Genomic DNA, 269459 nt, shown 5'->3' with positions numbered 1-269459 from the left:
AAAATACTTCACTTCTTACATGACATGACTGATATCTATTTTAAATTCTACAATAGTTAAAAACCAGACAGTATATTACTCCATACAGTATTATGGCCACCACATAGTGCGCCATACAGAATAATGAGCCCCATATATTTCTCCATACAGAATAATTGGTCCCATATAATGTTTCATACAGTATATGATGGTCCCCATGGATGATGCTCCAGTGTCTTATGGGCCCAAATAATGCTCCATATGTAATGGGCCCCATTTCTAATGCTCCAGTGTATAATGGGCCCCATAGATGCTGCTTCAGTGTCTGATCTGCCCCATTTAGAATTCTCCAGTATATGATGGGCCCCATGGATGATGCTCCAGTGTCTTATGTGCCCAAATAATGCTCCATATATAATGGGTCTCATTTATAATGCTCCAGTGTATAATGGGCCCCATTTATAATGCTCCAGTGTATAATGGGCCCCGTAAATGCTGCTCCAGTGTCTGATGTCCCCATTTGCAATGCTCCAGTATATGATGGACCTCATGGATGATGATCCAGTGTATGATGGGCCCAAATAATGCTCCATATATACTCAGCCCTATTTAGAATTCTCCAGTATATGATGGGCCCCATGGATGATGCTCCATTGTCTTATGGGCCCAAATAATGCTCCATATATAATGGGCCCCATTTATAATGCTCCAGTGTATAATGGGCCCCATTTATAATGCTCCAGTGTATAATTGGCCCTGTATATGCTGCTCCAATGTCTGATGTCCCCCATTTGGAATGCTCCAGTATATGATGGGCCTCATGGATGATGCTCCAGTGTATGATGGGCCCAAATAATGCTCCATATGTAATCATACCCATTTAGAATGCTTCAGTATATGATGGGCCCCATGGATAATGCTCCAGTGTCTTATGGGCCCAAATAATGCTCCTTATATAATGGGCCCCATTTTTAATGCTCCAGTGTATAATGGACCCCATTTTTAATGCTTCAGTATATAATGGGCCCTATAGATGCTGCTCCAGTGTCTGATCTGCCCCATTTAGAATGCTCCAGTATATGATGGGCCCCATGGATGATGCTCCAGTGTCTTATGGGCCCAAATAATGCTCCATATATAATGGGCCATATTTATAATGCTCCAGTGTATAATGGGCCCCATAGATGCTGCTCCAGTGTCTGATCTGCCGCATTTAGAATTCTCCAGTATATGATGGGCCTCATGGCTGATGCTCTAGTGTATAATGGGCCCCATATATCATTCTCCAGTGTATAGTGCTCCCTAAAAATTGCTACTAACCTTTAAAAAATTTAAATACCTCTCCTCGCTGGGCACTGCTCTACTCTGGACTCCTCAGCATCGCCATCTTCCAGCTCTCTGCACTTGGACTGTTTAGGCAGAGGGCATACAGACGTGATGTCATCGCGCTCTCTGACCTGAATGTCACTGTCAGGAAACGTGGAAGACATCACAGCAGTGGAGCAGGGAGAGGTAAGTATTGCAAGCGCTGTGGCCCTGAGCAAGCAGGGGGGCCCACTCATGGGCAACGGCACTGGCACAGGGCCCCTCATAGTACGCCGGTGTGTCTGATGGAGAGTGGGCCCTCCCACCGGCAGACACCTTTGCGTACTATGAGGGGCCCTTTGCCAGTGCCATCGCCCATGAGTCTGCCCCCCCACCTGCTCAGGGAACTGGCACTTTCATCTGCACCTTCCTCTGTGTCACTGTGTAAGGTGGTATAGTATGCGGGAAGGGGCACCTGAGTTTCATCAGGGTCACATCCTGGCTCAGTAGACTGTGAGGGCAATGTAGTGCTCTGGGTCAATGTACGAGCAGAATCATCTACCAGTGGCTGTGCATCAGTGCACTGCATCTCTGATTCATGTTGGACTGGGCAATGCAGGATGTCACTTGATAATCCAGGCATGGTATGTGAAAAGAGCTCCCTGGATTTAAGACAGCCGACTCCCTATTCTGGTGCTGGTGATTCCTTCTGGCTTGTCAGGTCTTGGTTTTCAGCTCTTTTCCAGTCATCTAAAGCTAAGTTTTTCTGCTAATGTTCACACTTGATTTTGTTGGTCTATTCAATTTTTTGTGTGGTTAGCCAGCCCCGGCTGGGGCTGTGCTGAATTTCCACTCTTATTTACCTGTATTTGCCAATTTGCTTTCTGTCCCTTATTAGATTGGGCTCTTTTTGCTCTGTCTCAGAATATTTCAGAGTGCTGATATAGTGGGAGAAGTCTAGTGACTTCAGGGTTAACTTTGCTATCAGAAGTGCTGGACATTATGTTTGTAGGGTTTTTTGCAGATTGCAGACAGTGTCTTTCCTTTCCTATCCTTTCTAGTTAGTTTGGGCCCCATCGTTTGCTCAGCCTATTTTCCTGCCTGTGTTTGTGCTTTCATCTTGTTTCACCGTCAATACATGTGTGGGGGCTGTCTTTCAATGGGGTCTGCTCTGGGGCAGTTAATTTTCCCCTTTTCTTGCTTCAGGCTTATGTAGTTCTCTGGCTGTGATGAAGTGTCAAGGACCATCGTAGGTACGCTCCACTGCTGCTGCTAGTTGTGTGGTTAGGATCAGGGATCTGCAATCTGCATGGTTACCAACCTCTCTGGTTTTCTGTGACTTAGCTTGTTTTGTTTTTTTTCTCTTCGGTGACCCATTCATAACACATGTGCATTCCTCAAAACACTGAAGGACTTTACAGAGGTCTTTCAGCTTTGACCACTGCACACCCGACAACTCCATGTCTGCCCTCAAACTGCCTGCCCGTGTATCCTCCGATAAATGCATTAAAGCCTGCCTCTGTTCGCACAGCCTGTCAACCATGTGCATGGTGGAGTTCCACCTTGTTGCAACATCAATGATTAGGCAGTGCTTGGGGAGGTGGAGCGATCGCTGCAGCCTCTGCATACGAATTGAGTCTACGGGCGAGCGACAGATGTGCGAGCACAGTCTTCTCACCTTATGGAGCAGGGCTGTTAACTCCGGATAATTATTTAGGAAGGTATGTGTCTGAGTTTTGCAAGGGCTATGGCCGCCACAAAATTACGGCCGTTATTACTGACTAACGTGCCTGGCTCAAGATGTAGACTGTGCAGCCATGACTCAGTTTCTCGCTGCAAGTACTCGGCCAGTACCTCCGCGGTGTGTCTGTTGTTACCCAAACACATCATCTTTAAAACAGCCTGCTGACGCTTACCACTAGCTGTTCGATAGTGGGACACCTCTTGTGCAACACTGCCAGCTGTGGATGGAGTGCTCGTGCGACTGTGCTCTGAAGAGTTTTTGCTTCTGGAGGAGGAAGGTCGAACGCCTACATCCAACTGTTTCCTATACCATGGGCTAGGCAGCACTGTCCCACCGTCGCTGTCCCCTGTGGATCCTGCATTAACCACATTAACCCAGTGCGCATTGATGGACATGTAATGGCCCTGGCCATGCCTACTGGCCCATGCATCTGTTGTGAGGTGCACCTTTCCACTCGCTGATTGTTTGAGTGCATGGACAATGCGGTCTTTCACATGCAGGTGGAGGGCAGGGATGGCTTTTCTAGAAAAGAAGTGCTGACTGGGTAGGTCATAGAGTAGGACAGCGTAGGCCATGAGCTCTCAGAGCGCTGAGCTTTCAACCAAATGGAAAGGCATCATCTCTAATGAGATCAGTTTGGCAATGTAGGCGTTCAAAGCCAGTGTACGCGGATGAGAGGATGAGTACTTTCTTGTCCTACTCAGAGTGTCTGGTAGGGTGAGCTGGACTTGAGAGCTGCATATGGGGGAGCTAGTGGTGGACATTTCGGACTGAGAGGGGGTTGGTGATGGTGATGGTGCTGATGGCCTAGATTCGGTCTTTCATTGCAAAAACATTGTGATTTGTGATTCCCTGACTGCTTTGGCCTTGCGACGACACCTCAACATTTCCTGCTGGTGGTGTGCTTACCAGTGGGCTTACAGTGGGGGAAGCGATGGAGCGTTGCTGGCTACCTTCAGTCAGAGCAGGTGCACATGTGCTACCTGAGGTTTTGTAGTCCACCAACGCTTGCAAGTGCATGGTAGTTGAATGTCTAAGCATGCAACTGGTATTCAAATTTCAGAGATTTTTCCCTCGGCTAAAGGTCCTTCCGCACTTCTTAAAGATAACCTTTGCCTCATCAATAGGATTTTGGTAAAAAAAAGTGCCACTCTTCCTACTATGGTATAAATTTTCAGGGCTTGCATGCTGTGCTAATTTGACCGTCTGGCCAAGCTGTCCTGCAACTCTTTTTGTTTTTTAAAACGTTTTTGGACAGCTACAGGCCTGCCAGATAACCGCTGCTGCTATGACGATGCCTGCTGTGGATCCTTCTCCTCTTCTTAGCTATTGCCAGCGGTACCCTCTTCCCTCAATGGATGCCAATCCGGGTCAACAACTGGGTCATCCATCACCTCCTCTTCAATTTCATCTGCACCTTCCTCTGTGTCACCATGTAAGGTGGTATAGTATGCGGGAAGGGGCACCTGAGTTTCATCAGGGTCAGATTCTGGCTCAGTACACTGCGAGGGCAATGTAGTGCTCTGGGTCAATGTATCAGCACAATCATCTAGCAGTGGCTGTGCATCAGTGCACTCCATGTCAGATTCATCTTGGACTGGGGAATTCAGGATTTGACTTGATAACCCAGGCATGGTATGTGATAAGAGCTCCATGGAGTAATCTGAAATGTGGCCTGCCGCAACCTCACTTTTGGTGGGGTGAAAGACACAAGGAAAGGTGTTGTTCCTCACCAGAAGCCCACACTGTCAACTCAGTGCTTGCAGTTTTTGAAACTTCAGAAGAGGAGGCGATAGACCTGGAGGCTGTTTCGGCAATGTAATCCAAAACCTATTCCTGATGCTCTGGCTTTAAAAGCGGTTTACCTACTCCCAGAAAGGGGAACCTTACAGGCCTTCTTGAGCCAGACAATGATGCAGGCTCAACATCTCCTGCCCTAGCTGCTATTGTGCTTTTGGCATAACCAGCAGATGCACCACCACCACCATCAGTACCAGCTGCCCCCCTGCCCACATCTGTGGCCTCTTCCACCATACTTCCTCATGTTTGGGAAAATGTACCAAAAATACCAGCAGATATATGGAAATGTCAGTATATGTATTTACGGACTCACACATACACTTTGTCTCTGTATGTATTTGACCATAATCCAAACAGCAGAAATACGTGAGCGCTCCATCCTCCCTTGAAGAAGCCACACTGAGCGTGGCGATACGTGTGGGGTTTTGCTTCCCCCACTCTTTCACCCCATAGGTAATTACTCAGCTTTCACTTGGCACTTTATTCCTCGGTATGCTGAATACCTCCTTGTTTCTTTGCGCATTTGCTAGTTTAGAGGTTATCAGACGTCTATCCCTACAGCTAGGTATTTGATATCTTGGGCTACTTGTGCATACTTCATTTGGGGATTTGTTATTTAGGGGCCTATTTGGACATCTTTTGCCCCTTTTTTTTCTTTTTTCTTGCTTACATGGTGCAGTGAATAGTGTTCTGCCTTGTATTTTAAGGTCTCCTCAACTATTTATGGTCATTTTGTATCATGCACATTTTTTGCTTTAATTATTGTATTTGAGGTGGCCTGTTACTTATTAATGCTGTGACATAAAGTTTTTGTTGTGGGAGAGTCACTATGTCAGTATTTCATGATTGTGACATGATTGCCTTTTGTGCTTTTTAATGGTTTTTATGTCTTTCTACTGTTTTGTGTAAATGTCATGAATAAAATTTGTATATTTGCTATATTTTTTGGAGTTCCCATATTTTGGATGTACTGCTTTCTCTTTTTATTTCACTCATTGCTTTGAGTACATCTCTGGTGAACCCTTGAAATTTTGTTATTTTGGCTGTGCCCTCCGTTTGCTTACATTTCTCCAAGCAGCAGATATACGATACTGTTTGAGAAGTGGACAGCTCTATACGGTGTATGGAAAACTGGAAATGTCTGTATATGTATTTACGAACTCACACACACTTTTTCTTTGTATCTATTTGACCGTAATCGAAAGAGCAGATATACGATACGGTTTGAGAAGCGGACAGCTCTATACGGTGTATGGAAAACTGGAAATGTCTGTATATGTATTTACGGACTCACACACACACTTTGTCTCTGTATGTATTTGACCGTAATCGAAACAGCAGATATACGATACTGTTTGAGAAGCGGACAGCTCTATATGGTGTATGGAAAAATGGAAATATCCGTATATGTATTTACCGACTCACACACACACTTTGTCCCTGTATGTATTTGATCGTAATCCAAGCAGCAGATATACGATACTGTTTGAGAAGCGGACAGCTCTATACGGTGTATGGAAAACTGGAAATGTCTGTATATGTATTTTACGGACTCAAACACACACTTTGTCTCTGTATGTATTTGACCGTAATCCAAACAGCAGATATACGATACTGTTTGAGAAGCGGACAGCTCTATATGGTGCATGGAAAAATGGAAATGTCCGTATATGTATTTACAGACTCACACACACACTTTGCCTCTGTATGTATTTGACTGTAATCGAAACAGCAGATATACAATACTGTTTGAGAAGCGGACAGCTCTATACGGTGTATGGAAAACTGGAAATGTCTGTATATGTATTTACGGACTCACACACACTTTGTCTCTGTATGTATTTGACCGTGATCGAAACAGCAGATATACGATACTGTTTGAGAAGCGGACAGCTCTATACGGTGTATGGAAAAATGGAAATGTCCGTATATGTATTTACGGACTCACACACACACTTTGTCTTTGTATGTATTTGACTGTAATCCAAACAGCAGATATACAATACTGTTTGAGAAGCGGACAGCTCTATATGGTGTATGGAAAAATGGAAATGTCCGTATATGTATTTGCGGAGTCTCATACACACATGCTGTCTCTTTATAGATTTGACTGTAATTCAAACAGCAGATATACGATACTGTTTGAGAAGCGGACAGCTCTATATGGTGTATGTATGGAAAAATTTTAATCTCCGTCTATTTTTTTACTGAGTCTCACACACACTCGCTGTCTCTGTATGTATTTGACCATAATTCAAACAGCAGATATGCGATACTGTTTGAGAAGCAGACAGCGCTATACGGTGTATGGAAAAATGGAAATGTCCGTATATGTATTTACGGACTAACACACACACTTTTTTTTTCTGTATGTATTTGACCGTAATCCAAACAGCAGATATACAATACTGTTTGAGAAGCGGAAAGCTCTATACGGTGTATGGAAAAATGGAAATGTCCGTATATGTATTTACGGAGTCTCACACACACATGCTGTCTCTGTATAGATTTGACCGTAAATGAAACAGCAGATATACGATACTGTTTGAGAAGCGGACAGCTCTCTACGGTGTATGTATGGAAAAATTTTAATCTCCATCTATTTTTTACGGAGTCTCACACACACGCTGTCTCTGTATAGATTTGACCGAAATTCAAATAGCAGATATACGATACTGTTTGAGAAGCAGACAGCTCTATACGGTGTATGTATGGAAAAATTTTAATCTCCGTCTATTTTTTTACGGACTCTCATACATACACACGCTGCTTCTGTATTGATTTGACCGTAATTCAAACAGCAGATATACGATACTGTTTGAGAAGCGGATAGCTCTATACGGTGTATGTATGGAAAAATTTTAATCTCTGTCTATTTTTTTACGGAGTCACACACAGATAGCATGTATTTGTCTGTGATACCAGCCGGTACACGGTAGTGTGGGAGGAGCATACACCTCTATACGGTGTGTGAAAAAATGAACGCTTGGTAACTGTGCAGAAAAAAAGAGAAGTAGGAGTGCTTTGAAAAAAGCAGTCTGCACAGCAGTGTGCACACAGCAATGCAGCTATCAGGTAGCCTAATAACCACCAGCACTGCTGCACACAAAAAAATCCTCCCCTGTCACTGCACATTAATTGTACAGTGAAAATCGCTATCAGCAAAAGCAGAGATTTTTTTCTTCTTTCCTGCCTAACACTCTCCCTACTGAGAAACAGCAACCTCTCCCTATGCTAAAATCGGCAGAAGTAACATGGCGGTCGGCGCTCAGGGCTTTTACAGCCACTGTGACACCACACAAAGCAAGCCAATCACTTGGATGCCCTTAAGATGGTGGTGGCCACTGCCGATGTCATCGCGTTGCCCACAGTGTGCGTCCTTGATCATTGGCTGAGAAAAGGCGCTGGAACCATTATGGGAAACCCGACTTTGGCGCTCGGGTTGCCGACCGCATGGCCAACCTCACGCTATGTACGACTTCTGATTTTGACCGACCCATTTTGCTCAACTCTACTAACTATCTATTATTAGCACATGTGTTATGGACATTTGTCTTTTATATTTCTACTTAGAACATCTGGCTCTTCTATATTAAGATTATTGAATAATCTATAATATTTTGGTAACTTCTTCATGTAGTTTTTCATCGGGGGTGTAGCACCTTTTTTACAGCCACATATTGTGCACTACATTCCACCATTCCCTCATGTACTTCCCTGTGTTTTTTCTGAGTATATTGTGTAAATGAAATTTTTTTAATAATAAAATTTTCTATATTATTTGCAAATATTTTTGGACTAGTACATCTCTTTTTTTCCCTCTACATAGTTTTTTGGTGTGTCCAGTACTATGAACCAGCACACTTTTTGTGTCATGTTAAGATCACTATGAAATGCAATAAGTGTGTGTGCGTTGGCGGAATATCTTTTGTCTTCTTGGACACCTGTTGGCCCCGTGTGACCTTGCATTACAAGAGGCACACAGGTGTCTGAATTTGCAACCCGTGCCAAATTTACATTGTCTCTAGTTAAATTGGCAACACAGGCCGTGTCTCTGCTACCCGCCCCGGCTATGACCATTTCCTGACACCTGACCTCCTGAGGTGTATCCTGCTAAGCCGGCATTACCGGCCCACCCATGAAACGAATTCCCGTTTCTGTTGTTCATAGCCATAATATTAAGCCAAAGGCTGATATCTTTTTGGTCCCATCTAATGGATGGGCGAATGGCCTTTCGTTGACTAAACTGTTTGTTATATCGTAACCACGCCTGTCCCTCATACCCCCTGTAAGCTTCTGCAATGGAGTCAATATAGCAGAATAGTTGTGAACAGTTTTCGGGCTCTTTCTCCACTATGACACTAGCTAGGATTTGGAAGGCTCTGGACCAGTTGAAAATGTTTGCGGTACCGCTTGACTCCGCTGCTCCTCCTCCTTTCTACCCCCTTCTTTTCCTGTCTTTTCAGGGCTCAACTTGTCAAGTGGTAGTAATGAAAAAATGTTCACATACTTGCCCTTCCAGATTTTCTCTTTTACCTCTCTTTTAAGGTGAGCAACTAGTGGACCCGAAAAACAAATATACACCTCACCCCACGCTTTGTCATCCAACTGAGTATTATCCTCCTCCCCCATTAACGCTGTTTCTGACCCACTTATCAACCCTTCCCTACTGCCCATGGCCCCTGGAGGAGTGTAGGGACTCGTCCAAGCTGAAATGTGTGCTGGCCCATGCCCGTCTAAGCGGTCTATTCTGTTTTTTAAATTTGTCAGCAACGCCTTAATTTCACTGTCGGTGAACCCCAAGGACTCGGTGTGGGAAACTAAGCTATCCCCGGGTGATCCCTGACTTCCCCTTTCCCCCTGTAATGGGCCTGCATAAGAATACGAACTAAACAGGGATTCATAATTACCAGGCTGCTTGGGAGTCATCCTCCCTCTGGCCGCTGAGGTCCTGGAATTGACCCGGTCGTCGTCCTCCTCCAAGTTCAGGGTCAGGGGCCCTGGTGGTTCTTGTCAAATCAGCATTAATGGTCAATTACTCTTGCAGCAGCACCCTTCTGAAGCCTCGCTGCATGCCGTCCTCCTGGATGCCAAACTAAAGGGGCCCTTGGGTGTATGGGGCCACTATCTGCCCTGGGGCGGTGCCTCCTTATACTACTCGCCCCAGGGTCGCTAGAGGGGCTCCTGCCTCTGCGCTGTTGGGTCCTAACCAGCATGTCCAGGGACAGCCTTTCAGGGGGCCTGGTCTTGTGGGCTGTTCTCCTGGCTCTTTCCTCCCCCCCCATGCATGTCCCTGGACAGCCCCTTATTCCAATTCTTATCAACAGGTGTCTTGCTAGACAGCCTGCTTCCCGGGGTCTTTGTGAAGGATCCCGGGAACAAGATGGCGCCACCCATGCCACGCGGCTCCCCTGGTCTGCTGGGGAGCCCTCGCTCCGTTCCCCGGCAGTTTGGGAGGCGGGACACGTTGCGGCCGCCGGTGCCAACCTTCCAGACCCCTGTCCCTGCTGCTGCTGCTCTGCATGCCCTGCCTGGCTCTCCCTCCTCCGCCTGCCCCCCGGACCATGCAGCTGTGATGCTGCCCTGTCTGTAGTTGCTGGAGCCGGCTGCACAGAGGAGCATGCAGCATCCATCGGCTGGTGTCCGCCTGATACACCCAGGCCCTAAGACCCTCCGCTACCTATAGGAGACCCCTCCGCCCTACACCTATGGGTTCCTGCCATCGGCTTACCCCGGGACCCTGGACCTGATCTCCCCCCAGCTCCCTGCAGGCCCTGGCTGACCCCACCGATATCACCCTTCAGGATACCTTCAACTATACTCTCAAGCTATCCCAGAGGGTGAATGCTGGCAGCCACCTAAGGCCTGGAGACCACATCCAAGCCGGTAAGAGAAGGGGCCTGAATGGTGTGGGGGTCAAAGAGGGCTGCTGCCCCTCCTGTAACCTTTTTGTTGTCCCTGACCCGTCCTCTGCCTATGTCACTTCCCCCTTGCCTTTTTTCCCCTTTTTTCCCCTGTCACTTCCTCTCTGTCAGTGTCATGCCCACCTACCTCCATCCCTCTGGGTCTCATCTGGCGGCTACTTTATTTTCTTCCTGGGTCCATCCATGGGGGGTGCTTTATTGCACTTGAACACCGCTCCCTTGCCCCTTCAAACCAGACAATATCTGATATTGTACTGATGATATGAACCTTGCCTGAATGATGTTACAGTCCCAGGATGTCGCTCATTGGGGTAGTATCCATATGCTTCTACTTGATTACACTCTGAATTACTGTAATAAAACTGGTGACTATATAACTAACTGCAAAACTGTTCAGTTTGTAAATAATGGTATGCACAGCAGTGTACATACTAGAGATGTGTCATGGCTCATCTCCAGGATTGTGGTTTTCCTTCACGTTGGAGGATAGCCTGTGTTGTCTCTGTCCAACTGCTAATGCTCTTGCTTTTGTGTTTTCACTTCCTCATTTTGGTTTGTCCTCTCACATCTGGGGAAGGGACTAATTATATTCTCCTGGCAGATGCAGTCTTTGGTGGCTATATTCCAAGTTTGATAGTGTTTGGAGGCCCAGCTTTGCAGCTAGTGATTATCTTATCTTTCTAATCTCTGCTGCTTTCAATACATTGTATGTGTGTCTTCCTCCCCAGTATCCTTTCATTACTTTTGCTTCTAGGGTCTGAGAGGTTTTTTACATATTCCGTTTGTTGTTTGCTCATTTTCATTTTCTTCCGTCTTTCCTGTGCCATTGTGCGAACACATCCTTAGCATTTTTTCACACCCTCTGCTTGTGTGCACTATTTTCTGTTGTTTTAGAGTACACTCTGTACTTTAGGGTGCAAGTAAAGACACTCAGGGTGATATTGAGCGGGGGCGCCATTACACAATCTTAGGGTGCCAAAGACCATTGTTAGATAGGGACAAATCAGGGCCAGGATATGAATTGCCTAGTTTGCATAGGTACCAGTGATGTGCAGATTTATCATCTCCCCTGGATTTTACATAACTCGTGTGAATGTGCTTATAAAGTCATATCAAGAGGCAGCTCATGCAGCTGCTATGGAGCCCCTGGAGAGTAAAGTTCCCCAGCTTAGGTTTCTTCTTACTTGTGGGTGGTGTGAAAATGGCAACATTACAAATAAAATAGGAGAAAATCAGTCTTACTTTTTTTTTTTATAAAAGAGTGTTGGGTTAAACAAGAACTGCGCTCACTGGGGAGACAGTCTAGTCTTGAACTAGCAAAGAACCAGAATACATTTAGTTTTCTGCTATAGCTTTTACTTTGTGAAGTTTGCTCACTTCTCATTAGCTGAACATTGCTGTGTTGTGCTGAGAATTTCTCCGTCCAATGATATGTGTCTAATATAATTTTGCAGTGTCATTATGCAGAAGAGGATACTAGCAGGGCTGGGAACTGCAATTGGAAAGTATTTTAATTCACGCATTATACACAAATCTCTGATTGCAAATTTGGAGAGGGGGGGTCAATAATAAAAATAATACTCTGGAATGGGACTTTAAAGGGAATCTGTCACCTATTTTTTCACCTATAAGCTGCGGCCACTGCCATCAGGGGCTTATCTACAGCATTCTGTAATGCTGTAGATAAGCCCCCGATGTAACCTGAAAGATAAGAAAAACAAGTTAGGTTATACTCACCAAGGGAGCAGACTGGTCCGATGGGTGTAGCGGTCCAGGACCGGCACCTCCCATCTTCTAGCGATGACGTCCTCCTCCTTGCTTCTGTCGCAGGCGTACTTTATGTACTCTGTTGAGGGCAGAGAAAGTACTGCAGTGCGCAGGTGCCGGGAAAGGTCAGAGAGGCCCAGCGCCTGCACACTGCAGTCACCAGTCCAGGGGGTTAAGGAGAATTGAAAGCCATGTTGTGTCCTGATCCAAGAGCTGGTCCTCGGGCTACATTGGGGCACTGTCCAAAATTTAAACTCTTTTCAGTGTCCTTCCAGCATGTATCATTAACTGTCGGATGCCCTATCGATCAGTTAAGTGATTCTGACACATTTAGTATTACAGGATATCTGTCTAGGATCACTGACCCATCAGTGCATGGGTTCTCTCTTACAGCTCCTTTTATAGAAACCGTCTATGAAAACTTTATTCTGATGAAGGTCCATTGTGGGAGCGAAAACATTCAAGTTTTTGTTTTTGGATGCACATAAAATAAAGGATCTGTTAAAATCTCTTCACAAATTGAGCGCCAAGTTGTTGCAAATTCAAAATAACCGTAATGATTTTGATAAAAACTGGAAAAATAACAAGCGCAATAGGGTGTTATCTGGGTTAAAAATAAAGCGCCTTCAAGGGTTGTGAAAGGCACAAACCCTGTAATCGCTGAAGAAATTGGCTGCTGCTGATCACAGAAGGAGACACCATATGCGACTGGAGAAAAGGGTAGATAAATCCACGCTGTCAATAGTAGAAAGAAACAGTGGAAAAAAAGTGAAGGTATAAAAGCGTTTTTTTTTGTTTATCAACTCTTTTTGAAGCACGCCTGCTCCTTCATCAGGACAAACCACAGAAGTCATTGCATTGACATGCTCATACACGTTGTTTTCAATACAATGACGTGGGAACTTTTTTAAAGAAACTTGTCTTTTTAAACTTACATCCTGTGAGCTGTACTTTGACATTATTATTATTATTATTATTATTATGCATTTATATAGCGCCATTTATTCCATGGCGCTTTACAAGTGAAAAGGGGTAATATAGACAAGCATAATAAACATGTGTAAGACAAGGGACACACAAGTACATAAGGAGATGGGACCCTGCCCGCGAGGGCTCACAGTCTACAGGGATGGGTGAGGATACAGTAAGAGAGGGTAGAGCAGGTCTTTGCTGTGGTTCAGTAGACCGAGGATCATTGCAGGCTGTAGGCTTGTCGGAACAGGTGGTTCTTCAGGTTCTTCTTGAAGGTTTCCGTTGATGGTGAGAGTCTCATGTGTTGCGGCAGGGAGTTCCAGAGTATGGTGGAAGCACGGGAGAAGTCTTGTATGTGGTTGTGGGAAGAAGAGATAAGGGGGGAGTAGAGAAGGAGCTCTTGAGATGATCGAAGGTTGCGTGCGGGTAGGTACCTAGAGACCATGTCACAGATGTATGGAGGAGACAGGTTGTGGATGGCTTTGTATGTCATGGTTAGGGTTTTGAATTGTAGGCTCTGGGCAATAGGGAGCCAGTGAAGGGTCTGGCATAGGGGCGAGGCTGGGGAATAGCGGGGAGACAGGTGGATTAGTCGGGCAGCAGAGTGTAGGATTGACTGGAGCGGAGCCAGAGTGCTAGAGGGGAGGCCAGAGAGTAGGAGGTTGCAGTAGCCGAGGCGGGAGATGATATGAGCATGCATTAGTGTTTTTGTGGTTTCGTGGTGGAGGAATGAGCGGATCCAGGAAATATTTTTGAGTTTGAGGCGGCAGGAGGAGGCGAGGGCTTGGATATGTGGTTTGAAAGAGAGCGCAGAGTCGAGGATCACCCAAGGCACCGAGCGTGCGGGACTGGGGAAAGAGGGCAGCCATTGACATTGATGGATAGGTCTGGAGGAGGGGTATAGTGAGATGGGGGAAAGATGATGAATTCTGTTTTGTCCATGTTCAGTTTGAGAAAGCGAGCAGAGAAGAAGGCTAAGATAGCAGACAGACATTGTGGGATCTCAGTCAGTAAGGAGGCGAGGTCGGGTCCAGATAGGTAGATCTGCGTGTCATCGGCATAGAGGTGATACTACATACCGTGGGATTCTATGAGCTGTCCCAAGCCGAAGGTATAGATGGAGAATAGTAGGGGTCCTAGGACAGAGCCTTGGGGAACACCAACAGACAGGGGGCGAGGTGAGGAGGTGGTGTGTGAGAGGGAGACACTAAATGTTCGGTCTGTAAGGTATGATGAGATCCAGGATAGGGCCAGGTCTGTGATGCCAAGAGATGAGAGAGCCTGTAGCAGGAGGGAATGGTCTACGGTGTCGAAGGCAGAGGACAGGTCCAGGAGAAGGAGGACAGAGTAGTGTGGCTTGCTCTTGGTGGTTAGTAAGTCATTAGTGACTTTAGTTAGGGCAGTTTCAGTTGAGTGATGCGGTCGGAAGCCAGATTGTAACCAGTCAAAGAGGGAACAGGAGGAGAGGTGGGAGGACAGTTCAAGATATACATGCTGTTCCAGTAGTTTTGAGGCGTAAGGGAGAAGAGATATTGGGCGATAGTTAGACACAGAGGATTGGTCAAGGGAAGGTCTTTTGAGGATGGGTGTGATAGAGGCATGTTTGAAGGATGAGGGAAAGGCACCATTTGTAAGTGAAAGGTTGAAAAGGTGTGTTAGAGATGGGATGAGGACTGTGGCCAAGATAGGGATGAGGTGAGACGGGAGTGGGTCGAGGGCACAAGTGGTGAGGTGTGATCTTGACAGAAGGGTGGAGAGATGATCTTCTGTCATTATGGAAAAGCTGGCTTTTGCAGAACAGGGCTGAGCGGCTAAGAGGGGCATTGGGGGCTGCGGGCCAAAGTTTTGTCTGATCGTGTTGATCTTCTGCTTAAAGAAGGAGGCAAAGTCTTCAGCAGAAATGAGAGGAGGGGAGGAGGTGTTGTGAGACGGAGTAGAGAATTGAAAGTGTTGAAGAGCTGTTTAGGGTTGTGAGACAGGGAGGATATGAGAGATGCGAAGTAAGTTTGTTTTGCGGCAGAGAGCATTGACTTAAAGCTGACAAGGGACTGCTTGTATGCGTTGAAGTGCTCAGTAGAATGGGTTCTCTTCCATCTCCGCTCAGCGGCACTGGAAACCCGTCTCAGTTCTTTGGTCAGGCTGGTCAGCCAGGGCTGCCTGTTGATTGTTCGAGTTTTGCTCTGTGTGAGGGGGGCAGCCGAATCAAGTGTTGCTGTTATTGTGGTGTTATAAAAAGTGGCAGCAGCATCTGTGTCATGAAGGGAAGCTATGTCTGTAAGAGGGAGAAGGGACTCAGAGAGTGATTGTAAATTGAGGTGTTTGAGATTCCTGCGAGGGTGAACGAGTTTATGGAGCGGGGGTTGCGCAGTAGGAGAGGAGGGGAAGAGAATGTCAGTAGGTTGTGGTCAGACAGGGAGAGGGGTGAGTTATTGAGATTAGTGAGGGAACAGAGACGAGTGAAGATAAGGTCCAGTGTGTGACCATCTTTGTGAGTGGCCGCAGAGGACCATTGAGTGAGGCCGAGGGAAGCCGTGAGTGATAGAAGTTTAGAGGCAGCCGGGGTGGAAGTGTCAATGGGGATGTTGAAGTCACCCATGATGATGATGGGGATGTCAGCAGAAAGGAAATGGAGTAGCCAGGAGGTGAAGTGGTCGAGAAAGGTGGAGACGGCTAGTTCTGGGGGCGGTAGATTCCAGCCAGTTGAAGGTTGGAGGGGGAATAGATGCGGACGGAGTGCACCTCGAACGAGGGAAGAGTAGCAGAGGGTGGCAGAGGAATTGGGGTAAAGGAGCAGGTATCAGACAGGAGCAAGCCAACTCCTCCATCACGTTTGTTGCTGGGGCGAGGGGTGTGAGAGAGATGGAATCCGCCATAGGAAAGCGTAGCTGAAGAGGCTGTGTCAGAGGGTGTGAGCCAAGTTTAAGTGATGACGAGGAAGGAGAATTTGTTGGTGATAAAGAGGTCATGGATAAATGATAGCTTGTTGCAGACAGAGCGTGCATTCCATAGGGCTCCAGGTAAGGGGGTTAAGGGAGTGGGGGCTGGATGAATGGGTATGAGGTTATCATGGATGCGAGGACGTGTAGAGGATCGTGGCAGGGTGGTAGAAGTGAGTGTAGGGATGTGTGTTGTGAGTTCATTTTCCCCTTCACTACTGAGGCCCGAGGAACTCCCTCTTCTGGTGAAGAAAGGTAGTGAGCCTGATTGTCAAACACCTGGGGCTGATGATGATGACTGGCTGAGTGGAGTTAATGACTGGATATAAGGCTGCCGACGCCCTTCTGGCCTGCGGGTGATTTCTCTGTGGACTTCTAGGAAACCAGTCTGATTCCTGCTCATCTAAAGCTAAGATTTCTGCTTTGCCTTTTTGCATTAGTGTTTTGTTTTCCTTGCTTTTCTGGATTCTGCCATTCCCTGCTGGGGTGAGCTGAATCTCCTTTTGCCTGTTGCTCTGTCTTCAGAATATTCCTGAGTACTGACATAGCTTTTTTGAAGCCTAGCGTCTTCAAGGCCTTTTTTACTGTCAGTTTGTTGGCTCTTATTTTCATAGGGTTTTTCACGGATTGCAGACAGCAGCCTTCCTGTCCTTTCCTATCTAAGCTAGCGTGGGCCCCATCTTTGCTCAGTCTATCTTTCTGTCTGTGTTTTGTTCTTCTTCTTGCTTCACCGTCATTATATGTGGGGGGCTGCCTTTTGCTTTGGGGTCTGCTCTGGGGCAGTTTAGATTTCCCTTTCTGTCTTTAGGCTATGTAGCCCTCCGGCTGTGATTGAGGGGCCTAGGGCATCGTAGGAGCCCCCCACGGCTACTGCTAGTTGTGTTGATAGGTTCAGGGGTCTGCAATCCGATAGCTGCCAACTTCTCTGGTTTTCTGGACTTAGCTAGCATTTCTATTTTTGCCTCCTACGGTGACTCAATCATAACAGATGTGCTGAGGAGGGCCAGGATTTGGGGATACGTCGCCAGCAATAAGGAGTAGTAGACAGAACATTAGAAGGTGGGAGCAGGCTAGGACATGATGTGGCTATGTGTGTCTGGAGAAAAAGGATTGTATGTGGAGGAACAGTTGTGAGGAGAAGGTTAGGTGGCTGGGTAGATGAATAGTTCCTTACTAGGAGGGGGGATTGCAGGAGTTAGGGAGAAATAGAGTAGTATGGGGGTGATGGTAAAAAGAAGGCGAAACATTGTTGTGGTGTTATAGGCTGTTACCTTGCAGTCAAATTCCAGTCCAATTCTAGTCTAATTCAGAGTACTTAGAAATCAGTACTTTGAAATAAGGATTTTGAAATTGATGGAGCCGACTACGTCTGGAGCAGACTTATGGTGCTGAATATATGTGCAGCTAAAGACAAGCAGGTGTGAGTGAAAATGGGGTGTGACTGCCTAGGCCAAATGCACAGAGCTAAGCAGAGGTCATAAAAGGGGGAAGGGGTTATACAGACCAGTTAGATGTGTGGCAAAGATAACAAGATGGAGTACAATCTTCTATGGTTCTATGACTTCTATGGTTTGTCCTAGATAGCAATAGTATATATAATATAAAGTAAGGATGTGGCAATTTTCAAACTTTGCTATAGAGTTCCACAATTTGGTGCTTCTGTGGGTGCATTATCCTTATAGTACAATATCGCTTTTTGCAGCAATCTTGTGCTGCAACATTACTATGTGCATTATGTTTGTACAGTGACATCAATACATGAATTATAAAATTATTACTTTTTCTGTGTTTTGATGATGATAATGTCACCATTCATATGGTGAGATCTTTGTTTTATTCCTTTGCCATGCTATCTTCATTTGCATTATTTTAATGCTGTGTCATCCATATTTGCATTATTCCTGCACTGCGCCATCACTTTTGTATAATTCCTGCACAAATAGTCAGCTTTCTGCTCACTCCAGTATCTAAATGCCCTAGCCAAGGGAACGCGTCTTGTTGGCACTCCTCCTGTAACCTAGCACTAACTTCACTGCAATAATTACTCCTATACGGTTACTTTACTGTTCACATTACACCACTTCTGTGACATCACTGTTGATAACAGTCTTGTCTTGTAATTTCATTATATTACATTACTGTGTGTTCTATGTCTGTTGTGACCCTCACTGTGTGCGTTATCACTCTTCTGTATAATCAGTTTGTATATTTTACATGATTTCAGTTTACAACTATATTTGGACCTCTAAAAGGACTCTGTCAACAGGCTTGTGCTATGTAATACAAGGACAGCATGAGGTAGAGGTAAAAATACAGATTTCAACGATATGTCAAATGTCAGCCTCTGTGCTGTTGTTTATTTACAATACAGCATGCTAGTCTGACTCCGCCCACTCCTATGATAAGCAGCTAACTGTCTGTAGCTATGTAAACAGAGAGCCCGGATTGGACGGGATTAGCTGTGGTGTGGGCGGGGTTAGCTTCACCTGCTAAACTAAATGATGGATTGGATTCAGGGTCTCTTTGCCCACATCATGCTGCTCTCAGATGAAGAAGCAAAAAAAACTGCTGACAGATTCCCTTTAAAAGTGGATTGGAAAACTAGTTGTGAATGGATAACAATTGATGACATCCAACACATTCAGCTGCTTTACTAACTGTGATATATAAAATATATATAATTTTGATGTCACAATTAACATTTGAAATATATAATACAATAAATTAGATTTATCCATCCATATTATTGCTGTACTTTCTTTTCATTTTCTAATAAAATTGGGTTGAGAATATGTAAAGGATGATGCTAATATGTATAATCCCTTATCCAGGAAAGGTTTTAAATCCTACTACGTGCCACTAAGACACCCACAGTTCTAGCTGGTTGTATATATTATGAAAGAAAGGCAGGGATCAGAATCCGTATTCCGGCATTTCCTATCTATTTCCCAGATAGTCATTAGTACTTTGGTTACAGTCTCCGCAGAGCTATAAAGTGACTGTGGATGTTGGCTGTTTGACACTTAAGCTCTAGATAATGTAATTTTTGGAAACCATCTGGTTAAATTGCTCTCCATTATACTATAGAAAATCTACAGTAACAAGTCACTTAGAAATGTTTCCTTATGTTGGAACATGCATTGTAATTTGACTGTAAAACAGATCAGCCTGTAAATATCACACTTGAATGTAATGAAGATTTATATAATTTTATTGAGATTGTTTTTCATTCTGTCCCCTAAAAAAATGTGCACAGATACTACTTTATTCAGGAAATGTAAAGTATTAGGATTTCATGGTAATAATGGTGATATGAATTTTACCCAGTACACTTCATTATGTAGTATGGTTATATTTTAGTGATGAGCGAATCTTTTTCAATTCAAATTCGGCAAAATTTCAGAAATGTTTTTTTTTTCGAAAATAAAATTTGGAGTGAATGAAATTCAAACAAACGGTGATGGTAATCAACAGACTGTTAAAGAACACAGCAGTGACAGACTTTTTATGCATTTTAAAATATAAAAACAGCTACAAACATTATTCCTTTTTGGGGTCAAATGTCTCCTGTGCTGGTGTTTATTTACAGGCGGTGTAAATGGATAAAGCCATGGCTTTTTGACAAGTGATGGTCCAAAAATTATCCCTGATCGAATAGTAGCAACATGTTTGTTGTTGGTTAAATGAAGATGATTTGGGCCCTGATTCAACAAGACTGGCGTGCTTCTTGCGTACACCGCCTCATGAATCTAAAGAGTAGGCCACCTCGGTGCACCTTGTCAGAGATCTTACTCCAGTCCCTAATGAGTTGTATGGCTATCTTTTGACAGTGGCAGACAACTACACTTATCATCTCCAATGCTGCAGTTGTACAATGCACAATATTTGTAAAATGTTTTATAGTTTTCTCTCCCTGTAATGCTGAGTTGTGATCACTGATGTCTTCTCGCTTATCACCCTGCAATGACTCTACAATCCCTGACTCAGTTTTTATACAGGATATGATAGGCCCTCCTGAATGATTGCACTCTACCATGTGCAATATTCTACTTTGTGTAAAATGTGACAGGCTTTTTTTTACAATTTGTGCAAATGGATTTGTTCAAATTCACAAATTTCCTAAAATTCTTCACGCATTTCTACAAAAGTTTACATAAAAATTAACATAGAAGGCCACAAACAGGTATTGCTATTAAATTCAATAAATTACAAAATAGGTATACATAGGTATACTACGTTCGTTACTGTTTTCTCTTGTTATTTCAACACTATCAAATGAATATCTAAGGTATTCTCCAAGGTGTATGGGGACTGATGAAAGGACAGATTGGATATTAACATGTCTAATAATTTATCCTTAGGAGAGAAATGCTTTTGTTACATGCAGAAGTTTCCTTCTATAAATGTGCAATTTTGTTGGCTTGTAGTAGTTCAAAATATTAAAAGCAGTTGTACCCACCTTCTCCTGGTGCAGTGTCAGGTCTCTGCTGATGCTCTAGTGTTTTCTTACAGGCAGCAGTGATATCACAATTACAGCTCATATGACCACTGCTGCCAATCACTAGACTGATTGGTAGTGTTGAGCGATACCTTCCGATACCGGTAAATATTGGATCGGACCGATACCCTAAAAGTATCGGATATCGCCGATTCCGATACCGGAAACCAATGCAAGTCAATGGGACAGAAATATCGGAATTAAAATAAACCCTTTCTTTCCTTGTAGGTTAATTTTACATGAAGGAAAACAACTAAGAATAATGTAGAATGTATTGGGGGAGGTGGAGGAGACAGTAAAGGCATAGAGGTTTAGCCCAATCAAATGGAATAGCAGGAATTAATTTTTTTTTTTAGACGCTCGGAGTTACAAAGATATTGACTATGTTAAAGGGGTTGTGTAGCAATAGAGGGAGACGTTCAGAAAAGGCACATGTTGGCGGAGTGTTGGAACGGAGTGCTTCATCTAGCATGGAGGTTGACTGAGCCCCTGACCCGGAGGACACGGCACGGATGCGGGCACCTGTATGCACAACAGACTGTGAGTAAAGCTTTGGAACTACATGCCCTGGTGTCCTCCAGTTATTCCTGCGCCAACACACTCAGCACTGCTACATCTCTGTGCCTGGCACTGCACCATCTACATCTCTTCACTACCTCTCCATCTATACTGCCCTGGGACTACAGTCCTACATGTGGAGGGCCACAACATCAAAGCTGCACCACACCATCTGTCCCAGAGGATCTGTCTGCAGCGTCGGCTTAACAACTTCATTGCCGAACACCACAGGTAGCGTCACGAATCATTCACTCATAAACTTTAATCATCATCCACACATTCAACATTTCCCTTTTACAATGGACGCCCAGGGCCACGGACCGGGTCACAGCTACCGTGACATCTCCCATTGAAACCAACGGGCCCGGTACCGAGTACCCCACCAGCCCTGGCGGGCGATCCATCTTGGCGGAAATACATAACAGAACAGGTTGTCTGGGCTTTTCACATAATCTCAGTGCATATCTAGGCTGCAGAATGCTAACAATAAGTAATTTACCTTCTGTGGCTAGTCTGCACGGTTTCCAAGATATCATCTCTTGCTTCTAAGATAAACGTCCGGGGGGGTTTTCTGGCATGAAATGAGAACTGGTCGCTTCCTCCTCCCTCACTAGTTTCACTTTCCATAGATCACTGTTCAGCGTGTGTCCGGGGGAGGAGCAGGTGGGTGGTCTGCTCACAGCCAGTCACAGCCATGCCATTAGTTAACATTTAGAAAAATAGGAAGGGGAAAGGGAAATTTGTGCTCACCAAAATAGTCCTGTAAGCCGGTCGTGCCTAGGGATCAAATGGCTGACCACCATGTGTTGCAAACATGTCTCTGAGGAAGAACCTGGTGTAAGGTTCGAAACGCGTCAGGCGTGGGGGTCTGTTTCCCCTTTATGGTTTTATCATGAAATTATGTGAATAAAACTCATCGTGGATTTTATCAAGTCTCCAGTGCCGGATCTTCCTTCTCTTTTCACATTAGTTAACATGCCTACATGCCTAACAGGATGTGCCCACACTACTCATTAGTGATGTCAATATTGTGGACTCAAGTTGCTGAGCGCAGTGTTAGGTTGCAGCAGTCATGTGCTCTGTAGTCGTGGTATCACTGCTGCTCCCAGGGAACAATCACCAGAGCAGCGGCAGAGAGCTGGCATTGGAGTAGGGGAAGTGCAAGTAGCTGATATTATTATGTTTAAAGGGGTTGTCCAATACCTGTAATACTCTTTATACATATCTATCTTAACCACGAGTCCTTTATACATATCTATCTTAACCACTAACCACTAGTCCTAACCACTTTTGTAATTTGCTATATTATAAAATTTGCTAGCATTATCCCAACACAGCTAATTCCGATATCTGTCATTGTTTCTTTATTTCCTATGATGTTTCATTTGAGAAAAATCTTAAATGAGATGTCACTTTCCCGCAGATTATAACACCCCCTCCTGAAACAGGACATCATCAGGTAGCCGCACAGTCCCATGATGACTTCCTGTTTCGGGGAGGGGTGATGAATATGTGACCACGGCTTCAGTGTCTGCCACCACACTGCTGTCTACGCCGCCCACATCTTCAATTGTTGTCCGCACTGTCTCTCATTCTTTGTCCACCACCTCTTTACCTGAAATGAGACATCATTAAGGAGTGTTGATAGATGCACGGGGAGTGACAGCAGCGCTTCACCACAGCTTCTATCACTGCCCTCAAATGGATTGCCATTAAGGGATGGTGATGGAAGCAAGGTGAGTGACAGCAGCACTGCCACAAAGCTTTAATCACCACTCTTAAAAGAATCTTTTTCAGGTGGTGGCACTGTGGTCACTAACATTGCTTCAATCGCTGCACCTTGATGACATTTCATTTTAGGGAAAAAGATGGCAGTGTTAGAAGCAGTGACAATGGCAGTGACCAATAAAGATGCAAGCAGTGGGGACAGAAGTGTGGTGGCCACTGAAGATACGTGCAGTGGGCACAGATGAAGTTTGGTAGTGGATACTGAAACTGCAGTCACCTCTAGATCATCTCCAGTGAAACAGAACATCATAAGTGGACGGCAGTGACTAGTCAGTGGTAAGTGACCATAACGCCATCCCCTGATGACGTCCTGTTTCAGGGGATGGGAGAGTGATTGATTTAAGACTTCCTTAAAACGAAACAGGAAGTCCAGAAGAAAATACCAGATATAGGGAATAACTGTATAGGGAGAATGGCTTGGAGAATTTTAGAATAAAGCAAATTATAAAAGTATTTAGGGGTTAAAGATAGATATTTTTGTTATTTACATATAAAGGGAATTAGTATCAGACAACACCTTTACAGGTTTAAATATTGTATAAATAGAGAACTCCATTATGTTATCCCTCTGTTCAGGGAACAAAACCCTGCACCTTTTTTTAAGGAAAAGTTCAATCCATTAGTAAAGTAGTTTATATAGCTAGCCTCATGGTATGAAAAAAATGTAAAATCACCTCATGCCATTAAGTACCATTATTTAATGGGTTAGGTCAGATGTTCATGTGCCCTTTGTACCTGCTTTCATTAGTGGACAGGGATCAGCAGGGTCACTCTGACTACTGATCCTCTATGTGTTGCACTATACATTCTGACCAATTACCAGATTGCCAAAATGACTTTTTTCAGCAATACGTTTTACAGTAGCTATTCTGTGCAACAGAGCCCAGAAAGGCTAGACTTTACTCCCCATATGGATCATTAATTGGTGGGTTTCCATGACACTATCGTAAGATAACCAGATGTCCTTCCTTAGACCACTTTTGATAGGTACTAACCAGAAATGAGCGGATTGATCTATAGAGGGTCAAATTCGACTCCAATATCCTGGAATTGGAAGGTCGGATTCATAGTTTACATAAAAAATAAAATAAAAACTTGCCTGGCACCATTTCCTGCAGTGCTGAAGCATCACAGAATGGGTTACTATTGTTTTATGTTGCCGAACGGGACTCCTCATAATGCCTTGCAGCTATGACATCTTATGGATTATCATACCTTGTACACTGATAGTCAGCACCTCGGCCATCACAGATCAGAAGGTCCCAGCAAAGCATAGTTTGTATGGCATAGTCATTTTCCATCTCCAAAGTCACTGGATAAGTCTCTCTCTTTCATGGTGTGTAATCTCCCATGATCAGGGGGGGTCCTCTCTCTCCTGTAGAGTGTAAGCTCTTATGATCATTATAGTCATCTATCTCTTGTTCTAAAGACTTTTAAGCTCTCATGGTCTGGGAGGTTCTCTCTCTTTCTCTCCTTTTCCCCCACATATATTTTCCAAAAAATGTATTGGGCACGAATCAAATTTTGGGGGAAAATTTAGCAAAGCTGGCATAATTGTATTCCAAACGATTGTTTCATCTCTAGTACTAACTGCTGCAAACAGTAAACTGACCCAGATTTCTAATCACTACGATTTACCCCTTGTAAAAGACACTCAGATCTTTCTAACTGCCCATTTTACTGACTTTCACCACATCATCTTGAAGAACTTACTGTTCACTTGCTGCTTAATATATCATGGTCCTTGGCAGATAATAAGGTTATTAAAGCTGCTGTCTAGTCTAAGAAGCAAAGTCTGCAGTCACTTTACATAACTGCAGACTGTTGAAACGTGACAATATCTGATGGGCACACTGTCATGAATCACCTGTGTTCTAAAAAGGCCACAATTTGCATACCTGTAGACCCATGCCTATTAGACTCCTGTGCTTCTATTAATTTCCTTCTATAAAAAAATCGCATATATGTGGTCACGTGACTGCCGACTCACGCGGGAATACAGGGTAATCATGACAGTGTACGCTTTGCATACTGTCACAAAAAGTGTCTGCAGACTTTGCTTTATAGAACCGACAATCTCCTAAATATTATTTGCTTCACTTAGCAGTGGCTTAAATGTCACGGCTGTTTGTTGTACATATACAGCTCTGGCAAAAATTAAGAGACCACCACATCAAAACCCTATCAGGGGCAACCCATTCTCCCGACCTGAACCCCTCTTGAAAACATCTGGAATGTAATCAAGAGGATGATGGATAGTCTCAAGCCATCAAACAATGAAGAACTGCTTACATTTTTGTGCTAGAAGCAGTGCGAAAGACTGGTGGAAAGCATGCCAAGACACATGAAAGCTGTGATTAAAAATCATGGTTATTCCACAAAATATTGATTTCAGAACTCTTCCTGAGTTAAAACAATAGTATTGTTGTTTCTAAATGACTATGAACTTGTTTTTCTTTGCATTATTTGAGGACTGAAAGCACTGTTATTTTTTCATTTAGACCATTTTTCTTTGTCAGAAAAAAATACATTTTTTGCTAGGAAATTCGAAGACATGTTGTCAGAAGTTTATAGACTAGAACAACAATTTACATTTTACTCAAAAATATACCTATAAAGAGAAAAATCAGACAAACTGAACATTTGAAAGTGGTCTCTTAATTTTTGCCAGAGCTGTATATGAAAAAGATGAAAAAATTCCCCACTTGGAACGAAACGTTGCCCTGGCATGAAGGGTCAATAAACCATTGAATATTGGACAATGGAGTGCTGCCTTTTTCTCTTTTTGATTTTTTTTATATATGGCTTTAGCTAGAACAGCAGTGTAACATGTTGCTATAACTATGCACATTTGCCTTTCCTACATTGATTGCTTTCCACAGTCCGGCGAGATGGACTAATATCTAATGTTGAATAAGCAGTTTCTATTAATTGGAGAATTACATTAAGGGATATGCAGTTCTGCATTTAGAAACACTTTGCCACAACACTGTTCGGTCCAGAGACACATTTAGTGACAGCTGTCATTCCTCTCCAGATGTCCCTCTGCCCAATTGCTCAGGCCCTCCCTATTCCCACAGGGTGGAATGTGGAGAAGACATCCCTGGGATTCGTCACCTGTCTGAATCTATCCCTCTGTCACTTTCATATATGGGCAGAGCAGTATGGCAACATGTGACAGAGTGCTACTAAAAACAGCTTGAGGGCTCTTGTAATGATCCTTTAAACAATGTCATCCTGCTGAGGAAACCCATAGGACATTTGATCGCACGAGTCCAGGAATTATTTGAAGGGAACGAAGTCGGAAACTGACAGCACAACATATTTCTCCTAGTTTACACTCCTTGGAATAGCTAGGAGATGAGCTCCTCTCTGTCTTTCCAGTCCTTGAGCAAAGAGCAGCAAACTATGGATAACTTGGAGAAGCAACTTATTTGTCCGATATGTTTAGAAATGTTTTCCAAACCGGTGGTAATCCTTCCTTGTCAGCATAATCTGTGCAGGAAGTGTGCCAGCGATATATTTCAGGTAAGACGCATGACGTAGAAAGTAAAGTATGGCAGCAAAAAATATATAAGAAAATGGCTGTAATATGTTGGATTCAAAATGAAAAATTCATGCTAAACTCAAGGACACTGAAGAACTTTAGCAACACATTGATCATGTATTTAAAAAATGCTAATGAGTTTATTAAGTACATAAAATATTAATAAAAGCTTACACAGTATTAATGGTTTTCATGTTTCTGTGAGTTAGAATATGAGTAGGTCTTTATTGAGGCAGTGCAATTTTTGGTGCAGTTTTTCTCTTGCCAAAATTAATATTGTGTTATTAAATTAAGAAGTGTTTGATCATAATGACATCTACAGTTACAGTGCAGAAAATTTTGCAATATTGGCATTATTGGTTCTCCGTGAAGAAAGAATTGAAAGTAATTTTACAAAAAACTCCACCCTACCACCAAAATCATGATGCCAAATTTAAAATATGTGATTGCTTTTTTTCATACTTTTTTTTTTAACGCTCTTGTTTTTCTCAAGTGATGTCAATGTCGAAGCACTACAGCAAAACTGCAACAAAAAATGGCTCGCTGTACGTTTATCACAACATACATTAAAAAGCGTACCTTTGATAACTGGAAACTCACGTAACATCTAGAATTTTTTTTTTTACAATGTGGAAAATTTGTAATTTTATGATATGTACTAGGCCTGTACCTTTTCAATTCCTTGTTTTGCCTAAAGAAAAATATATCAAAAACAGCACTTTATGGATCCTTAACATCATTAGGCAAAAATGATAAATAACTAATTTATGAATATTGACATAGACCTATAGATTACAGTATGTATTGTCTGTAACAGCTTTACGTACTGTCTGTATTTAAGACAACATTTGGACAGAAGATGCCGCAATGTTATTCAATGCGCTAGGACAAATGCAAATTTTTCCGCATGAACTGTTTGTGAAAAAGAAAATCTCAATGCACACAAATGTATTCTGTTTTTCAGATGAGACATTAACCTCAATAGGTGAGAAAAAAAAATGGATGGCAAACATACACTGTACATACGACCTCCGTTTTTAACTGATCCATTGCAGTGATTAACATAAGAAACCGTATTTGGCGCTCTAGAATTTTTCATTATTGATATATATAAAGCAGATGCAAAACGGATGTCACAAATGGACATATGGATGGTTTACGACACACTATATGGATTGCAATATAAATGAAACATCACTCACTCTTTTCTGTATGAAAAACCGATAATTTTTCACACAATCCTCTGAATCCATCCTATAGTAACATGACAACTTATGGCCATGCAGCATTAAATTGCATTGTCCTACAGGCATAACTACAAATAAGGCTACATTCACACATCTGTGTTCAGCGTCGGTGTGCTGTCCGTTTTTTTTATCGAACAGCAAATAGACCAATTATGTATGTCTTATTCTGTTGCTCAAAATAGGAGCTGCTCTGTGGTTCACGGATCTCACACTTGGATCTATGAGTGTGAATAAATCAATGAAACCAAAAAATTGGGCAGTGCATGAACATTTCTAACTGATGTGTGAATGTAATTTAATGATAATGAAAGGGGTCACACAGAAATCCTTTAGGGTGTGTGCACATGGTGCGGATTCAGCTGCGGATTTTTCAGTGCGGATTTGCAGGTAAATCTGCAGGTAAAATGACCTGCGTTTTACCTGCAGATTTGCCTGTGGTTTTCCCCTGCGTTTTGACACCTGTACAGTGGAACAGGTGTCAAATCGCTGCGGAATCCGCAGAAAGAATTGACATGATGTGGATTTAAAACTGTAGCAAATCAGCGCGGAAAAATCCGCAGCATGTGCATTGCAGTTTTTAAAATCCATTGGTAAACATTGTACTGTACCTTGCTTGCGGATCCGCAGCAAAATCCGCACCATGTGCACACACCCTCAGGGTTTCATTTCAGTGGACTGTCAGGTCAAGGTCACTTGCAAATTGAAATGCAACCACATTTATTTGTAACCTCAGACTTTAATCTGAATGGTCAAGTATCAGCCATGTTGTTGGGTTATTCGTATTGTCCCATTGGTATAGCAATAATGCTTGTATATTCTCCATGGAGTACATGTGCAAAATAGACCATGAGATGGAGTAAACTTTGGCATTGGTGGATGAGGCAGTTGACGTGCTTGCCCTCATCATTCTTTCTCAATTACAGTGGGGAAAAAAAGTATTTAGTCAGTCAGCAATAGTGCAAGTTCCACCACTTAAAAAGATGAAAGGCGTCTGTAATTTACATCATAGGTAGACCTCAACTATGGGAGACAAACTGAGAAAAAAAAATCCAGAAAATCACATTGTCTGTTTTGTTTTCATTTTATTTGCATATTATGGTGGAAAATAAGTATTTAGTCAGAAACAAGCAATCAAGATTTCTGGCTCTCACAGACCTGTAACTTCTTCTTTAAGAGTCTCCTCTTTCCTCCACTCATTACCTGTAGTAATGGCACCTGTTTAAACTTATCAGTATAAAAAGACACCAGTGCACACCCTCAAACAGTCTGACTCCAAACTCCACTATGGTGAAGACCAAAGAGCTGTCAAAGGACACCAGAAACAAAATTGAAGCCCTGCACCAGGCTGGGAAGACTGAATCTGCAATAGCCAACCAGCTTGGAGTGAAGAAATCAACTGTGGGAGCAATAATTAGAAAATGGAAGACATTCAAGACCACTGATAATCTCCCTCGATCTGGTGCTCCACGCAAAATCCCACCCCGTGGGGTCAGAATGATCACAAGAACGGTGAGCAAAAATCCCAGAACCACGCGGGGGGACCTAGTGAATGAACTGCAGAGAGCTGGGACCAATGTAACAAGGCCTACCATAAGTAACACACTACGCCACCATGGACTCAGATCCTGCAGTGCCAGACGTGTCCCACTGCTTAAGCCTGTACATGTCCGGGCCCGTCTGAAGTTTGCTAGAGAGCATTTGGATGATCCAGAGGAGTTTTGGGAGAATGTCCTATGGTCTGATGAAACCAAACTGGAACTGTTTGGTAGAAACACAACTTGTCGTGTTTGGAGGAAAAAGAATACTGAGTTGCATCCATCAAACACCATACCTACTGTAAAGCATGGTGGTGGAAACATCATGCTTTGGGGCTGTTTCTCTGCAAAGGGGCCAGGACGACTGATCCGGGTACATGAAAGAATGAATGGGGCCATGTATCGTGAGATTTTGAGTGCAAACCTCCTTCCATCAGCAAGGGCATTGAAGATGAAACGTGGCTGGGTCTTTCAACATGACAATGATCCAAAGCACACCACCAGGGCAACGAAGGAGTGGCTTCGTAAGAAGCATTTCAAGGTCCTGGAGTGGCCTAGCCAGTCTCCAGATCTCAACCCTATAGAAAACCTTTGGAGGGAGTTGAAAGTCCGTGTTGCCAAGCGAAAAGCCAAAAACATCACTGCTCTAGAGGAGATCTGCATGGAGGAATGGGCCAACATACCAACAACAGTGTGTGGCAACCTTGTGAAGACTTACAGAAAACGTTTGACCTCTGTCATTGCCAACAAAGGATATATCACAAAGTATTGAGATGAAATTTTGTTTCTGACCAAATACTTATTTTCCACCATAATATGCAAATAAAATGAAAAAAAAAAACAGAAAATGTGATTTTCTGGTTTTTTTTTCTCAGTTTGTCTCCCATAGTTGAGGTCTACCTATGATGTAAATTACAGACGCCTCTCATCTTTTTAAGTGGTGGAACTTGCACTATTGCTGACTGACTAAATACTTTTTTTCCCCACTGTATATTTTGGGGAAAATTGAATTTAACTAATATTTAAAATAGTATTGTACAGACTACATCCAGAAGAAATGGCTGAACATGGTATGGTGCCTAATCTCGGGAATATTTAGGTTCCCACAAATTCAAAAATGTATGCGGAAACACCCTAGTGACTGGACATCACCATAACACATTCATCTTTAGTAATCATTAAGAAAAAATGATTTTTTTGTGCAGCTAATATTTTCATGCTCTACACAAGGATCCCTGAATTTAACACCACAAAAATGAATGATGACCCCAAGCTAAACTATGAAAATGAATGCACATTCAACCAGCTAATATTTTTCTATATGTAGCTTGATTGTCAAGCTCCTTTTCATGTTATGTTTATTTTTATGGCCTACAAAACCTTACAGTTGGTCATATATGGTGCTATACTACTTCCATAAAAACCATATAGTTAGTTAATGGTGTTTAACAACTGGAAATTCTACATGGGATTTGTACCTTCTCTGAATAATGGGGTGTCGGAAGATTAGACATGTCTTCCTGCCCAAATATATATTGATATGAATCTATAAAACCAAAGATGTGAAATAAAGCCTTCATAAAGTGTTATTACTCTGCTGCAGATGGCTGATACAGGTTTGAGGGTCCTGATTGTTAGATATTATAAGGAAGTTCTGATTTTAATGAGAACTGACTATTCTATTGCCAGAAGTCCTTGAGAGAAATAATATATCATAGATTATGTAGAGTGATGAAAATCTGAAGTGTAAAAAAACTCTTGGTACTCAAGAGCCTCTCATATTGGAACAGGAGGCAGAAGCAGGTCATTGTATGATTCAATAATTTTTTATTGATAATTTTGTAAAGAAATAAACTGTGACATAAATTGTTACTTAATATTACAGTTATATTAATATGGATAAAGATGTAAAATGGTCATAGAAATTGTCCTCAATCTCATCAACTTGAACTCTGTCTGCATCTTAAAGGGGTTTTCTGGTTTCAAAAAACCTCCGTCTCTTAGCTGAAATTTTTTTTTTAAAAATCACCTTGCCCAGGTCCAGCGCCAAGTCTTCGCCGCTGGTCCCAGTGTCTGCTATTATCTGCTGTGCTGATTTTATACCTACCGTATTGTAGCCAGTGAGCTTCTCTGCCTAAGCTGATGGCACACGCGGCTCAGAGCCACCGAGCTCACTGATTGGCTGCATTATTATTGAAGTGACATCATGGCTAGAGATGAGCGAACTTATTCGGAAAACTGTCTCTGAATCCGAATGTGCCATATTCGTGCCGAACTTATGTTTGGCGATCGTTTCCGAAACATATCTCCTCATCTCTACTTGTATTAGCAAATATGTCCAGAAAACGATCGCTAAACCTAAATTCGGCACAATAATATGGCACATTCGGATTCGGCGTCTGTTTTATGAATAAGTTAGCTCATCTCTAGTCATCGCTACACACAATAACAAACACCAGAATCAGCGGCAGAGACTCAGCGCTGGACCTGATGAAGGTGAGTAAAGCACATTATTTAAAATAACAAACTAACAAACTTCAGCTAGAGGACAGAGATTTTTTGCAAATCCAGAAAGCCCCAATTAAGCAATGGAGACATTCTCAATGGAAGGAATCATAACCCCAAAGAACAAAGTCCAACACTGTCTCCTCCAAGATATAGTTCTTGGGTTAAGTCATTATTAAGTGTTGAAGGAGCTTTTGGGCAAATGTCAGAGACTAAAAGGTGTTTGTTATGGTAGTTTCTAAGTTGCTGAACTCTCCTGGTATTTATTCATCTGCTCCCAGTCATTAGAGAATAGCTTTGTCCTTGGAGTTACTAAATATACCGTAGTAATGATAGCGCATCACAGTCTCATCATTAATCACTTTGGGTCTATAGATTTCCACACATGTGCAGGCTGCCCGGTATATCATCTTCCCCATCTCGTTCTGCAGACACGGAGATTGCATCTATCCACATGACGCATGTTACACTTCTTCTATAACAGGCCTCCAATCCATATTTACCAACCAGAGGAGGAAATACTGTAGCAACGGGAGGTCGCTTCCGTTGTCCGTCCTGCCGGCATGAAGTGGTTTTGGATCGACATGGGGTCTATGGATTACAAAGAAATCTGCTTGTTGAGAATATCATTGATATTTATAAGCAAGAATCAACAAAAACAACAAGGTATTGTCCCTCTGCATGGTCACTTACCGTATATCTATGAATTGGATGCGACTCTAATTAGTCTACAATTAAACTAAATGCTAAGAGAATTACATAATCAAAGTACATTTGTTATCAGAATTTCTCCTTTTATATAATACATACAGTATACATTATGAAATCCCCTTAGGGGGGTTACTTAAACCTTCTGGTCCCCAACACAAAATATGTAACCAGGCTTCCACCTTGTTAGATGCCATTTATAATACCGATGCCCTCCTATATAGCAGATGTACCAGCGTCTACGTGCATCTGTCATGTCTTTACCCCTTATAGCCTTATCTCGTTACATTCAATAATATTACTTAGATTTAAGGGGCAACATTTCTCCTTGTAGAGAGCAACATGCCAGTGTAAGGAGGCTTATAAGCCCTGCAATACTCCTCTGGGAAATTAAATATGCAAATTGCCTCTTCAGAGAGGAAGGTGACTTGAACTCTAGTGCTACCTATTGGAAGTAGCATTCCTAAATGTCAATATCCACCCTTTAATGAATCTTGATCCTAAGTCATATAGCAAGGCTCGTTAAAGGGTCAATATCGACTTTTAGTATTGCAGCTTCCAGTCGGAGGCACTAGAGTTCAAGTACTCATCTTCTGTGAAAAGAGTCTGTGTGCACTCATATAAGGGCTAGGACCATTGTTTAAAAGCCAAAGCAAACACAAGGTATATGGATAACTATTATAGACATATTGCCATTCATTTCACTACCAGAATACCAGGTATAGCAGCTGCTATGGGGCCTGGTACCCAAAGAGGGAGAGGTGTGGGGGCATCTGTACAGAGATGAGGTACAGGTAGTGATGACTATAAATGATTGACGTAGGCATGGAGATTTATTTAATAGTAAAACACTGTACTTACAGGGTTCCGTAAAATATATCTTTTATTAATCACTTTATATATTTTTTTAAATGAAAAAAAAAAAGATCATGGACATAAAGCTTATTACCATAATCACTTGTGCATTTCCCCTTTTCTAAGGTTCATGAGGAGTAATAAATAAAATAATTACAAAGTTTCTATATCAATAGATGCTAATTGTATGTTATCACCTATTAAGAGGTCTTCCAATTTTAACAGAAGGTCAGAGGCGTCACGTATATAAGATAGTAATGATGTTACGAATAGTCTTAGTACCTTTTCAAAATAAATCCCACAATTCTGTGTAATGGAGTCATTGCCTGAGACTATGGGCTGGACTTTTAATGGGGTAAGCCTGTTGTGTATCTTGAGTAAAGTGTACAACACTGGGATTGTGAGAGTCTACTGAAACATAAAATCCCTCTAATTTTTTTAAATAAGTCTGGAATTTAGAGCAGAGGTAAGCAAAGAGTTCAGATCGGCATTAAAGGTGTCAGTAGGATCCCTATGTAATGTGTCAAAGTTAATGTGTCGGTTAAGATCTTTAAGCACATATCTTTGTAGGTTAACTGATCCATAACTACTAAGTTGGCACCTTTATCGGATGCCTTGAAAATGAATTAATCATTTTCTTATAATGCATCCAACGCTTTTCTCTGTAATGGAAGTAGATTTTTCTTTTAATCTGGGAACCTAAGTTTTTAAGGTCAGCCGTAACTAATTTGATGAAAATATCTATACTTGTATTGTTTGAACCTGTAGGCATTGTAGTGCTCCTTGGTATTAGATGGGTAAATGGGTCAGTGTCCAGTGCTCTTGGCACATCATCATCAAGGGAATGAACCTTGTGCACTCAGGACTTTACTATGGGTTATCCAAACAAATCATCTGAGTACAACTGTCAGCTAAGTAGATTATTTTTCTTTGCTAGTTACCTTATTACTCCCGATGAACCTTAGAAAAGGGGAAACGCGTCATTTGATTAGGCAGTTGTAGTGGGCCATCTGGATATTTAGAACATTCTTCGCGGGCTGTACAATATGTGCGCTAACTATGCCCACAAAGTATGTCCTGAAGCTTTCACTGGTGTCAGGATGTATTCTTTCTTTGCACACTCCTCAGTGTTCAGTAAAGGGCCAGCAGCCATCAAAATACAACTGCCAGCCCAAACACTGCGGTCCCCAGGAATCTGCCCGGGGGCCAGATAAAATGGCCTGAGGTGCCCCACCCCTGGGCTAGGGTAATAAGCTTTGAGTGTTTATGGTAATACAATTTGTGAAAATCAGAAAAGAAATAGGCCACAAACAGGGGATTACCCTAGATAGGAAGTAACGTATACAATACTCATTTTATTGAACACAGAAAACAGACACTGAAAATATAAAAACATTAAAAATGGTCACACAAGTGACACATACAGAAAATTGCACAATGCTCATAATAGAGCAAACCCACCTGCAAACACACACAACCCCACCAGGAATAGTGTCTATAACCTTAGGTCCATGTAAACATATTGACAATGGAAAGGTATATAAACCCACAAATGGGAGTGATAAACCATACATGAGTCAAAAAGGACAACAATACACGATCAAAAATGGAAATGAATTGCAAACCCAAGAAAGAAAGTAAAAGCTGATAACATGAGGCACAGTACAAATAATAGCATAGCCCCAAGAGTATCTTGGCCAAATTGGGGTACGTAGGAACAGTGTAATACAAGCTAAATAGGATTCCTATAATGGTACCACAGCCTAAAGTTAAGCATATAACGACGCCACCCAGAGTGGCGACACGCGTCGGGTCCTTCTTTCTGCCTGCTCCACTCCACTGCACATGGGTTTTGTATTTTGCTGATATTCATGTGTGTCAACCATTGAGGGTGGTTGCAAGAATTTCTTTGTGTATTTAACCCCCTCTAGCCCCCATTGGCTTGGATAATTTTGGCCATTCATTTGCTGTTTATATGCTTAAATTTAGGCTGTGGTACCATTATAGGAATCCTATTTAGTTTGTATTACACTGTTCCTATGTACCCCAATTTGGCCAAGATACTCTTGGGGCTATGCTATTATTTGTACTGTGCCTCATGTTATCAGCTTTTACTTTCTTTCTTGTGTTAGCAATTCATTTCCATTTTTGATCATGTATTGTTGTCCTTTTTGACTCATGTATGGTTTATCACTCCCATTTGTGGGTTTATATACCTTTCCATTGTCAATATGTTTACATGGACCTAGGGTTATAGACACTATTCCCGGTGGGATTGTGTGTGTTTGCAGCTGGTTTGCTCTATTATGAGCATTGTGCAATTTTCTGTATGTGTCACTTGTGTGACCATTTTTAATGTTTTTATATTTTCAGTGTCTGTTTTCTGTGTTCAATAAAATGAGTATTGTATCCGTTACTTCCTACCTAGGGTGATCCCCTGTTTGTGGCCTATTTCTTTTCTCTTTTTTGATAATTATATGTGGCATTATAGGTCTGGGTTGGATCCCTTTAAATTGTTCGGAGGTGCCCCCTTTTCTTGTCTTCTTCCAAAATTTGTGAATATGGTATATAAATTGTGTATATATAATACTTGCTGTCAGTACTGAAGCGACAGCAAAACACACATTGGAGAGGATTTAATGGTGTGTCATTTTGATTGGTAATCATGGAAATACATTGACTATTGCTGCATCAGCATTTTACTATCTGTGACGAGGTGATCACGATTTATTGCAGCTGCTATTGTTCATTGTCTCAGCTAGTGCTACTTCTAACTTTCTTATGTCATATATACTATATTCTTTCCACTGGGATATTACTTCAATGTATGTATATACACACGTGGTCAAAATTGCTGGCACCCCTCATTTAATGACAGAAAAACCCACAATGGTGACAGAAATAACTTGAATCTGACGAAAGGAATAATAAATAAGCCATAATCATCAACATTAACAGAAATAAACACTTGAAGTAGATCACTCTATTTGTAATGACTCTATATAATTTATGAGTATGATATTCTAATTTTGTGAGAAGCACCTGTATAATTGTATTGCAATCCATGCATATTATACCCTTTTCTTACAATGTATTAATTCCATCTGGCACACACTTTTCCCCTCATTTTTATATTTTGTGTTATTAATTGTCTGTTGTGCTTTCATGCTTTTTTTTTTATCAATTATCATGTTCATTGATTATGGATTAATAAAGTCATTATGTTATATTGACCTTTTTTTAATATATTTTTGGTAGGACCAATCTAGGTCTTATCTGGTGATATGTGTTGATTACAACTAGTCTCTCAGTATCAAATCCTTTTTTTAGTTAGACTGGCAGAATACCAGTGCTACTGTATTTTTTTTATATATATTTGGGAAGAAACATCCCAGCATTATATAGCCATATCGTAAAGATGGATGGGATTAATAGATAAATTGTTGTATCAATATGCACTTGGTACTTTATTGGTTGAAATAGTAGTGTGACACCATTAATATAGTACACATTTGATATATCAGTAAATTTCTTTTATAAACTCACTGCTAAATGTTGTGATTGTGGAGTAGGTCTCCATTCCGAGCTTTATCATGTAGCACCGTGGTTACTTGTTACACTCCTAGACATTACCTGGTCAAGTATTGAAGTCATGAGATGATTGAGATCAGTACTGTGCTAATGAATTTTTGCTTTGGGCACCATTGTAATTCAGCCATCCCTGGGTATATATCATTCAGTACTAACTTTGAAGAAGGGATATGATTGGTATGTCATATTCCGGTAGCTATGAGTGTGATATTTGCATGTGAGGCTCCTTGTGTTATGGCATTGTATCTCTTGTCTCATTAATGTCATGCAATTTATTTCATTGATCAGATTTGTCAGGTTGTTTTGGTTGATAATTAAACAATTGATGTTTGTTTTACCTAGTATTGATTATCTTTAAACATCCTGAATTACCCTTTACTAATGAGGGAGACAACGTAACGAGGCTGCCATGCTAAAACCTCCACAATACAATACTCTCATTTGTTTTGTGTCTATCTCCTTCCTATTTCGTCAAAAACATCTCCATAGTAAATTAACTGATGCTTTACCTTTGTTCCCCAAATTCCACTTCTCAAGGGTTAGGTACGCAATTATACCAAATCTTCAGTCTTCAACTTTCAGCAATTGAAACTCTTAAATCGACTTTTAATATCAACTTAATGGATAGTTTCACCTTTGATCATTATGCAGGGGATTGTTGTTATGTGGACTGTTTTCGGTAACAAGACAGCTATCTCAGTACTTCTGTTTTCCTATGGCTTAGGGTCTAATGGGTAACGTGATTCTTCTTGTGGAGAGTGACATGTCTAACATGCCAGGATAAGGAGGCTTATAGGCCGTGCAATGCTCCTCTGGGAAATTAAATATGCAAATTGTCTCTTCACGGGAGGGAAGAGGACTTGAACTCTAGTGCTTCCTTTTGGAAGTAGCAATCCTTGAAGTCAATACCAAACCTTTTTTCGAGCCTTTGTCAGGCAAGTCATTCTCCATAATGAGAAATGTTACACCTTAGACCCCAGTCAGAGGACTCTCATACATCTAAATCAGATGTTATGCTTTGCCCTGAGGAAGGTAAAAACACTGTAACACGTGTCTGCAAATTGAGATACAGATATAGTGATAAGACTATATGGGTATCTTTTCTAATATTATTCCTGGCCATTCCATCCTAATTTTAAAACTTTTCATTTCAACCATTGAAAATTAAAGGGGTTGTCCACAAAAGTTGCATCTATATACTTTCAATATTTGATGCTTTCAAATCTGATTGGTGGAGGAGTCTCTTGATCCCATTCATAGGAACAGAATATTATAGGTAGATGGTTGACCCAGCTTAGGGGAAGGAATTTTTTTCCCTATGGAGAAAATTGGCTTCTACTCTGTGGGTTTTTTGCCTTCCCCAGGATCAACAATGCAGAACAACTGCACTAAAAATAGGCTGAACTAGATGGACATAAGGTCTTCCTTCAGCCTTCAAAACTATGTTGCTATGTTACTTACTTGTGGATCATGTAAATAAAACAATGCAACATGACAGCCATGTGTCACCAGTCACGACATCTTAATTACTGTCCTGCTAAACTTGCTTGGAGTACTCATCTCCTTGGGATTAACCATTGTTAACACTTTAATGCCCAAACCTGAAAAGTTGACAATGCACTGTCAATAATTTTTTTGTTTTTAACTCTTTTTTTTTTGGTGCATGAGGCTTTGCAGGATAAAATGGTGTTATTTTTAAGTTCCTTTTGGGGGTTCAAATAAATTTCTGTCAATATCATTAATTTATTTTGTGACATGAATGAAGAAAAAACATTTTTTTTGGATTGTTGGGGTTTAGTTTAATGTATTAGTTATAATGTTCATGTTTCACACTAAATGACCCGATGAACTAATTCTTCAATATTTCACTAGCTACAAGAACAATTTAACCCATCACATTAAAGTAAGGTTAATAATATAACTTTCATTACAAAATTTTACTCAAATTAGTTGATGCAAAAATAAGTAAATACACCCCACATAAAAAACTACTACATCTAGTATTTTATATGACATCCATGGTTTTTAAGGAAAGCACCAAGTCTTCTAGGCATTGAATGAACAAGTTGGCAACATGCTGCAACATCTATCTTTTTCCATGTTTCAACAACATCTTTTGGATGCTGGATGCAGAGCGATGCTCAACTTGTCTCTTCAGAATTCCCCATCAGTGTTCCAATTGGGTTCAGATCAGGAGACATAGTTGGCCACTGAATCACTTTCACCCTGTTCTTTTTCAGATCAGATACTGCATGTGTGTGTGTGAGAGAGAGAGACATAGAAATAATGGATTTAGTTATGAAGGTGTATAAATAATGCTGAAAGTAAGAATGGTTTCATAAACAGAAGTAATAAATTTTTTATCAATGAACAAAATGCAAACAGTGAAAAAATTAGGGGAGAAATGGGGCATCCACGTTGAGTATAAAAACATCAAACACTCTTGCACGTTTCTAGTGCTAGCTACAGTGCAGCTAGTTGCAGAAACGTGTATTAGGCTATGTGCCCACGTTGCGTTTAAATTCAGACACTGAAAACCGGAATCCTTCCCAGAAATTGCGCGTTTTTTCCCGCGCGATTTTACCGCGATTTTACCGCGATTATGATCGCGATTTTGCAGCGATTTTCGCATGCAATATTCAAGCACTTTCCAAGCGATTTGAAGCATCGCCTGGAAAGTGATTCACAGGTTGGTCACACTCGTCAAACATAGTGTTTGACAAGTGTGACCAGGTTTTTACTTTTGAGGCCGCCTATGCGGCATCAATAGTAAAAGAAAGAATGTAAAAAATAATTGAAAAATAAAAAATCGGGGTATATTTACCTTCCGACATCCCGCGCAGTCTCAGCGACGCTCCTGTTCCCAGCGATGCCTTGCGAGACCTGTGATGACATTGGTCTCGCGTTGCTATAGCGATCTCATGCGACCGCTAGAGTCACGCGAGACTACGTCATCACAGGTCCTTGCCACAAGGCATTACTGGGAACGCTGTGACCCGGGAAGGCAGCGCGGGACGTCGGGAGGTAAATATGCCACAATTTTTTATTTTTTATTCTTTTTTTTTACAGGAGTACCACACCGTGGGTACCAGCCCCACATGAGACGCTTAACTTCGCGCATGGTGGGCATAGCCACATGCGGGAAGTAAGCGGTTCTCATGCATTCCTATGGGTGCGGAATCGCCGCAATTCTTTGCAATTCCGCACAAAAGAATGAGCATGCTGCGATTTTTTCCGCGATGCGATTCCGCCGCGGAAAAAAGCGCAGCATTAGCACAGCATGTGCGGAATGCCATAGGAATGCATGGGGTGCGTTCTGTACAAGATTTTTAAACGTTTTCGCAGCGTTTTCGTGCCGAAAATCGCGGCAAAAATGCTTAAAAATCGCATCGTGGGCACACAGCCTTCAAGTACAAAAAAACGCTTCGACTGCTGCAGGTGACCAATTTTTTTTAAATGAAAGATAAATTTATTTTCAAGAGACTTAGCAATTAGAAAATACGTAAGACGTGTGGTAAGGTGCACGGAATTCGAAATGCTGATAATGGTGCATGCAGACGCTGAGGACGTGGGGCAGGTGCGACTACGGCCATTGCTGGAGCACAAGAAACATACCCATCCATAACACATAGGCTCCTGTTCCATTTTGTAGGGAGGCACGGTACATCACTTGTGAAGACAAAGCACTGCATGGCAGAGTTTCTTCAAGGAACTAACTGACCAGACAGATCTGTGGCTTTTGCCGCTGAACCTCCAACCAGGCATGGTCATGTGTAATAACAGGCGTAATCTGGTGGCGGCTGTGAAGCTTGGCAGTTAAGTGGTTTCTGAAAACACACCCAGATTTGCCAGAGCTTCTGGACAAGGTAAGCCTGGTCAGAACCTATTTCCGCAAATTGGCTACAGCTGCCGCCACTCTGGCAGTGCTGCAGCACCGCATGCAAGTGCCAGCTTTCCGACTGGTGTGCGACATGCCAACATGCTGGAACTCCACACTGAACATGCTGGCAAGGCATTGTGAGCAGCAGAGGCCAGTTGTTGAGTAACAGCTCCAATACTCTCGTTGGGGTTCTAGTCAGCATCTGCACATAACAACTAAAGAGTAGTCATGATGTCTGACATTTGTCGGGTTCTCCAATACTTTGAGGACTCCACAAAGATGGTGAGCAGCAGCGATGCCATAGTCAGCTCAACAATCCTGCTTTTTTGCCTGCTTAAACAGTTGCTGCTCACAATTAAGCATAAAAATCTGCATGTTGATCAGGTGGAGATGGAGGAAGACATGAGACAGGAAGATACTACCCAGCCCAGCCTCTGTAACAAGCCTGCCGGCATCACTGTATGGCCTCCCATTCCCCACCTGTCTTACTCACTACTCCGGGCCATGCTGTGAGTTCTGTCTGCTGCCGGCTCCATGCGGTATGCCTTTTCACGGGGAAGCCAGCGCCATATACTTTAATCTTGTAAGTGCCCTCTTGGGGACTGTCTTTTTACTCACACACCACTTTTTGGGATTATGAGGTATTTACTAATAGTATAGCGATACCATTTGGGCACTTAAGCTCTATATAAAATAGTAGATAGGCTATGCCTGTTTCCATTATGGAAAGCTCCTATTAGTCCTGATAAGTTTATATGGATTTAATCCCAATGTGTTTATTGACATTTTAGTATAGCATATATATGATGTCTCTCCATGATATACTATTTAGTATTTCTTATAGTACTTTATGAATGCATGCTAATTTGGGCAATTGTGCAATATAGGCTCCCTGTTTTGGATAGCAGTGTCCTTGTCATTTCTTGTTTCATTATATGCTGTATGGTATGCTATTGCATTTAATAAAATTTAAGAGAAAACAAGGGCGGGGGCGCAGACATAGGGCTTCACCTGGTATAAATCAATTAAAATATAAAAGTACTCTGGAGTACTCACCCTTTATGGGTTGTGTTCAGACACAACCACTCTCAACGTTTGTTGCAGTCATATAGCTGCTGCAGAGCTCGTGCAAGTGGACAGCGTCCACTAGGTATCATAAGTTGAGGATCCAAGAAAAGAACTTCTGAGCATCCGCGCTGCTTTAGTGATAAGAATTCTTCAGAAATCCATATAAATCTTTCTTTGTTCTTAGTAATCAGTTCTGTAGTACATATAATAAAGAACTTGAAAGATTTATATGGATTTCTGAAGAATTCTTATCACTAAAGCAGCGCGGATGCTCAGAAGTGCTTTTCTTGGATCCTCAACTTATGATTTAATAAAATTTGTAATTTTTGGCAATTTATACTTTTTTCTTGTGGTTTATGAATTGAATTTTGAGTTTTTGCCTTAGTAATAATTTCTGGGTTGTGTTGGTTATTTCTGTCCTGTCTCTGCCTGCTCTGGGGGCATCATACCCAGATCTGTTTCCATGTGCTTCTGTCATGTTTTCCACCCACCAGGAGGCAGAATATCATGGTCTCTGTATCCCTGTCTCTGTGCATTGACTCGTACCTTGCCTTGTCTGAACTCAGTCCTAACCTCTGTCTGTTGGTCTCCTTGCTTGTGGCTCCTTTTCCTGCTGTGTCTATCCTTGTGTCCTCTCCGTCTGTCTGTGCTCTGCACTCTTGTGGCTCTGCCTGTGCTCTGCACTCTTGCGGTTCTGCGTGTGCTCCGCACTTTTACGGTTCTGCCTGTGCTCCACTTCAGCTGCCACAGAACCTCTTGCTGCAGCTTCTCTCCGCATACCTTGTGGTTCTGCGCTATTTCTCTTCTGTAGCTCCTGCTGCAGAACCTCTTGCTGCAAACTGTAGCGCCTCTCCTCAGCCTTGCGGTTCTACCCTGCTCCGCTCCTTGTGGTTCTTCTCTGCTCCGCAGCCCTGTGGTTCTGCTTTGCTTCTGTTCCTTATCTTGCGGATCCTTGTTCTACCCATCTGTATTGGTTCCTAGTCAGTACTGGCTTCTCCTGTGTGAACAGCTCTCTACCTGCTTCCTCATACCCTTCTTAGCTGTCTATGTTCCCATCCTTCCCGAACCAGTTCCTGCACCACCAGTATGAACAACCCCCTACCTGTTCATATATTCTACTCGTCCCAGTCCAAGTCTCTGTCCTGTCACTACCGAGTCAGTTCCTGTCCCTCCTGCCTCTGCTGTGCTTGCCATACCTGCCAGTGCCTCAGCCGTGTCTGCCTACCAGTGTCTCAGCTGTGCCCTGCCGGCCTGCCAGTATTGCAAGACATGCCCGCAAGAGTACCCGTCGTGTCCGCTTGTACCAGCCCGCACCTGCTCACAGTATCCTGTTCCTCAGTGGGATCAGCAGCCACAGCCAGACACCACCCTGGAGTGGCACCTGGCAGCTACCTGCCGCACAAGCCTGACCTCACCATCAGAGGCTCCAGTGAAGACCAAGGTAGCTGCTTAGTTACGCCCCTTCCTGGGTAGTCTGGTTTGTGGTCCAGTTGGGCCACACACCACACGCTCGCGCCAACCAGTCAGGGATAGAGCATTACAGCCTCATCTCATTTGCTGAGCGCATATTTGGTAACAATGAGGATGTGGAGGCCGAGGAGGAGGAGGAATGGGTCGCCCTCCCAGGGCTGGTGGGTACTCAGTACCGGGCCGGTATCAGTAGGATGTGTCACTGCAGCGGTGACCCGGACCGTGGCCCTGGGTGCCCAAGTAATAGGAAGATGTGAATGGTGAAATGTAGTTAATGGAATAGTTCGTGACGCCACCTGTGGTGCTCGGCAAGGGAGGTGTTAAGCCGACGCTGCATGCAGATCCACTGGGACTGATGGTATGGTGCAGCAAAGATCTAAAAGCTCCCCACAGGTGAAGCTATAGTCCCAGGGCAGTGTAGATGTGGTCGGCACGAGTATGTAGCGGTGCCGGAAAGGAAGGAAGCAAACAACACACAGCAGGGTGCAATTTCTGTACCTTTACTTGGTAACTGCAGTCCAGGGTCCTGATTACAGATGGTATTGGAGCAGGCTAGCCTGTGTTATGATTGAGTCACCGAGGAGAAAAAAACAAAACACAAGCTCAGCCCAGAAAAACAGAGAGGTTGGAAACTAGCGGATTGCAGACCCCTAATCCTATCACACAACTAGCAGTAGCCGTGGAGTGTTCCTACGGTGATCCTAGACACCTCATCACAACCGGAGATCTACATAAGCCTAAAGAGAGAAAAGGGAAAAACTGACTGCCCCAGAGCAGACCCAAAAGCAATAGGCAGCCCCCAACATATAATGACGGTGAAGCAAGATGAAAACACTAACACAGATAGAAAGATAGGTTGAGCAAACGATGGGGCCCAAGCTAACTAAAAAGGACAGGATAGAAAAGCTACTGTCTGCAATCCGAGAAAACCCTGCTAAAAAATATTACCAACACAACTGATAAGCAAAAAAGGACCCTGAAGTCACTAGACTTCAAACCCTATATCAGCACTCAGCATATTCTGGAAGCAGAGCAAAAGAGAACACTGATCAAGGAAAAAGAATCCAGCACACCCCCGGCCGGGGATGGCTGAACTCCAAAAAACAAGGTAAACAAAACCAAAACTAATAAGTTCAATAGCAGAGCAAAAACTTATCTTTGGAAGCAGGAATCAGACTGGTCTCCAAGAATCCAGCAGAGAAATCACCAGCAACTCAGAAGGGCGTTGGCTGCCTTATATCCAGTCAGAAGTTCCCGTTACCCAGTCACCATCCACCTGATCAGGTGTTTGGTAATCAGCCTCACTACCTTCCTTCACCAGAAGAGGGAGATCCTCGGACACAAAAGATGAATGAACAGATGAGCTCACAACAGTACCTCCCCTTTGAGGAGGGGTCACCGAACCCTCATCCAAGCCACCAGGCCGATCAGGATGAGCTCGATGAAAATCACGCACCAATCTTTCGGCATGGATATCTGAGGCAGAGACCCAGGAATTATCCTCCTGACCATAACCCTTCCACTTAACCAAATACTGGAGTCTCCGTCTAGCCAGACGGGAATCCAGTATCTTCTCTACCTCATATTCCATGTTACCTTCAACCAACACAGGGTCAGGAGGTGCCGCCATAGGAACCACTGGTTCGACAAACCTCTTTAACAAGGACTTATGAAACACATTATGAATCTTAAATGTGACAGGAAGAGCCAACCGAAAAGAGACCGGATTAATAATCTCCAAAATCTTGTAAGGTCCAATAAATCTAGGTTTAAACTTTGGAGAAGCCACTTTCATAGAGATATTCTTTGATGACAACCAGACCATATCACCCACCTTAAACCAGGGACCAATGGTCCTATGCCGGTTAGAAAACCGCTGGGCCTTTTCCTGGGAAAGAGACAACTTATCCACCACTTGGTCCCAAATCTGCTGCATTCTTTCCACAACAGTGTCAACCCCTGGACAGGCAGAAGACTCCACCTGCCCTGAAGAATATCGAGGATGAAACCCAAAGTTACAGAAAAAGGGTGACATCAAAGTGGCAGAACGAGCTATATTATTTAAACCAAATTCAGCCAAGGGTAAAAATGAGACCCAATCATCCTGATCAGCAGATATAAAACATCTCAAATAAGCCTCCAAAGTCTGGTTTGTTCTCTCCGTCTGCCCATTGATCTGAGGGTGAAATGCAGAGGAGAAGGACAACTGAATTCCCAACTTGGAACAAAAGGTCCTCCAGAATCTAGAGACAAACTGAACTCCTCTGTCCGATACAATGTTCTCAGGAATCCCGTGCAAGCGAACCACCTGTTGCAAAAACAAGGGCACCAACTCTGAAGAAGATGGCAACTTAGGGAGTGGTACAAGATGGACCATCTTAGAGAATCTATCACAAATCACCCAGATAACAGTCATCCTCTGAGAGACAGGCAGATTAGAAATAAAATCCATTGAAATATGGGTCCATGGCCTTCTGGGCACCGGCAAAGGCATCAACAACCCACTAGAGCGAGAACAAGGCTTAGATCGGGAGCAAGTCCCACAGGACTGCACAAAATTTCTGACATCACGAGACAAGGCAGGCCACCAAAAAGACTGACTCACCAAATCTCTAATACCAAAAATACCTGGATGACCAGCCAATACGGAGCAATGAACCTCAGACATCACTTTCCTCCTCCACTGGTCAGGAACATACAACCTACCACTGGGACAACGCTCAGGCTTATCCTCCTGAAACTTCTCCAGAGCACGTCTCAAATCAGGCGAGATGGCAGAAAGAACCACCCCCTCACCTAAGATGGTAGCAGGCTTGGTCACAATAGGAGAATCCGCCAAAAAACTCCTAGAGAGGGCATCAGCCTTAACGTTCTTAGTGCCCGGGAGAAAGGAGACCACAAAATCAAAACGTGTGAAAAACAAGGCCCACCTGGCCTGTCTCGGATTCAAGCGTTTAGCCGACTCAAGGTAGATCAAATTCTTGTGGTCAGTGAGGACCACAACTTGATGTCTAGCTCCCTCCAACCAATGTCTCCACTCCTCAAATGCCCACTTCATGGCCAACAGTTCTCGATTCCCCACATCATAGTTGCGTTCCGAAGGAGAGAACTTTCGGGAAAAGAAGGCACAGGGTTCATTTTAGATGTTACAGGATCTTTTTGGGACAAAACAGCTCCTGCACCAGTCTCTGAAGCATCCACCTCCACCTGAAATGGAAGTGAGACATCGGGTTGTCGCAAAAGAAGAAGAAGAAGAAGTGAACCTCCGCTTCAGCTCCTGAAAAGAAGAAACAGCCTCTGGAGACCAATTCAGCAAATCAGTCCCCTTCTTAGTCAAATCAGTCAATGGTTTGGCAATAACAGAAAAATTGGCTATAAACTTACGATAAAAATTAGCAAAATCCAAAAACTTCTGGAGAGCCTTCAAAGAAGTGGGCTGCACCCAATCATAAATGGCCTGTACCTTGGCCGGGTCCATTTCAATAGTTGACAGAGACAAAATAAATCCCAAAAATGAAATCCTCTGTACACCAAAAAGACATTTTGATCCCTTAACATACAGGGAGTTTTCCCTCAAAATCCGGAACACAGTCCGAACATGTTCCACATGAGAGTCCCAATCCCTGGAAAAGATCAAAATATCATCCAAATAGATGATCAGAAACTTATCCACAAAGTCCCGGAAAATATCATTCATGAAGCACTGGAAGACAGAAGGGGCGTTAGTGAGCCCAAAAGGCATCACCAGGTACTCAAAATGTCCCTCCGGAGTATTAAACGCTGTCTTCCATTCATCCCCATGTTTAATGCGAATAAGATTATACGCCCCCCTGAGGTCAAGCTTGGTAAACCAGCATGCACCTTCAACTCTAGAAAATAGGTCAGAAATCAGGGGTAACGGATACTGATATCTAACGGTATTTTTGTTTAAGGGAGCGATAGTCAATCCAGGGCCTTAATGAACCATCGTTCTTGGCCACAAAAAAAACCCAGCACCCAAGGGTGAAGAGGATGGTCTAATATGACCCTTCTCCAACGACTCCTTAATATAAGAATGCATAGCCTCATGTTCGGGTACAGACAAATTAAAAAGTCGACCCTTGGGAAATTTACACCCCGGACTCAGCTCAATTGCACAGTCATAACTCCTATTCGGAGGCAAAGATGCAGACTTACTCTCACTAAACACATCATATAAATCAACCAAATAGTCAGGAACCTCATGCGACTGGGGAGAGGTGGAGAAAACAGGAGTGTCACTAAGAGCACACCGACAACCCCAACTCACCACAGACACAGATTTCCAATCCAAAACTGGATTATGGATTTGCAACTAGGGGAACCCCAGCACGATGGTATCATGCAAATTATGAAACACCAAAAATCTGCAATTTTCTTGATGGTCTGGGGTGACCCGCATTACCACCTGGGTCAAAAACTGAGGTTTATTCTTCGCCAAAGGAGTAGCATCAATACCCCTCAAAGGAATAGGCGTCCGCAGGGGTGCCATAGGGAAACCACAACGCTTAGCAAAATCTAAATCCATTAGGTTCAAGGCTGCTCCTGAATCCACAAAGGCTTTAGCAGAAAATGTGGACAGGGAGCAGATCAGAGTAATTGCCAAAAGAAACTTAGGTTGTACACCACCTACAGCAAATGTGTGTGCAAAACGTTTCTCTCATTTAGGGCAGACAGAAATAATATGAGAGGCATCTCCACAGAAAAAACACAGCTTATTACGCCTTCTGAACTCCTGACGTTGCGCCCTAGACAAAACTCTATCACATTGCATAGGTTCAGACATTTGTTCAACAGGTGGCAGCATTTCCCGTATAATTTTACGTTCACGTAAACGCCGATCAACCTGAATGGCTAATGACATAGAATCGTCAAGACCAGAGGGAACAGGAAATCCCACCATAGTATCTTTTACAGTTTCTGACAAACCCTTCCGAAAGAAAGCTGCAAAGGCACCATCATTCCAAGTGGTGAGGACCGCCCACTTTCGGAATTTTTGACAGTACAGTTCTGCAGAATCTTGACCCTGTCTCAATGCCAACAGGGTCTTTTCAGCTTGATCAATCGCATTAGGTTCATCATACAACAACCCCAAGGCCTGAAAAAATGCATCCACATTAGTTAGAATAGGATCATCTGGTACTAAATAAAACGCCCAATCCTGGGGATCGCCGCGCAGCAAGGAGATGACAATCTTAACCTGCTGCGCAGAGCTCCCCGATGAGTTAGGCTTCAAGGCAAGAAATAATTTACAATTATTCTTAAAATTCAAAAATTTAGACCGATCCCCAAAAAACACATCAGGAGTGGGGATTTTTGGTTCAGCAGCGTGTGAACGAGCAAGATAGGCGGAAATTCCCCGCACCTCAGCAGCAAGCTGCTCCACACGATCAGACAATTGCTTAAACTCCATCAGAAAAAAAAATATTCCTCCTACGGCCTCAGAGAAAAAGAGGAAAAAATATACACAAAAAAAAATTCTGACACTTTTTTTTTTTTTTAAACAATTCCCTCCTGCTTTGAGTACCCTAGAATCTGCGGTATGGCTGGTGATTCTGTTATGATTGAGTCACCGAGGAGGAAAAAACAAAACACAAGCTCAGCCCAGAAAAACAGAGAGGTTGGAAACTAGTGGATTGCAGACCCCTAATCCTATCACACAACTAGCAGTAGCCGTGGAGTGTTCATACGGTGATCCTAGACACCTCGTCACAGCCAGAAATCTACATAAGCCTAAAGAGAGAAAAGGGAAAAACTGACTGCCCCAGAGCAGACCCAAAAGCAATAGGCAGCCCCCAACATATAATGACGGTGAAGCAAGATGAAAACACTAACACAGATAGAAAGATAGGTTGAGCAAACGATGGGGCCCAAGCTAACTAAAAAGGACAGGATAGAAAAGCTACTGTCTGCAATCCGAGAAAACCCTGCTAAAAAATATTACCAACACAACTGATAAGCAAAAAGGACCCTGAAGTCACTAGACTTCAAACCCTATATCAGCACTCAGCATATTCTGGAAGCAGAGCAAAAGAGAACACTGATCAAGGAAAAAGAATCCAGCAGACCCCTGGCCGGGGATGGCTGAACTCCAAAAAACAAGGTAAACAAAACCAAAACTAATAAGTTCAATAGCAGAGCAAAAACTTATCTTTGGAAGCAGGAATCAGACTGGTCTCCAAGAATCCAGCAGAGAAATCACCAGCAACTCAGAAGGGCGTCGGCTGCCTTATATCCAGTCAGAAGTTCCCGTTACCCAGTCACCATCCACCTGATCAGGTGTTTGGTAATCAGCCTCACTACCTTCCTTCACCAGAAGAGGGAGATCCTCGGACACAAAAGATGAATGAACAGATGAGCTCACAACAAGCCTGGAAGCAATTCAGGGATTCTCTCTCAGCAGATGGGTTGTGCAGTCTCCTTACTAGCGCTTATTCGAATGAAGTACTCCCAGTACTGAGTTACACTGGAGTTCCTCCGGACAGATGTTCTCAAGAACCTCACTTGCACGGCAGACAGCTGTAGCCTATCTCGGGGACTCCTCTCTCCTGAGTCCCGGCTCACTATCCAAGCTGCTGTTGTGCCCTCAAGTCTTAGATGGGAGTAGGGCATTTACAGCCTCCTACTCCTCTGGTGTCTGTTGCAGGACCCTTAGTATTTGTACAACTGTGGAGACCAGGCTCCAGTTCATGCGCTCTCTTCAGAGATGAGCTCGTCCTCTCCGCTCTATCTCAGCGCTCCCTCCACACATCTGCACACTTCACCCTTCGCAGACTAACTAACCAACCACCCCCTCCTCTTGGCCCTCAGAGAGCACTCCTCCCTTTAATCCCGCTTCAGAGTTCCCCCTGCTGGCCTGGAGTGGAACTGTGTTGCATGCATAGATTGACTGCGAGAGAGACCCATCATTGCCTCCAAGCCTGGCATTACCCTCCCCTGGAGGAAGGCAAAGCCACTGTGGTGACCATACCCCTGGGGGCGCCACAGGAACAGGAGCTGTTGGCTAGCACAACACAGGCTAGTACCCACACTTCCTTCGTCCCACCTATCCTACATGGATGGGCTGAGGATGGGAATGAGGAGGAAGAGAGGGAGGAGGAGGACATGGAAAGTAGTCATCATGGTGGAGACAGGAAAGTGTTTGCTGTATGGGCCTTGGCACATATGGCTGACTTTATGTACCACTGCCTGACCCTCGTTTAGCTTTTATATTTTCCAAAAAAGAGTACTGGTTGTTCACCCTGCTAGACCCATGCTACAAGGAGAGCTTCTAAAATGATGCTATACCAGAAGGCAATTGTATAAAATATGTTGAAAAAATCCCCATCAGACAACCCTAGCAGCAGTGGGCTAGCTTCCTTTCCCAACCAAGCAGGAAAGGCAAGGGAGACACACAGCAGGTACAGCAGAGTCAGAGGTTCACTGTCAAAGGCCTGGTCCAATTGCACGACACCCTAGCGGCGTTCAAGTCCTGATGAGTTGGACATTTTTGACAAGGGGGGAAAAGCTTTTAAAGATGGTCAAGCAATGCCTGGCCGACAAAACCAGCGTACTCTCTACTTACTCTGCAACCTTCAACTATTGGGTGTCAAAACTGGATGCCTGGCATGAGCTGTCTCTCTATGTCTTGGAGGTGTTCTGTTGCCCTGCCACCAGCAAATTTTCTGAGTGGGTTTTTAGTGCTGTTTGGAGGGGGGGTGTATGGGTAACCCTGCTTGTAATTTTTGACAGGAGTACCACTACATTACAATTTGAACAGAATGTTAATACAGGGTATATCTGAGTTCTTCTTCCATCACATTTTTGGCAGTTCTTGCTTCCTTCATAAACTAATATTAATAATAATAATCTTTATTTGTATAGCGCCAACATATTCCGCAGCACTTTACAGTTTAACAGTTTCAAAACACAAGTCATAAGTAGCAACGTTAACAATACAATAATTAAAGCAAAATTAGACAACCCTGCTCCTGAGAGCTTACAATCTACAATGAGGTCGGGGAGATACAAAGTACAGGTGTGTATTTACAATGATGTATTTACAATGATGGTCCAGCCATCTTGAGAGAGTGAGTGATAGATGGAGATAGTGAATGGGCTACACATGCACACTTCCACATAAAATGACTTTGATTAGTGAATGTGATAGGCCGCTCTGAACAAATGTATTCTGAGGGAGCGCCTAAAACTATGCAAATTGTGGATAGTTCTAATTTCTTGGGGTAGAGCATTCCAGTGGATTGGCACAGCACGAGAGAAGTCTTGGAGTCAGGAGTGGGAGGTACGGATTAGTGCCGAGGTTATGTGAAAGTCGTTTGCAGAGGGCAGTGGTCAGGCTGATAGAAATGAGGGTGGAGATGTAGGGGGTGCTACACTTTGGAGAGCTTTGTGGGTGAGAACAAGTACTTTGAATTGGATCCTATAATGAATGGGCAGCTAATGTAATGATTGGCGAAGAGCGGACCCGTCCGAGTACTGATTAGCCAGATGGATAACCCTGGCTGCTGTATTAAGTATGGACTGGAGAGGGGAAAGTCGACTAACGGGGAGGCAAATTAATAGAGCGTTGCAGTAGTCCAGGTGGGAGTGGATCAAGGCGACAGTGAAGGTTTTTGTTGTTTCCATGGTGAGAAAAGAGCGGAATCTAGAGATTTTTTTTAGGTGTAAGCAGCAAGAGTAGGCAAGAGATTGTATATGGGATGTGAAGGAGAGATTGGTGTCAAGCATAATACCCAGACAGTGTGCCTGCTGCCAGGGTGTTATTATGGTGCCACCCACAGAGAGGGAAATGCCAGATTTAGGGAGGTTAGTAGACAGCCGGAGCAGAAGAAATTCAGTTTTGGAGAGGTTGTGTTTCAGATAGAGGGCAGACATGATGTTGGAGACTGCGGACAGACAGTCACTGGTGTTCTGTAGTACAGGGGGGGTAAGGTCAAGGGATGACGTGTATAGTTGTGTGTCATCAGCATAAAGATGGTACTGAAAGCCAAATCTGCTGATGGTCTGTCCAATTGGGGCCGTGTAGAGAGAGAGGAGAAGGCGGCCAAAGACTGAGCCCCGAGGTACCCCGACAGTGAGAGGAAGAAGAGATGAAGTGGAGCCAGCAAACAAAACACTGAAGGAGCTGTCAGAAAGATAGGAAGAGAACCAGAAGAGAGCAGTGTCCTTAATGCCTAGTGACTGGAGCCTAGAGAGTAGGAGACGGTGGTCAACAGTGTTGAAAGCTGCAGAAAGGTCGAGAAGAATGAGCAGAGAGTGTTCACCATTACATTTTGCTGTCAGAAGGTCATTGGTAACTTTGATGAGTGCAGTTTCAGTCGAATGTAGGGGCGGAGGCCGGACTGTGAAGGGTCTAGGAGGGAATGAGTGGAGAGGTAACGGATAAGGTGGGAGTAGACTAGGCGCTCCAAGAGTTTAGAGATGAATGGGAGATTGGAGACTGGTCTGTAGTTGTTTGTGCAGGATGGGTCAAGAGCGGGTTTCTTTAATAATGGAGTAGCGATAAAGTGTTTGAAGAAGGATGGGAAAATGCCCGAGGAGATGGGGAGATTAAAGATTGTAGTTAGGTGAGTTGTGACGACTGGAGAGACTGGAGGAGATGTGAGGGAATGGGGTCGGTAGTGCATGTAGCCAGACGAGAAGAAGAGAGGAATCTGGAGACTTCTTCTGTGATGGGATCAAATGTGGAGAGTGAGCCAGGGGAAATGCCGGGAGGGATGGGAGTCACAGCACTTAGTGGTTGGGAGCCGATTTCCTGATGGATGTTATCTATTTTCTCTATAATGTGGGAGGCCAGGTCATCAGCACAAATGTCTACACTGACATTTCCAATTTTTTATAAAAAACTCAATTTTGGTTTACTTAAATTATAATTTTTTTAAAATGTTGCCTAATATACTAGTCATTATACAGGAAAGAATGTTTACTAAAAAATTTTTTCCTGTGAACTTCAATTACTCATCAATTTGGAATGTTTTAGTGTCAATCCTTAAAGGGGAATAAAAGTGTGCTATCGTTGTTCTCAGCATGGTTCCCTGGTGTCACAATCGACAAGGTTAAGTCCAGCGGATGACATAACCATCAGGGACGGGGGCACCTCCTAAGCTCCAACCTGAGCCTGTCCCTAAACTCCCCTAATGCCCTAAGTGGGTCCTTCCCCTGCCACCATCACGTGCCTAGTCCCTGATTGTCACCTCACTAATCCCTGTTTAATGCACTGGCCGGCAAGGAAGCTAGCGTCACCTCTGCAAATGATGAACAACACAGGGAGATTGACAAGACACAAGACAGACAAATAAAGGGGAACTTATAATTAACAATTGTCTCTGCTGCAAAGCACCACACAGCTGAGGATAGGAACCAGGACCATGAACTCCACGAAAACAGCAGATTCACTACTGCAACCAGAGAGGTCTCTTTACTCTAGGCTTGGTCAACATAGATTACTCTATCACCAACAGTGGATGATGGAAGTTGTCACCATCCACATCAGCTGACTAGCAACAAAGGAGTTGCCAGCAAGGAAACTTACATTTAACCCTTGCTGGCCTGAAAAGAAAAAAAAATACGGTAAATTTAAATTATAGTGGAACCAGAGCTGCCAAGAATCAAAAAATGAATCGTGACACAGGGGTCTTCCCCATGCTGTTTTCCTTCTATTCAGCTCTTTTCCCATCCATTTCAAGATTTTCACTGCCCTCCAGACTTCCTTGTAGGGGCAGCCGGACAAATGCTCAAATTTCCCATTGACTCCCATTATACTTGTTTTTCAAAATGAGCATTAGGAACTGCTCGGTTTGAGTAACGAGTTTCCGAGCATTTTAGTACTCGTTCATCTATAATTGCTACATATTCACAATATTTTAGTAATGATCACTATTCAGTGATAATGGAGTTTGGTCTCAGTTTCTGTTATTAGGATATCACAAATAGCATCACCCTCTACGGCTGTCGAAAATTCGGGAAAACCTAATTGAACCCCGTATGGAGGTTTTCAGCACATATGTGAATAATTCTTTATTTAAAAGAATATTTCTGCATGGTTAAAAATTGGCCCAAAGTCATAAATATTTTAAAGTTTGTAGAGTATAATCTAATAACATACCACGAGTAATAAGTGTCTCAGTAACAGATACTCTTAATAAATCCTATTCAATCTGTAGAGCATGTGGCATGGGTAGCTAGTGTCTCAAGACGTCTTGATCTAAAGACGGGTGGGTTGTGTGATTCAGAATCTGCTTATATGAGGAAATGTGAGGGGGGCAGATGTGAGCTGAATAATCTGCTTCATGTCCAGGCCAATATACACCCAATCAATTTGACAAATACCTAACACATGATTCACGATGAGATCACTGAAGGACATCGCAGTAGCCCTGTTGTTAAGGGAGGTGGGGATCCAAGAGGAGAGCTGTGAATGCATTATCCATATAAATAACTAATATGGGAGTAGCTAAAAAAATCCTGGGTCCCATAATAAACTTACAAAAATTCAATCATCATTTGCCTGCTGCTGTGCGGTGGCCCAGCCTGACCTTTGTGATCTAGTTGCAATCCAAAAACAACCATTAAATGAAATCTATCCATTAATTCTATCTCCCAGACCATTGTACGAATAGGATATAAGAAAACAAGTGCATCCATACCTTTTTTTTAAAGGAAACCTGTCACCATGAAAAGGCAGTCCACTCTGCAGGCACTATGTTATGTTAGAGCAGGGGGAGCTGAGAGGCTTGATATACAGTTTTGTGAGAGAACATTAGGAGTAGCCTGTATTTTAATCATGTAATCCTCTGCTCTTTCTGGGACTTATGGTCCAGCAGATAATTAAATGATGAAAAAACAGGTTAGGGCACAAACTTGCCACCGATCAGAGTCAATGTTTCTCTCACTAGAGCAGTGCAATAAACCCGGTCAAAAAGGAGCGCAAAAAATGGAAAGGGGGAGTTAAAAAGCTTCTTTATTATCCACAACGCGTTTCAACAGAATAATCCGTCTTCATCAGGTGGCGGTACAAATCACAGGGGGAAGGGGAAGTATTTAAAGGAACAATAGCCAATGAGAATGGCTATTAATTAAAAACCACAATCACATTATAAATAAAATAAAAGTTATAAAAACCAATATAAACAAAAAATCAAAAACAACAATTACAATAGACAATCAATAATATTATCAAAAGCAGTAAAAAAGCAGTAAAAAGGGCAGCATAGGCGGTTCCTCAGAATGGTTTCTCAATAGTGAGATTTAACCCCCTCGGCTGTTAATGTCCCTAATTTAAAGATCTAGAAACTTTCCCTCCTGACTAGATTCTCATAACGGTTGATGACGTCATCCTTGATATGTTCTATAATTGTCAATTTCAATGCACCAGGATCCTTATTATGTGTGAGTAAAAAATGCTTGGACAGGCTGTGTAACAAATACCCATTTTTTATATTCTGGTGGTGTTTATTCAATCTATTATGAGAGGGGGTTAAATCTCACTATTGAGAAACCATTCTGCCCTTTTTACTGCTTTTTTACTGCTTTTGATAATATTATTGATTGTCTATTGTAATTGTTGTGTTTAATTTTTTGTTTATACTTGGTTTTTATAACTTTTATTTTATTTATAATGTGATTGTGGTTTTTAATTAATAGCCATTCTCATTGGCTACTGTTCCTTTAAATACTTCCCCTTCACACTGTGATTTGTACTGCCACCTGATGAAGACGGATTATTCTGTTGAAACGCGTTGGGGATAATAAAGAAGCTTTTTAACTCCCCCTTTCCATTTTTTGCGCTCCTTTTTGACTGGTTTATTGCACTGCTCTAATCTTTTTCCTCTCCTGAGATGCCCGGCTGGAGCTGCAGTTTACCCTAATCCACACCCTGCTGGCGCTCCTTTCTGACCGTCCTTACATCACCCTGAATGTTTCTCTCACTGTCACACAGACGACTGTCAACTTTAAGGGCTCTCTCACATTGGCATATAAGAAAGCCAAGTGCTATCTGATGTTTTATCGGATAGCACTTGACCCAGTGATATACTATGGGGCAGTGCAGATCTGCGATTATTTTCTTATCCCGATTGAGCGTGAAAAAAGAATTGGAGCATGCTGCAAGTGGCTCCGATATTCAGATCACGTGCACCCATACAAGTCTATGGGTATGTGTGAAACATCAGACTGCACTCAGATTACATGCAGTCCGATATACTCAAAGAGACAATGAAGAAGATGGAGAAATTAAGCTCTGTGAGTGAACCCTTAAAGTGATATGTAAATGAGGCTGGAGGTGCTCTGCGTGGGACAAAGCACTTCTACTACCTTGGCTCCCAGCTCAGTTCTCAGGTTAATTCCACCCTCCACTGGGTGATTAATATATTGCATCAATGCTGTCAATCACTTAGTGAAGGGTGGAGTTAGACCCTCATCTCCCCTCATCAAGACTAGCGTGAAAATCACTAGTCTTGATGAATCAGGGCCAGACTTCATAAATTATATGTCAGGCTGGAAGTGTTCTAAGTGGGATGGAGCCTTAAGTGAATTATAGGGGGGGAGGGTCAATATCCAGAATGCACTCATTATAATATTTTTTCGCCACCTCCGGTGGCACTTATCGCCGGCAGGGAGGGTTCCTGTTGCTCCATTGCTGGCAATAGAGACCTGCAGCCAGTCACCTTCTCGATGACTTGTGTAGCTGCATCGTTTAACATACTGTACATGCGGTGGCAAGAAGAAGGAAGCAGAACAGCATGGGATCACCAGGAGATGCGGGTTGTTCTTTTTATTATTTAAAGTGAATGAATAGGAATGGGGGATGAGTCAGAGAACAGGATGTTATAATGAATTGGGATGGGCATTGGGTGAAAGCACAACATTATAATGAATTTGGACAAGGATGGGTGAGAGAACAGTATGTTATAATGAATTGGGATAGGGATGGATGAGAGCACAATAAATTATAATGAATTAGGATTGGCGATGGGTGAGAGCATAATATATTATAATGAGTTGGGATGCGGGATGGGTGACAGCACAGTATGTAATACTGACTTAAGATGGGGATGGAGGAGAGCACAGTACGTTATAATGATTTGGAATGGGGATGGGTGAGAGCAGAGTATATTATGAATTGGGGGTGGGTGTGTAAAAGAGGGCATTGATTACTGAATTGGGGGTATCTAACTATAATGATATGGGTGGTATGTATTTGTAATGAATTGGGTAATATGTAATTTTAATAATTAGAATGAATTGGGGAAAGGACATGTAATTATATAATGAATTTGGGGAGGAGCACAGTGAGGGTTCAAGGACAAAGGAGAGTTACTGGTAATAAATTGGGGGAAAGAGCTCAGGGGCTAATTAATTAATATTTTTGCTGGGTGGGAAAAAGTGACTAATTATAGTTTGAGTTAGTGGGGGTCAGAGTAGTGGTTTATTAATTTAGATTTTGAATGGTAAGTTGTACAATAACTAGTTATATATTATTGGTGGGTGCATGTCTGTATTCAGCAGTGCAGTGTGGGAGATTATTTTTTCAGGAAACAAATGTACATATATACATATATATATTGAGAGACATATATACGTATATGATGTTTCTATTTTCAGGGACACGGTGAACAGTGCGGCAAGCTCTGCAGTGACCTCTTAACGGCTTTGGGATGTGGACAAGAAGGTTTGACAAGATGGAGTAGAAACTAAGAAAATGGCTTTAAAGGGAATCTGTCACCCCTTTTTTGAGATATCATATAATGATATCATTTAATTGTGTGTCACATAAGGATTCTCTTAGTACTTTTGCTTCCCCCTGACCTCGCACCTTTCATGCATAAATACCTTTTTTTATATCGGTTCAGATGTGTGTAAACTGCCGCGGTCTGGTCCGATGGGCGGGGCTTATTCAACTTCTCCCCCCTCCCTGTCTTGCTCTACACAAGAAGAAATGTGTAGAGCAAGACAGGGAGGGGGGAACAGGTGAATAAGCCCTGCCCAGCAGACCGGACAGCGGCAGTTTGCATACATCTGAATCGATATAAAAAAGGTATTTATGCATGAAAGGTGCGAGGTCAAGGGGAAGCAAAAGTACTAAGAGAATCCTTATGTGACACACAATTGAATGATATCATTATATGATATCTCAAAAAAGGGGTGACAGATTCCCTTTAATCAATTGAGACATCAGAAGTAAGTTACTGGCTGAAAATATTTATTCTGTATCTGCACCATTCAAATGTTTACATGGGTGATCAGTGGCACTAAACGATCACAGATTGGTAAACCATGATCATTATTCTTGGCTGTGTGAATCATATTTACAGAGGACGATGATCCTTTGTGCTGCACAAAAAAATAATTTCACCAGATGAATGAGCATTTTGCTAATTCATCGGGTGATTGGTAGCCTGTTCACACTGAAAGGATATATCATAAGAACTCATCTTCAGCTATTATCTTTCAGTGTAAATTCAGCTTTATTTGCAGACAGATGATTGGAGTAGTACTTTTGTTTGCAAAAGAAACTCCCTTATTATTTAAAGTGCTGTCCCTTAGCATATAGCGTTTTGTTTTTTTTATGTTCAGTGCTATATGTAAGGGAACAAAAATGTCTTTTCTTCTATAGCATCCCCTCTTGCTATGTATAGCGCCGACCCTTAATAAATAGCATCCTCTATTCAATTGTTATGTTCAACGCTGTACATAAGGGTAAAAAATGTCCTTTCTTCTATAACATCCCCTCTTGTCATGTATAGCCCCAACCCTTATTGCATAATATCCTCTACTGTTATGTATAGCGCTGTACTTAAGGGAATAAACCTGGTGTATACAGATGTGCACCAGAGCACCTGTGTGTTCATCCCGTGATCTATGACATGACCTCCCAAAAATATCACGTGATACATCAGGTGCCAGGGGGCCCAAGCATCCTAAACTGCTTGGTGACCTGGCTACCCTTAACACTCCCCTGGATGGAGAACTTCCACTTCCTCAGCTCCCGACTCTAGAGCAATTATATTCATATTTGCATTTCACTTTTAAAGTGGATTCCTCTGCAACAGAGCAGCATTTTTTTATTAATAAATGTATGGATTTACTTATGCTCTTATAATGTACAGACATGAAATTGTTTTTGATGGGGTAGAATAAGCTGACAGACTGCCTTTAAGCATGGTGAGGATTTTACAGTATTTTCTGATACAAGCTTTTTTTCATTACTCTGCGATAGAGAAGCAACATATAAAACAGCAAGGACAAAATACAGAGAACAAGAGTGGAAATGATCAAGAAGAAGCACCACTGAGGTGGTAATTGGCTTATTACATGTATTTTTCCATTAAAGTGATTTTATGGTGAGTCATAATTATACTGATATTTATGATGAGCCACTCATGTGAAGCGGATGTCTGGCGTGCCAGTTGCGAAGAGCTGTCCACTATAAGGAACACATGCTATTTTTTCCATTTTGTTCTGGGTATGCACTTAACATTGCTGAACCCTTATCTATGACCTCAGTCCTCATACCATAAATTACACAGGTCATGTTGGAAAAAAGTTTGTACATTATCTAAAGACAGTGAAATAGTAGCATAATTACACATTATAGCCGGCAACAATTTGATGCTGCTGAGTAGATTCGGTTACGACAATGTTGTGTCAGGGAATAGTCATTTTGCTACCCACTGTGTCCACATTTTTCATTTTCTCATATGCCATACCCACAAAATAAATAATCCATCCCCCACCCTATATCTTATTTCTGCAAAATAAACCATGACAATCAATCTATAATATCAATGTGTATTCAGCACTAAAAAGCCAGCAACAGAAAAGCTGTAAATGAACCTATACTTTCAGTGGGAATTAAATGACCTGTCACTTAAAAAAATTGAGTGAAATATTGAAAAAAAATCGCTGGGCTCCCTTGATTCTGCCGCTCTTTTCCATTTTGCTCTGTGTTACTTCATTGCAGAGATATTCACATTTTTTACTTTTGGAGCACACTATGTGAAATCTCTACTTGTAGTTCAACTGGGTGTTTTGAGTCTTTTCTGGAGGCTTATGTTTTCATCCCTCCCTTTCCAACACTGCCAATCACAGGAGAGTGCAAGACTGCTAAATAAGCTGCCGAGCTATGATTGGCAACAAATTGGAGGGAGGCGTGAAAGTGCAAGCCCCCAAAGAAGCAGAGATTTCCCATACTGTGCTCCAAAAACAAAACAATGTAAATATCTCTGTTATGGATTGACACAGTGCAAAGTGGAAAAGAGCAGCAGAATCAGGGGAGATTAAGGATTTTTACAAGGTATTTAACTCATTTTTTGAGCAAGTCATGGCCTCTTTAAAGGGTATTTACTTGAGTAGTAAGTACTATTATATTCCCACCATATTTCTCCTTTGGCCTTCTGATTATAATTCAAAGCGCCAAACTTACAGCTCTAGTAAAGCCTTATCAAAGCTATTAGAACAGACAGGAAAGGTGTCAAATAACATTTAGCAGCCCTGGATATTACATATGCCAATTCTGCCACATTCTCCAAGTAGTACCAGTAAGCAACTGTCAATTATAACCTCTAGTAGAGAGAGAGTGGTAGAGGTTCATTTATCTTTTATGCCACCTGCTTTTAAATATTGAACATCTTATGTTGATGTCCATAAGACTTTCAAAGCCTCATAAAAAGTCAAAGGTGTGTCCACTTCTTTTATTTCTTGAATAAATTGTCCCATATTAAAACTGAATGAAAAATAATCCCAAAACACATACTCACTTTGTGCCACTCCTCTTCCCTGCTTCCATTGATCTCTGCCGGTCAGAGATGGAAGAAGCAGTCTACTAGTTTTTCTTCTGGTTCAGACAGTAGATGATAGCTGCAGCCAATCACTGGCTGCACAGCTGTTAATCATCACTGGAAGAGGATGCCAGGAAACAAGCTGATGAACCAGTAGGTGCTTTTTTAAATTAATTTGTTAACATCATCATTTAAAAAAAAGAAAATAAAAAAAAACATATCTGGCCCAGTCTATCATAAAATATAAAATGAATTAACCTATACGTTAACAAAGTACACAGAAAAAAAATTGAAAGGCCAGAATTGTTATTTTTCCAAGCACCACACTTATCTAAAAAAATACAGGAAAACACAATCAAAATGTTGCATTTCTACCAAAAACTAACACCGTCAGCTTACCACACAGAAAAATAAATGCTCACATAGCTACTTCAAAGGAAAATTCAAAATATTAGGGGTCTCAGAAAATGTTGAGAGAAACCACATTTTTTTTTACAAACTTCTCAATTTTTTTCACCATTTAAGTAAAAGTATTTGCAAGAGCGACATGTCATAATTGTACTGACCTGGAGCATCATACTTCACAAGAGAATTATTACTGCAAAATGAATACAGTAAACCTAAACCCAAAAAAACTATGACAGAAATGCATTTTTTTCACCAATTCATCCCACTTGGGATTTTTCTCCTGTTTTTTAGTACATTGTGTGGTAAAATGAATGCTGTCATTCAAAATTATGACACCTTTTTGCAAAAAAACAAATCCTCATATGGCTATGTCAGCAAAGACATGAAAAAGTTATGGCCCTGCTAAGATGGGGAAGAAAAAAAAACAAAAGAACAAAAAGGAAAAATTGCCTTGGCGATGAAGCACAAAAAAGAGTGTTGGAAAGTAAAATTATTTTACACCTGTCTAAAGATAAACTTGAAATCACAGCCCTAATTCAAGAAGAACTTTTGTACATGTGCCCCAGTGACTCAGTGATCACAAAGTGATAGTATAATACCAAACTAAATGTAATCTTTATTTTTTTCCTGTTTCAAAAATAAAACTAGGTTTTGGTTGATTTCTATGAGGTCCAGCAACACCTCTAATATCTCAAAGCTTCCACAGATTCAATTACAACAGGGACTTACATAGGGAAACATACAGAAAAGCTTAGTGAGCATATGAGACTACAGATGCTGGTGCTGTAACTCATAAGAGGAATGAGATTATACTGTAGTTGACTAGTGTGAGGGTATGTGCGCACGCTGCGGATTCTGCTGCGGATCCGCAGCGGATTTGGCCCTGCGGGTCCGCAGCAGATTCTGCTGCGTTGTACAGTACCTTTATTTCCTATGGAAATAAAAAAACACAGTGCACATGCTGCAGATTTTTCCGCGCGGTTTTGCTGCGGGTTACAATCCGCAGCAAGTCAATTCTTTGTGTGGATTTCGTTGCAGTTTCACACCTATCCATTATGAGGTGTGAAACCGCAGGGCAAAACCGCAGGCTAATCCGCAGATAAACTGCAGGACTTTTGTCCTACGGATTTACCTGCGGATTTTTCATCAAAATCCAAACAACCTAAAAACTACGTGTGCACTTACCCTGAGAGGGTTTTGTCCCATTAATTAAAATGTTGAAGTAAAACATCTTTGACATTTTTTCAGTTATTATTATTATTTATTATTATGGCGCCATTTATTCCATGGCGCTTTATATGTGAGGAGGGGTATACATAATAAATACAAGTACAGTAATGTTAAACGATACAAGTCACGACTGGTACAGGATGAGAGAGGACCCTGCCCGCGAGGGCTCACAATCTACAAGGGATGGGTGAGGATACAGTAGGCGAGGGTAGAGCTGGTCATGCATCGGTTTGGTCGATCGGTGGTTACTGCAGGTTGTAGGCTTTTCGGAAGAGGTAGGTCTTCAGGTTCTTTTTGAAGGTTTCCATGGTAGGCGAGAGTCTGATATGTTGTGGTAGAGAGTTCCAGAGTAGGGTTGCGCGGGGAAATCTTGTATGTGATTGTGGGAAGAGGCGATAAGAGGGGAGTAAAGAAGGAGATCTTGTGAGGATCGGAGGTTGCGTGCAGGTAAGTACCGGGAGACGAAGTCACAGATGTATGGAGGACTCAGGTTGTGGATGGCTATGCAAAAAGTTAAAAATATTGTGCCATTTGTGGTATAAAGTAATATCCGCATCCTCAGGGGAAAAATCACAATGTGGTTTACAGACCATGCAGTTCATGTTCTCCACTTCCTCCCGAAGCAGCGCTCTGTTGTGATTTTTGGATGCTCGACTTCTACGACACTTCCATGGGTTCTATTGAAGTTGATAAAGTCCAAAGAAGTCTATAAAAAGCCAAGAATAATCCAATAAGTTAGAGACCAACTCCAGTAAGCACTGCATTAGCTTCATAGTTTGCTTAGGCAAAACACTATGTTAAGACATGCTGTTTCATTGTCAATAGTTGATCTTATCTTAGATAACAAAAATTATATTATGGTAAGATTACGGTATATTCCCGGCTAGATATTGCAGTTAAAAATTTTGATGAACTCTTAACCTTAAGGAGATTTTCCAGGCATTCATTATTGGTGACCTATTTTTAGGATAGGTCATTAATATCATATTAGTAGCAATCTGAAACCTTACACCCCTGCCGATTAGCTGTTGTTCACTCCAGCAACGGCTGTACCTAATCATAGCATAGCTGTAGTCTTCATTTCCATTCAATGTTTACATCCAGCAATTCTGATAATGTTTTTTCAGGAAATATTGAACTTCATGATAGTGGCAAAATTTGTCTGATATAACTTGCGTTTATTTGTGAAAAATTGGAAATTTGGCAAAAATTTAGAAAATTTTGAAATTTTCAAACTTTCAATTTTTATGCCCTTGAAGGAGTTATGTCACATAAAATAGTTAATTAATCAATAACATTTTCCACATGTCTACAACAGCACAATTTTTGAAACATAATTTCTTTTTATTAGGAAGTCAGAAGGGTTAAAAGTTTGTTTATCATTTATCCAACAAAATTTACAAAGCAATTTTTTTTAAGGGACCACATCACATTTGAAGTGACTTTGAGGGGTTTATATGACAGAAAGTACCCAAGAGTGACACAATTCTAAAAACTTCATCTCTCAAGATGCTCAAAACACCATTCAATAAGTTTATTAACCCTTCAGATTCTTCACAGGAACTGAACAAAAGTGGAAGGAAAACATGTACATGTACCCTTTTTCAGAAAAATTTTAATTTAGACCCAAATATTTTTATTTTCACAAGAGTAACAAGAGAAAATAGATGCCAAAATTTGTTATGCAAATTATCCTGAGCACACCGATACCCCATATGTGGAGTATATATATTGTTTGGGTGCATGGCTTGGCTCAAAAGAGAAGGAGCACAGTTTGACATTTTGAAAGTAAAATCGTCTGGAATCGAGAGTGGACGCCATGTCACATTTGGAGAGCCCCTAATGAGCCTAAACAGTAGAAATCCCCCACAAGTGACCACAATTTGGAAACTAGAACCATCAAAGACCTGGTCTAGATGTTTGATGAGCACCTAAACTCCCAGGTACCTCTACAAAAATGTATAATGTTGAGGCGTAAAATGTACTTTTAGCCCCAATTTTTTTTCACAAGAGTAACAGTAGAAAATGGACCCAAAAAAATGTTGTGCAATTTCTCCTGAGAATAACAATACCCCATATGTGGGGGAAATCTTCTGTTTGGGTGAGCGGCATTGCTTGGAAGGGACGGAGCACAGTTTGACTTTTTGAATGCAAAAACAGCTGGAATAGAGAGCGGGCATCATGTCGCATTTGGAGAGCCTTTTATGTGTCTAAACAGTGGAAACTCCCCACAAGTAATCCCTTTTTGGAAATTAGACCCCTCAATGAATGTATGTAGATGTGACGTGAGCACCTTAAACCCTCAGGTGCTTCACAAAAGTTTATAACGTAGAGCTGTGAAAATAAAAAAAATCACATTTTTTCCACAAAAATGATCTTTTAGTCCCAAATTCTTGATTTTCACAAGGGTAATAGGAGAAAATGCACCATACAATTTATTGTGCAATTTCTCCTGAGTATGCAGATACCCTATATCTGGGTTAAGACTACTTTTCAAGCACAATGCAATGCTCAAAATGGAAGAAACTCCATATTGGAGTTAAGATTTTGTTAGAATGGTTTGAGGGTGCCATGTCATATTGGCAATCCCTGAGGTGTCAAAACAGGAAAAAAAACATATGTGACTTCATTTTGCAAACTACACCTCTAAATTAATTCATCATTTTTTTTAAAGGCTAATAGGTAAATATGAACCTCACAGTTTGTTTTGCAAATTTTCTTGATTGTGCCAATGCCCTACATGTTATTGGGAACTACTTTTCAGGCATTGTGCAAAACTCCGTAGGGATGGAGTTCCATATTATAGTACAGACTTTACTGTTATGGTTTGCAGGTGCCATGACCCACTGGGAGAGCCCCTGAGGTAGCAGAACAGCAGAACCACCATAAGTGACCCCATTTTACAAACTACACTTCTCAATGAATTCATCAATGGGTGCAATGATAATTTTGACACCACAGGTGGGCTACAGTATTTTATACCATTGAGCAGTGAGCAAAAAATAATTACATTTTTACCACAAAAGGTTTGTTTTGACTACAGATTTTACATTTTCATATGAGGAAATGGGTAAAAATGGTGCCAAAATTTGTCACACAATTTCTGCGCGGAGTCCCCACCTGATCTGAGGTGAACTGACAGCGTGGGAAAAAGTTCAGAAACTTTCCCACGCTAATCAGTTCATCTCCGGTCAGCCAGGGAGCCTGCGCAGATATAATTTCAATCATTCTGCAGTGGATTACAGCGGGGCCGGTAGCATTAGCACCAGTCCCTGTTGTAAACTAGTTAACCCCTTGAGATGTATTGCAGTGGAGGACCTGACTGAACTGCGGAGAGGTATGGATATTGTTGGTTTTTTATTTTATTTTTATTTTTACAGGGGAACAAGGGATTCTGTTGGATTGGCAGCATAATAAATTTGGTCAAAAACTTTGTGCAATTATTTCATTAAAATAATTTTTAATTAATGTGCGTGTGTTTTTTTTAACCTTTTACTACTATAGAATTAATAATGGATAGGTGTCTTCTTGACACATCTCCATTATTAACCCGGCTTAATGTCACCTTTCAATAGCAAGGTGACATTAACCCTTTATTAACCCATGAGCCAGAGCTAAAGGCAATGGAAATAGAGAGGCTGTGCTGGAATTGGCGCATCTTATAGATGCGCATTTTCTGGGGTGGCTAGGGGCAGATTTTTTTAGCTGGGGGGCCAAAAACAATGGTCCCTCTCTAGGCTATTAATATCTGCCCTCACTCACTGGCTTTCCCTCTCTGGTGGAGAAAATTGCGTGGGAGCCCAGATCATATTGCAGACAACGTCCAAAGTTCCCCCATCTGCCTCATTATAGGGAATTTTATGTTGGCAGTTCCATCTGAATAACGTATTTCAGAGATCTTTGGGAGACAGAATGAACAAATCAACAGCAGGTGAGGAATTGGGTTTATTTGTTTTTTGCACTGCTCATTGTGCAGTATAAGTGATTATACTATTTTATTCTCTGAGTCGGTGCAATTACAGCGATACCAGATTTATATCTCTTTTTTATGTTTGGCTGCTGTCATACACTAAAAGACACTTTCTTTTGCAAAAACTATTCTTTACATCACCATATTTTGAGAGCCATAATTTTTTTCATATTTCTGCTGACAGAGTCATATAAGAGCTTGTTTTTTGAGAACGAGCTGACTTTTTTTTTGCCACCATTTTTGCTCACATAAAATGTTTTGATTGCTTTCTATTCTGGTTTTTTAGGAGGCAGAATGAACAAAAACCAGCAATTCAGGAATTGCTTTTGGGTTTTTTTTAATGCCATTTTGCATGTGGTACGATTACAGAGATATCACATTCATATCTTTTTTTTCTGTTTTGCTATTTTTACACAATAACAACTTTTATAGAAAAAATAATTATTTTTTGCATCGCTATATTCTGAGAGCTTTAACTTTTTTTATTTTTCCATTAATGGAGCTGTATGGTGGCTTTCGTTTTGCGGGACTGTCACAGAAAGGGGGGTGACCTTTGGCCGCCCATGACTATCACATGCGCAGGGGGGCTTATCTTAGTTATCCCACCACTGCCACAATGTGATGAAAAACAGCAAGCTAGTCTTGACCTATCAATTTACCGCAGGGGGGCTTATTTTAGTTATCCCACCGCTGCCAACAATATGTTACAAACTGCAGGGATTTATGTATATCTCACTCTCCGGTTCTGCTTTGGAACTTTCAGCCCTCAGGTCAGTCAGGGAACTGCACCTAGGATATTTTGTCGCTGGATGGGCCGCTTACTGTGGACTGGCTATCAGGCCCACTGCAGCAAAGGAATTATAAATGCTCTGGCCGCAGCCAAACAATCAGTTTATAAAACCTGTTCCGTCACTGCCAGCTTACCCACCTAGCCCAGAACACACTTCGCTGCCACCAGCTCCGATTACTATATTAATATTTAAATTAATAAACAGGTACGAAGTACGAAGCCAACCCAAATTAGTAGCGTAATTAATTTCAGGCACGTGAAGATTTGGTATAGAACATGGAGACAAACTAGTAATTTTATATTTTACTCCAAAGAAGGTAGGCAGTGTTTACAGAAGGTATAAAAAGATTTTACAATATGAGACAATTAAAGTATGTACAAAGCGGTTCCAAATAAAAGAGGATTAAAGCAGAAAATAAACACTCACATGTTGCTTAGATCATTCCAGGCTAACCAGGCTGGGGGAGGGGCAACGCATCAAATTGCATGGAGGGTCTCGATGCAACAGCTTCCAGGTAGCAAGTGTAGGCTGGGCTTAGTTGCAGTAACTTATACTTCTGGACTTGTGACATCACTAAAGGGGCTGGTTTACCTGCACCCTCCCCTAGCTGCCAGGGTGCACATTTTGGTAAGAAAACTTATAATAATCATAACTTGGCTTGAGAACTTAGCAGAATAACGGCAGACACATCACTAATCTTTTATTGAAATTAGCTTCCTAAGGACTCCAGACTCAGACAAGCTATTCCACTCTGTTCAGGAGAAATCCATTTCTCAGGTTCTGCTGATGCTAGAATTTAGCAAAAGGCACTGAAGCGAAGCTCTATCGAAGCACATCCCAAATATGTATCCAACATATTTCTATCATAAACTGGCGTTGAGGTATGTTGAATAGTTAGATCCTAAACCCCAGTCTCAGGCACATGTTGGCAGACAAAGGAAATTCTCTCTGCTAATTAACATTCCTTAGGGTGGAGAGTAGAACAGGAAGGAGTGAGTGAGCTGTAGTTTCATGTTACAGGCTGTGAGTGAGAGAAATATGCAGCTGCTGGTAGGCTGACGGGGGGGAAGCATGAGTCTGCAGCTATGAAGGTAGTAGAAAGTTCTAGAAAAAGTGTAGAGAATGGAAGATTCCAGAAGGTGTGCTAATAAGGGAAATCATAGCTCATATTCACTGTCACGAGGCAGTAAGGTGAAAACAGATGATGTGGAACCCGGGTCCCTGAACTGCCCCTCAGGCTAAGGGGGTGCCCTGACTTTCCTTAACTTGGGTGTACACTTAAAGGTAGTGAGACCCAAGTCCCCAACCTGTCCCTGTCTCCTATTTAGCCCTGAGCTAAAAGGCCCCAACCCCCTCCCCAGGAGGTGAGACAGGGAAGAAGTGTACTACACAAAAAACCCAAAGGAAAGATACAATAGACAGGGTAAAATAAAACAAAACTTAGCTTACTCTGCTGCAATGGTCCTGGACAGCAGAGTAGCCACTTGACAACAGCAAACAACTGAAGCACCATAGAACTCTGTCAGTTCCTGAACTCCAACTTGGTTGGTCTCCCAAGAGCACATGTATAAGCAACAGTGATCTACAGCACCTGATGACCTTTTATAGGAAGGAGGGGGAGTAGTCACCACCTGCACAGATAATTAATCACTATGCAGTAACCATGCAGTAACACCAGCAGCCACCGGGGGAAAACCCATCAGCAGACCAACTACAGTTGTAGTAATACCAGCGGCCACCGGGGGCAAAAACTCATATTAACCCCCGATGGCCGAAAAGGAAAAAAGGTTTAAATGTGAGGAAATCCAGATCTGACACTGATCCAAGAAATGTATTGTGACATTCACATTATCATGACATTGTCATTTTTATTGGCACCATTTTTTGCTCACATAAAATTTTTTGATCGCTTTCTATTTTGATTCTTGGGAAGCAAAATGAACAAAAAAAGCAATTCAGGAATTTCTGTTGGATTTTTTTTAATGCCATTTTGCATGTGGTACCATTACAGTAGGATTACGGAGATATCACATTCATATTTTTTTCTGTTTTGCCATTTTTACACAATAAAAACTTTTATAGAAAAAATTATTATTTTTGCATCGCTATATTCTGAGTCCTTTATCTTTTTTTATTTTTCCACTAATGGAGCTGTATGGTGGCTTTTGTTTTGTGGGACAAGATGGCATTTTCTGCGATATTACTATTGTGTTCATTCTTCTTTTTGATTGTGTTATATTCCACTTTTTCCAGTGATATGATAAACAGCACAGTTTACAACTAGGGATGAGCGAATGTGTTCGGTGATACTTGGATATCACTCAAGTGTCTGGGTGCTCGAGTGTGCACAGCTGGCGGCGAGCATTAGATAGTGCTCGATTTCAAACTCAAATCCCCACCCACATGTATGGTGCCTGTTACACAGCCAATAAGCATTCGGGGATTGCCTATGTGTCACTGTAATGCCTTTGCCATCTTGTGTGACATTATCAGAGTTATAAATGGACAGTATTACGTCCTCTGGGGTACATTTCTGTGGTATATAACCCTCAAAAAAGCGCTAAAAAATGTTTCAGTATTCAATTACTCATCCTAATTTACACAGTGACAGTTTAAATGCATGATGGACATAGCACATCATGGTGCAGGAACTGGCACCCTCTCATGACATGCTATGTTCATCATTGGGGCATTAAGTAGTTAGAGGGGTTGTCTCAGATCCGAAAGAGTCTGTTGTCCATTATCTCTCCTTGGTATTGCTGCCTAGCCTTGATTCACACAAGCATGGCTGATTATGAGGGTAGAGAAAAGAAAAAAAAAATTGCAATTTCAATTTATGGAAATTTAAGTGAAACCAAGATATAACATTAACTAAAACATCTCGATAATAATGCAGAAACAGTTAAAACAGAAGCCACGTACTGCAATATTTTCCCAAGGACTCAGCTGAAATGTACTTTTATAAACTCCACTTCTTGGTGCGTTCCAGTGAGTCAGCAGGATTAATGAGCGCACGCCTTGCAGCCTAACATTCACAAGTTTATTTTCCTGCCGGCTAGGAAGTGGAGGTGTTGATAATATGACATTTGCTCATTGGATACTTCATGAAAGCAAGTGATTAACTAGAGCTTTACAATCCATTTCTTAACCCCAATTACTAAATAATGTGATATTTAAAAAAAAAAAAAATTGATCATTTTCCCATCGAACAATTAGAAAATGTCACAACACCAGATCTTTTTCCTATAACTGGTAATATAGTAATATCTTTGAGCCATTCTACAAGTACATACTGTTTATAGCTAATTCTCTTGAGATAGTGATAAAGTTTAGTGATGAGCGAGCGTGCTCGTCACTACTCGTGACTCGCTCGAGCATCAATATGCTTGGGATGCTCGTTACTTGGCGAGTATTTTTTGAATGTTCGAGCCGGAGCTCAGCCCCGCATTTTTGGCGCTTTGTAGACAGCCAATGAACGTGTGGGGATTGCCTGCCAGTCACTGTAATGTCGTAGCCATCTTTGTTGTGGCATTACTGTGATTGGCTAGGCACGTAGCATCATCAGTTCTATATAAGACCCGTGAAGCAATGCTTGGTACACTGTACCCCAGACACAGGCAGAGTAGGGAGAAGTACTGATGAGAGAGGGACTGAATTATAGCTGCATATTAGCTAGAAATTCAACCGCTTTTATATTTCTGTTAAGTACAACAACAGCCCTTCTAAGAGCTAATTATAATACATAGTAATATTGCTGTTAGCAGCACTTAAGGAGAGATTGTGCTGAAGGGATAGTGTAAGACAGGATAGGGCAAATTGAAAGTACTTTTTGATGCAGCATGCAACTCCTACCAAAACCTCTTTTCAGGGCTAGTAATATTATTTTTGCTCTTAATCCTGCTAATTATTCTGAGCTGTGAAATATTATACACCATTTTTACTGTGCAGTTGTGCATCTAAGTATACAGCCAAACTTGGCTAGATCTCAATAGCATTGCTATATTAATACAGCAGTCTTATATGTTCATCTCAATTGGGCAAATTTGCCTGATATTGTAATACTGAAATTTTACTGAGTTGTAAAATTTTATATGGCATTTAGTGGGCTACAGTTGGGAATCAAATCACCCCCAAAAAAGAAATTGTTAAAAAAATCTCATTACTATATTTATACTGCAGTCTCCTACGTCTGTCTCAGGTGTGCAAATTTGCCTGTCATTGTAATACAGCCTATTTTTTGAGCTGTGAAATTGTATACCACATTTATCGTGCCAGTGTTGGACCTCAACTCCCCCCCCCAAAAAAAAGTTTAAAAATATTGCATTGCTATATTTATACTGCAATCTTATATGCACATCTGAAGTGGGCAAATTTTGCTGGCATTATAATACTGTCTGCAACCGTTTCTCAGCAGGGATATATCATACATGATTTAAAATGGGCAAAATGCATGGTAAGGGACAGGAAAGTAGATGGGATTCTGATGGTAAGCACAGATGTCAAATACAGCGCCTTGTGAAAGTATTTGGCCCCCTGGAACTTTTCAACCTTTTCCCACATATCATGCTTCAAACATAAAGATACCAAATGTAAATTTTTGGTGAAGAATCAACAACAAGTGGGACACAATTGTGAAGTTGAATGAAATTTATTGGTTATTTTAAATTTTTGTGGAAATTCAAAAACTGAAAAGTGGGGCGTGCAATATTATTTGGCCCCTTTAACTTAATACTTTGTTGTGCCACCTTTTGCTGCGATTACAGCTGCAAGTTGCTTGGGGTATGTCTCTATCAGTTTTGTACATCGAGAGACTGAAATTCTTGCCCATTCTTCCTTGGCATACAGCACGAGCTCAGTGAGGTATGATGGAGCTCGTTTGTGAACAGCAGTTTTCAGCTCTTTCCACAGGTTTTTGATTGGATTCAGGCCTGGACTTTGACTTGGCCATTCTAACACCTGGATACATTTATTTGTGAACCATTCCATTGGAGATTTTGCTTTATGCTTGGGATCATTGTCTTGTTGGAAGACAAATCTCTGTCCCAGTCTCAGGTCTTTTGCAGATTCCAATAGGTTTTCTTCACGAATGGTCCTGTATTTGGCTCCATCCATCTGCCCATCAATTTTAACTATCTTCCCTGTCCCTGCTGAAGAAACGCAGGCCCAAACTATGATGCTGCCACCACCATATTTGACAGTGGGGATGGTGTGTTCAGAGTGATGAGCTGTGTTGCCTTTATGCCAAACATATCGTTTGGCATTGTTGCCAAAAAGTTCGATTTTGGTTTCATCTGACCAGAGCACTTTCTTCCACATGTTTAGTGTGTCTCCCTGATGACTTGTTGCAGACTTTAAACAACACTTTTTATGGATATCTTTGAGAAATGGCTTTCTTCCTGCCACTCTTCCATGAAGGTCAGATTTGTGCAATGTACGATTGATTGTTGTCCTATGGACAGACTGCTCTACCTCAGCTGTAGATCTCTGCAGTTCATCCAGAGTGATCATGGGCCTCTTGGCTGCATCTCTGATTAGTCTTCTCCTTGTTTGAGATGAAAGTTTAGAGGGGCGGCCGGGTCTTGGTAGATTTGCAGTGGTATGATGCTCCTTCCATTTCAATATGATCGCTTGCACAGTGTTCCTTGGGATGTTTAAAGTTTTGGAAATCATTTTGTATCCAAATCCAGCTTTGAACGTCTCCACAACAGTATCACGGACCTGCCTGTTGTGTTCCTTGGTCTTCATGATTCTCTCTGTGCATCAAACAGAACACTGAGACTATCACAGAGCAGGTCCATTTATACGGAGACTTGATTACACACAGGTGGATTATATTTATCACCATTAGTCATTTAGGACAACATTGGATCATTCAGAGATCCACAATGAACTTCTGGAGTGAGTTTGCTGCACTGAAAGCAAAGGGTCCGAATAATATTGCACGCCCCACTTTTCAGTTTTTGAATTTCCACAAAAATGTAAAATAACCAATAAACTTCACTCAACATCACAATTGTGTCCCACTTGTTGTTGATTCTTCACCAAAAATTTACATTTGGTATCATTATGTTTGAAGCATGATATGTGGGAAAAGGTTTAAAAGTTCCAGGGGGCTGAATACTTTCACAAGGCACTGTACGTGGGCAAGGTGAAACTGTGTCTGCTGGGGGTGCACAATACACAGACACATCATGTCGATCTGGCTTCCTATCCCACTTTGTAGGTTGCACGGAACACCACTATTGAAGCTACACCAGTGTGAAAAGGTTGTTGGATGGATAGCAGATCATGCTTCCAGTCATTATGCCAGAACCATACCACATGGTTCAGTCTCAGTAGCTGTGACCACATAAACTTCACCCTGATCCTCTTTCCTCCCACCATGCCGAGTGTCTGGAGACAAGTGATCACTGTCATGATCCAGGATGGGGTTTGTCTTTGGCCCGTCCTGGTCAGACGGGGTTAACTGTTTCTGCCTCTCTCTGGCAGATGGCGGCTATTTAATGCTCACTTCACCTAGGTCCGGTGTCAGTTATACTCCTGCCCGCGGCTGAGTTAGTTGACCTCGTGCGTATGTGTGCCTTGTGCCTGATAACTTGTTGCCTGTTTGGTTTTGATCCGGTTCTGTCCCTGTTACGAGTTCTGCCTGTCCCTCTTGAACTGCGCTACCTCTGTGTATGACCCTCTGCCTGTGACTTGACTATTCTCTGCTCGTCCCTCTGGTACCGCGCAGCCCTCTCTGTGTACAAACCCTCGCTTGTCTGACCTGCGTTTTCCTCTCCTCTACAACAGTTGCCCTGCAGTAGGTACATTACATCATCTGCAGCAATAGGGTGCTAAGCCCCGCCCCCTGCAGTCACATGATCGTAGGTCCTGTTACTCCTTACTATTTTCTGTGCCGCAGGTCCTGTCTGCTTGAACCATCACTACAGTATTGGTTCCCGAGCTCTCCCATCGTGTGGGTAAGTCACCCTGCTCTGCGTGGCAGTTTGCCAACGTTGGCAGGGTCCTGACATTAGAGTCCTGACATTATAACTGACCGTTACCATTTTTTTTCTCCGCTCCCCTCCTGTGTGTGTGATGGATCCTATGCATGCTCTTTCTGAGCAGGTAAAGCACCTGACTCAGATGTCTCAGAAACTCCTGGGGGAACAACTAGCCCTGGCTCAGTCTCAGCAGCTGATCGCTGACACTGTGCAGGGGGTTTTATCATCGGGGCTCAGGATGTTACATTAGTTTCCCCTGAGTCTCCGGTTAAGTTACCGGATACCTTTTCTGGAGATAAAAAGGAATTCAAAGATTTCAAGGAGGGCTGTAAGCTTTTTTTTTCATTGAGACCACACTCTTCTGGGGATGAAAGTCAGAGAGTGGGGGTCATTATGTCTCTGTTAAGGGGAGCCCCCCAGGCTTGGGCTTTCTCCCTTCCGACCACTGCCCTTGAGCGTATGACTGTGGATGCATTTTTTGAGGCCCTGGGGCATATTTATGATGAGCCTGATCGGATGCGTATGGCTGAGGACATGGTGAGGAGTGTGTGCCAGGGGAAGCACTCAACCGAGTGGTTTTGCTCAGCGTTCAGATGCTGGGCTGTTGAGGTCTGCTGGGATGATGCCACCCTCCGGGGTTTGTTCCGTAGAGGCCTGTCTGAACATCTGAAAGATGCCTTGGCTCTCCACCCTCTGCCTGATTCCCTGGAGGTGGCTATGATACAGGCCATCCGAATGGATCGCAGGCTACGGGCAAGGGGAGTGATGCAGATTGAGACCCCGTTATTCTCCCAAGGAAGGGGAGCCAGTCCTACATTGGAAACCGTGGAGATGGGAACCATCGACCTCAAGGAGAAAGAAAAGAGACAACGGCGCTTGGGAAAATGCTGTTTTCACTGTGGCGATTCTAGACATTGGAAAAAGGATTGCCCCTCCTGTCCACTGACCAACAAGCGGCTGAGCCCGGGTGATTGTCATGGAGGTCACCCAGGCTCTCAGGTACCTTTTTCTCCATTTTCAAAAATGTTGTTGCAAGTGGAACTTTGTTGTGGGAGTGTCTCCACATCCACTTCTGCCTTCGTGGATTGCGGATCGTTGTTGAACTTTATTGACTCTGACTTGGTGTCCAGGTGTAAGTTAGGGACAGTTAGGCTGGAGACTCCTATCCATATTGTAGCCATTGACAAAACCACTGGCTAAGAATGACATCATATTTCTTACAGAGGAGTTTCTCCTTAAAGTGAGTTCCTTGCACCAGGAACGTATTTCATGCTTTGTTATGGACAACCTGCCTGCGGGACTGGTGTTGGGGTTCCCCTGGTTACAATTACATAATCCTGTGATTAATTGGGAATCTCGGGACATTGTTAAATGGGGTCCCTATTGTTCTGAAAGATGTCTTGCTACTGTGTCTGTGTCGTCCGTTGGTCTGGAAGGTATTCCGGAGTACCTAAAAGACTATACGGACATTTTCTCCGAAAAAGAGGCTGAAGTTTTACCATCACACCATCCATTTGATTGTGCCATTGACCTGGTTCCAGGTGCTAAATTGCCCAAGGCCCGCTTGTATAACCTTTCGGGTCCCGAGCGGGCTGCTATGAAGGAATACATTTCCGAGAGTCTCCGTAAGGGACACATTCGTCCTTCTGTCTCTCCCGTGGCGGCTGGGTTCTTTTTCATAAAGAAAAAAAGACAGTGGTTTGCGCCCATGCCTCGATTTTCGAGAGTTAAATAAGATAACTGTGAGAAATACGTATCCCCTCCCACTTATTCCTGATTTGTACAACCAGTTGTCCGGAGCTAAGTGGTTTTCGAAATTAGATCTACGGGTAGCGTATAACCTTATCCGAGTCCGGGAAGGAGATGAGTGTAAAACTGCTTTACTCACTACTGAAGGGTTGTTTGAAAATTTGGTCATGCCTTTCGGTCTGACCAATGCTCCAGTGGTCTTCCAAAATTTCATCAATCACGTGTTCTCTGATTTTATTGGACGTTTTATGGTTGTGTGTTTGGATGACATACTGATCTGCTCACCTGATAAACAGGCTCACATTGGTCATATTCCGGCAGTTCTCCAAAGGCTTCGGGAGAACTGTCTCTTTGCTAAACTAGAGAAATGTTTATTTTTTGTTCAGGAACTGTCTTTTCTGGGATTCATTGTGTCTGCTGAGGGGTATCGCATGGATCCTAATGAGGTGCAGGCCATTGTCAATAGGGTTCAACCTTGTGATTTGAAGGCTCTGCAGCGTTTCCTAGGATTCGCCAATTATTATCACAGATTTATAAGGGGGTTCTCACAGGTGGTTAAACCCCTCACAGACATGACTCAAAAGGGGGCCGATATCAACAATTGGTCAGCCGCAGCGATAGCGGCGTTTCAGTTTTTAAAAAAATGTTTCATGTCTGCTCCGGTTCTTATTCAACCAGACCCATCTGAACCATTTATTGTTGAGGTGGACACCTCAGAGGTGGGGGTGGGGGCGGTATTGTCCCAGGGACCCGCCACTTTGACTAATTTGAGACCCTGCACCTTTTTCTCGAGGAAATTCTCCCCTGCGGAGAGAAACTAGGATGTTGGGAATCGAGAACTTCTGGCCGTGAAGTTGGCCTTTGAAGAATGGAGGCATTTTTTGGAGGGGGCTGTCCATCCTATAACCGTAATTACGGACCACAAGAACCTAGCTTACATTGAGTCAGCTAAAAGGTTGACTCCTAGACAGGCTAGATGGTCACTTTTTTTTTCCCGATTCCACTTCTCTATCACTTTTCAGCCAGGATCCAAAAATGTCAGAGCTGATGCCTTGTCACGCAGTCTAGATCCGGTGCCCCCCCCGAGCCTCCATCCTCCATTCTTCAGCCCGGGGTGGTGGTGGCAGGTATTTCTATTATGTTGGAAAGGGAGATTCAGGAAGCCCAGTCTCTTGCACCTCCGGCTAAGCTGGTGGATAAACTTTTTGTACCAGTTCAATTTCGTCTCAAGGTCCTCCGGGAGTTCCATGACTCAGTTCTGGGTGGACATCCAGGGATCTCGGCTACCCGGAAGGCCATCGCTAGAATATTCTGGTGGTCTTCTTTAGCCTCTGATGTTGGGGAATATGTGTCTGCTTGTGACGTTTGTGCCTGTGCGAAAAACCCCCATAACCGGCCGGCCGGGGAATTGGTACCACTGCCAATTCCTGAGAGACCATGGACTCATTTGTCCATTGATTTCATCACCAACCTTCCCCCCTCCAAGGGTAATACCATCGTTTGGGTTGTGGTGGACAGGTTTAGTAAGCAGGCACATTTTCTACCCTTGGTGGCTCTACCTAATGCGGAAACATTGTCCAGATTGTTTGATGAGCATGTGGTGCGGTTGCATGGGGTACCCTTGAATGTGGTGTCTGATAGGGGAGTACAATTTGTTTCCAGATTTTGGAGGGCATTTTGTAAGAGGTTGGGAATTGGTCTGTCCTTTTCATCCGCTTACCATCCAGAGACTAATGGGGAGACTGAGCGGACCAATCAGTCTCTGGAGCAAATTCTGCATTGCTTGACCTCAGCCCGACAGGATGATTGGTGTACTGCGTTACCTTTGGCCGAGTTTGCATTTAACAACCGCATTAACCAGTCTACGGGTACATCTCCCTTTTTCTGCAACTATGGGTTTCATCCACATTTTGGAGAGTTTTCCCATTTGGACTCTGGGTGTCCTGGGGTGGATGAGACTATCCAGCGGTTGGGGGAGGTATGGCGGGAGGTCCAGAGTAACATTGCGAAGGCCCAGGATAAATAAAATTTTTTTGCAGACAAAAAACGGTCCGTGGGGCCGGTGTTCCAGGTTGGGGATAAGGTATGGTTATCTACCAAGAATATAAGGCTCAAGGTCCCCTCTGTGAAGCTTGGTCCTAAATTTATAGGTCCCTATGAAATTACCGAAGCGGTTACCCCGGTGGTTTTTCGGTTGCGTCTCCCACCATCTCTACGGATCCCCAATGTTTTCCAAAGGGCCCTTTTGAAACCAGTGGGGTCCTGTGGGGAGGGATCATCGTCTTCCCCGCCACCGGTTTTGGTAGACGGGCAGTCTGAGTGTGAGGTGGAACGAATTGTTGTCTCTAGGTTGGTCCATCGTGCCCTTCAATATCTTGTACATTGGAAAGGCTACGGTCTTGAAGACCAGTTGTGGGTTCCTGCTTGATTGGTTCAAGTGGATCGGTTGGTCCGGTCCTTTCACGCCAAGTATCCTGAGAGACCCAGGGGTCTAGTGGCCCCTCGTTGAGAGGAGGGTACTGTCATGATCCAGGATGGGGTTTGTCTTTAGCCCGTCCTGGTCAGACGGGGTTAATTGTTTCTGCCTCTCTCTGGCAGAGGGTGGCTATTTAATGCTCACTTCACCTAGGTCCGGTGTCAGTTATACTCCTGCCCTCGGCTGAGTTAGTTGACCTCGTGCATACGTGTGCTTTGTGCCTGATAACGTGTTGCTTGTTTGATTTTGATCCGGTTCTGTCCCTGTTACGAGTTCTGCCTGTCCCTCTTGTACTGCGCTACCTCTCTGTGTATGACCCTCTGCCTGTGACTTGACTATTCTCTGCTCGTCCCTCTGGTACCGCACAGCCCTCTCCGTGTATGAACCCTCGCTTGTCTGACCTGCTTTTTCCTCTCCTCTACAACAGTTGCCCTGCAGTAGGTACATTACATCATTTGCAGCAATAGGACGCTAAGCCCTGCCTCCTGCAGTCACATGATCGTAGGTCCTGGGACTCCTTACTATTTTCTGTGCCGCAGGTCCTGTCTGATTGAACCATCACTACAGTATTCAACCCCACGCTTTCCCATAGTGTGGGTAAGTCACCCTGCTCTGCGTGGCAGTTTGCCGATGCTGGCAGGGTCCTGACATTAGAGTCCTGACAATCCCACACTTGGACACTCCAAAGAGCTGTACACATTTTTAGTTATAGATTCTTGCTTCTCACCCTGCCCGTTCCAACTGGTACATGAGGAGATCACATGTTGCAATACTCAAATATTTGAGCAGCCACACTCACAAGAAGGCAACGGTTTGAAAACGCAATTACTGTCTTAAGAGTTGGATGATGATGAGACACAATTGCCAGCAATTTTTAGAGACCTACTTCTAACATTCTTTGATATATCTGTATACCTCCGGCGGTAAATATTTTTCAGCCCATAGACTTAGTGCATGGGCATTACCAGTTTAAGATACCAACTCTTTAATAATGGGACAAAAATGTTTTCTGAGGCCCTCCACTTCATCTCGTCAAAGGGGTATTGAAGTGCATCCTCCTAATTTTTGGCATTCCTTGCACTCACCAGTGTAGGAGACCCACTCCTTAGTAATGAGAAAAACTGCTATTCTATGGATACACCTTCTAGTTGAGGGGAAAAAATGCAAACCAAAAGAACCGATGGGTTCTATTAGTATTTTTATCCAGTGCCTTGTTGTGGACTGTCAGGTGGTTGTCACATAGGGAGTTCTCACACTGCATACAGGATTTTACAGCCAGGACAGGAGAGTTTGCACAGTAAGTACAGAAGATCCTGGTCTCCCTCATTTCAAGCTGAGTAGATGTCAAACACTCCACTATATTCCCCAGCATTATTACTTGCTTTGTTTCTGCCAAGTACAATAAAAGAAATTCAGGGCCAATTTAAATCCCTTCTATATTCCACAATAATACCTTTCTTATCGCAATTCATCAATGGTGAGGGGTGGCAGTAGGAATAGCATATGACAGGCATCTAGTCAGGGAGTATAAGCCTTGCTGTAATGCAAACATGCAAAAATACTGCGTGTGAACTTAGCCCAAGGTATTGAGGAGCATTTTTTTCTCTTATTTATTTTCCATTATATACAATTTATTATCCTGGAAAGAATGTTTCTTAACATTTTTTCCAGTCCAGTCCATTTTAAGTGTGGCTTTATATGTTTTATTGTCAGTCTGTAAAAGAGGCATAATACTCTGACAACATTCCTCCTGACCTCTGGAGGGTGTGGGGCACTGGAAAAATGCTAGCATTTCCCATTGACTTCCATAATGCTCATTACTCGGGTCGAGCTCCCAAGCATTACAATTTGCTCGACTCGAGTGAAGAGTACCGGAGCATTTTAGTGCTCGCTCATCACTAATAGAATCTTGATTCTGATTAATAATTTGAAAACAAATCAAAAAGGCAGACTCATTTAAGAAAACACTTGGTTATGTTCACCTACCACCATAGTAGAAATATAATAAACAAGAACACAAAGTTTACATATTGCTAGTGTAGGCAAACATTTTTTTTCTCTGCACGGAATACACTGAAAAATGTTACAGGCTTATGTAGTATTACAATTGATAATACCATAAAAAACTAAAGGATCAGATTTTTCCATATAAAAAAGACAGTGTGGCTAGACATATATGAATGAGCCCTAGCACATGGAACAAATGATCTAAAAATCTTTCAAGTTGTGTCTTAATAAGTTAACATTGTATAGCCTACATTTTTTAAGCTTTTCTTTGTATATGATTAGGCTTATTTGTCTTAACTATGGATATTCTTTTGTATTTGTTTTTAAAAAAAATTCCAGTTTGGACAACCCTCCTTCAAGATTTGAACCTCCCAGAGTTAAAATGATTGTGGCCTACTCTGCTGCCAAGAATTTTCATGATTAGCTCTTATCGCTAAGTGGAATTGCAAAGTATGGGGTAGATTAACTATTCAAATTAAGTCAGAATTCATAATTACTTTGAGTTTTAGACACTTTGTGTGCCACGATTGACATTAGTTGTGCTGCTTTTGCCAATATGCCCAAAATAGGCAAAAATGCTTAAAGATGCACTGAACAGCATCTGGTCTATCAGATTGCCAGATAGAAAACTTTCACTCATCGCTCCAACGAACATGTTTCCATGGCGCTGTGCTTTATATCACTTCATCTGACGACTGGCATTGTGCTGAGAAATGTAAGTTTGTATGCATCTATCATGGAAGCCTATGCCAAGAAACTCCTGGTGGCGGCACAGTTTTTGTGCTGTTAGCACACTCCCATCAAAGTTTTTATCCTCTTAATATATTGAAATCATCATAATGTATAGCAATGTGTACTTACAATTGCTCATTTTGCTTTTCTATCCAGTTAATTCTTCTGTATTTTTTAAAAAAAAACTAACTAGGTCAGGATTGCTGGTGTGTCGCTACATGATCACTGGTGAGCTGTCAAACAGGCAGATCTCACAAGCGATCAGGACTAGCGACGACGCAGGTAACAAGCGTGCGCATCGCTTAGTTACTCGCTGTGTACCCTGGATACCAGCGTGCTCACACTGGGAGCTGGTATCCAGGGTACACAGCGGGTAACTAACGTGCGCGCTTAGTTACCCGCTGTTTACCTTGGATACCAGCTCCCAGCGTCTGCTTACAGCGCTGGGAGCTCGCTGATCGATGGTCTTCCGCTGCCACACGCAGCGATGCTTGCTGGCCAGCGGGAGACCATAGATAAAAAAAGGCCCAGGACATTAGAGCACGATCAGCGATACCTGGCGGGGGGGGCGGTCGCTGATATGTGTCACACACAGCGAGATCGCTGCTGAGGTCGCTGTTGCGTCACAAAACTTGTGACTCAGCAGCGATCTCGCCAGCGAGATCGCTGTGTGTGACGGGGGCTTTAGACTGGATTAGTAAATCTGTCTATATTCTCTTAAATAGTTTTAATATAATAATACCGGATATAATTCACTAATTTATCATGATGAATTAATGTTTCACAGGCCTGAAAGAAAATCTAACCAACCAATATGCGAAGAACACGAAGAAGAAAAAATTAACATATACTGTTTGACGTGTGAGGTGCCAACATGCTCCATGTGCAAAGTATTTGGGGCTCACAAAAATTGTGAGGTAGCCCCTCTCAGTCATGTTTTCCAGGGACAAAAGGTAATTTTCAAATGTGTTGATTGAAAAAATTTCTTTTTTTTTTGTAGCATTTGGGGTTGTAGAAGCTGAGCTCCGAGCTGGATCTCTAAAGAAATTAGTTTTTTAAAGATCTTACACAGCATGATGTCATTACAAGAGGTAGAATGTGATGTCATCAGCAGGAGGTGGAGGGCCTTTATACAGAGTTTACAATTCGGCTTTACAATGTTAATGACATCTGCATTTGTACTTATTATGTCCTGCTAATGACTTATTGATATTGTTTAGAAATAATGTGAATTAACATGATACGAAGAGAAGCGATGATATAGCTAATAACATAATTATATTTAATATGTTTTCTTTGAGTCCTTTGTGGTTTATGGTTCTGATTTATATAATTATTATGAGTAAGAATAAAATTCAACAGTATAAGAAAAGATGATTATTCCTTTTTTGTGTGACAGCGCTTTTACATTTATTGTAACTTCTAGTACACTCACACTTCAGAAAAGATCAAAGCCCCAGATATTAGCAATTACCCTGTTTAATTATTCATGTCAAAAATTCTAAAAACACATATCTTTTAAAGGATTGCAAATGATAGTGTAGTTCTTATGAAGAGCCATATATTTTGTTATGTAATTTGAGAATTAGAAATACACTATAACGAAAGTAGTGTGACACCGACACATTACAGCTACTGGAGAGTATACAAGAGTCCCTTCTAAATTCATGACATTAAAAGGGTTGTCCAGTACTCAGACAACCTCTTCTCACTTGTTATAATCCCCCCCTATAAAATAAAAACAGATTATACTCACCTCTGGAGCCATTGCAGTGGCGTAGGCGCCAGGTCTCTTGGGGCTCATGTGATGCTATGCTAGTCAGTCAGTCAGCGTCTGCTTCACTCTCGCTTCCTTCGTACATAGCTGACATTCAGAGGAAGTCAAGGAGCAGTAGCAGTTTTTACTTCATTTGAGTGTCAGTTTAGTCAGATGAAATTGAGAGTGAAGCAGCCACTGATTGGCTGCAGTGCTCACGTAACATAGTAACATAGTTATTACGGATGAAGGAAGATTTTAAGTCCATCTAGTTCAACCCATATCCTATCCTAACTTACCCTAACTTGTTGATCCAGAGGAAGGCAAAAAAAACCCAATGTGGCAAACAGTAAGCTTCACATTGGGGAAAAAAATTCCTTCCCGACTCCACATACGGCAATCACACTAGTATACACTAGTTTTCTTAATATTGCGTTGATCCAGGGAGCTCCCTGGATCAACGCAATATTAAGAAAACTAGTGTATATACCCTGTAATATTATACTTTTCAAGAAAGGCATCTTAAATTTTAGCAGGGAATCACTCATTACAACATCATATGGCAGAGAGTTCCATAGTCTCACTGCTCTTACAGTAAAGAATCCGCGTCTGTGAGTATGCTTAAACCTTCTTTCCTCCAGACGTAGAGGATGCCCCCTTGTCCCCGTCACAGGTCTAAGAGTAAAAAGATCATTAGAAAGGTCTTTGTACTGTCCCCGCATATATTTATACATTGCAATAAGATCACCCCTAAGCCTTCAATTCTCCAAGCTAAATAACCCCAAGTGTAATAACCTGTCTTGGTATTGCAGACCCCCCAGTTCCCTAATAACCTTGGTCGCTCTTCTCTGCACCCGCTCCAGTTCAGCTATGTCTTTCTTATACATCGGAGACCAGAACTGTACACAGTATTCTAAGTGTGGTCGCACTAGTGACTTATATAGAGGTAAAATTATGTTCTCCTCATGAGCATCTATTTCTCCTTTAATGCATCCCATTATTTTATTTGCCTTTGCAGCAGCTGCCTGACACTGGCCACTAAATGTGAGTTTGTCATCCACCCATACACCCAGGTCTTTTTCAGTGACAGTTTTGCCCAGTGTTTTACAATTAAGCACATAATTATACATCTTGTTCGTTCTACCCAAGTGCATGACCTTACATTTATCCCCATTAAAGCTCATTTGCCGTTTATCAGCTCAAGCTTCTAGTTTACATAAATCCTCCTGTAATATAAAATTGTCCTCCTCTGTATTGATTACCCTGCAGAGTTTAGTGTCATCTGCAAATATTGAAATTCTACTCTCTATGCCCCCTACGTGTCATAACAAAATCACACGAGCCCTGGGAGACCAGGCGCTGGCATTGATGGAATGGCGCCAGCACCAGAGGTGAATATAGTCTGTTGTTATTTTACACAAGGGAGTATAAAGGGGGTTGACTGAGTATTGGACAAGACTTTTCATATAGCATTGTTATCACTTTTGCAGCTAGAACTGATTGCACGGAGGCATCAGGCTGGCTCTTGAGCTATCATAGTATTTTAATACATTTTCTATGTTTTACTAAATAGTCTGAACAGTCTAAACAAATGTAATGTTTTATACATTTTTGCTGGTGCTGGATTTTCTCTTGCTTTGTGCACTATGTTCTTACACACCAAACTTCTGCAACCATGCACTTTTGGACCTTGCTTTGTGCACTGGGGCACATGCATTGAAATAAAAAAGGGCCCTATTCAAACTTCCTGCAAAGTTGGAAGCATACAATTGTTCACAATGTCTTGGTTTATTAAGACAATAGGATTTCCTTTCGCTACAACTAAGAGCCTTACTCCAACCGCTATAAAACAATCAGACTCCAAAATAGAGAAGCGTAAGTCATCACTCAAAAAAACACATTTCCAATGCTTCAGAGTCCAATGGTGGCATACTTTTCACCACTCCATCTAAACCATGGCATTGTGCTTGGAAATGTACATACACCATAGAAACTAATGTCTTGAAACTCCCAGTAAACTCTGGGGACAGCAGATCATTGGTAAATTTTATGCATTACTAGCTGAATAGCCCGGCGCTGCCCAGGCATAGTAACTAACTACAGTTAGTTATAACAAATTATAATGATTATATCTCTATATATAAAGCTGAGAGTATAGCCCTACCCACTGCACATAGCCACATTCACTATAATATCCCACATCATCTCATCAGCCAGAGCTACCAGATTACTACCCCTAATATCCCACATCATCCTGCCAGCCAGTGCCACCGGACTACTACCCCTAATATCCCACATCATCCTGTCAAAGCAACCAGACTACTACCTCTAATATCCCACATCATCCCATCAGCCAGAGCCACCGGACAATTACCACTAATATCCCACATCATCCCGTCACAGCCGCCGCACTACTACCCCTAATATCCCGCATCATCTCGTCAGCCAGAGCCACCGGACAACTGCCACTAATATCCCACATCATCGCATCACAGCTTCTGGACTTCTACCCATAATATCCCTCATCATCCTGTCCGCCAGAACCACTGAACTACTACCACTAATATCCCACATCATCCCATCAGCCAGAGCCAGCGGACTACTACCCCTAATACCCCACATCATCCCGTCAGCCAGAGCCACCAGACTACTACCCCTAATATTCCACATCATCCAGTCAGCCAGAGCCACCAGACTACTACCCCTAATATCCCACATCATCCAGTCAGTCTGGGGTTAGAACCAGAGCGCTGAGTGGAATGGTCCTAACTTCCATACTGGGGATTCCTTTAAGAGAGGCCTGGAGTCAGTACCAAAGCACAGAGTGGATTTGCCCTCACTTCCATACCGGTGGTCCCTTTAAGAGAGGCCTGGGGTCAGTGCCAAAGCCCAGAGTGGATTTGCCCTCACTTCCATACCGAGATCCCTTTAAGAGGGGCCTTGGGTCAGAACCAGAGCGCTGAGTGGATTTGCCCAACTTCCATACCGGGGATCCCTGTAAGAGATCCTGGGATCAGAACCAGAGAGCTGAGTGGATTTGCCCTTACTTGCATACCAATGATCCCTTTAATAGAACTCTGGGGTCAGAATCAGAGCGCTGAAGGATTTGCCCTATCTTCCATACAGGAGATCCCTTTAAGAGAGCCTGAGGTCAGTACCAGAGCATTTGAAGGCAATTGCCCTGACTTCCATAATGGGGATCCCTTTAAGAGAGGCCTGGGGTCAGAACCAAAGCGCTGGATGGATTTGCCCTGACTTCCATACCGGAGATCCCTTTAAGAAAGGTCTGGGGTCAGTACCAAAGCGCAGTGTGTATTTGCCCTAACTTCCATACCAATGATCCCTTTAAGAGACCCTGGGGTCTCTCTTTCTCCCCTTTTCCAAAGTTCTGCTCCTTTAAATTTCATACACTGGCTACTGCGATGGATCCGTCCAAAAAACGGATCTGGTGCATCAGTTTTTTGCAAATGTGCAACGGATCTGTTTTTTCACACTTTGACGGTTTGGTATGGAGGATGTGTGATGGGTATACAGGCACGGGAGGGGGGATTCATTTCTGTCATGTGCTCGTTGCTCCTTTCTGGGGGGCAGGCAATGGCTGGAGCTTATGTTCCCAGGGATGCTAGATTTGTCCCACCATATCAGTGTCTGCTGAGGTGTTGTCAAGTGGGAAAACTTGCTCATAGCAACCAATCACAGCTCAGCTTCTTTTAACCAGCTCTGGTGAAATGAGAGATGCTTAGTAATTGGTTGCAAGGAAAACTGATGCTCATAGCAACCAATCACAGCTCAGCTTTTTTTGAACAGCTCTGGTGAAATGAAAGATGCTTCGTGATTGGTTGGTGATACACACATACATACATTCAGTTTTATATATATAGATTCACCTCAGTACATGCTGATCCAGCTCAGTGACTTTACGTAGTCTATACTTTATTGCTGAGTTGCTGTGGTTCCTAAACCTTTTTCACTTTTCAATAACACCACTGATAGGTGATCGCTTAATATTTAGAAGGTAAGATATTTCATGAACTGATTGTTACATCGGTGGTATCTTGTTATATTACAACATTGAAATTCAGTGAGCTCTTTCAAGTGATCCATTTTTTCAAAAATTTGTGTAAAAGCAGACTTTTTGGCTAAGGTTTGGAGTTTATGCACCAGTTTTAATGGGACTGAATGAAAGAAAAAAACAGAATTAATTGACTAATATCTGTGTCACAATAGTTTTGCCAATATAGAATATTCTGTATTTGTTACCCTGGACATGAAATGTCCCTCTAAGGCTGGATTCATATTGCGTTTGTGGGCAGCGTTTAACGCTATGTAACAGATGTGTTAACGCACCCATAGACTGCAATGGACGAGCGCATCGCCGACGCATGTCATAATCAGCATGCAATGGTGATGTGCCATCATTCTGTGACGGACCTTCAGACGCGGTCTGCAGCATCCGAGGGTATGTCACTGCTAGCGCCGATGAAGCATCGGCGCTAGCGGGAACATATAACGCAATCGCGTTATGTGGGTAGCGTTAATGCAGTCCGTCAACGCTATGCAAAAACAATATACGGGCCCTTTGCCATCCAATCATCATAATTCACAATTCTACCTGCTTTGGAGGCAGTAGTGGGCCTCTTTACCTTTTGGGCCCCTGTGCAGCTCCATAGGTTGCACCAATGGTATGTCTGCTCCCGTCTATATCAATTAGCTATGTCATTAGTGTTACATAACTCATACGCAATCATCCTTCCAGTAAAATTCTGCATTCCAATTCGGACCCTTAACAAATAAATTCCCTATTTCCAACAGGTCAAAAGAAGAATAAAATGACAATTGTGTTATTCAATAATACGAGAGATTGAAATAATTTCCCACCTACAAAATTATTAAAATTATTAATGGTCACTTTCCTTATTTACAATAATTAATTCGTAAATCTTTCACTGTCAATAGTTTAGTGTCCTCTATCACTCTTAGATGGTGTGTCTGCAGTAAACATCGTTACCACGTTATATATTTAGGAGTTGACCACACTATACATTTACACACAAAGCCCCTCAACTTTTTTCGCTGCAATCAGGCATCTTCAGGGGTAAACAGGCTATGGCCAGAGAAAATATGAAACATGACACATTGCAAGGGTTTTAAAGGGCCATACATTCACTTATTGGGTAGATACCTCTCATGGCTGCCACTTGCAAGTCAGCTTTCCTTAAGTCTGCAGGAGAGCTAATTTGCATAAATTTCATTTAATAATTGTACCCCCCAACAATATGGACCTCTCACACAGAGTATTTTCCTTACATTGTTTCATTGATCCCCACAGATGACAAAATATCATGCTTGCCTTTATGTATTCTTCCATATATTGATATGTGCTTAAATTAATGCACCTGTCTTTTATTGCATAGACTGAATTATCAGATGGCATTGCTATACTGGTTGGGTGTAATGATCGGATTCAAGCAGTGATCAGTCAGCTAGAAGAGACATGTAAGACTGTAGAGGTAAGAATACATCATGAATGAATATACAGCTTATAGTCCAAGATATAAAAAAAGTTGTATTTATTATGAAAGTCATTAAATTGCAGAAAAAATTGAACTAACAGCCTGTGTTATTGTTATGAGAACACAAAACCTTTAAAGTAAACACAAACTGGACCATGAGGTAATAAATATATCACTACAAAGACAATGTAATAACAAGAACTGGGAGGGCACCACAGAATAACATAGGGGATACACCTGAAATGAGTAAACAAGTAAATCATGCACAAGAAGAGAAAGCTACTGACCACAACAAGGATCACCACAAAAATACAAATTTTATTAGGTACAACACAGACATAACCATATAAAAACAATTAAAGAGTCATAGAAATGACACATATGAAAAACCCTTCAGGCTTATAATGAAGCCGTACAAACTCCCCTAAATAGGACAAGAGTGCACAAATGATATAATTGAATGTGCAATTAATAAACGATAGTGAGTCAATATATTAGATAATTATGTCCCACGAATATGTAGCACGTGGTCATTGTATGTCTGTGTAACCGAAACTTTCTCTTCTTGTACATAAATATATCACTAATTTCAATTTCTCATACACTGAAATCCCGGCATTTGCTTCTGCTTGCCTGTTAAGCCTTGAAATACTAAAACACTTAAGACACCCTGCTCGACAAATAATTTGGCAGGTTTAGACCATTACATAACAGACGGTTCCTACCATGCTGACACATACACATGAGCTCCCAGATTACACCAGAGGCACTGTGTACATTCATGTAACGGGACTGGCAGAGCACAGGGTAGCCCATCGCTGGTTTCTAGGATGAAGGGATTATCTGCAGGGCATTCACAGCAATAGCTTATTATACTTTTTATTGTAATTACATTTATAGCTTCTGTCTATGTGGTTAGGATACAGTACCTATCATTTAATAACACATACAAATTGAAGTTCATAGCATTTCCTGATATTGTTGGCCTTTCATTGAAAAACACTGCTGAGGAGTCAAAGTTAATGTCAGGATAGAGAGTTCTGTTTTTAGATTCTTAGATGCATTAATGAAGATACATTAATTAATGACTCACCAGAATTCTGACAACTCCTGCTACATAGCTTATTTAGGAGATAATCCAGATATTGGCAATCACAATGGAAACTCAAAGCTGGGTCTTAGACTAAAACACAAGAGAGACCATGCAATGGAGAACAATGTTGGTGATCATGGTCACCAGTCAGATGCTTTACATATATGTAGAATTTAAACTTATATGATACCTGAACCATAGTATCACCTGCCCCCAACTTTCAGAGATAAAACAAGCATTTAGGAAAAACTATTAAGCTGATAATACACTGGAGATTTCATAAGACTTAAGGGCCTGTCACACTAAGCGATATCGCTAGCAATATCGCTATAACTTGTGACGTTATAGCGATATTGCTAGCGACATCGCTGTGTCTGATACTTACCTACGACCCGCTCCCCCGCTGGTTATCGCTGATCGCGCGAGAATGTTCAGGACCGCTTCTCGTCGTCAGCTTCCTGCGGCGCTTCCTGTGGAGAGACGAGCAACGAGCGTGGACGTGGGCGGGAGGACACAGGATCGCCTAGTGTGACAGGTAAGTAGCGACCCCCTTCCCCAGCGATGTCGCTGGTGAGATCTGCCTGTGTGGCAGCTCACTAGCGACCACTTAGCGATGTACCAGCGATCCTGACCGCGTCATATCGCTGGTCGGGATCGCTGGTACATCGCTAAATGTGACAGTACCTTTAGAAGAGATGAGCAGATTTATTCATGGAGGATCAAGCTCCAGTCAAATTTCCTGAAATTGCAGTTTTATTTGACCATTTCCTACACTGCTGAAACATCAGATAAAGGGATTTTGCTTTTCTTCGTCAGCGTCCCCATAATTTCCTGCAGCTATGACACCTTTTAGATTCTCATACCTTGTACAATGGTGGTCAGTATCTGGGCCATCACAGATCAGCTGTTCCCAGTGGACCACAGTTTGTACGGCAAAGCTGTTTTTCATCTCTAGAGTCATTGGGTAAGTCTCTCTGTTCTGTAGAGTGTAAGCTCTTATGGTCAGCAGGGTCCTTTCTTTTTTTCTTTTCTGTAGAGTGTAAGCTCTTATGGTCAGCAAGGTCCTCCCTCTCTGTTCTCTAGAGTGTAGGCTCTTATGGTCAGAAGGGTCCTCTTTTTTCTCTTCTGTAGAGTGCAAGCTGTTGTGGTCAGCGGGGTCCTCTTTTTCTCTTCTGTAGAATGTAAGCTGTTGCAGTTAGCAGGATCCTCTTTTTTTCTATTCTGTAGAGTGTAAGCTCTTATGGTCTGCGGGACTGTCTCTCACCTGTAGAGTGTAAGCTCTTATGGTCAGCGGGATTGTCTCTCACCTGTAGAGTATAAGCTCTTATGGTCAGCGGGACTGTCTCTCACCTGTAGAGTGTAAGCTCTTATGGTCAGCGGGATTGTCTCTCACCTGTAGAGTATAAGCTCTTATGGTCAGCAGGATTGTCTCTCACCTGTAGAGTGTAAGCTCTTATGGTCAGCGGGATTGTCTCTCACCTGTAGAGTATAAGCTCTTATGGTCAGCGGGACTGTCTCTCACCTGTAGAGTGTAAGCTCTTATGGTCAGCGGGATTGTCTCTCACCTGTAGAGTGTATGCTCTTATGGTTAGCGGGATTGTCTCTCACCTGTACAGTGTAAGCTCTTAAAGTCAGGAGGGTTCTCTCTATTTCCTGCACAGTGTAAATTCTTTTGGTCAGCGGGGTCTTCTCTCTCTCAAGTTTTCCAGTATTCAGTATTGTGAGTCACACAAATTTATTCACAAATCAATTTTTTGGAGAAAATTCAATGAAGTAAGAAAATTCGAATTTCGAAAGACCCACTCAACTCTAGGGCTGAGACTTCATGATCATTGCCCCATGTAAAGATGCCAGCGATCAGTCAAAGGCATCTTTTTTTTTTTTCATGTAGCTTACAATCAGAGGTCGGCAGCATGCACCCTTTTGTAAACAGAAATGTGTGGCTGGAAACATCAAATTTTATTCAGATGAATAATCAATCTGCATGAGGATGAACATCCAAGCCATTTGGGAGTGAATATTAAACTGGATGGGAACAAACAATCAAATTGTATAGGAATAAAAAAATCAAACAGAATGGGGACGAACAATCAAATGGTATGGCAACAATAAAATTGTGTGGGCTTGAAAAACCAAATTGTATGGGAACAAAGAAAATAACTGGGGATCAAACTGTATGGGAATGTACAATAGAATTCTATAAAAAGTAACAATCCTACTGTATGGGCTCAAACAATCATCCCTATAAAGTTAATTGCTGCATGTAAATATAAGTGTAACATACACTGATTGACGTGCTGTGCGGTCAGTCAGTGCTCATTGTAGTCATATTATCTGCAGGTGTAAAAGGACCCTGAGGACACATTTATATGGGCAGATTTCTGTCCATAATGAGCACCAATCTCTGGAGTAACAGGTCGGTTGACCTCTGTTTAAAAGCTCTTTTGCTAAAGCCACTGCAAACAAACATTACGCAGACTAATGTTAAAGGGGTTATCAAAGGCTGGTCATCAATATCAAATCAGTGGGGTCTGACATTCATCACTGCAACCGATCATCTGTCAGCTCCAGCAGCAGAAGGATGTAACATTGAACAAAACTGAACAGCATCGTTCAGCTTCATTTAATGCGCAGCAGCTTCTGCTGGGTACTGCAGGATAACGCGTATTCAAGTTCAATGCAGCTGTTCTGTTCTGCCTTAAATCTGGTCGCTGCCGGATCTAATAACTTCTGATCAGGATAGATCATCAATATTAGATGCCTGGACAACCACCTTAGTTAGATTATTTGATTACTATACAGTTTGTACATTCAACAGTGCATCACCTGATTACCCAAAAGGATGTGCTACCAACAAGAATTCTTTTTTAGGCAAACTCTTTCATTAGCTGATTGATACTAAAGAATACTCTTCCTATGTATTATGATCTTGCCTGTAGAAGGGCTGACCTGGTGGAAACACAAATGAATTGGTCGAAAGTAGAGATACCGTATTTTACGCATTATGAGATGCAATTTTTTCCCCAAATTTGGGGGGAAATGGGGGTGCATCTTATAATGCGTATATACCTTACTGACACCATTGCTGCAGGCTGGGATGAGGGGGTGTCTGCCGACGCTGCCCGGGGTGTCCGCCGCTGTGGGGGGTCTCTGCCAACATTTTGTGAAAGGCCAGAGCTTCCCGCAGTTCCGTGGTTTCCTCCTGTGCGGTGGACTCCAGAAAATTGGCCGCCAGGGGGAGGCGCATGGGCAGATGGAAATCTCAGCACAAAGATCTCGGGAGATGAGATCTCAGCACTGAAATCTCATCTCCCAAGATCTTGATGCCGAGATCTCCATCTGCGCTTGCACTGCCCCCGGCAGCCATTTTCCCAGAGTCCACCACACAGGAGGAAACAACAAAATGTTGGCAGAGCCCCCTCGCAGCAGTGGACACCCTGGGCAGCGGACACCCCAGGTAGTGGCAGCAGCGGTGGACACCCCTGGCAGCAGTGCCGGGGACACCCGCAGCACTGGACACCCACAGCACTGGACACCCACAGCGGCGCACTGCATATCGGACTCCCCCTCATCCCACCCTGCGGCCTGCAGTATCACCCCAGTCCTACCTCCTCCAGCAGCAACCCTGGGACCCCGCTTCACCACAGCCACCACCTCCTGGTAAGCAATAAGACGCATGGATTATAAGAAGCACCACCATTTTATTCTAAACAAAAATATTTTTCCCTTTTTTCTCCTCAAAATTTGGGGTGTGTCTTATAATCCGGAGCATCTAAAAATCTGCAAAATATGGTAAATGGATTTATATCTATTCTGGATAAAAAGGAAGCATTGTAAGGTCCTGGACTGCTGGGCAAGAATTCTGAGTTGTTTGCTCAAAGCATCTGTACAGTCTCTGGAGCAACTCTGTCCATCTTTTAGTTCATTAAGGCTGTGTGCCCACATAAGTGTTTTTTAAGCAATTTTGAAGCGTTTGTCCCTCAGTTTCCAAGATGTCATAGCAGTATCAGGAGCTGTGAAATACTGTAAATGATAACTGCAATAAGAAAGTGCAGATACGGGTCTCTCCTGAATTGTAAGATCGCTCTACTGACATTCTTATGGAGAAAACTGAATCCCATAAAATATCCTCTCTATGGATTTTTATTTAAAACTTGAATTAGATCACAAAAAGGTCTCAAAGAGCATATACAGCATGAACTGCACACAATGATTGCGCTGTTTACTGAAAGAACTCTTCTGTGAAATATAGTTAGTCCACAAAAACAGCAGAACTATAGAAACATTAGTCGAATCTGACAGAGGTGTATGGAAAAAATATCACAAATCTAAATGTATTAATATATTAAAAATTACAGTGGATATATGAAGTCTAAACATTACACCAAAATTAAAATGACTTTTTTTGTCAATTAATTTCAGTATTTTTTCCACTTTTAATGTGGCACATAATTTGTACAAATACATTGAAAAACAAACTGAAATTATTTTAAGGTGTAAATTAAAATGAAAATAGCAAAACTGAAATACTGTAGTTGCATAAGTGTTGGGGAGGTGGTTATGTTCAGAATTAGCCAATCACATTTAAACTCATGTTAAATAGTAGTCAGTACATCGCTGCCACCATTAAAGGGTTTCTGATTAACCCCATGTATACTGCATTCCAAATTATTATGCAAATGCTATTTTTTTTTCTGATTTTCCTAAAAGGTCAATACAATGAGTCAGTATAATGTTCAAAACATTAACGGTATTTATCGGACTAACCTCCTAATGATAACAGCATTTTTTCAAAGCCAGAAAAACCTTAAGGGTGAGTGCACAAGCTGCGGATTCTGCTGCGGGTTTTTTCACGCGGAAACGCAGGTAAAACCACAGGTAAAGTGACCTGCGGTTTTGCTGCGGTTTGGCCTGCGGTTTTGCCCTGCGGTTTCACACCTCTACTATGTTAAAGGTGTGAAACCGCAGCAGAATCCGCAGAAACAATTGACATGCTGCGGAAAAAACCCCGCAGCTTTTCCGCAGGTAAAAAAACGCAGCTTGAGCACTGCGGTTTTGAAAACCCATAGGCTAACATGGTAAAGTACCATGTCTGCAGAACTGCTGCAGTTCTGCAGGGCCAAAACCGCAGCAAAACCGCAGCATGTGCACATACCCTAAAACTGTTCTAAATTATTATGCACAACAGACTTTTCAAACATTTTATACAGTTGTGGCCAAAAGTATTGACACCCCTGCAATTCTGTCAGATAATACTCAGTTTCTTCCTGAAAATGATTGCAAACACAAATTCTTTGGTATTATTATCTTCATTTAATTTGTCTTAAATGAAAAAACACAAAAAGAATTGTCCTAAAGCCAAATTGGATATAATTCCACACCAAACATAAAAAAAGAGGGTGGACAAAAGTATTGGCACTGTTCGAAAAATCATGTGATGCTTCTCTAATTTGTGTAATTAACAGCACCTGTAACTTACCTGTGGCACCTAACAGGTGTTGGAAATAACTAAATCACACTTGCAGCCAGTTGACATGGATTAAAGTTGACTCAACCTCTGTCCTGTGTCCTTGTGTGTACCACATTGAGCATGGAGAAAAGAAAGAAGACCAAAGAACTGTCTGAGGACTTGAGAAACCAAATTGTGAGGAAGCATGAGCAATCTCAAAGCTACAAGTCCATCTCCAAAGACCTGAATGTTCCTGTGTCTACTGAGCGCAGTGTCATCAAGAATTTAAAGCCCATGGCACTGTGGCTAACCTCCCTAGATGTGGACGGAAAAGAAAAATTGACAAGAGATTTCAACGCAAGATTGTGCGGATGTTGGATAAAGAACCTCGACTAACATCCAAACAAGTTCAAGCTGCCCTGCAGTCCGAGGGTACAACAGTGTCAACCCGTACTATCCGTCGGCGTCTGAATGAAAAGGGACTGTATGGTAGGAGACCCAGGAAGACCCCACTTCTTACCCCAAGACATAAAAAAGCCAGGCTGGAGTTTGCCAAAACTTACCTGAAAAAACCTAAAACATTTTGGAAGAATGTTCTCTGGTCAGATGAGACAAAAGTAGAGCTTTTTGGGCAAAGGCATCAACATAGAGTATACAGGAGAAAAAAAGAGGCATTCAAAGAAAAGAACACGGTCCCTACAGTCAAACATGGCAAAGGTTCCCTGATGTTTTGGGTTGCTTTGTTGCCTCTGTCACTGGACTGCTTGACCGTGTGCATGGCATTATGAAGTCTGAAGACTACCAACAAATTTTGCAGTATAATGTAGGGCCCAGTGTGAGAAAGCTGGGTCTCCCTCAGAGGTCATGGGTCTTCCAGCAGGACAATGACCCAAAACACACTTCAAAAAGCACTAGAAAATGGTTTGAGAGAAAGCACTGGAGACTTCTAAGGTGGCCAGCAATGAGTCCAGACCTGAATCCCATAGAACACCTGTGGAGAGATTTAAAAATGGCAGTTTGGAGAAGGCACCCTTCAAATATCAGGGACCTGGAGCAGTTTGCCAAAGAAGAATGGTCTAAAATTCCAGCAGAGCATTGTAGGAAACTCATTGATGGTTACCGGAAGCGGTTGGTCGCAGTTATTTTGGCTAAAGGTTGTGCAACCAAGTATTAGGCTGAGGGTGCCAATACTTTTGTCTGGCCCATTTTTGGAGTTTTGTGTGAAATGATCAATGTTTTGCTTTTTGCTTCATTCTCTTTTGTGTTTTTTTCATTTAAGACAAATTAAATGAAGATAATAATACCAAAGAATTTGCATTTGCAATCATTTTCAGGAAGAACCTGAGTATTATCTGACAGAATTGCAGGGATGTCAATACTTTTGGCCACAACTGTAGGTTGTAAAGAACTGAAAACGGCCATTTGTGGAATTTGCAGCAGTAAGAAGTCACATTTACTGAAATCAAAAGGTCTTTCAATCAAAAACATCTTAACAGGCCAAATTACATATTAACATAGGACCCCTTCTGTGATTTCTCCTTCACAGTTCTTTCCTCCATTAAACTTATGAGTTTTTGGATAGTTTCTGCTTGAATTTTTTTGTAGGATGTCAGAATAGCCTCCAGAGCTGCTATTTTGATGTGAACTGCCTCCCACTCTCATGTATGCTTTGCTTGAGGATACTCCAAAGGTTCTCTACAGGGTTGAGGTCAGGGGAGGATGGTGATCACACCCTGAGTTTATCTCCTTTTATGCCCATAGCAGCCAATGACTCAGAGGTATTCTTTGCAGTTCTTGTGCTACAGATAGCACAGTTCTTCTTTTTGTTCCATAAAAAGTGGCCAGTCATCAGCCAGAGACGCCATTTACTTTGCCAAAGTCATTTTCACACATTCAGCAACCCTAAAGAGGCTTACCAGCTTTCTACCCATGATTCCAGACCAAAACATGACTCCGACAGCCCCTTGCTGATGTTGCAGCCTTGTTGGGACATGGTGGCTATTCATCAACCATCCACTACTTCATCCATCAGAACCATCCAGGGTTGCACGGCACTCATCAGTAAACTAGACTGTTCTAAAATTAGTTTTCATATATGTCTGGGCCCACTGCAACAATTTCTGCTTGTGAGCATTGTTTAGGGGGGAATAGTACATTTATGCACAACTGCAAGCCTTTAGAGGATCCTACACCTTGAGGTTCACAGGATTCCAGAGGCACCATTAGATTCAAATACCTGTTTTCTGCTTTGTAATATTATTTTAGTAACTGCTCTCTTAATCTGATGAATTCATCTGGCAGAAAACTTCCTCATTAACACTTTATCTGCACAAACCCGTTATTCACAATATGATGATCAAGCTTCAGTTTTCATGACATATCTAATATTTTCATGCCCTGTCTAAGGCATTGCACTATTTGATGCTTTTCCGCAGCAGAGAGATCCTTTGTCTTTCCCATTTTTCTTGTAATCTGTGGTCTGCTAAATAATATGGAACATCCTTCTTAAGTAGTTTTCCTTTAATTGGGCTCATCTGGCAAACTAATTATCACAGGTGTTTGAGATTGACTTCAATGATCCAAAGCAACCTGAGACAAGACAAAACAAAAAATTAGTCTTTATGACAGTTAAATACAATTTGCATAATAATTTGGAATGTGGTGTAAAGTGTGTAGACTTTTTATTTCCACTATATGCTAAATAACTTTGATCCTAGGTTATATGATTATCACCCTATTACTAGATAATATTGTTATTGATGTACCTAATTATTAAAAAATAATTTTCCTTGAAATGTTAAGTAGTCTGTCTCTTTGTAGTGCTTCCGCTGATGTTTTATCTTATTTTTGACTGCATATCACTCCTGTACACTCCTTAAAAGGTCATGCTGATACATCACCCAAAATAACCCAGTCTGAGAATTCCTGCAATCTTTTACTTTAAGTGTCAGAAGTGAATAATACACTTGATAGAACTGCAGCTGAATCATTATAGGGAGAGTTAGAATGACATGTCTGTGTCATGGTATACAGTAAGTGCAGTTGAATTAAATGAATTTTCTTCATGAATGAGACATGAAAAATACCATGCTTAGTGTCCACAACTTTTGACTTGACATGGTGGAATCCCATAGATTTTGCTGATTTTCATTATACAGTGGGGACCAAGTTTTGCATTTTTTTAAAGTGTTATTACTTAGGACTATCCACAACTTGCATAGCTTCAGGCGCTCCCTCAAAACACATTTGTTCAGAGCGGCCTATCACGTTCACTAATCAAAGTCATTCTATGTGTAAGTGTGCGTGTGTAGCCCATTCACTATCTCCATCCATCCCTCACTCCCTCAAGATGGCTGGACCATCATTGTAAATACACACCTGTACTTTGTATCTCCCCCCCCTCATTGTAGATTGTAAGCTCTCACGAGCAGGGTCGTCTTATTTTGCTTTAATTATTGTATTGTTAACGTTGTTACTTATGACTTGTGTTTTGAAACTGTTAAACTGTAAAGCGCTGCGGAATATGTTGGCGCTATATAAATAAAGATTATTATTATTATTATTATTACTTCAGTCTGGTTGCTGTGATGCCATTTTCCTGGTGATTTTAGTAAGCCAGACGCAAATAGATGTCAGCTTTAAGGATGAAAATAGTGTTTTTGACATTGTTTTATCCCGTTATGTGTTCATTTTCCACATTTGCTGGGCAAAATGTTTTACAAATTTTGTCATGGGTAGTCGAATTTTGCCTACTTTTTTGTTATTTGTGTGTTTTTCGGTTAAAATATGGCAAATACAAAGCCAAATTTATCACCAGATGTCAGGAAGCTTATTATTCTGTGAGTGGTCAGGCAAAAGCCAAAAGGAGGTAGCTATGGAATTACCTTGTAACTTGCTGAGCTCCTTAATCTGCCCCTAATCTGTTCCCTCCCCCACCCAAGGAAGTGAGGAGTAATAGTGTATGTATATACACCAACCAGACTAACAAGGGAATACATACAGGGATAAAGGAAAATACCGCACACACAAATATGCACTCACAACCAACAGAGTGGAACATCGGACAGTGAAGCAAGGAAAAAACAAATAGGAGAGGATGAGGGTTCTGCACACAACCGAATAACCAAGCAACAGTTTTATTGCTTTGGATTTGGACCCTTCTTTCTCTAACTTTGCTCTTGGACTTCAGTTTTGATAAGTTATTCTCTGTCTCAGATGTTGTCTTGGTTGGTTACTTTATTCAGCTTGTTACATTAACCAGAAACTACTCTGAGTAGATCCAGCAGTAAAGTCCAGATTCCAGTATAGGGAAGAGGTTGCATAGAATATCTAACATATAAAGCTCAAAGTGTGAATGTATGTGTGTATGTATGTGTGTGTGTATGTTTGTATGTCCGGGATAGGCATCCGCACCGTCGCAGCTACAGCCACAAAATTTGGCACAGTCACACGTCTGGACCCCGAGAGCGTCCTAAGCTATGTTGTGAGGCGAAATTTTAACCCCGCGCATTCCAATTCACCAAACAATTTTGCCCCTATCTACATACTGGGGGAAAAAGTGTGTGCGCGTCAAGCCCCGCCCCTCATTGTGATGTCACAATGCCCCTATTTGCATACTGGGGAAGTAGTGTGTGCGTATCAAGCCCCGCTCCTCATTATAATGTCACAATGGTTGCCATGGTGACGCTGATGTCGTCATAGGTTGCAAGCCCTGCCGCCGCTCATTTTGTCATAATGGTTGACTATGGGATGGAGGATGTGTGATGGGTATATGGGCACGGGACTATGGGATGGCGGATATGTATATGGGCATGGGACTATGGTATGGAGGATGTGTGATGGGTATGGGCACTTGACTATGGGAGGATATGTTGTAGTCCCATCGGACGATGCCTGCACACACACAACCCACGGCAGGCCCGCACAGACCCCCAGCAGGCCCGTACAGACCCCCAACAGGCCCGCACAGACCCCCGGCAGTCCGCACTGACCCCCGGCAGGCCCGTACAAACCTCCGGCAGGCCCGTACAGACCCCCGGTAGGCCCGCACAGACCCCCAGCAGCCCGCACAGAACCTCGGCAGCCCGCACAGACCCCCGGCAGGCCCGCACAGACCGCGCATCATGATGACATCATTTCAGCAGCCAATCACAGCCACAACACTGGCTCATTGCATTATGGGAACTTCCAATTCCGGTATCCGATATTGTAAAAATATCCGTACTCGGTATCGGAATTACGATACAGCGAATATTGGCCGATACCCGATATTTGCAGTATCGGAAAGCTCAACACTACAAATAAGCATTTTTTTAAGATCATTTTCCGTAACTGAATCACTACAGAACACTTCCATTGTCAAAAAAGGAACTCACTGCCCCCTATTATTACATCAGGTAAAATAAATCATAACAACTGGAACATTTTTCCAGGAAGTGTGATACGTTTAACCATGTGTCCAGTTAGTCATTACTTTGGGCATACATATTCTTTGTCAATTCTGCCTCTAAGAAAAAATCCTGGACTTTTTGGTTTTCTGCCATTCATTTGTTTTTTTGTACTAGTTTCTCCATTTTTATGCTACATAGTTGCGCTGCATATTTTAAGTTCATCACATCAATTTCTATATGTAAGAATAGTGGAGCAGGTTCTTCTACTCACTTACCTGATACAAGTTCCAGATCATTTTGAAAGCAGAACAGATCAGTGGTGCATCACAAAGTTTTCCAAGTAAGTCCTATTTTGATCATTGTCACTTGTAAAGTACAAACTTAGATTGAGCACTGTTTTGGTTTAAAGATGCAGAATCAATTCTTCAACTTCAAGTCATAGTTTGTGTCAAATATTTAGCCATTACAAGAGAAGGATCAATCAATTTACCAATTGTGAAGCTCAATGTTAGGCAATCAAAGCTCCCCAAGTGTTAATCAGTTTGCCTATATCGAGCAATAATAAAGATTTTCCAATCACATTGCTTATCTTTACTCAGGATTCCTATGTCTCAGGCACTAACCTGTCTAGTGATCTTCTTGCAGAAGACAATTGTGTGCATAGATTAACTATTTGCACATTCAGGGTAGGTTCACATGACGAATTGTAATGAGGAAAATATGAAATGCAAACCTGAAATGTTCTTTGTGCTTTTTTTTACATTGTCTTTATGCATGGAGTGTTTTTTCCGAGTTTTGTGTCCAAGTTTGAAGCTTTTGTTCAGGAAGAGGCCCCTCAAACATGCTGAAAAAATTAGCAGAAAAAAAGCACCATGTGCACTATAGTCCTCATCATCATGCTCTATCGGCCTCAAGGATATATATCTCTCTGACCGCTCCTTCATGGTATCTTTTCAGGCTCTTCTTCTAATCTTCCCCTTATTATCAGGGTTCATCAAGGTTCAGACCTAATTCCCCTCCATTTCTCTCTATACACCGCCCGTATTGGACAAACCATCCGCAGATTTGGTTTCACCTGACATTACCCTCACTTTAATATAAAATACCAGGGTTTGTCTATCTGCTGTCTATTATATCATGTCCCCTTTCTATCTGAAACTAAATCTCTCCAAAACTGAACTCTTTGTGTTTCCTCCCTCTACTAACCTACCTATACCTGACTTTGCAATTTCCTTGGGTGGTCTAACAATAGTTTCCAAGAAGCAAGCTCACTGTCTTGGGGTTATATTTAACAATTTAACACAGAACTTTCCTTTGTTCCCCATATGCAATCACTCACTCGTGTCACCTGCACCTTAAAAACATCTCCAGAATCCAACCTTTTCTCACCTTTGAAACTTCAAAAACTTTTACTGTCACTCTTATTCATATTTGTCTGGACTACTGCAACTCTCATCTGATTGGTCTTACCAAACTTTCTCACATCCAATCCATCCTGAATGCAGCAACCAGGGTTGTATTTCTATCACATCATTTCACCGATGTCTCCACCCAGTACCAGACATTGCACTGGTTGCACATTCACTACAGAAAACAAACTTATCTATCTCATCCACAAAGCTCTCCACAGTTCTGCACTGCCCTAGCTCTTTGTCCTCATCTCTGTATATCACCCTTACCGTGCTCTCCATTCTGCAACTGATCTAAGACTAACATACTCCTTAATCTCAACCTCCCACTTCTGTCAACTAGACTTCTCTCGTGCTGCACCAGTTTTCTGGAATGCACAACCCCAAACGATTCGACTAATATTTAACCCATATGTTTTAAGAGTGCCTTAAAAACATATCTGTTTAGACAAGCCTATTACTGCAACTCACTAACCTAACTCTCTCTTGTTACCTCCTAAATGTTTGTCATAATCTGCGCCTACCTATTCATCTGTCTCCACACCCTTCATACACCTAATAGCACATGGTAACTGCACTCCAAGACAATCCTGGCTGATGACAAGATCATGCAGCTTTATATGAAAACCCTTATTTTTTCATAGCGATGACTGTGCCATACATAACAGCACATTCTACCTATTGTGTTCCCCCTATTTCCTTACAGATTGTAAGCTTGCGAGCATGACCCTCACTCCTCTTATAACTGTTGAAATGTGTTACATTGAATTGTTCTTATTGTTCGTACATGTCCCCACTTAATTGCAAAGTGCTGAGGAATACAGTAAGTTAGCGCTATATAAATAAAAATTATAATGAATTATTATAAGAAAGTGTTCCTATTTAAATCAAGTCTTATAGAGCAAGTATTTTAAGAGGATTTTTATGTAGATTGTGAGTCAGTATCAGCTTCAAAATCCTTGTCAAGAAATTCTGGGGGAACCTACATTTATTCTTAAAGTAGTTCTCTTGGAAATAAAGAAAATGCATCACAGGGTATCTCTCAGCAGGCTTTTGTTACCTCATCAGAGAGCATGCTGATGTAGGCAAAGAGAAGCTGAATCCAACGATGCATCACTTAATTTACTGAGTGCAACCATTCTGACACAATCAGAGTTTTTAGATTTAGCATGAAGCAGAGCTGAGAGAGCTAACCCCGCCTCCACCAGGCTCTATACAGTAGGGAGAAAAAATATTTAGTCAGCCACCAATTGTGCACATTCTCACACATAAAAATATAAGAAAAGCCTTTAATTCACATCATAGGTAGACCACAACTATGAGAGTCAAAATGAGAAAACAAATCTAGAAAATCACCTTGTCTGATTTGGCAAGATTTATTTTGCAAATTATGGTGGAAAATAATTATTTGGTCACCTAAAACATGCAAGATTTCTGGCTCTCACAGACCTGTAACTTCTTCTTTAAGAGGTTCCTCTGTTCTCCACTCATTACCTGTAGTAATGGCACCTGTTTGAACTTGTTATCAGTATAAAAGACACCTGTCCACAGCCTCAAACAGTCACACTCCAAACTTTACTATGGTGAAGACCAAAGAGCTGTCGAAGGACACCAGAAACAAAATTGTAGCCCTGCACCAGGCTGGGAAGACTGAATCTGCAATAGGCAAGCAGCTTGGTGTGATGAAATCAACTGTGGGAGCAAGAAAAAATGGAAGACCTACAAGACCACTGATATTCTCCCTCGATCTGGGGCTCAATGCAAGATCTCACCCCGTGGGGGTCAAAATGATCACAAGAACGGTGAGCAAAATTCACAGAACCACACGAGGGGACCTAGTGAATGACCTGCAAAGAGCTGGGACCACTGTAACAAAGGCTACCATCAGTAACGCTATGCCACCAGGGACTCAGATCTTATAGTGCCAGACGTGTCCTGCGTATGCCAGTACATGTCTGGGCCTGTCTGAAGTGTGCTAGAGAGAATATTGGGATAATGTCATATGGTCTGATGAAACTAAAGTAGAACTGTTTGGTAGAAACAAAGCTCGTCGTGTTTGGAGGAGACAGAATGCTGAGTTGCATCCAAAGAACACCATACCTACTGTGAAGCATGGGGGTGGAAACATCATGCTTTGGGGATGTTTCTCTCAAAAAAGGGCCCAGGACAAGTGATCCGTGTACATGAAAGAATGACTGGGGCCATGTATAGTGAGATTTTTAGTGTAAACTTCCTTCCATCAGCAAATGCATTGAAGATGAAACGTGGATGGGTCTTTCAGCAGTAATGATAATGATCCCAAGCACACCACCAGGGCAATGAAGAAGTGGCTTCATAAGAAGCATTTGATGGTCCTGGAGTGGCCTAGCCAGCCTCCAGATCTCAACCCCATAGAAAACCTTTTGAGGGATTTGAAAGTCTGTGTTGCCCAGTGACAGGCCCAAAACATCACTGCTCTAGAGGAGATCTGCATGGAGGAATGGGCCAACATACCACCAACAATGTGTTTCAACCTTGTGAAGACTTACAGAAAACGTTTGACCTCTGTCATTGCCAACAAAGGATATATAACAAAATATTGAGATGAACTTTTGTTAATGACCAAATAGTTATTTTCCACCATAATTTGCAAAATAAATCTTGCCAAATCAGACAAGGTGATCTTCTGGATTTGTTTTCTCATTTTGACTCTCATAGTTGTGGTCTACCTATGATGTCAATTACAGGCCTCTCTCATCTTTATAAGTGGGAGAACTTGTACAATTGGTGGCTGACTACTTTTTCTACCCACTGTATATACAAAGTCTATAGACAGTGAGGTGGCTATCACAGAAGGGGGCAGAGTCAAACTGCCAGGCACAAGCTGTGTCCAGCAATGATAAGCTCCTGGTTCTAAAACCGTCATTGTAATCAAACAAAACCAAAGAGATTGATAAAAGAGGCATCATTGAAATCTGTGTTTTAACCCTTACAACATGCTGTCTTCAGATTACATAGCAAAAGCCTGTTGACAGATTATATTTAAAAGAGTATTCTCATGTTGTCTCTTGAGCAGTTCAGAGCAGTGCAATCTCCTTACAGTTTCTTCACTTTTTGGTTGCTAGCAGGGTGGGTTCTCCTCCTTCAGTGACAGCTCTGTTGAATAGTAATGCTGTAGTGTTAGGCCAGGTTCACATAGCGTTAACCAGCCCTATCAATGCATAGCATTTGTAGGGAAGGTGACTTGATGGACAAACCTGACTGGAAGTAGGAGGGGACGATTTGTGCACTACAGACGAAGATTGGTAATGACAGAAAGGTAACAGCAGGGAAAGACAGAAAAGGGAGTGTTGTACCGAAATTTGACCACAAGATGGCAGGGGGAGTGTAGTTCAGGACTTAACATCAGCTTACGGCTATAGAAACTGCTTAGTCATGGGGGTGGGGAGATAGGAACCCAGGAGGGAAATTCCCAGTAAGAGAGGAGATAAATAGGACTGGTTGGGGTTCCAAAGGCTGGGCTAGTCCCGGGAGGAGCTCAGCAGAGGAAGACTCAGGACAGAAGACGGAGAACAGTGAAGAGCTCGACCAGGGAACTGACAGGAGAAGACAGTCGGGGGGTGGCCCTGACACGATGTACTGCAGGACAGACGAGACCCTGGGGGTACCGATTGGACGATGACCTCGGGCAGGTGAAGCGCTGGTGGTAGATTGGTCTAGGACAGCCCCAGCGAAAGATCCGCGAGGGACGTCAACACGACTAAAGGAAAGGTGAAAGGTACCCAGGCCTGGAAACGGAGAGCTGTAAAGGAACTGCGGTGCATGGCTAAGGTCGTCAGGAGGACGGCCAATAAACCCGAATCTGTTACAACTGAATTCTGCCTCCGTCTCGTCTTTGCATCGTCCAGTTGTGGTAAGCAGTGGACCACCCCCCAATCCGGCCCCCTGCCACATTTGGCGTAGTCGGCAGGATCGCCGCCACCAATACTACAGCTTCTGCAGCAGGCCTGCACCTGGAGAACCCAAAAGGACTTGAGCTGCCCACCTGTGGATTACAAGTTTGCTTCCCTGTGGATTACAAATCTGAGACTTTGTTCCGGACCATTGGCTGTCATCGGAGGATCCGGAATGGAAAAAAAAACTTTGCGAGATGGTGCCCGAGTGGAATATCAATTGGGACTGTGGCTGGACCCATCCAAAGAAAACTCGAATGAGACTCTGTGCCCCTGCAACGCTGGTGACCTGCGAGCAGGAGGGGGTGGCGCTGAAGTGGATTACCTGGGGTGGCTGCTAGAGGAACTGTCGCCGGTCGTCTCTGCGAAACTATCCGGCCTGGAGGCTGGTCCTTCCAAAGGGCGGGATGAAGAGCAACGGCGGGCGCCAGGCGATGGGAGCGGGAGCTGCAGAGGAGCAGCGGAGGCCAGCTGCTTCCCAGACTGACTTCTGGGAGAGCGGAGGAACAACCTGCAGAAAGCCACGGTGCCGGGGAAGGTGAGAGTTCCCCCGACTCTGCCGGCTGCTCCGCAAGCGGCCCCCACCAGTCGGCCTCCCCGCGCAGCCTCCCATTTTCCAGCGGCCCCAGTTATGGAGGGCTCTGTGGTCTCCGCTGGGCCGATCGACACTCTCACCCACCACTCTGAGCCACCCTGCCCGGTGGCGCATAGGCCCGCGTCGCCGGTGCAGAACCAGCCCGTGGCCGACGCTGCTGCGCTCCACTTGGCAGCAGCGGTTTACCACCCGAAGCCTGCCGCCACTCCGGCCTCCCAACCAGTGCCGGCCGCCACTCTGGCCCTGTCTGCGACTCCGGTTGCGGCCTGATCCGCGGCCGCCTCTGGTTCCATTGCGGCGCCGGCCGCGGCCTACCCAGTGACACCCACGGCCGCCTCTGCCTCGCTCATGGTTCCAGCTGCGGCTTGCTCACCGACGTCCGGGGCTGCCTCTGCCATACTCCATACCACGGCTGCGGCCTGCCCATCAAGGTCCGTGGCTGCTCCGGCCGCTCTCCGGATTGCGGCTTCGGCTGGGTCATCGGGCTCTGCCACCTCTGTGGAGCTGTCTGCCATCCACACTAGCAGGCCCCAGCTTTGCCGCTCCGCTTCTCACCGGTCAACGACCCCGGTCTCTCACATGCGAGCGAAGCCACCGCGTCGACAGAGATGAGCGCGTCCACACCACCACCGGTGGTGGACTGCTGGTCCCCAAGTAGAGAAATGCTGTGGAACCACTTTCTGCCCCTTCTACCCCTTTTGACTCATCTCTCAGGAGGGAGATGACCCCTGAGCCCTGGGCAAAAAGAACACTCGGGGCTCAGGAACAGTCGAGACATCCCGGGAACCTCACGACTGTGGGGTTCCCCTGCTGGACTAGCGCAACATCGGCCATCAGGAGATGGCCCGTACTGTCGGGATTTCGCTGCACCGTTGAGCAGGCCCCAAGAGGACAGTTCGACGTCCAAGATAAGGGACATGTTTTATTGTTGATTGTTATCTCCTGGATTAGCGGGGATATGGGAGAGGAAGTACTCATGTTAAAGGGAGGGGGAGTATTTATGTTCTGTTTTAAAATGTTATGTTGAAAGAAAAGAAAAAAAGCGAAAAAACAAACAAGGGAAAAAGGGGTTACCCCTGTTGGGTAACTCATATTGTTATTAAGGTAGAGATAACGGTGTGCAAAAAGTTGATTTAATGAGTAGTGTGTGTAACCAAAAAAAAATGTGTGTGTAACAGGTCCCGGGTACGAGGTAGATGTGATGAAGATGCCGACCATGACACTTTTTAAGTGAAGGGCGAAGAGACGAGAGATATCGAACCAGACAGTGGTCCGTCAGTCAGGTCCCCGACACCACGGACACCCCAAAAGGAAGGGCGGGCGCCAACGATGACCTGGTAGGCGAAAGGCCTCGGTCCTGGCGTTCCGGGTAGTTGAAGGAAGTAGTAGGGGAGAGTAGTGGGAGGTACACGCCGTAGAGTAGACCGGGTGGACCTCGCCAACCTGAAAGAAGTTGCCACGTGGCGTGCGCGCCGGCGAGTAGCAGTAGGCTGCTCAGAGCATGGTGCTCCCAGTTTGGTTCGGCCCCCGTGGGCAGCGGGTTTGGCCCAATGACCGGTCCGACTACAAACTGTGGACAAGCTTTAGGACGACATAGGTACGATTGTCGGGACAACAATGGAAAAAGGAAGGGGGAGTGTGGGGAAGGTGACTTGACGGACAGACCTGACTGGAAGTAGGAGGGGACGATTTGTGCACTACAGATGAAGATTGGCAATAACAGAAAGGTAACAGCAGGGAAAGACAGAAAAGGGAGTGCAGTACTGAAATTTGACCACAAGATGGCAGGGGGGAGTGTAGTTCAGGACTTAACATCAGCTTACGGCTATAGAAACTGCTTAGTCATGGGGGGCGGGGAGATAGGAACCCAGGAGGGAAATTCCCAGTGAGAGAGGGGATAAATAGGACTGGTTGGGGTTCCAGAGGCTAGGCTAGTCCCGGGAGGAGCTCAGCAGAGGGAGACTCAGGACAGAAGACGGAGAACAGTGAAGTTCTCGACCAGGGGACTGACAGGAGAAAACAGTCAGGGGGGTGGCCCTGACACGACGTACCGCAGGACAGACGAGGCCCCGGGGGTACCGATTGGACGACGACCTCGGGCAGGTAAAGCGCTAGCAGTAGATTGGTCTAGGACAGCCCCAGCAAAAGATTCGCGAGGGACGTCATCACGACTAAAGGAAAGGTGAAAGGTACCCGGGCCTGGAAATGGAGAGCTGTAAAGGAACTGCGGTGCATGGCTAAGGTCGTCAGCAGGACGGCCAATAAACCCCGATCTGTTACAACTGAATTCTGCCTCCGTCTCGTCTTTGCATCGTCCAGTTGTGGTAAGCAGTGGACCACCCCCCAATCCGGCCCCCTGCCACATTTGGCGTAGTCGGCAGGATCGCCGCCACCAATACTACAGCTTCTGCAGCAGGCCTGCACCTGGAGAACCCAAAAGGACTTGAGCTGCCCACCTGTGGATTACAAGTTTGCTTCCCTGTGGATTACAAATCTGAGACTTTGTTCCGGACCATTGGCTGTCATCGGAGGATCCGGAATGGAAAAAAAAACTTTGCGAGATGGTGCCCGAGTGGAATATCAATTGGGACTGTGGCTGGACCCATCCAAAGAAAACTCGAATGAGACTCTGTGCCCCTGCAACGCTGGTGACCTGCGAGCAGGAGGGGGTGGCGCTGAAGTGGATTACCTGGGGTGGCTGCTAGAGGAACTGTCGCCGGTCGTCTCTGCGAAACTATCCGGCCTGGAGGCTGGTCCTTCCAAAGGGCGGGATGAAGAGCAACGGCGGGCGCCAGGCGATGGGAGCGGGAGCTGCAGAGGAGCAGCGGAGGCCAGCTGCTTCCCAGACTGACTTCTGGGAGAGCGGAGGAACAACCTGCAGAAAGCCACGGTGCCGGGGAAGGTGAGAGTTCCCCCGACTCTGCCGGCTGCTCCGCAAGCGGCCCCCACCAGTCGGCCTCCCCGCGCAGCCTCCCATTTTCCAGCGGCCCCAGTTATGGAGGGCTCTGTGGTCTCCGCTGGGCCGATCGACACTCTCACCCACCACTCTGAGCCACCCTGCCCGGTGGCGCATAGGCCCGCGTCGCCGGTGCAGAACCAGCCCGTGGCCGACGCTGCTGCGCTCCACTTGGCAGCAGCGGTTTACCACCCGAAGCCTGCCGCCACTCCGGCCTCCCAACCAGTGCCGGCCGCCACTCTGGCCCTGTCTGCGACTCCGGTTGCGGCCTGATCCGCGGCCGCCTCTGGTTCCATTGCGGCGCCGGCCGCGGCCTACCCAGTGGCACCCACGGCCGCCTCTGCCTCGCTCATGGTTCCAGCTGCGGCTTGCTCACCGACGTCCGGGGCTGCCTCTGCCATACTCCATACCACGGCTGCGGCCTGCCCATCAAGGTCCGTGGCTGCTCCGGCCGCTCTCCGGATTGCGGCTTCGGCTGGGTCATCGGGCTCTGCCACCTCTGTGGAGCTGTCTGCCATCCACACTAGCAGGCCCCAGCTTTGCCGCTCCGCTTCTCACCGGTCAACGACCCCGGTCTCTCACATGCGAGCGAAGCCACCGCGTCGACAGAGATGAGCGCGTCCACACCACCACCGGTGGTGGACTGCTGGTCCCCAAGTAGAGAAATGCTGTGGAACCACTTTCTGCCCCTTCTACCCCTTTTGACTCATCTCTCAGGAGGGAGATGACCCCTGAGCCCTGGGCAAAAAGAACACTCGGGGCTCAGGAACAGTCGAGACATCCCGGGAACCTCACGACTGTGGGGTTCCCCTGCTGGACTAGCGCAACATCGGCCATCAGGAGATGGCCCGTACTGTCGGGATTTCGCTGCACCGTTGAGCAGGCCCCAAGAGGACAGTTCGACGTCCAAGATAAGGGACATGTTTTATTGTTGATTGTTATCTCCTGGATTAGCGGGGATATGGGAGAGGAAGTACTCATGTTAAAGGGAGGGGGAGTATTTATGTTCTGTTTTAAAATGTTATGTTGAAAGAAAAGAAAAAAAGCGAAAAAACAAACAAGGGAAAAAGGGGTTACCCCTGTTGGGTAACTCATATTGTTATTAAGGTAGAGATAACGGTGTGCAAAAAGTTGATTTAATGAGTAGTGTGTGTAACCAAAAAAAAATGTGTGTGTAACAGGTCCCGGGTACGAGGTAGATGTGATGAAGATGCCGACCATGACACTTTTTAAGTGAAGGGCGAAGAGACGAGAGATATCGAACCAGACAGTGGTCCGTCAGTCAGGTCCCCGACACCACGGACACCCCAAAAGGAAGGGCGGGCGCCAACGATGACCTGGTAGGCGAAAGGCCTCGGTCCTGGCGTTCCGGGTAGTTGAAGGAAGTAGTAGGGGAGAGTAGTGGGAGGTACACGCCGTAGAGTAGACCGGGTGGACCTCGCCAACCTGAAAGAAGTTGCCACGTGGCGTGCGCGCCGGCGAGTAGCAGTAGGCTGCTCAGAGCATGGTGCTCCCAGTTTGGTTCGGCCCCCGTGGGCAGCGGGTTTGGCCCAATGACCGGTCCGACTACAAACTGTGGACAAGCTTTAGGACGACATAGGTACGATTGTCGGGACAACAATGGAAAAAGGAAGGGGGAGTGTGGGGAAGGTGACTTGACGGACAGACCTGACTGGAAGTAGGAGGGGACGATTTGTGCACTACAGATGAAGATTGGCAATAACAGAAAGGTAACAGCAGGGAAAGACAGAAAAGGGAGTGCAGTACTGAAATTTGACCACAAGATGGCAGGGGGGAGTGTAGTTCAGGACTTAACATCAGCTTACGGCTATAGAAACTGCTTAGTCATGGGGGGCGGGGAGATAGGAACCCAGGAGGGAAATTCCCAGTGAGAGAGGGGATAAATAGGACTGGTTGGGGTTCCAGAGGCTAGGCTAGTCCCGGGAGGAGCTCAGCAGAGGGAGACTCAGGACAGAAGACGGAGAACAGTGAAGTTCTCGACCAGGGGACTGACAGGAGAAAACAGTCAGGGGGGTGGCCCTGACACGACGTACCGCAGGACAGACGAGGCCCCGGGGGTACCGATTGGACGACGACCTCGGGCAGGTAAAGCGCTAGCAGTAGATTGGTCTAGGACAGCCCCAGCAAAAGATTCGCGAGGGACGTCATCACGACTAAAGGAAAGGTGAAAGGTACCCGGGCCTGGAAATGGAGAGCTGTAAAGGAACTGCGGTGCATGGCTAAGGTCGTCAGGAGGACGGCCAATAAACCCCGATCTGTTACAACTGAATTCTGCCTCCGTCTCGTCTTTGCATCGTCCAGTTGTGGTAAGCAGTGGACCACCCCCCAATCCGGCCCCCTGCCACATTTGGCGTAGTCGGCAGGATCGCCGCCACCAATACTACAGCTTCTGCAGCAGGCCTGCACCTGGAGAACCCAAAAGGACTTGAGCTGCCCACCTGTGGATTACAAGTTTGCTTCCCTGTGGATTACAAATCTGAGACTTTGTTCCGGACCATTGGCTGTCATCGGAGGATCCGGAATGGAAAAAAAAACTTTGCGAGATGGTGCCCGAGTGGAATATCAATTGGGACTGTGGCTGGACCCATCCAAAGAAAACTCGAATGAGACTCTGTGCCCCTGCAACGCTGGTGACCTGCGAGCAGGAGGGGGTGGCGCTGAAGTGGATTACCTGGGGTGGCTGCTAGAGGAACTGTCGCCGGTCGTCTCTGCGAAACTATCCGGCCTGGAGGCTGGTCCTTCCAAAGGGCGGGATGAAGAGCAACGGCGGGCGCCAGGCGATGGGAGCGGGAGCTGCAGAGGAGCAGCGGAGGCCAGCTGCTTCCCAGACTGACTTCTGGGAGAGCGGAGGAACAACCTGCAGAAAGCCACGGTGCCGGGGAAGGTGAGAGTTCCCCCGACTCTGCCGGCTGCTCCGCAAGCGGCCCCCACCAGTCGGCCTCCCCGCGCAGCCTCCCATTTTCCAGCGGCCCCAGTTATGGAGGGCTCTGTGGTCTCCGCTGGGCCGATCGACACTCTCACCCACCACTCTGAGCCACCCTGCCCGGTGGCGCATAGGCCCGCGTCGCCGGTGCAGAACCAGCCCGTGGCCGACGCTGCTGCGCTCCACTTGGCAGCAGCGGTTTACCACCCGAAGCCTGCCGCCACTCCGGCCTCCCAACCAGTGCCGGCCGCCACTCTGGCCCTGTCTGCGACTCCGGTTGCGGCCTGATCCGCGGCCGCCTCTGGTTCCATTGCGGCGCCGGCCGCGGCCTACCCAGTGGCACCCACGGCCGCCTCTGCCTCGCTCATGGTTCCAGCTGCGGCTTGCTCACCGACGTCCGGGGCTGCCTCTGCCATACTCCATACCACGGCTGCGGCCTGCCCATCAAGGTCCGTGGCTGCTCCGGCCGCTCTCCGGATTGCGGCTTCGGCTGGGTCATCGGGCTCTGCCACCTCTGTGGAGCTGTCTGCCATCCACACTAGCAGGCCCCAGCTTTGCCGCTCCGCTTCTCACCGGTCAACGACCCCGGTCTCTCACATGCGAGCGAAGCCACCGCGTCGACAGAGATGAGCGCGTCCACACCACCACCGGTGGTGGACTGCTGGTCCCCAAGTAGAGAAATGCTGTGGAACCACTTTCTGCCCCTTCTACCCCTTTTGACTCATCTCTCAGGAGGGAGATGACCCCTGAGCCCTGGGCAAAAAGAACACTCGGGGCTCAGGAACAGTCGAGACATCCCGGGAACCTCACGACTGTGGGGTTCCCCTGCTGGACTAGCGCAACATCGGCCATCAGGAGATGGCCCGTACTGTCGGGATTTCGCTGCACCGTTGAGCAGGCCCCAAGAGGACAGTTCGACGTCCAAGATAAGGGACATGTTTTATTGTTGATTGTTATCTCCTGGATTAGCGGGGATATGGGAGAGGAAGTACTCATGTTAAAGGGAGGGGGAGTATTTATGTTCTGTTTTAAAATGTTATGTTGAAAGAAAAGAAAAAAAGCGAAAAAACAAACAAGGGAAAAAGGGGTTACCCCTGTTGGGTAACTCATATTGTTATTAAGGTAGAGATAACGGTGTGCAAAAAGTTGATTTAATGAGTAGTGTGTGTAACCAAAAAAAAATGTGTGTGTAACAGGTCCCGGGTACGAGGTAGATGTGATGAAGATGCCGACCATGACACTTTTTAAGTGAAGGGCGAAGAGACGAGAGATATCGAACCAGACAGTGGTCCGTCAGTCAGGTCCCCGACACCACGGACACCCCAAAAGGAAGGGCGGGCGCCAACGATGACCTGGTAGGCGAAAGGCCTCGGTCCTGGCGTTCCGGGTAGTTGAAGGAAGTAGTAGGGGAGAGTAGTGGGAGGTACACGCCGTAGAGTAGACCGGGTGGACCTCGCCAACCTGAAAGAAGTTGCCACGTGGCGTGCGCGCCGGCGAGTAGCAGTAGGCTGCTCAGAGCATGGTGCTCCCAGTTTGGTTCGGCCCCCGTGGGCAGCGGGTTTGGCCCAATGACCGGTCCGACTACAAACTGTGGACAAGCTTTAGGACGACATAGGTACGATTGTCGGGACAACAATGGAAAAAGGAAGGGGGAGTGTGGGGAAGGTGACTTGACGGACAGACCTGACTGGAAGTAGGAGGGGACGATTTGTGCACTACAGATGAAGATTGGCAATAACAGAAAGGTAACAGCAGGGAAAGACAGAAAAGGGAGTGCAGTACTGAAATTTGACCACAAGATGGCAGGGGGGAGTGTAGTTCAGGACTTAACATCAGCTTACGGCTATAGAAACTGCTTAGTCATGGGGGGCGGGGAGATAGGAACCCAGGAGGGAAATTCCCAGTGAGAGAGGGGATAAATAGGACTGGTTGGGGTTCCAGAGGCTAGGCTAGTCCCGGGAGGAGCTCAGCAGAGGGAGACTCAGGACAGAAGACGGAGAACAGTGAAGTTCTCGACCAGGGGACTGACAGGAGAAGACAGTCAGGGGGTGGCCCTGACACGACGTACCGCAGGACAGACGAGGCCCCGGGGGTACCGATTGGACGACGACCTCGGGCAGGTAAAGCGCTAGCAGTAGATTGGTCTAGGACAGCCCCAGCAAAAGATTCGCGAGGGACGTCATCACGACTAAAGGAAAGGTGAAAGGTACCCGGGCCTGGAAATGGAGAGCTGTAAAGGAACTGCGGTGCATGGCTAAGGTCGTCAGGAGGACGGCCAATAAACCCCGATCTGTTACAACTGAATTCTGCCTCCGTCTCGTCTTTGCATCGTCCGGTCGTGGTAAGCAGTGGACCACCCCCCAATCCGGCCCCCTACCAAACATTGACGGACTGCCTTAACGCTATAGCATAACACGATATGCTTTTTGCTATACCACTAGCGCTGATGATTCATCAGCGCTAGAGGGGACATGTTATACTGCTAGCGCTGATGAATCATCAGCGCTAGCTGTGACGGAGCCTGAGACGCTGCAGGCTGCGTCCGAGGCTTTGTCAGTGCTTAATGACACATCGCGAAGGCGTGCCGCTGTATGGCATATGTCGCAATGCGCCACATAATGGAGGTGTATGGCAGCGTTAACAGACTGCGTTATACCGCGGTGTAACGCAGTCCGTTAAATGGACTGCCATAGCGCAGTGAGAACCTGGCCTTATTAGAACTATAAAGCCCAGCAAAAGTTCTGCTATAACACATTTGGCTCTCAGGGACACTGCTATCACTGTATATACACAAATAGGTAACAGGGCATTTGATCATGTACAAAAGTCTGGACAGCAAAAGCCAGAATACAGCGGAGAGCTGTGATTAGCAGCTGTATAAGCTACTTGGAGCTGGTGATTTATAACTCCATCTCTTCAGAAAGGATGAAAGGGAGAGGGACGATGGAGAAGAGCTAACTGCTATATGGAAATCGGTGGGCTTGAAAGAGTGGACTGGGATGTTAAAAATAAATTTTTCTCCTGAAATGTAACTACAGTGTACTCGCTGGGGTCTGGAGGTCAAGCTCCATGGAAACAAGTTGTACGCTATAAAAGATAAAAGCGGTTCAGGAGAATTCCAGCAGATAGCAAAAGTAATCGCAAACTTGCTTATTTACATGCTGCGTTCCGGGTTAATATAATTTAAAAACTTTAGAATACCCTGTGGTGTAGTAACCACTGAGTCCGCTAGGGGGCGCTGTGTGGATGTCCCAGGAGAAAGGATGAATGGCAGAATACGGAATAGCCGTTATGTGTCCCAAAGTGGGTGGCTTTGGGATGGAGACTTATGTGTTATTCAGCAATGATATTGCTGAGGTGTTTCAATGTGTAAGTGAGAAGTCTCCAGGTAACTAGAGAGATGGGTGGGCCTGGTTACCTACAAACCCACACAGGGGGTGTGTTTAAAGCACTGTTGGAAAGAGTGTGTAAATGCTTGAAGGACCTGTGATGAGGTCAGAGTCATGTGACCCGGTGTGTGTGGCTATGAACCATATAATGTGGCCAGGGTAGGTCACATGGGGTGAATGCTGGGACCCGATTGGTCCAGTGTGGAAGGTCCCGCTGAGATGGAGCTTCCTGGCTAACAGCCTTTGAAGTGGCTGCGGTGAATGCCTGCACGTGTCTGAGAGTTCCCAGGGGAGGGAATGAACGTCTGCAGTAAGCTGAAGCAGCCATGAGGAAACCCGGACGTGGGTGAGATAAGTGAAGCTAAGAGAGCCTGTATGCTGGACATTGTACAACCTGTGTGAACACAGGGTTTACAGAGTGAAACACTGCCATGGACGCTCTGCAGTTTATATGAAGTTTTGTTGCTGCTGTGGGTTTATGATGTTGAATAAACAGCATGGACTATGCTTGCTTTATGGAAAATCTGTGCCGGATCTGATTTTGTGGCTGCTGAGCGAGTATCCCCTACCTGAATAACAGCGCTACCTCACACCCCTTTAATGAAAAAAATTCAATATTACTATTATTAATACTTTTTATTATCTATTAATGGTCGTTTTCATCTAGGGAGCAATTACATATTTTTCTTTAATGCTGCTGTCACATTAGATGAGTTGTCCCAGTACAGGCAGTGCTCCTGCCTTCTCTGGCCATTAGGTAAGAGGAGACACAGGAGGCTAACGGGAAGGAATATTACACAACTGAGATACCATATTTTTGAGTGGGCATTTCCTCTTCATCTGCATTCTGCAAGCAGTGCAGGAGCGCCATTTCCCTCACTTTGCAGCATGCATTTATAAAGGGTAACAAGCAGGAACGCAGGATGCAGTGACGGTACGCAGGCAACAGATCAAGGGTTAACAGGATTTATTTACAGGGGAAATACTCCATGCAGGGAGGTGTAGATTTAAAAAATATTAAAGGTTTGGTACAATATAACGGTTCAAATATTAGCAAACAAATAAGGAAGTCCTGCCGCTTCTGCTGCGTACTCAATAGTGTCAGTCTAGTATACTGTTTCTCTTGTGCAGCACGTGTGCGGTACTCACGGTCACATACGGCACAGCACCTGGTTCTCTGGCAGTCACTGGACACACACTATACGTCCCGCTCTCCCTGGTCCCCACTGTTGGCGGCGGGCGATGGCAGAAGCTGGTCTGCATGGCATTGCTCTGTGTGCACGACCCTGCACTGCTCCGTACGACTCTGCTCTCTCTCTCTCTTGACTCCACCCGGTTCTGCACTCTCTGGCTTGGTTGCACACGGCTCTGCACTTTCTGGCTTGCTGCTGAGCACACAGCTACTCTCAGCACATCGGTCGCAGTTTCTCTCTTCAGGTGCAGCACTGCCTGTCACTGCCTTAGTACGCTCTGGTGAGGAAGGGGGACCTGTGCGCACTGCTCACCAGTCTCCTGTGCACTGCTCTCTACGCTGTTCCCCACCGGTGTCAGACTGCAGTCCTTCACGCGCTTTTTCCTTTTATCCCCCTGCTGGTGCATGCCCTTTTCTGGCTCTCCCCGCCCCCCTGTCACTCCAGGAGGCTCCGTCTCCCTCAAGCTTCCCTCAGACGGCAGGGGAAACTCCGCCTCCCTAATCTTTCCTACCAGAGACAGAGGATGTAGTCTCTCAAGTTCTGGACCCAGCATGCAGGTACCTGTGGTCCAGTCCACCTCCTTACACATTTCCACTGCCATTGTACAAAGGCTTGCTTGCTCTGAACTGACTGCCCACGTCTCAGGTATGTCTGCATGCAATATGACAGACAGGAGAGCAGGAGCAGGGGAGCAAAAGCCTCTGCCCACTCCTTATAGTCTGTTTCATTGTCTCTGGTCCAAGAGATGTACTAGGATAGGTTCACTTGTGCACTGGAGCCTCTACTATTTCCATCATTTTCAATAGTGTGTCTGATGCTATTTGTGTCCGTCATGGTGGTTGAATCCATTTCCTTAACTAGTCCTATTTTTCAGTCCTGTAATGCAGGTGTGAACCTAGCTTTACACTTTACAAAAGGCTGCCAACAGCAAGTTAGATAGAAAGAAGTCACCTATGGGGCCACTCTTTGTAGTAATTCTCCAGGGAGAAAACATTATTTTGGGAAAATGAGGTACATTTCAAATTTGGTCAAAGTTATTCATTGCATTGACTATCAAATAAGATTATTATGAGTTTATTAAAATGACAGTGACCACTGAAGAAGTACATTAAATATCTACTTTAACATGACTGCCTTATGGCTCTTTACAGACTCCAAGTTGATTGCAGCTATATTAAGCTGTAGTCATGAACCAAAGAGGAGTGTACATGACCTTACCACAGCTCCATGTGCCTTCAGTTTCATAGAAATGTGTTTTATCAGTTTTATTGTATGCATATGACCACAAAATATCCCAACATGCAATAAATGTAGATTATCATCATATACATTTGTGTGTATTTGCTGGCTATTGAATCCTATATTAAATTACTATCCTTTTCAATAAAGGTATGGTATGTAGCACATTGGCCATGAGGCTTGTTTGGCACGTCTAGTACCTTATACTCTATGGTTATGTTGTTTTAAGGTGATGCAGTCAGAGTATCTCATTATATGAGAGGGTATTACCAGAATACTACATTATCCCAAATTATTGGATAGACGATATCATACTATTTACTTGAGGTCCAACCACTAGAACTGCCATTGACCTAGAAAACAGGGCTCTGGAACCAAGGAATTAGGCATCCACATCACATTCAAGATGGGGCTCTGTAGTGCTGGTTCCTTGGTTCCAGAGGCTCTTTCTTGGCTTGTTGGGGGTTCTTAATGGCAATTAGTCAGGAATAACTTACTATTTTGGGAATAACCCTTCAATATTAATTCTATACCAGGTTCATTCTCGTAATTTACTCAAGGTATTCTACTCACTATAACATTTTTAGTGTGTCTTACGAAAATGTCTACTAAAACCTAACGTAAAGCTATTTATGCCTTATATCATTGTTTGGACACTTGGAAACAAGTACAGGGAGTAAGTTAGGGAATAACTGATTACTACATGACATTTACAAATTCGAGCAAAGGGACAGAATCATTTATTTTTCTGTCTGTCTCCCTCACAGGTTTGTTCTTTCAAGTTGCTTAAGGCCAATCAGTCACAAGTTAAGTCACGATTAAATCCATGGTTCCAATTAGAGGACTACCCAAGCCATTAATTATTCTACTGCAATCTGTCAGATTTGGCTGAATCTGTAATAAGATATCCAGGGTCACTTTGTACCCTGGTAGAATTTAAGCTAAAAAGAAATGCAGTTAAAGGTTCTAATAGCAGAAGCTGAAGATTAATAATGCAGTTCTTACGTCCATATTACTTGTATATTCAAGTCATTCCTTCCGGCTGCAATATGGTTTCATCATATGGTCCTTAATAGTAGAACAACAATCTTCTTCAGGAAAGTTTATGTTTTTTTTCTGCAACTGATCTAAAGTACCGACAAACTGAAGGTAAATTGATTATTAATGATTTTACACCAACTGACAGACTTCAGCATTAATTCTAGTCCCATACTATAGAAATCCAGAGTCCATACATCCCTGTGATTTTGTTTTTATACATCCTGTATGAGGAAACTAATAATAATCTATAAGACTTTATATAGGATATGCACATAATTCAGAAATATAGTATGCCACCATTTTATTTAATTTGTTTCTGTAAAAAGACTTTTAAAGTTGATGGTGTGCCTTAGGCCGGATCGACATCCAGCCGGTAAAAACACGGGAAGAAAACTAATGGAAGAACTGATACCATTGTTTGTAATAGGATAGTTCCAACATGTCTAGCGTGTCAGTTGGTCGGATCAAAACATTTCATATAATGTTGGGACCAGCATCTGGGAGTAAATGGTGAAAAAGTCCGATGTCACCAGATGCATTTTTGCATCAGTTTTGCCTTCAATTCTGATCCATTGAGTTGCATCAGGCTCAAAAAACTGAACTTGGTGCAAAATAATATATGTGACTCCACCCTATAACACACTAATGCATCCATATGCCATGTCCCAAGACTGGAGGTATATACTAATGTCGATGTCAGCGGGCAGCACACTGTTGAAATATCAAAGGCAATTTTTGAAGGGACAAGAAGTTTTGTTCCTTCTCTCTGAGAGGCACATCAGCTGGAGTTGGTGCAGATCGATTTGCAGGATTTTGTCTATTGGGCATGTCAGTATTCTGTAGTCACTGAACACAAGCCCTTGGGTCAGGTCAACCTTTTACCTGATGGGATTCCCGGCTCATCTTTTGATTAACCACCCTGGCATTACATTGTGGAGTGACGCATAGCTGACGTTGCATTAAGTTGGCTAATCAAAACAAGCCCTGCAGATTCCGTTAGGTCGGAGGCAGTTTTCAGGGCTCCCAACCAGCGGCCATAGATTATATCATAGTAAAAATGTTCTTCTGTTGACGATGTACTGCCATAGGTAAATGACCACAATGTGAAGTACGTTGCTTTGCTTTATTTTTTCTAACAGCTGGAAAAAAAATTGTTGGAAAGGAGATTGAATATTAATAAAATCTCTAACCAATATTATTTTAACCCCTTCAAGCCCAGGTGATTTTCTGTTTTTCGTTTTATTTTTTGCCTCCACTTCTTCCAATAGTCATAACTTTTTTGCATTTCCGTCAATATGGTCATATCAGGGCTTGTACTTTGCGGGATGAGTTGTACTTTTGAATGACACCATTGATTTTACCACATATTGTACTGGAAAATGGTAAAAGAATTCCAAGTGCGTTGAAAAAAAGTGCAATTTCACGATAGTTTTTGGGGTTTTTTATTTACCATTGTCGCTAAATGCTAAAGATGACCTGCCAGTATGATTCTCCAGGTCAGTATGAGTACGCAGATGCCAAACATGTATAGTTTTTTCATAAGCGGTGAAAACAAATTCCAAAATTTGCATGCAAAAAATTTTTTGCATTTGTTACCATTTTTCAAGACTCGCAGCACTTCCATTTTTTGTGATCTAGGGCTGGGTGATGGCTTATTTTTTCGCTCTAAGCTGACGTTTTTACTGATACCATTTTGGGGTAGATGTAAGGTTTTAATCACCTTTCAGTGCATTTTCTTGCAATGTTGTAGCGAACAAAAAGCATAATTCTGGCATTTTAATTGTTTTCTCGCTACGCTGTTTATTTTATATTCTGACAGATGTGACATTTCTGAATGCGGTGATACAAAACATGTGTATTTTTTATATAATGAAAACAAACAAAAGCCAGCTCACCAAGTGTTCACCGCAGACCTCGGAGCTCCGTCTGGACTGACGTGTAATCAACAGGAAAAAGCAATTAGTTCCAGCTGGGTGTAAAAAATTTCTTCTTTATTTCAACATTAAAATTATGTCATCTTCATAGTAAATGCCATACACACGGACACGGCAACGCGTTTCGATCTGTAAGATCTTTGTCAGAGCCAAAGACAAAGATCTTACAGATCGAAACGCGTTGCCGTGTCCGTGTGTATGGCATTTACTATGAAGATGACATAATTTTAATGTTGAAATAAAGAAGAAATTTTTTACACGCAGCTGGAACTAATTGCTTTTTCCTGTATTTTTTATATAGTTTTACTTTGAGTAGGCAAAAGGAGGCGTGACTTGAACTATTGTTTTTTTATTTTTTCAAAATTTTTTAAAACTATTTTTTTTTAATTAATAGTCCCCTTAGGCTATGTGCACACGTATGCAGAAATTTCTGCATAAAACCCGGACTCCCTTCCCAGAAAACGCGTGTTTTTTTCCGCGCGTTTCCAGACCCATAGAAAATAGCTAGAAATGCGGAATTTCTAGCATGCTGAGTTTTTTACTGCGAAGCGTTTTTTTCGCGGTAAAAAGACACATCAATATGCACAAAAAGTGCAAAATGCATAGAAATGAATGGGAAGCTTATTTTAAGCGTTTTTTGAGTGGGTTTTTTGGCAAATCCGCGAAAAAAAAGCTACGTGTGAACACGGCCTTAGGAGGTTTGAAGCTGCGATCGCCCTATTGCTAATACTATGCAGAGCAGTGCTTTATCACCGCCGCTGCTCTTGGTATTGGCTTGGTATTGTCTGGTATTGGCTGCAGCGCTGATTATCCATAAATGGCGCTGCAGTCAATCATTTCACTCAGCCATCTACATTGGCAGAGTCACTGAGCTTACTGATTGGCTGCCATGCTGACAATGTGACATCTGTGCTGCAGCCAATGCCAAACACCAGGAGATTCAACGGTGGACCCAGGGATGGTGAGTATGTCTAGTTTTGTTTCTGTATAAAAACCTGCACCAGGGACATTTATTTACTGAAAGGGAACAACACCTTTAATGAAACTGTAACAAACCTTCTTCTGGTAGAAATACTTAATGTTCTGACTTTCTGCCTCTAGACATAAATAAAAGAAAAAATCCCCATTCACTGAAAGCAATCAGAAATCTTGAAAAGTATAAGGAATTGAACACAAAGGGGCAGATTAATGCCGAATTTGCCTGTAGCCACCAATCACACCGCAGTTTCATTTTTTAAGAGTGCTATAAGAAATAAACGCTTGCATTGTATAATCATTTATTTATGTTAGCCATTAAAAATATCATATCCACAAGCCTCCTATTTTGTTTATGTCACTCAGAGCAATTAATCTTCAGATATAGAGAAACTTGAATCTCACAACTTCAGAGCACGGCGGTCACAATTATGTGAGTTGTATCCCACCACGTACTAAAATCCCAATTATGAAATAAGGATACAATGAATGTGCCAAGCCTGACTGTTAAAAAATCTCTTTCAACCTCGACATGCTCCAGACTCTCGTCTGCTTTGCTTTTTACAACATGAAAATGTTCAGTTATTACTTGCTGTGTGGGATTAACATAAGGCAGAGCACTTTCCTTCTGCATGTGGGCTTTCCTGGTGTTGAAGTGCACATGAAAATAGCTTTACCAGTCCTAATGCATCTCTCTTGGAGGCAATTAATAGATATCTGCTATAGAAGTAAAATAATACTAGAGATGAAAACATTTACAGAAGACGTATAGAAAAACCATCTGAAGGGCAGTTCTGGGCTATTGTTCTTTGCTACTTTATTCCGACATAAGGGCATCTGCAGAAGTTTTCATCTAATGAGCTACATTCCGCTAATGGCTCTTTTCATATCTGGCTTGACATATCGGTGTGTCATGCCCACCCACGGTTCGGATTCCGCTGGAAAAGGTCTTGTTGATTATGTCCATAGAGAACAAGCAAAATCTACATTGCTCATACCATATGCTGTGTTTGCAGTGAGGCAGAAATTAAAATGTAGGTAAGTGACTGACTTGCATGTCAGATATCCATTTGGGTTTTTTCAGGAGAAAGTTTGAAAGATTTAGATCCCAATTCATTAAAGCTTTTATTCCAAAAGCAGGGCCGGTTTTAGGCAAAGTGGGGCCCTAGGAAAAGTTTAAAATGGGGCCCCAAATGCTAACATATTGCATATCACACAGAAGCATTTCAGTTGTAGTTACATGCGCTGAGTTTAGGACGCTAAATGAGTGTGATCAACAATATTGAAGTCGTTCAACACTTGTTTCCCGGCCTCTTTCTACCATCTGAGAAAGAATGATGGGGACAGAACAATCACTAATGGATTACTAACAGATCACCATACAGTATTTTGTTATCAGCAGCACATCTACAGTTTACACCCCATAGTCCTCCATATAATATAATACACTCCTCAGTCCTCCATATAGTATAATACATTCCCCATAGTCCTCCATATAGTATAATACACTCCTCATAGTCCTCCATATATTAAAATACACTGCTCAGTCCTCCATATAGTATAATACACTCCTCATAGTGTTCCATATAGAATAGTGCACCACCATAGTCATCCATGTAGTACAATTTACTTCCCATAGTATAATGCACCCCATAGTTCTTCATATAATGTATTCCCTATAGTCCTTGATACAGTATAATGCAGCCCACATATAGTATAATGCAGCCACCCCATAGAGCATAATGCAGCCACCCCACAGAGTATAATTCAGCCCCGCCATACAATATAATGTAACCCCCCATAGAATATAATGCAGCCCCCCTCTTATAGTATAATGCAGCCAACCCTTAGAGCATAATGCAGCTACCCCACAGAGTATAATGCAGCCACTCCACAGAATATAATGTAACACCTCCATAGAATATAATGTAGCCCCTCTCATATAGTATAATGCAGCCCCTCCATAGAATATATGTCAGCCCCCTCATAGCGTATATTGCAGCCCACCATAGAATTTAATGCAGCCCCTTATATAGTATAACATAGCCCCTCCACAGAATACAATATAGCCCACCTCATATAGTATGCAGCCCTCACAGAATATAATGTAGCCCCCTCATAAATTATAATAAAGCCCCCATACAACATAATCTAGCTCCCCTTAGAATATAATGCAGCCCCCCATAGAATACAATGTAGCCTTCTCATATAGTATAATGTAGCCCCCTCATAGAGTATGATACAATCATCCCCCATAGAATATAATAAATATAATACAGCCCCCCCATAGAATGTAGCCCCACATAGAATATTACAGCCCACGTCCCCATAGAAAATAATGCAGCCCCCCCATATTATATAACACAGCCTCCCCCATAGAATATAAAGTAAAATGTACCCCTCCATGGTATATAACACAGCAGCATAGTATATAGCCCAGCACCTCATGGTATATAGCCCAGACCCACATGGTATATAGCACAGCACCACATGGTATACAGCCCAGTACCACATGGTATATAGCCCAGCACCACATGGCATATAGCACAGCCACACATGGTATATAGCACAGCACCACATAGTATACAGCCCAGCACCACATGGTATATAGCACAGCAACACATGGTATATAGCCCAGCACCACATAGTATATAGCCCAGGCCACACATGGTATATAGCCCAGCTACACATGGTATATAGCCCAGCACCACATAGTACATAGCCCAGGCCACACATGGTATATAGACCAGCACCGCATAGTATATAGCCCAGGCCACACATGGTATACAGCAGAGCCCCACATGGTATATAGCACTGCCCACATGGCATACAACACAGCCACACATGGTATATAGCCCAGCACCACATAGTATATAGCCCAGGCCACACATGGTATATAGCCCAGCCATACATGGTATATAGCCCAGCACCACATAGTGTATAGCCAGGCCACATAGCATATCCCCCCGGCCGAGAATGGCCCCACAGTCCAGCGCACACAATGATATATTTAAAAAAAATCCTCATCTTCTCTTTGTGCCCACGCTGCTCCCGGCTCCTGCTCTGCCTGGCACACAGTGAGAGCACGATGACGTCATCGTGTACCCGCTGTGTCAGAGGCAGAGTGGGGAATGATGGGAGAGGGAGCATCAGCAGACGCTCTCTCCTCCATCATTGCTGTGAACTGTACCGGCATCTATGACGCAGGTATAGTTTAATGCGGCTCCGGGTGGAGTCGGCGCTGGGGGCAGGCGGGCATCCCTGCCTCACAGGGGCCCCATAGCGGCTGTGTGATGTGCCGCTAGCTGGGGGCCCCTGGCGGAGCGGGGACCCTAGGCAGCTGCCTGGTCTGCCTGCCCCTAACGCCGGCCCTGTCCAAAAGCTTTGAGAAGTTGCAACATTTTTACATAATGCAGAGTTGCATGAAAATCCTGCTGCTTTTGGCCCTTACATGACAGTTTTTCCCACTTTGGTCCAAAATGTGCACAGCTGGGGCAGGACATGGGCACAGAGTGGCGTAATGACCTTTGCTTATGAAATTCATGACAAGTGGCTGCGTTTAGAAGTAAAGAAGAGAACACCACCCAATAAATTTAAGGGATCCACCTAATGCATACTTCTCACCAGGGTTGGCTCCAGGTTTCATGGGCCTCGGGCCAAAGAGTCTCAGTGGGCCCCTTTAAAACATACCACGATTCATACTGCACATATATGGTAGAGAAATATAAGTATAGTACAATGTCAAAGATTTCACTTACATGAGTGAAATCCACAATAAATTCTACAATAGCTCCATACTGTATAATGACCTCACATAGTGCTCCATACAGTATAATGGGCCCCATGTATTACTCCATACAGTGTAAAGGGCCCCATATATTACTCCATACATTAAAACATGTCCCACATAGTGCTCCATACAGTATAATGACCTCACATATTGCTCCATAAAGTATAACAGCTCCACATAGTGCTCTATTCAGTAAAATGGGCCCCATATATTACTCCATACAGTATAAGCTATATAGTCTGATTGCCGTATGTGGAGTCGGGAAGGAATTTTTTTCCCCAATGTGAAGCTTATTGTTTGCCACATGGGTTTTTTTGCCTTCCTCTGGATCAACATGTAAGGGCAGGATAGGATATGGGTTGAACTAGATGGACTTAAAGTCTTCCTTCAACCTTAATAACTATGTTACTATGTTACTATGTAATGGCCCCACATGTTGCCCTATGCAGTGTAATAGCCCCACATATTGCTCCATACAGTATAATTGCCACATATAGTGCTCCATACAGTATAATGGCCCCATATATTGTTCCATACAGTATAATGTACTCTATATAGTGCTCCATACAGTATAATGGGCCCCATATAGTGCTTCATTCATAAAAAAAGATAATCAAATATTCACCTCTCCATAATCCCAGTTGCTTCAGTCTCCACAGCATCTTCTGGCTCTCTGCACAGAGGACATGTTGTAGTGATGTCAGTGCATCCTCTGCACTGAGACATTGCAGAGAGTCAGAAGACGCGGAATAAACTGGAGCAGCAGGGAACAGGGAAAAGTGAGTATTTGAAAACAGTTTAAGGTGTGGTACCAGGCCCCCTCAACTCACAGGCCCCATAGTGTGCTGGTGTCCCCGATGGTGAGTGGGCCCCCCATCTATCCAGGGCCATGGCATTTGCCCGGGTGGTGACGCTGGCCCTGTTTGTCACGCTGTGACTATAGGAATGCCAGGGAAGGACCCTATACTGTCCTTAATCTAGGGAAGCCCTAGTCTATCCCTAACCCCAGGGTCTCCTGAAGATGGAGATGACTGTTTCTCATATCGCTCTGTGCTGCTTCAAAATTCTATGCAGCTCCTTCCCTCCCACCAGGGAGGATGAGGGCAGGATTAAAAGGGGTAACATTGGCTGGGCAGACAGGGGAAAATCAAGGCACAATCAAATGACAGGCACATAGGATAAAATACAAAGGGAAGATGGGAGCACAGTAAGAAAAGCAACAAAAAGGAATGCAAAAATCGTGGAGAAAAAGGTATTTACAACAAAACTGCATACAACAATCTCAAAATGACAAGAACGACTCCCCAGACCAGCTTTTCCATTGTAGCCAAGAACAGAATGAAGATTCTAGTGCTCGCATGGATGGAAGCCAGACACAGGTTTATATAATGGAAAGGTGTGGTTCCAATAAGCAGCAGAGCTAATAGACCAGGAGGAACTCTAAACCCTTTTCATGCCACAAAAAACCTGTTAACTCATAAATGCCAGTGTAGATTTAAAGAGGACCTGTGTTCAGCTAAATGCTGCGATCTTCTAATATGTATCACAGGCCCCAGCAGAATGCGGCACATTCATGACAATATTGAGAATAGAGGTGCAAATCTTGAAGGAAAAAAGGAAAACAAATATCCAATATTTAGTAAATAGTAAGTAAGTGGCAGTGTTTGCTACATCACAAATCTTATTCCAGTTCCTGACTATAGTAAGATTGTGGCGAGATGCACATGGAGATGCAGGTAAATAAACGCAGGTGAATAAGGCTAGTCTTGATTTTCATGATGGTCGCAGACTCCATTCACAATAGTATCATAACTTTTATTCACAATAGAGACAAGAAAATTATGGCAGACTTTTTTTCTGAACAGATCTTGAAGGACTCCAACGGACTATGTCAACTTGTGTCTGGGTTTAGATATTTTTGATAGTTACAACAGCACTACTGTTCTCATTAAAATATTGGAACCTCATATGGATTCCTGAACACACCTGTGTGAATAGAGCTTAATTCAGAGCAAATAGTTTTCATTCCTTGGTTGTGATTTATTTTTTGCTTTGATGGTTTAAGGAAATGATCTCCAATCTGTATCTCTCCAGTTATTGGGAAAATTAAACTCTAGTTTGAAAATATGTACCCTTTCTTTCAGTGCTGTAAAGTGAATTTGTCACTAGGTTTTTGCCACGTAGTCTCAGAGCAGCCTAATGTAGGGTGAGATCAAATTAGTACTTACGGCCCTCATGTGGATGGTGCCCAAGTAGAATCCTATCCCGTGAAAATTTTGTAGAAAACTTGGCATTCGGGTAAGTGTTGTAAGAAGATAATTTCATTGTGTGCACAAAATTCAAAAATAAAGAAGATGTTTCGGTCATATAATGACCTTCATCAGTCTGACAGATTGCAGCGTGCCCAAGGATACAGGCAATAACGAGCGCTCTGGGTAAGCAGCATAGGCTGCGGCAGTGTGTGGCGTGCAGCAGAAAGGCACCCATGTAATATGCACTTAACTGTATCAATAAAGTTTCGTCAAAGGCAGAAGTATCAAAAACAAAGCAGATTTATTTAAAGAATGACACACCAAAAAGAATGTCAAAAGCGCCATAAAAATGTATGTAAAAAAAGCACTAAAAAACACAAGTAAACTAAAATGTACTTAATAGGTGCAGAAATGGAGCAGAAAATTTGCAACATCAAAAACTTACCAAAAGCACATTGTGAGAACATGGCCTTAAGCCCATAAGATTGTTCACTTTGACTAAAATCATCAACTGCGAAGACATAAAAAAATGTCCAGCTTTTACTCATTTAATAAAATAGATTTTTAGTTTGTCACTATTATATCCAAATGTCTGAAGTCGTATAATACTACATTTTACAATAATGGATTCCATTCATGATTGTCTAAAATCCGTTGTGTCTGGAGCAGAGGGTGTAAGGGTCTCATTTTCTTGCTTTTTAAATTTAAGCTAAATGACATTTGTGCAATGGTGAATGTGATTGCCACCCACGTACACAGACTTTGTCCAGAAAGGATTACCATCTGATCACAGATTACATCTAGAGAATTTGGTTTTGCTGTTTTTTCCTTCCTGCTTAAACTTCTGGCACCCTCTTAAGCCAGTCTATACGGGAGAGCAGATGACAATCCTAAAAAAGAGTTAGTCAAGTGGTGCATTTTCCCACAGACAAGGAATGACCTTGTCACAACCGCAGAGCAGTAAACAAGGTTAAAGGGAATATAGATGCATATACTCACATAGAAACCATTGGATTGTAATAGCACAAATGTGTACATTGATTTCTGCTCCTCTGCTGTAAAATCAATTGATATTGGTGACATACAGCTATGGGAAAAATTAAGAGACCACTGCAAAATTCTCAGTTTGTCTGATTTTTCTCTTTATAGGTATATTTTTGAGTAAAATGTAAATTACTCTTTTATTCTATAAACTACTGACAACATGTCTTCGAATTTCCAAGCACTAAATTTTGTATTAATTTTAAGAAAAGGAGAAATGGTCAAAGTAACAAAAAAAGCAGTGCTTGCAGACCTCAAATAATGCTAAGAAAACAAGTTCAGAATCATTTAGAAACAACAATACTAATGTTTTAACTCAGGTAGAGTTCAGAAATCAATATTTTGTGAAATGACCATGATTTTTAATGACAGCTTTCATGCGTCTTGGCATGCTGTCCACCAGTCTTTCACACTGCCTTTGGGCGACCTTATGCCACTCCTTGTACAAAAATTTAAGCAGTTCTTCTTTGTTTGATGGCTTGTGACTACCGATCTTCATTTTAATTACATTCCAGAGGTTTTTAGTGGGGTTCAGATCTGGAGATTGGGCTCGCCATGACTGGGATTTGATGTGGTGGTCTTTCATCCACACATTGATCTAGATGTGTTTTATGGTGCATTGTCCTGCTGGAAAAGCCAGTCCTCAGAGTTGGGGAACATTGCCTGAGCAGAAGGAATCAACTGTTTTTCCAGGATAACCTTGTATGCGACTTGATTCATATGTCCTTTTCAAAGATTAACCTGCCCAATTCCAGCCTTGCTGAAGCATCCCCAGATCATCACTGATCCTCCACCAAATTTCACAGTGGGTGCAAGACACTGTGGCTTGTACGCCTCTCCAGATCTCCGTCCAACCATTAGACGACCATGTGTTGGGCAAAGCTGAAAATTAGACTCATCAGAGAAGATTCAGTCCTCTATGGTCCAATCCTTATGGTCTTTGGCAAACTTTAGCCTGGCTCTCCTTTGCTTCTCATTGATGAAATGCTTTTTTCCTGCTTTACATGACTTGAGCCCTGCCTCTAGGAGCCTGTTACGAACTGTTCTTGCCGTGCACTTCACCCCAGCTGCCATTTGCCATTCCTTTTGTAGGTCATTTGATGCAATCCTGTGGTTGCTGAGTGACATTCGAATAAGATGACGGTCATTCCGGTTAATGGAGTGTTGTTTTTGCCCTCTGCCGGTCTGTAGCTTTATTGTCCCCAATGTCTGCTGTTTGACCTTGTTGTAATGGACTGCTGTTATAGAAATTTTAAGGATGGAGGCAACATGACGCTCACTGTATCCCTCTGCTAGTAAAGCCAGAATTGAGCGCTTCTTTTCCTCACTCAAGACTTTTCTTTTCAAGTCCTTTGGCATGGTTAAAACTTAATTTTTCATTCCTATTACTTTTGGGATACTACTAGCACTTGTTTTGCCATCCAGCTTGTCCTATTGCAAGAGGATTGTGAACACCACAGCAGGGCTTTTTTTATACTTTCCTTCGTTAAATAAGATTTGATTCAGGTGATCACCTAATCAGAAGCACATTAAGTAGAATGAGGTGTACTCTGGTTGGAATTTAACTGACACTGGAATGGAATGGCTATCAGACATGTAGAGAAGCTGATTTTTATAAACCTGTGCAGTGGTCTCTTAATTTTTGCCAGAGCTGTATTTTGCTCCATGCTTCTCATTTCTTTAGTATTGTTAACCACATTGCACATTATTGCACCACTGATTTTTTAATAAATATCTAAAGCTTTGAAATGTTTTTTTTTTTTTTTACTCATTTCATAGCCCTATTAAAATATAACAGAATGGTGGTGGTCTGTATTCTCTTGAATCCTTACCCTACTTTGTGTGTGCTCAACCAGGAGCACAAGCTCCTGTCTCCTGGGCTTGGCACCTCTGAGGGGAGGGGGAGGGAATTTTAGCAATCGGTGTGTGGGGGGAAGGGTCTCAAGACTTTGACCCCTACCAAACTGCTTACAATTATTAGGGCATTTAAGTATGGAAAAACATTTATAAAGTTTGGTTATTCTTTAAAGAAGTTTTCCACTACTAATTCAATCCTCTTTCATACTGTATATCCCAACACTTTCTTTGACTTTTCTAATTTACTCCTGTTACTTGCCCTGCTTCTGGAAGCTCATCTCTATATGGGTGATCTAGTCTTCTGTTTTGTTTCTGGATCTGCTACTTCCAGTCTGTAAACCAGAATGGGAAGAACTGAGCAGTGCATTGGTGGGGTCAGGGCTACCTCTGTGAGTGACAACAGTGTGAGAACCTAGTGTCTGGTCCGAACCCCGAACACAGACTTTTTACTGGAAGTTCAGTTTACTGTTAGAGTTCAGGTGCCAAACAAAGTTTGTTGATATCAACAAACTTTTAGGGTGTGGCTACTTACTGAGCCATCACAGCCATGTCAAGTATTGGCATAGCTGTGACTGGATGCCACACCTCGTGACCTGGACTGTATAAATGCTGTATCACGGATGCTGCTGCCTTTCTGCTCTGCTTAGCATAGGGAGAGGACACAGCAGAATTGAGGTACAGTATTAGGTTTTGTGTGTGCCTAGTTCTCCAAAAAGCCTCTTTGTGTGTACTCTTCACCAGTATCTGTAGGAAGTGTTCCTACAACCAATTTTTTCTACTCTGCATGCATGTCTGTGGGAGTTTAAGAACACATGGTGTGTTCGAAATGTGTTCTTTTGGCACTCTTTCTGTGGTATCACTGTCAATCGTGTTGCAACAGTAAATTTTTATTCCAGTGGATCTAATAAAGAATTTTGATTTTACCTGCTGAAGCTGGATCTTTCTCTACACACAAGCATGTGGGAGTAGTGTGCCTAACCAATTTTTTCTACTATACACGTGCGTGTTTATGGAAGTAGTGTGCATAAAATAAATAGTCCTACTCTGCACCTGTGTCTGTGAGAGTAGAGTGTGTAAAAACAAATTGCTCTAATAACCATTTTTTTCTACTTTACACACTTGTGTGTAGGAGTAGTGTGCCTTAACTAATTTTTCTACTCTGCACCCGTGTCTGTGGGAATAGAGTGCATAAAAACAAATAGCTCTATTTTGCACTCATGTCTATGGGAGAATTGTGCATAAAAACAAATAATTCTACTCTACACCCATGTGTATGGGAGACGTGTGCGTAAAAACAAATTGCTCTACTCTGTATGCATATGTGGGAGTTGTATTTTAAGCAATTTTTTCTACTCTGCAACTGTGTCTGTGGGAGTAGTGTGGATAACCAATTTTTTATGCTCTGCACCCATGTCTGTGGGAATAGAGTGCATAAAAACAAATTGCTCTACTCTGCACGTGTGTGGGAGTAGTATGCCTAAGCAATTTTTTTCTACTCTGAACCTCTGTCTGTCGTAGTAGTGTACATTAAAACAAATTGTTCTACTCTGCACCTGGGTCTGTGGGAGTAGTGTGCCTAACCAATTTTTTATACTCTGCACACATGTCTGTGGGAGTAGAGTGGATAACCAATTTTTCTACTCTGCACCCATGTCTGTGGGAATATAACGCATTAAACCAAATTGTTCTACTCTGAACCTGTGTCTGTGGGAGTAGTGTGCATAAAAACAAATTGCTCTACTCGGCTCCAGTGTCAGTGAGAGTAGTGTGGGTAAAAAACACTTAAATAATTAGGAGAGCATCAAATAGGGGATGTGGGAGTGGCGTGTTGGTGCTAGTGTATCTGATGGTTGTGGTGGTGGTGATGTTGCTTCTGCAGGAAGAGGACATGGTCGTTCTATGCTGGCTACGTGCCCAAATGAAACAATTTCCAGAAGTGGAAGACACTTAGTGCACTAACGCCCAACCACTTGTTAGATTGGAGGATGAGTACGTGGGAGAGCTAGTGCACATGGTGAGTGGACCACCGAAGCACATCTCAGAGGATGACGAAACACAGGTGCCAACTGCAATATCTTCTGCAGTGTGCAGACCACCAAAGAGGGCAGGGGTGAGGACTGAGTGAGGAGTGAGGACTGGGTGGAAGATGATGATGGGGATAATGAGGTCCTAGACCCCACATGGAGCGAAGGCCATCCTAATGATGTGCGCAGTTCAGAGGAAAAGAAGGTGGTCACACTGCCCAAGCAGCACAGCATAAGAGGGAGCAGGGTGGAAAAGCGGGTAGCCCCTAGCCAGTACGTTGGCTGCTACTGCTTACCACATGGATGAAATGAGCACACCAAAGCCAATTCAAAGGAGCTCCTGGTGTGGTATTTCTTTGGGCAATGTGCTGATAACAAGCGATGGGTGGTTTGCTCGTTGTGCAGTCAGAGCTTGGATCGAGGCTTAAATGTTCTGAACCTGAGCACCACCTGTATGACGAGGCATCTGAATTTCAAGCCTGATGTGCAGTGGAATAAAAACCTTAAAAAGCATGACAGATTTGAGCCCTGAGCCTCCTCCTTTTCCCTCTTCTGCTGCAGTCTCAGCCTCTTCCTGCCACTCGCTATCAACAGGGCCACCACAGAGAGAGGGTATGGAAGCACCACAAGTGTCCTTGAACTTCTCCACATTGTCCGATGGAAGTGTTCAGCACTCCATCCCCCAAGCCCTCAAGAAAAAGAGGAAATACCACCCTACACACCCACTTAAATAACAGCATTTCCAAATACCTGTTTTTTTTAAATGCTGCCATACTGATTGGTAGAGACAGACAGTTTTAAAAAACTAATGGTGGTGGCTGTCTCATAGAACATCGTTCTGAGGCGCCACTACTTTTCAGGGCAGGCCATCCCTGCCCTGTACAAACATGTTGTGGACCAAATCAGGTGTGCACTCTGAAACACCATCAATGTCAAGGTCAAGCTAAGCAAGGCAGGGATGTTACATCTCCCTAACTGCCCACTGAGTAAATGTAGTAGCGGCTGGGACAGAGACGGAAGACGTTCTAGCGCATGTCCTCCCACCACTGAGGATTTCTGGATGTTTTTCTGTCCAGGTTGCCTCCTCATCCTACTCAGCTTCCTCCACCACCTCTTCATCTGGTCACAGTAATAATGGCACCACCAACTTCAGCACAGCCAGGGAGAAATGATAGCAGGCTGCTCTGAAACTCATCTGGTTGTGAGACAAATCACACAGCATGCAAGAGCTGTGGACGTGGATCAAACAGCAGGCAGATGAGCGGTTGGTGCCCGGGAACCTCAAACACGGCCTGGATGTGTGCGATAACAGGAGAAATCTAGTAGAATGTCTGGGCATAGACATTTTGACGCACATTCCTTGCCTGGCGCATGTGCTGAATTTGGTGGTGCAGAGCATCCTGTAAAAAATCACACATATGTTAGAGCTGCTGCTGAAAATGCAGGCAGTTTCTACACACTGTTAGCGTTCTCACTTTGCTGCTGCTTGCCTGTCTGTGCTAAAGTGTCACTTCTTCAAGCTCACCACTTCACATGCGATGTACCAACAAGGTGGAACTCCACCTTGCATATGTTGAAGAGACTGTGGGAACAGCAGCAGGCAATAGTGGAGTTTCAGCTGCAGCATGCCAGGCTGAGTCACTCTATGGATCAACCCCCACTTCATCACGATGAGGGGGCCTCCATGTGTGCCATGTTGCACTGCTTCGAATACTCCACCAGCATTGCCAGATGCCATCATGAGAGTCACTATACCACTTCTATTCTATGCCTGCTAAAAAAAATACTTCACATGATGATGGATGAAGTGGTGGCACAGGAGGAAGAGAAGCACAAGGAACAGGACCATTCACATCGTTATTAGACTTGTCATCCACACATGGCTCGGAGAGTGGGTTCTTGTACCAACAGCAGCCAGGTACACTACTATCCAGCCAGTGGACAGTTTTGGAGGACAAAAAGGAGAAGGAACCATTTTCATAGCAGGGTGGCACTCAACCTCAAATCAGCTCACGGGCATCACTGGAGCGTATCTGGGGGGGATAGAGAAGATCCAGACTATACATCTCCCATCGAGGACAGATTGTCATTGCCTCTGAGCAGCTTGGCACAAATGGGCAATATATGCTGCTGTGTGTACGCAATGACCACTGAATTGCTCAGATTGTTACCAGTGCTGACTACTGTGTGTCCACCCTCCTAAATCCCCGCTACAAGAACAATGTACCATCATTACTTCTGTCACTGGAGCGGGATTCCAAAATGCTTGAATACAAGTACATTCTGGTAGAGGCACTACTGACGGCTTTCCAACCTGACAGGGTGGGCTCAGGGGAAGTATAAGGTAGCAGAGGGGGAAATCACTAATGCAGCTGGGGCAGCACTACAACTTGGGAAGGCAGCGTTAGCATGCATGAAATGTGGCAAAACTTTCTCAGCACACCACAACATCCGGCACCACAATCTGATATGGTTCATGTTAGCAGTAGGCAGCGTTACAACATGGTGGAAGAGTACACATGTCTTCACGTCCTAAAGGATGGTTCTGCCCCATTTAACTTCTAGCATGCCATCATTATTTACATCAATGGAGCAGGATCACAAAATGCATGAACACAAGCGCACGCTGGTAGAGAAACTATTGATGACTTTCCCCCCTGACAGTGAGGAGCTCAGTTGAGGAACAAGGTAGAGGCGGAGGTGGGAGTCGCCAACGCAGCTGGGGCACCATCACTACCATGGAAGGCAGAATTAGCATGGTGGAAAAATGGAAAAACTTTATGAGCACGCCATAACATCCGGCACCACCAACTGACACTATCCATATTAGCAGGAGGCATCATTACAACAACATGGTGGAAGAGTATGTGTCCACACATCTCCATATACTAACTGACGGGTCTGCACCGTTTAACTTCCGGGTCTCCAAATTGGACACATGGTCTGAGCTTGCCCTTTATGCCTCAGAGGTATTGTCCTGTTCTGTGGCAAGTGCACTGTCGGAACATGTGTTTTGCGCGACAGGGAGTGTGATGACAGACAGGTGCAGCCACCTGTCCACAGCCTACATGGGAAAGCTAAAATTCATTAAAATAAACCAGGTGTGGATCCCACAGATCTTGTCTATAATTTTGGCTGACTAGACAACCTTACCAGCTGCACCCAACCATTGTTCAACTCTAATTACATTCATTTTTTAGGAAATAAAAAAAAAAATAGTGTTGGCTACCTTCTCATCCGCCTCTTCCACCTACACTGCCACGTCCACCTCCACCTCCTCCATATACGCCACCTCCTCCTCCAGTTGGACCTCTGCCACCTGGTTCTAGATTGGTATATATTATTTTTAATTATATGTTCTTTTAAGTCAGTTCCCTAAAAAAACAGAACAAAAAAAACACAAAAACAGGGCTGGATTACTTCTTTCTTGCCTATTCCACCTACACTGCCTTGTCCGCCTCCTCCATTTCCTCATTTAAAAAAGTCATTTTGGATTGTTAGCTAGTGAAGTGATGAAGGTGGTGAAGTAGGATTGTTTGGCCAGATGAAGGGCAGTGTTATAAGTTTTGAGCATGAGCTTAAAGTGCATGAAATCCTCTGCTAAAAGCAAATTTCTTCACTGACACTCAGCACACGTTGAGCAGCGCTGAAGAAAGCGTGTTTGCATCATGTGCCAGGGTTGACGTCGTCTGTGTCTGGTCTTTCTGCATGTAGCAGGTACTGCTTCATGCAGGGCGCTCTGCAATGTATAATTGTAGTGTGACAAAACTAAGTTTGGACAGGAGTGGAAGGAGATGAGAGCTAAACATGAGTGTAGATTGTCCATAAACTGCTGGGTGTTAATGGTTCGTGTATTTCTAAAAGTGTGATAAGTGGGGGAGTCCCGGGTGAGGGGACAGCTCTTGACAGAGAAGGAAAGAAAGTTATGGTCAGAGAGTGGGAGAGGGGAGTTAGTAAAATTGTGCCCTGAGCAGAGCCGGGAGAAGACCAAGTCCAAAACATTCCCATCTTCATGCGTAGGAGAGGTTAGGAAACTGTGAGAGGCCGAATGAGGAGGTTAGAGAAAGTAGTTGAGAGGCAGATTGGGAAAGGGGATCATCGATAGGGATATTAAAAGTCTCCCATGATGAGAGTGGGAATGTCACAGGATAGAAAGTGAGGCAGCCAGATGGCAAAGTGATCTAAGGATTGATGGGAGAAGTAAGGAGGGCGATACACAACCGTCACTAGCAGGGAAAAGGGTTTGAAGAGTCTAACGGCGTAGACTTCAAAGAAAGGAAACGTAAGTGAGGGTAGAAAGCAAAAAGTGATGAAAGAAGCATACCAACACCTCCACCTTGTCTGTTCTCAGGTCTGGCGGTATAGAAAAATTTCAGCCCACCATACGAGAGAGCAGCAGTGGCAGTAGTGTCCACTGGATCCAGGTTTCTGTAAGAGCCAGAAGGTTAAGGGAATTAGAAAGGAAAAAAACATGAATGTAAGTTAGTTTGTTACATGCTGAGCTTACGTTCCAGATTGTACAATTAAAAGAGATAAGAAAGGGCATGCATCGAATATTAATAAGATTAGCAGGGTTTCTATATACAGCTGGAAGAGAGTTATGTATACTAATGGAGGGGGCCCAGGGTTGGGGGAGATGTTGCCAGCAACTAGGAGAAAAAAGAGAGAGTAGGTAATGCAATGATTTGTATGAACATTTTGAGTACTGTATTGTGGTAGTGGAAGGTTTGGAGCTGATGAGAAATGTTAGTAGAGCCTCAGAGTTCTACACAGGAGAGGGTGAAGGGAAGGGCTGATGTTGGTAGGGTGCGCAGAATGTGTAGGAGGGCGGGAGAGTTGAAAGAAAGCGGAAGTTAAAGCATATATGAAGCAAAGTGATGTACATAGTGCAAGACAACTGGCCAAGAAACATGTTTGTTAGAATGTCTGGTGCAGCTTACCTGTCCCCTGCCCAATGGCCATGTATAACTGCAGAATACACTTTAGGATTTCACTTAAAAATGTATTGCACACATGAGCCAGCACACATGCTCTCCCTAGCCTGATCTGAATATATAGGAAGTCTCTGCTAGGATATAGTACCAATTGGCCTCATTGAATAATTAAGCAATTAGCCCAAGAGGAAAGCAGGCAATATAAACAACCCCGTGTTAAACAGAGAGACCGCAAAAACAAAAAAAAATAAACAGTGAAAAAGATAGCTTTGAACATTTAAGAAAGAATAAAAATGTGCTTATTCATTTTAAAACACACTTATTCAATCAATCATTTGATCAACAGTTAAATCAATGTTACTTGCACAATCGAGTTCTGACTAGTCTTTTTACATGGTTTTTTACCAGTCATTAACATCCATCATCCATAATAACAAGACTATTTGGTTAATAATGTGTAAACAGCAATCATTAACATGAGATATGCATGATATCTCTTCCCGTACTTAAATATATCACACTGGTTTGCAGTTAGAAATGCTGTATCATAACATTTGGAGATGAAATATTCTAGATGACCTTCCAGGTGACGGATTATTGCAGAGATGGCCTTTAGAAAGAGCATCATAATTGAAGTACACCATGAGACCAATCATCTTTCACTTGAACCTTTTTTATTCTTCCATGTGACACATGGTTAAGAATGAAAAATGTTAGTGAGTTGGTCACTCTTCAGCTTGGGTCGCTGTTTGGTATGCTGGCTTTATTGGATGTAATGACAGCGATGCGAGTGTTTATTGGATTTAAATGTGAAGGCTTATTGGTTTGAGATAGGGTCAGAAGAACAAATTAAATGCAGATAATAAGAATGAGGATCAAAATCACCTGCAGGTGAAGTATTTTACTTTCTGTACACAATGTATGGTGAATGTGACTATAAATAATTATGGCAGTCAATCTAACAGAGGTTTGTAGTGAGCACATCTGTATCAAACTGGCTAAATGGGCACCTTCAACAAAGTATTATGTGTGCTAAAAGGAACATAATTTGGTCGCCAAGTTTTTGAAAACATTGTCTATTATTATAGTATTTTGTTTGTAGAGCTTATCTTGAACATAATCATGGCACCTGCAAGTCTAATGCCTCGTCATAAACCAATACAATGTGTATATATGGGTCGCCCTCCCAGGGCTGTGGGGTACTCGGTACCGGGCCGGTCTCTCAGAGGGGCATGTCACAGCAGCGGTGACCCGGTCTGTGGCCCTGGGCGCCCTTGTAAAAGGGGTTGAGTGGTGGAATAAAGTTTATGAGTGATTCGTGACGGCACCTGTGGTATTCGGCAATGAAGATGTTAAGCCAACGCTGCAGACAGATCCTCTGGGACGGATAGTGTGGTGCAGCAATGAAGGTGTAGCCCTCCACAGGCAGGGCTGTAGTCCCAGGGCAGTGTAGATCGGTGTTGGGGAAGAGGGTGCAGTGTCTGGCACAGAGATGTAGCAGTGCTGGAGAAGTTGCAGAAAGAAGACAAGGACACAGCGGAATGTAGTTTCTTTACCTTTACTTTGTAAGTGCAGTCCAGGGTCCAGATTACAGATGGCACAGGAGCTGATTAGCCTGGAAGCAACTCAGGAATCTCTCTATGCAGATAGGTTGTGTAGTTTCCTTTCTAGCGCTTACTTGAGGTACATTCAGTACTGTGTTACACTGAAGTTCCTCATTCTTATTTCCTCTCAGATCTACCTCGTATGGCAGACAGCTGTAGCCTTCTATCTCTTCTCTTGGCTCACCCGTTGCTGTTGTGCCTCCGAGTCTTAGGTGGGAATAGAGCATTTACAGCTTCCTATTCCTCTGGTTTCTATTGCAGGACCATTAGTATCCATACAACCATGGAAACCAGGCTCCAGATCATGCGCTCCAGCTGGAAACGAGCTCTCAACTCCGCTCAGTCCCCCAGCTTCTCTCTCCATGTCTACACACTTCGGCCTCTTCACACTAACTGACTAATTTCCCTTCCTGGCCCTCAGAGCGCACTCCTCCCCCAATTCTGGTTCAGAGCTCCCTCTGCTGGCTCGGAGTGGGAACTGTGGTGCATGTTATGGTTAACTGCTAGAGAGACCCTTCATTGCCTCCAAGCCTGACATCACCCTCCCTGGAGGAAGGTAATGCCACTGTGGCGACCATACTCCTGGGGTCGCCACATTCCCCCCTAGTGCAATTCAGTACTCCTGAACTGACAAAAAAATATGAACATATTAACAATGATAAATGTACAAGATTTAAGAAAAATGAAAAATACAAAAACCAAAAACTCCAAAAATAGTCCTATGACGATTAGTCCATGCGTCAAAGTCCATGGTCCATTCCTGGGTAAATGGTGAACTATATACAAGGGGTTCTTACAGAGTCTCTATAGGCACAAACTTGAAACATTACATATACTGTATACATGTACAGGTTAACATTTACATTATTTGCATAACTTATTTAGATGAGAAACCTGAGGGGTGGTATGTGTTATGAGCTCATTTTCTGCTCCACCACCAGAGTTCTCCTTCCGTTCTCCCTCTGGTAGTGACAGGAGGTAGTGAGGTTAGTTTAATTGGTAATGGTCTGCCACCTGACGAGGAGGATAGTGATTGGATCTCTGGAGTATCAGACTGGATATAAGACAGCCAACGCCCTATCCTGTTGCTGGTGATTCAGTCTGTTTCTCAAGTCTTGAACTTCAGCTCTGCTCCAGTCATCTCAAGTTAAGTTTGTTTTTTGCTAATGTTCACTCTTGCTCTTGTTGGTCAACTCAGTTTTTGTGTGGTCAGCCAGCCCGGCTGGACTGTGCTGAATTTCCACTCTTATTTATCTGTATTTGCCAGTTTGCCTTTTTGTCCTTTATTTGATTGGCCTCTTTTTGCTCTGTCTCAGAATATTCCAGAGTGCTGATATAGTGGGAGAAGTCTAGTGACTTCAGGGTTAATTTTGTTATCAGAAGCATTGGACATTATTTTTGGTAGGTTTTTTTGGCAGATTGCAGACAGTATCTTTCCTTTCCTGTCCTTTCAAGTTAGTTTGTCCCCATCGTTTGCTCAGCCTATTTTTCTGCCTTTGTTTGTGTTTTCATCTTGCTTCACCATCTATACATGTGGGGGGCTGTCTTTCCTTTGGGATCTGCTCTGAGGAGTTAGTTTTCCTCTTTTCTTACTTTAGGCTTATTTAGCTCTCCGGTTGTGACGAGGCGTCCAGGACCACCATAGGCACGCTCCACGACTGCTTCTAGTTGTGTGTTAAGATCAGGGCTCTGCAGTCTGCATAGTTACCAACCTCTCTGGTTTTCTGAGACTTAGCGTCTGTTGCTTTTTTCCTCCTCGGTGACCCATTCATAACAGGTATGCCTTGGGTACTACGGACAGACCTACGTAGCTCTAGGGTGGATAAACTGGGTAGTAGCCGTCTACGGACTCTTAGACTCACCATGGGTATGACAGATTCACCACTGGCAAGGCGAGGATTCTCTGGCTCCACTGCTGGTGCGGCATCTGCTACCTGAACTTCCTGATTTTCAGAGTTCTCTTGAGTCACTTCTTCTTGTACTACCAGTTGGGGAAAGGTCAAAACTGGCACCGCTCTGGCATTATTTGCTCTAGTCCAATTTGCAGGGAATTCTCCAAGTACAGTGCTGACCTTTTCTTCTTCCTCTATGGGTTGGATGTTGTTTTGCTCTTCCATTCTTTCTTTTAACTGGTCTGGGCATAATTTCAAATGATCCCTTGATACTGCTGCTGAGGTTTCTCCCCCATCCTTACTGATAAGGCACACCTTGGTGTTATCGAAGTTTGATGGTAAGACGGTGTAGGGTTCAGCTTCCCATTGGTCATCTAATTTATGCATCCTCCTCTTCCTTTTTAGGACTTGTTCTCCTGGTGACAAGAGAACTGCAGGTGTATGGTGATTGTAGCGCCTTTCTTGCTTTTGTCTTGCCTGAGCTAGACTCTTTTCTACACACTCTTGTAATCTTCGATATTAAGAAAAATACTCATAAACAAAAACAAACTAAGAGAACGTACTCCTGGCATGATATATACCACACCTGGTTGTCTCCGTTTGTTAAATAGGACCTAGATACAGATCCATCGCCAAAGCAATATAAGAAGAGGTGGAAAAAACCACTAATGTGCGACTATAGATCCAATAAAAAATGGAATATCTTTATTAGGACAAGTATGCAGTACAGGACAAAGACAGTGTGGAATGATGCATAAAAAAAAAAAAACAACCAACGCAGTGTGAACTACATGACAGACCCACCTCAGGAATTCATCATATTGTATTCAAATCAGTACAATTAAGTGCATAGGATGTACATCTGTGGACACCTAAATACCTACATACATCATATGAATCCCAATTAGTTATATCTATCCTGGGGGCAGACGCACGGACCACCCCCAGGATTCCCCCACCCACCGGTTCCATTTGGTGAGATTCATTCTGCCATGGTTTCTCTATTAGTGGGAACTGGGCATAGCAAGACTTGGATTGGGACCATGGCCAGAGTCGTACTATATACATCTCGGTATGGTGGGATTGTGTAGGAACCTATACCCCATACACACTAACCTCCTCTTGTATAGCAATATACTGTTGTTTGTGCTATATGGGCTCATACTGATGCTGTGACATGTGGTTGAGGATGGTTTCACTTTGGATAGATATAACTAATTGGGATTCATATGATGTATGTAGGTATTTAGGTGTCCACAGATGTACATCCTATGCGATTAATTGTACTGATTTGAATACAATATGATGAATTCCTGAGGTGGGTCTGTCATGTAGTTCACACTGCGTTGGTTGTTTTTTTTTTTTTTTTTATGCATCATTCCACACTGTCTTTGTCCTGTACTGCATACTTGTCCTAATAAAGATATTCCATTTTTTATTGGATCTATAGTCGCACATTAGTGGTTTTTTCCACCTCTTCTTATAATCTTCGATATTGTTGCTGCCGCTCTGTGTCCCAGTCAGCATCTGGTGACGTCATCTCAGGTGTAAGGATTCCCATATCCAAATCAATAGGCAGCTTACCAGGCCTCGCTCTCTTTAGGTAGGCTGGAGAGCAGTTGGTGGAATTCACAGGAATGTGGTTGTAGAGGTCTACCAGATCTGGCAACTTTTCTGGCCACAGATTCCTCTCTTCCAAAGGCAAGGTCTTCAGTAGGTCGATCACTACCTGGTTCATCTTTTCACACATGCCATTGGTCTGTGGATGGTACGGTGTTGTCCTGATCTTCTTGCAACCGTACAAGCTATAGAATTCCTGGAACACTTCTGCCTCAAAAGCTGGACCTTGATCTGTAAGCACTCGCTTGGGATATCCATGTGGTCGACAAAAGTGCTGTTGGAATGCTCTGGCTGCTGTCCTGGCTGTTTGATCCTTGACAGGCACAACTGTTGTGAGTTCATTTTCCCCTTCGTCACTGAGGTCTGGTGAACTCCCTATTCTGGTAAAGGAAGGTAATGAGCCTGATTATCAGGCACCTGAGCCTAATGAGGATGACTGGCTGAGTGGAGTCACGGACTGGATATAAGGCTGCCGACGCCCTGCGGGTGATTTCTCTGTGGACTTCTAGGACACCAGTCTGATTCCTGCTCCTCTAAAGCTAAGTTTTCTGCTTTGCCTGTTAGCATTTGTGTTTTGTTTTTTGTTTTCCTTGCTTTTCTGGATTCTGCCATTCCCTGCTGGGGTGAGCTGAATCTCCTTTTGCCGTTTGCTCTGTCTTCAGAATATTCCTGAGTACTGACATAGCTTTTTGAAGCCTAGCGTCTTCAGGGCCTTTTTCACTGTCAGTCTGTTGGCTCTTATTTTCATAAGGTTTTTCATGGATTGCAGACAGCAGCCTTCCTGTCCTTTCCTGTCTAGTTAGCTTGGGCCCCGTCTTTGCTCAGTCTTTCTTTCTGTCTGTGTTAGTGTTTTCATCTTGCTTCACCGTCATTATATGCTGGGGGCTGCCTATTGCTTTGGGGTCTGCTCTGGGGCAGTTTAGATTTCCCCTTTCTTTCTTTAGGCCTATATAATTCTCCGGCTGTGATCGAGGGGTCTAGGGCATCGTAGGAACCCCCCACGGCTACTGTTAGTTGTTGTGGATAGGATCAGGGGTCTGCAATCTGATAGCTGCCAACCTCTCTGGTTTTCTGGACTTAGCTAGCATTTCTGTTTTTGCCTCCTATGGTGACTCCATCCTAACACACAACTACCAAGAATCTCGAGTAGTGGTCAACGATGGTAAGAGCATAAATGTAGCCTGAACGGCTTTGGACCAACTTCACATGGTCCAGGGCGACCAACTCAAGTGGTTGTTTGGTTATTATTGGCTGCAAAGGAGCTCGCTGGCTGTTACGGTCCTTTCTGCGCAGGTTACATTGTCCACACTCCCGGCACCACTTTTCTATGACTTTCCTCACACCAGCCCAGTAGAATCTCTCTCGGAGCAAGGCCTCCAACTTCTTCCATCCAAAGTGTCCAGCCCCATTGTGGTATGTTTCCAAGACCATTGATGCTTCCCTCTTTGGGACTACCACTTGCCAAACCAACTCATGAGTGTGGGCATTGATACTCCTCCGACACAGCTTTCCTTCATAGATGAACAGCCGGCCTCTTTCCTTCCACAACTGCTGGGTTTCTTCAGGAGCATCCGACTCTGGGCGTGAGTCAGGTTGTGACAGTAGCTCCTTCACCAGGCGGACTGCGGGGTCGCTATCCTGGGTTTCTGCCCAGTCATGATGAGGCAATTGGTTTAGGGTGGCCTCTTTCAATACTGACTGTTTGTTTCTCACTCCTTGAGCACGTTGGGCCGCAATTGGCCGGTGGAAGGCAGGTAACTCGATTTCTTCAAGTGCCTCAGGGTCTTCTCTTGCATCTGGCAGATTAGGCATTCTGGACAGTGCATCAGCATTGGCATTCTTGTGCCCTGCTCGGTACTTGATGGTGAATTCATAGTTAGACAGTCGAGCCATCCATCGCTGCTCCAGTGCACCTAGCTTGGCAGTTTCCAAGTGAGTCAATGGGTTGTAGTCCGTGAAGATGGTAAACTTGGCTGAAGCTAGGTAATGCTTGAATCATTCAGTCACAGCCCAGACTATGGTGAGGAACTCCAGCTTGAAGGAACTGTAGTTGTCAGGGTTGCTTTCAGTGGGATGAAGCTTCCTGCTGGTGTAGGAGATCACTCTTTCTTTGCCATTCTGTACCTGTGACAGTACTGCTCCAAGTCCCACGTTGCTGGCATCAGTATATAACACAAAGGGTTGGTCATAATCTGTGTAGGCCTGAACTTTATCTCCTGTGAGAGCCATCTTCAGTCGAGTGAAGGACCTCTCCAGCTCCTCATTCCATTCGAATGTAGGACTCTGCTTTCTGGCCTTCTTGGGCTGACCCACCAGAAGATTTTGCATAGGAGTGGCTATCTCAGTGAAGCCTTTGATGAACCTTCGGTAGTAGCCTACCAGCCCGAGGAATTGACGTACTTCATGGAGGTTGCTGGGCTTCTGCCAGTCCCAGATGACTGTGACTTTGTCAGGATCCGGTGCCACACCTTCTGCACTCACTACATGACCGAGGTACTGAACCTTGGGCTTCAGGAGGTGGTATTTGGAAGGCTTCACCTTCAGGCCAAAGTTGGACAAGGCTTCAAACACCTCAGCCAGGTGCTTCAGATGGTCTTCATAAGTCTTGGAGAAAACAATGACATCATCAACGTGCAACAGGACTGTCTCGAAGTTCTTGTGCCCAAGTCAGCATTCCATTAGCAGTTGGAATGTCCCTGGTGTGGTGCAGAGCCCGAATGGCATGTAGTTGAACTCACAGAGACCCATTGGGGTGGTAAACGCTGTTTTCTCCTTGTCTGCCTCTGCCACAGGAACCTGCCAATACCCACTAGTGAGATCTAAGGTGGAAAAATAGTTACCAGTTTTAAGTGCAGCTAATGACTCCTCAATTCTGGGTAATGGGTAGGCATCTTTATGTGTAATGCTGTTAATTTTTCAGTAATCAACACACATTCTCATGGTACCATCCTTCTTTTTCACAAAGACTATTGGGGCTACCCACGGCTACAACTGTCTCTGATCACCCAAGCCTCCTTCATTTCCCACAACATACCTTTGGTACATTGGTATTGTGTTGGGGGGTATAGGCCGGTACCTTTCTTTTATGGGTGGATGATCTCCAGTGGGGATATGATGTTGAACCCCTTTTGCCTTCCCAAAGTCTAGGGGGTGTTTACTGAATACCCGCTCATATTCCTGAGTCACTCTGTAAACCCCATTCTTTTGGTATGAAGGGGTGGAGTCAGTTCCCACCTGCAGTTGCTGGCACCATTCCTCCAGCTGCTTTACAGAGCCATTGTCCTTCACCTGGTTGGATGAGACCAAGGGCTCTGCTGCCTGCATTGCATTGTTACTGACAGTAAGCAGCTTAGCAACTGTGGCATACCGAGGTATTGTGTCCTCCTCCTCCCCACAATTCCCCACCACCACCATCGGGACCAGCTGGCAACCCCTGCCCACTTCCATGGCATCTTCCACCATACTTGCTCATTTTTGTGAAAATGTACCCAAAATACCACCAGCTATATGGTACTGTAAAACAAGGTAGAAGGTGTATCTACTATTGGTGAGATTTTGAATCTCACTATAGATTTGAGGATGCTGAACTATTGTCTCAGGCCCAGTAGAGATTACACCTCAATGTAACAGGCTGAAATTGGATGGTGTATGACAAGGTGTAGGGTGTCTACAGGATTGGTGAGAATTTGAATCTCACTATAGATTTGAGGACGCTGAACTATTGTCTCAGGCCCAGTAGAGATTACACCTCAATGTAACAGGCTGAAATTGGATGGTGTATGACAAGGTGTAGGGTGTCTATAGGATTGGTGAGAATTTGAATCTCACTATAGATTTGAGGACGCTGAACTATTGTCTCAGGCCCAGTAGAGATTACATCTCAATGTAACATGCTGAAATTGGATGGTGTATGACAAGGTGGAGGGTGTACGTAGTATTGGTGAGAATTTGGATCTCACTAGAGATTCGAGGACGCTGAACTATTGTCTCAGGCCCAGTAGAGATTACACCTCAATGTAACAGGCTGAAATTGGATGGTTTATGACAAGGTGGAGGGTGTATGTAGTATTGGTGAGAACTTGAATCTCACTAGAGATTTGAGGACGCTGAACTTTTGTCTCAGGCCCAGTAGAGATTACAACTCAATGTAACAGGCTGAAATTGGATGGTGTATGACAAGGTGGAGGGTGTATATAGTATTGGTGAGAATTTGAATCTCACTAGAGATTTGAGGACGCTGACAATGATGCTCTCAGTCCAAGTATGGGCGCAGGCAGCCTAATAAGCAGGACTGCTGCACAGTGCACACACAAAAGGGTGGAAAAATGAACGCTTGGTAACTGTGCAGAAAAGAGGAAGAAAAGTATTTTTGCTTTTAAAAAAGCAGTTTGCACAGCAGTGTGCAAACAGCAATGCAGCTATCAGGGAGCCATATAAGGCAGCCTAATAACCAACAGAGCTGATGCACAAAAATAGAGCCTCCCCTGTCACTGCACACAAAGTGTTGTGTTGTAAGTGGAAATCGCTAACAGCAGAAGCAGTTTTTTGGTTCTTCTTCCCTGCCTAACGCTCTCCCTACAGAATCAGCAGCAGCTCTCCCTATGCTAAGATCGGCAGAAGTAACATGGCGGTCGGCGTTCACGCTCTTTTATAGCCCCTGTGACGCCACACAAAGCCAGCCAATCACTTGCATGCCCTTCTCAAAGATGGTGGTGACCGATATATATATATAGCCTCCCCATGTCCATGATAAGACGCATATAGCCTCCCCATATCCATGATAAGACCCATATATCCTCCTCATGCCTATGATAAGACCCATATAGCCTCCCCATGCCTATGATAAGAAACATATAACCTTCCCCATATGCAGCCAAATCCCATACACAAAAATAAATAAAAGAAAACAACACCACATACCTTTCTTCCATTCCCTGACGCTCTGCTCTGCTTCTGCCTCCGATGCGCTGACTCTCTGCAGTACACAGCTGACGCGAATCGCATCAGCTTTTTTACACGCTGATTGGTGGAGGAAGTGGCTGGAGGCCCCTCCTCCACCACTGCAGTCAGCGTGGATGGAGAGTGACTGAGGAGAGAGGGTGGGCGTAGACAACAAGCGGGCAGGCGGGCTTTTTGCAACGAACAGGCAGACTTTTTGAGACGAGCGGGCGGGCACAGAGTGGTCTGTGGGCCACTGTTTTCAGCTCCTCAGTTGTCTCGGTCCGTGGGCCGGACTGGAGCTGCCAGAGGGCCGGATGTGGCTCACGGGTCCCACTTTGCCCAGGTCTGACTCAGAGGCTAGTAGTTTTGAGGTTATATGAGAAGTTTATCTGTGACTGTTGCTTGGTTTGGTAAGTGTGATAATTCCTTTTCCTTCTCCTACTTTGGTTTTACCCTATCCTACACTCCCCAGTGCATTCCTCTGTTACTGTATATGTGTGTATATATTTGTATGTTTGGTATTTTCCATTTCCCCTGTTCGTGTTACCTTGTTTGTCTGACTGTGCACAACTACTCCCCTCCTCCCTGGATAGGGAAATGGTACAGGAGATAAGGCAAAGTACATGGCCTTGACATCTTCACCTTCAGAAGTATCCGGGGAAACAGGGCGAGCTAGGGCACAGCCATTACAATAGCTTATCGTAATTCATTGTTATGGGAATGTTACCTAGCGGCATTGGGGGTCAGCCTTAACATTTGGGGCAGACTATTCCATTTGGAGGATCCAATTTGCAGGCAGCATTGGATGAGGTATCCAATCAACAATGTGACTGACACTCTACTGTCATGATTATAATGTGTGTGTACTGTACAGTATATACCCTGTAATTGTGTACAATGCACTTCAAAAACACACACATGTATTTGACATGTACATGTAGAGGAGAAGACTGGGCTGTGGGTGCTGACAGAGAACTGGGTCCAGAACTGCAGGAACCGAACCTACTGTTGCAGGGGGGAAGGAGATTTGAGATCTGAGACGAAGCAGACCCGTAACTTCTGCACAAAGGACATGGTGAGCCAGGGAGGAATAACAGGGTTTGTGCGGGAAAAGAAGAGGACTTTTCGCCTGAAAGAGGAGTCAGTGAGGACCGGCGCTGGGCTGCGAGGAAAGATAGGCTGCATAGTAGCGATCACGGCCAGGTGCGGCAAGGACTCCCAGATTTCGGCGGGCATGTGAAGGAACGCACGCCGAGTGGAGAATTGCGGTGAACTCCACTGAGCTGCGCTGCAGCCTGCTGCCGCCAGAAGTGAGGCCCACGTGTTAGGCGGGGAAGCCGGAAGCACTGGCCTCAGCCAGAATTAATATATAGACTGCCATTCTGAATTACTCTTTCCCTGTTTATCCCTCAGCCTACCCTTTACCTGTTTATTTCCTGTTGCTCCCTGTGAGGAGGTTACCACTGTATTGATATAACGGTTGTTAACGCCTGCTCTGTGCTTCTGTGTCACTGCATCCGGATACCTGTGTTATATACATACCGATTGTGCGACATTTGTGATGTGTGCATGGCGTTTGTGTAACTTGTGTCATGTGTATTTGGTGTTTGTGTTACATGTGATATGTGCATGGTGCTTGTGTATAGTGTATGATATGTACATGGTGTTTGGTGTTTGTGCGATGTGTACATGTGTGACGTATATGATATGTGCAAGGTGCTTGTGGATCACCCCCAGGGCTGTGGGATTACTCGGTACCAGACCGGTGTCTTAAAGGGGATGTGTCGTGGTGGCAGTGACCTGGTCCATGGCCTTGGGTGTCCATGTAAAATAGGTGGAATGAAGCTGAATAAAGTTTATAGGTAGATAGTTTGTGACGCCACCTGTGGTATCTGGTCAGAAGAGGGCCCAGCGCTGCAGTGCAGTTCCTCTGGGACAGATGGTATGATGTAGCAGAGTTAGTAAAGCTCTCCACAGGAAGAGCTATAGTCCAAGGGCAGTAGTAGTAGATGTTAAGGTAGATGATGTAGTGTTTAGACACAGAGATGTAGCAGTGCTGAAGGGAGTGCAGGAATGATTCAAAGAACATGACAGAGTGCAGTTTCTTTTACCTTTTACTGTGCTTTGTAGGTACAGTCCAGGATTCAGATCACAGATGGTACAGGAGTTGGTCGGCCTGGAAGCAACTTAGGAATCTGGAGCGCCCTCACTCGCCAGGGTCGTGGGGTACTCGGTACCGGGCCGGTTGATCTTCTCAACGGGAGTTGTCACGGCAGCAGTGACCCGGTCCGTGGCCCTGGGGCTCCATTGCAAAAGGGGTTGTTTCAGTGTGCTTATGGTGGTGAAAGTTTATAAGTGATTCGTGACGCCACCTGTGGTGTTCGGCAAATGTTAAGCCGACACTGCAGACAGATCCTCTGGGACAGATGGTGTAGTGCAGCAATGATGTTATAGCCCTCCACAGGCAGGGCTGTAGTCCCAGGGCAGTGTAGGTGAAGTGACACTTAGATGGTGTAGTGTCGGGCGCAGGAGGGATGTAGAGGTGCCGGGCAGGCTGGCGCAGGAATAAGTGGAGGACACCAGGGCATGTAGTTTCAAAGCTTTACTCACAGTCTGTTGTGGTACAGGTGCCCGCATCCGTGCCGTGTCCTCCGGGTCAGGAACTCAGACAACTTCTAGGCAAGATGAAGCACTCCTTTCCAACACTCCGCCAACATATGTGCCTTTTCTGAACGTCTCCCTCTTAGCGCCTTTGAATGAAGTACTCTGAAGTGTCTGCTGCAGGACCATTAGTATCCATACAACCTCGGGGACCAGACCCCGGCCTTGCGCTTAGAACTTGGGAAGGGTTCTCCTCTAACCCTGATCCTTGGTTCTCTTATTCTCATCACGTTCTGTACTAATCCTTTCTTTCTTATGGAGAGTCAGGCTTTCTATCAATGCTCCTTTCTTGTGCCAGTGGACCCAGATCACTGAGGTCAGCTGCAGCACTTCCTTCATCCATCCCACTCAGGGGATCTCCTTTCACAGACTGACCTCGTCAGACTCCTGTGACTAACTGACTAAATCCTATCCTCTTCCCACTCTTTTAGTGCAAACTAAACTCCACCCGCCTCATAGCACACTTCGTGTTCCAAGCAGGGAGTGACCAAAGGGTGCTTTGCTACACTACTATGTTGTGTGGCATGCAGGTGTTGGAATGTGTTCAGGGTTCTCCACCTTACCTGGATAGTGGGGCACCACACCTCAGAAGGAGGTGCAGTACATCTGTGGCGACTGAACCCTCAAGGGCGCCACAAATCTCTCTATGCAGATGGGTTGTGTAGTCTTCTTTCTAGTGCTAATCTGAAGTACTTGTAGTTATGGATTACACTCGCATTCCTCTTTCTTGCTCTCACTTAAACTCCACTCGCATGGCAGGCAGCTGTAGCCCTCTCTCTGGCTCACACACCTTGCTGCTGTGTCGTCGAGTCTCAGTTGGGAAAAGAGCATTTACAGCCTCTTGTTCCTCCGATTTCTGCTGTGGGACCTTTAGTATCCACACAGCCTCGGACCCTGGGGTCCGGTCATTGCGCTTAAGCTTAGGGGTGAGCTTGACCCCAGCTCAGTCCCCAGCTTATCTCCACACGTCCACACTCTTCCCTTTCTCTGCACCAACTAACAGCTTCCTTCCTCCCGACCACAGAGAGCAGCTCATCAGGAATTAGGTTCAGAGCTCCCTCTGCTGGGCTGGAGTAGGAACTGTGCTGTGTGCTTGATTTACCTGATAGAGAGACTCTTTCATTGCTTATAGCATGACATCACACTCCCTAGGAGGGAGGTAATGCCACTGTGGCGACAGTACTACTGGGGGCACCACATTCCCCCTAGTGCAATTCAATACTCCCGGACTGAGGAAACATAAGCAAACATATAAACAAATGAACAATTGTAACTGTTACAAGATTTCAAAAATTAAAAATTACGAAAACCATAGCTCAAAAATAGTCCTTGTGATGATTAGTCCATGCGTTATTGTCCATGGTCCACTCCTGAGCAGTTGGTAACTATATGCAAGGAAAGTCCTGGCCACACATAGTCCTGTGGCCCAATTGTCCATCAAAACAAAATAAAGTTGTTCAAAAGGTTCTTACAGAGTCTCTGTTGGCACATATACTTGAAAAGTTGCATATTTACATTTCATATTTACAGTACATGTACTATTTACATTTTCTATTTTCACTTTAATCGCTAAACCTAGCTGGGATCTCACCTTTTGTACTACGGGTAGATCTGCATAGCATGTAGCATGGGTACTTCTAATGGCCTATTTAGGTTTAGTGGACCTGTTACTGCTGTTGGTAAACTAGGCAGTAGCCGTCTACGAACTCTTAGACTCACTGTGAGTACGACAGATTCACCACTGGCAGGGCGATGATTCTCTTGCTCCACTGCTGGTGTGGCATCCGCTGCCTGAACTTGCTGATTTTCAGGGTTGTCTTGAGTCTCTGCTACTGCAGGAGCCGTAGGCTGGAGAAAGATTAGGACAGGGACTACGATGGCTTGGTCCACTCTTGTCCAATTTGCAGGGAATTCTTCGAGTACAGTGCTGACCTTTTTCTCTTCTTCCTCTATGGGCTGAAGGTTGTTTTGCTCCTCCTTCCTTTCCTTTAGTTGGTCAGGGCACAGCTTCAGATGATCCCTCAACACTGCTGATGAGGTTTCTCCTCCATCCTTACTGATAAGGCACCCATTGGTGTTGTCAAAGTTTGATGGTAGAACGGTGTAGGGTTCAGCCTCCCATTGGTCATCTAATTTGTGCATCCTCCTTTTCCTCTTTAGGACCTGTTCTCCTGGCGACAAGGGAATTGCAGGTGCATGTTGATTGTAGTTCTTTTCCTGCTTTTGTCTTGCCTGAGCTAGACTCTTTTCTACACACTCTTGCACTTTACGGTATTGCTGCTGTCGCTCTGTATCCCAGTCAGCATCTGGAGATGTTACCTCAGGTGTCAGGACTCCCATATCCAAATCAATAAGCAACTTGCCAGGCCTCACTTTCATCAAGTAGGCCAGAGTACAGTTGGTAGAATTTACAGGAATGTAATTGTAGAGATCTACCAAATCCGGCAACTTCTCTGGCGACAGATTTCTTTCTTCCAAGGGCAAGGTCTTCAATAGGTCGATCACCACTTGATTCATCTTTTCACACATGCCATTGGTCTGCGGATGATACGGTGTTGTTCTGATCTTCTTGCAGCCATACAATTTGCAGAACTCCTGGAACACTTCTGCCTCAGAGGCTGGGCCTTGATCTGTAAGCACTCGCTCGGGGTAACCATGTGGTCGACAAAATTGCTGTTGAAATGCTCTGGCTGCTGTCCTGGCTGTTTGATCCTTGACAGGCATGACTACCAGGAATCTTGAGTAGTGGTCAATGATGGTAAGAGCATAAACATAGCCTGAATGGCTTGGGACCAGCTTCACATGTTCTAGGGCTAACAACTCTAGGGGCTGCTTGGTGTTTATTGGCTGTAATGGGGATTGCTGGCTGTTACGGTCCTTCCTGCATAGGTTACATTGTCCACACTCCCGGCACCAATTTTCAATGGCCTTCCTCATACCAGCCCAGTAAAATCTCTCCCGGAGCAAGGTCTCCAACTTCTTCCATCCGAAGTGTCCTGCTCCATTGTGGTACACTTCCAAGACCATTGATGCCTCCCTCTTTGGGACTACCACCTGCCAGACCAGCTTGTTAGTGTGGGCATTGATTCTCCTCCGACACAGCTTTCCCTCATAGATGAACAGCCTGCCTCTTTAATTCCACAACTGCTGGGTTTCTTCAGGAGCATCTAGACCTGGGTGTGAGTCAGCTTGTGTCAGTAGCTCTTTTACAAGGTGGGCTTCGGGGTCGCTATCCTGTGTTTCTGTCCACTCATGATGAGGCAATGGATTTAGGGTGGCCTCTTTCATGATATAGCGCTTGTTTTTCACTCCTTGGGCTCTTTGGGCCGCAATTGGCCGGTGAAAGGCAGGTAACTCAATTTCTTCGAGTGCTTCTGGATCTTCTCTCCCATCTGGCAGATTGGGCATTCTAGACAGCGCATCAGCATTGGCATTCTTGTGCCCTGCTCGGTACTTGATGGTAAATTCGTAGTTAGACAGCCGGGCCATCCAACGCTGCTCCAGTGCACCTATTTTTGCGGTTTCCAAGTGAATCAGCGGGTTGTTGTCCATGAAGATGGTAAATGTGGCTGCAGCTAGGTAGTGTTTGAATTGTTCAGTCACAGCCCAGACTACTTACTTGGGCCATGAGTAAGTTCAGAGTCAGCCCAATACCTTTTGTAAAGAATTATGGCATAGTTGTCACCTGAGAGCCAGTGTCCAGCAAAGCATTTGTGGCGCCCCTGAGGCTCAGTCGCCACAGAGGTACTGCACCTTCTCCTAAGGTGTAGTGCCCCACCAACTAGGTAAGTTGGGAACTCCTTTCCACACTCCAACATCTGCATCCCACACACAGGATAGTTCAGTAGGTCCACCTAGCAGCTTCAAGCTGGGGGTAGCAAAGCGAAGAATTGTAGGTCAGTCTGACAGGAGGTCAGGCGAGAAAGAGTTCAGTTCTGAAGTTAGTTTGAGTTCAGTTTGAGTTCAGTTTAGAAAGAGTGCTGCAGCTGCCTCAGTGATCTGAGCCAGCTGGCACGGGAAAGAGAAGAGAAAGAGAAGGACGTAGACCTGCAACCTCAGCTTCCATAAGAGAGAGAAGGAACAGCGCGGAACGAAGGAGTAAGAGAACAGAGAGGAGTTGTGGGTTGGAAGAGGAACCCTGCCTATAGGTTCTCAGCGCAAGGCCGGGGCCTGGTCCCCGAGGTTGTATGGACACTTATGGTTCTGCAGCAGACACCGGTGGAGTAGTTGGCTGTAAATGCACTACTCCCATCCAAGACTTGGGACACAACAGCAACCGATTAGCGAGCCAGGACTATGAGAGGAGTCCCTGATAGAGGCTACAGCTGTCTGTCATACAAGTAAGGTTCTAGGAACATCTGACAGGAGGAATTCCAGAGAACTACGGTACTGGAGTTCTTCACATTAAAAGCGCAATAGAGTAGTCATTCAGGAAAGGCACATGTTGGCGGAGTGTTGGAGAGGAGAACCCTGACTTGCCCGGGAGGTTGATTGAGTCTCTACCCCAGAGGACACGGCACGTAGGCGGGCACCAGTGGGTACCACGAACTGTGAGTAAAGCTTTGAAACTACAATCTGTACCATTCTGCGCCTCTCCTCGTCAATTGCACCTACACTGCCCTGGGAATACAGCTCCACCTGTGGGGAGCTACACCATCTTTGCTGCACCACACCATCAGTCCCAGCGGATCTGCACGCAGCGTTGGCTCAACATCTTACTTGCCAAATACCTCGGGTGGCGTTACGAACTATTCCAATAAACTTTAACACCATTAACATCACTGCCATTGATATTGGGCGCCCAGGGCCATGGACCGGGTCACTGCTGCTGTGACACCTTCCCCCTGACACCAGCCCGGTACCGAGTACCCCGCTGCCCTGGGTGTGAGGGTGACCCACATTCATGAGAATGCCGTCAATCACCACTGGGAGGACCAGTCGCCCTCCGACGTACTTGGTTCGCTAGTTATTTGGGCCTTGTTGTCCTACTCTTGGGGGTTGCCCTCTGCCCCAGGGGTTGTTCGTTTAAATAACAGAATCTTGTGATGTGGCCTGTTTGGTTGCAACAGCGGCAGATGGGACGTCCATTCTGGTCATAACGATCATTGTCTCTCCCTCTGAGCTGTGGGATCCTTTTCTTCCATAGCCATGGGATGTCCTTTGGACTGGAGGCCAGCTGGATCTTTTCCTTTGAGGACACTTGCATGGACTGCACAGTTTTCGCAAGTGCAGCCATATTTTTGGTCAGCTCTTGGACCTGAAGGCGTAGTTCTGCAGATGGATCACTATCTAGAGTCTGTGCATCAGCCTCCACAGGGCTCTGAGGGAAAGATGCTGCCTCTTGGTGGTATGTAATTGCTGGGCGCCTAGGGGGCGCTGGGCGGCTGACATCTGGTTCATGCAGCACCCAAATAGCCCTGTCTTTAAAGTCTGCAAAGCCCAGATCAGGGTTTTGTAGGGCCATGATATGCAGCTGTGTCCTGTGGGTGCTAGATAGAAGTCTCTCATTAAATTGTTCCTTTAACAGTCTGTCTCCATCTTTCACACTGTCTGGGTCAATCTGCTTTATGGCCCGCAGAGCCTCCTGCAGGTTAAGAGCATAGTCCCATATACTGTCCTGCACCCTTTTTCACACTCAAAGAATCTCATTTTCATTTCTGCTGCAGTGCGAGTGTCAAAGGTGCTCCTCAGCTTAGCCAGAACTTGCTTAACAGTCTCTTTATTAGTGTCCTGCCAGGACTTTACTTCTCTTTGCGCTGCACCAGTTAGCTGCCCAATAAGGACGTTTCCTTTTTGGCTTTCAGACGAGGATATACGTCAAATAAACTTCACAGTCTCTCTTTGAAATCGCTCAGGGTATGTGACTCCCCTGAGTATTGCGGTAGCCAGGCCACTCCTGGTATATATGGCATGGATAGCGGCATTATTGGGACTGCGGCAGCAGTCGCTTGATCTTGTTGCACTCTGGAGGTGGCGCTGGCCGCTGAATTCTGCGGCACTATTGAAGCTGCAGCTGCACTTGCCCCTGCATCTTGCGGTGCTGTGGGGGGTACAGTGGCATCCACCGCTACATCTTCTCCTACCTCAGACATTCTCTTCCCCCCTAGATAACGTGGGCCAGGCTCCGTGTTCCACTGGCTTACCAGGTTGCAGCTCCGCAGGCTGGATGGTCGGGGCACGCTGGGACTGTAGGCCTCAGCTACTCACTTCCTACCTGCTGATATCTTCGCGCGCAGCACTTCACGTTTCGCGCTCTCTCGCAGGCTCCGCCCATGATGGCATGCCCCTTCGGCTTCCCGTGCGTGCCGGGTGGCGGGGTAATGGCGGCAATTGCACAATCAGTCTATGGTACACAATACTGTCTCTTGCACACAGGACCCGGTGGCACCGGGCTTCAGAAACCTGTTTGTGACGCCAATAATGGATCCCCCCCAGGGCTGTGGGATTACTCAGTACCGGGACGGTGTCTTAAAGGGGATGTGTCGCAGTGGCAGTGACCCGGTCCATGGCCCTGGGTGTCCATGTAAAATAGGTGGAATGAAGCTGAATAAAGTTTATAGGTAGATAGTTCATGATGCCACCTGTGGTATCTGGCCAGAAGGGGGACCAGCACTGCAGTGCAGTTCCTCTGGGACAGATGGTATGATGCAGCAGAGTTAGTAAAGCTCTCCACAGGCAGAGCTGTAGTCCCAGGGCAGTAGTAGTAGATGTTAAGGTAGATGATGTAGTGTTTAGACACAGAGATGTAGCAGTGCTGAAGGGGTTGCAGGAAGAATTCAAAGAACACAACAGAGTGCAGTTTCTTTTACCTTTTACTGTGCTTTGTAGGTACAGTCTAGGATTCAGATCACAGATGGTACAGGAGTTGGTCGGCCTGGAAGCAACTTAGGAATCTCTCTATGCAGATGGGTTGTGTAGTCTCCTTTCTAGCGCTAATCTGAAGTACTTGTAGTTATGGATTACACTCGCATTCCTCTTTCTTGCTCTCACTTAGAACTCCACTCGCATGGCAGGCAAATGTAGCCCTCTCTCTCTGGCTCACACACCTTGTTGCTGTGTCGCCGAATCTCAGTTGGGAACAGAGCATTTACAGCCTCTTGTTCCTCCGGTTTCTGCTGTGGGACCTTTAGTATCCACACAGCCTCGGACACCGGGTCCGGTCAATGCGCTTCAGCTTAAGGGTGACCTTGACTCCAGCTCAGTCCCCAGCTCGTCTCCACACGTCCACACTCTTCCCTCTCTCTGCACCAACTACCTAACTTCCGTCCTCCTGACCACAGAGAGCAGCTCCTCAGCAGTTAGGTTCAGAGCTCCCTCTGCTGGGCTGGAGTAGGAACTGTGCTGTGTGCAGGATTTATCTGATAGAGAGACTCTTTCATTGCTTCCAAGCATGACATCACACTCCCTAGGAGGGAGGTAATGCCACTGTGGCGACCATACTCCTGGAGGCACCACACTTGTGTGATGTGTTACATGTGCGATATGTTTGTGTGATGTGCGCTCTGAGTTTGTGTGACTTGTTCTGTGTTTGCTTGATGTGTGTGTGACAATTTTCTATTGTGTATGCTGTGTTCTTTTGCACAATGTTTTTTTGTGTGGTGTGTGATACTTAAAGGTTGGACGCCCATACAAAATTCGTACACAGGGGCCTTTTCCTGTAAGTGTCTGTTTCTGACCTCTTTGCACAATATCTATACTCAGAATCTCAAACATTAATTTTTTGCTATATGCTACTCTGTATTAATCTAATACCAACTGGGCATGCCCAGCATCTAGACTGTCATGTTGACAGTTTGGTACCTCAATGTAGTAGTTGAAATGGAGAGATAAATGTGAAACTATATTTAGTGCAGTGATCTGCTCATAGTAAAAAGCTGTATATGAATTGCATTGCTGGTTATTAACCCCTTCATGACCGTAGCTTTTTTCGGTTTTGCATTTTTGTTTTTCGCTCCCCTTCTTCCCAGAGCCATAACTTTTTTATTTTCTGCCAATATGGCCGTGTGAGGGCTTGTTTTTTGTGGAACAAGTTTTAATTTTGAGTGCCACCATTGGTTTTACCATGTCATGTACTAGAAAATGGGAAAAAAATTCCAAGTGCAGAGAAATTGCAAAAAATGTGCAATCCCACACTAGTTTTTTGTTTGGCTTTTTTGCTAGGTTCACTTAATGGTAAAACTGACCTACCATAATGATTCTCAAAGTCATTACGAGTTGATAGACAGCTAACATGTATAGGTTCTTTTTTATCTAAGTGGTGAAAAAAAATTCAAAAGTTTGTAAAAAAAAAAAAAAGTTGCCATTTTCTGAGACCCGTAGCGTCTCCATTTTTCAGGATCTGGTGCCGCGTGAGGGCTTATTTTTTGCAAGCCAAGCTGACATTTTTATTGATACCATTTTTCAAAAAATAATTTATTCACTAATAAAATACATGTACAGTAATCTACACATGCACTATTTTTTTATATGTGCCTGACATATTAATATCTATTCTATGTGCATAAAGCCATACTATGTATTCTATTTTGTTGGGTCATGCTGTGATTTTACTGTACGTGGCACATGAATTGCCGACTTTTCATAGGACATGGGGGCTCCCACGAATTTTTTTTTCCCTAAAGGAATTTATTTTTAAAAAAACGTTCAGTAAACTACACGCACAAAGCACTCATTTTTTATCACACGCACATATTTATATATCTTTTTATATCTGTTTGCATATATCTATCTGATCTTTCGCTCTCTCTCTCGCTTGCTCTCTCTGTGTATATATATATATATATATATATATATATATATACACACACACACACATATATCTTGAAGAATATTTCCTTGGAAAACTATGTGTAAATGACGCAGAGAATTGCTCCATGTAAAAGCTTATGTTAGAATCGCATTGCAATCAGATCGCATTCGCATACAAACCGGATGTAAATCGGATGCTAGGTGTTAAAATATGATTGTACTCCCATGAAAATTGCATGACATTTGCATGACACTCGTCCCACTTTTAAGGACTGAAATTGAGACTTTTTTTTTCATAGCCTTAGGGCACACGTTGTGGTTTTGATGCGGATCCGCAGCGTTTTTGGATGCGTGGAATTGTATCAGATCCACAGTGTAGTGCACAACTAATGTTAATCAATGGGAAATCCAGAATTGGTGTGCATATTGTGATAAAACACTCCGGGATCGCCTTTGCTGGGGTCAAAGGTCACGTGCATTCAGCATGAAACTCAGGCGCAGAGCTGGGATTTGGATGTAACTGACCCTGGGTCAGGTTTATTAACGGTGAAAGCAATGCAAAAGGAAATAAAACATAAAACAAATCCTTGCCTGTCCGGCACTAACTAAACAATGGACAACCTAACTACCAACTGGCGGGCTTCTCCCGTCCAGCCAAACCACCGTTGCAGTGGGCACTGCTTCCACTCACGTGTGTCTCTCACACAGACAGGCTCTCTGTGTTCCCAGGCTGAGACACTCACACAACCACCTTGCATCCTTTTATCCACCTCCCATTATTCATTAGCAAGCAGGTGCGATACTGACCAGACTAGGCCACATAGGAAAGGAATCTGGGCGAGATATACCTTCCCTCATCCACTATTCCCACATGATTCTCACATATCCCCCCCCTCTGCTCAGACCACTCCGGTCGAGCAATGACACCCGCCAAACAGTGCACTCGGGACAGGGCATCTGCATTTCCCATCTGTACCCCTGGGCGGTGCTCCACCGTAAAAGTGTAGGCCTGCAGGGCAAGGAACCACTGGGTCACCCGGCTAGTCCGTTCCTTGTTCAAGTGCATCCACTTGAGAGGGGCATGGTCAGTGATCAGCCTGAACTTTCGGCCCACCAGGTAATATTTGAGGGCCTCTAGAGCCCACTTAATGGCGAGGCACTCTTTTTCTACGACTGCATACCTTTGCTCGTGTTTATTCAGCTTCCTGCTGAGATAGAGGACTGGGTGTTCCACTCCGTCCCTCACTTGTGAGAGTACGGCCCCGATACCAGTATCAGAGGCATCCGTTTGTACCACAAACTCACTGCGGAAGTCCGGAGTCACCAGTACGGGCTGAGAGCAAAGTGCCCGTTTTAGGCTATGGAAGGCTTCTTCAGCCGCTAAACTCCATTTAATCATGACGGAGTCTTTCCCTTTTGTAAGATCCGTCAGGGGGGTAGCGATGGCTGCAAAATTGGGTATGAACCGGCGATAATAACCGGCGATCCCCAGGAAGGCTTGCACCTGCTTCTTGTTGACAGGTTGTGGCCAGTCCTGAACTGCCTGAATCTTATCAACCTGGGGTTTAACAACACCCCTCCCAATTACGTACCCCAAATACCCGGCTTCTTCTAGCCCGATGTGACATTTCTTGGGGTTCGCGGTTAGACCTGCCTCCCACAGGTCGTCAATCACAGCTTGTACTTTCTGGAGATGAGTCTCCCAGTCCAAGCTGTAAATGACAATGTCATCCAAATAGGCCGAAGCGTACCGCCTATGTGGCCTCAGGACTCGATCCATCAGTCTCTGGAAGGTCGCCGGTGCTCCGTGCAGTCCAAACGGCATATACACATACTGAAATAAACCTTCCGGCGTAGCAAATGCTGTCTTTTCTCTGGCAGCCTCAGCCAGAGGGATCTGCCAATACCCCTTTGTTAGATCTAGGGTCGTAATATACCGGGCTTTTCCTAACCGATCTATTAACTCGTCGACCCGGGGCATAGGATAGGCATCAAATTTTGAGACCGCATTCAGTTTCCTGAAGTCATTGCAGAACCGGATGGTGCCGTCCGATTTAGGAATTAGCACAATCGGGCTGGACCACGCACTGTGCGATTCCTCAATGACTCCTAACTCTAACATTGCCTTCACTTCTCGGGAAACGGCTTCACGGCGCGCTTCCGGGATTCGGTAGGGCTTTACGTGAACTGTGACACCAGGTTCCGTTACGATGTCATGTTTCATTAGCATAGTCTGCCCGGGTTTTTCTGAGAAAAAATTTTGGTTGTGGAGTAGAAACTGCCTGACCTCAGTCTTTTGCCGCTCCGAGAGGGTCTCTGCAACCCGTACCTCCGGTGAGGTATGCGAGCAGACAGGACGGGCCAGCTCCGCTGACAAGGCAGACCGATCTTTCCAGGGTTTTATCAGATTTACATGATAAATCTGTTCAGGTTTCCGTTTACCTGCCTGGTATACTTTGTAGTTTACTTCACCAACTCTTTCCTTGATCTCAAAGGGGCCCTGCCACTTTGCCAGGAACTTACTGTCCACCGTGGGGACCAGGATCAACACCCTATCTCCGGGTGCAAACGTACGGATCTTGGCGCCCCTATCATAGATTCTTTTTTGGGCTCCTTGAGCCTGTATCATGTGTTCTTTGACGATAGGCATAACAGCCGCAATACGATCCTGCATTTGTGTGACGTGATCTATCACCGTTTTAAACGGAGTGACCTGACCCTCCCAGGTTTCTTTTGCAACGTCTAACAGTCCGCGAGGACGTCGGGCGTACAATAACTCGAAAGGCGAGAACCCCGTGGAAGACTGGGGCACTTCCCTGATGGCAAAAAGCAAATACGGAAGTAAATAGTCCCAGTTCTTCCCATCCTTGTCTATCACCTTTCTCAGCATCTGCTTCAGAGTTTTATTGAACCGTTCGACCAACCCGTCTGTTTGAGGGTGATACACGGATGTGCGTAACGGTTCGATTTGTAACAATCGGCAGAGCTCCTTCATTACCCTGGACATAAAGGGGGTCCCCTGGTCGGTGAGTATCTGTTTTGGTATACCGACCCGACTAAACACATGCACCAGTTCCTTGGTGATCGTTTTGGTGGCCGTGTTACGCAAAGGGATGGCCTCCGGGTAACGAGTGGCATAATCCAAGATGACCAGGATATGTTGGTGTCCACGTGCAGACCGTGGAAGGGGCCCAACTAAATCCATCCCAATCCTCTCAAACGGGACTTCAATAATAGGTAGGGGTACCAAAGGGCTACAGAACCGGGGCTTAGGTGCAGAGGCTTGGCAGTCAGGACAAGACTCACAATATACACGAATATCGTGATGCATGCCTGGCCAAACAAAACAGTGTAATATCCTTTCGGTGGTTTTCTGGACTCCCAGGTGACCTCCCATCACATGTCCGTGGGCCAGGTCCAACACCTGCCGCCGGTAGGGTTTTGGCACGACTAATAGTTGCACCGTATCTTCCCCCTTTTTCTCTATCTGATAGAGTAAATCATTCTCCAGAACCATGTAAGGATATGCCAGCCTAGAGCCAGGTTCTACGGGTACCCCATTTATCACTTTTACATTTGTCCTAGCCTGAGAAAGGGTAGGATCCTTTATTTGCTCGCTTTGGAAGTCATCTTTCTGAACTTCTAAATCCGGCAAACGGGGAGGTGGACGGCTGTCGGCCTCCTCCTCTTCCCCGGTCTCCTCTGTATCACCCGCCATGACTGAAAACGGGAACGGGAGGTCATTTCCCGCAGACTCTTCCCCAGAGTCTTCAGGGGAGACCTCTTCCAGGGGTTCGGGACCCACACGTGCCCTGGGAGAAGAATCATGTACACTATTACCCTGGGGTATCAACTGATTCTCCCACAATTGCCAGAAGTGGGGAAAATCCCGGCCCAGGATAACATCATGCAATATCGCCGGGACGAGTCCCACTTTATGTTGCACAGACCCATAGGAAGTTGTAATGCATATGACCGTGGTGAGGTATGAACAGGTGTCTCCATGCACACACGTTACTATAAATTTGTCTGATGGTCCAGTCGGGGCTGACACCAGACTGGCCTTCACCAGAGTCACCACACTTCCCGAGTCTAACAATGCCACCACATTTTTGCCATCAACAGTTAAATCACACAAGTGTTTTTCCACATCCTTTTGACCGGCATTCACACTCACTACCCGTGCAACCATAGACATGCGGTTTTTAGAGTCTGTGACGTCGCACTGCATGGGTTCAGTAGTGACCGGACAGTTCGCAGCAATATGTCCCATCTCTTGGCAGCGGAAACACCTAACGGGCCCCTTGCTTAGACCATAGTTCGTTACTCTCGGCCTCGCAGTGCGGGCAGTCCCGTTTTCCTCCCCCACTGTCTTAGGGATTTTTCCATCTCCCCTACTCCCTGGAACAGTCTTACCGGTTCCACGTGGAGATGATGAAGAACGAGGTGGGGTAGCGTCGTCTCGGAGTCCTTCCGCCACGGAGTAACGTTCAACCAGATCCACCAGTTGATCTGCCGTCGTAGGATTTCCATGGCTTACCCACTTCCTCAGGGCTGGCGGTAGAGCTCTCAGGTACTTGTCCATGACGACTCTCTGGATTATCTCTGGCGCTGTCAGCACCTCGGGTTGTAGCCACTTCTTCGTCACGTGGATCAGGTCGAACATCTGTGACCGCGGTGGTTTATCCGGCTGATAAGTCCATTGATGCACTCTCTGTGCACGGACAGTGGTCGTCACTCCCAGCCGGGCCAAGATCTCGGCTTTCAATTTGTCAAAGTCCTGCGCGGCTTCAGGCTCTAAGTCATAATAAGCCTTTTGGGCCTCACCGGAAAGAAACGGGGCAATCAGGCCGGCCCATCGTGCCTTCGGCCATTTTTCTCGCACCGCCGTCCGTTCAAACGTGGTCAGGTATGCCTCGACGTCATCTTCGGTCGTCATTTTCTGCCAGTACCGACTCACGTGAATCACTCTCGACTCGGCTTCCAGGTTAACCTCTCCTGTAGGCTTGCCAAGCTCTGCGCCACCTGCTGGAGAAGCGAACGATCGGTAACTGTCATGTCCACCAACTCCTTCAGCTGGGCCATCATCACCCGATTAGCTTCTTGCTGGACGGCGGTGGACTGTACCAGCGCTTTCACCACGTCCTCCATGCTCATGCTTGCAACGTGATGCCCGCGTTCTCCACCACAATGTGATAAAACACTCCGGGATCGCCTTTGCTGGGGTCAAAGGTCACGTGCATTCAGCATGAAACTCAGGCGCAGAGCTGGGATTTGGATGTAACTGACCCTGGGTCAGGTTTATTAACGGTGAAAGCAATGCAAAAGGAAATAAAACATAAAACAAATCCTTGCCTGTCCGGCACTAACTAAACAATGGACAACCTAACTACCAACTGGCGGGCTTCTCCCGTCCAGCCAAACCACCGTTGCAGTGGGCACTGCTTCCACTCACGTGTGTCTCTCACACAGACAGGCTCTCTGTGTTCCCAGGCTGAGACACTCACACAACCACCTTGCATCCTTTTATCCACCTCCCATTATTCATTAGCAAGCAGGTGCGATACTGACCAGACTAGGCCACATAGGAAAGGAATCTGGGCGAGATATACCTTCCCTCATCCACTATTCCCACATGATTCTCACAATATGCTGTGGAAAATCCACGCCGATTTGCAGCGTTTTATTTTTCGCAGCATGTCAATTCTTTTTGTGGATCTGCAAAGTTTCTGCCCCCATTGACTTCCATTGAGTAAGTCAAATCCACAGCAAAACTACAGGTGTAAAAAGATTTGCGGTTTTGCTGAGGAGTTGCATGTGAAAAACGCTGCAGATAGGGAGGAGGAAAAGTGTGTGGGTGGAGACTATGTATGTTCAGAGAAGATGTGCTCGTCTATCTGCAGGTGTCTGTGTGTATCTATTTGTGTCTGCGGGGGTCTGCAGGTGTGTGCACGGCTGTGTGTGTGTGCGGGCGGGTCTTTGTGTAGGCAGGCATTGTCAGATGGGACTACTAGTCCCATCCGACTATGTCTGATGTCACGTAGAACAGTGCCAGCATTAGCAGATGATGGGATAGTAGTACCATCATCCGGCTACTGTGTTCAATAGTAAAAAAAAACACATATATAAATACAGTACATATACTCACGAAACAGTTAATCACTGACGCCCTCGATCACCTGCAACAAAAATAAATTAATAAATCAACAGTATACTCCCTGTGCCAATGTAATCCATTTAATAACGATTGTCCCACGACGATCTCCCATGCAGAGCTGTCACATCGGGTGATGTGACTGTTCTACAGGGCTCCGTTGATACAGTGACCGGAGGTTATCCGGTGTTATTCTCACACAGCAGTAGTGCTGTAAAGTGAGAGTATGAACTCAGATGAAGTACACTGCAGGAGTATTATGTCCGTTCAGTGTGTCATTGGAGGTCCTGTAGAGCAGTCACATCTCCCGATGAGACGGCTCTACACAGGAAATCGTCGTGGGACACTCGTTATTAAATGGGTTACATTGGAACAGGGAGTATTTGCGTTGGTTTATTATTTTATTTTTTTGCAGGAGAAAGAGGGCATTACAGGAATTAGGTATATAATAAATATGGGAAATGGTGTTGTGTTTTATTTCATTAAAACACTTTATTCTGGCTGTGTCTTTATTTAACATGTAACAACTATAGGATTAGTAATGGACAGGTGTCTTATTGACAACTCTCCATTATTAAGCCGTGGGCTTGATGTCACGTGACAATACAAAGGTGACATCAACCCCGCAACTATTACCCCACTTGCCACCACTACAGGGCAAGAGGGAAGAGAGAGGCTAAGTGATGCCCCATTTCTGGGGAGGCTGAAAGCTGATGTTTGTAGCCAGGGGGGGCCAATATCCATGGCCCCTTCCTAGGCTATTAAAATCAAACTGCAGCAGTCTGCATAGCCTTTTCTGGTTATTAATTATAGGGGAATCCCACATCATTTTTTGGGGGCTCCCCTATTTGAATAGCGAGTAAAGGCTAAATATACAACTCTGAGCTAATATTAATAGCCTGGGAAGATCCATGGGTATTACCCCTTTCCCAGGCTATAAACATCTGCTCCCAGTTGCTGGCTTTCCCTGTTCTGATTTTGAATTGCACGGGAGCCCACCAATTTTTTTTCCCCTTTTTTAAAAAAAAAAAAAAAAAAAATTAAACAGATATTGCGTTTAAGGCCAGGGTCACACTTGCAAGAAACCTGCATAAAACTTGCACCTCAATACCAAGCACTGCCGCCGGCACTCGGGACCGGAGTGTGCGGCTGCATGTATTTTTATGCAGCTGAACATTCCGGTCCGAGTGCCAGCGGCAGTGCCAGGTACTGAGGTGGGAGACTCATGCAAGTTTCTCGCAAGAATGACCCCGGGCCTAATGCAGACTTTGTGTGTGTATCTTTATGTACCATTTTATTATGTTCATTACTAAACATCGGGCTTGGTATTATCTATCTACCTATCTATCTATAGATATATCTATCTAGGTGTGTAAACGTTATATTTGAACATGGTATGTAATGATATTGTGGTCTTCAATCGAGTATGTAAAAGAAAAGGTTGGACAAAGAAATGACATCACAATTCTTTTTTTTAATTAATAATATATCTTTATCTTACAAAAATGCATGAAAATCTGCATCAAAAACGCATCAAAAACGCATCAAAATTCCACAGGCAAATCCGCAACATCTGCACATACCCTAACAAGGTGAGTTCAAATATTTGTGAAACCCATGTATGGACCGAGAGCCACAGACTAGTCATGGATCTCCAGGACTTATACTGATAGTTTATATTTGGGATAGGTCATCCATAATAGATCGGTGGGGGTTCAACACCATGCATCTCCACAGATAAGCTGCTTTCTGCTCTTTCTTCAGATGGATGTACACCATGTACTGATCCAGAACATCACAGTTCTATACTGGTTCTCAGGTTCTGCAGCTTGGTCATATTGAAGTGAATGTGAGTTTGACTGCAGTACACAAGAAAAACCACTACATAGTGACTAGCGCTGTGCTGTTCAACTGTATTCACTGTATATCCGGCCACAGCAAGAGCTGAAAACAGCATATCTGTGAATGTGCCAGGTGTCGGACTTGAGCAATTTTATGTTTGTGATCTATCGTAATTATTATGTATTCTGCCTGTGTGTCTGAACAGTATTATATTCCCTTGTGTGGTCTGCAGTGTGATAATTGTCTGCAGATTCCCTGCTTAGAAGAACTGGTGGCATCTGATCACCATTTGGTCATTGTAAGGCTATGTGCACACGGTGCTGATCCTCCCGCAGATTTTTCCGCACGGATTTTACTAAATCCGCAGGTCAAATGACCTGCATTTTTCCTGCGGATTTCTTCCTTTTTTTTGCGGTTTTACTGCCGTTTTTGTGCGGTTTTCCACCTGCGGATTTGTAGAATGGAGCAGGTGGAAAACTGCAGCAAAACCACACAAAAGAAGTGACATGCTGCTTTTTTTTCCGCACAAAAACCGCGCTGAAAAATCCGCAGCATGTGCACAGCGTTTTTTTTTTACATAGGCTATAATGGTACTGTACATCACCTGCAGTTCTGCTGCAGATCCGCAGCGGCAAATCCGCTGAGGATCCGCAGTAGAAGCCTCACCGTGTGTGGAGCTCCCCCAGGGGTCTCGCCAGGTCGGCCGGGTACTCGGAGCCGGGCCCGGTGGATATCAATGGGAGTTGTCACAGTAGCTGTTACCCGGTCCGTGGCCCTGGGCGTCCATTGTAAAAGGGGGAAATGTTGAGTGTGCGAATGCTGATTAAAGTTTATGAGTGAATGATTCGTGACGCCACCTGTGGTGTTTGGCAATGAAGATGTTAAGCCGACGCTGCAGACAGATCCTCTGGGACAGATGGTGCGGTGCAGCAATGATGGTAAGGACCTCCACAGCTAGGGCTGTAGTCCCAGGGCAGTGTAGGTGAAGAGATAGGGAGGAGACGTAGATGGTGCGGTGTCAGGCACAGCGATGTACTAGTGCTGAGTGTGTTTGCACAGGAATAAGTGGAGGACACCAGGGCATGTAGTTCTAAAGCTTTACTCACAGTCTGTTGAGCATACAGGTGCCCGCATCCATGCCGTGTCCTCCGGGTCAGGGGCCCAGCCAACCACCAGGCAAGATGAAGTACTCCGCCAACATAAGTGCCTTTTCTGAATGTCTCCCTTTTGTGCCTATAGTGAAGTACTCTCAGTACTGAGTTACACTGGAGTTCCTCCTGTCAGATGTTCCTATGAACTCTACTTGTACAGCAGACAACTGTAGCCTGCTTCGGGATTCCTTACTACCAAGTCCTGGCTCACTATCGTTGCTGTTGTGCCCCCAAGTCTTGTGTGGGAATAAAGTGGTGACAACTTCTATTCCGCCAGTGTCTGCTGCAGGACCATTAGTATCCATACAACCTCGGGGACCGGACCCCGGCCTTGCGCTGTGAACTTGGGAAGGGTTCTGCTCTAACCATCATCCTTAGTCCTCCTCTCCTTACGTTCCGTACTTATCCTTCCTTCTTATGGAGAGAGTCAGGCTTCCCATCAATGTCTCTTTCTTGTGCCAGCAGACCCAGGTCACTGAGGTTGGCTGCAGCACTTCCTTCATCCTTCCCACTCCGGGGATCTTCATTCTTCCACTCACTCTGTCAGACTGCCTGAGTCAGACTGACTAAATCCTAAACTCTTCCCGCTCTTTTAGTGCAGACTAAAATCCACCCGCCTCCCAGCACGCTTCGTGTTCCAAGCAGGGAGCCACCAAAGGGTGCTTTGCTAAACTACTATGTTGTGTGGGATGCAGGTGTTGGAGCATGGTCAGGAGTCTCCACCTTACCTGAATGGTGGGGTACCACACCTGAGGAGGAGGTGCAGTACCTCTGTGGCGACTGAACCCTCAGGGGCGCCACATGTGCACAGACCCTAAAACAGTATTATTGGTTCTATTGTTGATTGTAAGAGGGTAATATAAGTGTCACTGGGTTACTGCAACAGAGAGGAGCCAGAAGACCACAGTGTCTGATTGCTCCTACTCCTGCGCTGAAAAAAAGCACTTCACTTTCTTTTTAAATGGTGTTAATTTCTTTTGGAAGAACAGGGGTTAATTGGCCATGTAGGGAGTCTAAGCTCCCAGTTGAGCTCGGTTAACCACTCCCATCCCCTTAATAATCTGAGTCCTGATTGAAACGCATGTCAGAGCTAGCTCGTGCTGCATGGCTTGGAGGAGAGGTGATTGAGAAGGAATTTGGAGGAGTTATTTGTGACTGTTACATGGGTTTGTAACCGTGATAATTCCCTTCCTTCTTCTTACTTTGGTTTTTCCCCATCTTCCACTTCTCGGTGCACTCCTTTGTTATATGGGAGTGAATAATTGTATGCCTGGTATTTTCAGTTGCCCATGTTCGTGTGGCCTTGTTTGTTCGGTTGGTGTACTGTGGTGCACGGCAGCTCCCCTCTTCCCTGGGTGGGGAAAGAGAATAGAAGGAGGGCTGATCCAGAAGATAAGGCAAGGGTGGAGGCGCCGGCTTCTTCACCTTCAGAAGTATCCTGGGGAATAGGGCATGCTAGGGCGCTCCTTAGTGTTAGGGACAGAGAAAGAGCCCCAGGTCCTGGGTCACCCGACAGCTGAGTAGTGACAATAAGTTTGTCCTTGACCGTGAGATCAGGTAGTTCTAGGTTTCAAGTTTCATCCTTCTTCTTTTATTGATGGTGTATTACATGTTTAAGGGAGTCAAAAATCAGAGACTGATCAAATCACCCATTTCAGAAGAGTGTCATTCAAGTTGAAACATATTCTACATTGCATGGGGCTAAACAGGACTAGCTGGCCCAGGCACAAACATCAGTCTAGTGTTGAAGAATTCCAGTACATCAAAATTATTAAAAACTTTTTATATTCAGTACATACAGTTGAAACCAGAAGTTTACATACACACTATAAGTAGACACATGTCCATGTTTTTCTCAAAATCTGACATGAAATCAGAATAAACCTTTCCTGTTTTAGGTCAATTCGGATTACCATAATTATTAATATTTGCCAAATGCTAGAATAATGAGCAAGAGAGAATGTTTTAAGGCATTTTTAATACTTACTGCAAAGTCAAAAGTTTACATACATTTCATTAGTATTTGGTACCATTGCTATTAAACCGAATGACTTGAATCAAATGTTTGGGATATCCTTCCAAAAGCTTCTCACATTAGTTGGTCAGAATTTGGGCCCATTCCTCGTGGCAAAACTGGTGTAACTGATCCAGGTTTGTAGGCTGCCTTGCTCGCACCTGCCTTTTCAGTTTTGCCCATAAATTTTCAATAGGATTGAGATCAGGGCTTTGTGATGGATGGCAGCTCTAAAGCGTTGACATTGTTATCATGAAGTCATTTTTTACCATTTTGGCAGTATGCTTAAGGTCATTGTCCATTTGGAAGACCCATTTCTGCCCAAGCTTTAACGTCCTGGCTAATGTCTTAAGATGTTGCTTCAGTATTGCCACATTCTCTTCTTTTCTCATGATGCCATCTATTTTGTGAAGTGCACTAGTCCCTCGTGCAGCAAAACAACCCCACAACATGATGCTACCACCCCCGTGTTTCAAAGTTGGGATGGTGTTCTTAGGTTTCCAAGTAGTCAACACGTAGAAGCGCTGTTCTGTGCAAAACGGCCATTGTCAGCTTTTGCACACTCCTGTCCTCACTCTCCCGGCCATGATGTTTTAAACATTTGCCAATAAAGAGCGGAATTTTTCACAAGATCGGTGAGTGCTACCTACTTTCTCATACTGGAATACATATAAAAATATACATACCTATTGTAAGGATTGTACTCACTCAACTGCAGCAGGAGGAAAAACAGGAGGCGTGCTTCTAACCCCTTTGTGACCGGGCCAATTTTTTAAATTCTGACCAATGTCACTTTATGTGGTCATAACTCTGGAATGCTTCAACAAATCCCAGTGATTTTGATACTGTTTTTTCGTGGCACATTACAATTTATGGTAATAGTAAATTTAGATTGATATGTTTTGTATTTATTTATAAAAATATCAGAAACTTGACAAAAACGTAAAAAAATTGCAGTTTTCAAACTTTGAATGATTATCCCTTTAATCCAGATAGTCATACCACAGAAAAACATGAATAAATAACATTTCCCACATGTCTGCTTTACATCAGCACTATTTTTAAAACTGTCATTTATTTTGTTAGCCTTTTTTTGTAGCAGCAATTTTTCATTTTTTCAAGGAAATTTACAAAATATATTTTTTTGAGGGACCTATCCAGGTTTGAAGTGACTTTAGGGGTCCTATATATTGGAAAACCCCAAACGTGATACCATTTTATAAACAGCACCCCCTGACATATTGAAAACTGCCGTCAGGTAGTTTATTAACCCTTCAGGTGATTTTCAGGAATTAATGCAAAGTGGTATAGCCGGAATGAAAAAGTGTTTGTTTACCACCTAAATGTCGCTAACTTCTGAACTGACCACTATAGCCGGGAGACTCTAAGGCCGCTATTTGGCCATGAACTGCTATGGCAAACATCAGGATCACAGAATCATGATCTCAGTGTATCAATTAGATTAAAATGCAAGCCCCCACAATCTTTTAACCATTTATTTGATGTAGTCACTTTTGACAGCAGCAACTAAGGGGTTAAACAGATATGGACGGTGCCAACATAGATCATTTGTGATACAGCAAGTTGTCAGATATAGTGGACAGCCAACAGCTGCTGGATTGTCACCTTTATGGGGATGATATTCTCTTATATCTCAGGTCAGTATATATACATATTGGCGGTCTTGTTAAAAGAGTCCGTGTGGGTTTATTTGCTCCATAAACCCCAAAGCAACAACACAAGGTTTCCAGCCTTCACAGCAGGCAAAAGCAACACAAACAGTCCTTAGCTGGGCTTTGTTCCCTCATGCCCTGTAAGCACACAGGCTAGGTCAATGTCTAGCTAAAACACAGCCTCCATTATGTAGGCTGTAGCCACAACCCCAGGTGAGGTATGGATCACATGGGCTGGACACATGGTCATGACCTTACTGCAGGTCCTGTAACATCTGCAGGTCCTGAAGGAAAACAGAAGTACAGTCAGCACCCTAACCCAGAGGTGAGGTAATATGGGTAGCCAGACCCTCCCATCTCTCATAGCTACCCACAACCCGGACCCAGGTGCATAAATAAATTACATATTAGTGCTCATGTGCACTACAGACAAAATACTCCGGGTTGCATCACAGGGAACATCCATCCCTGTGATATATACCTCCCATTAACCACGCGACCACCAGTCATACCACAATATGCACATACACATACACATTTTCTCATACATTTTTATTTTCTCATTTAACTGAGCGGCTTCTATGCAGTACACGATGCAACATTTTAGTTATCATTCCCCTCTGTCTTTTAGGAAAACTGCCGAAGACAAAAAGAACAGCTTTGTGAGAAATTTGATTTTCTATATGCACTTCTTGAAGAAAGGAAAGGTGAACTGACTCAGATTATCACTAGAGACCAAGAGAAGAAACTTGAATATGTCAAGTCTTTAATGAAAAAGTATTCAGATCATATGGAAACAGTTGCGAAACTGGTAGAATCAGGAATTCAGTTCATGGATGAGCCTGAAATGGCGATGTTCCTTCAGGTGAGTGTATAGGAATGCATGTCATTAACATTATGCCTCAGATATGGTTACATAAACCTTTGGCTATTGTAGAGCCCCGTGACTAGTGGGTTCTGGGTTGCTCAATCCCACTTAACTTCAAAGTTGCTTACATTATGTTTCATTGTGCTTTTAGCACTTGTACATTTATATAGATTAGATTGTATCACCTTTTGGCCATACTTTTTTGTTAAAAATCTTCGTTATAAAAATAATATGAACCCAGATTGGCACTCTGGTATGATCCCCAAAATCGCTGTAATCAGGAGAGGTATCTGATACCAAGTGTTCAACTTACAATGCATTTCATGATGCTATTAAAAAGGCCCAAATGAGGGACACCCCAAGACCCACAGAGTGTGCGGATAAGCTATTTGAAAATTGGTATTCTAAACCATACAACCTATAAAAAAGAAAGGAACATTCGATCTTGATAATCGGCCAGTGTATATGCATCTTTAGTATTCAATTGCGCAAAAAGATTTTACTGTCCACTGGGGTACTGGAGTACAATTGCACAATAATTTTGCTACATTTTGAAAAGTCTCAAATGATGAACTAGCCCACACCCACTTTATATAGCAAACATAAAAAATAGTGTACAAATGGAGGAAACCCCATAAGCAATTTGGATAACACATACAATGTCATTGATTTGACATAAAAAAATAATTGATATTCAACTTTCTGCATCAAAACAGAATCCTTACATGGTGAAAGATTTTAATCTGATGGGACTGCCGATCTGTGAATTAAGTCATATGTTTAAAAATTGCGTGTCACGTAACTGTTTGCTAGTGTTACTTGCTAGCTTCGCAACACTTCAGGCAGCTATATACTGTATATCATGTAGAAAAAAAGGATCGGCATCAGCCCTTTCCTCATAAAATGGCCATTTTAGAGAGTCATTCTATATCAGTTTACAGGTATCAAAATTGTGAAAAAGAACAAGTCTCATTTATAAAGCCATTTTCAAGTTTGTGCAGCTGAAATCTCCTGTCAACAATGCATAAACTTAAACTCAGTTTGTAACTTCTGTTGGCAGCGGGTTATTCTCCGTACTGTCCAGCCGTTCGACAGTATATACAGTGTATATATATATACTGTGTATATATATATATATATAAATATATATATATATATATATATATACAGGGGCTGACATACTGCCGGTGCAGCCGGCGCAACTGCACTGGCGCCCGAAGGTGGAGGGGGGCCCCTGCAGGCAGAAAGATTTATTGTCCCTGGATGTTCCTACTGGTACACATATCGGTTGGTATGTGGACCTTGCCACTGATGGCATTGCACAGTGCTTGCCTTATTTATTCCACAAAGTGTATGCAGGACAGTGATGGCATACTTATAAAAAGGTGTAGCGGCTGGGAATAACATATTGCGGGACAACAACTTCAGTTTTTTTAAATTTTTTTCATCAAAAAAGCAGAAAACATTGCTGCATGACTTGGGGCTTAGGCTGCTTGGCTGATTTGCAAAGGGGTGAGGTAGAAGCTGAATGACCATGGTCCTTAGGTGTCAGCTGTGCACTTTCTGCAGTGAACCGAGTGGAAGCTAATGTGAAGGAACTGGAGGCACTCTCAGCCATTCATTCGAACACCTTTTCAGAATCTTGTGGCTTCACCATTTGTGCAGTGGTACTCAGAGCCCTACAAAATGATGCAGAACGTCCTGTCCTGTTTAGCATTGTATACACTTTCCTTGCATGGTTCAGTTGCCGGTACAACTCGCCTTTGATTTCTCCATCTGAATTCATATGCTGACCAATAGCTAAGATCACGTTCTCTGAGTTACTTTGGTCAAGGTTAGAGAAGAAACTTCTGTCATTAGTCATATGACTAGTGGTCCCAGAGTCTATCCACCATGCATGCTTTGATGTACTTGCATTAACAGTAAACACAGCTTCAGTACTTAAATTGTCATATTCTTTAGTAATGGCCCTGATAACCCTTTGATGATAATTTTGCATTTTCAGCTGATTCATTCTAGCTTTCCAGACTCTGAAGTCAGCCTTTATGTGCCTGATTTCTTGTAGACAAAAACTCACATGTTTCCTTCAAATTACTTTTATTTTTGGGGAGATATTGGGCTTTTAAAGTTATTCTGCTTTGGATACCTCACTGCTGCTTAGACATTTTGTCTTTCACTTATACTTCTCTACAAGCTTTCCCCTGACTACTCAAAAGTAAGATCATCAACTGGGTGCGCATCTAGTGCAGTTTCAAGTGTGTCATATCTTTCTGCCAGACTGCTTAGTAGTTGTAGTGCAGCAAAAATGGAAATTGTTTAGATCTTTCCCAATGCCGCGCAAGTGCTGCTCAATTTTGACAGTATTTATGTAACCCTGCATAATCTTTTCCCTTATTAAACTTAGACTGATACAACTTTCTCATAAAATATAGCTTATTCCTGAGATTTATCCTTTCATGTACTTTCTGCAGCTGTTCGCACATTTCTTTTGCAGTTTCACATCTGGTCATCATCTATACTAAGGGAGATAGTGCTTTGTGCTTTTTAATCCTTCTCTACCCAATATTTGCTTCCACTATTGTTCTCTCTCCTCTGGCCTGTTCTCTATGTTTTTGGGTTTCTATGCTTGTAACCTGTTGGCAGCGGATTATTCTTTGTACTGTCCAGCCTTTCAACAGTATGTGTATATATTTATTCAGGAACAAAGATAACGTTCTTATAGCTTTGGATCTTAGCATCTTGTCTGTCAGTTTCCAAAGTGAAAGTCAAATGTGCTCCAGCTACACACACACACCGTGAACAGGAACTTCCTGAATTGTTTTTTTTTTTTAACAGTGTATTATTGGCAGTATAACACTATTGCTGGATACAGAAACTCATGCACTATTAAACAGTGGTAAATAGAAGTTGCTGCAATATATTCAATAATATGCATTATTCCAATAACTTCACATTACTGGAATCTGTCACTTCCCCAATTTTTTTTTACCTGATAATCTGCAGATAAATAGCATGTGAATCATTTCTGGCAAGGTTTCTGGAGCAGCAGCTGCAGGGAGAAAATTAAGTTATTTTCTCCCTGCAGCTGCTTGCTTCCAGTAATTGGAGCGATGCAGGGAGCAGTTACAGTCACCGCTTACTACACAATGAGCTCACCTGTAATCTCATTGATTGGCAGTCTGTGCTGCGCACAAGCTGCACACACACTGCACACTCATGATGGACAGCATACAGGTTCTGCATAAATGCTGCCCACACATGCGACAGAGACAGTTGTCAATCAATGTGCCGGGAAGTGTTATCAGTTCACTCATTGTGTAGTGAGCAGTGACTGAAACAGCCAGCAAGCAGCTGCAGGGAGAAAAATAATTCACCTTCACCCTGTAACTGCTGCTCCAGTAAACCTGCCAGAAATTACTTAAATAATAATAACTGTAGATTAACCCTATATCTGCAAGTAAATAGTATTTTTGGAGGTGATAGATTCCCTTTCAACTATTGGAGTTCTGCTTCTTCTGTTTTGGCTCGATTGGAGACCATGAAACCAAATCGTTGTTGTAAGGGATTGCAAACACTTCCTGAGTTTTATTTTCACCAGAGCTTCAACTTCCTTTCATATTTTTTGACATGCAGAATACCAAATGCCCCTCCATACAGCAGTCAGGATTAATCTAATACATAAAGCTCAATGTGGATGTGTGTGTATGTATGTGTGTGTGTATGTCCGGGATTGGCATCCACACCGTCGCAGCTACAGCCACAAAATTTGGCACAGTCACACGTCTGGACCCCGAGAGCGTCATAGGCTATGTTGTGAGGCAAAATTTTAACCCCGCGCGTTCCAATTCACCAAACAATTTTGCCCCTATCTACATAATGGGTAAAAAGTGTATGTATTGGCATCTGCACCGTCGTAGCTACAGCCACAAAATTTTGCACAGTCAAACGTCTGGACCCCGAGAACGTCATAGGCTATGTTGTGAGGTGAAATTTCAACCCCGAATGTTCCAATTCACCAAACAATTTTGCCCCTATCTACATAATGGTGAAAAAGTGAAAGGAAAAGTGTTGGCGGCAAACTAGCAGCTGCCAGATGTGAACAAGGGGGACTGAAAGAATGAGAGCGATGACACCAAAGAGTATATACCGTACAGTTGCTAAGGTGGGGCCCTGACATGAGATACTCACTGCACATGGGGATATGAACACACACACAAAATGCGCCACACACTACCACGTGCTTCAACACATATACCACCCTTAGCACACATTTCACCACACATACACCAACCTCGCCACATAAAAGTCGAAACACAAAAGTCGCCACTCAAAACTCGCCACGCTGTCCCAGAGCTGTTTAAAAGATGAAAAATGAGCTGTGATTGGTTGCTATCAGCAACAGTTTTCTTTGCAGACAGTTGTGGTAACTGAGGCCTATTATTCTTATCATTTCTATGGTGTTATCGTCCTTCTGTAAAGCTGGAAATAACACAATTTATTACCGTGCCATCACAGACCACCCTCTGACTCAGACTGCAGGGGGAACCCAGTATCACACAGGATAGGATTAGATACACGGCTCAGCAGTCAGTATCACACAGGATAGGATTAGATACACAGCTCAGCAGTCAGTATCACACAGGATAGGATTAGATACATAGCTCAGCAGACAGTATCACACAGGATAGGATTAGATACACAGCTCAGCAGACAGTATCACACAGGATAGGATTAGATACGCAGCTCAGCACACAGTATCACACAGAATAGTATTAGATACACGACTCAGCAGAAGGTATCACACAGGATAGGATTAGATACACAGCTCAGCAGACAGTATCACACAGAATAGTATTAGATACACGGCTCAGCAGACAGTATCACACAGAATAGTATTAGATACACGGCTCAGCAGACAGTATCACACAGAATAGGATTAGATACACGGTTCAGCAGTCAGTATCACACAGGATAGGATTAGATGCACGGTTTTTATGTGTACTATAATCATTATAATTTGTTATAACTAACCACAGTTGGTTACTATGCCCAGGCAACGCCGGGCTCTTCAGCTAGTACAAGATAAAATAACTCACCTTGTTATGGAGGTTACGTAAGAACACACTAACAACAGTCGCTTTGGTACATGTAGTGTTCCTTCTATCCAAGCTTATGGCTACAGGCAGCCTATAAGAGGACGCAGATCATTTTGATACTGAGCCTATTTCTCTGGACATCAGATGGAGACGTGCGCTCTCGTAGGTGTTATCCGCAGCTGTTTATCCACCTGCTGCAATGAAGCTAGGAGCTATCTGGTAGCAGCTACAGCACCAAGTAGGCCACGATGTAACATAAAACCGAACACTTGCATAACATATAGTATCAGTGCTCTTCTCCAGCCAATTATTTTGAGTGCAATATTCTGAAGAAGATCATTAACTTTTTTTATTACCAACACAAAAATCATTATTTGAATCCCAGTATAATGCTATAATGTTTCCCTTTTTAATCCACAGAATTCTAAAGGTTTACTACAAAAGTAAGTAGCCACAATTATAATTCGGAAACATGCCTATTGTTTTGTATTAGCCTATTCCTCTTGACACACAATGTTAAATGTTTTAGGATTACAGAAGCATCTAGAGGATTCCAAATGGAAAAAATTGAGCCGGGATATGATAATATGAGTCACCTGACAGTGGACCTCAACCGAGAAGAAAGAATAATTAGGGAAATTGACTTTTATAGGGGTATGTACTTTTTTTTCTATTCCAATTTCATATTTAGATTTAATAGAGGAGTGATTCATCAGAGTTGGTCAAAAAAATTATAGTGTAAAGAAATCATTTATATCTATTACCTATTTTGACTTTCTTTACATTACGGTTGTGGCTTTCAATTTAAAAGGGAATCTGTTACAAGGAATTTGCTTTGTAATCTGAGAGCACTTTAATGTAGGAGCAGATACCCTGTTTCCAGTTATGTGTCACTTACTGGGCTGTGTTTTGCTGTTTCAATATAATCTAAAGGACTAGGTGCCTTGTGCTTCCTAGTCCCACCATGTCCCCAACACTGATTAGTTTCTCTCTTTCACTGTACACTATACACAGAAAACTGTGGTGCAGAGGGTTTATACAAAGATGAGCAACTGAGCAGTACTAGATCTGCAACAGAGAAAACTGATTCTATCATATCTGCTGCACCCAATAAACTAAGTTATACATCAGTGGAATCAGGGTCTCTGTCCCTAACTAATGCTGCTGTCAGATTACAAAGCCAAAACCTGCTGATGGATTAGCTTTAGCACAGTTATAGCAGCCATGATGGATGCCAACAAATACTGATGGACCTCACTAACTTTACATGAGGTCAGTTAGGTTTCCATTGGTGTTTTGCTTTTTATTTGCGTCAATAATATCTACACTTTTATTACATTTATAAGAAGATACATCTGAAAGGTCACAGCTTCTTATACTTTTAACTTATCCGAGTAACACCTGCTTTTTGATGTTCTAAATAAAATGTAGGTCCATTCGTGAATACCAATAGTACTTGTGAAATATAAAATATTTTTAATAAATGTCACTCATTTTCTTCTTACCTATTTTCAGTTTATTTTAACTCTTGGTAGTACAGTGGGTACAGAAAGTATTCAGACCCCTTTAAATTTTTCACTCTTTGTTTCAATGCAGCCATTTGGCAAATTCAAAAAAGTTCATTTTTTTTTCTCATTAATGTACACTCTGCACCCCATCTTGACTGAAAAAAACAGAAATGTAGAAATTGTTGCAAATTTAATAAAAAAGAAAAACTGAAATATCAAAAGGTCATAAGTATTCAGACCCTTTGCTCCGTATTGAGTAGCAGCACCCTTTTGAGCTAGTACAGCCATGGGTCTTCTTGGGAATGATGTCACAAGTTTTTCACACCTGGATCCTCTGCCACACTTCCTTGAAGATTCTCTCCAGTTCTGTCAGGTTGGATGGTGAGCGTTGCGGACGGTCATTTTCAGGTCTCTCCAGAGATGCCCAATTGGGTTTAGGTCAGGGCTCTGGCTGGGCCAGTCAAGAATGGTCACAGAGTTGTTCTTAAGCCACTCCTTTGATATTTTAGCGGTGTGCTTAGGGTCATTCTCTTGTTGGAAGGTGAACCTTCGGCCAAATCTGAGGCCCAGAGCTCTCTGGAAGAGGTTTTCATCCAGGATATCTCTGTACTTGGCCGCATTCATGTTTCCTTTAATTGCAACCAGTCGTGATATGATTGATAGTTTATTTAGCTTTATTAATAAGAAGACAACTTAAATAACACAAGTTTATATTTTCTTCTTTTTTTAAAGGTGAAGAGGAGGAAGAAGAATTGGCAGAGGAGGAAGACTCCGAGGAAGCTCATACAGAGTCTTCAGGTGAAGAAGAAACCTCGGATAAAAAAGTGACCCAAAAACCTGCCCCTGCACTGGAGACCACAGCTAAAGTTACAAGCCAAAACGAAGAACATACCACATCTCAGGAAGCAGAACAGCCAACTCCAAGTTCCCCCGCCCCACAAGTAATATAGACATAACACAAACTAATATTGCACCTGTCTGTGACACTTGTGTTACTAATTAGCATATTGTTAATCCCAATGAAGATGACCTTGCAGAGGATAATAATTTTGCTTAAGTCTGGAGTTAAAGAACAATATATTCAGTGATTTAGGCCACATACAGTATAGTGGAGTATTTGACCATGGCAGTTTTAATAAATAACCATAAAAAAACAGATTAACATTTTTAACAATCATCCTGACATCCACTAAAGTTGGTCACAATACATCTCAGTTATTGCGGTAAATGTAATCCAGTTATTGTGTAACCAATCAAGACTGTTTTTCCCTATCATCACATCATGTGCCAAATCGTAGTTGGAGGGAATCTGATAACTTTATGTTTATGAGATTATGTGGACTATGTTAAATGGGCTGTCCACTAGTATGATAACTCCTACGTTAATACTGTATTCCATCTTGTATAAAATTACCCTATACTCACCTTCCACACCAGCTTCGTCCCAGGGATGTTGGGCCCACATCCAGCAAGGCTCACGTGACATTGTTATGCCACGAGAGCCCTGCAGCCAATAAGCAGCCACTATTTGGCTGCTGTGGTCTCAATTTCTTCAGACAGACCTCGGACATTTAGGGGAGGTGTGAGTACTGTAGCCTATTAGCAGCCACTGATTGGCTTCAGGGTTCACGTGGCTTAAAAATGCTAGAACCTTGGGAGACTCGGGGCCAACATTGCTGCACTGGTATGAAAGGTGAGTATGAGATGTTTTTATTTTATAAGGAGGATATAGTATTTTAGAAAGGGTTATCTGAGTAGTGGACAGTCTGTTCAAGATTATGTCAAGGAACTGCAGCAATGTAGAAACAATCCCCAGCACATGTAAAGAACTGATGCAACATTTATTGTAATGTATTGTCTGTATAAATGAGGAAAAGCAAATTTGACTTAATATTATATATGCTCAATCCAGTAAGAGCTAATTTACCAAGACCTTGCTTAAAGTGTAACTGCGACTTTTTTAAAACTTTATATAGAGTACTGTGAACTTTTCCACATTTTTTCACTTTACACCCACAAATTTCAATAGGATTTTATGTGATTTACCAACACAAAATAGCAAGTATTTCTGCAGTGTAAAGGAAATTATGCATGGCATTCTAATCATTTTAAAAATATAAATCTGAAAATTGTGATGTGTTAGTAATCAGCACCTTGTAGACTGATACCCCTAAGTAAAATCCTCAGTGACCAATTGCCTTCAAAAGTCACATAATTTAGTAAATTGAGTCCACCAGTGTGTAATGTATTCTCAGTATAACTAAAGCTGTTCTGTGAAGGCCTCAGAGGTTTGATTGAGAATATTAAGGATCAAACAGCACCATGAAAACCAAGGTACACACCAGACAGGTCAAGACTAAAGTTGTGAAGAAGAGAAAAGCAAGGATAGGTTATAAAAAAAAATAGCACAAGCTCTGAGCATTCACGGATCACAGTTCAATTCATCATCCAAAAATGGAAGGAGTATGGCATAACTGCAAAGCTACCATTAGAGGGGCCGTTGACCTAAACTGACATTTCAAGCAAGAAGAGTACTAATTAGAGAAGCAGACAGGAGGCCCATGGTAACTCTGTAGGACCATTTTTGCTGGTCTACCTGAGCGTGGTTTTGTTTTTACAGAGCCCCTGATTTTCCATTTGTTAATCACAGTTTAATGCTGCTGACTGGCATTATCTACTCCTTGGATATCTGTCACAATTCCACCCCAATCCGGTGTAGGGGCGTGCTGAAGCTGTCAGTACTTTGATGGACAGCATGGCCATCCAATCTGGTACAGGGGCGTGCTGAGCTGTCACTGTGTTGATTCACAGCTCGACTAGCCAATCTGTGACTGGGAGGCGTCGGTTGTCTCAGGTGTTCACTATCCCAGGTAATAGCAATGCCTACTTAACTGAGCAGCTTCTCCCAGACCACTGCCAGACATACATTCATCTTGTGAAGTTTGTGCTCGGTGCTGTCCTGTGCCTTGTGTTCTCTTTGCTTGATCTGTTATCTGACTTTGTTCCGACCATCTGCCTGTTTAAACCCTTCAGCTCTGATCCGTTAACCTCCCGGTACTCTGACCTCAGAACGTTACCTGACTACACTTTTGTCTCTTCCTTCTGTTTATGACATACCCTCCTGGCTTCTGACCTTGGACTCCCTGACCACTCCGACTCACGGCTGTGAGAAGTGACTAGTGTCACAATATCCTTTTGCATCCCTTTCCCTGTTTTATACAGTTCAACTACCTTTTCCCATAGATCCGTTGACAATTCTTTTGCTTTCCCCATGACTCACAATCCAGAAATGTCAGTGGCTGGATGAAAGATGCAAGAGTCTGTTTGGATCCCTGAAACTCACTCAGCTTTTATGCACACCCTGATTACAAGCAAACAGGTCACAGGTGAGGATGTTACATTTAGTAGCCATTCAAACCCATTTGTGTCAACTTCTGTGCATGTTATCAGGCCAAAATCACCAGGGTATGTGAACATTTGATCAGGGTCATTTGGATGTTTTTGGTTGTTATTATGATTTAAAAAGAGAAAACACAATAGCTTGACAATAAATGGCTTCAAATAACCACTAACCATAAGTGGAGAAAAAGTTTTGGTGTTATCATTCATATTCTCTGAAAAAAGGCCACGAAAGCAGAACTTCTGCTGGGGTATCTAAACTTTTGAGCACAACTGTATTTGCAGCATATTTTTTAAATATTTAGAAAACTATATATAGTTTCCTTTACACTTCACAAACACTTGCTACATAGTGATGGCATATCACATAAAATACAAATAGATTAGATTTAAGTTTGTGGGTTTGACATGAAAAATGTGGAAAAACTCACAAGGTATGAATACTTTTTCAAGGCCCTCTTCCTGATGTCCTATTGTTCTGCATGTTTGTCACACTTAAATGTTTTGGATCACCACACAAGTTTAAATATTAGACAAAGATAACACAAGTAAACACAAAATGCAGTTTATAAATGAAGGTCCTAAACCTAATAACTGGTTGGGCCACCCTTTGCAGCAACAACTGCAATCAAGTGATTGCGATAATTGGCAATGAGTCTTTTAGAATGCTCTGAAGCAATTTTGGCCCACTCATCTTTGCAGAATTGTTGTAATTCAGCCACATTGGAGGGTTTCTGAGCGTGATCCACCTTTTTAATGTCATGCATGTCATTCGGATTAAGGTCAGGACTTTGACTAGGCTACTCCAAAGTTTTAATTTTGTTTTTCTTAGGCTACTTTCACACTTGCTTTTTTTTGCAGCGCGTTTTTCCCGCAAAAAAGCGCATGGAAAAAACGCATACAAACGCATACAAATGCTGTGTTTTTTTCAAGCATTTTTATGCGCATGCATGAAAAAGACGCAGCGTTTTTATGCTTTTGTATGCGTTTTTAGTGCGTTTTTACCGTGTTTGTGTTTTTTTCCAACATTAGTTGGCCTCACCAAAAAAATCAAGATAGGGTTAGGATTAACACTAACCCAAACCATGACTTTACTAACCCTAACCCTTAACCAAACCATACTAACCCTAACCCTTAACCAAACCATACTAACCCTAACCCTAACCAAGCCCTACTAACCCTAACCCAAACCCTAACCCTAACCAACCCTAAACCCTAACCCTTAACCAAACCATACTAACCCTAACCCTAACCCTAAACCCCCTTAACTAACCCTAACTCTAACCCAAACCCCTAATTTCCATTGTCTAACCAATGCTCAACAAAAAAACGCATGCGCAAAAAAAGCATACATGAGCATGCCAATGCGCACATATGCGCACCCACAGACTTACAATGGGTGTCTTGCTGTAAAAAAACGCATTGCGCGCACATGCATTTTTTTGAGGCAAGTCGGACGCCCAAAAAACGCAACAGGATGCATTTTGTGCGCCCGAGCGCACACCACAAAATAACGCATGCGCGTAAAAACACATACAAACGCATGTGTATGCGCACATAAGCGCATCCCATGCAAAATATAGGGGAAAAAAAGCGCATGCGTTTTTTAGCGCTAAAATACAGTGCAAAAAAATGCAAGTGTGAAACCAGCCTCAAGCCATTCAAAGGTGGACTTGCTGGTGTGTTTTGGATTATTGTCATGCATAACCCAAGTGCGCTTCAGCTTGAGGTCATGAACAGATGGCCAGACATTCTCAATCAGGATTTTTTTGGTAGACAGTAGAATTTATAGTTCCATTTACCAGAACAGGTCTTCTAGGTCCTGAAGCAGCAAAACAGCCCCAGACCATCACGCTACCACCACCATATTGTTATGGGCTGGTGGAACGCACCAAATAAATAAAGATGAAATAATATAAGGGGTGCGTGACCAACTGCTGCTAAACAATGAGGGGAAGGTGTGTAGGAGAAAAGCTGGACATCGGTAGGTAACCCCTGACCCGGTGCTAGTAGGCACGAACTCCGTTGCTTCACGTAGCACGTGCCAGCCGGCGAACAACCGCAATCTGTTTACGTCACATGTCACGGTAGTGTGAACTGTTATGATGAGTCACCGAAGGAGGAAAAAACAAAATTCCAGCTAAGTCCAGAAAAACCAGAGAGGTTGGCAGCTATCGGATTGCAGACCCCTGAACCTATCCACAACAACTAGCAGTAGCCGTGGGGGGTTCCTACGGTGCCCTAGACCCCTCAATCACAGCCGGAGAGCTACATAGCCTAAAGACAGAAAGGGGAAAAACTAAACTGCCCCAAAGCAGACCCCAAAGCAATAGGCAGCCCCCAACATATAATGACGGTGAAGCAAGATGAAAACACTAACACAGATAGAAAGATAGGTTGAGCAAATGATGGGGCCCAAGCTAACTACATAGGACAGGATAGGAAAGCTGCTGTCTGCCATCCGCAAAAACCCTATCAAAATGAGCCAACCGACTGATAGGAAAAACAGGCCCTGAAGTTGCTAGGCTTCAAAAGACTATATCAGCACTCAGGTATATTCTGAAGACAGAGCAAAAGATCAACAGATCAGAGACAAAAATGGAATTCAGCTCACCCCCGGCCGGGGATGGCAGAACTCCCAAAAAACAAGGCAAAACAAAAGCAAAACTGAAGAGTACAAAGCAGAGCAGAAAAACTTAGCTTTGAGACGCAGAAATCAGACTGGTCTCCAAGAATCCAGCAGGAAAATCACCAGCCAGGAAGAAGGGCGTCGGCAGCCTTATATCCAGTCCTCAATTCCAGCCACCCAGTTATCATCTAGCTGCCCAGGTGTTTGGTAATCAGTCTCACTACCTTCCTTCACCAGAGGAGGGAGTTCATCAGACCTCAATGGTGAAGGGAAAAATGAACTCACAACAGTGAACCACTGCTTATGACAGGTGCAATGTCCGCCCTGATGGATGCCACTAACCAGTCTAACAACGGTGCTGGAAAGCGCACACACAGCGCACGGCGTTACTGTGGTGGACGCTGCGGTAGCAGTGTCGAGGAGGCCAGTGCTGGCCGATGCCGTAGGCACTGAAGGTAGATGAGGATAACACTGCAGCGCTGTGCAGTGTCCGAGCTATTGAGCTGACTCTAATTCCTAACCCTAACTCATGCGTAATATCCAAGAAGGGGTAATTATAATGCGTCAGTCACCAGGCTCATTCATCCATCATCATGCATACACTAAGTGCTATAGCCTCAGAGTCTATCATAGTGCATGGCGGGGCGGCCATGCAAACCTTTTATAGCCGTGCCCTTCCGGGACCTTTCTGATCCTCCAGATGGACCAATCAGAACTGGAGAAGGACCTGAGCATGTGACTCCCGACCCCCAATGGGAGATCGTCTCATGAGCATGCTCAGTGGACCAAAGAGAGGACTTAGACTCTGGAGTCTTTTGCTGCTGGCCAGGCTGTACTGCCATAACTGGACCAGAGGTGGCAGCAGCAAACAAACCTACAATGCTGGTGTGGGCAGAACGCTGGGATCGCAGAGTCTGCTGAGCAGGCTCCACTGCGGCCGGAGGGGAATGGGAGACCGTCGATGGCAAAGCTCGGGATTCCCGTTGTGCAGCGCCCGGAACCCGACGCCTAACACATATTTTACTGTTGGTATGATATTCCTTTTCTGAATTGCTGTGTTACTTCTACACCAGATGTAATGGGACATATATCTTCCAAAAAGTTCAACTTTAGAATCATCAGTCCACAGAGTATTCTCCCAAAAAAGTCTTGGAGACCATGAAGATGTTTAATGGCCATACTGAGATGAGCCTTTATATTCTTATTGCTCATCAGTGATTTTTGTCTTGTAACTCTGCCATACAGGCCATTTTTGATTAGTCTCTTTCTTATGGTGGAGTCATGAACACTGACCTTAACTGAGGCAAGTGAGGCCTGCAGTTCGTTGGATGTTCTTGTGGGGTTTTATGTGACCTTTTGGATGAGTAGTTGTACTTTTGGGGTAATTTTGGTTGGCTGGCCACTCCTGGGAAGATTCACCACTGTTCCATGTTTTCACCATTTGTGGATAATGACTCTCACTGTGGTTCACTGGAGTCCATTTATATCCTTTTTCAGACTGATAGATCTCAATTACTTTGTTTCTCATTTGTTCCAGAATTTCTTTGGATTGCGGAATGATGTCTAGCTTTTGAGGAACTTTTGGTCTACTTATCTTTGTCAGGCAGGTTAAGTGATTTCTTGATTGAGAACAGGAGTGCCAGTAATCAGGCCTGCGTGTGGCTAGGGAATTTTAACTCTGCTTTCCAAAGATGTGATAATTTATGTTTTAAGGTGGGGGATAACTTTTTCACACAGGGCCCTTTAGGTTTGGATTTGTTTATACCCTCAATAATAGAGACCTTCATATAAAAACTGCATTTTGTGCTTACTTGAGTTATCTTTGTCTAACAAATAAATTTGTTTGGTGATTTGAAACATTTAAGTGTGACAGACATGCAAAAGAATAGGAAATCAGGAAGGGACAATCACTTTTTTCACACAACTGTATATATGTGTATATATATATATATATATATATATATATATATATATACACACACACACACTTTCATTCTTTCAATAGTTTTGTTGATCAGTGAGTGTCAAATTTTGAGGTCGCTACCGATCAGTCAAAACACTGCTTACAGACCAGTGAACGATCTCAATAATAAGTCTGTGGGTCCATAAATTCTCTCACCAATCTGTGCACACAGTTCACGCAGGAGCTGCAGACATCATTTTGATTCTATCTGTAGGGGTCTCAGGACAGGATCTGGACTCCCGCCGATCATCAACACAGTTCAGAGCCTATAATATATAAAACATTTTATAAAAGGACAGTTACACTTTTAGTCATATCTGCTGTCAGTGGAAAGCAAAGGCTGCTAATCCTGCTCTTCACCACATACGATTTCAAAAAAGTTTGGGTAAGACTGAAATATAATTTGCTGATCTTGCATTGTTATATACATTGCCTCTTGCTGGATGGAACTTATGTCATATGACATCCGTGTATATTATTTTTTTATTATTATTTTATATAGCACCATTGATTCCATGGTGCTGTACATGAAAAGGGGCTACATACAAATTACAGATATCACTTACAGTAAACAAACTACCAATGACAGACTGATACAGAGGGGAGAGGACCCTGCCCTTGCGGGCTTACATTCTACAGGATTATGGGGAAGGAGAGCGTAGGTTGTGGGTGGCAGTAGCTCCTATGGTGTTGAGATGGCCGCGTGGTCATTGCAGGTTGTAAGCATTTTTGAAGATATGGGTTTTCAAGTTCTGTCTGAAGGATCCAAATGTGGTGGATAACCAGATCAATACATTATTTAATGTATTTATTATGCTTGCTTACACATAGGAGACCCAGAAAGACATTAGTAGAACATACAAACTCCTTGCAGATGTTGAGCTTGGTTGCTTTTTCACCCAGTATCCCAATGCTGCAAACAATAGTGCTAACCACTGAGCCACCAAGTTTCTTCATTTTGCATGAAATTCTCTTGTGTGCTGTGGATATTTTTTACATACTGTATGAGTGTGGAGAATCCTTTCCGTACGGCACCAATTAATAGTTGTGAAGTACCTTTGACTTGTGACTGTTCAATTGGGTTAAATATTAAATTTGCCCAATTCTCCATCTTAAAAACCTATGTATCATACTACTTGATACTAAGATCGGGCTACAGAACTAAAATAATTCTGGTTGCGTAACAGGACCTCTTTTATACCAGTGAATTCCTAAGAGCTCATTCACACATCTGATTTTTCCACATAAGAGAAAAACTGACCAATTCCTCTGATAAATGTCATCCGAGTGCATTCTGATATTTTCATGGACCCATGAACTTGCATTGTTGATTTTGATCTCACTTTCGGATCAAACATGGACGCGTCTCTGATATTTTCTATGGATCACTCTCTTTCGAGGGAATAATAGGACCTTTGCATAGCCCAAAAGACTATGATAGGTGCGAGCACTAACTGTGAAAATGATGGAGGGCACTTGTATGCAGAAATCAGATGTGTGAATGAGCTCTAAGGGATCCTGTGTTGACCTGTCTGGAGTCCAATCAGCAGAAAGTCAGCTGATTTGTTTCTAAGAAAATTCCTTCTAAAATGTCATTACCCTGGTCTTTGTACCATTAAGTGTACAAGAACAAGGATAAGAACATGTTTTAAAATGAGGGCAAGTAAGGGAGTCGGATCACTGTAGCAAAGGAAATTATTTATAGATTATGAAATCTCATAATATATGATTTATGAAAAGGTATCTAGTTAGTAGATCAGCTAACACTTCAGATGTGACAAGCACATATTGTAAGCATATCTATTAGCTATCGCCATTCATCAGTTTCCTCCTTAGGCCATGGTGTTCTTCCAGTCACCTCTTTCAATAAACCATATGTTTAAAGATTATATAATTGATTTCATATGCTACTTGTTGCAGTTTTATTGAAATACCTTTATCCTGTTCTCTATTGTTACAGTAAATTGTGGCAATTTGTTGTTTTGTTATCTCATTTATTTTCGCCTTGTCTTTTATCCAGACATAACTAGCATCTGTTCAATCTTTATGGTGTGAACATCATTAACGATGGAAGTGAAAATTGCTGACGTGACATTACTTAGGAATCATTATCATTTGTGAAAGTCCCATATCACACTGTCTCGGGCCACTTTCACCAGCTTGTGAATGTTAATATTTTATTATGAAATAAACAAACATGGTTTCTGTGAAAAAATAATTGATCAGATTACTCTATCACTTTATTCTTGAATATTAGGATTAACACTGCGTCCATTGCTGCTTAGGTCAACCCTCTGTAGTAAGAACAGATGGTTGTTGGGGTCTACAATGACCAAAATATACTCAGTCATTATTTTATTAGCCCCCCTCCCAACAAGCAGAAATTAGGATGGCAGGCCTATCTATATATATAATTGCCTTAAATTGTCTGTCATCCACTTCCGTCTGGATGTGCCCGAATCCCACAATCCACCGCATGGCAACGGAAGTACACCGACCGCCATTTTGGACCACCCAAGTGATGCCGCTCAGATCCATGATGTAGCTGCGATTCCGAACGCCGCTGCGATCTCGAACGCTGCTGGGATCTCAGCTGCTGCTCGGATCCAGGCCACCGCTGCGATCCTACTGCCGCTGGGATCCAAGGGGCCGCTCGGATCCAGGCGACCGCTGCAATCCCAACCGCCACTGGGATCCCAGCTGCCGCTTGGATCCAGCCTGCCAGTGTGATCCCGAATGCTGCTGTGATCCCGACCACAGCTGATCCTGGTCGCTGCTTGGATCCCATTTGCCGCTCGGATCCAGGCCGCCGCTGCGATCATGAGGCTGTGAAAGGGGGTGTAAATAGGGGGTATAATGATAGGGGTGCAATAAAGGGGGTATAATGAGAGGGTGTAATGAGGGGTTGTAATGAGAGTGATGCCACCACCGGACCCCCGTCAGGACCCACTGCCTGACTACATGGGCCGGATCCCGCCACTGCCTGCCTACCCACCTCCGTGCAGTCACAGCCGGCAGGAAAGACCGTGGCTTGAGGCCTGTGCTGGAGATTGGGTGCAGCCACCCTCTGGTGGCACCGCACACCCTCTCCAGCACAGGCCGCAAAACACCGTCTTTCCCACCGGCTGTGAGAGGGGTGTAATGAGAGGGTGTAATGAGGGGGGAGTAATGAGAGGGATGCCGCCACCAGACCACTGCCAGGACCCACCGCCTTACTACACGTGCCGGATCCGACCGCTGCCTGCCCACCAACCTCCGTGCAGTCACAGCCTTCAGGAAAGACTGCGGCTTGAGGCCTGTGCTGGAGATTGGGTGCGGCCACCCTCTGGTGGCACCGCACACCATCTCCAGCACAGGCCACAAAACACCGTCTTTCCTGCCGGCTGTGAGAGGGGTGTAACGAGAGGGTGTAATAAGAAGGGATGGTGTGAATTCCCTTGCTCGAAGTTCTGAGCCGAAGCTCCCTCTGGTAGTTACTGAGAGTAGTGGAGCTGGCCAGGTGGATGGAAGTTCTCCACCTGACAATAATTGGGAATCTGGGATTACTGGCTGGGAGCATATAATTGAGCTGGCTGCTCTTGGAGGTTGCTGGTGATTCCTCCGTGTGCATTTGGAGTTCTTTTGTCCCCTGCCTGATCTACATGGTTCAGCTAAGTGATTCTTTTGCTAATCCTTTGCATCTAATCTGGTTGTGTCTTTTTTTTTTGCTTTCTGTTTTGCTGCTAGGGTTCAGCGTGCTCCCTGCTGGGGGCAGCGCTGGGCCCTGATTCATATGTTGCAGCTTCTTCAGTCCCCTGTTATGTTAGTATCTTTTTGCACTGCTGCCAGTTTATACCAGAGTGCTGATCTAGCGGGGGTGAGGTCGTGTGACTTCAGTTTTTTTGTATATCAGAAGTGTTGGACTTTTTCAGGGTTTTGTGCGTGATTGCAGACAGTATCTTTTCTGTCCTGTCCTGTCTAGACAGCTTGGGCCCCACCGTTTGCTCAGTCTGTTCTCTGCCTGTGTTTGTGTCTCATCTTGTCTCACTGACAATATATGTTTGGGGGCTGTCTATTCCTTTGGGGATCTGCTCCGGGGCAGTTTAGATGTCATCTTTCTGTCTTTAGGCTTAGTTAGTCCTCCGGCTGTGATGAAGCGTCTAGGGCATCATAGGAAGCTTCACGGCTACTGCTAGTTCTGTGGATAGGATCAGGGGTCTGCAATCCGCTTAGTTACCTGCCTCTCTGGTCTTCTGGTGGCTTAGCCTGTTCCTGCCATCCTCCTCGGTGTCCAATTCATAACAGGGGGAGTAATGAGAGGGATGCCGCCACCGGACCCCCGCCAGGACCCACCGCCTGACTACATGCCCAAGATCCTGCCGCTGCCTTCCCACCCACCTTTGTGCAGTCACAGCCGGCAGGAAAGACTGCGGCTTGAGGCCTGTGCTGGAGATTGGGTGCAGCCACCCTCTGGTGGCACCGCACATCATCTCAAGCACAGGCCGCAAAACACCGTCTTTCCTGCCGGATGTGACTGCACGGAAGTGGGTGGGCCGCCACCCCCAGCGCCACAAAGCTGCCCCCATTGTGATGTTACTGCCCTCCCGATGTGATAGCATCGTGCACACATCTAGTGGAATATAAGGAGGACGACTTTTAAAAAGGTTTCCGGTCCAAATCGATAAGTCTGCAGTCAATCTGTCTGACTGCAGACTTATGAATCCCCCAAATGCATGGACTGTGCCATGTGGGGATTTGTCAGTTTCTGAGCCAGTAACATTGGTAATTTATGTGCTATACATATTCCTGGCCAGTGGTCGCAGTCTCGCTTCCATACACTTGTGTTGAGCTAGGCCGTGCCCACTAGATGACCATACCCACTAGATGACCACACCCACTAGACAGGCTCTGCCCGGGAGTATATATAACACATATATGACCGCCATCCCCAACTCAGAAGCCTGCAAATCCCTGCAGAGCAAGGTGCATGTGCTGAGGGAACTCATAAGTCTGCAGGCACACAAAGTGACTGCAGACTTTTCATTTTAGACGGGTTTAATACATTAGTGGAAATTGTGAATTACCATGCAAAATCATAGTGAAAAAGAGCTTCAGAGCTGCAAGTATACTTATTGTTTTGCACATTTTTTTATTTTATAAATTAGTAGCAGAAAATAAAAAACAGGGAACACTGACAAAGATGTTTCAGAATTGGTATCTAATGACAATTTTAAACATTTACCTACACAGACACATCAGAAGAGCTAATATTGACATAACCATCTTAAAAACAGCATGGCTATTGCAGTCGCACGGAAGCAATGTGGAAAAACTGAACCATACCTTCCATGTCCACCTAATGCAGGTGGGATGGACATAGCGCCAATGTCTTTTGCGGTAGTACATTTCACAGTAGTGAAGGGGTAGGGAAGGTGATATTCAGATTTCTTATAGTGCTCCCCACCCATGTGATTGCGGCAGTGAAAAAGGGGAGACAGACCTGAACGCATTGCAACAGGTGGCATCAAAAGGAGAGCACTAGGAATGGTGATTATACATTGGTAATATATTGTCTAATTTTTTGTTTGTGATGAAGAGTCACCTATAGACGGATTAGCGTGGACCCTATGATGCTAGTTCAGCTTTTATACAGTGTTAAACAGATTCAATCAAACAAAGTCCAAAACTACTGTAAAGGGGAGCACTTCACTCAAGTATAAACACAAATCCCATAGAAATCATATGGAACAAAGAAGAGATCCCAGATATGGTAAAAACAATTTTATTGGAAAATTCTTAAAATGGCAAAAGCATAATGCCGTTTAGGGGACGCCAAGATATCACAAACAATCATGTGGAAGGATACAGCGTGTTAGTCCAAAAGACAAAAGCATAAATATAACAATCACATCACAATAGGTGTGCTCAACATGTTAAACATAGATCAATACTCATGAAGAGTTATAGTATGAATGTACACATCCTAACATGCACTGTCACCAAATTCCTCTTGCTATGCCATGGACTACGTGTTTCCAAACATCCCTCCACCCAGATGGATATATATGCAAAATCCAAAAAGAGCCAATGGAATATAAGCTATGAAATTGTGTGAAATAACACGGACACTTAATTAAGTATGCCAAAAAATGCCATGATATACCAAAATGTGCACTCAAAATAGGATTAGCAAGGTATAATTACCTGAACATAATGAGAGTGTGTTCTGGCGTCCCATGTATTTTAAAATATTCCCTTAGGCATAAACTAAACTGTTAATTTTAACCAATCACACAATAATTAGTACCAAATTTTACTTCCTTAAAGAGGTTTTACATGAAAGACATTTGTCAATTTTAGGGACAAATATATGGACCCCCTATTGATCAGAAGACTAGAGGTCCTACTAAATATAGTCAGGATTGAATAGAACTTCTTGACTGATGCTACTCCAGTTACAGTGCAAAACTTGCACACATCTATTTGTGCAATGGTTTTCCTTCTTATTGGAACGTGCTCATCGCAGATTCAGACTGAAGGCAGCAAAATCACAAAGGACACATATGGAAACAAAGTGGGAAGAAACAATTGTAACACAAACCAGAATGTGTGTTAAACCTTAGATTCCTCAAAGTACCCTCCTTTTACTCTGATAATAGCTTTACACCCCCATGACAACCCCCATGGCATTCACTGAAGTAGCTTCATCAGGTTGTCACCTGGAATGGCATCCAATGATCAGATCTGCCTCACTAAGAGGTAACTTGTGGAGTCACTGGTCTTGGGATAGTGTTAGTGACCATCAGATGTGTTTTGCAGAGGAAATGTTGGAACAAAGTTTTATACAGTGTTGACCCCTATGCCAGACTATGACAAGCACCACTCAACCAAAGAGAAGATATAGTCCATCAATATTTTAAAAGACCACTCCAGTGATTTTTTTTCTTAAAATTTCTCCATTTATTAGCAATCATGTGTATGTATAATAATTGCAGATATGTACTTCCTTTCAAATTTTCTCAGTGTAATTTTATAAGACTTGTTGTGAGTCTCATAAACTTAAAATGAGACAGTAACCACACCTCCTCACAAAAGATGCTGTGCGATCAGAAAATTTTACAAATGCAGTCACATAATGCTGGAACAGAACAGAGCACAACTGAAAATGACAGACGTGGCGAATAGTGAAGAATAATACTTAATGCATTCATTACAGATAAACATATTACTGCTTACAAATGGAGAAATTAAAAAAAATCAGTAGAGTGTCCCATTAAGATGTGAAAATCAGTCAATCTGGAATATTTTTAGAAGCTTAAACTTATCTTCAAGTCATAAAAACCATTAATTGCTGTGATGAATCTGGCTCTTGAGACTGCACCAGAAAAGGAAGATCAAGAAATACATCTGCTGCAGAGGATAAGGTAATCAGTTACCAACTTCAGAAACTGACGGCACCTTAGATAACAGCTGCCATAAATGGTGCCCAGACATCAAATAGTAGACACATCTCAGCATCATGTTTCCAGAGGAGACTGTGAGAAGCAGGTCTGAATGGTTGAACTGCCGCAAGGAAGACTTTACTGAGGTAAACAAGAAGAAGAGACTTGTTTGGACCAAGCAACACAAAGACTGGACATTAGATCAGTGAAAATTTGTACTGTGGTCTGATGAGTCAAAATTTGAGATTTTTGTTAGCAACTGTCATGTGTTTGTGAGAAAAAGTGAGTGAATGGTTTCTACATATGTGACAGTGCATAGGTGCTTTACAGGTGACAAAATTTGTGATTTTTTTCCAAATTAAAGGCACACTAACCAAGCATAGTGACCACAGCATTCTGCAACAATATGCCATCCCTCCTGGTTTGCAGTTATTGGGACCATGAGTTAGGTTGCAACAGGACAAGGATCCAAAACGTACCTCCAAGCTATTCATGGGCTTTTTGAGCAAAGAGAAGGTGTTGTGGTCAGAGTAAAAAGATGGTATCTTGAGGAATTTAAGGTTTTGCACTTCTTTACTCCATGTTTGTATGTGTTTTCCTTTGTTTTGGTTTTTTTTTTGCTGTCTTCAGTCTTGATCTACAATGTGCACATTCCAATAAGAAGAAAGAAAGCCACTGCATGACCTGGTGTGTCCAAACCTTTTACTGGATCTGTATGTATATGAGACAGATGGAGATCGCTGAGTGCTGTATTGTAAGTTGCATAAATACTGAGTGGAGTATTTGTGTGCAATCATGCCACTCCATTCAACCCTGACCGCATAGAGGGAAAATAGATTTCAGGACCCCATTCTCTTGACCAACTGGTATCTAGGCAATACATTTCTCACCTTTTCAAAGCATCTGTTATAAATGTCTTTTTTGGGATAAACCCCTTTAAGTATAAACTTTTAATGTCTAAAGAAGATCATGCTTTTTTCCAGGCTGGTTATAAATCCCTTGTGTTACAATTGTATGATTGCGTAAATCTTATATTATTAATCCTGGCTTTTATGTTTGATTTATTTCTTTACTATATCTGACTCTATAAGCGATTGCATTAGAACATACAGTTGCAGAATACATTAACTATATCATCGTCATTAAGACATTAACAATATTTCGCCTTGAGATCTTGCTTGCTCTGCGATATGTTACCTTATAAGCTGAATCCAAATGTCCTAAAGACTGAGGTTGCCTTGCAGAAGATAACATGACTTTCTGTTCTATTTGTTCTGATAAAGGGTGGTGTTGAGCCAAGTGGTAATCAACAGACTCCTAACGTTCAAGTGCTCTCAACTGCAGAAACATCAAATCCCTTATTTTACCCTAGCTGGTATAAGAGCCAAGCACAGCAACAATCTAAACCAAACAAGCTCCAGCTGAATGATGCTGTGGGTCAAATAGATCCTACCATGCCTAAGGAAATGACTGTAAAGAAAGTAGACCCAACAGCAGGACTCATTGAGGAGAGTGTGGTAGTGGCTGGTAAGGAAACCAGTCCATCTGCAAATAATCCCCAGGTCAGTCTTTATGTCCATGTTGCCTATATGTGCAATAACGTTGCTACTCCAGTTAAAAAAAAAAAGCATGAAAACATCCTCTTCTAGTGCTAAAGAAAACAGAGTTAAGCCTCTTTCAGATGTCTGGTTATCGCATACTATAAAAACAGACTGATTATTTTGATCAGAGTTTGATCAGTGTCTGGTCTGTTTTTCTCAAATGTGCCGAAAAAACATTTTTTTACCTTTTCCTATGTGACAGTTTATGAAATTAGGACCGGACTTGGATGTCTTCCAAGTACGGTCTGAGTTTTTCAAAGACCTGTATATTCTTGCATTGACAATTTTGATACGACACTTGGATCAAAATTGGACGCGTCTCCATGATTTTCCATGGACTTCTTGATCAGCGAAAAATCATGGACAGGCCCCAAAGACTATCACATATACGAGTGCTAGCCTTGAAAACCACAGATAGCACTTGTAGAAAAAAATTGGACTTCTGAGAGATGCCTTACTAAAAGTGAAGATTAAAAATAAATTATAATACTTCTTTGTAGCTCTGAGATAAGTTTATAAACCACTAACCCTTAGTTTATAATTAGTTTCTGGTTTTAGTTTATTAACATACCTTAGGGTTCTTTTACACTTGTTGTATTTTTGCGGGCCATTTTTGCAGCCCCAATAGATTTCTATGGGGTCGCAAAAACGGCCCGCAAAAGTTCATTGGAGCGCTGAGTCCCATATGGCCGTGAGGGCCGTATACACGGCCGTGAAAAAATATCGAGCTTGCTCAATATTTTTCACGACTCACGAACACAGCTGCAATACATTTCAACGGTAGCTTGTTTTTGCGGTACACCATATTTGCTCTCCGATAAGGTTTTTTGAGGCCCGTTTTTGCAGGAGACCACAAAAATCAAGGCAATACGGCCCGCAAAAACGTCCCTTTTACGGGCCACAAAAAAACGATAAATGTAAAAGAAGCCTTAGGCTCACCAGAAACTTTATTTTAGGGTTTAAAATTGATTATTAAAAAGGTTGTAAAAATGTTTAAAATATTTCTTACATTTACTGTAATATTGTTTTATACTCTTAAATTATGCTTCATGATTGTGCAAGAAACAGTTACCAGTATATCAACATTCACACAGAAGAACTGGTTTGTAGCAAAAAAAAAAAAAATATTGGTTAATTCAGACTCCATTAAAAAGCATACAGCATCAGTGAAGCTCTTACTATCAGCTCCTAAAAAATGTGATATTCCAACTATGTAATTAAAAGTTAATTTCTCATTAGATGCTTTATGTTTTTTTAATGGATGCTGAATAAACGTTCGTCGTCATATTGGTGCCATCTTCTATTGTGAGAAATTTCCGCCTCCCCGAGCAGTTCTGTGTCCTGCGAGTGAAAAGCTGATTCATTTGATTTACCTGGAGTTTGTGGGCAAACTAATTGCTAGTGTTATTGTTACCAGAAATCTATATTCTTTGTCTAAATGTACAAAAACGGTAATCAGCTGCAGCAGCCATTTTGATGAACCCTAGGGATCTGAGCAATTGGTTAAAAAAGTGGTAATAATAGTACTCACCTCACCAGGCCTCTGCACCTCTCCTTTTACATCTCCTTTGGCCTCGCCTCCTTGCTCCTCACTCCAGACACAGACTTCTGGTATGAATAGGCTTTTGATGTCCCAGTGCTCCATGCCGTCACGGGGCACACTGTGATATACCACATTGCGATATACCACATTGCAGCATGTGTCACCTAAAGCCTGCATGTGCCAAATACCAGTGCCTGGAGTAAAGCGACCAAAGACAATAAGCGAAAGGTGGAAAGGGGAAAAGGAGTAGAGGATCAGATGGTGGAAAGGTGAGTGTCAAAGTGAATATTAACTTATTTAATTTATTTTTGTACGTTCCACGTTCATTACGTTTTAGAGTCAAGACTCAAGAACAGGATATAAGTCATATAATGGCTAGAAGGAATGTAATTCTTTATGCACTTACACAGAATACGGTACCTTGTTCTGAAAAGTTACTTAAAGCACAGTTACCCTTCAAGGAGATTAATATGACAAGAAAGTCCCAATAAACTACAACTATGTCTAATCACAGAATAAACAAGCTCTCACACAATTAAATTTAAAAATAAGAAATATACCGTAAAATCTATGGATCTCAATATGGTAACACAAACCGAGATTTTTTCCAAAGTTTTTTTTATTTTGCATTAGTTGCAAAACAATAAAAAAAGTTATTTTGTTTTATAAAAGTAGTTAAGTCTAAGGCAACATATCAATTTTGTATTGTCATAATCGGACGGACACAAAGAATAACGTTACAAAATGTAAAAAAATTAAACCCAAATTACAATGGTGGGACTACTGTTTTTGTCCCAATTAATTCAGTCAAATATTTTTCTGATTTTTCAATATACTATATGGTAAAATAAATAATGCTGTTAAAAAATAGCACTCGTCCTTCAAAAAATATATAGTTATTTTGATGGAAAAATAAAAATATTATAGACCTTTGGAAGGTGTGGATGAAAAATAAAAGGGGAAAAATGAAAAAATACCTGCATTCTTAAAGGAGTTGTCCAATTTGCAATTTTTTTAAGGCTTTATCAAAAAAGCTAAAATAAAATGCCTATTTATAGGGGTTTTCTGTGACATCGATGTCTGATCTGTTGGAGTAAAAGTGAAGTGCTGCAGCCTCTTCAGTATTTATCCAGGCACGGGAGCTCAGCCATTGACGCAAAATGGTCTAAGTATGGTATCAGGCCCAGTGGCTTTGCCTAAATACATTTAAAGGGGTCAGACAACCACTGATCCAAAGTGTAGGTCTTCATTGTCTTGGGCTCAGGAAACGCCTATTAGTGCTTTTTATCCTATTGCTACTAATCAAGTCTGTAAAAATACTAATATATGTAAAAATATACAAGCGCTCAAACAAAAATTCTTCTACTTTTCCGAATACGTTTAGGAATTATTAGCAATCTTTTAGATAATAAGTAACAGTTGGTGAGATCCAGAAATTCAGAAATAATCCGTAAAAAATGGGATACTTTCTGCAGTGTCCATATCCGTCCCCTTGTTGTATCAGTGATAGTTTTATAGTGAGAAAAACTTGTGCCGGTTATTGTGATTGTAATTATCATCATTTTATTGTTCACTGTAAATTCTCTACCAAACCTACTGATGGCTTATCCTAGGGAGTAACATTTTAAAGAAATTTCTATTTTAAACTAAAGGTCGATAATACTGACATTTACAGATATTTTTGCCTTTCAATAAAGCCAATTTGTGATAAAATTTTGAAACAAAAAACCCTAATATCCTATTGGTATTTTAAACCAATTTTCCATGCCTATACCCTTCGGCAATAAACATTATTTTTATTATTTTTCTTCATGGCTGTGAAAAGGTTGGTTATAACACTTGCCAGTAATTTCCATATAATTGGTAATTTCGATTGGAAAGTTGCAGAGTTGGCCTCACCTCCAAAGCTCAAAAACAGCACACGATATTTATGCACATGATAATATTTGTGAATATACAATACTGTGCAAACATTTTGGGTGGGTAATTGTTTTTTTTTTTCAATTAACAAAATGCAAATTAAATTAACAAAAAAAATCTAAAAAGAAAAAAATCTATATTTGGTATGTCTGTCCTTGACCTTCGAAACAACATCAATTCTTCTAGGTACAGTTCCTCAAAGTCTAGGATTTTGTAGGATTACAGTCAACTGTATGAGTAACCAATAATACCAAACAGATGAGAATGATCATCATTTTCATCTGTAGGTTAAAAAATATTTATAAACAGAGACAGCTGTGTTGGAGGCTTAAAACTGGGTGGGGAACACCCAATCTCTGCTACAAAGGTGAGGTTGTGGAAGACAGTTTCATCTCACAAGTCATATGCCATGGCATGACTGTATATTACATGAATGGAAGGTCTCTGTATAAATCTCAACAAATTCCTGACCATTATTCAGTTATTGGGGGTACTAGAATGTTTTTACTCTAAATTTCGGTAGCGTCATTTTCAGTGCCTGAATGATAAAGCTATGGATCCTTGTAGAAGCCTGTATTATCCTAATGTCAATGGTGAAAGCATGTTTTCTTATTTTCTCACAGGGCTTAGTTCTCAGCTTATCAATTCTGATTATATTAATGATTCTGCACCATCTCTGGAATCAAATTCAGTACATGATATTTACTCTTATGGGTAGGAAATACTTTGTTTTCTTCATTTTCTAACAGATCATCTTCTCATTCTGTCTAACTAGTTTGCAAAAATGTGCTTACGACTTATTGATATAAAATACAACTTAACAAAAAATGTGAAAATGCATTAAGTAGGCTACGTTGAATTTAACTTGTACAGTATATGGGTGACAGCCATGAAGGTATATAGCGTTTAATGGAATCTAAGAACTGAAATATACATTTTCAGGCAGAATTCTTCTATTATACAGTGGGGAAAAAAAGTATTTAGTCAGTCAGCAATAGTGCAAGTTCCACCACTTAAAAAGATGAGAGGCGTCTGTAATTTACATCATAGGTAGACCTCAACTATGAGAGACAAACTGAGAAAAAAAAATCCAGAAAATCACATTGTCTGTTTTTTTTTCATTTTATTTGCATATTATGGTGGAAAATAAGTATTTGGTCAGAAACAAAATTTCATCTCAATACTTTGTGATATATCCTTTGTTGGCAATGACAGAGGTCAAACGTTTTCTGTAAGTCTTCACAAGGTTGCCACACACTGTTGTTGGTATGTTGGCCCATTCCTCCATGCAGATCTCCTCTAGAGCAGTGATGTTTTTGGCTTTTCGCTTGGCAACACGGACTTTCAACTCCCTCCAAAGGTTTTCTATAGGGTTGAGATCTGGAGACTGGCTAGGCCACTCCAGGACCTTGAAATGCTTCTTACGAAGCCACTCCTTCGTTGCCCTGGCGGTGTGCTTTGGATCATTGTCATGTTGAAAGACCCAGCCACGTTTCATCTTCAATGCCCTTGCTGATGGAAGGAGGTTTGCACTCAAAATCTCACGATACATGGCCCCATTCATTCTTTCATGTACCCGGATCAGTCGTCCTGGCCCCTTTGCAGAGAAACAGCCCCAAAGCATGATGTTTCCACCACCATGCTTTACAATAGGTATGGTGTTTGATGGATGCAACTCAGTATTCTTTTTCCTCCAAACACGACAAGTTGTGTTTCTACCAAACAGTTCCAGTTTGGTTTCATCAGACCATAGGACATTCTCCCAAAACTCCTCTGGATCATCCAAATGCTCTCTAGCAAACTTCAGACGGGCCCGGACATGTACAGGCTTAAGCAGTGGGACACGTCTGGCACTGCAGGATCTGAGTCCATGGTGGCGTAGTGTGTTACTTATGGTAGGCCTTGTTACATTGGTCCCAGCTCTCTGCAGTTCATTCACTAGGTCCCCCCGCGTGGTTCTGGGATTTTTGCTCACCGTTCTTGTGATCATTCTGACCCCACGGGGTGGGATTTTGCGTGGAGCACCAGATCGAGGGAGATTATTAGTGGTCTTGTATGTCTTCCATTTTCTAATTATTGCTCCCACAGTTGATTCCTTCACTCCAAGCTGGTTGGCTATTGCAGATTCAGTCTTCCCAGCCTGGTGCAGGGCTACAATTTTGTTTCTGGTGTCCTTTGACAGCTCTTTGGTCTTCACCATAGTGGAGTTTGGAGTCAGACTGTTTGAGGGTGTGCACAGGTGTCTTTTTATACTGATAACAAGTTTAAACAGGTGCCATTACTACAGGTAATGAGTGGAGGAAAGAGGAGACTCTTAAAGAAGAAGTTACAGGTCTGTGAGAGCCAGAAATCTTGATTGCTTGTTTCTGACCAAATACTTATTTTCCACCATAATATGCAAATAAAATGAAAAAAAAACAGACAATGTGATTTTCTGGATTTTTTTTTCTCAGTTTGTCTCCCATAGTTGAGGTCTACCTATGATGTAAATTACAGACGCCTCTCATCTTTTTAAGTGGTGGAACTTGCACTATTGCTGACTGACTAAATACTTTTTTTCCCCACTGTATCTCAAATTAAAGAAAGTCAGGGGTCGCAATTATTTGTGTGACCCAAAGTGGTAATTTTATATTATTGCACATGCAGTACGGCTGTTTGCTCAGCCCGACCACTGGATTCATAGGAAATTGTCAGATCGGGTCATTAGACCTGTGGTCTGGAGCTGCGGCTATTACAGGGACCGAAACATGTGCCCTTATTTCTACACATATAACAGTGGCTTCATAGTGAGAATCTCCAACCTGCACCAGTGCATTTGGGAAAGCTTCATCATCACTGCAGCAGTCACAGAAGACGTCCTGTAGTCTATAGGTTGCAACACTTTTCTCCTGTCCAGTCCACCCAGGCAAACTTATACGGAAGACTGAAGAGGGTGATTGACTGGATGACACCTATCCTGCTCTCATTGTCTCCTGATATAAAGAGATGGAAATTCTGCAGATTTTATGTGTGGATTTTCACAAGTAGAATCCTCAGGAGACTACAATAGCAGTGGAGTGGATGAGATTTTAACAAGTCTCTTCCATGAACTGATCATTTTTCCTGCACAAAAATTGACCAGTTTGTGCACATTGATATCTCTGACACGTCAATTTCGTTTGTGGATTTTACATCTGTTAAAGCATCAAGGGTCAATTGATTAAGACAAATATTCTCCCTCTTGTAGACCTACCTTTTGGACCCTTTCTACAATCTCAATAATGGGCCCATTCAAAAATATTTACATCGGGGCCCAGCACTTTTTAGTTCTGTCCTTGTCAATTACAAAAGGGACAAAAGGCTAAACATGCTACACATGCTCTTGCCATTTCTATTAAGCCAAAATTACATCAAAAAGTGTCAGTAGATACCTATTGGTTTCAATAAGACAAACCCTTTTGCAAATGCTGCTGATTTCACTGTTGTAACATGTTGGCTCTATAGAATAAGTGCTGCTACATTTAATGACTATGTAACACTGAGTATATGTACACTCTCCAACATTGAAATTGCAACCAAGAAGAAACGTCACCGGTCCTACTTGCCCATTCAAAGTTTCATTCCTGATACACAAATAACTTGGCGCTACATTCATTTGGTTGTACAACCAGTGGCATGGCCAGCTCCAGTAGTGGTGAGATGGCAGCAAAGCAATTGCAAGCTGTAAGCTTTTTTTGAAGTGATGAGTTCTCATGCTGGGACACAGGATTCCTGAGGATGGGGGATACTCGGGAGATATTTTGGAGATGATTGGTTGAGGAACATACATGTAAGGAGGATAAAAGGAGGTCTTGGGAGGATCGAATACATGTTGGAAGATATCAGGAGATTAGTTTGGAGATATATACGGAGAAGACAGATAATGGATGGCTTTGTAGATCAATGTTAGTAGTGTTAGGTTAACAGCATTGCTCTACTTGACAGGTTGCTTTAACAATCTCATTGATAGCAAGCCAAGGTGTCTAAGTGCATGCATTACTGCAAACAGTGCTCATACTTAATTTTGACTTTTACATCCTTTTCATAATATATGATTTCCATAATTATACGGCCTTTTCTTTTTGGTGTTGCAATTTCAATCGTGAGGAGTGTCTTTTCACCATCTTTCTACTTTGGTAAGAGGGAGTCCCGAGAAGACACAGAGGACCAGAGGTTGACATTACTGAATCGTAGAGATGACTTACAGAAAGCAAAGGAAATTATGGCAAGCAGCATTCATTGACTTCATTGCTGCAGTATACTGGTTTGAAATGTATCACAAATATAGAATGCATGCTTCTTCTATAAAATATGTTTCATTTTCTGTAGAATGATAATTATAGCTGAAAGACCCATAATTCTATCCCACTTTTTACGTTAAATAGCTCTTTTAATTCAATTATAAAAACAGTATGAACATACTGGCAGCAAGAAAGAACAGGGCTATGATTGAGCGTTCTGCACAGTTCATTGACCTGCGGCTTCAATGCTGCCTTAGAACTCATTTACTGACGTCCAGAGTGAACCTTTGTAGTTTCGCGTCAATAGTCACCTGGGTATCTACCCTCTTAGCTCAATTAATTACATATTTATTCCTGTAAATGAGACACGTGTATAGTCATTTCAAGACAATTATTTTCTTTGAATGTTCTCGTTAATGCTGTTTGAAATGCAAAATTACTTTCGACCAAATAATACTTGTGATTCATATTTTATGACCAAGATGGTAAAAGTAAAGGGTTGTCCAAATGCCTGGAGACAAAGAGGACAGTAATGAAATAATTAAATGATGTATATATTTTGAGTGAACTTGTTTTTATAAATTGTTGCTAGATAATCTACAATACATTCTACCTGCTATCTTCGAACTTTGCACAATTGCAACATTTTTGGTCTACAAGTCCCCTAAAGTGATTGAAAAACTGCTGATTGAGCCTGAAGGTAATGTTGAGGACTAAGGGCCCCGTCACACATAGTGATCTCGCTAGCGAGATCGCTGCTGAGTCATAAATTTTGTGACGCAACAGCGATCTCACCAGCGAGATCGCTGTGTGTGACACCTATCAGCGACCGGCCCCCCTGCCGGTATCGCTGATCGCTGTTGGAAAGCCCTGGACATTTCTTTGATCGCTGGTCTCCCGCTGGCCAGCACGCATCGCTGTGTGTGACAGGCAGGAGTCCAGCGATCAACTGGTAACTAAGGTAAACGCAGGGTTTCTAAGCACCGGGCGGTGCTTAGAAACCCGATGTGTACCTTAGTTACCAGCGCACTGATGCAGGGAGCTGGTGACTAAGGTACACATCGGGTTTCTAAGTGACGCACGTCCCTTAGAAACCTGATGTGTACCTTAGTTACCAGCTCCCTGCATCAGCGCGCTGGTAACTAAAGTACACAGTGACGCCGCGTGCTCGGCGTCGCTGTGCTGATTGCTGGTGAAGCTGTCTGTGTGACAGCTCACCAGCGATCATGTAGCGACTCACCAGCGATCCTGACTCGTTGATATCATTGTCGGGATCGCTGGTGAGTCGCTATGTGTGACGGGGCCCTAAGGCACTATGGCATCAGAGGGACATCAATAGAAGACATCTGATCTGTCTACAGTCCCTTCAATAATAAAAGCTAAATGGAAACATGTGAAGTCTCTGTTCACACTGACACTCCCAGGATTTATGATGGATCAGCTTTGATCTGCTTGATTCATTAGGCTCTGTTTTCTTTACCTTTACTGAATCGGAACCTTTTCTCAATATTTTTTTGCATGTTGTTCTGCTTTTGTTTGCTATTCCATAAATAGATGATCCCTCTGTTAGTCAATAGGATCCATCCAAGCTCATCAAGATCCCTTTTAACAGGGATCTTTCATGGTTTTCAGGAGCATAATGAGTTCTTTCACATTTTCACTTACAATGAGTTCTTTCACATTTCCTATTTTTTTTTTTTACTGATTTGCAGTAAAAACCATTATCCATAACAACAGAAGCAGGACAGAAAAGACAAAAACAAGTGTGCACAAAGTGTTAAAGCACTGCCTGACATTTAATCTAGACCTTTGTCTTTTAGACTAGCTAGAAGAAATGTCCTTCTGATTTTATTTGCGTTTATTCCATAATGTTTATCCTAAAACATACTTTAGCCATCACTATTGCTCTAACAATAGTGCCCATTGGACTATTTTAACTCTTAAAAAAAGATTTTTCCAAGATAGGAAAAATGTAATGGATAAAGAGCTGCAATTTCCTCAAGTAACAAAACTGTTTTCTTCTTAAAGAGGCACTCCCATTTTTTTTTATCAGTTTAATATATTGCAGTCATCATATGATATAGCACTGTTTTCTTGCAATTGCTCATTTTGCCTTTCTACCCAGATAATTCTTATGTTTTCTATGCTCTATGTAAAAACATGAAGTCCCTTTTCCTTGCATTTATCATTCCCCTCTTCAACTCCTCTCCCTCATCCTCCTGCCAGGGACTTTTGCAGTGACTTATGACTCATACAGAGAAAATTGACCTCTAGTTTCTACATAGAGCTTAGAAGGATTCAGTTAGTCTGTTTTAACCACGTGATATCAAAGACCTAATGGAAAAGAGAATTTTCTGGGTAGAAGGGAAAAATTAGCAATTGTTAGTACACAGTGCTATATAATATGATGATTACAATATATTAATAGGATAAACATTTTGATGGGAGTGATTCTTTAAAGTTTAAAAATGGTAAAAATGAATGAGAGGTTTTTTTTTACAATCTTGCCCTTTCTGCCTTTATCATTCATATCCATTGATCAATCAGCATATATTCCTTTCTTTCTTTTAGATACATTGCACCATCACGGACACACTGAAATATTTTGTATATGACAGAAGATGTATTGACAATAAAAACACAATTTAACTGTATCGTCATAATGAGAAGTATAGTGGCTGTAGCGAAGCCTGAAATAATCCTAGTCTGAAATGCCAGAGTTGAATATTTAAAGGGAACCTGCCCTGTCCTTTTTCGCTGTTAAACTGCCCCCAATGTCTTGTTAGTGAAGCGCATCGCATCACTAACATGTTTTTCTCAAGCAAAATGTCCCAGTATTTACCGCAAAGTCACTTTTTATACTATGATGATTGCCCATATTCTTTCTGTTTTGGTCATAGGAGTGGGAATCTCTAGACTTTCAGTCGCGGTCAGTCAAATACCTTTTTCAAATTCCCCATTGCATTGTAACGTCTTTCCTTTACTGCTCCCTACGTCACCACAATCTCCCAGCAGATTCCGCTGTTGCGCAATGACGCTCAGCTTTCCGAGCATGCGACACTGAATCTGGGTGTACGTCTCAACTTCATATCCTATGTGTGCATGCTCCATAGTCGCTGAGAGTCAGAATGGTGAGTGGCAAGACAGGGGTGCGCAATGCGTGGGCTCTCATAAACTATCACATGGTCACTGACTCCCAGTTTGAGATAAACATGTTAGTGTCGCAATGTGCATCACTAACCAGACATTGGAGGCAGTTTAGTAGCAAGAAAGGACGGGACATGATCTTTTAACCCTCGGTGCTGTGTGCTTAGTATCAGCATGTGGGTAGGACTGTGTAAGGGGCCCAAGGCGGAAGCTGCAGACGAGGGGCTGCTGTTCTCCCGCGCACTGGCCTTCTACTAGCAAATAATGTCCTGTCTGTCATGTGGTTTGGGTGAAATGTTTAACACTCACTTTGGCGTTGCATATCTCCACTGAATCAATGATCCCGGATCCAGATGCCAGCACACATTAAATGACAGACTCTGTGTCCATTTTTAACATATTAACTTTACTCAACAAGTTCAAAGGTTCCTTGGCAGTTACCACGTGTCCACTTTGTAAGTTTTTTCAGACTGAGCTCTCCCTTAGTTTCCTAGCACTTTTGGCCCCTGAGATGCTCTGTCCGGCTCCGCAGCTCCCATGCTTCCTTGCCCACTTCTCTGTCCTGGTTTCCCATCCACCTCCCCTTCCTGGGAGATGAAAAATGCACCTGCTATCATTCCTAGTTTGGGCTTTTGGCCCCGGATATCCTGGGAGGGACCGCTGAAAGTAGTGATGGCTGCATGCTGCTCCCCAATAGTCCTGTGATTTTCCGTACTATCCGGCCCGCCGGCCTAAACTACCTTTCCTCTGTCACTTGTTTTATCTCCAATTCTATCTCTGACTGACTCCCTAACACAAGAAAGTATCTTTACTATACCTACTCCTACCACTCCCAACTGGGAAAATCGCTAAAGCCTTAAATGTTTCTATCCTAAACCTGTCTACTTACTCAACTTACAGTGCCCACCACTGCACTATACCCAATCCTATCCAAAACTATGAACCCTATGCTATACCTATGACCTATCCTTATCTCTAAACTTTCCCTAAACATTATACATCAATAACATTATATATTAATCACTATATATCACATTAACCGATTACATTATTGCTCATAGAATTCTATGCAGCACTACATATTATAGCAGTCACAAATTAGCTCAAACACTGTTTAGAGAGGGAGAGGCATATGACAGCTGCTGTCACACCTTTACACATGTTACATAACTTCTCTCCTGAGTTAGTCATGAAGCTGACAAAATTACTTTAAAGGAAACCTGTCATTAGATGCATGCTACAAAACCATAGGCATCTAAACCCGAAAAAATACACGCAAGATATGAGCAGCTCAGGTAAAATTTCAATTCACCTGTTTGTGAGGCCCCGGAAAAACCCTTCGTTTAGGAGTTTCAACTCCTTAACATGTGCCACCCTCTTTTTAAATGGACCAAAAGTAATTGGACAGATTAAATAATTGTAAGTAAAATGTTCATCTCTAGTACTTGGTTGAAAACCCTTTGTTGGCAATGACTGTCTGAAGTCTTGAACTCATGGACATCACCAGATGCTGTGTTTCCTCCTTTTTGATGCTCTCCCAGGCCTTCACTGCGGTGGTTTTCAGTTGCTTTTGTTTGTGGGCCTTTCTGTCTGAAGTTTAGTCTTTAACAAGTGAAATGCATGCCCAATTGGGTTGAGATCAGGTGACTGACTTGGCCATTCAAGAATATTCCACTTCTTTGCTTTAATAAACTCCTGGGTTGCTTTGGCTTTATGTTTTGGGTCATTGTCCATCTGTAGTATGAAACGACGACCAATCAGTTTGGCTGCATTTGGCTAGATCTGAGCACACAGTATGGCTCAGAATACCTCAGAATTCATTCGGCTGCTTCTGTCCTGTGTCACATCATCAATAAACACTAGTGACCCAGTGCCACTGGCAGCCATGCATGCCGAAGCCATCACACTGCTTCCGCCGTGTTTCACAGATGATGTGGTATGCTTTGGATCATGAGGTGTACCACGCCTTCGCCATACTTTTCTCTTTCCATCATTCTGGTAGAGGTTGATCTTGGTTTCATCTGTCCAAAGAATGTACTTCCAGAACTGTGCTGGCTTTTTTAGATGTTTTTTAGCAAAGTCCAGTCTAGCCTTTTGATTCTTGATGCTTATGAGTGGCTTGCACCGTGCAGTGAACCCTCTGTATTTACTTTCATGCAGTCTTCTCTTTATGGTAGATTTGGATATTGATACGCCTACCTCCTGGAGAGTGTTGTTCACTTGGTTGGCTGTTGTGAAGGGGTTTCTCTTCACCATGGAGACTATTCTGTGATCATCCACCACTGTTGTCTTCCATGGGCGTCCAGGTCTTTTTGTATTGATGAGTTCACCAGTGCTTTCTTTCTGTCTCCGGATGTACCAAACTGTTGATTTTGCCACTCCTAATGTTGTAGCAATTTCTCGGATGGGTTTTTTCTGTTTTTGCAGCTTAAGGATGGCTTGTTTCACCTGCATGGAGAGCTCCTTTGACCGCATGTTTCCTTCACAGCAGAACCTTCCAAATGCAAGCACCACACCTAAAATCAACTCCAGGCCTTTTATCTGCTTAATTGAGAATGACATAGCGAAGGGATTGCCCACACCTGTCCATGAAATAGCCTTGGGGTCAATTGTCCAATTACTTTTGGTCCCTTTAAAAACAGGGTGGCGCATATTAAGGAGCTGAAACTCCTAAACCCTTCATCCAATTTTAATGTGGATACCCTCAAATGAAAGCTGAAAGTCTGAACTTCAACTGCATCTGAATTGTTTTGTTTAAAGTTCATTGTGGTAATGTCTGGAACCAAAATTAGAAAAATGTTGTCTCTGTCCAAATATATATGGACCTAACTGTATATATATACAGTACAGACCAAAAGTTTGAACACACCTTCCCATTCAAAGAGTTTTCTTTATTTTCAAGACTATCAAAATTGTAGATTCACTCTGAAGGCATCAAAACTATAAATTAACACATGTGGAATTATATAATTAACAAAAAAGTGTGAAACAACTGAAAATATGTCTTATATTCTAAGTTCGTCTAAGTAACCACCTTTTGCTTTGATTACTGCTTTACACACTCTTGGCATTCTCTTGATGAGCTTCAAGAGGTAGTCACTGGAAATGGTCTTCCAACAGTCTTGGAGTTCCCAGAGATGCTTAGCACTTGTTGGCCATTTTGCCTTCACTCTGGTGTCCAGCACACCCCAAACCATCTTGATTGGGTTCAGGTCTGGTGACTATAGAGGCCAGGTCATCTGGCGTAGCACCCCATCACTCTCCTTCTTTGTCAAATAGCCCTTACACAGCCTGGAGGTGTGTTTGGGGTCATTGTCCTGTTGAAAATTAAATGATGGCCCAACTAAACGCAAACCGGACGGAAAAGCATGCCACTGCAAGATGCTGTGGTAGCCATGCTGGTTGAGTATGCCTTCAATTTTGAATAAATCCCCAACAGTGTCACCAGCAAAGCACCCCCACACCATCACACCTCCTCCTCCATGCTTTATGGTAGGAACCAGGCATGTAGAGTCCATCCGTTCACCTTTTCTGCGTCGCACAAAGACATGGTGGTTGGAACCAAAGATCTCAAATTTGGACTCATCAGACCAAAGCACAGATTTCCACTGGTCTAATGTCCATTCCTTGTGTTCTTTAGCCCAAACAAGTCTCTTCTGCTTGTTGCCTGTCCTTAGCAGTGGTTTCCTAGCAGCTATTTTACCATGAAGGCCTGCTGCACAAAGTCTCCTCTTAATAGTTGTTGTAGAGATGTGTCTGCTGCTAGAACTCTGTGTGGCATTGAGCTGGTCTCTAATCTGAGCTGCTGTTAACCTGCGATTTCTGAGGCTGGTGACTCGGATGAACTTATCCTCTGCAGCAGAGGTGACTCTTGGTCTTCCTTTCCTGGGGCGGTCCTCATGTGAGCCAGTTTCTTTGTAGCGCTTGATGGTTTTTGCCACTGCACTTGGGGACACTTTCAAAGTTTTCCCAATTTTTCGGACTGACTTCATTTCTTAAAGTAATGATGGCCACTCATTTTTCTTTACTTAGTTGCTTTTTTCTTGCTATAATACAAATTCTAACAGTCTATTCAGTAGGACTATCAGCTGTGTATCCACCAGACTTCTGCACAACACAACTGATGGTCCCAACCCCATTTATAAGGCAAGAAATCCCACTTATTAAACCTAACAGGGCACACCTGTGAAGTGAAAACCATTTCTGGTGACTACCTCTTTAAGCTCATCAAGAGAATGCCAAGAGTGTGCAAAGCAGTAATCAAAGCAAAAGGTGGCTACTTTGAAGAACCTAGAATATTAGACATATTTTCAGCTGTTTCACACTTTTTTGCTAATTATATAACTCCACGTGTTAATTCATAGTTTTGATGCCTTCAGAGTGAATCTACAATTTTCATAGTCATGAAAATAAAGAAAACTCTTTGAATGAGAAGGTGTGTCCAAACTTTTGGTCTGTACTATATATATATATATATATATATATATATATATATATATATATATATATATATATTATTCTTTTACATTGTAAAAGTTACAAAAAGGAAAATTGGTAGAGGCAAAAGTTTGGACACCCTGCATGGTTTGCTTAATGTCTCATAGCACCCCCTTTTAAAAGCTTGTAAATGCTTTTATTAGCCAAACAAGTCTTGCAACTCTTGTCTGAGGGATTTTCATTCATTCTTCCTTGGAAAATTTTTCTGGTTCTGTGAGATTCCTGGGTTGTCTTACATGCACTGATATTTTGAGGTCTAGCCACAGATTTTCAATGAAGTTCAGATCAGGGGACTGTGAGGGCCATTGTAAAACCTCCAGCTGGCGCCTTTTGAGATAGTCTATTGTGGATTTTGACATGTGTTTATGAAAATTATCCATTTGTAAAAGCCATACTCTTTTCAACTTCAGTTTTTTTACAGATGGTGTTGTGTTTGCATTAAGAATTTGGAGAAATTTAATTGAATCTATTCTTCACTCTACATGTAGAATGTTCCCCGTGCCATTGACTGCAACACAACCCCAAAGCATTGATCCACCCCCCATGCTTAATGGGATATTCTTTTCCTGAAATTCCATGCTCTTTTTTTATACATGTACCTTTGATCATTGTGGCCAAAGAGTTCTATTTTAACTTCATCAGTCCACAGGACTTGTTTCCCAAATGCATCAGGCTCGTTTAGATGTTCTTTTGCATATTTCAAACTCTGAATTTAATGGTGAGGGCGCAGGAGAGGTTTTCTTCTGATGACTTTTCCATGAAGGCCATATTTTGTGCAGGTGTCTCTGAACCGTAAAATAATGTAGCAAAACTCCAAAGTCTGCTGAATTTTTCTGAAAGTCTTTTGCACTCAAGCGTGGATTCTGATTAGCCTCTCTAGCAATCTTACGAACAGTTATCACTGAAACTTTGCTTGGTCTTACAGACCTTATCTTGACCTCACTGTTCCTGTTAACTGCTATTTCTTAATTTCATTTTGATCTGAGGAAAGGGCAATTTAAAAACGCTTTGCTATCATGCTTCCATCTACATAGAAGAAAAAATGGAACAGCACCGTATAGATGAATTTAGGGTGCAAGGCCCTCCAAACAAATATCCATTTGTAAAAATAATAAAAAAGAAAAAAGGATGCAGCTCTCCAATAAATGATGAAAAAAGTGGATTTTATTAACCCATATGGTGTGCCAACGTTTTGGTTGTGGCTTGAGAAAGACTGGAGTGCTGTCTCCTTTTACTGTTTACATAGATATACAGTTTTGCTTAAAAGTTTACATACCCCAACAGAATTTTTGCTTTCATGGCCATTTTTCAGAGAATATGAATGATAACACCAAAACTGTTTCTCCACTCATGGTTAGTGGTTGGGTGAAGCCATTTATTGTCAAACTACTATGTTTTCTATTTTTAAATCACAATGACAACCCCAAACGACCCTGATCAAAAGTTCACATACCCCATTTTTAATACAGTGTATTGCCCCCTGTAACATCAATGACTAGAGTTGAGCGAAACGGGTCGAAAAAATTCAAAAGTCGCCGACTTTTGGCAAAGTCGGGTTTCATGAAACGAAACCCGACCCTAGGATGAGGTCGGCCACGAGGTCGTCGACTTACGCGCCAAAGTCGCGTTTCAAAAGTTTGTTTTGCGCTCTTTTTCAGCCAATCAGGATCCACGGACACTGTGGGCAACGTGATGACATAGGCACGGGTCACCACCATCTTTCAGAAGGGCATGCAAGTGATTGGCTTGCTTTGGTGGGCGTCACAGGGGGTATAAAAGGGCGTGCACGCCGACCGCCATGTTACTCATGCTGATCTCAGAATAGAGAGAGCTGCTGCTGCTGCTGATTTTGTAGGGAGAGCGTTAGGCAGGGAAGAAGACACCAAAAACTGCTTCTGCTGCTAGCGATTTTGCCTGTACAACACACCAGTCACTGTGCAGTGCAAGGGGAGGCTATATAGTGGTGTATCAGTGGTGTTGGTTGTTGGGCTGCCTTCTAAGGCTTCGTGACATTCCTGCATTGCTGTTTACCCACTGCTCCACAAACTGCTTTTTTAAAAGCAATCCCAATTTTTTTTTTGTCCTGCTGAGAAGAAGAAAAAAAAACTGCTTCTGCTGCTAGCGATTTTGCCTGTACAACACACCAGTCACTGTGCAGTGCAAGGGGAGGCTATATAGTGGTGTATCAGTGGTGTTGGTTGTTGGGCTGCCTTCTAAGGCTTCCTGACATTCCTGCATTGCTGTTTACCCACTGCTCCGCAAACTGCTTTTTTAAAAGCAATCCCAATTTTTTTTTTGTCTTGCTGAGAAGAAGAAAAAAAAACTGCTTCTGCTGCTAGCGATTTTGCCTGTACAACACACCAGTCACTGTGCAGTGCAAGGGGAGGCTATATAGTGGTGTATCAGTGGTGTTGGCTGTTGGGCTGCCTTCTAAGGCTTCCTGACATTCCTGCATTGCTGTTTACCCACTGCTCCGCAAACTGCTTTTTTAAAAGCAATCACAATTTTTTTTTTTGTCCTGCTGAGGTACTGAGCGTGCATTTTTTCACACCATACAGCGGTGTACGCTCCTCACACAGTACCGTGTAACGGCTGTTATCACAGCCACAGTGAAGCTATCAGTGAGTCACTCTGTGAGAATAAGTCGAGGACATGTTCCGTTCTTACAGACCTGCACTCTAGGGAGATTCCAATTCTGCCCAATTCTACATACACCTTGTAGTTTGTGATACACTAGCCAATTTCTGCCTGTGACATAGCGCTCAGATATTCAGTGGGCCTCACACAATCCATAAGTGTTCAGTGTCCACAAGTGTGTGCAGAAATTAAAAATCTCCCTTATCCTCTAGTCACTTTGGTCACAGCTCTGCCATCGAGCCTCTGACAGAGCGCTCAGATACTCAGTGGGCCTCACACAATCCATAAGTGTCCAGTGTCCACAAGTGTGTGCAGAAATTAAAAATCTCCCTTATCCTCTAGTCACTTTGGTCACAGCTCTGCCATCGAGCCTGTGACAGAGCGCTCAGATACTCAGTGGGCCTCACACAATCCATAAGTGTCCAGTGTCCACAAGTGTGTGCAGAAATTAAAAATCTCCCTTATCCTCTAGTCACTTTGGTCACAGCTCTGCCATCGAGCCTGTGACAGAGCGCTCAGATACTCAGTGGGCCTCACACAATCCATAAGTGTCCAGTGTCCACAAGTGTGTGCAGAAATTAAAAATCTCCCTTATCCTCTAGTCACTTTGGTCACAGCTCTGCCATCGAGCCTGTGACAGAGCGCTCAGATACTCAGTGGGCCTCACACAATCCATAAGTGTCCAGTGTCCACAAGTGTGTGCAGAAATTAAAAATCTCCCTTATCCTCTAGTCACTTTGGTCACAGCTCTGCCATCGAGCCTGTGACAGAGCGCTCAGATACTCAGTGGGCCTCACACAATCCATAAGTGTCCAGTGTCCACAAGTGTGTGCAGAAATTAAAAATCTCCCTTATCCTCTAGTCACTTTGGTCACAGCTCTGCCATCGAGCCTGTGACAGAGTGCTCAGATACTCAGTGGGCCTCACACAATCCATAAGTGTCCAGTGTCCACAAGTGTGTGCAGAAATTAAAAATCTCCCTTATCCTCTAGTCACTTTGGTCACAGCTCTGCCATCGAGCCTGTGACAGAGCGCTCAGATACTCAGTGGGCCTCACACAATCCATAAGTGTCCAGTGTCCACAAGTGTGTGCAGAAATTAAAAATCTCCCTTATCCTCTAGTCACTTTGGTCACAGCTCTGCCATCGAGCCTGTGACAGAGCGCTCAGATACTCAGTGGGCCTCACACAATCCATAAGTGTCCAGTGTCCACAAGTGTGTGCAGAAATTAAAAATCTCCCTTATCCTCTAGTCACTTTGGTCACAGATCTGCCATCGAGCCTGTGACAGAGCGCTCAGATACTCAGTGGGCCTCACACAATCCATAAGTGTCCAGTGTCCACAAGTGTGTGCAGAAATTAAAAATCTCCCTTATCCTCTAGTCACTTTGGTCACAGCTCTGCCATCGAGCCTGTGACAGAGTGCTCAGATACTCAGTGGGCCTCACACAATCCATAAGTGTCCAGTGTCCACAAGTGTGTGCAGAAATTAAAAATCTCCGTTATCCTCTAGTCACTTTGGTCACAGCACTGCCATCGAGCCTGTGACAGAGTACTCAGATACTCAGTGGGCCTCACACAATCCATAAGTGTCCAGTGTCCACAAGTGTGTGCAGAAATTAAAAATCTCCCTTATCCTCTAGTCACTTTGGTTACAGCTCTGCCATCGAGCCTGTGACAGAGCGCTCAGATACTCAGTGGGCCTCACACAATCCATAAGTGTCCAGTGTCCACAAGTGTCTGCAGAAATTCATAATCTCCCCTGTCCTATAGACACCTTGTACCTTGTTTTACATTACTATATAGTTTGTTGGATTTTGTCTACATTTCTACCAAAAATGAGGAAGGCTGGTGGAAGAGGCCGTGGAATTGGGCGGGGGTTGGCAGCTGGTAATGATGGTGTTGGTGGTGGATCTGATGGTAGTGGCAAGAGCTAAATAGGACCGAATGCAGGAGGTGTTGAGCCTGCGTCATCGTCTGGCTACATAAGGCCTCGAACGCTTAGTTTTCTAGGAGTTGGCAAACCGCTTTTAAAGCCAGAGCATCAGGAAAAAGTTTTGTCTTACATTGCTGACTCAGCCTCCAGCTCTATCACCTCCTCTTCTTCAGTTGTAAAAAGTAAAAGCACTGAGTCATCATTGGAGGCTCATGTTCATGAACCACACCTTTCCTTGTGTCCTTCACCCCAACCAAGATTGAAGGATGACGCAGGCCATACTACTGATTACTCCATGGAGCTGTTTTCACATACCATGCCTGGATTATCAAGTGAAATGGTGAATTACCCTGGCCAAGATGAATCTGACATGGAGTGCACTGATACACAGCCGCTGATGGATGATTCTGCTGGTACATTCACTCAGAGCACTACATTGTCCTCGCAGTGTACAGAGCCAGATTCTGACCCTGATGAGACTCAGGTGCACCTTCCTGCACACTATACCACCATACACGGTGACACAGAGGAAGGTGCCCATGACATAGAAGAGGAGGTGATGGATGTCCCAGTTGTTGACCCAGATTGGCATCCATTGGGGGAAGAGGGTGCTGCTTCCAATAGCTCAGATGAGGAGCATCCACAGCAGACATCGACATCGCAACAGCTGTTATCTGGCAGGCCCGGAGCACTCCAAAGACAGGTTCCAAACATCAAAAGAGTTGCTGGACAGCTTGTCCAGAGGGTCAAAAGATCACAGCGTGCTAGGCCGCAAAATGTCTGCCAAAGTAGGAAGAGTGCAGTGTGGCACTTTTTTGAACAAAATCCTCATGATCAGGCCAAGGTTATCTGTAAGAAGTGCGCAAAGACCTTTAGCCGAGGGAAAAATCTGAAAAATTTGAATACCAGTTGCATGCTTAGACATTTAACCAGCATGCACTTGCAAGCGTGGACACAACACCAAACCTCAAGTGCCACATGTGCAACTGATCACAACAAAGGTAGTCAGCAACGCTACATTGTTTCCCCCACTGTAAGCCCACCGGTTAGCACAGCAGCAAATGTTGAGGTGTCGTTGCAAGGCCACAGCAGTCAGGGAATCCCACTGTTATATCAATGAAAGACTGATTCTAGGCCATCAGAAAGAACAACAACTCCATCACCATCATCAACCCTCTCTCAGTCCGCCCTGTCCACCGCTACTTCCACCATATGCAGCTCTCAAGTCCAGCTCACCCTCCCAGACACTATGAGTAGGTCAAGAAAGTACTCAGTCTCTCATCCGCGTACACTGGGTTTGAACGCCCACATTGCCAAACTAATCTCGTTTGAGATGATGCCCTTTCGGTTGGTGGAAAGTGCAGCTTTCCGCAAACTCATGGCCTATGCAGTACCACGCTATGACCTACCCAGTCGCCACTTCTTCTCTCGCAAAGCCATCCCAGCCCTCCACCATCATGTGAAAGACCGCATTGTCCATGCACTCAAGCAGTCAGTGAGCGGAAAGGTGCACCTCACAACTGATGCATGGTCCAGTCAGCATGGCCAGGGCCGTTACGTGTCCATCACTGCGCACTGGGTTAATGTAGTGGATGCAGGGTCCACAGGGGACAGCGGTGGTGGGACAGTGCTGCCTAGCCCACGGTATAGGAAACAGTTGGCTGTAGGCGTTCGACCCTCCTCCTCCTCCTCCTCCAGAAGCGAAAGCTCGTCCACAGAGCGCAGTCGTACGAGCACTCCATCTGCAGCTGCCACTGTTGCACACGATGTGTCCCCCTATCGAGCAGCTAGTGGAAAGCGTCAGCAGGCTGTGTTGCAGATGATGTGTTTGGGCGACAGACACACCGACGAGGTGCTGGCCGAGTACTTTCAGCGACAAACTGAGTCATGGCTGGGCAGTGTACATCTTGAGGCAGGCAAGGTAGTTAGTGATAACGGCCGTAATTTTGTGGCAGCCATAGCCCTTTCAAAACTCAGCCACATACCTTGCTTGGCTCACACCTTGAACCTGGTGGTGCAGTGCTTCCTCAAAAATTATCCGGAGTTAACAGCCCTGCTCCAGAAGGTGCGAAGACTGTGCGCGCACATCCGCCGGTCGCCTGTACACTCCGTTCGTATGCAGAAGCTGCAGCGATTGCTCCACCTTCCCAACCACCGCCTCATTATCGACATTGCAACAAGGTGGAACTCCACCCTGCACATGGTGGAGAGGCTGTGCGAGCAGAGGCAGGCCATAATGCATTTGTGGGAGGATACACGGCCAGGCACTTTGAGAGCAGACATGGAGTTGACAGGTGTGCAGTGGTCGAAGCTGAAAGACCTCTGTAAAGTCCTTCAGTGTTTTGAGGAATGCACACGGCTGGTAAGCGCAGACGACGCCATCCTAAGCATGAGCATCCCACTTATGCGTCTGCTCATGCAAACTTTGACGCACCTTAAGGAGCAGGCTTCTGCAGCCAATGTTGATGAGGAGGAGGGATTCCTTGATGACATTCAGCCATTGTCTGATCAGGGACCTCTCCTGGACGAGGTGGAGGAAGAAGAGGAGGAGGAGGATGATGGGGATGATTACTTAGGGGAGGAGGATGCATCTCGTGGGGCAAGTGAAAACGTTGGTGTGGCAAGGTCTGGTACAGGGTTTGTGCGTGACTGGAGGGATGTGGATTTGCCAGAAAGTGCTCCTCCAACCAGCACTCGCAGTGCATCATTGACACCAGGAACATTGGCCCACATGTCAGATTATGCCTTGCGGATCCTAAAAAGGGACCCCCGCATTGCCAAAATGATGAACGATGACGACTACTGGTTGGCCAGCATCCTGGATCCACGCTATAAAGGCAAATTACAAAACATCATGCCACAGGAGAACCTTGACCTAATATTGGCTAATAAACAAGCAACTCTGGTAAATCGGTTGCTTGAGGCATTCCCAGCACACAGCAGCAGTGATGGTTCTCACACGAGCCGTACGGGCCGGGGGCAGCTTGGCAGAGGTATTCGTGGTGCACACAGCAGAAGTGGCGTTGGAGACAGGGGTTTCATGACAATGTTGTGGACTGATTTTTCAAGTACCGCTCACACAACTGGTAATACTGCATCGATGGAAAGTGACAGGAGACAGCAGTTGTCAACTATGGTTACAAACTACTTTTCCTCCCATATCGGTGTTCTCCCACACAGGTCATTCCCCTTTGACTATTGGGCCGCTAAACTGGACACCTGGCCTGAATTGGCACAATATGCCTTACAGGAGCTCGCTTGCCCAGCTGCAAGTGTGCTATCAGAAAGAGTCTTCAGTGCAGCTGGATCAATCCTGACAGAAAAAAGGACCCGTCTGTCAACCCAAAATGTGGATGATCTAACCTTCATTAAAATGAACCATTCATGGGTTTCCAAGGATTTTGTCCCACCTTCCCCTGATGACACATAGGGTGACAGAAAAATGGCTTGCTTTGGTCCACCTCTTCCTGGGACTTGACCTATTTCACCTTTTGCATCAGCTGAATGTCCAACATCAACATATGCCACTTTCTAAAACTCCCTAACTGTGCTGCCTCCCCCCCATGGCCGGGGTCACCACCTAGCGCACGACACCGTGCGAGTGCCGTTGCCCTGGACAGGTGGGTAGGCCGACTCTTGGGCGCGGGCACTGGCACAGGGTCCCTCATAGTGCAATCAAGTGTCTCTGACGGTGGTGGTGCACACCCGCCGTCAGACACACCGCCGTACTATGAGGGGCCCAGTGCCAGTACCGACGCCCATGAGTGGGCCTCCCTTGCTTGGGCAGGGCCCCAGCATTTGCAATCTTTACCTCTCCCTGCTCCTCCGCTGTGTAGTCTGGGCCTGACACCATTTGAGCCTGCCTCCTGATGTATAGACATATATTTTGAATGTGTACGCTATCCATACATGTTATCTGGGGATACGGTACCCTTTCTCACCTTTGTGCAATCACGTGCAATCCATACTGGGCCTAACACCGTCTGAGCCTGTCTCCTGATGTATAGACATATATTTTGAATGTGTACGCTATCCATACATGTTATCTGGGGATACGGTACCCTTTCTAACCTTTGTGCAATCACGTGCAATCCATACTGGGCCTAACACCGTCTGAGCCTGCCTCCTGATGTATAGACATATATTTTGAATGTGTACACTATCCATACATGTTATCTGGGGATACGGTACCCTTTCTCACCTTTGTGCAATCTCGTGTAATCCATACTGGGCGTGAGAACGGCTGGCGAGCTGTTAAGCAAGCTACAGCACCTGTGGTTTGCATACGTAAGTTTTTCATTTTTTCAGGAATGACGGTTAGGCCTAATTCCGGAACTGCGGTTGACCTGCACTTACTGGGAAATCATTGTTCGTGGGTAATAATTGTAATCAGTGATCCCCATCACTAACGTTGTTCAGCGGGTTATCTGCACCTGTAAGCGACAAACGCTGGCCTTTTCAGTGTAGCGCACATGCAGCCACGGACATGTAAGGGCATGACACACCAGTTATTGGCCAATCTCATGTGCCAGAGCCTCACGTGTCCCTCTAGTAAGCCGGACTCGGACCGCGGGGCATGACGGAGTCTCGTTCGTTAACGGAATTAAGCTTGCAATGTGTGCATCTGTTCTGTAGCTGGCATGGTTGAGGTTTCCCAGGTGGAGTCGAATTTAACCGTAGGCTCCACTCCTGGTGGTGCCCTTCTGGACATTCCTTTAAGGTTCAGCTTTGCAACCATACTGCCCACGTGAAACAAACACTTTGCCTTCATGAACGCTGTTTGGAGGGTCATGACTCGTGGGAATAACGCCGCCCAATCAGTTAACCTGCTAGAGAGATCGTTCGTTGCTCCCAAGCATGACATCACACTCCCACTGTGGCGACCGTACTCCTGGGGGCGACACAAGTGCACTGATGCCCAGCCACTGCTCGATGAATCTGCTGGTACATTGACCCAGACCACTACATTCCCCTCGCACGCTACACGGCCTGAATCTGACCCTGATGAAACTCAGGTTACCCTTCCCATATACAGTTCCATCTTACACGGTGACAAAGAGGAAGCTGCAGATGAAAGTGCAGGTTCGGCCCACCCGCCATCAGACACACCACCGTACTATCAGAGGCCCTGTGCCAGTGCCGTCGCCAATGAGTGGGCCCCCCCTGCTTGCTCAGGATCACAGCACTTGCAAGGTTGAAATACTGTGCAGTGAGATGGAAGATGGGAACGACGAGGAGTCCAGACTAGTACAGGGATTCCCTAGCGAGGAGACTTATTTGATTGTTTTCAATGTTGGGACAGCAATTTTTGGGGAGCACTATACTCTGGAGAATGATAGATGGGGCCCACCATACACTGGAACATTCCAAAGGTGGACATCAGACACTGGAGCAGCATTTACAGGGCCCATTATACACTAGAGCATTAGAAATGGGGCCCATTATGTTTGGAGCATTATTTGGGCCCATAAGACAGTGGAGCTTCATCCATGGGGACCAACATATACTGTAGCATTATGTGGAGCTCATCATATACTGTTTCAAACATTATATGGGACCAATGATTCTGTATGGAGAAATAGATGGGCCTTGTCATGAGATGTAAAAAGTGAAGTATTTTTCATTGTACTATACCTCTATTTCTCTGCCGTATCGGAGCATGATGAGTTGTGGTATGTGTTAAAGGGGCGCTCTTTCGCCCAGGGCACATGAAAACCTGGAGCCAGCCCTCCCCCCCCACAACTTTAGCCAAATAACCCCCATTTTTCAGTGCGTAACTTGTATTATGAAGTTAATTAAGGTTGACAAGCTTAAGTAAGAAGAATTGATGCTTTTGGCATTCAAATGGGCACTGTAGGTGTGTTTCCTGTCCTCCTCTCACTGCCGACTTTTATTCCCCATTGACTTACATTGGGTTTCATGTTTCGGGACGACCCCGACTTTTCCCTATAATCGGACGATCTTGCTCGACCCGACTTTTGGAAAAGTCGGGTTTCACGAAACGAAACTCGACCCTAAAAAAACAAAAGTCGCTCAACTCTATCAATGACAGCTTGAAGTCTTTTATGGTAGTTGTGGATGAGGGTCTTTATTTTCTCAGATGGTAAAGCTGCCCACTCTTCTTGGCAAAAATCCTCCAGTTCCTGTAAATTTCTGGGCAGTCTAGCATGAACTGCACGCTTGAGATTTCCCCAGAGTGACTCAGTGATATTGAGGTCAGGAGATTGAGATGGCCACTCCAGAACCTTCACTTTGTTCTACTGTAGCCAATGACAGGTCGACTTGACCTTGTGTTTTAGATCGTTGTCATTTTGGAACGTCCAAATACTTCCCATGCGCAGCTTCCGGGCTGATGATTGCAAATTTGCCTCCAATAACGTGCTGCATTCATCTTTCCTTCAACTTTGACCAAGTTTCCTGTGCCTTTGTAGTTCACACGTCCCCAAAGCATCAACGATCCACCTCCGTGCTTCAATTTTGGTCTCATTACTCCAAATTTCCTTGTTGCAGAAGTTTTGAGGCTTGTCTCTGTACTGTTTTGTGTATTGTAGGTGAGATACTTTGTGGCGTTTGTGCAGTAATGGCTTTCTTCTGGCGACTCGACCATGCAGCCCATTTTTCTTCAAGTGCCTTCTTTATTGTGCACTTTGGAACAGCCACACTGCTAGTTTTCAGAGAGTCCTGTACTTCAGCTAATGTTATTTGTGGGTTTTTCTTTGCATCTAGAACAATTTTCCTGGCAGTTGTCGACAAAATGTTTGTTGGTCTACCTGACCATGGATTTGTTTTTACAGAGCCCCTGATTTTCCATTTGTTAATCACAGTTTGAACGCTGCTGACTGGCATTATCAATTCCTTGGATATCTTTTTCTATCCCTTTCCTGTTTTATACAGTTCAACTACCTTTTCCCATAGATCCGTTGACAATTCTTTTGCTGTTACCTTTAGTAGCCATTCAAACCCATTTGTGTCCACATCTGTGCATGTTATCTGGGTAAAATAACCAGGGTGTGTGAACTTTAGATCAGGGCCATTCCATTTGGATGTTTTGGGTTGTCATTATGATTTAAAAAGAGAAAAAACAGTAGTTTGACAATAAATGACTTCACCCAACCACTAACAATGAGTGGAGAAAAAGTTTGTGTTATCATTCGTATTCTCTGAAAAAAGGCCAAGAAAGCAAAAATTCTGCCGGAGTGTGTAAACTTTTGAGCACAACTGTACATATATATGTATGTATATATGCATAACGTATTATAATCGTTGCATTCACTTGTTTTTATTTGCTTTTTGCAATCTATTTTATAGTTTTATTATGCCCTATTCTAAGTCAATTTATAAAATCACTTCTCTAATAAAGTGACGTGGTCAGCAGGATCTATGTTAATATGAAGAGTACTAAACACAGGCAAATTCATCTGTCTCACTGATGTCCAATCTTTTCATTTAAAACCTATTGACCACACAGTTTTCAGGCTACTTTAGCAGTGATTGATTGCCATTCCTAAAGACCCATTGCCCACAAGGACCTAATTATTTAGGCTTAGCTAAAGTAGTGTATGATTTTGCTGACTGAGCGCAATGTTATGTTAAAAAAAAAAATCATTTTGGCCTTTCAGGGAATCAGAGCAAAGGAAATTGGCATCAATAAGGGTCTATGAATGCTAATAATTCTTCAGAATGGATATATCTCAATACAGTGAAAGCAGAAAAATGACTTTTAAGATATTATAGACCTGACTCTTATTATCGCTGGACACAATACAGGCGCTGTATAGTAGAGTCTGACTAACAAGATTAGCATTTATCTTTTATGTCTCTAATGCAACTAATGTAGGAGACGAATAAATTATAGATTGTTTAGTAATAAAAATGATCTATGCTGAATTAATGAAGGTTAAAGAGGTTGTCTGCTTTGGACTATCCCCGCGGCGTTACCACAGGGGACCCGATACATCATACACTTCATTACGTAGTAGGTTGTCCATGTAATAAACGCAAATAGCGTGGCCTCAGAGGGCGAGAGAAGCTCCTTGTAGCTGCTCTACATTCTGGCTAATGATGGTGAAAGTCCTGAATGGGGAATCCTTTCTATTAAAGCAAACCTCCTTAATCGGTAATTTTTAAAATTCTATTAATTTACAGTAAAGTATTTTTCCTTAGAGGGGTATTCCCATCTCCAAGATCCTATCCCACTATGCAGTAGGTGTAAAAATAATAATATTAGCAAATACCTCCAAATAGAAATGTAGGATAGTTTTTCTGATTTGCTATGTCTCTTTCCTCATGGGCAGGCATTGCAGGACCTTAGGTATCTATGGTTACGGCCACTAGCAACTAGCTAACTGTTACTAAATTAGTGGTCATAGTTATGGATACCTAAGGTCCTGCAATGCCTGCACATGAGGAAAGAGACATAGCGAATCAGAAAAACTTTACTACATTTCTAATTGGAGGTATTTGCTAATATCATTATTATTATTATTATTACACCTGCTACATATTGTTTCTTAATGTATGTAGCTCTCAAAATAAAATATACAATATTTCCACAATTAATTGGAGAAAAAATTGATCATTGCTCAAAATAGTCTACTAACTATACCGCCTGTTTATTAGAAACGTTTTATAGCATTTGATAGTATTGTGTAACAGCATTAATGGTGATCCGCCTTCTGTTATCTGGTCCACAAGTATCCACCAGATGAACTAGGCTTCACAAAAAGAGAGGGTGACCCAAAACAAAATTAAGAGTCCAATACTTAGTTTATCCTTTCGTATGCAGTCAGAAATAGCCATCATAAGTATGAACTGTCGTCCAATGCCAAAGTGCAAATATTCTATTTGTCCAGGTCATCATGAGTCTACTATGGTTAAGGGCACCCGCGATACTCAGATATAGCCTTAGGCTATGTTCCAGTAATCATCAGAACATTTCCAGCAGCAATTTGTTGACAAAAAAGTTATGTAGACACAACTTTTTGGTCCGTCTGAAAAAAAAATCTCATTTCAACTGAATCTGCTTTTTTTAACATTGAAGTCTATGGAAAACCTATCCCACTTGAAAGGGATCCAATTTTTGCTTACTGTAGGAAAAATTAATATTTCACATATACTCCTGGACATGTGAACTTTCAAGTGATCATCTATTTGAAACTGATCCAGTAAGCAAAAAACAGATCCTTTTTAAATGGGAGAAACACTGATGGCTGTTTAACAGATACATTTTCCATAGACTTCAATGTTAAAAAAGTATCCACTTGAAATCAGTTTTTTTCAAAAGGATAAAAAAGTTGGGTCTGCACAAGAGATCGCTGCTGGATCTGTTTCTAACAGATAATTACTTGAAATGTAAACAGCCTTAGGCCTCCTTCACATGTCCGAGTTTTAGGTACGTGTGGCATCTTTTTTTTTTTCACAGATACCACATGTACCCATTATAATCTATGGTGCTGCACAAATGTCTGTGTGCTTGCTCGGACCATATGTTCGTGCAAACCACATTGAGACATGTCTATTGTTTACCAGCGGTATGCATGACAAGGGCCGGTGCAAGTCTATGGGTCCGTGTAAAACAAGGACAGCACACTGATGATATCCATAGGTCATCCATGTGCCATCTGTTTGCGATACATGTTTAACATTGCAAAGAATAGGAGAAGCTTTGGAATTATTTTTTCTTACTGAAAAAAATGGATGGCACACTGATCCAAAACACTGATGACACCCGTAATGTTTTTTTTCTCGGTACCAGTATTATACGTACGTGTGCCTGACACAGGATACACCTATTCAATGCCAAAGAAAAACTTGGGTTTATTTACTCAAGCTTTTCTTTTAGAGCGCAGTTACTCTTTTTATATGTGGAACTAAAAATTAAAATAAAACTTATAACTGTATTTGTACTGAAATAATTTTCATATAATACCCTGAGGATAGGGAATATAAAAGGGACAACACCGCGCAGGATCTAAGCTCAATATTAAAAGTATCACAAATAAAAGTGCAAAGCTGATGCACTCACCAGGTCTGCTGCATGGCTCCTAGTTCACGAGGCAATCCTCAATCGTCCGCAGGTGAAAGTGGAAAAATGGTGCCGGCGCTTCCGAAAATTATATAGTGTGTTAAAATGGCTTATTGAAAATGTTTTTTGTTCTGCATGTACCAAGTAGAAACAAGTAAAAAAACAGTAAAGCCAACACGTTTTGGCTTGAAAAGAGCAAAAGCCTTCATCAAGTAAATTATACAACCTTAATTTATGGTATAATTTACCTGATGAAGGCTATTGCTCTTTTCAAGCCGAAACGTGTTGGCTTTACTTTTTTTTTCTTGTTTTTACTTGGTACATGCAGAATAAAAAACTTTTTTAATAAGCCATTTTAGCACACAAAGCGCCGGCACCAGTTTTTTTTGCATCTTTCCTGTACTGAAAAAAGTAATCCTAACATACATAATGATAAAAGTGCCAAGATGGGATTCTATGCAATATAATATATAATGTAATATATAAGTAGTGGTGTAAATAATTGCTGAAATGACTAAATCTGCTGCATCAATTCACGATTTTGCTTAGTTATTAAACTTTGTCAATAATTGCATCTTTATATAAAACAGGCACAAAAGTCCAAAATGACCTTTAGTAAGTAATGGTATGGAATTGAAATCATCCACAAATGGTTCTCAGTAAATATCTCCCCTGGTGAAATTCACATGCTGATGTTTGCTTTCATGGGAACTTTAAAATGTCATCAAAGGAGAAACCTGGAAAGACAATAACTAATGACATAACCACCCCAGGTTAGTTTAATCTATCCATACTCCTACAACTGCCTATGCTAGCGCTATGGTCGGGGACAAGGCAGATTTAGTTATACTATAGGAAAGGCAATTAACCACTAACATGATAAGCAGAGTATTTCCTGTAAGGCTTATTTTAAATGCTGCTTTTGGACTCCATCTTCAGTACACAGAATATATCATCTCAGTGACATCAATTACGTGGAAATTGGATGAAGAACATTCTGTGGACAATAAAACCTGGAGATTATACTATTACTGAAACATCTGTATCAGCATTGTTAGATTATGTACTTGGGGGTCATTGAGAGGACATGTAACATAGAACAGGAACATTCCCTGCGAGGACAGGTACTCTCATTGCTGTAACATTGTTGTAACACACTTAGACATTTTGTGTCACATTTTGAAGTCAAATAATCTTCGGTTCTCTTAAATTAGAAATTTTGTAGACCACTTGTTGTTTGGCTACTTGGATCTTCAATGAACCAGAGAATGAGATGATCCTAAAAATTACACTAAACGGAACCTCTCTTGTTCCTAAACGCTGGTAACTTGATAATGCTGTTTGACCATCTTATTGAAAGTGTGGCTACCGGGAGAAAATAGACTTTATTCCTCACGGGAGCCGGAAGCTTTCAGTCATAGAGCTGTGCTTGGCAGGGCTACAGTCGTCACTCTACAGCATTGTGATTGGTGGCTCTAATCACGCACTGGTACTTTGACTGACAGTTCCCTCTGCATCACATCTTTGCAGAGCGAACTGTCAATCAAAGTGACAAGATGTGTTCACACTACAGCCGCCGCTCAGAATGCCGTGAGCTGTGACTGTAGCCGCACCAGGCACGACTCTATGACTGAAAGCTGACAGCTCTCAGAGAAATAAAGCTTTTTGTAAGGCAGCCAAACAGTATTGTAACACTATTAATCTGCAGATTAACCTTATATCTGCAGCTTAATAGAGTTTGCGGGCAAGACACTTTAAAATATTTTCAATACCCCTCTTTGTTCTATCAATTAATTTAGTGCAATCAGAACTATACAAAGTAATCAAAAAAGACAAGATTATGGGAAAAATCAAAATATTGCACTAAATCCATCACTATCCAAAGGAAAGTAATAAAAAAAGGATTTGCTTAAATAATCAGCTTAACTCATTTACTATGAAGCAGTGTGGTGATTCCACATCTCCGTATCGGTGTATATTGTTTCTCTTTTCTTATTATTTTTTTTAATAAGCCTGGATAATGTTCACTACATGAAGATCAACTTGAACAGTGAAACTATGATAATACTTTGTGTGCTGTTCTTTAGGATTGAGCTGTAACATTGTATGGTTTTTGTAAAATGCTGCGCTTCTTGTATCACTGGCAGTAAATTGTTGAGGCTTTATTAATCACCTTGCTTTTCATTTCATACTTATTACTTCATCTTTGAATTTGAATTAATAATTCAGTTTTGATTATTAATATAAGTGGCGCTATCACGGTTGCAGAACCTGCCGTTAGTTTTGTGATGCAGTGGAAACATGGTAGATTATGGAATATTTTAGTGAAATGCTTACAATGGCAATGGTAAGTGCTGCAATGTGTGATATAATGTATGTAAAACTGTAAAGAAGTTATGTGATCCTTTTTTTTTTAAAATGTTCATGAATGCAATTTAGAAGACAAACATAGGCCTATCGTATGTCTGCACAGTATATTTTACTTTTACCTAATGAAAGTGGAACGTATCAAGGTGTTAAAGGGAACCTGTCAGATGATGTTTGCTGCCTAAACTACGCTGCCCAATTCAGAGCCTGGCTGCACGATTGCAGCCAGGTATATATTTCTTCTGAAATGCTCCATGTGTTCAGAAACAATACAGTTTATAGAACTGGGGATCATAAACAGAGACTAGACTAGCCTGACGACAACGCCGGCTGAATTCACCGCTCTACTTAATTGATAGGTTACTTCCATGTGTGCACGTAGTGAGAGACCTATCAATCACCATGAGCGGTGCTGGGAAAAGCCAGCCGGCGCTGACGCAGGACCAGTCTCGTCTCTCCCTAGGATCTCCCAGCAGAACATCAAACTACATTTTCTATGAAATATCAGAGTATTTGAGAGAAAAATACACTTTGCTCAAATCGTCATTGTTTAAATTGCCTTAACTTGTATTGAATTTATTATCTGTACATGTCCCCGCTTAATTGTAAAGCGCTGCGGTATATGTTGGCGCTATATAAATAAAAATTATTATTATTATTAATCGTGCAGCCATGCTCTGATTTATGCTGCCCATGGTGTCATCAACATGCATCAGCTGACATTCCCTTTCAAGGTTGTTGCCCAGGAAGATTTAATTTTTTTTACTATGGGCCTAAGAACGAATAGGCAGGTAAATGCTAACTACCTGCCTATCATGCCTGATGCTGATCTCTGTCGGCACAGAGTGGTTACAGAGCACTCCTGAAGGCGATTCAGCGGCTTCCGCTGACGTCATGTAGTCAGAGCAACTGCTTCTCTTCCGGGATGCTCTGTCGATGTGGCCTGGCTGCTAACGTCATACTGATTGACAGCCGGCTTCCCGCTACCTGTCAATCACCATGACGTCTGCAGTCACGCCACATCGACAGAGCATCCCGGAAGAGGAAGAGCTGCCCTGACTACGTGCTTTGGTGCTGGCACTGAGTAGAACAGGCAGGTAGTTGAAACTGGTAGCAACTTCCTGCCTGTTCATTTTTAGACCCATAGTGAAGAAAAAAAAAATAAAACAGTCCTGGACAACCCCTTTAAATTAAAATACTACCTCCAAGCATCTTGATCCATTTTGTCACAAATATATTTCACATTTTAAATATATGCTACATATATACTGTATATCGATACACATAAGATAAACGTTGGCCGAATGTGGTGATTTTGATAAGATTGGTCGTTGAGCTTATATGTATGGATAGCATACTATGATTTTCTGACAGATATTTAGGTAAAGAAGCATGAAAGATTTCAACCAGCCTGATCCTTACATTGCTGCTGCAGATACACGCCTGACAGAGGGATCTGGCAGCCGCTTCTTACATAAGCCTGTTTCTTATATCTTACCTAAATTCAGCTGACTACAATTCTGTGTACTTTGTACATGCAAAATGTTTTGTCTGGCACAGGTAGGGTTGCAACATCACAATTTATAACCCTGGCTGCCAAACTGTTTCCATAGGAAACTATTGGATTTTTAGGGGTGGATATACTATTGGTGCAGCCTGAGGCAAGGGGTCCCACTTCCACCTCCAAAACAGCAACCCACTTCTGTCATAGACACAACTATTGGAATGTAAGGGGCCCATAAACTGTTCACAAGGGCTCTGTTCAGCCTGTGTCAGCCACTTTCATCATTTCCCCTTCTAATGAGATATTTGAGCGAGATCTTAGCCTTATCAGTGCAAGATATGAAAACAATGGCGGTATTGAGTCCATCTTGGGCAGCAACTGGAGGACCACGCTACATCATCTAGTAGACACAGATCATTATATTATTTCACGTGTCTTACAGATTCCATTCTATGAGGTAGAACCGCCAGCGTTGAAAAATGGTGTATTCCTAAAAGGATCTTCAGAATGCATTGGAGCATCTCGCGCCCCATAACTATGCACCCGAAACGTAACTGCATCTATAACTTGAGCGCTATTTATGTAAACCATGGAAACCCTTTAATAAAACATCTTCAGACATTTATTACATTCTCCAGCATAATGATTATGGAAGAAATGCAGATCTGATAATTCCACTATAACCTCCAGCCCAGTTTTGGTATTTTGGTTGAAGACGATGGTCTGATACGCAGAACTCTTCATTGAAATGTCGCCATCTTTTTTTTTTTCTCATATAAACCTATTTGTCTTGCAGACTGGGCCTGAGACATTACTCCAAGAAGATGCTCAAGGGACTCCAGAATCTAATCAGTCCGGCAACACAGACACCTCACGTCATGTGTTCTCTTTTTCCTGGCTTAATACATTACCTGAATAAGTGTCTGATTGTGGGAAACCTGCATTTGTCTCCAGCACCAGCATGAACCCCCCCCCCCCAAGAGCAAAGTCAGTGGATCCCCTATTAGTTATCACAGTTGTCGTCATCATCATCAGCACATTTGTTTCTGCCTATATCTACTTCTACCCTAATCCGTCACACTGATGACATACCAGGCTTCCCAATATTAATTTCCATAAAATTAATCATTACACAATAGAAACTGACATTGGGGTCCAAACACTACTTTGATAATTCCATCCATTCTGCTTTGTGCCCCCCTTTATATCAGCAGAGTAATGTGTGTGTGTATGTCTGTGCCAGTGTGTATAACGTGTTGTCTTACCCACACAAATTCTTCTTTTCACCTACTTGAAATAACTAACGCTAGACTGAAGAGAGCTGGTACCTGAAGGGGTTAACTTCCAAGAAGCACAAAAAAAAACCTTAGTGATTGCGGTTTATTTTATGGTATAATGAGCAAAAAAAAAAAAAAAAGTGAGTTACCATGATATAGTCATACAAAAAAACACAGATAAGAAACACTCAGCTCCATGTAATATTGTAGATCACAAAGCATTAAATGGAAATCTGCAAAGGTGGTCAACTTTACCATACCAGAATATTGTCTGATCCTGACAACCTGTTACCTCCTTTTACAGATATCTTAGGTCACTCTGCAAGATATTCTCATTTCTCTGGGATTTTGTGTCATTTTTTTAATTATTTTTTTTTGCCACCACCAAAATTCTCTTGTTTTACCATCTCATTCCTTTTTTTTATTAAACTTAGTGTCATCTATCCACTATCATTAGTTCGAAAAACCCCAAGTCAGGACCATCTGTTCTCGGTCTACTTCCATACATATCCCCCCAATAAATTAAGATGGACAGATCAAGCTTTGCAGATTTTATTAAAAATATAGATATTAAACATTATGTTTACACACCAATGTTGTGCCAGTTCTGAAAAGATGTTTTTTATTATGGAAATGTATACAATAAACTTTTGATGCAAAATAAATTACAGCAAACTATTTCTGTTGTTATTTGTCTTTCACTTCCCGTAGGAAACCCCGACGGGTCCGGTAGATTTAGCTAGTTCAGATTGTACAGCCTATTCCCAATCTGTTTTTTTTTCCTAAGGATTTTCATATATTACAAAAGTAACCCCCCCCCAAATAAAAATAAATTACAAATTACATCTGTTGCCTGGTGCATGCTGATAAACAGATCTAGGCTCTCACCTGGGGACTAGCAGCAGAGCATTGCTTTGTCTTGCTGGCCCCACAGGCACCCAAGGGGTTATGGAGTGGAGTGCATCCTCTATGTCTGAAGCTATAGAAAAATAAACACATGGAATCAGGGCAGCACATGGTACATCATACTGTATAGTTTGTGCTAGATGCAGGAAACTCTTTGGTAGGTGACAGTGGGTTACTTCCCAATAATGTCCATCAGTTTCCTGTTGCTGTGAGCTTGCTGGGCTATCTGCTCCGCTCTGGCCATTTCCAGGACCTCCCGAAGCAGATGGAAAGTGAGATCCAAGGATATAGGAGGCTCTTCTGATCTTTTGCCTCTTTCTGTAGGTTCCTCCTGAGTGCTGTATGGGGAATTGGCTCCCTCCAGGATCCCAGCTCTCAGCCCCTGCTGCTGCCCACCCCACTGCTGGGGCTGCAAAGCCCTGACAAAGTTACTGGAGGTGGCATCAGGGAGGCGGATTGCTCCTAGTAAAGAATTTGGGGGATATTTGTGGAGGTTCCCAAGGCGGATGAAATATTCTTCTCCCATACGAAGTAAAAAGGGCTGGTACTCAGACAGGGGAGACCCAGCAGAAGAGGCTGGAGGCTTGCTGAAGGCTCTGCACTCCTGGCAGGGAAGGAGGGCGACCAAGAGGATCCCCACACACACCCAGACCTGGAACTTCATGTTACTCCGAAAACCGAATCTGGAACGGAAAAGATTGGCAGGGGAGACCTGAAATAAAAGGGGGAAGGAACCGGTAAGAAAGTGAGAAGACAGCAGGGAGAGGGAAGGAGATGCCAAGGAGTCAGCTGTCCAAGGTGCTGAAACCCCCGACCATCAGCAAAGGCTTCATACTGTCACAGCTCCAGACTAAGGGGTTCTCCTGCATGTAAGTGACCACTGTCACAGCATGTCGTGACATTACCAGCACAATATGTCTCTAACTGCACTAATGCTAAACTTCTATACTTCTTTACACAGCTATAAGTATTCTACCCTTGTCCCGATATTTCCTTCATGACACTAAGCCTTCATCTGTAATATCACAGCTGAGAACTAGCTCCAAACTAAGGGTTTCTCTTTCCAAACATATATATTACATCTATGTCACCACTGTCACAGCATGTCGTGACATTACCAACATGCCAATACAATATATCACTAACTGCACTGCTGTTTAACTTTTATTCACAACGATAATTCTTCTCTCTAGAACTGTATCCCGATATCTCCATCACGACACTGAGCCTTCATCTTTATTATCACAGCAGAGAAAAAGCTCCATACTGTTTCTCCTGCCAAACATCTATATTGCATCTATGCCACCATTGTCACAGCATGTCGTGACATTACCAACACCATATCAGGTCACTAACTGTAGGAGATAAGTTCTCTCCCAATAACTATTTCCCGATCTCTCCATCCCGACACTGAGCCTTCATCTGTGATATCACAGGAGGTGAATGATCAGGACACAAATTACCTGCAGATACTTATCACTATCGCGGCTAAATCGTCAGATTACAGGAGTAATGAAGAAGACTAATCCCAGAAGTGTCAACTGGGGAGCGGGAAAAATGCAGAAAAATGCAAGAGGGACAATGTGACAAAATCTGATCAGAAGAGAGGAGATAAAGCGAATGTAAAGCAAAGTTATACCACTGAGCAATGGCAAAAAATACTGTGGGTAAAGTAGAGATCATGTATAAGAGGTAAAATGTAAATCAAATATTATACCACTTATTAAAGGAAACAATATATATTATGGGTAATATCCAGGTATCTGATTTTATGTGAGGTTTATAAGCAAAAAATATATCTCTTTGTAATGGAAAAAAATGAATATATGAGGGATATCAAAGTAAAGCAAAAATGATGCCCCTTAATAATGGAGAAAATAAAGGAGGTGATGAGAGATCTGATCACATGAGAGAAGCACTTAGTAATGTAAAGCTTCATATGTCAGGGGTGTTGTGGACACAGCTGATCCTAACAAAGTACCAAGAGAAATGGAAAGGATACATGATGACAGCACTTAGCAATGCAGAAAGTGAAGCCATGAAGGATGATGGACAGATCTGAAGAAGGACCTGGAGCAGATGTCCTACCTGCCTGGAAGCTGCTTTACTTTGTCAGCCCCTTACTCCTATCTCTGCATCTACACTGGAGCTTAGGAGAAGCTCAGCATGTTGTGCCGGGGTCCCCAGAGTAGATCACTTACTCGCTCACTGAGGGTCCTGTGTGTGGCTGGGCAGGATCACAGCATGGACGGAAGGTCGGAGCTCGGTCTGTCCTCTGCCGCCGCGGTGCCCTCGCTCTTCCTTATGAGGACATGTCGGGATCCCTTACCACAAGGAGCCCTGGTGCTGGATTTATAGCTCCGAGCCTCTTCCACGATCACGCAGCTCTTGCCTAATAAGCTGACGCTCTCTTGACAACTATTGCGTGCTGCTCCTCTACTGAATAAATAATGGCTCCTCGGAGCAATGGGCAGAGTTCTGCTATCACAACAATGCATCTCACAGCCAATTATCCTCCCAGATATTTATCGCCTCGTCGGTGACGTCAGTGACACCTGGAGTGGAAGCGAAATTCACAAGTCTCCCATTGACAAAAAAACTTGAATGAAATTTCTCAAGTGTGCTCAGCAACATCAAGTGATCGTCCACTGGCGCAGGTCACTGGGAGCCCCGAGCTCTGCCTCTGCAATCCATCTCCTGGGCACAGGATTAATGGTGGGGACAGGATGATCAAGAAGGGAAATGCACAATGACTTTTACTATTTCTAGAAGTACAAAAATGATGCCACACTCTCATTTGTGAATTGTGCCAAGTGCACTGGTTACACACATACCCCCCACACTCCTCCAAAGTCTGCGCTTAAACTATTATGTGTAGAACTCTCAATTGTGCACTTAACTATGTGTGCAACTCTCAATTGTGCACTTAAACTATTATGTGTGTAAGGCCCCGGAGTCACACTAGAGAGAAGTATGGACGAGTGCTGTGCGAGAAAAAAATCGCATAGCACTTGGACCAATGCTAGTCTATGGGGCAGCTCCCATCATGCATTTTTTTCTCGCCTGTATAATACATGCAGAGGAAATCGCAGCATGCTGCGATTTGCACCGTATTACGCCCGAGACTCGCCAATGCAAGTCTATGGGTGCGAGAAAAAAAAACGGATTACACACGGACCGTGTGTGTCACTTGCAAGAAATACGCACCTGTCCTTTAGAAAAGCCGGCAATTCAGTGCGATATACTGTAAAATCACACTGACATGTTAAAATAGAATAGATAGAATACATGTATACACATATACACTCACTGGCCACTTTATTAGGTACACCATGCTAGTAACGGGTTGGACCCCCTTTTGCCTTCAGAACTGCCTCAATTCTTCGTGGCAGAGATTCAACAAGGTGCTGGAAGCATTCCTCAGAGATTTTGGACCATATTGACATGATGGCATCACACAGTTGGCGCAGATTTGTCGGCTGCACATCCCTGATGCGAATCTCCCGTTCCACCACATCCCAAAGATGCTCTATTGGATTGAGATCTGGTGACTGAGGAGGCCATTTGAGTACAGTGAACTCATTGTCATGTTCAAGAAACCAATCTGAGATGATTCGAGCTTTATGACATGGCGCATTATCCTGCTGAAAGTAGCCATCAGATGTTGGGTACATTGTGGTCATAAAGGGATGGACATGGTCAGCAACAATACTCAGGTAGGCTGTGGCGTTGCAACGATGCTCAATTGGTACCAAGGGGCCCAAAGAGTGCCAAGAAAAAATTCCCCACACCATGACACCACCACCACCAGCCTGAACCGTTGATACAAGGCTGGATGGATCCATGCTTTCATGTTGTTTACGCCAAATTCTGACCCTACCATCCGAATGTCGCAGCAGAAATCGAGACTCATCAGACCAGGCAACGTTTTTCCAATCTTCTACTGTCCAATTTCGATGAGCTTGTGCAAATTGTAGCCTCAGTTTCCTGTTCTTAGCTGAGAGGAGTGGTACCCAGTGTGGTCTTCTGCTGCTGTAGCCCATCTGCCTCAAAGTTCGACGCACTGTGCGTTCAGAGATGCTCTTCTGCCTACCTTGGTTGTAACGGGTGGCAATTTGAGTCACTGTTGCCTTTCTATCAGCTCGAACCAGTCTGCCCATTCTCCTCTGACCTCTGGCATCAACAAGGCATTTCCGGCCACAGAACTGCCGCTCACTGGATTTTTTTTCTTTTTCGGACCATTCTCTGTAAACCCTAGAGATGGTTGTGCGTGAAAATCCCAGTAGATCAGCAGTTTCTGAAATACTCAGACCAGCCCTTCTGGCACCAACAATCATGCCACGTTCAAAGGCACTCAAATCACCTTTCTTCCCCATACTGATGCTCGGTTTGAACTGCAGGAGATTGTCTTGACCATGTCTACATGCCTAAATGCACTGAGTTGCCGCCATGTGATTGGCTGATTAGAAATTAAGTCTTAACACACAGTTGGACAGGTGTACCTAATAAAGTGGCCAGTGAGTGTATATATGTCATTGACACATATATATATATTTATATTTCATAGAGATATAGATAGCAGCATAGGTGAAAATTCAATTGTCGGCATCTGTAAAATCATTGCAGAACTCGATAGAATATGAGATATGGTTTACATGCAGTAAACCATTGCATATCCATTAGATTTATATATGTCCCTTACTAATAATCTTAGTAGTGTGTGTGTGTGTGTAAAATTTTGGAGCAGTAGGTGTTAAATTAAAGAATTAATTCACAGAAAAAACTTGCTTGGGCTCCAGCGCAATTTTCTCCGCCAGAGAGGGCAAGCCAGTGACTGAGGGCAGAAATTAATAGCCTAGAGAGGGACCATTGTTTTTGCCCCCCCCGGCTAAAAAAAATCTGCCCCAGCCACCCCAGAAAAGGCGCATCTGTAAGATGCGCCAATTCCAGCACTTACCCTCTCTCTTCCCATTGCCCTGTAGCGGGTGGCATATGAGGTAATAAGGGGTTAATGTCGCCTTGCTATTGTAAACTGACATTAAGTCTGGTTAATAATGGAGAGGTGTCAGTAAGACACCTCTCCATTATTAATCCACTAGTCTGAAAGGGTTAAAAAAAACACATACACATTAAGAATAAAGACTTTTAATGAAATAAATGAACACACTTTTTTCCATCTTTATTTACTCCCAATCCAACCGAAGCCAATGTTCTCCTGTAAAGAAAAATTACGGCGGACAGGTATAGGATATTATTGCTTTTTTATTTTGGATTTTTTACAGGAGAAAGATGGCTTCCATTGGAATGGGAGTTAAATAAACATGGAAAAAATGTGTGTTTATTTATTTCATGAAATGTCTTTATTCTTAATGTCTGTGTGTTTTTTTTAACCCTTTCAGACTATTGGATTAATAATGGATAGGTGTCTTATTGACACCTCTCCATTAGAGTTGAGCGACTTTTGGTTTTTTAGGGTCACGTTTCGTTTCGTGAAACCCGACTTTTCCAAAAGTCGGGTCGAGCAAGATCGTCCGATTATAGGGAAAAGTAGGGGTCATACCGAAACACGAAACCCAATGTAAGTCAATGGGGAATAAAAGTCGGCAGTGAGAGGAGGACAGGAAACACACCAACAGTGCCCATTTGAATGCCAAAAGCATCAATTCTTCTTACTTAAGCTTGTCAACCTTAATTAACTTCATAATACAAGTTGCGCACTGAAAAATGGGGGTTATTTGGCTACAGTTGTGGGGGGGAGGGCTGGCTCCAGGTTTTCATGTGCCCTGGGCGAAAGAGCGCCCCTTTAACACATACCACAACTCATCATGCTCCGATACGGCAGAGAAATAGCGGTATAGTACAATGAAAAATACTTCACTTTTTACATCTCATGACGAGGCCCATCTATTTCTCCATACAGAATCATTGGTCCCATATAATGTTTGAAACAGTATATGATGAGCTCCACATAATGCTACAGTATATGTTGGCCCCCATGGATGAAGCTCCACTGTCTTATAGGCCCAAATAATGCTCCAAACATAATGGGCCCCATTTCTAATGCTCTAGTGTATAATGGGCCCTGTAAATGTTGCTCCAGTGTCTGATGTCCACCTTTGGAATGTTCCAGTGTATGGTGGGCCCCATCTATCATTCTCCAGAGTATAGTGCTCCCCAAAAATTGCTGTCCCAACATTGAAAACAATCAAATAAGTCTCCTCGCTAGGGAATCCCTGTATTTGTCTGGACTCCTCGTCGTCCCCATCTTCCATCTCACTGCACAGTATTTCAACTTTGCAAGTGCTGTGATCCTGAGCAAGCAGGGGGGGCCCACTCGTTGGCGACGGCACTGGCACAGGGCACCTGATAGTACAGTGGTGTGTCTGATGGCGGGTGGGCCGAACCTGCACTTTCATCTGCAGCTTCCTCTTTGTCACCGTGTAAGATGGAACTGTATATGGGAAAGGTAACCTGAGTTTCATCAGGGTCAGATTCAGGCCGTGTAGCGTGCGAGGGGAATGTAGTGGTCTGGGTCAATGTACCAGCAGATTCATCGAGCAGTGGCTGGGCATCAGTGCACTTGTGTCGCCCCCAGGAGTACGGTCGCCACAGTGGCATTACCTTCTTCCTAGGGAGTGTGATGTCATGCTTGGGAGCAACGAACGATCTCTCTAGCAGGTTAACTGATTGGGCGGCGTTATTCCAACGAGTCATGACCCTCCAAACAGCGTTCATGAAGGCAAAGTGTTTGTTTTACGTGGGCAGTATGGTTGCAAAGCTGAACCTTAAAGGAATGTCCAGAAGGGCACCACCAGGAGTGGAGCCTACGGTTAAATTCGACTCCACCTGGGAAACCTCAACCATGCCAGCTACAGAACAGATGCACACATTGCAAGCTTAATTCCGTTAACGAACGAGACTCCGTCATGCCCCACGGTCCGAGTCCGGCTTACTAGAGGGACACGTGAGGCTCTGGCACATGAGATTGGCCAATAACTGGTGTGTCATGCCCTTACATGTCCGTGGCTGCATGTGCGCTACACTGAAAAGGCCAGCGTTTGTCGCTTACAGGTGCAGATAACCCGCTGAACAACGTTAGTGATGGGGATCACTGATTACAATTATTACCCGCGAACAATGATTTCCCAGTAAGTGCAGGTCAACCGCAGTTCCGGAATTAGGCCTAACCGTCATTCCTGAAAAAATGAAAAACTTACGTATGCAAACCACAGGTGCTGTAGCTTGCTTAACAGCTCGCCAGCCGTTCTCACGCCCAGTATGGATTACACGTGATTGCACAAAGGTGAGAAAGGGTACCGTATCCCTGGATAACATGTATGGATAGCGTACACATTCAAAATATATGTCTATACATCAGGAGGCAGGCTCAGACGGTGTTAGGCCCAGTAAGGATTGCACGTGATTGCACAAAGGTTAGAAAGGGTACCGTATCCCCAGATAACATGTATGGATAGCGTACACATTCAAAATATATGTCTATACATCAGGAGGCAGGCTCAGACGGTGTTAGGCCCAGTATGGATTGCACGTGATTGCACAAAGGTGAAAAAGGGTACCGTATCCCCAGATAACATGTATGGATAGCGTACACATTCAAAATATATGTCTATACATCAGGAGGCAGGCTCAGACGGTGTTAGGCCCAGTATGGATTGCACGTGATTGCACAAAGGTTAGAAAGGGTACCGTATCCCCAGATAACATGTATGGATAGCGTACACATTCAAAATATATGTCTATACATCAGGAGGCAGGCTCAGACGGTGTTAGGCCCAGTATGGATTGCACGTGATTGCACAAAGGTGAGAAAGGGTACCGTATCCCCAGATAACATGTATGGATAGCGTACACATTCAAAATATATGTCTATACATCAGGAGGCAGGCTCAAACGGTGTCAGGCACAGTATGGATTTGACGGCCCAGACTACACAGCGGAGGAGCAGGGAGAGGTAAAGATTGCAAATGCTGGGGCCCTGCCCAAGCAAGGGGGGCCCACTCGTGGGCGTCGGTACTGGCACTGGGCCCCTCATAGTACGGCGGTGTGTCTGACGGCGGGTGTGCACCACCACCATCAGAGACACTTGATTGCACTATGAGGGACCCTGTGCCAGTGCCCGCGCCCAAGAGTCGGCCTACCCACCTGTCCAGGGCAACAGCACTCGCACGGTGTCGTGCGCTAGGTGGTGATCCCGGCCATGGGGGGGGAGGCAGCACAGTTAGGGAGTTTTAGAAAGTGGCATATGTTGATGTTGGACATTCAGCTGATGCAAAAGGTGAAATAGGTCAAGTCCCAGGAAGAGGTGGACCAAAGCAAGCCATTTTTCTGTCACCCTATGTGTCATCAGGGGAAGGTGGGACAAAATCCTTGGAAACCCATGCGTGGTTCATTTTAATGAAGGTTAGATCATCCACATTTTGGGTTGACAGACGGGTCCTTTTTTCTGTCAGGATTGATCCAGCTGCACTGAAGACTCTTTCCGATAGCACACTTGCAGCTGGGCAAGCGAGCTCCTGTAAGGCATATTGTGCCAATTCAGGCCAGGTGTCCAGTTTAGCGGCCCAATAGTCAAAGGGGAATGACCTGTGTGGGAGAACATCGATATGGGAGGAAAAGTAGTTTGTAACCATAGTTGACAACTGCTGTCTCCTGTCACTTTCCATCGATGCAGTATTATCAGTTGTGTGAGCGGTACTTGAAAAATCAGTCCACAACATTGTCATGAAACCCCTGTCTCCAACGCCACTTCTGCTGTGTGCACCACGAACACCTCTGCCAAGCTGACCCCGGCCCGTACGGCTCATGTGAGAACCATCACCGCTGCTGTGTGCTGGGAATGCCTCAAGCAACCGATTTACCAGAGTTGCTTGTTTATTAGCCAATATTAGGTCAAGGTTCTCCTGTGGCATGATGTTTTGTAATTTGCCTTTATAGCGTGGATCCAGGATGCTGGCCAACCAGTAGTCGTCATCGTTCATCATTTTGGCAATGCGAGGGTCCCTTTTTAGGATCTGCAAGGCATAATCTGACATGTGGGCCAATGTTCCCGGTGTCAATGATGCACTGCGAGTGCTGGTTGGAGGAGCACTTTCTGGCAAATCCACATCCCTCCAGTCACGCACAAACCCTGTACCAGACCTTGCCACGCCAACATTTTCACTTGCCCCACGAGATGCATCCTCCTCCCCTAAGTAATCATCCCCATCATCCTCCTCCTCCTCCTCCTCTTCTTCCTCCACCTCGTCCAGGAGAGGTCCCTGCGCAGACAATGGCTGAATGTCATCAAGGATTCCCTCCTCCTCTTCCTCCTCATCAACATTGGCTGAAGAAGCCTGCTCCTTAAGGTGCGTCAAAGTTTGCATGAGCAGACGCATAAGTGGGATGCTCATGCTTAGGATGGCGTCGTCTGCGCTTACCAGCCGTGTGCATTCCTCAAAACACTGAAGGACTTTACAGAGGTCTTTCAGCTTCGACCACTGCACACCTGTCAACTCCATGTCTGCTCTCAAAGTGCCTGGCCGTGTATCCTCCCACAAATGCATTATGGCCTGCCTCTGCTCGCACAGCCGCTCCACCATGTGCAGGGTGGAGTTCCACCTTGTTGCAATGTCGATAATGAGGCGGTGGTTGGGAAGGTGGAGCAATCGCTGCAGCTTCTGCATACGAACGGAGTGTACAGGCGACCGGCGGATGTGGTCTTCGCACCTTCTGGAGCAGGGCTGTTAACTCCGGATAATTTTTGAGGAAGCACTGCACCACCAGGTTCAAGGTGTGAGCCAAGCAAGGTATGTGGCTGAGTTTTGAAAGGGCTATGGCTGCCACAAAATTACGGCCGTTATCACTAACTACCTTGCCTGCCTCAAGATGTACACTGCCCAGCCATGACTGTTTTTCGCTTCAAGTACTCGGCCAGCACCTCGGCGGTGTGTCTGTCGCCCAAACACATCATCTGCAACACGGCCTGCTGACGCTTTCCACTAGCTGCTCGATAGGGGGACACCTCGTGTGCAACAGTGGCAGCTGCAGATGGAGTGCTCGTATGACTGCGCTCTGTGGACGAGCTTTCGCTTCTGGAGGAGGAGGAGGAGGGTCGAACACCTACAACCAACTGTTTCCTATACCGTGGGCTAGGCAGCACTGTCCCACCACCGCTGTCCCCTGTGGACCCTGCATCCACCACATTAACCCAGTGCGCAGTGATGGACACGTAACGGCCCTGGCCATGCCGACTGGACCATGCATCAGTTGTGAGGTGCACCTTTCCGCTCACTGACTGCTTGAGTGCATGGACAATGCGGTCTTTCACATGATGGTGGAGGGCTGGGATGGCTTTGCGAGAGAAGAAGTGGCGACTGGGTAGGTCATAGCGTGGTACTGCATAGGCCATGAGTTCGCGGAAAACTGCGCTTTCCACCAACCAAAAGGGCATCATCTCAAACGAGATTAGTTTGGCAATGTGGGCGTTCAAACCCAGTGTACACGGATGAGAGACTGAGTACTTTCTTGACCTACTCATAGTGTCTGGGAGGGTGAGCTGGACTTGAGAGCTGCATATGGTGGAAGTAGCGGTGGACAGGGCGGACTGAGAGAGGGTTGATGATGGTGATGGAGTTGGTGTTCTTTCTGATGGCCTAGAATCAGTCTTTCGTTGATATAACAGTGGGATTCCCTGACTGCTGTGGCCTTGCAACGACACCTCAACATTTGCTGCTGTGCTAACCGGTGGGCTTACAGTGGGTGAAACAATGTAGCGTTGCTGACTACCTTCGTTGTGATCAGTTGCACATGTGGCACTTGAGGTTTGGTGTTGTGTCCATGCTTGCAAGTGCATGGTGTTTAAATGTCTAAGCATGCAACTGGTATTCAAATTTTTCAGATTTTTCCCTCGGCTAAAGGTCTTTGCGCACTTCTTACAGATAACCTTGGCCTGATCATGAGGATTTTGTTCAAAAAAGTGCCACACTGCACTCTTCCTACTTCCTACTTCCGCAGACATTTTGCGGCCTAGCACGCTGTGATCTTTTGACCCTCTGGACAAGCTGTCCAGCAACTCTTTTGATTTTTGGAACCTGTCTTTGGAGTGCTCCAGGCCTGCCAGATAACAGCTGTTGCGATGTCGATGTCTGCTGTGGATGCTCCTCATCTGAGCTATTGGAAGCAGCACCCTCTTCCCCCAATGGATGCCAATCTGGGTCAACAACTGGGTCATCCATCACCTCCTCTTCAATGTCATGTGCACCTTCCTCTGTGTCACCGTGTATGGTGGTATAGTGTGCGGGAAGGGGCACCTGAGTCTCATCAGGGTCAGAATCTGGCTCTGTACACTGCGAGGACAATGTAGTGCTCTGAGTGAATGTACAAGCAGAATCATCCATCAGCGGCTGTGCATCAGTGCACTCCATGTCAGATTCATCTTGGCCTGGGCAATTCACCATTTGACTTGATAATCCAGGCATGGTATGTGAAAACAGCTCCATGGAGTAATCAGTAGTATGGCCTGCGTCATCCTTCAATCTTGGTTGGGGTGAAGGACACAAGGAAAGGTGTGGTTCATGAACATGAGCCTCCAATGACGACTCAGTGCTTTTACTTTTTACAACTGAAGAAGAGGAGGCGATAGAGCTGGAGGCTGAGTCAGCAATGTAAGACAAAACTTTTCCTGATGCTCTGGCTTTAAAAGCGGTTTGCCAACTCCTAGAAAACTAAGCCTTCGAAGCCTTATGGAGCCAGACGATGACGCAGGCTCAACACCTCCTGCATTCGGTCCTATTTTGCTCTTGCCACTACCATCAGATCCACCACCAACACCATCATTACCAGCTGCCAACCCCCGCCCAATTCCACGGCCTCTTCCACCAGCCTTCCTCATTTTTGGTAGAAATGTAGACAAAATCCAACAAACTATATAGTAATGTAAAACAAGGTACAAGGTGTCTATAGGACAGGGGAGATTTTGAATTTCTGCTCACACTAGTGGACACTGGACACTTTTGGATTGTGTGAGGCCCACTGAATATCTGAGCGCTATGTCACAGGCTCGATGGCACAGCTGTGACCAAAGTGACTAGAGGATAAGTGAGATTTTGAATTTCTGCAGACACTTGTGGACACTGGACACTTTTGGATTGTGTGAGGCCCACTGAATATCTGAGCGCTATGTCACAGGCTCGATGGCACAGCTGTGACCAAAGTGACTAGAGGATAAATGAGATTTTGAATTTCTGCAGACACTTGTGGACACTGGACACTTTTGGATTGTGTGAGGCCCACTGAATATCTGAGCGCTATGTCACAGGCTCGATGGCACAGCTGTGACCAAAGTGACTAGAGGATAAGTGAGATTTTGAATTTCTGCAGACACTTGTGGACACTGGACACTTTTGGATTGTGTGAGGCCCACTGAATATATGAGCACTATGTCACAGGCTCGATGGCACAGCTGTGACCAAAGTGACTAGAGGATAAGTGAGATTTTGAATTTCTGCTGACACTTGTGGACACTGGACACTTTTGGATTGTGTGAGGCCCACTGAATATCTGAGCGCTATGTCACAGGCTCGATGGCACAGCTGTGACCAAAGTGACTAGAGGATAAGTGAGATTTTGAATTTCTGCAGACACTTGTGGACACTGGACACTTTTGGATTGTGTGAGGCCCACTGAATATCTGAGCGCTATGTCACAGGCTCGATGGCACAGCTGTGACCAAAGTGACTAGAGGATAAGTGAGATTTTGAATTTCTGCTCACACTAGTGGACACTGGACACTTTTGGATTGTGTGAGGCCCACTGAATATCTGAACGCTATGTCACAGGCTCGATGGCACAGCTGTGACCAAAGTGACTAGAGGATAAGTGAGATTTTGAATTTCTGCAGACACTTGTGGACACTGGACACTTTTGGATTGTGTGAGGCCCACTGAATATCTGAGCACTATGTCACAGGCTCGATGGCACAGCTGTGACCAAAGTGACTAGAGGATAAGTGAGATTTTGAATTTCTGCAGACACTTGTGGACACTGGACACTTTTGGATTGTGTGAGGCCCACTGAATATCTGAGCGCTATGTCACAGGCTCGATGGCACAGCTGTGACCAAAGTGACTAGAGGATAAGTGAGATTTTGAATTTCTGCAGACACTTGTGGACACTGGACACTTTTGGATTGTGTGAGGCCCACTGAATATCTGAGCGCTATGTCACAGGCTCGATGGCACAGCTGTGACCAAAGTGACTAGAGGATAAGTGAGATTTTGAATTTCTGCTCACACTAGTGGACACTGGACACTTTTGGATTGTGTGAGGCCCACTGAATATCTGAGCGCTATGTCACAGGCTCGATGGCACAGCTGTGACCAAAGTGACTAGAGGATAAGTGAGATTTTGAATTTCTGCAGACACTTGTGGACACTGGACACTTTTGGATTGTGTGAGGCCCACTGAATATCTGAGCGCTATGTCACAGGCTCGATGGCACAGCTGTGACCAAAGTGACTAGAGGATAAGTGAGATTTTGAATTTCTGCAGACACTTGTGGACACTGGACACTTTTGGATTGTGTGAGGCCCACTGAATATCTGAGCGCTATGTCACAGGCTCGATGGCACAGCTGTGACCAAAGTGACTAGAGGATAAGTGAGATTTTGAATTTCTGCAGACACTTGTGGACACTGGACACTTTTGGATTGTGTGAGGCCCACTGAATATCTGAGTGCTATGTCACAGGCTTGATGGCACAGCTGTGACCAAAGTGACTAGAGGATAAGTGAGATTTTGAATTTCTGCAGACACTGGACACTTTTGGATTGTGTGAGGCCCACTGAATATCTGAGTGCTATTTCACAGGCTCGATGGCACAGCTGTGACCAAAGTGACTAGAGAATAAGTGAGATTTTGAATTTCTGCAAACACTTGTGGACACTGGACACTTTTGGATTGTGTGAGGCCCACTGAATATCTGAGCGCTATGTCACAGGCTCGATGGCACAGTTGTGACCAAAGTGACTAGAGGATAAGTGAGATTTTGAATTTCTGCAGACACTTGTGGACACTGGACACTTTTGGATTGTGTGAGGCCCATTGAATATCTGAGCGCTATGTCACAGGCTCGATGGCACAGCTGTGACCAAAGTGACTAGAGGATAAGGGAGATTTTGAATTTCTGCAGACACTTGTGGACACTGGACACTTTTGGATTGTGTGAGGCCCACTGAATATCACAGCGCTATGTCACAGGCAGAAATTGGCTAGTGTATCACAAACTACAAGGTGTATGTAGAATTGGGCAGAGTAGGAATCTCCCTAGAGTGCAGGTCTGTAAGAACGGAACATGTCCTCGACTTATTCTCACAGAGTGACACACAGATAGCTTCACTGTGGCTGTGATAACAGCCGTTACACGGTACTGTGTGAGGAGCGTACACCGCTGTATGGTGTGAAAAAATGCACGCTCAGTACCTCAGCAGGACAAAAAAAAAAATTGGGATTGCTTTTAAAAAAGCAGTTTGCAGCTCAGTACCTCAGCAGGACAAAAAAAAAAATTGGGATTGCTTTTAAAAAAGCAGTTTGCAGAGCAGTGGGTAAACAGCAATGCAGCTGTCAGGAAGCCTTAGAAGGCAGCCCAACAACCAACACCACTGATACACCACAATATAGCCTCCCCTTGCACTACACACACAGTGACTGGTGTGTTGTACAGGCACAATCGCTAGCAGCAGAAGCAGTTTTTTTTTCTTCTTCCCTGCCTAACACTCTCCCTACAGAATCAGCAGCAACCTCTCCCTATGCTAAGATCGGCAGAAGTAAGATGGCGGTCGGCGTGCACGCCCTTTTATACCCCCTGTGACGCCCACCAAAGCAAGCCAATCACTTGCATGCCCTTCTGAAAGATGGTGGTGACCCGTGCCTATGTCATCACGTTGCCCACAGTGTCCGTGGATCCTGATTTGCTGAAAAAGAGCGCAAAACAAACTTTTGAAACGCGACTTTGGCGCGTAAGTCGCCGACCTCGTGGCCGACCTCATCCTAGGGTCGGGTTTCGTTTCATGAAACCTGACTTTGCCAAAAGTCGGCGACTTTTGAAATTTTTCGACCCGTTCCGCTCAACTCTACTCTTCATTATTAACCATGCTTAATGTCACCTTACAATAGCAAGGTGACATTAACCCCTTATTATCCCATATGCTAGGGCAATTGGAAGAGATAGGGTAAGTGCTGGAATTGGTGCATCTTACAGATGCGCCTTTTCTGGGGTGGCTGGAGGCAGATTTTTTTAGCCAGGGGGGGGCAAAAACAATGGTCCCTCTGTAGGCTATTAATTTCTGCTCTCAGTCACTGGCTTGCCCTCTCTGGCAGAAAAAAATTGCGCCAGAGCCCACGCAAGTTTTTTACGTGAATTAATTCTTTCATTGAACACCTACTGGTCCAAAATTTTACACACACACACTACTTACATTATTAGTGAGGGACATACAGTGGGGAAAAAAAGTATTTAGTCAGTCAACAATAGTGCAAGTTCCACCACTTAAAAAGATGAGAGGCGTCTGTAATTTACATCATAGGTAGACCTCAACTATGGGAGACAAACTGAGAAAAAAAAATCCAGAAAATCACATTGTCTGTTTTTTTTTTCATTTTATTTGCACATTATGGTGGAAAATAAGTATTTGGTCAGAAACAAGCAATCAAGATTTCTGGCTCTCACAGACCTGTAACTTCTTCTTTAAGAGTCTCCTCTTTCCTCTACTCATTACCTGTAGTAATGGCACCTGTTTAAACTTGTTATCAGTATAAAAAGACACCTGTGCACACCCTCAAGCAGTCTGACTTCAAACTCCACTATGGTGAAGACCAAAGAGCTGTCAAAGGACGCCAGAAACAAAATTGTAGCCCTGCACCAGGCTGGGAAGACTGAATCTGCAATAGCCAACTAGCTTGGAGTGAAGAAATCAACTGTGGGAGCAATAATTAGAAAATGGAAGACATACAAGACCACTGATAATTTCCCTCGATCTGTTGCTCCACGCAAAATCCCACCCCGTGGGGTCAGAATGATCACAAGAACGGTGAGCAAAAATCCCAGAACCACGCGGGGGGACCTAGTGAATGAACTGCAGAGAGCTGGGACCAATGTAACAAGGCCTACCATAAGTAACACACTACGCCACCATGGACTCAGATCCTGCAGTGCCAGACGTGTCCCACTGCTTAAGCCTGTACATGTCCCAGCCCGTCTGAAGTTTGCTAGAGAGCATTTGGATGATCCAGAGGAGTTTTGGGAGAATGTCCTATGGTCTGATGAAACCAAACTGGAACTGTTTGGTAGAAACACATCTTGTCGTGTTTGGAGGAAAAAGAATACTGAGTTGCATCCATCAAACACTATACCTACTGTAAAGCATGGTGGTGGAAACATCATGCTTTGGGGCTGTTTCTCTGCAAAGGGGCCAGGACGACTGATCCGGGTATATGAAAGAATGAATGGGGCCATGTATCGTGAGATTTTGAGTGCAAACCTCCTTCCATCAGCAAGGGCATTGAAGATGAAATGTGGCTGGGTCTTTCAACATGACAATAATCCAAAGCACACCACCAGGGCAATGAAGGAGTGGCTTCATAAGAAGCATTTCAAGGTCCTGGAGTGGCCTAGGCAGTCTCCAGATCTCAACCCTATAAAAATCCTTTGGAGGGAGTTGAAAGTCCGTGTTGCCAAGCGAAAAGCCAAAAACATCACTGCTCTAGAGGAGATCTGCATGGAGGAATGGGCCAACATACTAACAACAGTGTGTGGCAACCTTGTGAAGACTTACAGAAAACGCTTGACCTCTGTCATTGCCAACAAAGGATATATCACAAAGTATTGAGATGAAATTTTGTTTCTGACCAAATACTTATTTTCCACCATAATATACAAATAAAATGAAAAAAAAACAGACAATGTGATTTTCTGGATTTTTTTTTCTCAGTTTGTCTCCCATAGTTAGGTCTACCTATGATGTAAATTACAGACGCCTCTCATCTTTTTAAGTGGTGCAACTTGCACTATTGCTGACTGACTAAATACTTTTTTTCCCCACTGTATATAACTCTAACGGATATGCAATGGTTTACTGTATGTAAACTATGTCTCATATCCTGTCGGGTTCTGTAATGATCCTATAGAAGCTGATAATTGAATTATCGGCTATTCTGCTATCTACCTCTGTATGAAATATATATATGTTGTCTCACTGACATATATATATATATATATATATATAGACTGCATATATGTTTTCACAAATATTTGAGGCTATGGATCCATTATATGTCCATTTTGCAAGCTGGCGAGAAAATCGCACCGTATGGATGCCATACGGATGTCACACGGATGCTTACATGCAAGAAAATCGCATCCTCACATTTTTATACGTTAAGTGTGGCTCCAGCCTAACTCCTAAGTGTGCACGTATTTATGTATGCAACTCCCAGGTGTGCACTTAAACTAATCTTTATGCAACTTCCAAGTGTGCACTTAAACTATTATGTGTGCAACTTCCTAGTGTGCACATAACTATGTACGTAACTCCCAAGTGTGCACATAAACTACTTTGTGCGTAACTCTCAAGTGTGCACATAAACTACTTTGTGCGTAACTCTCAAGTGTGCACATAAACAACCAGTGTGTGACTTTACATAGCACAAATTAGAGGGGCACAGCATTACATGCAAAATAAGGACTTTTCAAATACATCTTAAAGTAGAAGCTATAAGTGTTACACTGAAGTAGGCTCAAAGGGCAACTGACGCTGATGTTATGGAGTTTTTGTTCTTATGTGTAATTGCTTATTTTCCTGTTCCACACATGAACATCACAAATGGGGACATCTGCTGTTATTCAAAGTTTTGTTAGAAACAGCAAATTACTGTTGGAATTGCCACAAGGAGAGAGAAGTGTTCTTTTCCATTGTCAGTAAGACCCCATTTGTTATCACTGTGGAAATAAAATAAGTCAGATAATCGTTGTTAGTACGACTTATCTCCTTCCTAAGCAAAACAGAGCAATTAGCTGCTACATAGCACTTTATCCAGTTCTCATTTGTGTGGCCAATATGTGAGTCAATAATGTAATGAATTATGTCAATAAAGGTAGGTATAATGTTTTATTCTGTCAAAGTAGCTCAAAATGTACAGTGGATGAAATAAGTATTTGATCCCTTGCTGATTTTGTAAGTTTGCCCACTGACAAAGAGGTGAACAGTCTATAATTTTAAAGGTAGGTTAATTTTAACATTGAGAGATAGAATATCAAAAATAAAATCCAGAAAGTCACAATGTATAAATTATATACATTCATTTGCATTTTGCAGTGTGAAATAAGTATTTGATCCCTTACCAAAAAATAAGATTTCTGGCTCTGGCATGCAGTGGCATAGCCAGTCTCCAGACCTTAATCACTTAGAAAACTTATGGAGGGAGTTGAAGCTCTGAGTTGCCAACCGAAAGCCTCAAAATCATAATGATTATGAGATGATCTGCAAAGAGGAGTGAACCAAAATTCCTCCTGACATGTACATAAACCTCATCATTAGCTACAAAAAACCGCATGCGTATGGCGGCGGCAATTTCATGCCTCCAAAATTGCAACATGTTGCATTAGCCACGCCACGCCGCACAACCCAAAACGACGCATGCGTAAGCAAACATGGTCGAACGCATACAAACGCATATACCTACGTCCACAACGTAAAAGATAGGAAAACACGAAGCATGCGGATGTATGCATCAGAAGTGCTGTGGACACAACTGCAAATGTGAAACCGGCCTAATGTATCCATTTCTGCTTTCTTGTGAGCTGCACTCGCTTTCATTTCTGCTTTCTTGAGCACTGTTCTTGCTTCCATTTCTGGCTTCTTGCGTATGGCATCAGCTGCTACGTTTGCTTCCAAATCAACAATTTTCATCTTTTTTTCTTTTTTGCTGCCTTGGCTTCCGCATATGCCCTTATAAGTTGCTCACTGAGAGTTGAAGATTTCAAAAATCATGACTTAGATGATCATTTGACTGCTTTGTGGACCCAGAAATGCAAGAAGATATCTATGGAATTTGTGCAATTCTTCTGTCTTGGACTATATATCACGTACTGTGCAGCATCTCTCCAAATTAAGTTGCTGGAAACATCGCAGTTTTTCAAGAGAGTCACGTGTATTAAGCCTCTGCACAATTGTAATACGTTGCCTTTCTGGAATAGATCTCATAAGTTGAACACAGTTGTCCTAGGGCTCCCACTAGTGGTACTTCATGAGAAGCAGGATGAGAGTTAATGTTGATGAGACTCAGCAATTTTTGCTAAAAGTCTAATACATTGCAAGAAAGTCTAAATTTAAAGTGTAACCTTTGTTTTAATTTTTATTTCGCAAATCAATAGTAAACTTGAAAATAGCTAATTTTGTAATATATCTTATGAGAAAATTTAGCTTTTTCTCTCTGCCAGAATTGATCAGTTGTTATCATAATTCTGAGGCAAAATCTTTATTCAGTGAAGACAGACTTTCTGATTACTGAGATACGAGATGGCAGGTGCTATAAGTACAATCTTATGTAGACAGAAAGATGGAGGAGCTAGAAGCAGCGCTCCTCCTCTTCTTCCCATCTACATAGAATCTTATCACTAGTAACTGTAATCTCTCTCAGTAATGGGAAAGCCTTCACAGAATACAGATTTTACCTCAGAATTGAGAATTTTTTAACCCCTTTCCTTCATTGGACGTAATATTCCGTCAATGTGCCCTGGGCCCTAATTACCATGGACGGAATATTACGTCATAGTGATAAGCGGCGCCCACGTGGTGAGCGCCGCTTATCGCGGCCGGGTGTCAGCTAATTATCATAGCTGACACCCGACACAATGTGTCAGGGGCGGTCACGGACCGCCCCCGACACGTTAACCCCTTGTACACCACGATCAAACACGATCGCGGTGTACCGGGGGTTAAAGGGAAGCATTGGCAGGGAGGGGGCTCCCTCCATGCTTCCCTGAGCCCCCCACAGCAGCGCAATGTGCAGCGCTGCTGCGGGGGTCTCCTTTCCTGCAGGTCGCCGGATCCAATATGGCGGCGGGGACCTCCGGGTGCCTGCAGGGAGCTGGCTTCTTCAGTGCCTGCAAAGCGCAGGCAAGGAGGAAACCTGCACACTGCCTGTGACAGATCGCTGATCTGTCACAGCGATCTGTGATGTGACAGATCAGCAATCTGTCACAGGACAGTTATGTCCCCTCTGGGACATTGTAATAAAGTAAAAAAAAAAAAAAAAAAAAGTAAAAATAATTTTAAAAAAATCGCTAAATAAATTCAAGAAAAAAAAATATTTCCCAATAAATTCATTTTTTGGAAATAAAAAAAAAACAAACAATAAAAGTACACATATTTGGTATCGCCGCATCCGTAACGACCCGCCCTATAAAACTGTCCCATTAGTTAACCCCTTAAGTGAACCCCTTAAAAAATAAAAATAAAAAACTAAGCAAAAAATAATGATTTATCATACCGCCAAACAAAAAGTGCAATAACGCGCGATCAAAAAGACGCATATAAATATCCATGGTACCGCTGAAAACGTCATCTTGTCCTGCAAAAAACGAGCCACCAAACAGCATCATCAGCAAAAAAATAAAAAAGTTATAGCTCGCAGAATAAAGCGATGCAAAAATAATTATTTTTTATATAAAATTCTTTTCATTGCATAAAAGCGCCAAAACATAAAAAAAGGCATAAATGGGGTATCGCTGTAACCGTACTGACCTGAAGAAGAAAACCGCTTTATCAATTTTATCGCACGCGGAATGGTGTAAACGCACCACCCAAAAGAAATTCATGAAACGCTGGTTTTTGTAAATTCTGCGTCCCAAAAAACAAAATAAAAAGCGATCAAAAAATGTCATGTGCTCGGAAATGGTACCAATAAAAACGTCAACTCGTCCCGCGAAAAATAAGACCTCACGTGACTCGGTGGGTCAAAATATGGACAAGTTATAGCTCTCAATATGTGGTGATGCAAAAACTATTTTTACAATAAAAAGCGTCTTTTAGCGTGTGACAGTTGCCAAATATAAAAACCGCCATAAAAAGTAAATCAAACCCCCCGTTATCACCCCCTTAGTTAGGGAAAAATAATAAAATTAAAAAAATGTATTTATTTCCATTTTCCCATTAGGGTTAGGGCTAGGGCTAGGGTTAGGGCTAGGGTTAGGGGTGTGTTGGGGTTAGGGTTGGAGTTAGAATTGGGGGTTTCCACTATTTGCGCACATCAGGTGCTCTCCAAATGCAACATTGTGTCTGATCTCAATTCCAGCCAAATCGGCGTTGAAAAAGTCAAATGGTGGTCCTTCCCTTCCAAGCTCTGCCATGCGCCCAAACAGTGTTTTACCCCCACATATGGGGTATCAGCCTACTCAGGACAATTTGCAAAACAACTTTTGGGGTCCAATTTCTCCTGTTGCCCTTAGGAAAATAAAAAATTGGGGGCAAAAATATCATTTTTGTGGAAAAAAAAATGATTTTTTTATTTTCACGCCCGGGCGTTATACAGTAAACTTCTGTGAAGCCCTTGGGGGTTCAAAGCGCTCACCACACATCTAGATAAGTTCCTTGGGGGGTCTAGTTTCCAAAATGGTGTCATTTGTGGGGGGATTCCACTGTTTTGGTACATCAGGGGCTTTCCAAACGCGACATGGTGTCCGATCTCAATTCCAGCCAAAATCGTCAAATGGCGCTGCTTCCCTTCCGAGCTCTGCCATGCGCCCAAATAGTGGTTTACCCCCACATACAGTGGGGAAAAAAAGTATTTAGTCAGTCAGCAATAGTGCAAGTTCCACCACTTAAAAAGATGAGAGGCGTCTGTAATTTACATCATAGGTAGACCTCAACTATGGGAGACAAACTGAGAAAAAAAAATCCAGAAAATCACATTGTCTGTTTTTTTTTCATTTTATTTGCATATTATGGTGGAAAATAAGTATTTGGTCAGAAACAAAATTTCATCTCAATACTTTGTGATATATCCTTTGTTGGCAATGACAGAGGTCAAACGTTTTCTGTAAGTCTTCACAAGGTTGCCACACACTGTTGTTGGTATGTTGGCCCATTCCTCCATGCAGATCTCCTCTAGAGCAGTGATGTTTTTTGCTTTTCGCTTGGCAACACGGACTTTCAACTCCCTCCAAAGGTTTTCTATAGGGTTGAGATCTGGAGACTGGCTAGGCCACTCCAGGACCTTGAAATGCTTCTTACGAAGCCACTCCTTCGTTGCCCTGGCGGTGTGCTTTGGATCATTGTCATGTTGAAAGACCCAGCCACTTTTCATCTTCAATGCCCTTGCTGATGGAAGGAGGTTTGCACTCAAAATCTCACGATACATGGCCCCATTCATTCTTTCATTTACCCGGATCAGTCGTCCTGGCCCCTTTGCAGAGAAACAGCCCCAAAGCATGATGTTTCCACCACCATGCTTTACAGTAGGTATGGTGTTTGATGGATGCAACTCAGTATTCTTTTTCCTCCAAACACGACAAGTTGTGTTTCTACCAAACAGTTCCAGTTTGGTTTCATCAGACCATAGGACATTCTCCCAAAACTCCTCTGGATCATCCAAATGCTCTCTAGCAAACTTCAGACGGGCCCGGACCTGTACAGGCTTAAGCAGTGGGACACGTCTGGCACTGCAGGATCTGAGTCCATGGTGGCGTAGTGTGTTACTTATGGTAGGCCTTGTTACATTGGTCCCAGCTCTCTGCAGTTCATTCACTAGGTCCCCCCGCGTGGTTGTGGGATTTTTGCTCACCGTTCTTGTGATCATTCTGACCCCACGGGGTGGGATTTTGCGTGGAGCACCAGATCGAGGGAGATTATCAGTGGTCTTGTATGTCTTCCATTTTCTAATTATTGCTCCCACAGTTGATTTCTTCACTCCAAGCTGGTTGGCTATTGCAGATTCAGTCTTCCCAGCCTGGTGCAGGGCTGCAATTTTGTTTCTGGTGTCCTTTGACAGCTCTTTGGTCTTCACCATAGAATCATAGAATCATAGAATCATAGAATCGTAGAGTTGGAAGGGACCTCCTGGGCCATCTGGTCCAACCCCCTGCTCAAAGCAGGATTCGCTAAATCATCCCAGTCAGATGTCTGTCCAGCCTCTGTTTGAAGACTTCCATTGAAGGAGAACTCACCACTTCTCGTGGCAGCCTGTTCCACTCATTGATCACTCTAACTGTCAAAAAGTTTTTTCTAATATCTAATCTGTGTCTCCTCCCATTCAGTTTCATCCCATTGCTTCTAGTCTTTCCTTGTGCAAATGAGAATAAAGTTGATCCTTCTACAATGTGACAGCCCTTTAGATATTTGTAGACAGCTATTAAGTCTCCTCTCAGTCTTCTCTTTTGCAAACTAAACATTCCCAAATCCTGCAACCTTTCCTCATAAGACAGGGTTTGCAGACCGGTCACCATTCTGGTCGCTCTTTTCTGAACTTGCTCCAGTTTGTTGATGTCTTTTTTAAAATGTGGTGCCCAAAACTGGACACAATATTCCAGATGAGGTCTGACCAAAGAGGAGTAGAGGGAAATAATGACTTCACGTGATCTAGACTGTATGCTTCTGTTAATACATCCTAGAATTGCATTTGCCTTTTTTGCTGCTGCATCACACTGTTGACTCATATTCAGTCTGTGATCTATTAGTATACCCAAGTCTTTTTCACATGTGCTGTCACTTAGCCCTATTCCTCCCATTCTATATATGCTTTTTCCATTTTTATTGCCCAGATGTAGTACTTTGCATTTCTCCCTGTTAAAAACCATTCTGTTAGTTGCTGCCCACTTCTCCAGTTTATTTAAATCTTTTTGAATCCTCTCTCTCTCTTCTCTAGTATTAGCTATCCCTCCTAGCTTTGTGTCATCAGCAAATTTAATCAGTTTACCCTCAATTCCTTCATCTAAATCGTTGATAAAGATGTTGAACAATACAGGGCCCAGGACAGAGCCCTGTGGTACCCCACTTGAGACATTCTTCCAACTGGATGTGCAGCCATTTACGACCACTCTTTGGGTCCGATCACTAAGCCAGTTATGAATCCACCTAACAGTTGCCTTGTCCATTCCATACTTAGTCATTTTTTCAATAAGGATTGTATGAGAGACTTTGTCAAATGCTTTGCTGAAGTCAAGATATACTATATCTACAGCATTTCCTTGATCCACCCAATCAGTGATACCGTCATAGAAGGAAATTAAGTTAGTCTGACATGACTTATTAGTTACAAACCCATGCTGACTCTGTTTAATCACTTCATTCTTATCCAGGTATTGACATACATGTTGTTTAATAATTTGTTCAAAGATCTTTCCTGGTATAGAAGTCAGACTCACCGGCCTATAGTTACCTGGGTCCACCTTCTTCCCCTTTTTGAAGATAGGAACAACATTTGCTCTTCTCCAGTCTTCTGGCACTTCTCCTGTTCTCCAAGAATTTTCAAAGATTATAGAGAGGGGTTCAAAAATTTCTTCTGCTATCTCCTTCAGTACTCTGGGGTGTAATTCATCTGGACCTGGAGACTTGAATTCATTTAGGCTAGCTAAGTGTTTCCTCACTATCTTTCTGTTTATAGATATCCTGGATTCTTCTATTCCCTTAATAGGACAGTGAATAACAGTTGATGTTACATTTCCTTTCTGAGAGAAAACAGATGCAAAATAGGAATTTAAAAGTTCAGCCTTCTCAACATCCTGTCTTACCATTTCATCATTTTCATCCTGTAAAAATCCTATAGCATCTTTGACTTTTCTTTTACTTTTGACATATCCCCAAAATCCTTTATTATTGCTTTTGACATCTCTTGCAAGCCTCAATTCATTTTCAGCTTTAGCTAATCTGATTTGTGCCCTGCAGGTTCTGCAGACAGCATTATATTCTTCTTTAGATATGCCTCCCTCTTTCCATTTTATAAACATTTTTTTCTTCCTTTTTAGCATGTGCTTAAGTTCTGTGTTCATCCATCCTGGTTTCCTTAACTGCTTCCTATTCTTCCCTCTTTTCGGAATTGTTAACAACTGTGCTTTGAGAATTTCATTTTTCAAGATTTCCCATCCTTCCTGGACATTTTTGTCTTTAAGGATATCCAGCCATTGGATCCCTCCAATTCTCTTTCTGAATCCCTTAAAATCTGCCTTTCTGAAATCTAACCTTGACGTCTGAGTCTTCACAGGTCTTCCGCCTCTAGTTATCCAAAATTCTAAAATAGCATGGTCGCTACCTCCTAGGGTCCCAGCCACTTTTACCTCCTCAACCATTTCCTCCCTGTTTATAAGGATTAGATCCAAGGTAGCAGTTCCCCTTGTTTTCTCCCTTACCTTTTGGAAGATAAAGTTGTCAGCAAGAGAGGATAAGAATTTCCTTGACCTGTTAGTTTTGCCTGAGAGAGATTCCCAACAAATGTCTGGATAGTTGAAATCTCCCATGACAACTATGTCATATTTTTTGGAGAACTTGGCCATTTGATGCATAAAGAGTTCATCCATAGCTTCAGCTTGCACAGGCGGCCTGTAGTAAATGCCTACAATGGTGTCCTTTCCATTGTTCTGTCCTTGTATTCTTACCCAAACAGTTTCCACAGAACTCACAGTCTCTGAAGCTTCAATCTCTGTGCAGATATACGCGTTTCTAACATACAATGCGACACCCCCTCCTCGTTTATCAAGTCTGTTTCTTGCAAATAAGTTGTATCCTTCTAGTCTTGTATTCCAATCATGTGTATTGTCCCACCAAGTTTCAGTGATTCCAATGACACCATATTTCTTTTCCTGTGTTAGTAGTTCCAATTCTCCTTGTTTGTTGCCCATGCTTTGTGCATTAGTATAGAAACATTTTAGTTTGTGATTGGTTTCTCTTTCTCCAATATTTTTATTAATTAGATTCTTTCGTCTTTGTTCTTCCTTTCCACTTCTAATAGCAGAGTTCTCAATAGCATTTGTCAGGTGTATGGCTTTTTCTGGTCTTTTGCTTCCCTTCCCATGTTGTTCTAGTTTAAAGCTCTCCTTACAAGTGTAGCAAGGCGACTTCCAAATACCTGCTTTCCAGTCTTCGTAAGGTGCACCCCATCTCTAGCAAGTAGTCCATCGTATAAGTAGTTCACTCCGTGATCCAGAAATCCAAATCGTTGCTGACGGCACCATCGACGTAGCCAGTTGTTCACCTGCAGAATCTTATTCCACCTCCTTGTTCCATGGCCATCCACTGGGAGGATGGAAGAGAAGACCACCTGCGCTCCCAGTTCTTTCACTTTCTTGCCTAAGTCTTCAAAGTCTCTGCAGATGGTTTCCAGGTCGTTTCTTGCAGTGTCATTTGTCCCCACATGTAGTAGCAGGAATGGGTAGTCATCTGTAGGTCTGAAGAGTCCTGATATCCTGTCAGACACATCTTTAATTTTTGCACCTGGAAGACAACACATTTCTCTTGAAGTTATATCCGGTCTGCAGATAGCGGCCTCTGTTCCTCTCAACAGGGAATCCCCCATGACCACCACTCTCCGTTTCTTCTTCACAACATTTTTCTTTCTCCATCCAGGAGGACTCTGAAGGCGTACAAGGTTGCTGCTTGTTGGCAAAGTCTTATCCTGATGTATTTCTTCATCGTTTTCCTGCGTGAGAGCCTGGTACTGGTTTCTGAGCAGTATGGGTGCTGAATGCCTCCTGATCCTCCTGCTTCTCTGGGTCACATGTCTCCAATCCTCTGTTTCTTCAGGTGCACTTCGAATTTCTTCTCTTTCTGTAACATGAAGAGATAATTCTGCTCTGTCCAAGAACTCTTCACCTTCCTTAATGATCTTCAACGTAGCTAACCTCTCTTCGAGATTTTGCAACTTTTCCTCCAACAGGGACACAAGCTTGCATTTGTGGCATGTGAAGTTTGGCTTTTCCACTGGTAAGTCTGTGAACATGTAGCAAGAAATGCAGCTCACCAAATGGCTCCTGGCCTCTTCCATCTTGAGATTTCTTAAAAACGATGAAAGATGAGCCCAAGTTTTTCCAATTTCCTCTTTTCAGCTGCAACGGCCAAAACCCAGTGATCGTTGAGCTCGCGGAGACTCTTCACTTATCCCAGAAGGCACTGGGAATATGCAAATGATCTCCTCAAGACTCTTCCCCTGGTTTTCCGATTTCCTCTTTTCAGCTGCAACGGCCAAAACCCAGTGATCGTTGAGCTCGCGGAGACTCTTCACTTATCCCAGAAGGCACTGGGAATATGCAAATGATCTCCTCAAGACTCTTCCCCTGGTTTTCCGATTGCCTCTTTTCAGCTGCAACGGCCAAAACCCAGTGATCGTTGAGCTCGCGGAGACTCTTCACTTATCCCAGAAGGCACTGGGAATATGCAAATGATCTCCTCAAGACTCTTCCCCTGGTTTTCCGATTTCCTCTTTTCAGCTGCAACGGCCAAAACCCAGTGATCGTTGAGCTCGCGGAGACTCTTCACTTATCCCAGAAGGCACTGGGAATATGCAAATGATCTCCTCAAGACTCTTCCCCTGGTTTTCCGATTTCCTCTTTTCAGCTGCAACGGCCAAAACCCAGTGATCGTTGAGCTCGCGGAGACTCTTCACTTATCCCAGAAGGCACTGGGAATATGCAAATGATCTCCTCAAGACTCTTCCCACCATAGTGGAGTTTGGAGTCAGACTGTTTGAGGGTGTGCACAGGTGTCTTTTTATACTGATAACAAGTTTAAACAGGTGCCATTACTACAGGTAATGAGTGGAGGAAAGAGGAGACTCTTAAAGAAGAAGTTACAGGTCTGTGAGAGCCAGAAATCTTGATTGCTTGTTTCTGACCAAATACTTATTTTCCACCGTAATATGCAAATAAAATACAGACAATGTGATTTTCTGGATTTTTTTTTCTCAGTTTGTCTCCCATAGTTGAGGTCTACCTATGATGTAAATTACAGACGCCTCTCATCTTTTTAAGTGGTGGAACTTGCACTATTGCTGACTGAATAAATACTTTTTTTCCCCACTGTATTGGGTATCAGCGTACTCAGGACAAATTGCACAATAACTTTTAGGTGCCGGGTCCAGAGCAGGAGAGGTGAGTATGGCATTTTTTTGCAGCAGCATATGGGGGTATAATATATGGAGCATCTTTTGGGGGCAGCATATGGGGGCATATTCTTTGGAGCAGCATATGGGGGCATAATCTATGGGGCAGTATATGGGGGCATATTCTATGGGGCAGTATATGGGGGCATATTCTATGGGGCAGTATATGGGGACATATTCTATGGAGCAGCATATGGGGGCATAGTCTATGGAGCAGCATATGGGGGCATACTCTATGGAGCAGCATATGGGGGCATATTCTATGGGGCAGCTATGGGGGCATATTCTATGGGGAAGCATATGGGGGCATATTCTATGGAGTAGCATATGGGGCATATTCTATGGGATGTGAATTGGCCATATTCTAGAATACCCGATGCGTTAGAATCGGGCCACCATCTAGTATATATATATATATGTATTCTATGTGTATATATCTATTCTTTTGTTTCTTTATTAAACATGTCAGTGTGATTTTATTGTATTGCGCACTGAATTGCTGACTTTTCTAAAGGACACCGGGTGCGTATTTCTCACAAGTCACACATCTGGTCCGTGTGTAATGCGTATTTTGTGCGCACCCATAGACTTGCATTGGCGTATTGCGGCCGGAATGCGCTGACATACGCAGCATGCTGCGATTGGCACAAACCGTAAATTACGCGCGAGAAATATACGGCTGATGGGAGCTACCCCATAGAGAATCATTGGTCCGTGTGCAATGCGTGGTTTTTACGCCTCTCACTCGTCCGTATTTCTCTCTAGTGTGACCCCGGACTAAGGATGCAAATTTCCAGATCATGTGCACAACACTTCAGGATTGTCATTGATTAACCTTGAATTAGTAATTCATTGCATTTTTGGAGCATTTCCGAGTGGAAAAAAAAGTTGCGGAAACGCACAAAATTCGCATTGTGTGCACATAGCCTAAGAAAACAGTAATATACTGTACATATCAGGAAAAAATGCTTCACCTTACAAAACAGTTTTTATTGAACCAAGATAATTTCACATGAAAAATAGAAACCAAAATATGAGCAGAAATTAAAAGCGTTTGACATTAGACTGTCGTTGATACGATTTTTTAGGGTTGTCCCTATATAACATCCAACAGTAATCTGCCATCATTGAGTCATTCCAAAAACCCTGGTAGCGATGTTCTATTACTTTAATGTCCTGGTTCATCACTTACATCCCCAATATTTTGAGGGAAGAAATCTAAATGTGCATGCAAAAAGTGCATTTTCAGAGACATGCGACATCCAAGACACTGGTATGCATTTAGCAGTTCTTCTACACCTTCAACATATTCTGGAGATTTTTGTTTTTCCAAGAAGTTTTCACAGATCTACTTGAAGCTTTTCCAAGATCTCAGTCCCTTATCATTTAGAGTTTCTTCAAACACATCAGCTCTCATAAGCTCTCTGATCTGAGGACCAACAAATACCCCTTCCTTCAGTTTTGCTCGTGAAATGCTGGAGAATTTCTGTGAAATGTACAGGAACCCTTGTGCATTTGTCTTTGCCATGACTTTCACAAAGTTTTTAATCAATCCCAATTTTATATGTAGTGGAGGAAGAAAGATTTTTGCTGGAGCAACTAAAGGATTAAGCTGAACATTGTCTCTACCTGGAGCATAGATGTTTCTATGTTCCCAATCACGACTAACATAATGCTCTACTGTATTTCTACTGTCCCATAAACATATGAAGCAACAATATTTTGTGAAACCTCCTTGCATTCCCATTAGCAGACCAATCACTTTCAAGTCTCCACAAATATTCCATTGATGATGCTTATATTGTATAGCATCCAAAACAACCTTCAGATTTTCATAACTTTACTTTAGATGACATGAGGGAGCAATAGGGATTGATGGTTTCATATTTCCATTGTGAAGCAACACTGCTTTCAAATTTTTCTGGGAGGAGTCAATAAACAATCACCAATCTGCAAGAAAATACTCTTGATTCAGTTCTTCAAAGATTATAACAAACTAGAAAAAATGTGAGGAGACAACCGACTCTATCTAGATACAGTATTTCCCCAGAGATGACAGAGGCAGCTTGTATTTAGAACTGGGGAAACATCTACATATATAAGATTTGAGTCTGTCAGAAAAGGCAGGTGATGGCAGTAAGGACTGGTATGTGAGACTCTGATAGGAGACAGGCCTCTACAGGGATATGAGGCCTGCCACAGAGAGATAGAAGGGAAAGCAGCGGTCAGCTGCCATTGTGAGAGGATTATCACTGCATTGCTGGGAGGGCAAGTTGCCTCAGAGGGAAGAAAACAGCTCAGCCACTGAGGTGTAACTGAGTGAGGGTCTCCACAGAGAGAGAACCTGAAAGCAGCCGATCTCACACTGAGAAACTCCCTGTCTGAAAATGTTCACCTGTAAGGATTAGACTGACCCGACCCATTTGCCTCACAACTGGAGGTAATCTGGTAGATAACTATATACAGAAATGCAGTGAAAATCCTCTCACAATGGCAACTGGCCACATGCGAGTCCTTGCTGCCATCACCATCCTTTTCTGACAGACTCAAATCTTACCGCCTTGTAACAGTTGTCTCATATTCATGAGCTCTGCAGAAGCCCATCCCCACCACTGATTGGCATCTTTTTGCCTATGCTCATTGTAAGCAGAAAGTTGCCAATCAGCGGTGTAGGCGAGTTACATAGAGCTCAGAATTCAGAGAACTGGTATATCTGCAGCAGACAAAACATTGATTTTATCCACATTTCAGAAAAGAGCCCAGTTTGTGACACATCAGTCATAGAATTTTAAAGTTGGAAGGGACATCTAAGGTCATCGTGTTCAACCCCATGCTCACTGCAGGATTCACTAACCATCTCAGACAAATGTCTGTCCAGCCTCTGTTCGAAGACTTCCATTGAAGGAGAACTCACCACCTCTCGTTGTAGCCTGTTCCACTCATTGATCACCCTCATTGTCAAAATTTTTTTCTAATATCTAGTAGCTGAAGTATTCAGCTTTTAACTGCCTCTAACAGCCTTGGGTTAAGCAGATCTCCACCTGTATCTATTAACCTGATAAATGCCGCTGTGAATCTGTGACAGTGGCATCAACAATGTCCCGGCAGGGGGCACGCCATTCTATGCCCTCATTGGCGCTCTAGTGATGTGATCGTGAGAAACTGATGTGTTTCCATGACAGCCAGGCGTCTGCTGAAGAAGACCCCTATGTCTTTCATCACAGTACTTCTGTGAAAACCCACTATTGATTACATGCTGTTATATGGATTTCACCCATTATTTTGATCCTGATATATGATGCAGTGATAATACCATTTGTCTGATATATGCACTTCCCATCCGGTTTCTTGTGATTTTCTTAGATAGGATTGTATCCCCGCTATATGTTTTTTATCCTGTCTGTCATTGACGGTTTTATTCTCATGTTATAATAAAAATCTTTTTTATTGAATATTTTTCTGGTGTTTATTCACATTTGTTTAGTAGGCTGATCATTATGGTCAAAATTAGCTTGGTTGCTAAAGGGTTTAAGCTTTTTTTTATAAAAAAAAATGTTAACTAAGCATCCTTTGTTTTTCACATGTGTTATTATGTACTTACTATAGGGTTTCTATGCAATATTTTTATTCTATGTTATATTGGAAACATATCTCTGTCAGCAAGTGGTTCGACTCCAATAACTCTCCACCCCAGGAGCGAATGCTCTTATCTGAGGGGTCCAGTCATCCAAACATTACTTTAGTTCTGCCATCCTATGTACAATAATTGATATTTGTTGCAGATTTTGGCTTCTTCATTAAAATAAATGGAGGAAATGTCAATGGGTAATATCTGCATGAAATCCGTGCCATATAAAAAAAAAATTGATAAACTGCAGAAAATACCCACAGCATGTCCAAAAAATATTCCACTGTAGATTTTCCACCCCAAAAATCTGGATGGAAAGTCCGCAATGTGTCGTAGTGTAATAAATTGTATAGCCTTCATTTAGAATTTTCCCTTGAAGTTCCTAGAAGCAAAGAAAAGAGAAAGAAAAAAAACAATCAGTGACAAGAGAAACGCATACACCGCCTGATGTAGGAAGTCACATTATTTGCCACATTATTAGCGTAGAAAGCATTTCATGAAATGTGATCCTTTTGAGGTTAATTGGATGGATACAAGATAAATTGCTATATGGCAAGTTGTATCCTAATTCTGCAAGTTTAGCATACACAATATGCAAAAAAGCATAATCATCTCAAATTAAGAGTAGAAGACCTTTATCTTTGTGACATTGTATTATTGTAAGGTAGAATAAACTGTAGCACTGTGCGCAGGTTTCATCATTTTCTTTAGACATGACTAATGATATAAAATAGGATCTTAAATATCTTATCCCTGCAAGCCTTTAAAAGCAGAGCTGTGAACGTGTAGATTGTTGTGTGACTAAAAGCACCGACGAGACGCATAGCTTACACATCAGACAGCCTGCAGTGGGTGAGAAGCAGCTGACCTGCGCTGGGTATATTCTTTATGAACCGATTATACACATTGTGAGTCCTAATAGGTCATGCTGATTGCACAGTCTGAGAGCGAATTGCAATCTCCTAAGATAAGAGTTTTACCATTACACGTATGAATAAAGTCTTAGCAGAATTCTAATAAAATAAGTTTCTAAGCACTGGTGGCAACATTTTTGTAGTGCCATCTACAGAATTAATATTATAATATTTCTTGCAATGAACCAGTAATTTTGGATAATGGAAAGTTAAAAAATATTAATTTGCCTTGGTGATGCCATATTCTGAGAGCCAAAATGTCTTTATTTTTCCGTTGAATACTTGTTCTAAAACTATGCAGGAAAGGTCCAAGGCAAAACTTGATACCTAAAATATCAAACTCAACAGGTTGTCATCATCCTTGGGTCCAGGACAGGCTTCTCGCCACTGCTCCGGTCTCAGTGTTTTGGCTGTAGGAATGACACCACATCAACAGCGCGCATCAGCGCCTTAGCCAGTCATTAGTCTTAGCCAGCTTAGCGGCTCGTGCACTAAACTCAGCACCTTATATCAATCTTTTCACAGCCGCTGCTCAGCAATAAGCATTGACCAAAACATTAAAGGTTTTAAAGAAGCACTCCCATACAAAGTTTTATCCTCTTAATATATTGCAGTCATCATATTATATAGCACTGTGTACTTACTATTGCTCATTTTGCCTTTTTACCCAGATAATTCTTCTCTTTAACATTAAGTTTATGACATCATGTGATTAAAAATTGACTAAATGAATATTTCTATGCTCTATGTAGAAACAGGAGTTCTTTTTTTTGCCTGCATAAGTCATGTCACTGTAAAAGTCCCTGATGGGGAGGAGGAGAGGAGCAGCTTGGTCAGGAGTTGATAAGGGGTTCTGCATACAGAAGAGAAAAGAGAAGAATCACCTGGGTAGAAAGGCAAAATGAGCAATTGTAAGTACAAAGGGCTATATAATATGATGACTCCAATATATTCAGAGCATAAAAACTTTGATGAGAGGAGGAGGAGGAGGGCTTCTTTAAACAGCTAAGATCGATACTCTCAGCAATCCTGGTTATCACAACAGCAGCCCAACTATATAATACTGCAAGCGTGGCCATCATCATTATGATGTAATATTGCACCGAATTGTGAAAATCATCCATCATGGCATATTACTACATCATGAGGAGTTAGTGTTAAATTATTTTAAAAAAGACCTTAGTACCAAACCAACGTGATCAGTAATGGAAATTAGAAGGCATCTACCAGAAGAAAGTGTGTCTTTATTACCCTTATATAAGCCCTTTATAGCTGATTGCTGAATGGTTTCAAAACTGAGTTTCTAGTTTTCTAATCTTTTTCACTAAAATACTATAGTTGGCTGATGGAAGAACAGTGGTTGATGGCAAAACAGTAATTTACCTCATTTTAAGTAAAACTAGTCTAAATATCCTCAAGCAATCAGACCATTTAGGAAGACTGCAATTGTTGACTTAAAACTAATCTTTGACTTTTATAAAGGAAATACAAGAAAACATATATAGGAGATAAATACAATGTCTCGGCAGGTCAGCCACCTTAATTAAGGCTTCAGGATCACATTGAAAAGGCACAATGACTGTCGGTTTGTACGTAGAGAATGTTTTCTTTCACTAACTGGCCAAAAGGTCTTTCAGTTGTCATAGTAGCTGAGACCCCATGTTTGTTTGCCACCTTTTGTCACTATTTTGTCCAGATATGCCTTCATGTATTATATAAAGCTATGGTTGTGAAACTGAACTAAACATTTAGCAAAGAAAGTTGCGGTAGATTTTGGATCTCGTAAAGATGTTACAGATTTCGCCACTCTTTCTATCCATGGAAACTACAAATTTATTGTTTCTATTTTGGCAAAATTTATTGTAAGAAAATTACATACATCCTAATGGGATTGTCCATGACTTTTAGATTGATGGCCACCACGGGGTACTGCAGATCTGTCCCTATTTGATCAATGTGCAGGACCCAGCCATGGCCACTATACAGTTGACACAGTTGTGATGTTTCACTCCCCAACTGATCACATACAGCTCTTGTCAGGGCGCGGAATAGTTGGTGGGTGAGGGTGACAAGTATTGAATCATCTTAAGGATAGAACATCAATTCAAAAGTACTCTAAAACCCCTTTAATTTTATTTCATATTATGGTTGATTTAGACTACAGCTGATTCTTTCTGTAAGATAAAACATTTCCCTGCCTGTTTTTAAACAATGTTTTACCTCAAAGAAAGAATCATTTGCGATCCCCTGCTGTAATGTCCGTATACTCCTTTGCCTTCTCCCCTGCCCATGAGCTATAGTATTATATATATATATATATATATATAGTACCCTATTCAGATACCAGGGATGCTTAGGGATCCAAAAAGATGGCGTCGCATGGGGACACTTTCTGCTGCATTACATCACTTCCGGTGGGACAGTCACATGATCTGCTACAACCAAAACTTGATACACCAGGTAGTGATACACATGCAAGCAGCTGAGGCACTCTGCCTTTCCTATAAAAACCTACCTCTAAATTATAAGACCTCTCTTTGACATCACATAACATCTAATCCAATTGGACTGTCTATAACCAAACATTTTTATCTGAGCACTAGCAAGTTTCAGAGTAATAGAGCCCATCATGAGTCCATTCATCTCAGCCATAGTATCTGAGACTGTATATTTGAGTACCTGACATTGGCTTGTGACTCCATTTTTGAATCTTTGATTGTGATGGTGACCTTTACTTTGATTAAACTAACTCGCTAATGGGCTACTTAGACTGCTAAGATCTGCAGGTCCTTAGCAGCGATGTCTATACTGCCTTGAGGTGGTTGTGCAGAAACGTGCCGACTGGGGGGGTGGTCCTTCTGCACACTCCGCACCTTTACAACACTGAAAGTGTGTTCCCAAAGACTGGAGACTGGAGCCCGTACATGTTCAAACAGGTTTTCTTTATTAGGTTCCTTCTCCAACACAAGCAGTATCAGACAGCTTCTGCACACCTGCCTGGGTACCCATAACCACGTCTCCTCCTTCCACTTTCCCGGTGCGACGGCTCTTCGGTCTCTTTCACTGCACCTGCCTTAGTCTACCGGCCATATCGATCACCTTGTCAAGCCCGTCCACCCGCTGCTACACCTACCTCCTCTTCAGTGTCCAGCCTTCTGGTACCCCAGGCTCCTCCTGTCTGCAGCTGTCCTTCAAGGGCCACGCCCCTGACTGACTGGCCCCTTATTCTGGGATTCCCCCTCCTTTTATCTCTTCTTCCTGGAAATCCCCTTCTCTTGTTCCTCTTGCTCCGCCCACCGTGACTTGGCTTTTCCTAGACTTAGCTATTCTTAAGGCCTTTCCTTTCCCTGCACTGTGTATCCCCCTAGTGGCCAGTTTCTAAACTCCACTGTCCCCAACTGATATATTCTACATCAAACATACACATATACATGTGATGGTTACAGCAC

At 43.4% G+C, this 269459-nt stretch overlaps 2 protein-coding genes across 3 annotated transcripts; one reads left to right on the top strand and one right to left on the bottom strand.

Moving 5' to 3' along the window:
- The first annotated feature begins 26631 nt into the window (after nt 1-26631).
- TRIM55 (tripartite motif containing 55) lies at nt 26632-232855 on the top strand. The gene is made up of 11 exons (XM_073583912.1): nt 26632-26799; nt 32590-32771; nt 82609-82774; nt 88992-89087; nt 173459-173692; nt 179212-179234; nt 179321-179445; nt 180341-180343; nt 181032-181240; nt 196995-197273; nt 231942-232855. The coding sequence occupies exons 1-11, from the start codon at nt 26632-26634 to the stop codon at nt 232062-232064; spliced, it is 1608 nt and encodes a 535-aa protein (XP_073440013.1). The 3' UTR covers nt 232065-232855.
- A 103-nt stretch (nt 232856-232958) lies between these two features.
- On the bottom strand, nt 232959-235825 carry CRH (corticotropin releasing hormone). 2 transcript variants are annotated; one of them, XM_073583914.1, is made up of 2 exons: nt 235530-235825; nt 232959-234011 (listed from the first exon to the last, which is right to left on the bottom strand). In XM_073583914.1, exon 2 carries the CDS (start codon nt 233990-233992, stop codon nt 233501-233503), a length of 492 nt encoding a protein of 163 aa, XP_073440015.1. In that variant the 5' UTR covers nt 233993-234011; nt 235530-235825; the 3' UTR covers nt 232959-233500. The 2 variants fall into 2 exon arrangements, with proteins under 2 accessions (XP_073440015.1, XP_073440014.1); XM_073583913.1 differs by having other exon boundaries at nt 232959-234040; nt 235530-235824.
- Nucleotides 235826-269459: the final 33634 nt, after the last annotated feature.

Source organism: Dendrobates tinctorius, unplaced genomic scaffold, assembly GCF_039654945.1.
Source record: "Dendrobates tinctorius isolate UK_male_01 unplaced genomic scaffold, ASM3965494v1 ptg000082l, whole genome shotgun sequence".
Classification (NCBI taxonomy): Eukaryota; Metazoa; Chordata; class Amphibia; order Anura; family Dendrobatidae; genus Dendrobates; species Dendrobates tinctorius.
The sequence above is the reverse complement of the archived record's forward strand: the minus strand, read 5'-3'. Positions and strand labels throughout refer to the sequence as shown.

Coding starts and splice junctions, on each gene's coding strand:
- CRH (XM_073583914.1), bottom strand. CDS start 233,992: ATGAAGTTCCAGGTCTGGGTGTGTGTGGGGATCCTCTTGGTCGCCCTC.
- TRIM55 (XM_073583912.1), top strand. CDS start 26,632: ATGAGCTCCTCTCTGTCTTTCCAGTCCTTGAGCAAAGAGCAGCAAACT. Junction 26,800..32,589: donor GTGCCAGCGATATATTTCAG/GTAAGACGCATG, acceptor CTTCTATAACAG/GCCTCCAATCCATATTTACC. Junction 32,772..82,608: donor GAATCAACAAAAACAACAAG/GTATTGTCCCTC, acceptor AATGTTTCACAG/GCCTGAAAGAAAATCTAACC.